The 275,873-nt window shown below is 48.0% G+C and overlaps 18 protein-coding genes across 36 annotated transcripts; 9 read left to right on the plus strand and 9 right to left on the minus strand.

The window, feature by feature from the left end:
- The first annotated feature begins 7,197 nt into the window (after positions 1-7,197).
- ZNF335 (zinc finger protein 335) lies at positions 7,198-26,090 on the plus strand. Of its 4 annotated transcripts, XM_043553819.1 has the most exons (28): positions 7,198-7,506; positions 8,184-8,434; positions 9,731-9,971; positions 10,812-10,889; positions 11,140-11,439; positions 11,534-11,680; positions 12,525-12,671; positions 13,966-14,218; positions 14,303-14,480; positions 15,451-15,563; positions 16,393-16,411; positions 16,541-16,657; positions 16,741-16,817; positions 16,900-17,060; positions 17,775-18,007; positions 18,922-19,015; positions 19,137-19,231; positions 21,772-22,031; positions 22,868-22,979; positions 23,078-23,452; positions 24,252-24,394; positions 24,474-24,628; positions 24,719-24,822; positions 24,913-24,990; positions 25,189-25,272; positions 25,355-25,420; positions 25,504-25,585; positions 25,672-26,090. In XM_043553819.1, exons 2-28 carry the CDS (start codon positions 8,234-8,236, stop codon positions 25,797-25,799), a joined length of 4,041 nt encoding a protein of 1,346 aa, XP_043409754.1. In that variant the 5' UTR covers positions 7,198-7,506; positions 8,184-8,233; the 3' UTR covers positions 25,800-26,090. The 4 variants fall into 4 exon arrangements, with proteins under 4 accessions (XP_043409754.1, XP_043409756.1, XP_043409753.1 ...); XM_043553821.1 differs by lacking the exon at positions 7,198-7,506 and having other exon boundaries at positions 7,749-8,434; positions 11,540-11,680; XM_043553818.1 differs by lacking the exon at positions 7,198-7,506 and having other exon boundaries at positions 7,774-8,434.
- A 729-nt stretch (positions 26,091-26,819) lies between these two features.
- On the minus strand, positions 26,820-38,253 carry PCIF1 (phosphorylated CTD interacting factor 1). Of its 5 annotated transcripts, none has more exons than XM_043553824.1 (18): positions 38,140-38,253; positions 35,962-36,134; positions 35,548-35,661; positions 34,444-34,586; positions 34,229-34,353; positions 32,931-33,068; positions 32,609-32,739; positions 32,317-32,471; positions 31,588-31,735; positions 31,418-31,501; positions 31,105-31,204; positions 29,873-30,035; positions 29,026-29,198; positions 28,794-28,880; positions 28,523-28,707; positions 27,729-27,822; positions 27,451-27,626; positions 26,820-27,365 (listed from the first exon to the last, which is right to left on the minus strand). In XM_043553824.1, exons 3-18 carry the CDS (start codon positions 35,568-35,570, stop codon positions 27,137-27,139), a joined length of 2,154 nt encoding a protein of 717 aa, XP_043409759.1. In that variant the 5' UTR covers positions 35,571-35,661; positions 35,962-36,134; positions 38,140-38,253; the 3' UTR covers positions 26,820-27,136. The 5 variants fall into 5 exon arrangements, with proteins under 5 accessions (XP_043409759.1, XP_043409757.1, XP_043409758.1 ...); XM_043553822.1 differs by having other exon boundaries at positions 35,860-36,134; XM_043553823.1 differs by having other exon boundaries at positions 35,548-35,724; positions 35,860-36,134.
- A 13,472-nt stretch (positions 38,254-51,725) lies between these two features.
- On the plus strand, positions 51,726-62,566 carry LOC122467330 (phospholipid transfer protein). 2 transcript variants are annotated; one of them, XM_043553829.1, is made up of 16 exons: positions 51,726-52,131; positions 52,740-52,850; positions 52,938-53,037; positions 53,708-53,836; positions 54,118-54,273; positions 55,666-55,729; positions 55,814-55,877; positions 56,572-56,663; positions 58,515-58,691; positions 58,782-58,841; positions 60,065-60,229; positions 60,327-60,394; positions 61,388-61,430; positions 61,535-61,598; positions 61,683-61,759; positions 61,896-62,021. In XM_043553829.1, the coding sequence occupies exons 1-16, from the start codon at positions 51,762-51,764 to the stop codon at positions 61,956-61,958; spliced, it is 1,803 nt and encodes a 600-aa protein (XP_043409764.1). In that variant the 5' UTR covers positions 51,726-51,761; the 3' UTR covers positions 61,959-62,021. The 2 variants fall into 2 exon arrangements, with proteins under 2 accessions (XP_043409764.1, XP_043409763.1); XM_043553828.1 differs by lacking the exon at positions 61,896-62,021 and adding an exon at positions 62,173-62,566 and having other exon boundaries at positions 51,870-52,131.
- CTSA (cathepsin A) lies at positions 62,409-68,464 on the minus strand. 3 transcript variants are annotated; one of them, XM_043553830.1, is made up of 15 exons: positions 68,330-68,464; positions 67,948-68,138; positions 67,686-67,797; positions 67,375-67,425; positions 67,197-67,283; positions 66,811-66,966; positions 66,406-66,497; positions 65,974-66,058; positions 65,265-65,356; positions 65,105-65,183; positions 64,874-65,013; positions 64,129-64,204; positions 63,388-63,477; positions 63,097-63,234; positions 62,409-62,843 (listed from the first exon to the last, which is right to left on the minus strand). In XM_043553830.1, exons 1-15 carry the CDS (start codon positions 68,381-68,383, stop codon positions 62,760-62,762), a joined length of 1,527 nt encoding a protein of 508 aa, XP_043409765.1. In that variant the 5' UTR covers positions 68,384-68,464; the 3' UTR covers positions 62,409-62,759. The 3 variants fall into 3 exon arrangements, with proteins under 3 accessions (XP_043409765.1, XP_043409766.1, XP_043409767.1); XM_043553831.1 differs by having other exon boundaries at positions 63,097-63,201; positions 68,330-68,445; XM_043553832.1 differs by lacking the exons at positions 62,409-62,843; positions 63,097-63,234; positions 63,388-63,477 and adding an exon at positions 63,504-63,939 and having other exon boundaries at positions 68,330-68,445.
- A 296-nt stretch (positions 68,465-68,760) lies between these two features.
- On the plus strand, positions 68,761-70,505 carry NEURL2 (neuralized E3 ubiquitin protein ligase 2). The gene is made up of 2 exons (XM_043553839.1): positions 68,761-69,502; positions 70,264-70,505. Exons 1-2 carry the CDS (start codon positions 68,761-68,763, stop codon positions 70,377-70,379), a joined length of 858 nt encoding a protein of 285 aa, XP_043409774.1. The 3' UTR covers positions 70,380-70,505.
- Positions 70,506-70,703: 198 nt separating this feature from the next.
- On the plus strand, positions 70,704-73,642 carry SPATA25 (spermatogenesis associated 25). Its single transcript, XM_043553840.1, has 2 exons — positions 70,704-71,717; positions 72,091-73,642. The coding sequence occupies exons 1-2, from the start codon at positions 71,597-71,599 to the stop codon at positions 72,720-72,722; spliced, it is 753 nt and encodes a 250-aa protein (XP_043409775.1). The 5' UTR covers positions 70,704-71,596; the 3' UTR covers positions 72,723-73,642.
- On the minus strand, positions 73,373-76,501 carry ZSWIM1 (zinc finger SWIM-type containing 1). Of its 2 annotated transcripts, none has more exons than XM_043553836.1 (2): positions 76,114-76,501; positions 73,373-75,383 (listed from the first exon to the last, which is right to left on the minus strand). In XM_043553836.1, exon 2 carries the CDS (start codon positions 75,236-75,238, stop codon positions 73,868-73,870), a length of 1,371 nt encoding a protein of 456 aa, XP_043409771.1. In that variant the 5' UTR covers positions 75,239-75,383; positions 76,114-76,501; the 3' UTR covers positions 73,373-73,867. The 2 variants fall into 2 exon arrangements, with proteins under 2 accessions (XP_043409771.1, XP_043409772.1); XM_043553837.1 differs by having other exon boundaries at positions 76,385-76,455.
- A 1,283-nt stretch (positions 76,502-77,784) lies between these two features.
- ZSWIM3 (zinc finger SWIM-type containing 3) lies at positions 77,785-87,709 on the minus strand. Its single transcript, XM_043553827.1, has 2 exons — positions 87,155-87,709; positions 77,785-80,194 (listed from the first exon to the last, which is right to left on the minus strand). Exons 1-2 carry the CDS (start codon positions 87,307-87,309, stop codon positions 78,259-78,261), a joined length of 2,091 nt encoding a protein of 696 aa, XP_043409762.1. The 5' UTR covers positions 87,310-87,709; the 3' UTR covers positions 77,785-78,258.
- A 1-nt stretch (position 87,710) lies between these two features.
- Positions 87,711-99,144, plus strand: ACOT8 (acyl-CoA thioesterase 8). Its single transcript, XM_043553838.1, has 6 exons — positions 87,711-87,931; positions 89,221-89,357; positions 94,451-94,676; positions 96,566-96,723; positions 97,283-97,477; positions 98,913-99,144. Exons 1-6 carry the CDS (start codon positions 87,813-87,815, stop codon positions 99,029-99,031), a joined length of 954 nt encoding a protein of 317 aa, XP_043409773.1. The 5' UTR covers positions 87,711-87,812; the 3' UTR covers positions 99,032-99,144.
- SNX21 (sorting nexin family member 21) lies at positions 99,141-104,875 on the minus strand. Of its 3 annotated transcripts, XM_043553834.1 has the most exons (5): positions 104,528-104,875; positions 103,928-104,195; positions 103,342-103,499; positions 100,368-100,378; positions 100,065-100,198 (listed from the first exon to the last, which is right to left on the minus strand). In XM_043553834.1, exons 1-5 carry the CDS (start codon positions 104,858-104,860, stop codon positions 100,180-100,182), a joined length of 789 nt encoding a protein of 262 aa, XP_043409769.1. In that variant the 5' UTR covers positions 104,861-104,875; the 3' UTR covers positions 100,065-100,179. The 3 variants fall into 3 exon arrangements, with proteins under 3 accessions (XP_043409770.1, XP_043409768.1, XP_043409769.1); XM_043553835.1 differs by lacking the exon at positions 100,368-100,378 and having other exon boundaries at positions 99,141-100,198; positions 103,349-103,499; XM_043553833.1 differs by lacking the exon at positions 100,368-100,378 and having other exon boundaries at positions 99,141-100,198.
- A 3,816-nt stretch (positions 104,876-108,691) lies between these two features.
- Positions 108,692-111,410, plus strand: TNNC2 (troponin C2, fast skeletal type). The gene is made up of 6 exons (XM_043553841.1): positions 108,692-108,821; positions 110,259-110,310; positions 110,446-110,589; positions 110,682-110,796; positions 110,934-111,070; positions 111,236-111,410. The coding sequence occupies exons 1-6, from the start codon at positions 108,819-108,821 to the stop codon at positions 111,265-111,267; spliced, it is 483 nt and encodes a 160-aa protein (XP_043409776.1). The 5' UTR covers positions 108,692-108,818; the 3' UTR covers positions 111,268-111,410.
- Positions 111,411-116,104: 4,694 nt separating this feature from the next.
- On the minus strand, positions 116,105-120,042 carry UBE2C (ubiquitin conjugating enzyme E2 C). 2 transcript variants are annotated; one of them, XM_043553846.1, is made up of 6 exons: positions 119,892-120,042; positions 119,316-119,343; positions 118,454-118,540; positions 116,990-117,194; positions 116,815-116,874; positions 116,105-116,350 (listed from the first exon to the last, which is right to left on the minus strand). In XM_043553846.1, the coding sequence occupies exons 1-6, from the start codon at positions 119,990-119,992 to the stop codon at positions 116,292-116,294; spliced, it is 540 nt and encodes a 179-aa protein (XP_043409781.1). In that variant the 5' UTR covers positions 119,993-120,042; the 3' UTR covers positions 116,105-116,291. The 2 variants fall into 2 exon arrangements, with proteins under 2 accessions (XP_043409781.1, XP_043409782.1); XM_043553847.1 differs by lacking the exon at positions 119,892-120,042 and adding an exon at positions 119,692-119,821.
- Positions 120,043-120,938: 896 nt separating this feature from the next.
- Positions 120,939-148,479, minus strand: DNTTIP1 (deoxynucleotidyltransferase terminal interacting protein 1). Of its 3 annotated transcripts, none has more exons than XM_043553842.1 (13): positions 148,294-148,479; positions 147,665-147,735; positions 144,644-144,740; positions 137,210-137,308; positions 130,715-130,783; positions 130,397-130,453; positions 130,088-130,146; positions 129,177-129,222; positions 126,888-126,946; positions 126,725-126,785; positions 123,200-123,271; positions 121,411-121,466; positions 120,939-121,299 (listed from the first exon to the last, which is right to left on the minus strand). In XM_043553842.1, the coding sequence occupies exons 1-13, from the start codon at positions 148,396-148,398 to the stop codon at positions 121,161-121,163; spliced, it is 990 nt and encodes a 329-aa protein (XP_043409777.1). In that variant the 5' UTR covers positions 148,399-148,479; the 3' UTR covers positions 120,939-121,160. The 3 variants fall into 3 exon arrangements, with proteins under 3 accessions (XP_043409777.1, XP_043409779.1, XP_043409778.1); XM_043553844.1 differs by lacking the exon at positions 148,294-148,479 and adding an exon at positions 148,115-148,136; XM_043553843.1 differs by lacking the exons at positions 120,939-121,299; positions 121,411-121,466 and adding an exon at positions 122,306-122,893 and having other exon boundaries at positions 148,294-148,457.
- Positions 148,480-148,691: 212 nt separating this feature from the next.
- Positions 148,692-164,081, plus strand: WFDC3 (WAP four-disulfide core domain 3). The gene is made up of 6 exons (XM_043553845.1): positions 148,692-150,602; positions 151,064-151,195; positions 153,584-153,730; positions 161,436-161,567; positions 163,065-163,250; positions 163,868-164,081. The coding sequence occupies exons 1-6, from the start codon at positions 150,524-150,526 to the stop codon at positions 163,882-163,884; spliced, it is 693 nt and encodes a 230-aa protein (XP_043409780.1). The 5' UTR covers positions 148,692-150,523; the 3' UTR covers positions 163,885-164,081.
- Positions 164,082-166,362: 2,281 nt separating this feature from the next.
- WFDC10B (WAP four-disulfide core domain 10B) lies at positions 166,363-228,882 on the plus strand. Of its 3 annotated transcripts, none has more exons than XR_006292894.1 (2): positions 166,363-167,384; positions 228,588-228,726. XR_006292894.1 is itself a non-coding variant. In XM_043553849.1 (2 exons), exons 1-2 carry the CDS (start codon positions 227,585-227,587, stop codon positions 228,719-228,721), a joined length of 225 nt encoding a protein of 74 aa, XP_043409784.1. In that variant the 5' UTR covers positions 227,282-227,584; the 3' UTR covers positions 228,722-228,882. The 3 variants fall into 3 exon arrangements, 1 of the variants encoding a protein (XP_043409784.1); XR_006292895.1 differs by lacking the exon at positions 228,588-228,726 and adding an exon at positions 211,438-211,647; XM_043553849.1 differs by lacking the exon at positions 166,363-167,384 and adding an exon at positions 227,282-227,675 and having other exon boundaries at positions 228,588-228,882.
- On the minus strand, positions 200,149-202,581 carry SPINT4 (serine peptidase inhibitor, Kunitz type 4). Its single transcript, XM_043553848.1, has 2 exons — positions 202,367-202,581; positions 200,149-201,656 (listed from the first exon to the last, which is right to left on the minus strand). Exons 1-2 carry the CDS (start codon positions 202,479-202,481, stop codon positions 201,475-201,477), a joined length of 297 nt encoding a protein of 98 aa, XP_043409783.1. The 5' UTR covers positions 202,482-202,581; the 3' UTR covers positions 200,149-201,474.
- On the minus strand, positions 217,375-222,169 carry WFDC13 (WAP four-disulfide core domain 13). The gene is made up of 2 exons (XM_043553850.1): positions 221,526-222,169; positions 217,375-218,782 (listed from the first exon to the last, which is right to left on the minus strand). Exons 1-2 carry the CDS (start codon positions 221,719-221,721, stop codon positions 218,628-218,630), a joined length of 351 nt encoding a protein of 116 aa, XP_043409785.1. The 5' UTR covers positions 221,722-222,169; the 3' UTR covers positions 217,375-218,627.
- A 13,595-nt stretch (positions 228,883-242,477) lies between the features above and the next one.
- On the plus strand, positions 242,478-244,968 carry WFDC11 (WAP four-disulfide core domain 11). Its single transcript, XM_043553851.1, has 2 exons — positions 242,478-243,255; positions 244,210-244,968. Exons 1-2 carry the CDS (start codon positions 243,051-243,053, stop codon positions 244,389-244,391), a joined length of 387 nt encoding a protein of 128 aa, XP_043409786.1. The 5' UTR covers positions 242,478-243,050; the 3' UTR covers positions 244,392-244,968.
- The last annotated feature ends 30,905 nt before the right edge of the window (positions 244,969-275,873 follow it).

Here is a 275,873-nt window from a genome sequence, read left to right on the forward strand (position 1 = left end):
TTAAAAGGTGCCCGTATTTTTTTTATATGAAATTTATTGTCAAATTGGTCTCCCTACAACACCCAGTGCTCATCCCAAAAGGTGCCCTCCTCAATACCCATCACCGGCCCCTCCTCTCCCTCCCACCTTCCATCAACCCTCAGTTTGTTCTCAGTTTTTAAGAGTCTCTTATGCTTTTAGCCGATACTTTTAATCACTAGGTCCTCACGGTAATCTGGTGTGTACGATGTAATCTAGTGTGTACGACACTAGGCATGTACGATGACTATTATACTGCTGGGACCACTGAGGCTCAGAGAGGTGAAGTGACTTGCCTCAGATCAAACAACAAAATTAGTGCCCGGGCCGGGACTCGTCCCAGTTCTGTCTCTCTGAGTTGTCTCATGTAAGTCCACGACAAGCCAGAAGGCATGGTGGACCAGTGCGACAAGCGAGGATGCTGGACTGAGATGGTTGAGTGCCTTGGTCAAGGTCACAGAGCCAGTCAGTGGGGAGCTTTGTCTGTTGGTGGCGGGGCCCAAGGATATTCTGTCTGGGGCCCAGCACCTCCCCGGCGCCCTGCTGCTGCCCCTGGCCATCTCTTGTCTGTATGAGCCCAGCTCCAGTTCCCAGGCATCCGAGTTTAGTACCGCTTGCTTCTGGGCCAGCCTCAGCACAGCTGTCAAAATTGCGCACTCCAGCTGTCACTCAGCCTGAGCCTGGCCTCCGCATTGGGTGCTGGGGCTTCCTGTCTGGCTTAAGGGTCAGAATCCACTCTCCTGCCCTCCGGGAGGCAGCTGGGACCGTGGAAGGAGTAGGAGTTTAGAACCAAACAGTCCCCAGTCCAGGGCTTAAATCTAGCCGTGCCCCTTCATTTCTGCACAACCTCGGGCGAGTTTTCTCATCTCCCTGGACGGCCATTTCGTCACCTCTAAAATAGGGGGCGGTGGGGGGGGGAGGAAGATTGACACTTTGCAGGCTCCTGTGAGGCTGAAACACAACAAGGCATATACAGCATCTGGTACACCCTGCTCAATAAATGTTCGACCCCTCTGCCAGCCCTTTGCTCCGGACCCCTGTCTCCTGTTGTTCATGGCTCCTCTTGATAGGCCCAGTAGTCCCCACCTTCCCTTCCACGATGGTCACTTGACCTGTAGATGTCTGCAGGCCTGGGCTGAGCTGGCGTAGAACAGGCATCCTCTGTGGTGCCGGGGACTGAGGGGGAAGGCACACAAGCCCTGGCTCAGAAGCAGAATATCATTACGACATAGGCTCCGTCATTGGTCAATGGCCTAACAAAGACTGGTTGAGCACCTACTATGTGCCGGAAACTGTTCTTGGTAATGGGGCTCCAGGGGGAAACCAGAAAATCAAGATCCCTGTTTGCCATACAGCGCTAAGAACTTACCTGTTCAGTGTTCAGCTGCTGGGTGGGGCCCCATACATGATGCTACGAGCCCATATTCACTGTGAGCCTGCACTGTTTTCCACACATTGTTACACTGTTTCATTTAATGCTCATAGATACCATGTGAAGTATTAAAACCATCCCCAGTTTATAGGTGAGGCAGTGGAGATGTGGAGTTAAGTAACTTGAAGAGGTGGGGGCTGACTGTAGACAGTGTGATTCCAGGACCTGAGCTTAACTGGGTTGCCACACATTCTCCCTTTCACTCTTCAAAGTCTGTATTGTTATTCCCATTTTACAGATGAGGAAACTACGACTCAGAGGGAATGAGAGCCGGCCAAGGTCACACAACATATAAATGTAGGTTCTGGAATACTTGCACCGTAGGTGCAGCCCAACTCCAGACCCCATGTTACCCCTGGCTCATTCAACAACCATTTTCTGGGGCACCTGGGTGGCGCAGTCGGTTAAGCGTCCGACTTCAGCCAGGTCACGATCTCGCGGTCCGGGAGTTCGAGCCCCGCGTCGGGCTCTGGGCTGATGGCTCAGAGCCTGGAGCCTGTTTCCGATTCTGTGTCTCCCTCTCTCTCTGCCCATCCCCCGTTCATGCTCTGTCTCTCTCTGTCCCAAAAATAAATAAACGTTGAAAAAAAAAATTAAAAAAAAATAAAAAAAAAAATAAAAAAAAAAACAACCATTTTCTTCCCAGTAGAGAAAAAAAAAAAATCAGACCTGGGTCTGGCCTTGGGAGGCTAAATCTGTTGAGGATGCTGGGAGATAACTGGCAGCATTACACTGTGGTATATGTTATGACAGAGGCATGTAGAACGTGCTAGAGGAAGATACACTAGGGAGAGAGCAACTCTGCTGGGAAGGAGTCCCGGAAGGCTCCCTGGAGGAGGTAATGCTTAAGGTGGACGTGGGAAGATGAAGAGCCTTAGAAGGATCAGATGGAGTTGGGGGGAGGAGGACTGCCTGACGGCATACACACGATGTGGCTTCTTTGTAGGTGTGGGACTATTTGGGCCACTTAATTTTTCTGTTTATCTCAAATCCATTCACTGCCCTTCTCCTGCTCCTCTTCTTATGGTAGAGGCTGGTCCCTGCAAACCATGCCTCCTGGGCTCCTTTGCCAACTGGCTTCTGGCTGGGTTCAACCAACGGGACGCCCTGGTGAGAGAGGAGAGCAAAATGAAAGGAGAAGTCAGGGCATTTCTCCCCATCCCGGTCAGCCTTGGGAGGGCAGGGGATGGCTGCAGCAGCCAGGATGTCTCCTCCAGAGTTGCGGCTTCTGCTAGAAAGGCTACAAAGGCTCCTTTTTGTGGCCCCAGTCACTGGTAATGCCATCTCTTCCCTGCAGGGCTCCAGCCCTAGGGGAGGTCATGGCTTCCTGAGTGGTTGATAATCTCAAATTTGCCTCGGCTTCCCCAGGGGGTCGATCTTTCTGCTCACCCAGCAAACTTTGTAACTAACTCTCCATATTAGATGCCTCTTTAGAATCAACTGGTACAGATCTTATTATCCTTGGGTACACCTTTGATACTTTATGTCTCTGCTTCGCAACCTATAAAAGGAGGACTCATTGATTCATTCAACAAATAGGAATGTAGTGGCTTCCTCATGATGCAAAACTATGCTAAGTATTGGGAATATCACAGGCAACAAGACACCTTAAAAGACATGAAAATCCAGGGGCTGCCTATCCTTCATGTCTCTGTGATGACCAGATGAGATGTCCGCATAAATGTCACCTGCCGCCTGGTTTTCAGGAACTGCCGCCACAGGCAAACACTGTTTGCCTGCAGCCTGTTTTCTGAATCCAAGTGTTCTGGTCCCAAGGCCATACCCCACCTTTCCACCAATCCTAAAAGAGAAAAATTTAGGACAAATAAAAAGAAACCTTAATTTACACCATGGGAAGTCAACTTAAGGGACTCATTATCTCAAGTGGTGGTACAGTTTCAAGCTATAAATAGGTTTTTAAGAACAGGTTTAGCTAAATCCATAGATGGCGTGGCACCGAGACAGAAGGTAGAGATGGACCCTGGAGCACCCACCTGCTGAGTGCCTACTCTCAGCTCTGCTGCCCTCCTGGGGCATCTAGTACAGTGGAAGGAGCACTGGACCGGGAGTCAGGGAACCAGGGTTTGAATCCCAGCTCTGCTAACCATCAAGTACATGATCTTGAACTAGTCACTTCACTGCTCCTGCCCCACAGTTTCCTCATCTGTCACATGGGACTATTGAGAGTACCTAGGATCTCTGGTTGTTGGGATGATTACAGTTTAAAAATGACTATGAAGGGGCACCTGGGGGGCTCAGTCAGTTAAGCATCTGACTCTTGATTTCAGCATAGGTCTCGCGGTCCACGAGTTCAAGTCCCACGTCAGGCTCTGTGCTGACAGGAGCCTGTTTGGGATTCTCTCTCTCCCTCTGTCTCTCTGCCCCTCCCCCACTCTCTCTCAAAATAAATAAATAAAATTTTTTAAAATGTTGGGGCTGCTGGGTGACTCAGTCAGTTAAGCATCTGACTCTTGGTTTTGGCTCAGGTCATGATCTCATGGTTCATGAGTTCAAGCCCTGCATCAGGCTCTGGGTGGACAGCATGGAGCCTGCCTGGGATTCTCTCTCTCTCTCTCTCTGCCCCTCCTCCACTCTCTCTGTCTCTCAAAATAAACATAAAAAAAATTTTTTTTATGGGGTGCCTGGGTGGCTCAGTCGGTTGAGCATTCAACTTTGGCTCAGGTCATTATCTCTTGGTTTGAGTTTGAGCCCCATATCCAACTCTGTGCTGACAGCTCAGAGCCTGGAGCCTGCTTCGGATTCTGTGTGTGTGTCTATCTCTCTGCTCCTCCCCTGTTCGCACTCTCTCTCTCTCTCTCAAAAATAAACATTAAAAAAATTTTTTTTTAGGGGCACCTGGGTAGCTCAGTCAGTTGGGTGTCTGACTTCGGCTCAGGTCATGATCTCACAGGTGGTGGATTTGAGCCCTGCGTTGGGCTCTTGGCTGACAGCTCAGAGCCTGGAACCTGCTTCGGATTCTGTATCTCCCTCTCTCTCTCTCGCTCTCTCTCTCTCTCTCTCTCTCTGCCCCTTCCCCACTCGCACTGTCTCTTTTTTTTTTTTTAATTTTTTTAAACATTTATTTATTATTGAGAGACAGAGAAACACAGAGCGTGAGCAGGGGAGGGGTAGAGAGGGGGAGACACAGAATCCGAAGCAGGCTCCAGGCTCTGAGCTGTCAGCCCAGAGCCTGACGCAGGGCTTGAACTCACAAACTGCAAGATCATGACCTGAGCCAAAGTCGGTCGCCCAAGCAACTGAGCCACCCATGCACCTCTCTGTCTTTTAAAAATAAATAAATATTTGAAAAATTTTTAATTGTTTTAAATAAAAAATGCATAAGAAGCACCTACTGTATCATTCGGTATTTGGTAAATGCTCAGTAAACATTTACTAGTATGATTAATCCTCCCCAATCCTATTAGAAATTCACTGTGTGATCTTGAGCAAGTCTCTTTCTCTGGGCTTCAGTTTCCTCACCTGTAAAATGGGAAAATAGTAACCACCCTAGCTCAGGAAAGAACAGTTAATATTACTGTTATTATTACTGTTAATATTACTACTATTACTACATGAGCAACCGTACAACAATCGAAAAGTGTGGAGTCTGGGGCCACATTGCCTGGTTTCCAATCCCAGCTCTACCCCCTACTTAGATTCCTTTACTGCTCTGTGCCTGTTTCCTCATACCTAAAATGGAGACAATGATGGCAACTACCTCACAGGGTGGTTGTGAGGATTAAATAAATTAATGCAGGTGAAGTGCTTAGAACAGTGACTGGCAACAGAGTATTTTAAGTGTTGCGATTACTAAGCATACAGCACTTGGCACCTCAAGTGCTTGGGGCTTTGAAATCAGATAGACCTGCGTCTACATCCCACCCTCCTGGTGGTGTGACTTTGGACAAATCACCACCCTTCCCTGAACCTCAGCTTCCTCTTCTCTACAATGCAAAATGAGAACGACCCCTGCTTCCTTAAGGCACCATGATGCAGCAAAGTGCATGTGCAGCCTGGCACATGGTAGGTACTCGTTCAAAGTGTTTCCCTCCTCTTTCCCTCTTGGTTCCTCTTAGCACTTCTCTCAATGGTGTGCCCTGTCCTTCTGACCCAGACCCACTTCGCTGCTTCTAAGAAATCCCATCGGGGCTAAGGCCACAACTACAAACTGCATGTTTTGGTGGGAAGAACCGTGGGTTGGCGGTCGGAACACCGGGGTTGGCTTGCTTCTTTTTGTAACGGAAGGACTCTGACATGCTGTTTCCAACGTGACCTTGGGCCGTGAGCTTTCTGTCTTTGGGCCTTGGGCTCCTCAGTTCTGTTCCATGATGAGGTTGTTGCCTTTTATTTACATCATGACATTCTGCAATCTTGTGATTTGGTGCCAAAGACCAAGGTTAGGGTTGAGCCTTAGTTGGGCTGGGGATGGAATGGTGCTGTGGGACTAGTCCTGAGTACCCCCAACATCCTTGGCAGAGGTGACTTGTCAGAGGCAGGATATACCCTAGTGGCAAGTGGTGGGGGTTGGGGGTGGCTCTACAGAGCTGAGAAATCAGGTCCTCATGGGAAACCTGCTCAGGGAGTGCAGAACCAATCTGTCATCATCCATGTCGGCCCAGCTTTCCGGGGCTGCTCTGGGGGCCTGATCCTGCTGGATGGGAGGTAGGAGGTGACGAGGGGACCTAGGCCATCCAGAGGCCTCATGCTTTATTACCCCTCGCAAAGCCTGCTCCTAGTAAAGGACCAGGGAAACCCCCTCATACTCGAGTACACACAGATTTTAAATTTTTTTTTTTTTTCAACGTTTATTTATTTTTGGGACAGAGAGAGACAGAGCATGAACGGGGGAGGGGCAGAGAGAGAGGGAGACACAGAATCGGAAACAGGCTCCAGGCTCTGAGCCATCAGCCCAGAGCCTGACGCGGGGCTCGAACTCAGGGACCGCGAGATCGTGACCTGGCTGAAGTCGGACGCTTAACCGACTGCGCCACCCAGGCGCCCCGAGTACACACAGATTTTAACAACTCAAAGCACCTTTGCCCTTTTAAAGTTTTTTTTTTTTTTTTTTTTAATAGGAGTCTTTTGAGATTCTTCCTCTCCCACCCCATTTGTGTTTTTCAATTGAGGAAAGTAACTAGCGCAACGCAGAATTAGGGACAAAGGAGAGCACCCGGCTTAAACAAAAAGTAGGGCCAAAGGTGGCATTTGCAGTATCAGGAGAAAGGGGCCTACCTGAAGGGCTGTAGACCTTTAAATACACCTACACAGGTCTACACTGAGCAGACGAGGGGTGTGGAGGAGGTCTTGACCTCCATCTCTATTAATGCAACAAATACGTAAACAAAGTTCACTAAGGGCCGCGCTTTGATTCCCTCCATTTTCCCGCATGCAGCCATCCGGGCTTGCCTCCCGAGTGCCTTGTTTTGATTTTGGACCAGCCACTTACAATCTCCCGACCCGTACAGTTTCCCCATCTGGACAAGGATTATATGCTCCCCTCCTCCCAGGACATATCAAACCTAATCGGGAAGGATTCGATTAGGCTCGATAAGAGCGTTAAGTCATCGGTCACGAGCCAGGCGAAATGACTAATGATGTCTACTCCTCTCCCGCCAAGTTAAAACCTCCCGGTGGCCCACACTCTCAGGATTGGTTCCGGGAGGGGCGTGGCCAGGTCACTGAAAGCCACGCCCCCAGACGTGGGGCAGCCTTCGCCGCGCCCAACCCTGCGGCCCAGGGAAGGGACCCAGCAATGACGTCTCATAACCACTCCCAGTGTAACCCTCCGCCAAGAGAGAAAGTAGTTCCCAGCCCATAGCGGACTCCGTCACCCATACTTGGCAACATATAAAATCCTAGACTCTCTCCGGACTGGACTAGGGTTCTGAGGCCTCAGGGCGACCTGCCGACACACCGGAAAGCGGTCTTTCTCTGGGTCGGCGTAGGAAGTAGTTCCGGCCTACGGTGGGCCGATGGGTCCCTCCGCAGCGGGGGAAAGAGGATGGCGACCTCGTCGATGCCGGAGTCGGAAAGAAGCACGGCTACGAAAGCGTCAGGTGAGCGTCTGGTAGAGTCAGGTCGCCCCACTGCACCCTGCCGCGAAGTGGGGCCAGAATACGGGGATAGCCGGCGGCGAGCTCCCGGGCCGGCGGGGCTGTCCGAACAGGGCCCCGGGGTCCCAGGCCCTTTAGTCGCTCTCGCACTTGCCTGAGCGGAAACCCGGCGCCGCCACAAGATGGCGTCGGGCCTGGAGCGCAGGCAGCGCCGGGGACAGCCCCGAGTCGCCAGGCCCCGGGACCGTCGCTGTCAGCCCCCTCCGCATGGGAACCAGGGGAGGGGGGGAGCGAGCCACTGACCCAGGGGGCCTGCGGGCTGTACCACCGACCCTGCACCCGGGGGGACTCGGGGGGCCGAAGGGCTGAACCACTGAGCCCGGACAGGGCTCTTAGAGCGAACCACGCTGCGGGAATCATGGAGGGGAGACGAGGAGGGTCAAGATTACCGGCCACTGACCATCCTCCTGGGGCTGGGGAAAGGCTCTAGACTGGGAGGCCAGGCTTCTCGGTCCTGTTTTCCCAAAGCTCCTGTCTCTGTACACGAGAAAGCCCCTCCCCGTCGGGGACTCCGTCATTGCACCTGCGAAATGGGCACACGGGTGCAGCTGGGTGGGCCGTGGTTGCCGGGGCCGGGAAGGAGGCCCACCTGTTCCAGCCCGGGTCACCTCTTCTGGCAGAGTGAAGGATCCAGACCCTGCGAGTCCCTGTCAGGCGGCCCCCCGAGCCGATGGAGGAGAACGAAGTGGAGAGCAGTAGCGACGCGGCCCCTGGGCCTGGCCGGCCCGAGGAGCCCTCTGAGAGCGGCTTGGGCGTGGGCACCTCTGAAGCCGTGTCGGCCGACAGCAGCGACGCCGCGGCCGCCCCGGGGCCGACTGAGGCCGACGACTCTGGCGTGGGGCAGAGCTCCGACCGCGGCAGCAGCTCTCTGGTATGGACCGTGCTGGCCGGCGTGGGTGGAGGCAGGGACCGCAGGCCAGCATGCCTGGCAGCCAAGGGCAGCAGTCAGAAAGGCTAGCTTGTAACTAATATTTGGTTTTGGTTTACTGTGTGTCAGGCACCATGCCAAACCCCTAACATGGATTTTCTCATTTAAGCCTCATACCTTGTAAGGCATATCACTCTTTTCCACATCTTACAGGGCACAGAGAGCAAGCCGACAGAGCCAAGGTTCAAATCTAAGCAGTGGCCTTACCCACTCCACTCTCTTCCTTCTTTGAGATGCAGGTGTCCTGGTTCAAGTCTTACCTCTACCTCCGATTCACTGGGGGACCTCTTTGAGCCTCATTCTTCTGTCTGTAAAATGGAGCAGGAATGCCTGCCTCATAGAGAATACTCTTGGAAATGCTTTGTAAAACTGTCTCCTTCTGGCTCTGCCATTCCTGGCTTTGTGATCTTGGACATGCTACCCCACTTCTAGCTCTCAGTTTTCTCATCTGTAGAGTGGGAATGATAAATACATATGCCTCAATAGAGCTTTTGTGAGGATTAAATGAATTAGCATATACAGAGCAATAGAAACAGTGCTCAGCACATAGTAAGCACTCAGTAAATATTAGCCATTACCATTGTTATTATCTGCAAGATAATGACATCACATTGTGGAGCTGCACGATGATGGACCCCATTTTGGGGTCCAGGATTTCATTAATTCAGCAGAGATGGGCCTACCGTGTGCCCAGCTTGTGTTGGACCCGGGGGATACAGCAGGACACAAGACAGATGTGAGCCCGGCCTTAATGGAAAGTACCGTCTGACCTAGATCTGACCTAGAACATATTACTCTAGAGTGAACCATAATGGAGGGGACACAGACAACTGCGGCACTGAGGACAGAGGGGTCCTACTCTGGCCTTGGGGGTCAGGGTTAACTTCCTAGAAGAGGTACCAAGTAAATGGTGGTGAGAAGGCTGGGCAGGAATTAGCCATGGTGCAACGCTGGGAAGCATTTCAGACAGAGGAAATAGCTAATTCAAAGGCCCAGTGAAAATAGCTCTGCCTGATTGTTGTGTGGGTGTGGGGATTATGGGGCCTCTTACCTGACCAGAGCCAGGGACCCTGAGACTTGTTCTTGTGTGGCTCTGTGACTGGAGGGCTTCTGCTGGTCCTTTGTGGGGCTGACAGCGTGGATGCCTCTACTCACCGTGGCCAAGGAGCTCTATCTAGTGGGTGGCAACTGGTCCTGCTCCATCCGTGGCTCCTAAAATCCCTGTTTCCAATCACCCAGGAGGAAGTATCTGAGAGCAGCTCCAGCACAGACCCCCTGCCCCACGGCTACCTCCCTGATTCCTCTTCTGTGTCCCGTGGGCCAGTGGAGGGAGTGACAGGCGGCCCCCCAGCACTGGTGCACTCCAGCGCTCTCCCAGACGCCAACATGCTGGTGTCCGACTGCACGGCTTCTTCCTCGGACCTGGGCTCAGCCATTGACAAGATCATCGAGTCCACCATCGGGCCAGACCTAATCCCAAGTGAGTCAGGCAGAGGGCAGTAAGAGCTGACCCACAGGGGTCTTCCTGTGGGGTCCAGCAGAACCAACCATGCAAACTTGGACACATAACCCTGCCACTCTAAGCGTATGATGGGGGAATGGCAGCCTCTGTCTCGTAGTGGTAAGTGAGGTGAGGATTTAATAAGACAGTACAGTGTAGTGCCTGGCATGGGCATGTGATAAACACTCAATAAATATAGAAATAATAATACCTAATTTGTACTGGAGTTCGTGCCAAGCACTTTACATATGGTAGCTCATTAATCCTCCCAGTGACCCCCCAAAAAGCTGGATGCTATTATCATCCTCACAGTCGAGATGAGAGTTTTGAGGTACAGAGGACCCACTGCAACCAGCAGGTGTTGGGCCATGGGCTCAGATGGTCTGACTCCAGATTCTGTACTCGTGATTGACCACACTGTACCTTCTGTTGTTAATGGTGTAAAGGCCACAGTCTTCAAATAGTCCTGGGGTGGTGTGGAAAGCCAACCCTGATAAAGTGGTGCAGGGGCTAGGCCTTGACCTTGGAGAAGTTTGGAGACAGGAAGGGAGACTCTCCAGGTTTAGTGGTCAGAGGTGGGGCAGCTGGGGTAGCCATGGCATCTGTGTGACCGTAGGCCAGCTCCTGGGCCAGCGTGTCATGCACACTAGACCTCCCAACAGCCCTGTTCTGGGTGGGGGCGTGGACAGGGTCAGGGCACAGATGAGGCTCCGGGGGGCAATGCAGCTGGTTCATAGCTGCATGGGTGAGCCAGAATGAATATGGGCGGTGACGGTTGTCATTGTCAGCTGGGAATCCCCTCCCCCCATCTCTGCCCAGGCTGCATCACCGTAACCAGTGCTGAGGATGGCGGAACCGAGACTGCCCGGTACCTGATCCTGCAGGGCCCGGACGATGGTGAGACCCCAGGCAGCAGACCCAGGGCGCCCTGCAGTGGGCGAGGGAGTTGGAGAGGGAGGCTCCGCCACAAACTCACTGTGTGATCCTAGCAGGTCGTCCTCTGCTCTGGGCCCTAGTTTCCCCCCTGCCACTCTGGTGGGGGGGTTGGGTTCTAGGATCCCTGGGCCTGCCTGGGAGGGACAGCTGTTGTTCATGGCCAACCTTCCCCTCCACCCCCCTGCCCTCCGACTCCCTCACCCACCCACAGGTGCCCCCATGGCTTCGCCGATGTCCAGTTCCACCTTGGCCCACAGCCTGGCAGCCATCGAGGCCCTGGCTGACGGCCCCACGTCCACATGCCTAGAACCCCCCGAGGAGGCACGGGGGAGGCCCAGCTCCCCAGCACAGCCGCCCCCAAGCTCTGGTACCGAGGAGCCAGACCTGCAGAGCCTGGAGGCCATGATGGAAGTGGTGGTGGTACAGCAGTTCAAGTGCAAGATGTGCCAGTACCGGAGCAGCACCAAGGCCACGCTGCTGCGCCACATGCGGGAGCGGCACTTCCGACCAGGTGCGTGGACGGCGGCCTGCCTGGCTGGGGCTGTGCGGGTGGCGGGGGGTGGGGGGTGCCGCCAGCCAGACGTGGCAAGCTTGTCTTCTCTTCACAGCAGCAGCAGCAGCAACCGCAGCCGGTAAGAAGGGGCGTCTGGTAAGGAAGTGGGGTACCTCTGCCAAGACCCCAGACGAAGAGGGGCCAGAGGAGGAAGATGATGATGACATTGTCGACGCTGGTGCCATTGACGACCTAGAGGGTAGGTCACCTTAGCTCCCAGGAGTGCCATCCCCATCCCCATCTACAAATACCGAATTCCCTCTGGCCCACATAGAGGACTGGGAAAGAGGAGTTGGTACACATGTGTGCCTCCGGTATAAAACAGAGGAGTTGGGGCTCTGGGGTCAGGACCTCTGTGTGCGGTTGTGGAGACTGCACACTGAAAAAGAGCACCACCTTTAAGAGGGCCACGTTCACATTTGTCCAACAGAAATAGAATAAGCTGCATATGAACTTCTTACATAGCTTTGTAGCTATGTTTTAAAAAGTTAAAGAAAAAAGATGAAATTAAGCTTTATCAGAATTATCAGTGGGTTGTTTTACTTTGCGTTTTTATACTAGTCTTCTGAAAGCCAGTATGTATTTTACACTTAATTATCTGTTACTGAAAAAAAAAAAATTGTGTGTTAGTGTAGACAAGGCACAAGTTCTCGGTCGTTGCATATGGCCAGTGGCTCCTGCACTGGATAGCATAGTCGTCACAGTTTGTAGACTTCATTGTTTATTTCAATTATCTTCTAACAATGGCTATGAAGTGTCTTAAGAAACGGGCACCTTTTTCTAATTTTCATAGTGGAGCGCTGCCTGAGTTGGCGGTAGGAGTCAGGAAAGGTGCAGAGAAAGGGGCTTGGAGAGAGGCACTCATAGTCAGCTAGTGGGAGGCCAGGAGGGCTTTTTGGAGGGAGGCATCACTGGTTGATAGGCTTGAAGGAGGAGTAGGCAGGGGTGGGAAGTGGGCCTCTTCCTAGGGAAGTTGGGCCAGGGATTAGGGCTGAAAGGGCGGGCCCGGCACTGATGCCCACCTTTGCTTGCGGCCCCCACAGAGGACAGTGACTACAATCCGGCCGAGGATGAGCCCCGGGGCCGGCAGCTACGGCCCCAGCGCCCTACTCCCAGTACCCCAAGACCCCGAAGGAGACCTGGCCGGCCTCGGAAGCTGCCTCGCCTGGAGACCGCAGACCTCTCAGATGGTGAGAGTTGGTCACGTGGGGCCGTGTGGGGGGCTGAGGGATGGCCTCCTTCCCTGCTTGCTTCTGTGGAGCCCTGGGAACTGAGGGTGCCACTCAGGGCAGCACATATCAAGTCAGGGTGACCTGAGGGCCGCCTCATAAAGGGACGGCCCTCCGAGACCAAGCTTGAGAAACCCCGATAAGCAATATATCAGCTTTGTGACAGGGCCTCTCGGTGGTAAGATGTTGGAGCGCGGGAGAAGTTTAAATCTTTATAATTGAACTAAGAAGATAAGTTGTAAGTGCGATTACTGAAATGAGAACAAGTCTGAGGGCTGAAACTGTGTCCAAGAAACACTGGCTTGGAGCATTACAGGCTGGGGACTAGAAAGCACGATCATGGCCATGAATGGCTCCACCACCTACTGGCTGTGTGACTCAGAGTGTGTTATTTTGCCTCTCGAATCCCCTGTTCCCTTGTTAGGAATGGAGGTGATAGCATCTGGCTTTTCGGGATCGCTTTAAGGGGTAAACATACACACACAAAAACACATGATAACTGTTTTTGTATGTGCTGTATAGGGGAGATTGTTACACATTTTCAGTGTCTTTTTTAAGAATAGCGTTTTATTAAGGTCTGCATGGGAAGGCACACACATCCTAAGTGCAAGGCTTAGGGAATTTTCACAAGATGAATGCGCCTGTGTAGCTGAGCATCCCAATCAAGAAGCAGGATGTTGCCAGCATTGTCTATGTCACTTTTAATTTTTAAAACATTGCATTGGAATACAATGGATGTTTTTGAATAGGTAGCACATTCAGACTGTTCAGACTTCAGAAGGTTAGGAGTGTGTGCAGCGATGCTCTGTCTTCTCTCTTCCTCCCATCTGCCCTCCAGCCACCCGGCCTCCCTAAAGAAAGCCAATGTTAAAGTACTGCTGTCGTTCCCAGACTCTAGAATGTTCCCATGAGGTCACTAGAGCAGCACTTATCGTCTCCATCTGACAGATGGGAAAATGAGACTCAGAGAGGCACGAGGAGGCACCGAAGTCTGGTGTCAGAGCTGAGCTGGCATGCGGGTCTCTTGACGGGGAGGTCGCCAGCTCTCTCGCTGCTGCCGCAGACCGTCCTGTTTAAGTTGTGCCATCTAGCAGCATGTCAGTTGCAGGAGGGGCCTGCGTCTGTCCCACGGCCTGACGTGCCCGTCAGTGGTCTGTGACAGTGGTTGAAGGAAGTATTTTGGCTGGCCTCTGGCACACCTGTCCACGTCTGTCCTGGTGCGTCCGTGGCTGATTTGCCACCTTGTGCACGACAGGTGTGGAAGGAGAGCCTCTAGTGAGTTCCCAGAGCGGACAGAGCCCACCAGAGCCTCAGGACCCCGAGGCACCCAGCTCCTCCGGCCCGGGATGCCTGGTGGCCCTGGGCAAGGCCGATAGGGGCCCCGTGGAACCTGGCGTGAGCCAGTCGGATGCAGAGAACGCAGCCCCCTCTTGCCAGGATGAGCCCGATGCCCCACCCCGCCGCCGGGGCCGACCCTCCAGGCGCTTCCTCGGCAAGAAATACCGCAAGTATGTGGAGCAGAGATGAGGGTAGGGGGAGACAGCCCGGCCGCCCCGGCCCAGCCACACCTCTTCCCAACACCCTCCTGGCAGGTATTATTACAAGTCACCCAAACCGCTCCTGAGGCCCTTCCTGTGCCGCATCTGCGGCTCCCGCTTCCTGTCCCATGAGGACCTGCGCTTCCACGTCAACTCCCATGAGGCCGGGGACCCCCAGCTCTTCAAGTGCCTGCAGTGCAGCTATCGCTCCCGCCGCTGGTCCTCGCTCAAGGTGCGCGGCGGGGAAGGGCAGGCGCGGCACGGGACCAACGTGAAGGTGCCAGGAGGGAGTGGAGTTGACGGGTCGTTCGCTGGCACCTTCTGCCCCTTCGCAGGGCACGCACCTGGGCCGCTGCCGTGCTGAAGGAGCTGGTGGGGGGGGAGCCGCGGGCACTTCCGCAGACTGCACGCGACATAGTGGCGTCGCATCTTCAGGGGGGCTGTTCACGCCGCAGCCAGCACAGACGTGCCTGTTCACCACACGCACTGGCAAATGGCAGGGAAACGGGCTCTCCCTAATTCTGTGTGTTAGAAAGTTTTCCGGTAGGTGGCCGTCAGGTGTCTCCAGAAAGGGGCTCTTTTTTTATCATTTACCCAAAAGCGCCAGTGGGCTTGCTGTGATCCTGAGCCATTTTTATCCAGTACCTGGGCCTGGCAGGCAGGCACGCTCGGGTTCCAGGCTTGCGCAGCCTGGAGAGACTGTAGGTATCGATAGTGCCATTTTACTGACCCAGGAAACCGTGGCTTGGCCAAAGTGAGGCAGAGAATTGGCCGCTGTGGGGAGTGGGGGCCACCTGAAGCACAGCTGGTCAAAGCCCCCGTGCTTTCTGCACGCGGTAGTTCCTCCCCAGACAGGGCCCCGTGACCTGGAAGTTGTTCTCCGGAGCCCTACCGGGGCTGGGTTGTGCCAGAGTACGCTGGGGCCGTGCCGCTTGGGTTTGGCTCCAAGCTCCGCTGTTCACAGGGTCACTGTGGGACCCCAGCACGTCCCTTCCCTGTGAGCCTCAGTTTCTGCCTCTGTCAGATGGTGAGCTGCACAGGGCCTGGTGCCAAGTAGGTGCCCGTGTTGGGGAGAGTCCCCAGCCCTCACAGGCTCCGGCCCTTCCTGCACTCGTTCTGGGAGCAGCTCTGAGGCTGTGGGCACAGGCTGGGGGGAAGGGGGAGGCCAGCCCCAGCCCACTGTCCTCTTGCCTCTGTCCTAGGAGCACATGTTCAATCACGTGGGCAGTAAGCCCTACAAGTGTGGCGAATGCAGCTATGCCAGCGTCTACCGGAAGGACGTGGCCCGGCACGCAGCCGTGCACAGCCGAGACCGGTCAGTGTGCGTGGGTGGGGTGGGCCAGGGCAGGAAGCAGAGGCCCGGCGTGACCACATTCCCCCTTTACTGAGCACCTGCTCTGGGCCACACTATTCACAGCACGTCACAGACCTGCTAAAGATAAGGCCGTTCATCCCAGCTCATGTGGCTCAGAGCAGTAGCAGGGCCTGAAGGGTTCTTGTTCCGTCTCTTCCCTGCTATGAGCTTTGTAAGATGGGGACAGTCATTGTTGAGGGGATTAAAGGAGCTCAGTAAATGATCTAAAGATCTTGCAGACTCCCGACTCTCAGCACTGACAGAGCAGACATGGGACAGATGGGTGGAGGAAAATCCTTAGGGGCCCTGTGATTGCTCACTACGTTGTCGTTAGATCTACGGCTTTGGGAAGGAGTTCACTCTGCTTAGGATGGTACGTGAGCAGAGGTCAGATACAGGATTTCAGGAGAAAAGTGACTTTCAAATTGTGCTTGTGGGAAAGGCTGTTCTCCATGATGCTAATGGGTTTTCTTAAGAAAAGGGGAGAGCGGAAGTAAGATTAGGGACACCAGGTTGAACACGTGCTTCGCCAGCTCTTTTCTACAGGACTTCTCAGGGCCTTTAAAATCCATGTGTATTTTGTGACAGGAAGAAGGCACCATTCTAGAATTTGTTTACAGCGTGCCTCTTAGCATTTCTTAGCAAACTCCACTTGGGGAAGCCCTATTCTGAGAGAAGGGCTTGGCTGGGCAGAAGGGACACTCAGGGCCGAGACAGTCCAGTCAATGTGAGAGAGTTTGTGGTGGGGTTGGGGAAGCAGTGGTCTAACCCCTATGCCTTTCTCCCTCAGGAAGAAGAGGCCAGATCCGGTGAGTCTGGGGCCTGGCCCGGGAAGGGAGCCTGCTTGAGGGCTGCTTATCAGGTGGGGGCAGGAGGTGAGGTCTCCCCCTCTCTCCTCCCCTTCTCTCTTCATCTGGTCCCGTCTTGTCCCTTCCCAGACTCCGAAGCTGAGCTCCTTCCCGTGCCCTGTGTGTGGCCGTGTGTACCCCATGCAGAAGAGACTCACACAGCACATGAAGACACACAGCACTGAGAAGCCCCACATGTGTGACAAGGTGGGTGGGGCCAAGGGCTGGGGGCAGGGGCTCAGGGTCTCCCTGGGCAATCTCCCATCTCTAACTCACCCTACCCCTCACAGTGTGGAAAGTCCTTTAAGAAGCGCTACACCTTTAAGATGCACCTGCTCACACATATCCAGGCTGTCGCCAACCGCAGGTATATCCATCCCTAAGGAGGCCCCTGGGGCTGGAGCACCCCACCCGACCCCACCACTGAGCTTTCCTCCAACCACCTCCAGGTTCAAGTGCGAGTTCTGTGAATTTGTTTGTGAGGACAAGAAGGCGCTGCTGAACCACCAGCTGTCCCACGTCAGCGACAAGCCATTCAAATGCAGCTTTTGCCCCTACCGCACCTTCCGAGAGGACTTCCTGCTCTCCCATGTGGCTGTCAAGCACACAGGTCAGGCCAGCCCCACCCTGGCCTGAGGGCAAGTTGGGGAGCCCTCCACTTGCCATGCCCCTAGGCGGCAGGCTCGGCTCTGTCCTCTTCCTCCCCCTCCGCAGCCAGCCGGGCTTCTCAGGTATCAGGACATCCCCTCTGGGGTGTCACCCGCTCTCCTGGGCTAAGCCAGCTCTTCTCTGTGTGGCCAAGGGCTAACTTGCTATGAGAGGGAGTCAGAGCACCTAGCATGTGGTGGTTGCCAAAGTGAGTTCTGTTTGTGTCCGGAGCCCTGTCTGTACTGGGCGCTGGGTGCTGGGGAAGAGGTGTTTCTGGAGGCCCCGGTCTCACACGTGAAGTAGGAGAAGAAGCGTCACGTGCTCGGCCCGCAGAAGGTGGACAGAACGGTTGGTTCTTTCTCCTCCTCGGCGCGCAGCCCTCTGATGGGCACACTAGAGATGAGACACCGTAGTGGGCCAGATCCCCGTCTACCCGGGAGGGATGGTTCGTAAGGGAAGTGTGTGGTCACCTGACATGAAAATAAGACGCTCCTGCGAAGGCTGGGAGTGCCGGAGGTGGGCCTGGTTCCTCTCTGTCCTGGCCCACCAGATCGGACAGCGGCATGTGTTGGGAGTGAAGCCCCAGGAGTGAATCCCTCAGAGGGGTCCTTGGGACCACGGAAGGCTTCCCGGAGAGGGTGGGGAAGCCTAAGCGTCCCTTCCCGTGTGCCTGCAGGGGCCAAGCCCTTCGCCTGTGAGTACTGCCATTTCAGCACCCGGCACAAGAAGAACCTCCGCCTGCACGTACGGTGTCGGCACGCAAGCAGCTTCGAGGAGTGGGGGCGGCGCCACCCTGAGGAGCCCCCTTCCCGCCGTCGCCCCTTCTTCTCTCTGCAGCAGATTGAGGAGCTGAAGCAGCAGCACAGCGCGGCCCCCGGGCCACCCGCCAGCTCCCCAGGGCCTCCTGAGGTAAGCTCCGCCAAGCAGGCGGCGGACAGAAGGGGCTGGGGAGCATGGGCCAGGATGACCGTGTCCTGTCACCCCTCCAGTCCCTGGCATCCTCATTTACGCATTGAGGCAACAAAATGGCCCCAGCTTCTCCAGTTGAGCAGATGGGGTCACACACATGTCAGCCCTAAGCTCAGAGTGGGCGTGGCTTTCCAGTGCTAGTAATAGAGCATGGAAATATGAGTTTAATTGTGGCAACAGTTCATTTTTCTCTTGCATAAAAGAAGTCCAAAGGTTAGCAGTTTAGAGCTAGTTTGGCAGCTCTGTGGTCAGTCATCAGGGACCAAGTTCTCTCAATATTTTTTCCCAGCCGTCCTAGGCATACGACTTTCATCTTTGTGGTTGCCTCATGGTCCAGTATAGCTGCAGGAGCTCCAGCCTTCTAGCCACATCCCAGGCAAGAAGCAGGAGGAAGGGATGGGAGAAGGGCAGAAAGGAAGCCTGCCATCTCTCCCATCTGTCTTCCTCGTGAACTTAACCGGAAGCTCCTGCTTAGCCACAAGGCCACACTTTACCTAGCTGCAAGGCAGGCCGAGAAGTATAGTCTCATAGCTGAGTATACCACCTACTCTTTTTGTGCCCCAAAAGATGGACCACTGCGATGTGCTGGTAGAACACAGCCTCTAGTGTCAGTCTTGTGTTCAGACCCCAGTTCTGCTACTTACTCGCTGTGGGATCTTAAGCAGTCGCTTCATTTCTCTGAGCCTCGGTCAGTTCATCTGTGGCACCGAGCTGATAAATACCTGGCATTGTAGTTGTGTGAAGGTGAGACAAGCCGGCAGATGTGAAGTGCCTGACACACAGGAGGTGCCTGGTAACCGGTGCTCGAATCTGAGCTGCCCCCTCTCAGGTTTGGCCACATCCCCACCCCGCAGATTCCCCCAGAGGCAGCACCTTTCCAGGCACCTGAGACCCCCCCACTGCTCTGTTCCGACACCCTTGGTGGCGCCACCATCATCTACCAGCAAGGTGAGCCCTGGGGGAGCTGGGGAGCCTGGGGAGCGGGGCAGGGGCGGGGCACGTGCCGGGGCTGGAGGAGGGAGAGAGGGGGCCCCGGCCCATCCTAAGGCTCAGGTCTCACCCGACCCAGGAGCTGAGGAGTCAACGGCAATGGCCACACAGACAGCCTTGGATCTGCTGCTGAACATGAGTGCTCAGCGGGAGCTGGGGGGCACAGCCCTGCAGGTGAGCTGCCCGAGGCCGCCACCGCCTCCCCCGTGCCGCCACCTTAGGCGCCCGCTGTGCACTGGACACTGGGAGGGGAGGAGGGTGGTGAGGCAGACATGCCCTGCCCTCGGGGCACGCCCAGTTAACCGGGAGACAGTCCACTGAAACCCTGTGGGCAAACACAGAGGAGGGAGACCCACTGTGCCAGGGAGGTCAGAGGGGCTTCCGCTCAGCTCCAGTCACCAGCGGCCTCTGCCAGGCTGAGCGGTGAGCGCTGCTCTCGTGGCTTCTGGGGTCCTGCTGGTTCAGGTCTCCTAGCTCTGCGGCCGCCCTGTACTGCAGGTCCCGGCCAGCTTCTCATCCAGCCTAGCACCCTCGTTCCGCGACACCCCCTCCCACGGCCCGGAGGCTCCCAAGGCTCCCTCCCCTCTAGCCTGTCTTAGCCCTGAACCTCATCCCCAGCAGACCCCCTGCCCCCAGCTCATCATCTTCACTTCTGCCGCCTTCTGGCCGCCTGGGGTCACCCTTCCACTACCCCCGCCCTGCCCGTACTGCACACCCCACACTCCTCTAAGGTAGGGAGACGTTTGTTATCGGTCTCCCAGCCTCTCGAAAAGATGTAGAATGTGTGTTGAGATGATAAATTCCAGGAACTGGGAGCAATGATGTGCTTCCAGGGGCTGGAGGGCAGACAGAACTCTGTGGAGGGGGGAGCCTGGTGTTGGGCCTGGGGACCTCCGTAGGGTTTCATTATGCCTTTGGGGGTGTTTGGAAGTTCTACGTTTTTAGTTAGTTAAATCGGTCTTTCATGGTTTTTGCCTTTGATATCATCCCTAGAAAGGCCTGTAATCACCCCAAGATTATATAAACATTTGTATATTCTTCTTAGGGTTTCTTTCTGCTTAGGGTTTCACTTTTTTACACTTAAATCTTTACTCCTCCTGGAATTTATTTTTGGTGTATACAGAAAGGTAGGGGACTCGCTTTATTTTTTTTTTTCCCAAAAGTTGTACAGTGTAGTATATCAAATCTTCCCCTGTGGTTGGAAATGTCTGCTTTATCACGTTCTAGATTCCCGTATTTATAGGAGCCCATTTCTATACAAGTTCTGTTTTATTGCTGTCTCTTGTTCTCATGCCAGTTTTTTTTTTTTTTTTTAATCTGATTACAAAAACATATGTTAAACCAAAGTGACCATTAGGAAATGTTCTATACAGAAAGTGAAAGTCCTTAACAACCCTCCCCCCCACCCCCACCGCCGCCAGCGACAAATAGGCATTTCTCCAGTTTTGACCATGTACACGGTAACATGGAGACATTGTTTCTAAAAAAGATGGGTTCACACAATTCATGCTCATCAACACCTCCACTTTTGCTTGCTCTGGAGTGTGTGAGGCGTGGCCTGGCCGGCACGCAGAGTCCTCTCTCTTACTGTTCCCATTTCACATCCCCAGGCCACTACACCGTAGAGATGCTGTGAGCGCGTTCGGTCCTGTATGGCTTGGGTTTCCGGCTTTTTGTCAATCAGGGCAGTGCTTTAGTGCACACTTCAGGTGGTCCTAAAACATTCTTTTGTTGTAAAAAAAAGCCTCCTAGAAGTAGAGTTGGTGGGTCTGAAGGTGTGAAGCCTCATAAAAAGACAGTTTATGTGACCACCTCTAGAATTGCGCTCCCTTCCACCCTTGCCAACACTTGGGTATCCCGAGCTTTAGAAATGTCTTCCGCATGGCAGAAGTATGTTTCATGGTTTTGGGGTTTTTTATATATAATTTTATAACCGTTAATGAGTTTGAACTATGTTCGTAGACCCATTTTATTTTCTGACTTGTGTCCTATATCTGTTTTTCTATTGTTGGTGTTTTTAGCGTCACTTTGCAGGAGCTCTTTGCAGATGAGGGAGACTCCCCTTTTCTCGTATTTATTGTTCAATACCCCCTCCCCCCATTTCTTCGTTTTCTAATTGCAGTTTATGGTTTGTTTTGCTGTAGGCTTTAGCATCTTTTTCTGTCATGATTATAGAAAAATCTTCCCACCCCAGATCATAAAATATCCATCCACATTTTCTTTTCATATACTTAGAGTTTTATTACATTTCGGTCTTTAATCTATTTGAAGCAGGCTCTGGAGCAAGATGTGAGGTCAAGCTTTTTTCTTCTTAAATGGTTTGCTAGCTGTCCCTTTACCAGGGTTTCTCAATCTTGGCCTTTTGTGCCAAATAGTTCTTCGTTGTGGGGGCTATCCTGTGCGTCGTGGGGTTGTCAGCTGCATCCCTGCAGATAACTCCTAGGTGCCAGGACCACCCCTCTTCCGATTGTGACCACCAAAGAATGTCTCCAGATGTTGCCCGACGCCCAGGGAGGGCAGGGTTGCTCTCCCCGGGTCTTGTTTCTTTGCAGGTGCCAGGCAGGGCTGGGAGAGCCAGGGTGTGTTTTAGATCACACAGTGGGGTTTGTACAAGTGAGTGGTGGTGGCACGGGCCCTGGCCAGTGTGGGTGAGCTGTGAGGCCCTGCGTGCCAGCCTCTGTACCTGCTTGTAACACCCTCCGGTTCCCTCACAGGTGGCCGTGGTGAAGTCGGAGGACGTGGAAGCAGAGTTAGCCTCCCCTGGCGAGCAGCCTTCCCCGGCAGGTGCCGCTCCCCAAGTGGTCACCCTCCACGTGGCAGAGCCGGGGAGCAGCCTGGCAGCGGAGAGTCAGCTGGGTGCCCCCGACTTGCCCCAGATCACCCTGGCACCCGGTCCATTTGGTGGGACTGGCTACAGTGTCATCACAGCACCCCCTATGGAGGAGGGGACATCGGCTCCTGGCACACCTTACAGGTGAGACCTGCTGCCCGCAAGACCCCCTTCAGCCATTTATAAGGTGTGCTGGGAGGTGCCAGAGAAGGGCTCTGCCTGCTCGAGCTTAGTTGGCAGGAGGCAAAAATCCTAATGCATACCATGTGATTAGCCATCAGAGTCTCTCTTGTTAGGAGGTTGGAAGCTACTATTTCTTGGTCTCTTAGATGTTCCAGGCACTAGACCTAAACACCTAAACATTTGGTGCACTCACCAAAACCATTCTCGTGAGATCCAGGTGTCCCTCATCTCACAGGTGAGGAAATAGGCCAGGGACATTGAATAACTTACCTAAGGTCAGATATGTAGTGAGGAGTCGAACTTTGCGTTCCAAAACCATGTGCTCTTTGTTCTGGGTGATCCCTGAACACACCTGGGTGATTCCAGTTCTGACCTCCAGAGCCAGCTCAGGCTCCTTGCCAGCATTGGAGGCCTGACAGCTGCCCTCAGTGTCCTCCACACCCAGCAAGTTCAGGGCAGAAAGACTGTGTGTTCGCTGCACTCCTGGGCAGCCTAAGAAAGCCCTTAATCCAAGCACCAAAGTACCACAGTGTGTGGCTGGGGTGGAAAGCAGGACCCCTGCGCTGGCGGCAGGCAGCCCAGTCTCCACATCTGCCCTCCACTCTCGGCCCCTGCTTGCCTCCCGCACTGGCCCGCCCGCTGCCGCACTCGGCCAGACCCGGGCTGGAGCGCTGGGCTTCGCTGCCTCACCACCATCACCCCTCAGTTGATGACTTTTCTTGGGGAAGAGGACTCCCGTGGCCTTCCATCCCCTCCTAGAACCCCGCCTCACTCCTCCCCGCTCTCGGTGCCCACAGCGAGGAGCCCCCAGGGGAGGCAGCCCAGGCTGTGGTCGTGAGCGACACCCTGAAAGAAGCTGGCACCCACTATATCATGGCAGCCGATGGGACGCAGCTGCACCACATTGAGGTGAGGCTTGGGGTGGCTGGCCCCGCCCCCACTCCCCGTCAGCCCCCACCCCCACCCCAATCCTCCCCAGTCCATCACGCTCCCCCGTCTGTCTACAGCTGACTGCAGATGGTTCCATCTCCTTCCCGAGTCCGGATTCGCTGGCCCCTGGAGCCAAGTGGCCGCTGCTGCAGTGTGGGGGGCTGCCCAGAGATGGCCCTGAGCCCCCATCTCCAGCCAGGACCCACCAGGTGGGAGACCCCCAGGGCTCTGCCTCCCCACCTCCTGCAGCCAGCAAAGCCCCGGGCCTGGTAGTACCCCCCTCGCCGCCACCTGCAGGCACGGCATCATCAAAGAAGTTTTCCTGCAAGATCTGTGCCGAGGCCTTCCCTGGCCGAGCAGAGATGGAGAGTCACAAACGAGCCCACGCCGGGCCTAGTGCCTTCAAGTGCCCCGACTGCCCCTTCAGTGCCCGCCAGTGGCCCGAGGTCCGGGTAGGTGCTGCCCCCTGGTGCTCATTTGGCCACTTGTTTGTGTAACAGACTTTAACTGAACACCGCAAGCCGGGCCCGCTGTCCCTCTCTGGGGTCGGAGAGGACTCTGTGAGGCCTCAGCATTGAGGGAGCTCTGTCTGGTGGGGAAGCAAACCAGATGGTGTGACTAATGCCCCACGGTGTCCCCAGTGTGAACAGAATGCATATGGCAGAGCAGAGACAAACCGGGAACAGGTCGTGTGGACTCGGGGTGCTGGCAACAACCGGGCTGGGCCTGTAGGGGCAAAGGCACAGGCATGGCAGCACCAGGCACGTTTAGGGAAACACAAGGCATCTAGAATAGGGAACGCACACGGTACGAGGAAGGTGGTGGAGACAACATGGAGAAGGCGAGGAGGGAGTAGTTCTGGGTCGGAGGCGGGGGTCCCTTTTGAGGACTACCGGTTTTCACTGCCACCATGCACCAGATCCTCACAGCAGCTCAGTGAGGGGAGCAGGGCCTAGAACCCCAGAACATCAGGGCTGGAGGAGACCTCCAGGGAGGGGTTCCTTCATCTGAACCTGTACCTTACGTGACATGGCGGTAACCTGAATCTAAGCAGGGACAGGACTTCCTAACTGACCTAATGGCAGGGCCTGTGGCTTTGCCCTCTCTTGGCACACAGCAGCACCAGGTCTTGGTCTGGTTTGTACTTGTCACCCAGTTCTTCCATCTGAGGACAGACTCCCCAACAGTTGTCTCAGTGGGAGGCTGCTTGTCCTCACGTGGCCAGTGCCCCTGACTCTGCTCCTGCTCCAGGCCCACATGGCACAGCACTCGAGCCTGCGGCCCCACCAGTGCAGCCAGTGCAGCTTTGCCTCCAAGAACAAGAAGGACCTGCGGCGACACATGCTGACCCACACCAACGAGAAGCCTTTTGCATGCCATCTCTGCGGGCAGCGGTGAGGCTGGGGACTGGTGGGTAGGGGCTGCTGGGCACACGTGACGGGACTGCCCTGAGCCTTCTTCCTTCCCCCACAGTTTCAACCGGAATGGGCATCTCAAGTTCCATATCCAGCGGCTGCACAGTCCTGATGGGAGAAAGGCGGGGACACCTACTGCCCGGACCCCAGGCCGGACCCCTACCCAGACCATCATCCTGAACAGTGATGATGACACGCTGGCCACGCTGCACAGTGAGCCACCCCTGGGAGACCAGGGTGGGTGCTGGGGCACCTCAGGTTTCCCTGGATCCGCTGTATGAGCACCCTCTCTTCTCTGCCCAGCTGCACTCCAGTCCAGTCATGGGGTCCTGGGGCCAGAGCGGCTACAGCAGGCACTGGGCCAGGAACACATCATTGTCGCCCAAGAGCAGACAGTGACCAATCAGGTGAGAGCCTGGATTGGGGCCCTGCTGGCAAGTCACAGGCTGGGGTGGGGGCACACAGAGCTGAGGCTAGAGCTGACTTGGTCCTGGCAGGAAGAAGCCACCTATATCCAAGAGATCACCACAGCTGATGGCCAGACAGTACAGCATCTGGTTACCTCTGACAACCAGGTGAGCACCTGCTCAGCCAGGAGAGCCCGCCCTGCCCTTCCCCCAGACTCCACTCTGGGGAGGACCAGTACTTCCCCAACCACTCCTCCCAGGGTCTGTGCGGCTTTCATCGTTGATGGTGGGTGTCCCTGGCCCCCTGCTCGATCTTCCTGGTTCAGCAGGGCCCCCAGCACCTGCCTCTTCTCCACCCTTCTCCAGGTACAATACATCATCTCCCAGGACGGAGTCCAGCACCTGCTCCCCCAGGAATATGTCGTGGTTCCAGAGGGCCATCACATCCAGGTGGGCCAGGCCTGGGCAGGGATGGGAATGAGGGGAGGGGTGGACAGCCTCCTCAATCACCAGATCGGCCTCCTCTCTCCAGGTACAGGAAGGCCAGATCACACACATCCAGTATGAACAGGGGGCCCCGTTCCTCCAGGAGTCCCAGGTAGGACCTTTGGGGAATCGTGCGGAGTTGGGGCACAGGCAGTACTCCTCCAAGGCCACATCTCACTGGCTTCTCCCCTCTAGATCCAGTATGTGCCCGTGTCCCCAGGCCAGCAGCTTGTCACACAAGCCCAACTGGAGGCGGCAGCACACTCAGCAGTCACAGGTATGGGGTGGGACCCTGAAAACCATGGGGACCCAGGCCCAGCTTCTGGGGCCTCAGGCTCACCGTCCTTTCCCCTCCCCTGGCAGCGGTGGCCGATGCTGCTATGGCCCAAGCCCAGGGCCTGTTTGGCACAGAAGAGGCAGTGCCTGAACACATCCAACAGCTGCAGCACCAGGGCATCGAGTACGACGTCATCACCCTGACCGATGACTGAGCTCCAAGGGCCCAACGCAGACCGTGGATATTGGGGCCAGCCATGTTAGGGGTGGGGGGACCCAGTGGGACTCACCTCCCTGTTCCACCTAGGGTCTCCAGACACTGGGCAGCCAGCATCCTGTCACTCTAAGAGAGCCAGACCTGTGCTGCTGGCTTTAGGGGACAGCCATGGGCCCCAGCCAGGACATGCTGGGTGCCCTAGCCTGCAGGCAGGCTTTGGGGAGAAAAATTTATTTTTGTTTGGATGGACCCACTGGCCCCTCAGTCTCAATAAAGGGACCAGAGTCCAGTCCTGACCATCTTACTTTGTCCGCAAGGACTTGGGAAACAGAGAGGAAGAGCCTGTCACAGCTCCCAGGAGCTGCCAAGCCCCACAGTGCGGCCTGCCCGGCCTCTCAAAGTGCAGTGGCCCGACAGCAGGGCAGGCCCTTGGGGCAGAGGCCTGATACTGGGACAGATGGCTGAGCTGGTAAGAGCCCCCTCACCCCCCACCCCCCAGCACCTTCAGACCCTCTTCCTCCCCTGGGCTCCAGGGGAACATCTGCTCCATGCCTAGAGGTCCTCAGGACAGCTCAGCCGGGTGCCTGTCTGTACAGAGGCCATACCCTGAAGCCCATGGTGGCTCAGAGCTGCTCTTCCTCCTGACCCTTGACTGTGAAGCATACCTGGCTGCTCACTCACTGTGGTGGCTGCAGGTCAAGCAGGAGTCTAGCTCGCGACCTGGGCACAGCCTCCCGTCCTCTGCTCCCTAGAGGTACGAGGGCAGGCCTGGCTGTGGGAGTCTGGGACTTACAGATGGATGGTGCTGGGCTCTGGACTCTTCAGACCCGATGGACACAGGCAGAGGCCACCAGGGACCCAACTGTGGGGTCAGCAGGGTGAGAAGTTAGACACTGGATCCCGGGGCTGGGGCGTGGAGGCCCAGGGGTCCAGAAGGTGAGCCTGAACGTAGAGGGTGTGGTCCCAGGACTAGCTCCAGACTCTCCGCCTTCTCTGCCCTCAAGACCCTCACACGTTCTTAGGGAGGCTTCTGTATTTCCTTTTACAAATGAAACGAGGTGGCAATAAGACGGTATGGGTGAGGGGGTGGGGGTGGGTAGGAAGGGAAGGGATGGGGCCTATTTACACGGGAGCTGGAGCAAGTTTGAGGTGAGGAGTCAGGGGATCGGGCAGGGAGGGGGAGCCCTGGCAGAGCCATAATCTTCCTATGTCACTGGCAGCCTGAGCCCTGCTGCCACCTCAGGGGGAGGGTCCTGGGGTCTGCTCAGCCCCAAGAGGCCCAAGTCCCAGCAGTCCGTACCAGCACCCTGGGGCTCCTCCTCCCCGCAGGATGTGTTAAGTGGGGTGAGGCTCGCGGCTGGGGCCCTGCTCGCGGCCGGAGTCCCGGTCCTTGTTCTCAGAGGAAGACGACGAGGAACTGGAGCCGTGGCTGCGGCCTGACTGCCGGTAGGCGGTGCTCAGCTCCTGCAGCCGCTCGGGCGTCGGCCCCCACTTGGCAAAGCCAGGGTCGTTCTGTAGGAAGAGCACGGCCGTGTTGTGGACGGCCTTGTAGTGCATTTCCTCCCTGTGGGCAAAGGAGCAGCTCAGGGTGGGGCTTGGCCCGGCCCGATCGGCCGGCCCTCCTGCCCCTGCCCTCCCCAGGCACCCACTTCTTGCAGACGTGCTGGGAGCCACTGCGGTACTCGTGCTCAAAGGCAGGCAGGACCAGCTGGTGGCGTTTGAAGCGGCTCTGCTCCATGCGGGTGAGCGCCGGTGTGGGGGGTTCTCGCCACTCCGGGATAAACACGATGAAGGACAGGGGCTCCGGGGAGCTCTCGAGCAGTTTCTGTGGGAGGGGGTACGGGGTGGATGTCAGAGGCTGCCCTCCGGGTAGCTGGCGATCCCGCTTGCCAACCTACCCCACCCCCACCGCCAGCTGCACACCCACCTCAAAGTGAGAGACCATGGCATCCATGAGTTCCTCGCAGAACGGAGGGTTGGCCTCAAAGGAACCACTCAGCGGGGAAAAATCCAGGCAGGGCCTGGGGATGGAGGTGAGCACTCTAAGTCCTGCCAGAATCCCAGCCCTCAACCGGAAACAGGTGCCGCCCCCACCTCGTTGAAAGGACGGCCCTGGTCAGGCCACAGGCCAACATTCACCCTTAATTCATCCTGGGACAAGGTGTGGCCGACTCCACTGGAGTGCTGAGGACAGAGAGGCTCGGGCTGGGCAGCCAAGTCCACCAGGCTGCTTAGTGGAATGGCTGGAGCTCAGATCCAGTTCGAGCCCCGCTGCCACCACAGCACAAGCCACAGCCAGGAGTTCCCCAGCTGCTGTGCTTTCCCTCTTGCTGGCCCAGGCTGGTCTTCTTACTGGAAGCTGTGTCCCCTTTCACCCATGCTCACCCCCCTCCAACACCCCACATTAGTCTGTAAGGTCCCCGAGGTCTGAACGATCTCTGAGCTCTGAATTACCATTTCCCATGTCTCTCAGTGCTGGGAACCACATGCTCCTATCCCAGCCTGGGCTTATTCACAGAGAAACCCACAAGATGAGTTAGGGACTATCACAGGCTCCTGAAGTTCAGCGATAAGTCCAAAGTCACACAGCTAGCAAGGGGTGAAGGCAGGGACTACACCCAACACTGCCCAATCCCAAGTAGCTGGCCCGGGTGCTATCTATGCTCTAGAGGACCCCTTCCAGGGCCTGGGCAGAAGGGCCCAGCAGCCCCTGGCTCTCACCCGCGGGAGCCGAAGTAGCCATCTGTGTCTGGGAAGGCAGAGCAGTACTGGCGGAAGTAGCAGTTGAGGGGCGAGGCGAAGCACTCAAAGCTGACACTGAAGAGCCGGTGGAGGGCCTCAAAGACGTGCACGGGCAGCGATCCCTGCAGGCCTGTCCCCTCGTAGAGGCCCACGCCAAACATCATCTACACAGAGGCCACGGTCAGCCTCCAGGGCTCAGCCTTCCCCCTGCGTCTAGAAGAGCCCACCCCCAGCTGCCCCAGGCCCATACCTGGTACCGTCGGAGAAGACACCAGACTCGGGGCAGGAACCGCTCAAAGGCAGAGTCGTCAATGCAGCTGTAGCGGTAAAGCAGCCACTGTGGGACAGAGAGCAAGGCCCTTACACAGCGGCCCCTCACTCCCTCGTAACTGGCCTCTTGCTGAGGACGCTGGGTCAAGGAGGAGGCAGCCCTCACTTCTTGCACCTGTGGGGACCTGCCTCCCCTTCACCCTAGCTCTTACCAGCTTGCTGAAGTAGTTGCGGCTGACCTTGACCATCTCCCCCTTATACCGGATGCAGACCACGTTATTCTCCATATGCATCTCCACGCTGGGCATGGGGGGCGCAGACACGGCCAGCCGGACCGGGTAACAGTACACCAGGCGGGGCTCCACTTCTGGGGCCTCCACCTCCTCTGTGGGCAGGGAGAGCAATGAGGGGCCTCCCTGCAGCGGCTCTGCTAATCCTCACCCCGGACGGACGGCCTCTGCCCCCCGTGTGCTCACACACGTACCCCAGTAACCAAGGGAGGTAAGTCTAATCCCACGGAGGAGCAGAATGCAGCTCAGATGGTTTGAGAACAAAGTTCTTAGCAGGGGCAAGAACTGGTGGCCTGTGTCGCCATGCTGCATACTGACGCAAACCCCCGGTTGGCCACGTGGAAGTAGAACTGTGGCACGTCCGTGATTACGGTACCCTACTTAGGCATCTTTTTGGGTCAAGCGCTTCGAATTACCACAGAGTTCTCGTATGATCCTACGGCTGGGTATTAGCCTGCAGGGTGGGGGAACCGGGGCTTGCAGAAAGCAGCTGTAAATGCAAGTCGTCCACCTAACTGCTTACCCCGGCCTGTCGTGTCCACCACCTTCCAGCTCCCCCACTCCCAACCCTTCTCCAGTTCCTGGAGGAGTGCTGGGAACCCTGCACCGAAAGACAGCAGGGCCTGCCTCAGACACTGCCGGGAGAAACGGGCTTGCCCAAACCAGCCGTGGCCTAGAGGCTCAGCCTTGCTCACCCAGTCCCTTCACTCAGGGCCTGGGGTACACCGTTGACGGCATCACAGCTGGCTCCCTGCCACCGGCCCCTCACCTGGGATGTTGTTTTCCTTGAGGATGGCCAGGTGCTTCTCTCGGATCCGTTTGACATACTCCAGGGAGATGTGGTAGATCTTACTGCAGATGCCCTCCACGGAGTCCTTGGCCGCGGCCGAGACGTGGGGGCCACACTGCCTCCGCAGATGCTCCAGGCGGTCCTGGAGGAGACACTCTTGATCAGGGCTCTAGGTGGCTGTTGAGGGAGGGCTGGTGGATTCTAGCAGTCCGCGCTTTGAAACCGGCTGTTACTTACTAGCTGTGTCACTTGGACAAGTCCCTTGGCATCTCTGAATCTTAATTCCTCTACTGTTAAGGGAACACACAGTACTCACCTGATAAGGCAGTTTAAGTATTACATGTGATCATTCCCATTAAGGGCTTACCAAGCCCCTGGCATACAGCAAGTGTCCGATAAATGCCAGCACCTATGGTTGGGGTTACACTGTGCCAGATCCCATGATAATTGCTGGGGAAACACACAAACCAGGCACAGTCCCCGCTTATAAAGCATTTGCCGACTATCAGGGAGAGACACCATTACAAAACGGGGTCCTTGGTCATTGCAGATTTAAAATTTGAGCTTTTAGCAACTTGCAAGGATTTAACTAGGCATTTGTAATTTTGCCGAATCACACGTGTGAAAGTGATGAGTGAAAATGAGTCACTCTGGCTAGTGAGCACACCTACCTTTGTCACTCTACGTGTCAAGTACAGTTACTATCGTGAAGTGCGAAACCTTGTCTCTTGTGAAAAATGGTCCTGAAAAGAAAGCCCATTGCTAGTGCTGGCGGACAGTTAGAGAAGTGACGGGTCTGGGCCAGAAAACAGAACTGTTGTGGACACAGTAAAGTAGGGAAATGAGTCTGGTGCCAGCTCGTAACTGTGAAGTCGCACACACCCCAGAAAAGGCAGTCTGTCAATCTGTGTCCAAAAATCTATTCAAGGGAGATGCTGAACATTAAGTTGAAAAAGCTACTTATGGTGTGTAGCTGAGCACGGGATTCTGTTAAGAACCTTAATGAAGAGAGTCTTTTAGGAGAGAGCCAGGAACCTGGACAAACCTCTCTACATGCAGGAGTTTAGGGACCAATGAGCGTCAAAGGTTTACTGAAGTGCACAGGAACAGGATGCTGTGGGGCTCCGCCCAGCCTGGGCAGGCAGAGTGGGCTTCTTGGAGGAAGCAACCCCAGAGCCTTTCCACGGGCCTCCTTACCCGGGGCCACTCACCATGTAGTCCTCCTTAGAGGCAGAGTGGTCCTTCCGCAGCCAGCTGAAGGTGTCCTCCACGTTCCATTTGACCACCTTCCTGCTGTCGGGGGACGCACTCCTGCCGGTGGAGGGAGCTATCAGGCATCTGTCCACACTCCTTACTCCTCCCACCCCACCTGCACTGACATTCGGGCTCTTGTTCTGCCTTTGGGAGCCAGCCCTCCTCCTGCCACCAAGCACAATGACTGCACTCCATTAGATGGGCCACATGGCCCAGGACCTCCCCACTTTGATCACACACCCAGCTTGCTGGGGGCAGGAGAGAGCAAACCTGGATTCGATGAGCCGCCTAGCAGCCTCTGCATATTTAAAGAGCAGGCGCTTGGCTTCCTCCCGGAACTTGATTCGGGATAACCTGGGATAGAGAATGGATAGAGTTAGGAGCCTTCAATGCAGAACTGGCTACACAACCCTTAGCTGGCCCCAGCTGCGCAGGTGTACCTGATGGGAATGTCATTCATGATTTCGCGAAACATGGAGGGCGACACGACCGGTTCACAGTTGCTCGGCAACAGGGGGTCAGAGCCTTTGTCCACGACCTTGCGCTCCAGCATCCAGCGGTTGAAGGATTCTCGAGGGGGCTCGATGCCTGCAGGACAGAAGAGCTGGTGAAGGTCTGGCTTTAGACAGGAGGCATCGTGTGGGTACTGGAGGTGCAACAGTGAATGACAGCCTGTTAAGTCAGGAGCTCATGTTCCAGGCAACACCTCCCAAAGTATATTCTAAGAATCGCTAGTTTTATAAAGGGTTTTGTTAGATGATCCTTAGAGTAAAAGGGGAAAAGAGAAACACTATATTCCAGCAAAGTTAAGCAGGCTTATTTACTAATTAATAAAAGCTGCAGTTTACTGAGGACTTTCCATTCCTCTTACTCCTAGTAGTAGCAAGGCCACCAGGACAGATACTTCTGTTTTTGTATCACAGATACATAAAAAGGCTTCAAATGATACCTGGCAAACGAAGCACTCCGGAAGTGTTAATGATTCCTTTTGTAGTTACTGATGCCAGCCACCCTTTCTGGAAGCGGTTAGAGGAGCTGGGGCTCCAAGCAGGCCCGTCCCCATCCACTGCCTATGCTCTGGGCCACTAGGCTCCCCTGCACCATTCCCCAAGCCCGGTTCTTGCTCGCAGCAGGTGGAAACAGGGCTCTGAGGCCCCGGAGGCAGTTACCCTCTCGCTGCTGGCACAGCTCCCGATAGTGCTGCCGAAGCTTGAGGATGAGCTGGGAGCGCAGCAGCTCCACCTCGGGGTGCGGGGGCAGCACCTCTGAAGGCCCCCGGTGCTTGATGACCGCGTTGGTCTGGATGTCCAGATCCCAGTACACCCTTGGGGCACAGAAAAGAGCAACGAGGACAGTAGAGGAAAGGGAAGGAGGGGTGCCCTGGCTGCCACCACACCCCAGTCTCCCAGGCACGCAGGCCGCATCAGTGCGTGCCCCCGAGGGACTATAGCAGGGACTCACTCGGTGGGCCGGAGGAGAGCCGCCTGCTGTTTATCTTCAGGGGATGTCCCCCACATCTTCAGTGTTGGGGTTCCTGGGATACTGGGGGAGCTAGGCACCGATGGGCCCGTGGGTGTCACAGGGATTTCAATCTGGAGCAAAAAAGGAGAAGGCATCAGGGTCAGGAGAGTCAGCCTATGGTTCCAGCGCCAAACCCGGTGAGCTGTGCCCAGGCCCCGCTCCTGACCGACCTGCCACTGCCCGGCCTTTGCAGGGAAGCTGCTGGCTGCCCGCCTGGCTTGGCCACTTGCCAGCCAGGTCCTCAGAGCCCGCCAGCACTCACCTTGGGCTTCTTCACACCATTGCCGCTTGGCTGCTCTTCCGAGAGCTGCCGCTTTCGGGGCTTGTTCTCAGCCGGGGGGGTTTCCACCAAACTGGAGTCTTGGGGCAGTGGGGTCGCATTCAGCCCCAAAGGGTCCGACTGGTGGAGGGAGACCAGCAGAATTGCAACCGGGGCCAGTGGGTTAGGAGTCCCGGTAATACGGAATCCTGATGCCCTCCTGACCCCTGCTCCTACTGCTCAGAGACTGGGATGCAGAAAGAACGCTGGGCTCCAGTCCCACTGGCTACTTGCAACCATGTGACCTTGGCGGAGTTCCATCCTGTCCTAATTCCCTCACATTCAAAATGGCCCTCCTCCTAAACAGGCCCAACCTCCCACTGGGAAGATGATTAAATGAGTCAGTGAATATGACCAGCTTAACATGACCTCTGGTATGAGATAAACACACTGTACACATTAATTTCTTAAATACCAGAGAGTCAGGGATAAAGGAAAGAGTCAAGAAATGCTTGTTTTTGAAAAAGCAAGGCCCTGTGGGTGGAATGCCTTTGGCAACACCAAAAAGAAGCATGATGGTAGGCAGGGTGGCCCTGAGATCCTAAGAGGTTTGAGTCCAGCTCTGCCTCTTACTGGCTTGAGGTCTCAGGCCAATCATTTCCCATCTCTGAGCCTCAGTGGCTTCATCTGCAAAATGGGAGTGCCAACTGGCTTGATTATGCCCAGAAAAAAAAGTTCACCCCAACTGACAGGGATCCAAAAGCCCACGTTTCTGGCAGACGGCCGTGTTGCTACTTGCCTATCACATTGACCTTTCCACTTCTAGAACGTGCTTCTCCCCAACTTTTCTAACTCTGTCACCTTAAATGCTAATTCAAAGAGACGCTTTCCTGTCCCGTCCTGTCCACTCCCCTCCCCCAAACCGGACCATGGTCCCTGCTGTACTCTAACACTATTCTTCATACACAAGCCAAATATAATCGTACTGGCCCCTCAGTAGACTGTGGGCCCCCCGAGAGTACAAGGGAACGACCATGTCTGTCTTGGCTCACAACTGCATTACAGGCACAGTAACAGGTAGTTCAATATCACATACTATCTACAATCGTCTCTTTACATGTCAGTCTCCCCTATTTGAGTATAGGTTCCTTGCGAGCAGGGAATATGTCTTCTCTCGTGTATCACTATATCCCCAGGTCCCAACACAGGACTAGGCTCATAATAGCTGCTCAAGATACGTTCGGGGGAAGGCCCAGACGCCAGAAGCTGCTTTGAGACCCCTGCCCTAGGCTGGCACTCACAATCACGTCATGTTGGCCCAGCACAGGCATCTCCCACAGGGACTGGTTGGTAAATCGGTTGAAGTAGTAGGGACGGTTCTCCCTCCTGCTCCAGCACTTCTCCCAGCCCGCGTGCACCAGCTCCTCTGCAAACAAGCATGGAACCCGGCCAGGGTCAGGGCTGCTCCTGGGGCATCTTTCCTACCCCACCACCCTACCCTGCCCCTCGCCAGTACCTGGGAGGTCCTGCACCAGGCGGATGGGCTTTGGAGAACAGGGCTGGCTCTGATTGGAGGTGCCCGGGGAGTGACTCAGCAGGGACGCTTCCTCCCGGGGGCTGCCGTGATTCTCATTGGCCATCTCCGCACCCACACCGGACCTGCCACACAGAGGACCGAAGGGTGTTAGGCCAGCAGGGTGCGGAGGTCAGCTCCACCCCCAGCCCCCACCCACCAATTACAACCCACTGAGGGCCCCCCTGACCACTTGTAGGTCTGAAAAAAGTCACTCTGGTCCTGTCCTGGAGGGCCAGTGTGGTACCGCGGGAGCCCTGGGACCAAAGTTGCAGTTCTCTCAACTGTAAAATGGGTGCAGTCCTGTTGCTCCTTCTGCCTGAAATGCTCTCCCCAGTTCTCTGCCTGGCTTGTCACTATGTTCACATGCTCCAGGAAGCCTTCCTAGACTCTCCCTTCCCAAAGCTAGGTGGTCAGAGCCCATCCGCAGGGCCATGAACACCTCCACCGTAGCACTCAGTCTGGTCTATGAACTGGATTTGTCTCCCCATCAGACTGTCAGAACTCCCAGGGCTAGGAACTGGGTCCAGTTCTCTCCAGCGCTCAGCATGGTACCTGGACCCAACAGGAACTCCATTCATTCTGCAAATATTTACAAAGCACAGAGTGCCACAGAAGACAGAACAGGGTCTGCCCTTGGGAAGCAACTCCCACAAAAAAGAACAGTAAATCCTCCTCTTCCCTGTTCCTATCCAATAAAATCTAACTGGAACAAAGCGCAGCCCAGAGTGGGCCATGGCATCTAACTGGCTGCTTCATTCTACACTTCAGGGCAGGAAACAATCTGTTGCTAAAGAAACCAGTGGGACTGAGAAGAAACATCTAATTCAGTCCTTCCTAATCCCCAGGTGAAAATTTACCAGGAAGCAGGTCAGCTCCTTCAGATTTGTATTCTCCGCTACCTTCGCCCAAAGCACACCCAGCACGAGCCTCAATGGCCAAAGTGATTCCCAATCTGGCTGTTAGACTTCTAGGGGCCCAACTGAGATTGAACTGGTGATCCCAAAGTTGTTTTCAATATGCCACAGCACCCAAAGAAACATTTACCCACAAAAAGAGCACGAAGCCATGTTTAACCATCAGTTATCTTTGCTTGCTGACATTTTATCAACTCCTTGTGGTCACACTGATTATCTCATGCTGATCAGAAGCTCTGATTGGCTGTTGACGACATCATAGGAATCACTGGGACATTAATTTTATTGTACACTCAGTCATAGATGTCTTTGTTAATTTGGAAAGAGAAAAGTGAATGGTTACTTTGTCAGTACAGTTTGGCAGATAAAAAATGCACGGAGCAAGAGGACATACATACAACCAAAGGGGGCCATGATAACAAAAAGGTTCGGAACCACTAACCAAGGGGAGAAAAAGCTTGATTCTCTGGGTAGGAGGGATTCCCGATGCCTTGGGGCTGAGCCCACAGGTCTCAAGGCTGGACAAGGTCCCTCTTTTTCTCACCCTCTGGGGTCTGCAATGCTAGCATGAGAGGGTTTTCTTCTCCAACCAGGTGGACCCCCACGTCACAGGGTCCAACAGAGGCAGGGGGAGGCCTGCAGGAAGGCTCAGCACAGGTGGGTGGCCGGGTCAGCAGTGGAGTGAACGGGGGCCCAGGGACCTCCTCGCATCAGCAACTGCAGAGCAAATAGAAGAGAGAGTCACAGACCTGTGAAATGCTGCACAGCAGGGACAAAATAAGAGGGGCAATGACACAGCAAGTTGGGAGCCCCCAGGACAAGGCAGGAGACACTGTGGGAGATCTGGGGATTCAAGGGATGAAATGGTACTTCTCAAGGTTCCCAAACCAAAACATTTCACGGACTTGCCGCCTGAAGTCACATGGGCTCCGGGATGAGGAGGGCCCTAAGCCTGGTTTAATGCTCCACTGTTACTGTCTTTGAAATTTTTAATAAATTTTTAACAGAGGGGACCCACATTTTCATTTCGCACACGGGACCCCACAAATTGTGTAGCTGCTCCTATCAACCAAAATATCCCTAAGATAAAAGTGAACATATAGTTGTCCCTTAACAACATGGGTCCAAACCACACGGGTCCACTTACACATGGCTTTTTTTCAACATGATACAGCGCTATAAATGTATTTACTTGTCCTTATGATTTTCTTAACATTTTCTTTCCTCTAGCTCATTTTAAAAATACAGTATATAATTCATATAACATACAAAACATGTGTTCACCGACTGCTTATGTTGCCAGAAAGGCTTCTGGTTAACTGCAGGCTATTAGTGAAGTTTTGGGGAGTCCAAAGTTATACTGGGATTTTCCACTGCACTGGAGATCAGTGCCCCCAACTCTTGTGTTGTTCAAGGGTCAACCGTACTTATCACAGATCAGAGGCCACAAAAAACACGTTTCTTGGAATCAATCTTTTAACACGTTACATGCAAATGCATTACATAACTCAGCATGTTCAACTTTATTGAAAAATATTTTTGCCAATAAATATCGTGTGACGTTGAGGCACCACGTAGCTGAACCATGCACAGGCAGCACATGCAGCCCAGCTCGGTGAGGCCAAACAGGGACACTGCAGTGTTTCCAAAACCCGTATCACAGCCATCAGAGGGCCTGTAATAGAAATCCAGATTCCCGCCCGTCCCTCACCTCACATCGTAGGAGTCAGAAATGGAGAAGGGAGACACACAAGAATTTGTATTTTTTTTAAACGCACTCCAGAGGTGGGACTGGGAAACAGGATGACAAATTTTACACCAGTTCAAACCTTTACCAATTTTTTACGATTAAAACTTTTTCTTAATTTCCCAGGTGATTTGGAAGCAGCGGGTTGGTGGCCAAAGAACCTGCTCTGGGTGTGGACAGACTCGGGGTCCAGATCCTTCTGCCGCGCGTTCCGACTTAACAAACAGGAATGACTCGATCTCTATGGTCTCTACACGTAGAGTCTAGTATATTGTACACTTTAAGTAAGAAATAAGTCTATTATTAAGATAACGTTTTTATTTATCCTGAGGTTCCCCGGCTCTTGGCATACCACAGCTAGTGCCGATCAGCTTACTAAACAACTGTATCTGCGCAACCGGAGGAACCCACCAGAAGGAAAAGAACCCGGTTACGGGATTGGAAGATGGGGCGGGACCATCTCAGTAATGTGCCAATCAGAACCCTCCAAACCAATAGGGCGGAGTCAAAGGACTTGCAAAATGCGCAGGCGCGGGGGCCACAAGAGACGGGGACTACACCCCCCCACCGCCAGCGCGCGCACCCTTTCCCTTCCCCTCCCCCCAAACCCCAGCGGGGGCGGGCTGTTTGGCGCGCGCGCGCCGGCCCATCTCCCGGACTCCGCCCCCCGCCCCACCGCGCGCTCCCGCCCCCGGGCTGAGGCGACTCAGAGTCGGAGCCCGACACAAAGGCGGTGGCGGCGGCAGCGGCGGAGGGGCCCTAGAGGCCGCTCCGCCCGCGCTCTCCGGGCCCACCTCCCTCACCCAAGCTACCGGCCCGGCCGCCCACCCGCGGGCCTAAGATGGCGGCGGCGGCAGAGACAGGGCAAGCGGTGGCCCCGAGCGGAAAGCGCCGGAGGGGCCACCGCAGCCCGGCTTCGGATCCCCGGAACCCGGAGCGGCTCGCGGCGGGACCATGGCTTCCTGGGGCTCTTACCTGCCCGGAGCGGACTGGAGGGGACGCGGCTACACGTTCTGCTCGACCTCCCGTTTTGCCGCCTCCGCCTCGCCCTCCCCAGCGCCGCTGCCGCCATCTTGTGTCCCGGGCCGGGACTCCGCGCTGCGCATGCGCCGGTACCGCCTCTGAGGGACCTCGCCGCTGCCGCGCCGCCATCTTGAGTGTGGCAGAACCGGCCGACTCCTCAGAGCCTGCTTGCTTTCGGCCCCTTCCCTTCCTCCCGTCCTTCCCTGCTATTCCATGCGGGTCTCAGGAGGGCAGGGCAGCTTTGCGGGCCGTGGGGTGTGAACTGAGGAAGGAACGAACTCACAAGCACGCTCCCTGCCTCTGTTTCCCCCGCGAGCACACCCGCTGGGGCTGGAGGACCTAGGTGGGAGGTGCACCAACCGGGCCGGACTGAGTGTGCGCACCGGGGGGCGCGGGGCGGGCTGGGAACCTGCGGGCGCTCGGCAAAGACGCCGGCCCGGGGGCGGGGTTGTGGTGACGCAGCTCTGGGCGTAGCGGGGGCCTGGGTCCTAGTTCCGGCGCGGCTGTGTCATTGATGTCCAGTCGCTTACCCTCTCTGAGCATCTGTCAAGAATGTTTTCCAGCCATTTTCTATGTCGAGGCTGCATGCAAATCGGATCTTCTCCCAGGATGAGGCTTCACAAGTTACAAGTGTTCCTGAGTAGAAGAAACTTAAAACAGCCGTGGGAGCCATAATAAAGGTGGCTTTGGCGAAGTTAGGAATGCAACTAAAATGCATCAGTGGGGCTCTTCCAACACTGACCTATGTATGGCTACTAGTTGCGGTGCAAAGCCTCACTGAGACCTCAGACCAGCCATAAATGCCCAGCAGGAGATACAGTTGCTAGGTTCCCCCACGCGCGGCTCCCTACAGGATTCTTGGGCAGAGGCTGTCAGACGACTCAATAGCCCCACCTCCGTCGGGCCTCCTTAGTAAACTGACCTCAACAGTGGCTTGAGACGAACACAAGGTTGCCATCTGCCGTTCGCCTTGCATCTCCCAAGTGGAGCCAGAGACTGCAGGTACCCGGGCTGGGCTGCACGCAGCCTCCGGTGTGCATGATGTCTGGCCCCGTGCAGCTGGGGGGGTGGGGGAGTGTCAGCAAAACGCGAGGCAAATAGTATGAACTAGGGTGCTCCTGAGTCTGGCTGGTTCAGATCTGTATCCTCCGCCCTGGACGTGTGGCCTTGAAGGAGTTGTTCGACATCTTTAAGCTGTAGTTTCCTGTAATGGAAGAGAAGTCCACCTGGCGAGAACTGAGATGGCGTCTGTAAAGTACTCAGCACATGTGGGACCTGGCATTTAATAAATGTTAGCTGTTACGTCTCACGGGGTTGTGAGGGTTTCTCCAAGTAGATTTGAGCCTTCCCCAAATACACCTGCTCCGGATAGGCCCAGTAAGTGCAGCCAAATCCTGCCCTTACAGAGAGTCCAGTTCACTTGGGAAGCTTGATGGGAAATCAGATGCCTGGTGCCCACCTTAGACCTACATAGGGGGGACCAGATGTCCTGCTCTCCCTGGGACAGTCTTGGCTTATATCTGTTGTCCTGGCATAATTATTAATATTGCATCCTTTCTCAAAAGCGCCCTGGTTTGGACAATAAATTATACGGTCTCTCTAGATTTACAGAATACCTAGTTTTTCTTCTTAAGATTTTTTTTTTTTTTAAGTAATCTCCACACCCAATGTGGAGCTTGAAATCACAACCCTGAGATCAAGAGTCTCAAGCTCCGCTGACTGAGCCAGCCAGGTGTCCCAAAAGGCCTAGTTTTGCAAGCTCCCCAGCTAGTACTTATTAACACAGGAGTGTAAAAACCATGTACTGATTGCTATCTGTTCCTGTTTTTTTGCTTTCAAAGTACGTTAATTTGTTTCTCAGAGTCTCTTAATTGGTAACTAAAGCACCGAGCATCCCAAGTGCCTATCCCTGTTGTACCATGTAACCCTTTCCAAGAACTATGAGAGTAGAAATGATTATCTCAAGTCCACACGTGAGGAAACTGAGGCTGGGGGAAGGGGCAGGGGTCAAGTAATTATATGAAGTATCAGAACTGGTTTTTTCTTTTGTGTTTTTTTAATGTTTACTTATTGAGAGGGAGAGAGATTCTCAAGCAGGCTCTGCACTATGGGCTCAGGGCCCAATGCGGGGCTCGATCCCACATACTGTGAGATCATGACCTGAGCTGAAATCAAGAGTCCGACGCTCAACCAACTGAGCCACTCAGGTGCCTCCAGAACTGCGGTTTTAAAGACGAAGCTTCCCAGCGTTAAAACCCAAAGCTGATTCCATGAAGCCACACTGCTTCCCTCTCTTGTGGAGAAGGGACTCTGAACTTGAGAAAGTGACTTTTCTGAGCTCACACAATGGTCCTGGGCATTTCCACTTCAGTATCTTCCAGGTCTCAAACTCAGTGTTAAACACTGCTCTTTGCTTTCACCTCCCTCCCCAGACTCGTTCCTCCCAAAGGATTCCTCACCTTCCTGTTCTCACTTTCTGCACAACAGTCAAAATCAGCCTCTTCTCTCCAACCTCATTCCTGCTACCTTAGAGCGAAGCCCCATTATTTTGGAAACACTTTTTATTGTTAAGAGTAGCACACATACAGAAAAGTGCACAAAACAGAAATGTAAAGGCCACCTGGGTGGCTGAGTCGGTTAAGCGTCTGGCTCAGGTCTTGATCTTAGGGTGGTGAGTTTGGCCCTGCATCAGGCCTGCGTTGGGCTCTGCGCTGCACGTGAAACTTCCTTAAAAGGAGAGAGAGAGAGAGAAATGTAAAACTTAGTGATTTGTCACAGAGTGAACACCCAGGTGAACGTCACTCAGGTCAAGGTATCATTGAGCCCAGGGGCACCTGGATGGCTCAGTCGGTTGAGTGTCCAACTTCAGCTCAGGTCATGACCTCACAGTTTGTGAGTTCGAGCCCCGTGTTGGGCTCTGTGCTGACAGCTCGGAGCCCGGAGCCTGCTTCACATTCTGTGTCTCCCTGTCTCTCGGCCCCTCCCCTGCTCATGCTCTGTCTCTCTCTCTGTCTCTCAATAATAAATAAATGTTAAAACATTTTTTTAAAAAAGGGTATCATCAATCACTGTTAATTTTGTGATAATCACTTCTTTCTTTGATAGTTTGACCACTGGGTGTCTCTAAACACTATAGTTTCACTTTGCCTGTTCCTTGAACTTCATTTAAATGGAATTACGCAGTTCTATATTGTGTTGGCTTTCTTTTGCTCGACATTGCACTTGTGAGACTCATTTATGTTGTTGCATGTAGCTATAGTTCATTCTCATTGCTGTATTCTGTCTTCCAATGTATATTTATCTATTCTACTGTTGGGATATTTGAAACTGCTCCCCCAACCCTGTATCTCCTTTCTGAATTATTACAGATGCTTAATAATAATAACAAAACAATTATATTTAAATAAATAACAAGTTAATAATCCACTGATTCTTTACATGTTTGAGTGAATGAATGAATGAATGAATAATAAGACTAGTCTCCACACTGGAGGTCTTTTGGTCCTCCAGCCTTGCTTCTCTCCTCCATAATCCACCCTGTAGTCACAGAGATCTCCTTAAGTCTGGTCATATGGCACATCTGATCAAGTCACCCTGGGCTTAAAACCCCTGAATGTCTCCCCACTGACTGCAGGATAAAGTCCCAAACCCTTAGCTTGGTTTACAACACCATAATGATAATGACCGCTGCCATGGCAGAGTATTTGCTGTGGGCTGTGCCAAGCACTTTAAATACATTCATGTTATTCACGATCCGGATCTTCAAACCACCTCTCCTCATCAGGCCCCAGCCATCTTGAACGACGCATAACTTCCCCCAAAGTGCCAGGTTCTCTCTTGACCCCGGGCCTTTGCATACGCTGTTTGCTCTTCTCTCCCCCCGCCGCCCCCCGCCTTTGACTAATTCAGGCTTCAAGTCTTTATTTTTTTCAATTTTTTGTCTTTTTCGAGATAGACAGCAAGGGAGGGGCAGAGAGAAAGGGAGACCCAGAATCCCAAACGAGCTCCAAGCTCCAAGCTGTCAGCACAGAGCCTGACGCAGGGCTCCAACTCGCAAACCGTGAGATCATGACCTGAGCTGAAGTCAGATGCTTAACCGACTGAGCCCCGCTCCAAGTCTTACTTTAGATGGCACCTCCACCCGGCAGGCTTCCCTGAACTTGCCTTCACCCAGGCTAGGTCAGGCCCCCTCTTCTGTATTCCTATTCCTGCGCTCAGTGGACTGCTTGAGGGCGGGGCTGGGGCTTGTTCACATCTGGAGACCCCATGCCCAGTGCTGTGCTTAACTAACCCTCTGTAAATATTTGTTGACCATGAACAGACCACATTGGGTTGAAATCTGGGTGACTTTTTCAGGTATCCCTGCTTCTATTCCAGGCTCTGGTTTCTGCGGTGGGCACACCAAGGCTGTGCCCTTTAGGATGCCAAGAAAAGCATGAGCTGCCTGCTGTGGCAGAGTCCCTGCCAGCAGCCTAGAGTCCTCTACTCCGAAGATAGGGATGGGCAGGTCGAGCAAAGATCCTGGGGCTTTCAAGCACTCCATCCAGTTTCCTGAAGTAAGATGCCTGGTGAGTTGGGAGAGATGGTTGAGATAAGCGGGGCTCCTCCAGCTTTAGCCAGCTCTGGCTGGGAGCCTGCTGGCAGGGCCTCTGAGGACCTCAGCCTCAACTCAGGACAAAGCCCTGTCTCCATATTAAAGCAGAAACATAAACATACAGGCTCAGGTTGCCACATACCTTAACCCCCTTGTTCTTTTCCACGACAGCAAGAGGCTGCGAAGACAGAACCACACATCTCAACCCCTGAGGTCCTGGCGGTCGGGGGAGGGAGGCTCCAACGTAATCCTGATCCAGGCCGCCCCCACCCGGGTCCGGTCAGAGCTGCCCATAGACTCTGTTCTGCAGTTTAAATAACACTAAGGCAGTTTCCAAGGCCAGTGGGCCTGGCCCCAGGGAAACTGCAGAAGAAATTCTTCCAACCCAAACTGTGGTTTCCACTGGGAGTGGCTCTCCGGCCATTCTGGGGCCAGATGAGAGAAACCATGTAGGCCAAGAATAGATGAGGGGAGTGGGGCGTCTCCTCTGGTCTTCCTGGTCCCGTAAGTGTCTGATGTGGTGTCACGGCCCCCTCCGTTTCTTCATCTGACCGGACCCAACGTGTGTCGGGGCCTGCCCCAGGACCGTGAGCACCAGAGATACATAAGACAGATGTTTTGTCCTCAGGGAGCCCACAGAGGAGGCAGGGGGCAGACACATAAATAAGCCCTCTGCTATGGGGAGATAAGGGTTCTGTTGGGATGGCCAGGAGGGTGGGCCCTGCAAAAGAGAAGGCTTCAGAAGAGCTGGCAATGAGCTGAATCTTGCTGGAAGGGTAGGATTTTGCAGGTGGGCAAGGACACAGCCTGTGCCGAGGCCTGGAGGGGTGGAAAGGGGTGGCATGTTTGGGGAACTAGTCAGCCGGAGCACCGCCAGGCACGGGGGAGGTGCAGGTCGAGCCGGGGCCCTCGACCCCAAATTCAGTGTTCTGCGCCCAGCATCTCCAGGTGGCATCTGAGTCATCTCAGGATGGGGGCGGCGGGCACCTCCACCCTCCCCACCCATTCCTTCTGATGCCCGTTTTTCTACTTTGGGCAGAGTGGCCACGAACCAGGATGTTTATACTCACATAAGCTGAGTCTGCAGAATGAAATTCCAGACTTCTCCAAAAAAGAAGCCAGGGTGACAGCTGGCAGCTTCCTGAACGTCTGCCATCGGAGGAAACTTTGACCTAAAGAAGGGGGTGGGGGAGGACACCAGCTGAGCCTGGGTCCCAGCTGAGGGGTTCCTGGGACGCTTGGCTTCTAACCCGGATGTCTCAACCCCGGTGGGAAAAACCTGGGGTATAATTTATGTGCCACACGATTCACCTGTTTCACATGCACAATTTCAGTGATTTTGAGTAAATGTACACAGTGGTGCAAACATCGCCACAACTGAGTTTTACGACCTTTCCGTTTCCCCCAAAATGAGCTCCTATGACTGTTTGCTGTCACCCCTTCTTCCCACGCCCCAGGCCCAGGTGACCACTACTCTGCTTTCTATCCCCTTAGACTTGCCTTCTCTGGGTTTGTCATACAGATGGAATCATACAGAATGCAGTCTTCGCCCTGGTCCCTTCGCTTTGCATCACGTTTTTTTTTTTTTTATGTTTTTTTTTTTTTTTTTTTTTTTTTTTTTTTTTTTTTTTTTTTGAGACAGAGAGAGACAGAGCATGAACAGGGGAGGGGCAGAGAGAGAGGGAGACACAGAATCTGAAACAGGCTCCAGGCTCCGAGCGGTCAGCACAGAGCCCGACGTGGGGCTCGAACTCACGGACCGTGAGATCATGACCTGAGCCGAAGTTGGACGCTTAACCGACCGAGCCACCCAGGCGCCCCACATCACGTTTTTCTTAAAAAAATTTTTTTTGGCGGGGGGAGGAGTGCCTGGGTGGCTCAGTCAGTTGAGTGTCTGACTTCGGATCAGGTCACGATCTCATGGTTCATGAGTTCAAGCCCCACACTGGGCTCCCTGCTGACAGCGTGGAGCCTGCTTGAGATTCTCTCTCTATCCCTCTTTTTCTGCCCCTCTCCCACTCATGCTCGCTCTCTCTCTCTCAAAATAAATAAACTATAAAAAATACTTAAAAATGTTTTAATGTTTATTTTTGAGACAGAGAGAGTGGGAGCGGGAGAGGGACAGACAGAGAAGGAGACATAGAATCTGAAGCAGGCTCCAGGCCCTGAGCTGTCAGCACAGAGCCCGACTTGGGGCTTGAACCCACAAACCGTAAGATCATGACCTGAGCTGAAGTCAGATGCTTAACCGACTGAGCCATCCAGGTGCCCCTGAGGAAGTTAAAAAAAAAAAAACAAAAAACACCCACTGATGCCCAGGCTTCATCCCAGACCAAATAAACCAGAGTCTTGTGGGGCGCCTGGCTGGCTTAGTCCATACAGCATGTGACTCTTGAGCTCAGGGTCATGAGTTCAAGCCCCACACTGGGTATGGAGCCTACTTTTAAAAAAATCAGTCTCAGCATTTGGGGCCCAGACATAGGTATTCAAAACATAACAAAACAAAGCAAAACCCTTTCTACTTTAAAAGCTACTGACGTACAGGAGGGTTGAGAACCAGCGACCTAGCTCTGGGCTTGCAGTTCTGGCCTATGGGTCACTGAGAGGGGCCTCAGGCTGGCCGGCAGCCTCTCCCAGGCCAGGAAACATATGTGCTTGGGGTTAGGAAACAAGCTGCCTGCCAAGAAGTCACATGAAGTCCTGGGACAGATGAGACTTTTGGGAGGCGAGGTGAATGGGGCCTGGTGGTGGGTTGGGGCAGGGAGTCCTGATTTCTGCACAGACAGCTGAGATCCTGAGGGAGTACCCTCCCCCCCGCCCACCGACTTCAAGGACTGTTCAGGCCTCTGAAGAGATTAGGAAAGTATGGCATTCCTGGCTGCAGACCAGCTCCAGAGAACCCCAGAGAGATGGAAGGGGATGCGTGGTGCCAGCGGGGAGCGGAGGGAGCTTAGAGGCTCAGGAGGGAATTAGGCTGGGGCTGCTCAGTCTGTGATAAAATATCCTCCTTTTGAAGGGTCTGCAGATGGTAATAACCGCCCACACTCCATGTACCAGACTCTGTGACGGGCCCTGGGGACACAGCCATGAGTAAATGTCAGGCGTCTACCCCACTGGGGCCTTCAGTCTGCTGGAAGAAACAGACAATGAGGAATTAAACAGAACAACAGGCAGCGATGGCGAGGGGGCCTTCCAGGGCAGGTGACGCTTGAGTAGAGACTCGAGGGCTTGAAGGAAGCCAACCAGGCAAGGTCTGTGGAGGGAAGAAGGGTAAATGGCCAAGTCTGAGGCTGAGTGAGTGGGTGTCCCAACAGTGGTAGCAGATAGGTGGAGAGGAAGGTAGGCAGGAGCTAGACCACCTAGAGTCCTTCTGGGCTCATGGCCAGAGTCCAGATCTTATTTTGTGTGTGATGGGGAGTGACCGGAGGCTTTTGGACAGGGTAGTAAGATACTACGGTTTCTACTTTTTATTTGTTTTTTTTTTTAATTTTTTTTTCAACTTTTATTTATTTTTGGGACAGAGAGAGAGAGCATGAACGGGGGAGGGGCAGAGAGAGAGGGAGACACAGAATCGGAAGCAGGCTCCAGGCTCTGAGCCATCAGCCCAGAGCCCGACGCGGGGCTCGAACTCACAGACTGTGAGATCGTGACCTGGCTGAAGTCAGACGCTTAACCGACTGTGCCACCCAGGCGCCCCCAGTTTCTACTTTTTAAAGATCACTGTGGTTGGTGCAGGAAGGCTAGACCTTTAGGGGCAATCTTGAGGCAGGGAGAGGAGACTAGTGGTCCAGGTAAAAGAAGAAAACAGCCTGGCCCAGTGGTGGTGCGAAGGGAGAGGTGTGCACGGATGCGGGGCACCTTTTGGAGTTAGGGACACCAGGATTTGCCACAAAGGAAACAAGAGAGTCGAGGATGAGTCCTGTGCTTCGGGTTGGAGCATCTGAGTGAGTGTGGTGCCGTGATCTGAGATGGGAAGCCTGGGAGAGCAGGAGAATTTGGCACCCGCGTGGGGACAGTGCTGACACATGGCTCTAGCTGGGTGACAACGAGGAGGGAGGCCGGAGGGCTGTGATGTCCTCATGACTCCCGGCCGTGTGCATGCTGGGCCCTCACAGACTGTGGTGGCAGAGCATCTCGGAAAAAAGCCAAGATGCTGGAATGTGCTGGGTGCTTCCTGCAACCTTTGCAAAGGCCGGCAGAGAGGCGAGCGTTGGCTGAAGACGGTGGCCCATCCTCATCGTCAAAAGGAAAAGTCCCTACCGCTTGCTGCCCGCTCCCGTCAGTTACTTTGGAATTATATTTCTGGCTCGTGAACTCCAGACATCTAGCCGGCACCATACAGATATTCCACCCCCTTCCTCAAAGCAGTGAGCAGCTGGGAAGCCCGTGCCCAGTGCTAATGAAAGCGGGGACAGGAGGTTTAGAGGGCCATCAGCAAAGAGGCCCCCAAGAGTCAGAGTCAGCTAGGCTGCAAGAGGCATAGAAACTGGAAACGAGGGTGAAGCGCGAAGGAAACAAAGGAGAGAAATCAGAGGGCGAGTAAGCGGCTCGAGGCCACATGGAGCCGGAGAGGTACCAGGACAGGCATTCACAAGACCCGGGATCCAGAAGATCCTTTGGGGGCCAGGTGGCCGGCTCCATCTACAGAAAAAGGAGCTGGTCTCTGAGGAGAAAACTAAAGAAAAGGAGAAACCAAAAGGCCAACGTCCAGGCTTTAGAAGCCACAGAAAGGCAGTCAGCGGCTCTTCCCTGGCCAAACGCAGAGAGCCCCAGTCCTGTCTTCTCCCCATTTGGTAAATGTCTGGCCCCCATGCGGGGTCATTCCGCCTGCGTGGGGAGATGTAATCGGAGGCTGTCGCTCTGACATCTGTCCCCCCACACATACCTCTCCCCCGTTCCAACACCATCCCCTGTCACACATTCCCAGGCACACCCACGCTGACCAACCCAGGCACGTACAGCCACAGGCTCCAGCGGACCGAGAGGGAGGGGGTTCATTTCCTGAGGGGTAGCTTGGATGGGCGTCGGGGGCGGGAGAATGGTCAGGAGGGGAGATGGGCTGACGCAGCTTCTCCAAGCCATGCGAGGATCCAAAGAAAACACAGCTGGAGACAGGGAGAGGGCGGGGGAAGCCGGGCTACACATGTTGACATCTTGGGCAGAAATCCAACTTGGTATCTTGTGGTCAGTGGAGACTGTGTTTACTCACTCGGACCAGTTACTTCCTCCCGCTGTACCTCAGTTTGCCAGTCTGCAAAACGGGCAATAACAGCATGTCTCGGGGCACCTGGGCGGTTCAGGCAGTTAAGCATCCGACTCTCGATTCCGGCTCAGGTCCATGAACTCACAGTTCTTGGTTTTGAGCCCCGCGTCGGGCTTTGTGCTGACAGCTCGGAGTCTGCTTGGGATTCTTTCTCTCCCCCTCTCTCTGCCCCTCCCCTGCTTGTGCTCTCTCTGTCTCTCAAAATAAGTAAATAAACTTAAAAAAAAATAACGATCTCAAGGAATTGTGGTGAGGACTAAATGGGGTCATTTAAAAAGAGACACAGTTGAGTGGGTTGGTTAAGAGCATGGGTTCTGGAGCCAGATTGGCTTTAGCTAGTTAGGTAACCTCTCTGGGTCTCAGTTTCCTCATCTGTAAAATGGGATGATGATACCTGTCTTACAGGATGTTATGAATTTTCAAGTGAGTTGATATTTGATTAAAAGAATTTTTTTAATGTTTTATTTATTATTGAGACAGAGAGAGTATGAGCTGGGGAGGGGCAGAGAGAGGGAGACACAGAATCCGAAACAGGCTCCAGGCTCTGAGCTGTCAGCACAGCCCAATGCGGGGCTCGAACTCGTGAACTGAGAGATCATGACCTGAGCCGAAGTCGGACGCTTACCCTACTGAGCCACCCAGGTGCCTCAGTGAGTTAATATTTTGTAAAGCACTTCTTGTTTGTGAAACAACTAGCTAGTGCTAGTGACCAGAGACATTTATTGAACCTTTAGCATGCCAAGTACTAGGCTCATCACTTTATATACTTTATTACTTTAAAATCTCACTGCCACCCAGAGAGGTGGGCAGGCACTAGATTGTCTCCATGTGACAGATGTGGAAACTGAGGCTCTTAAAGAGATTTACTTTTCATTTACTCTTGAACGGGGTTGGCCAACTGTGGCCCACGGGCCACATCCAGGGAGCCTTGTTTATAGCTGCCTCCAGGCTGCAGTGGCAGAGTTTGAACAGCTGTGACAGAGACCACAGGGCCAGCAGAGCCTGAAATATGTACTACCTGACCTTTCACAGGAACACCTCTCTGACCTCTGCTCTAGGAAACGACAGACGCAAGGTTCGAACCAAGTCTGTCTGATTCCAAAGCTCTTAACTGCTTGGCTCCTCTCATGTTTTACAATATCACTGTCCCGGGTGCGTAGCAGGGGCTAGAAAAGCACTGTTTTCCTGTCCCTTCGAGTGCTGGGAAGTCCCTCCTTCCCTCTTCAAAGCCGGGAGTGAAAGTGCAAAGGGATTTGGGTATTCTGATCTCTTCATCCCTCAAGCCAAGTGTTGAGGAGCTTGGCAAAGTCCCTCCTGGGCTTCACATCTGCCAGTATCACTGAAATGTGAGGGTTGGGGGCACAAGCTTTGGGAGAAAGGGGAAACCAGTGTGATGGAGAGGGCTGGGCTGACCGGGCAAGTCCCTGGAATCAAGGCCATCGGGTACATCTTTTCATCCCCCAGCCCAGGGCTGTATTTAGGGTCAGTTGGGCTGAGACAGTGAGGTGCAGAAGTTGTGGAAGAATCCAGAGTGGTATAGGTATCACCTGCTCCCCGGGCACATTTGAGGGCTCTGAACCTGTCCAGTCAGTCCGCAAATGGGCACTGCCTACGCTTAGTGCCAGGCACCGTTCTAGGTACTGGGAATGAGCGGTGAGCCCGAGCCCAGCTCTCATGGAGACAGGCCATGTCTCCGACAACTTGGTAAACCATTAAATAGTCACAAGATCAATAAAAGCAAACAAACCAGGCTGATGTGATTGAGAGTAACTGCTGCGTAGGCAGGAAAGTCCTCTCTGAGCAAGTGCCATCGAAGCTGAGACCGAAATGACAAGGAGCTAGCTGTGGGAAGATCAGGTGGAAAGGCATTTTGAGCAGAGGGAACAGCAAGTGCCAAGGTCAGTGTGGCCAGAGCAGGACGTGAGTTCGACTCAGATGGTGAACTCACGGTTCGTGGGTTTGAGCCCAGCTTCGGATCCTCTGTCCCCCTCTCTCTCTGCCCTGCTCTCCTCTCTCTCTGGCTCTCTCTCTCTCTCTCTCTCTCTCAGAATAAAGACATAAACATTAAAAAAGAAATGCCAGGTGCTTATCAAGCCCTTTAAATGCATTAACTCTTTTAATCCTCAGGAGAGCAATCCAGATGAGGAAACACAGGCCCAGAAGGTTAAACCACTGGACCAAGATCACGTAGCTATGTTTAAAGCTCACGGGGGCTGCTGTGGGGACAGGGAAGTTCAGGGGATAAGAATCCCCTGCATCTCCCAGGAGATAACAGTGATACAAAGACGAAGCTTGCATTTCAGTGAGGAAAATGAGAGGAAAGAAAACTAACATCCACCAGGTTTTCTGCTTGAGCCAGGCTCCAGGAAGAGCAGGGTTACTAGAGTTCAAAGGCATTAAGGCACTTCCTCCTCTGGATATCCTTAGCACTCTCTTTGTTCCTGTCCTACATGCTTTCTGTCTCGTGTGCTTGTGGTTTGTGCCCCTAATCTTAACAGCCAGCATTTATTTGGCACCAAGTGGTGTACCATGTACCATGTCTAAAACATGCACTATGCCCACTTTTTAATTTTTTAAGTCTATTTATTTTGAGAGAGAGAGAGAGAGAGAGAGCACGAGGGAAGGTCAAAAAGAGAATCCCAAGTAGGCTGTGCACTGTCAGTGCAGAACCTGGTGGGGGGCTTGAACCCACGAACCATGAAATCATGACCTGAGCCGAATTCAAGAGTCGGATGCTTAACCACCTGAGCCACCCAGGCGCCCCCATTTAATTTATTCTTGCAATAACTTTATGGTTTCTGTTCTAGGAAGAGGAAACTAAGGCTCAGAGCTGCCTCAGCAAGGGGTCCAACAATTGGACCTGAGAACTGACAGCCTAGGATTTGAATCCTGGCTGTGCGATAACTACTAGGCTGTAAACACCACCTCCCACCCTTTCACAAACAGTTCATGGCTTCTCTGATAGTAACGGCATGATGGTCTGTTTTCCTGCTAAAGCCGGTCCATATTAGCACCAGCCTCATAGGTTAAGAAGATTAAATAAGTTAATCTAGATCTAGTATGACTAACCATCCTGGTGTGCCTGGGGACCCTGGAACCATCCTGGAAGGGAGACATTCAGTTTCAAAGCCGGGAAAGTCCTAGGCAAATCAGGACACGTTGGTATTCCTACCTGGATGAGTGCTTGGTGCTAAATACACGTTCAATGGACACTAATCTTTATTGCTTCTCCTTTCCTCTTTCATCCATTTGATAACAAAAAGGTAGCAAGCACTTACTGTGTGCCTGTCCCAAGAGCTGGGAACACTGTAGGCAGCATATGGAGATACTGTGCAGAGAACCTAGCTTCAGAGGTTCACCAAAAAAACCCACAGAAAATAAACAAGGTTCACAGTCCCTGAGAAACACCAAACCTCCCTCTGGGGTGATTCCAGCAGCCTGTGCACTGTCCTCCTGAGTGGGCAGCACTTGCTTGGATCCCAGTGGGAGATGTCTCTGGGCCTGTTGGGACCCTAGTCAGTGACCCAGAGACATTTAGGGGGTCCCATAGTGAAGCCTGGCAAGGAGAGGTCTTCAGATGATTGTGGCTGGAAGGGAAGGAAAAAAAAAAATGTGCCTCCGGCATTGATTTTGTGGGTGGTTCCAATTACCATGCACATTTTGCTGGATGAGGAAACTGAGGCTCAGTGACCCAAGTGAAGTGACTTGTCCAGGATCATGCAGAAAGACAGGGGCGTTTGGCATTTGAACCAAGGTCCCAGGGAAGCAAGGACTGTTGGGACTGGGCGGGTCAACTCCTGCACTTCCCTCCCTCCTTCCCGGCTTGGGTCCCCCACTTGTCTTGACAGCGGCCGGGCCTGTCACGGGGCTCCGTACAGCCCTCTCCACCCTCCCGGCTGCCAGCGTTCCGCCCCATCCCCTCCCAACCCCCGAGGGAGGAGGGGAGAGCGGGAGAGAGGAGGGGGGTCGGAGAGGCCCGGCATTATAAAGGCTGCTGGAACAGCACAGCCCGCCAGACCCCGCCGCCCGGATCCCCTGCGCAGCCCGCCGCACCACGTGACCCCGCCGACCACCCAGCTCCGCCGCAGTGAGTCGGGGCGCGTCCCCATCCACCCCCAGACCCTCGCCGAGCCGCCTGGTCTACTGAGCCCGGGGAGGGGAAGAGATCCCATGAAGAAGGGTGCTGATATGGGGGGTACCAGGCCGAATCTCGATGGCAGGAATTTAGGACCCAGCAGAGCCGGGAGACCCGGGAGCCCGAGTTTGGGCAGGCAGCCCCCTTTTCTCCCCCGGCGCGGGGCCTGGGAGACCGCAAGCCACCCCCCAGGAATGCGCGTGCAACCGTTCCCATGGTAACATGCAAGCCGCGCCCGCCCTCTGCTAAAGGAAAGGGGGGGGGGGGGCGCTGGTCACTGGGAGGTCCAAACTCGTCACGCGGCGGGTGCACGGGGGGACTGAAGATGTCCCCTCCCCTTCCCCCCCGTGCCCCAAATCCTCTGGGAGCCAGAGCGCGAGTCGCATCGCCCTTCTGAGCCTCAGTTTCTGCATCTGCCAAATGGAGGCAATATAATTGGTTCCGAGTTCCCCGAAGAGCTATTTCGAGGGTAACCATCTCGCCAGCCCCTCTTCTGGCTGGACAACCGGGGAGTGGGTTCTAGCGGTCCTGATGACTCCAGCGACCCCACCCCACCCCAGGCCCGCTCGCCATGGCCCTCTTCGGGGCCCTCTTCCTAGCGCTTCTGGCAGGCGCTCAGGCCGAGCTCCCCGGCTGCAAGATCCGCATCACCTCCAAGGCGTTGGAGCTGGGTAAGGCGCGGGGCCGGATGAGGGCGGGTGAGGGAGGGGTCGCTCCAGCAGTGGGCGCAAGACCTAAGGGCCTCGCTGCTACTTCAGTGAAGCAGGAGGGCCTGCGCTTTTTGGAACAAGAGCTGGAGACCATCACCATTCCGGACCTGCGGGGCAAGGAGGGCTACTTCTACTACAACATCTCGGAGTAAGTAGGAGACCCGGAGGGCGGGGTCTCGGACTCCGGGGTGGAGCCTCTGCGTTGGGGGCGGGACCTAGGGGCGGGGAAATTGGCTGGGTCTGTGGGGCGGGTGGGGGCGTGGCCAAACCGGGGAGGCGGGACTCAAGAAACTGGACGGGGCATTGAAAATAAAGGTCAAGCCCTCCGACGTAGGCCGGACCGAGCACCGCGAAGTAGAAGGCTTGGGATTGAGGTGTAGCCAAAGAGCACCGAAAAGGCGGAGTCACGAAACTTGCCCAGGGATGAGAGTGGGGTCTAGGGTACCCGGGAGAGGTGGGAGAGGTCAGGGGAACAAGAGATAAGAGCCTTGCTTGGGATGGTGGGGATAGGAGAACTGGGATATGGAGCGGAGCTCAGCCGATGGAGACAAAATCAAAGGACTCTGTTAAAAGACCAGGTCTAGCGACCATGGGTGTGAGAGGGAAGGGAATGGAAGCAATAGGCTTCTAAGAGAAGGGGGGAAGCTCCTCTCTGAGCTGTCCAAGTCCAGGCTGGGCGCTCGAGGGGCAACGGAAGAATTCGTTCCACCCGCCCCGGTTTCCCCAGGCCTGGACTGGAAGAGAAGGGAAAGAATTTCCTGTAGTTGGGCGGGGCCCCCTCTTCGCGGTCCTGAATATGACCCCGAGGCCTCCTGCAGGGTGAAGGTCACAGAGCTGCAGCTGACATCCTCTGAGCTCCATTTTCAGCCAGAGCAGGAGCTGATGCTACAAATCAGCAACGCCTCCTTGGGGCTGCGCTTCCGGAGACAGCTTCTCTACTGGTTCTTGTGAGGATCTGGCACCCCCAGGGGAGTGGAGGGGGGATCTGGAGGGCTGGGATGCTGTGGGGCTGTGGGCAGCCCTTTTGCCTGAGTCACAGTTTCTTCATCTGTACAATAGGGAAAAGCATACCCACTACATAAGGGTTGATAGGGCTTGGTAAAATGGTAAACTGCCGAAGTGAAGCCTTATTAAGAGGTATCATGATATATATGGGGTGGGTAGCGGGGTAGAGAAGCCGCGGTTAAGCTCCAAACTGGACATTAAATGCCCCGCACCCCCTTGGCAGCTATGATGGGGGCTACATCAATGCCTCTGCCGAAGGCGTGTCCATCCGCACAGCTCTGCAGCTCTCCAGGGACCCCACTGGCCGTATCAAAGTGTCCAACGTCTCCTGCCAGGCCTTGGTCTCCAGAATGCACGCAGCCTTTGGGGGAACCTTCAAGTAAGCCCTGTCTCCAACCCCAGTTGCACCCAGGGCGCCCCCTTTGAGCCTTACTGGCCATCTGCCTAGTGCAATGCAAAGTGCACAGGCTTGGGAATCAAGCCAACTGGGTCCAGATCTCAGTACTCTCATTTCCTGGCTGTGTGACCTTGGGTAAGTCATCGAAGCTCTGTGCCTCAGTTTCCCTGTTGGTAAGATGGGGATGATAATAGAAGCTATTTTATATGATGTTAGGAGGACTCTTTGTTAATATATGTAAAAATATTTAGAACGGCACCTAGCATATTAGTGGCTAGCTTCCTAGATAGAAGTCATTGTGAGGATCAATAGGCAGTTAGGCTTGAACTTGGTTCTCAATAATTGGTAGCTCTTGGGGCACCTGGGTGGCTCAGTCAGTTAAGCGTCCCAGTTCAGCTCAGGTTTGAGTCCTGTGTCAGGCTCTGTGCTGACAGCTCAGAGCCTGGAGCCTGCTTTGGATTCTGTGTCTCTCCCTCTCTGTCCCTCCCCTGCTCACGCTCTGTCTCTCTCAAATGTAAAATAAAACAACAACAAACATAACTGGCAGTTCTTACTACTACTTAACAAAAAAAAAAAAATAGCACACTTCCAGGTTTGGGGCTGAGAAATGGACTTTGTGATAGTTCTCAAAGAGAGTGGGAGAGAAAATATGGTGGATTTATCATCTGGTGTTGGTACAGTGCAAGTTTGTTGTTGTTGTTTATTTTTTTTTGGAGAGAGAGGGGCAGAAAGAGAGAGAGAATCCCTAGCAGGCTTCACACTGTCAGTGCAGAGCCCGATGCAGGGTTCAAACTCGTGAACTGTGAGATTATGACCTGAGCCGAAATCAAGGGTCAGATGCTAAACCGACTGAGCCACCCAGGTCCCCCTCAAGTTTTTATTTATTTCTTTAACAAATAAAGTGTATGCCAGTCCCTGAGGATTCATAAAGGAGCTCAGAGCCTAGTTGAAGGGACAAAACATCTGCCATCAGGGCTTTAAGGGAGGAACGAAGAGAGTACTCCAGGGGTTCAGAAGAGGGTAGTCTGGGAAGACCGCCTGGAAGAGGAAGCATCTGGGCCCGGACTGGGGGAAAATATAGGACAGGAACATTGAGGGTGGAAGGGAGGGCATGAGTAAGCCTCTGGAGGTGGGGATGCTCGCAGCGGGTCTGAGGAACTGGGGGTAAATTCAGTTTGGCTGGTGGGAGCAGGGGTTAGGAGAGGTCTTTCGGATCAGGCTGGAGAGGGGATTTGGAAATCCTTCATCAAAGAGCTGGTGCTTCGGGCCAAAGTTGAGCCACCTCCTCCCCATGTCTCTGGCCACTGATTTCTCCTGGACCTGGGTTGGGGTAGGGCAGTGTCTGGGCTCACACGGTCTCTCCCCTCCTTGCAGGAAGGTGTATGAGTTCCTCTCCACATTCATCACCTCGGGGATGCGCTTCCTCCTCAACCAGCAGGTACGGCAGTGGTGGTGGTGGTGGCGGGGGGGGGGGGGGGTGCCCTCCGTTTTGAAGGCCCTGACTCTGGACCCCGCCCTGCAGATCTGCCCCGTGCTCTACCATGCAGGGATGGTGCTGCTCAATTCCCTCCTGGACACCGTGCCCGGTGAGTTGGCGCTAGCTGGGCGGGGAGCTCTGGGCCACGCCTGGGGCTGGACCGGGGGGTAGGGAGGAGGCTGGGTATACAGCTGCCAGGCCATGGCTCAGAGCAGGCAAGGCCCCTGCCACACCCTGGGTTCCCATATGGCCTCTGCTGCGGACTTGCCCTGTGTGACCCCAGGTCAGTACTCACTTCTCTCTGGGCCTTGCCATCTTCGCCTGGCTGGGGTGCCTCCCCGTGGGGTTGCTGTGAGCATTAGCTGCGTGACGATTGTCAAGGTCCTCTGTCTTTATGTGCTCGCTGATCATTGGGACCCCGTGTGTGTTCGTCCCCTGCACTTAATAGGTGCTCAACTAACATGGATTCCCTTTTCCTAAGCTTTGACCTCTGTCTGCTGTGGGGTAGAGATCACTGTGCCCCCTACACGGGGCACAGGGAGGGAGGGAGGAGGCAGGGAAAACTCATGAGGGCAGGGAATCCCTTGCCGTGTTGTTTCGTGATCTGATAAAAGCCCTGTAGTAGTGGTGGTGGTAGGAGGAGTAGTAATAGCAGCTTCTTCCCACATAAAGCTAATTTGATCCCCGCAACAACCCTGTGAGGGAAGATTGATGACCGTCATTTATGGGTGAGAAACAGGCCCCAAAGGGTGAACACCTCGCCCAGCGTGACACAGCGTGAGTGACTGAGCTCCTTCCCACAGTACGCAGCAATGTGGATGAGCTTGTTGGCATCGACTACTCCCTCCTGAAGGATCCTGCAGCTTCTGCCAGCAATCTGGACATGGACTTCCGGGTGAGCTGCCTGGCTGGTGTGGCATCTCTGACCTGTCCCCTGCGTCGCTGCCTTTGTCTTCCTGAACCACAGCTCTGATGAGGCCACTCCGTTGCTGAGCCTGCCGTGGCTCCCCATTGCCTACAGAATCAGGGTCAACTCCTGGGGCCGGCCCCACCTTTCTAACTTCACCCTGTTTCTCTGCAGTCATTCTTTCCCAAATATGCACCCTCGTTTCCTACCTCAGGGCCTTTGCTCATGCACTGCCCTTCCCCATCTTCTCTGAAGGAGCTGGACAGACGGCTCTATGCACATAATCTCATTTCACTCTCATGACTGTGTGAGTCAGGCACTTCTGTTTTATTTATTTTGGGGATGTGGACATTGCTCGAAGAGGTGATGTCACTTGCCCAAGGCCACACAGCTACTCCGTGGCCATTTCCTTTGCTCCCCACAGTGGATGGAGTGTAGCGGTTTCAGAGCAAGAATTAGAGCTGGCATGTCTGAAGTTCAGGTCCTGGCTCTGCCACTTACTTGCTGCGTGATCTTAAGCAAGTGGCTTAGGGGCACCTGCGTGGCTCAGTCGGTTAAGCATCCGACTTCAGCTCAGGTCACGATCTCACGGTTCGTGACTTCGAGCCTCACGTCGGGCTCTGTGCTCCCCTCACGTGGGGGAGGGGCAGAGAGAGAGGGAGACGCAGAATCCGAAGCAGGTTCCAGGCTCCGAGCTGTCAGCACAGAGCCCGACGTGGGGTTAGAACTCACAAACCGTGAGATTGTGACCTGAGGTGAAGTTGGACACTTAACCAACTGAGCTACCCAAGCACGCCCCCCCCAATTTTTTTTTTTCAACGTTTATTTATTTTTGGGACAGAGAGAGACAGAGCATGAACGGGGGAGGGGCAGAGAGAGAGGGAGACAGAATCGGAAACAGGCTCCAGGCTCTGAGCCATCAGCCCAGAGCCCGACGCGGGGCTCGAACTCACGGACCGTGAGATTGTGACCTGGCTGAAGTCGGACGCTTAACCAACTGCGCCACCCAGGCGCCCCATTCCCCAAAATTTTTTTAAGCAAGTGGCTTAACCTTTCTGTGCCTATTTCCTACTAATATGTAAATGGCTATAATACAGTAAGAAAACATCTCTCATGGAGGATTATGTGGATTAAAGGAGTTGGTGTATGTCAAGGGCATGGAAGAATTACTGTGTAAGATGTAAGCAGCAGCTATTATTGCTGCCATATATCGTTCAAGGCCCACTGAAATGCCACCTCCTCCTGAACCCTTTCCTGAGCTTCCGTTCTCCAGTCTGACGGGAGTGCTCCCTTGAAGCTGCCCTCCTCTGCATGCCTTTTTAAGAATTGTGCTAATGAGGGTGCCTGGCTGGCCCAGGTGGGAGGAACATGCGACTCTTGATCTTGGGGTCGTGAGCCCAAGCCCCACGTTGGGTGTGGAGATTAAATAAATAAAACTTGGGGCGCCTGGGTGGCGCAGTCGGTTAAGCGTCTGACTTCAGCCAGGTCACGATCTCGCGGTCCGTGAGTTCAAGCCCCGCGTCAGGCTCTGGGCCGATGGCTCAGAGCCTGGAGCCTGCTTCCGATTCTGTGTCTCCCTCTCTCTCTGCCCCTCTCCCCATTCATGCTCTGACTCTCTCTGTCCCAAAAATAAATAAACGTTGAAAAAAAAATTTAAAAAAAAAATAAATAAATAAAATAAATAAATAAATAAAACTTAAAAATTGTGCTGAGGAGTCCCCTAAGGACAGCAGCTGGGTCTGACCCCCACCATCCCTCACAGTGCCTGCCACAGGGTGTGGGAACATCTGGGTGCTGGGCCAGTCTGCCTTGGCCTTGACCCTGATCCCCCAACTGCAGGGGGCCTTCTTTCCCCTGGCAGAGGGTAACTGGAGCTTGCCCAACCGGGCGGTTGAGCCCCAGCTGCGGGAGGAGGAGCGGATGGTGTACGTGGCCTTCTCCGAGTTCTTCTTTGACTCCGCCATGGAAAGCTACTTCCGAGCGGGTGCCCTGAAGCTGTCACTGGTGGGGGACAAGGTATGCCAGGGCCTGTTTGTGGGATGGGCAAGAGGGGCCCTGTCACGGAGCTCCTGATGACCCCGCTTCACCCCCAATTTCCCTACCCAGGTGCCCCATGATCTGGACATGCTGCTGAGGGCCACCTACTTTGGGAGCATCGTCCTGCTGGTGAGTGCGGGCAGGAGGTAGGCACCTGGCCAGGGTGGGAGGGCATAGCACCTGCATACCAGTGAGGGAACGGTGGAGGTGTGCGGGTGGAGTCCCCCCGAGGCCACTGTGGAATAGACAGAAGGCCTGGCCTCCTGCCTGTGACCCGGTCCTCTTATTTGTCAAACTCATTCCCAAGTCCTTGAAGGGCCCTTGCTACTTCCTGCTCTTCATGAAGCTATGAGGACGGGCTGAGACCCAAGCTCTGTAAGTGTAGGGGCGCTTTAACAATGACTGATGTAGTCTTTTTAAGTTAGTTAATTAGATTGTTAAATAATCTCTATGCCCTTTGTGGGGCTTCAACGCACGACCCCAAGATTAAGAGTCGTGTTCTACCGACTGAGCTAGCCAGGTGCCCCTGATGTGGTTTTCTTTTTTGCCTTATTTTCCCTTGTTTAATGGAGGAGTTCCCACCTACTCTTTCAAAATGTAAAAAGCATCTTAGTGACCATTAAAGGACTTGCCCTTAATTTCCTTTATACTATACAACCTCACAGAACTGTCATGAGTATTAGCTGAATCAATTCATGCAAAGGGACTGGAACAGCACCGGGTGCAGAGTAAGTGCTCAGGAAACACTCGCTGGCTGCTGTTCTTATCATTGCTGTTAGCACCATCGTCTCCATCAACCTGATGGCCAAGCGTCAGTAAGAGTGTGGACTCTCTTGCCAGACTGCCTGGGTCTGAATCCCAGGTTCTGCAACTGGAGGGCCACATAACCTTGGACAAGTACTTAACCTCTCTGTGCCTCAATTTTCCCATCTCAAAAATGAGTAGAATACCTGCCTCACATGGTCATTGAGAGGTTTCAATGAGCTAACACAAGTGAAGTAGGAGTGCCTATCGGACAAAGGACACGGCAGGTTAGAGAGAGGAAATATGGCAGAGAGAGGGGATATTTGATGCAAACGCAGTCTCAGGAGGCTGGTTGAAGATGGATCCCCACGACCAAGAGCTCAGGAAGGCAGGAAAAGAGGAGACATTTCTAGAATGAGACATTCCCTTGTGTGAGCAAAGGCACAGAGGCTGGACACAATTCTGAAGGGTCTGGGAAGCCACACCAGCCTTCATATTTGTGTGCCTGGGCTCCCAGCGGGCAGAACCTGAGCCAGCCCTCCTCCCCTCCTGGTGCTCATCAGGGAACAGATCTGGGTTTTGATCCACCCTCGCTCCTCTGTCCCCAGAGCCCGGCGGTGATTGACTCCCCGCTGAAGTTGGAGCTAAGGGTCCTGGCCCCACCTCGCTGCACCATCAAGCCCTCGGGTACCACCGTCTCTGTCACCGCGAGTGTCACCATCGCCCTGGTCCCGTCCGACCAGCCTGAGGTCCAACTGTCCAGCATGATTATGGTGCGGGCACCAGATTAGGAGCTACTGAGGGTCAGGGAGATGCGGGCTGTTGATCCTTTGGGTCAGTAACACCCCCCTCCCAACTCCTTGCCTGCAGGACACCCGTCTCAGCGCCAAGGTGGCACTCCGGGGAAAGGCGCTGCGCGTCCAGCTGGACCTGCGCCGGTAAGCAGATGGCCAAGATCTCGGGCAAGCTCTTAACCTCCCTGAGCCTCCGTGTCTTCAGGTTAATTGCACCTGCCCAACAAGTGGGGAGCTGAAATTCACTCAGATCTACAGCCACTGGAGAGCTAAGGTCTTTGTTAATGCATAACAAATGCATCTTATTCAAGGGTAACTTCTCTGCCTTGTCTTACACCCGAGAGAGAGGCAGAACAGATATTATGAGGTGTCCAAATTGGCCCAGCAAGGTTAAAGGACGTGCCCTCAGTCACACAGCAAAGAGCCAAACAACATGGGTTCGGGCAGAAACCTCAGCACAAATTTTGTGATCTTGAGAAGAGTCACTTTATCTTTCTAAGCTTCATTTTCTTCCTGGGCTAAATGTAGGGAAAAGTAGCATCCGTTTTGTAAGGTTGTGCTGTTTGTGATGCTAGCCACAGGTGCTAGGGGTTAAATGAGATACTGCAGGGCAGTAGTTAAGAGCCTAGATTCTAGAGGCAGATTCTGCCATTTACCAGCTGTTGAGACCTCAGACAAATTACTTAACCTCTCTCGGCTTGATCTGCCCCATCTAAAAAGCGAGAGTTGTTTAACAGTGCCTACTTCTTAGGGTTGTTAGGAGGATTAAGTCAGTTGGCATTTTAAAATATCTTAATGATAGTTAACTTTTTGTAACACGCTTAGTATCTGGTAGGGAGGAAGCTCTGTACGTTCTGTCAAATAAACACAAACAACACAGGCAAAGCTGCCAGCACGAGTCTGGCGTAGAGGAAGCGCTCAACAAATTAAAAGTAGTAGCCTTGGAAAAAAGGAACCCAAAGAGGGAGAAATGACTCACCCAGGGATGCACACCTGGAAAGCGGCAGAACCCCTGGACAGGTGTGTAGGTGGGAGCATTGCAGGCTGAAAGTCAGGGGCTTCTGGCGGGTAGGCCTGGGTGGCCTGAGGAAGGGGAACTTCCAGGGTTCGTGCCCACCAGACACTTGTCTCCCATAGGTTCCGAATCTACTCGAACCAGTCTGCACTGGAGTCGCTGGCAGTGAGTTGGGAGTGGCGAGGGGGCCAGGGCTGGGTTGGGGCCGGGAAGCTAAGGCAAGTCTGCTTCCTGCTGGCTGCCCTGACTTCCTGCCTCCTCCCTCCCAGCTGATCCCACTGCAGACCCCTCTGAAGACCATGCTGCAGATTGGGGTGATGCCCATGCTCAATGGTAGGGCTGGGGACGGGAGGGAGGAGAGGGAAAGGAGAGGGGAGCTGGGTGGACCCAGGTTGAGCCCGCTGCTCCCACCCACAGAGCGGATGTGGCGGGGGGTGCAGATCCCACTACCCGAGGGCATCAACTTCGTGCGCGAGGTGGTGACCAACCATGCGGTGAGTGGGGGTGGGGAGTGAGTGATGGAGAAAGAGGGCAGAGCCTTCCCCCCACTTCACGACCCTGACCTCCCTCTGCTGTCAGATCCCAGCCCCTCCCTTATCAAGTGTCACTCCCATTTTAATCTTCCATCAGACCTCAGCCCTCTGCACAGGCTGTGCTCTCACCTTGCAACACTCTCCCTGGATCCCACTTTAACACCTGAGCTAAGAGGCCATCTCAGAAGCCCTCCCTGACCCCCACAGGCCACGCTCCTGCAGCCTCTTTCACACCCTTCACAGGAGTTAGAACTTCTTTGAGGCTCCTCTCCCACTAGATTGAGAGCCCTTCAAGGCCAAGGGCCTGTCTCGATCTTTAGATTTGGGTCTCTGTAATGGAATGAAGAGGCTCCCCTCTCTGCCCCACTGCACAGGGCTTCCTCACCATCGGGGCCGACCTCCATTTTGCCAAAGGGCTGCGAGAGGTGATTGAGAAGAACCGGCCTGTCAGCACCAGCGACACCTCGGCATCCAGTGCCCCACCACCTGCTACGACGGCTGCCTGAGCCCTCAACCCCACGCTGGCAGGGGCATCCAGGACTTCGACCCTCTCGGCCCCTCCCAGCCTATAGCATCCTGTGTAACCCCCAGTGCCACAGAGAAGACAGGGTTTTAAGCTGTACCCAATTTAATTCCATAATCACACTCAATCCACCAATTAGTCCGTCCACCCTCCCCGTGGGCTGTCCTGAGCTCTGCTGTGTTCCAGTGCATTAAGGGAGGGGGCCAGGCCGCACCCCAGTCAGGAATAAAGTGCTAACTCCCCCAGGCTGTCTACGTGAGGCACTGGGGCCCGGTCTGGGAGGCAGAGGGCTGTGGGGGAGGCAGGGGCGGGGAAGCAGTTCTGGAGGCAGGGACCTGCCCCACAGGGGCATTTTGCATAAAGGTGGACCTCCCTTCTAGCAGGAGGGGCCAGGAAGAGGGGCTGGATCAGGCAGAAGGGGACCAGTCTCCGTGGTCATCAGTATGGCTGCTTATTCAGGAAGCGAGAGAACATGGTGAGGGCAGCCTGGGGCTTGTCGGTGGGGACCATGTGTCCAGCGCCCTAGGAGCAAAGCTCTGTGAGATTCCCCTTCTTGTGTAACCCCTGCCCCTGGGCGCCCCTCCATCCTACTGGATCCCCTCAGCCAGCGACCTTCCTCTTCTCCCAAGCCCTGCATTCTCCCCGTCCTGCCCAGAACGCTTGCCCTTATGGGGCCAGATGGTAAATGGGTGTAAAAGGGAGTCGGAAGGAGAGGACGGGTGGGTTCTGCCCCATCCCCTCCAGCCAGGTAGCCCTTGCCAGGCCCAAGCCCTACCTTGATGGTGAGAAAGGCGATGTGGGAGAACTCCTTCACGAAGCCTGCGATCTGCTCCCCGCTGTCCCCGTAGTCCACTAACCAGGGCCGGCGCTGGACCTCCATCTGCCCCACCAGGGAAGCCTTAGCAGCCTGTGGCTGTCCCCAAATCTCGCTCACATCTGCCAGCAGGACCTCAGGGGCCCGAACTCCCCCCAGGTTTGTCCTCTCTGTCTGCCAGAGCCAAGCTGCCAGGCACAGCTGCCCTATCCCTGCACCCAGCCTCACCCCAGAGCCGGATCCTTGCCTTACCTTCTGGTTCAGGGAATCCACAAACCACTCGTCCCCCATGAAATTGCAGGCCATGTCCACATCTCCGTTGTAGAGCAGGATCCGGTATTTCTGGAGCAGAGCAGGGGGGGAAGTGGGAGGGTCTGGAATGAGCCCAGGCCCCAGCCCTTCCCGGGTTCAAGCCTTACCCCCTCAGGGAATTCGAGGGGCCTTGCTAAATAGCACAAAGCAGGAAACACTCGGGTTTTCTGACTGTTTCCTACATGACTGGTGTTTTACTAAATGCTTTACCGACGCAAGTAGATACCATTAACCCCATTTTATAGGTGGAGAAACCAAGTCTCAAGATGGGAAAAACTTGCCCAGGGGCGCATGGCTAATGAAGGGACGTACACGCAGACGATCTGACCCCTAGAGGTTATGCTCTAACCACTGGTCCTAGCCTGGCTCTGTCAGGATTTCCTAGATGACCTTGGACAAGGCCCTCTCCCACCCTGAACCTCCATTTGCTCGTTTGTAACACATTCTCGCCAGCTCTTCTCAACCCAAAAGCTCCTTGGCTGATGCAGCCTCCTACGACAGAGCAGCATGGGGTGGGGACAAAGCAAGGTTCAAATCATGACCCTGCCAGTCACTGGACTTCATTTCTTGGAGTTTCAGCTCCCCGTGTCCGGAGTGGCACGCTAAAGGGGGCCCCGCCTTGTCATGCCACTCCAGGGTCCTGAGGCTGCTGGTGGACCCAGCTATGCCGCTCCCACTCACCTGTGTGGTGAGCAGCTTAAGGTACTGGGACTGCATGCTTTGGTAGAGACGTTGGTACTGTAAATTCACCAGGAAGCTGCGGGAGCACGTGGGCGGGTCCCAGGAAGACCAGGTAGAGGGAGAAAAAGAGATCAGATCTCCTCTCCCGTCCCCTCCTACCTCCAAGCTCCAGCCTGGGAGGCAGAGTTGGGATTCAGTCCCCTCCTCAGGCATATCATCTCTCTAGGACTTACGTGGATGGGGGGCTGGGATTCAGCCCACCCCCGTGCAGAAACGCATATGGGAACATTTAGTGATTGGTTTGCAACTGGCATTTAGTGTGCAGGAGCCCACCGGTGGGAGAACCACAGCCTGTAACAGCAGTAGGCCAGGGGCACTGGCCAATCAGCACAGACCCGAGTGGCCTCTGCTCTGCCAGGCGGCATCCTCTTACTCATACGGGTCATAGGAGATCTCTGCGGCTGGGGACTATATTGGAGTGGGGGTGGGGGACAGTGTCTATTTACTAAATGCCAGGGGGGGTAAATCGCTATTTTACCAGCCCAGGTGGCCATTTAAGAATGAACTGGCTAAATATCAATCAATTTAGGGGCTAAACACCTGCACGGGACCCTGTGTCACACCCTGGGTGCCTGAAGCGCCCCCACAAGAAACCCTAGCCAAGGGATCCTGGGAAACCTTTCTGATACCCAGGAGCCCCAAGTGCCTGCCACCCCTGGGGCCACGGCTGGCCGCAAAGCCTCACTTGCACATGTCCCAGTGGGGCAGCTGCTCGGGGATGTGGAGGGCCTTCCGCACATAGGGGTTGTTGAGGTACGTGGAGGCGGCTGTGGTGTTGGTGCAGGGGGGGTCCATGCGCAGCCTATCCCCAGAACGTAGCAGTGCCTGGGGGCACAGACGGCAGGTCAGGGTCTTCGTTTCCTTGCCTCCCCCACCCCCCCGCCACCAGGAGAAAGTCCATGCTCTTCCTGCACACCTGATGCCATGTCCGCTTCAGCGGCAGGCGAGTGAAGATGTTGCCCAAGTCATGGAGCACAATGGCGTCCTTCTCGTACCTGCAAGTGAAGCGGGGGACGTGTGCCTCAGCCTCCAGATGGGGGCTGGGACTGGCCCCCAGGGCACACGGCAGGGCCTACCTTAAACGGCCAGGCACACCCCCAGCACACGGGGCATAGAGGTTGTAAATGTTGAGGCCGGAGTTGCCCACGATGCGGGACACTTCCTGCAGCTGCAATGATACATGGGAGCCACCGTGCTTCACAGAACCCCGGCCTCCCCATGATCTCACCAACTCGTCCCGAGATTGACGGCTCTCCTACTCCACTTCTTGTCATTACCCTTCCCCCACTTTTTTTCCACAGGCAGGGAAACTGAGGCTCAGTGGAAGGAATCTGCCAGACCTGGGTCCAGAGCCTACTGCCGCTACACCCTAGCACTGCGACTTCAGGCGAGTGACTTTAACGTTCTTGGCCTCGGTTTCCTCTTCTGGAAAACGTGGATAATACGATCTCCCTTAAAGGAATCTTGAAGATTAAATAATCTATGTTGATATAGTTCGGCCCAGTGCCTGGCACAGAGTAGATGCTCGACAAGAGGGAGATCCTTTCCCTCACAGGGGTTATGGGATTTGCCTAGAAAGTCCCAGGAAGTAGTGGTGGGAACACATCCCTAGGTAGTGGTGGGAACACATCCCTAGACGTGTCCCAGAGGACATCAAATTGCTGGAGGAGGCAGGATAGGAAAGCAATAGGGGATGGGGTCAGGGAGGCCCGAAGGAGGAGATGTGGTCCTATTCTCAGGGCTGGGGGTGTCAGGGGTGACACAGGTTGGGCGGCAGAACCTCACATTGGTCACGCATTGTGGGTCTGTGTTGTCATAGAAGTTACACTTGTTCTGAGAGCAGCAGTGGGTCTGGAGAGAAGACCAGAGCCTGTAGGAGACGCATGAAAGTGTTCAGGCCCGAGGTGGGCCTCCCACCTTCCACATCCAACCTCCCACCACCACCTGACCCCAGCCAATGAGGAAACAGATCACAGGGGATGGTATGCAAGTTCCAAACCTAGCTGCTCTGGGGCCACACAGCCAGCCCTCCTGAGTCCATTTAAGTTCTGGTCTCCATTCTTTGGCCTTTCAGCACCAAACACGTCTAGCAATCCCAGCCCCCACCCCCTGCTCAGAAACTAGGGTAGGGCCTGGGGTATCATGTGCCTGGAGGGCAGACCTGAGACCTCAAGATCTGCCCCACCCTAGAGATTGCCCAACTGCCCCCTCCCATACCTGTTCCCAAGGAGGCCGTGGTAGTAGGCGAAATAGACCAGGGAGTTGTCATTCTGCTCGTAGGAGGAGAGTCCGTTGCCCACAGCCAGCCCCTGTGAAACACCCAGGGCATTCAGGTCATCTGGAGGGAGAGGGGGAGCCTCCCCTGACTACACCCAGACCTTCAGCAATCTGGAAGCTGAAATCCAAGGTGGTTTGTGGGGAGGCCACTTGAAGCTAAGAACAGAGCTGGCTGGCTGACAGGTGAGCTTCCTGTTGTGGGAGGCACGTGAGCAGAGACAGGCCACCCAGTGGCAAGCATGTTACAAAGGGGACCAGGTTGGACAGAGAAAATGGCCTCTTCCACGCTGCTAACCACAAGGCCAGGACAAGTTGCCTCTCTTCCCTCCTGCAGCGGCCCTGTACCTGAAGGTTCATGCTGGGATCCTGCATGACCAACACTGCCAGGGTGGGGATGTAAATGCCGGCATAGCTCTCTCCTGTCAGGAAGAGCTTGTTGTCCTTGTACTCCGGGAAGAGGTGGAAAAAATCCTTAAGGGCCTCAAAATTACTCTGGGCGACCTAGGGAAAAGAGGAGGAGAGGATCAAAAGGCTTTGGTATTTGAGCTGGAAAGAATCTGAGATAACGACATCCACCCGCTCTGACCAAGAGGAAGTGGCTTGGCCTAGACCACACATAGCATGTGACAGAGCCAAAATCCAGACTCCAAGGCCATGCTCTTTCCCCCCTGGGTCTCGCTGCCTTTAGAGAACCAGGGAGGCTGGGGCACAAGGGCAGGCACTGGACTCACCTCCGTGTCATTGGTTGCATAAGACTTGTCATCAGAGTAGGAGAAGCCCACCCCAGCTGGGGACTCAAGATACAATACGTTGGCAATCTGGAGGGGAGGAGGAAATGAACTGAAGAGGAATCCCCAACCCATCCAAGTGCTCAGACATCCCCACAGGACCCCCCGGCTCCGGCTATACCAGGTTCCAGGAATAGGGGTTGTACTCCAGGGTGGCACCATCTGGCTGCACCTGAAGAGGAAAGAGATGGCTAAGTCCCAAGGACTAACTGGATGGAAGGAAAGGGCGACCATGCTGGGCAGTTCACATTTGGGCAAAACCCTTGAAAGGTACAGACAGTGAAACGAACGGTACAGATGAGGAAACCCAGGCTCAGGAGAAGGGCGCGCCTGGGAAAAAACCTCCGAGTCCCGTTCTCCCTCCTCCCGGGCCCTTTCCTTCAGGAATGCTTCCCTTGCTGGTCAGGGGGCAGATGGTGGCTTTCGACTCACCAGGAAGGGGCCGTGCTCCGTGAGGAAGCCGTCTAAGGAGCTGCAGCCCGGCCCTCCGTTGAGCCAAAGCACCACAGGGCTGCTCTTGGGATCCTTCTGGGACTCCACAAACCTGGGAGGGGAGGCAGAGCAGGGTGGGTGCAGGCGGAGGGGCCCCTTCCAGCGCTCCCTGCTCTCAGGCTCCCTCAGGGGTCTTCAGACCCTCCCCCACCCCGCGCCCCGTCACCTCCCCGCCCGGGACGGGGTGGGGGGTGGCGCAGACCAGTAGTGGAGGCGCTTGGAGCCGGAGCCGCGGAGGTAGCCTGAGTACTGGCGGAAAGCTGGCTGCTTGGCCAGCCCGGGCAAGCACTGGATCTCGTCCAGGTCCGGCGCTGCCCGGCCCGGGGGCGCCCAGGCCAGGAGCAGCAGCAGCAGCAGTAGCAACCACGGCGGCGACAGCGCGGCTCCGACCATCTGCGGGAGGAAGTGGGGCCGACTGTTTCCGCGCTCCCTTGCTCCTCCAACGCTTCGGTGCGATCGCCCCGCGGAGGAGCTGACGGCGCGGCGGCTATAGGAGCCCCCCAACCCGGCCCGGCCCCAGCGTCCGCCCGCCCGCCGCGCCGCCCAGGACCGCGGGTCCCCTCCAGCCTCCAGAGCGACCTCACCTCGGTTCCCCAGCGTCGACGCTCTCCCGGAGGGGCTCGGCCACGGGAAGTCATGTGGAGTCCGAGTCACGTGGGCGCCGGCGCCACGTGACAGTCTTCCTCCGGCGCCTCTCAGGTCTCCGGGGACCCAGGGGACGCAGGCGGCGGCGGCCGGCGCTGGGTCAGAGTCCGCGGGCTTCTCAGGTTATCTCGCGGGCGCCAGCCATCGGATGACCCAGATGTGGGCGGCCAGGATCCCCCGGCCTCCCGGGGGCCCCGGTCCAGGCAGGATGGCTGAGCGAGCGGCGCTAGGACCCCCGGGCAGAGCCTCGGGGAAGGGGGTGGGGGGGTGGAGTGGGAGGGATACCTTACATGGTGCCCCCGCGGTCACCCTCAGAGCACGCCGCCCAAAATAGCCCCCGGCGCCCGCTGGCCTATCTCACGGCTGGGAGATGGCTGCTGTCTCCGAGCCCGTGGACTTGGGTGCGCCTTGGAGAGCCGCGCGCCCCGAGCCCCCTCCCACCCGCTTCCACAGGGTGCATGGTGCCAACATCCGGGTGGACCCCTCCGGGACGCGGGCCACACGCGTGGAGAGTTTCGCTCACGGCCTGTGCTTCAGTCGCGAGCCGCTGGCCCCGGGCCAGGTATTCTTGGTCGAGATCGAGGAGAAAGAGCTGGGCTGGTGCGGGCACCTGCGCCTCGGCCTGACTGCGCTAGACCCTGCCACTCTGGCCGCGGTGCCCGAGTTTTCGCTGCCCGACCTGGTCAGCCTCGGCCACACCTGGGTCTTTGCCATCACGCGCCATCACAACCGCGTGCCCCGGGAGGACGGCCAGGAGGCAGAGGCAGCGGTCCCCAGCCGCCCCCCAGCCCTCCTGGTGGAACCCTATCTGTGCATTGAGCAGTTTCGCATTCCCCGAGACCGCCTGGTGGGCCGCAGCCGGCCCGGGCTCTACAGCCACCTCCTGGATCAGCTGTATGAGCTGAACGTGCTGCCTCCGACCGCGCGCCGCAGCCGCCTGGGCGTTCTTTTCTGCCCGCGCCCTGACGGCACGGCGGACATGCACATCGTCATCAACGGCGAGGACATGGGTCCCAGCGCCCGGGGGCTGCCAGCCGCCCAGCCCCTCTACGCAGTGGTGGACGTCTTTGCCTCCACCAAGAGTGTGCGCCTTGTCCAGCTCGAGTATGGCTGTAGGTATCCCACCCCCTGGGCAGCGACCCCTCCTGGCCCAGTGTGGGACAGGAACTTGCGAGGACTCCCAAGCCAGCTAGCAAGGCCTTGGTCTGTCCAGCATTTGTTTAGAAGTTGGGGAATCGAATTTCCAATTATGCCTCTGCTTGTGATCTTGGACAAGTGGCTCTCTGGCTCTGGGTCTCAGTTTAGCCATCTCGGCTGTGATGGATTAGGATGCTGGCTTTGCCAGTATTTTCTGTATTAACCTAGAATCCCTAGGGCAGGGATTCTAAACTGATTTTACATCCAGGCTGCTTTGAAATCGTGTGCCCTTTTATTCGACAAATGCTCCTAGATTTAGGCATACCAGTTCAAAGGCACTGGAGGCCCCGGATTGAGAGCGTCTTAATCCTGAGGTCTGGTTCTTTATAGCTCTGCTAAGCTCTTTATTTATTCCTGTGATCATTTTATGGATTCACTGAGCTAGAACCCACTCTGTCAGGCCTGTGCCGGAAGCTGGATGAGCATAGGTGAATCAAGCACTACCTATATCCCCGGAAGCTGCTAAGGAGGGGTTAAAGTAGAAATAGGGCTGCAGCAATGTCAAAGTTTGGAAAAGAGGTGCTTATCTTGACCACACGAACAGCCCCATGACTCAGGCTGGGCCTGGAGAGCAGAAGGAACTTGCCCAAGTTAATGACAAAGGGAGAACCGAGACCTAGATCTTTTGGGTCTCAGCCTCAAGTTCAGTTTGCCTTTGACAGCCTTCTTTCCACAGTGCCGTCCCTGCAGACTCTGTGCCGCCTAGTCATCCAGAGGAGTGTGGTGCACCGGTTGGCCATCGATGGGCTCCACCTGCCGAAAGGACTTAAGGATTTCTGCAAGTATGAGTAAGGGCTTGCGGCCACCCTGGAACAGGGCCACAGGAGCGCGTCCTGGCCCTGGAGCTGTGGCTGCTCCGAAGCTGGCCGTACTGCTGCCGGCCAGGCCTGGAAATAAACACAGCGATGCTGACACTGATCACTGGAGGGTCTCCTTGCCCTGGAAGCCTGTGAGGGGCACTTTTTAGAATTGTTGTGGGTCAGCAGGTCAGAGCAAGAGAGAGCATTTTATTTTTTTAAGTTTATTTATTTTTGAGAGAGAGAGAGAGAGAACGAGTGGGGAAGGGGCAGAGAGAGAGGGGGAGAATCCCGAGCAGGCTCCACACTGTCAGCACGGAGCCCGATGCTGGGCTTGAATTCACGAACCATGAGATCATGACCTGAGCTGAAACCAAGAGTCGGGCGCTTAACAGACTGAGCCACCCAGTCACCCCAAGAGAGAACATTTTAGACATTACCTAGACCAGTGGTACCCAGCCTGTCTACTCATTAGGGTTATCTGGGATACCTAGAAAGCTGATGCCCCAAACTCCATCTCCAGAGATTCTCATTCCATTTATCAAAGGATTAGGCCTAGACATCGTTGGTTTGTAAAAACAGCCTGGAGGTTCTAACATAGAGTCAGGATTGAGAAGCGCTTCTTTAGAGTAGAGGTCTCGACTTTGGCATATATTATAACCACTTAAAGACCTTTGAAAAATACTGACAACTGGGTCTGACCCTGGGATTCTGATTTAATTGGTCTGGGATGAGACTGGGCCTCAGTATTTCTAAAAGCTCCCAAGAGAATTTAATGTGCACCCCAGTGTGCGACCCAGTGTCCCAGACCAACGACTTCATTTTGCCATCGGGAAACTGAAGCCTAGAGATGGGAACGTATTCCAGAGGCACACAGCAAACTCCCTCTCTCATACTGCAGAGCACAAAGCACTCGCCTCCTTTATTTCTATCTCTGATCTTTTGCTTCCGTACAAATAATCGCATTTAATCCTCACAACGCTGGTGAGGTGGTGGGCGGCCATTACTCCCACTTTAGAGAAGACTGTCCAGGAACAAAACTGTCAAAGTGACTCGCCCAAGGTAGAGGTAAGAACCTAGAATGTCCGGTCCCTGGTCCAATGCTCTTTTAACCCCATCCCATTGTCATATACGGGTTCTAGAATGAACAGGTCAGTGCTGTGAGGTGGGTTCTGGGTGTACAAGGGAGGGACTATGAAGTGACGTTCTAGAATGGTGGAAAGGGTAGGAGAGGAGGCAGGTGACTGTTCCCTCACAAATGGGGGCTTTGGGGCAGACATGTCCTATTTCATGTCTCCACAAGCTCATCAAGGTCTTCTGCCTTCCAGCCAAGGTGAGAGAGGGTCTTCTGGAACTGGAGGGGGCACCACAACTTCCCCTGAGAACTTGTTTCCTGCCTCCTGGGAGGTGGAGGTTCTGCGGGGGATTTGGGGGCTGGCCCTGGAGTCAATTCTCTGAAGAACGCCATTCCAAAAGTCCTTGCCGGTAGCTACCTGCCTGCTCACTCATTCATTCAACAAACACTTCTCCGTTACTTATTCGATGTTGGGGCCTGGGGATGTGGGTATGAGTAAAACACCTAGTTCCTCACCACTAGACAGCCCTGCTGGGGCTCCTGTTTCCAGTGCTCTGCTCCTATGCCCTGCCCCTCAGGGCCTCCTCAAAGAGACCAAGAATAACATTCCATCTCCTTCCTGTCTCTACAGGTGGGGCTGCTTCTCCGGGCGCATCCCTTGGCCTCTATAGTGCTGTAGAGCCAGTAGTGGTGGCCCCTGGTGGACTAGGCCCACTGAGCCAGAAACCTGAGCAGGTGGCGCCTGCTGCCCAGGCCCGGGGCCCGGCCCTGGCAGTGCCGGAAGCCAGGGGCTGCCCTGGGGGGGCTAGCTGGGAGACCCTGCGGCAGAAGGAGTACAGCCGATACCACCACAAGTCCCCCCACGCGAGGCAGCCGGAGAGCTTGGGCTGGGAGGACGGCTGCTCCAGAAACACAGCTCCCCACCTGGGTGGCCCCAGCAGGCCTGGGCCCCTGCTGCTGTGTGGGCTGTCACCAGGGATTTTACCCATGCCCTCTGAGGCAGGGGGGAAGGAGGCCGGCTCCCAGCCTGACATCTGCATCCTTACCCTGGCCATGATGATCGCTGGCATCCCCACCGTGCCTGTCCCCGGCCTGCGGGAAGAGGACCTGATCCGGGCAGCTCAAGCTTTCATGATGGCCCATCCGGAGCCAGAGGGGGCTGTGGAGGGGGCGCGGTGGGAGCAGGCACGCGCCCACGCAGCCTCTGGGCAAATGCGCCTAATGAGATCCAGGAGAGGCCAGCCTCCTGGCTCCTGCTTGTAGCTGGATGAAATAGCACCAGACACACAGGGTGGCTTCTCCGTATGGTTTTTGGGCAGACAGGATTGGGGGTGCCTGTGGCAAGGATGGGGACAGGGCAGTCGTTGGAGCTGCTCTGACAAACCAAGTCTTTCATCAGGGTCCAGACCCCAGGAAGTTTCTCCAGATAGCACTAAGTCAGGAAATAGATCTTATCAGAGGAGTTATGATGAAAATTACCTGAGGTAGGGGGCCCGGCTCGGAGTGGAGGTCGCTTTTGTATTGTTTTGGGATCCGATCAAGATTTCTTGGACAACGTCCTAGGCAATGTGAATTTTCCTCTTGCCTTACATTTCCCGGCCAGCTGAGGGCAGGTGATGGGAGCAGAGGCAAGGAAGGAAAATGAACAGTTATTTGAGCACCCACTGGGCACTGGGCCCATTACATGCAGGCTCTCCTTTAGTCTTGCCAATGCTGTGAGATCTCCATTTTTACAGATGAACAGATTGAGCCTTTTTAAGGGTGGCTTGCCTGAAGTCTCAGAGCTAGTAACAGGCACAACTAGGCCTCAGAAATCAGGCAAGGAACCAGGATTTGCATGTAGTGTCAGACTCCAAGTCTTTCTGCGATATTTGCTCTGCTGCCTTCTAGAAGACAAAAAACTAGACAAGTGCTGGAATAGGCAACATTTGACTTTAATGACCTCTGGGTGGGGGATAGGGGACAAAGGCTGGGATCCACCTTCTCTGTGGGTCAGGTGAATCATCTAATGACTGGGGAAGCTGTTACCAGGCCCCTGCCCTTGATCTCCACTGTCTTATCCTAGAGCAGGGGGTCACCTGTTTTTGCAAGGCCCTTGAGCTAAGAATGGTTTTTAACCTTCTGAAAAGGCTGTCAACGCAAAACCAAGCCAAGAATATACAACAGAGACTGTGCCCAGCAAAGTCTAGAGTATTTACTGCTAGGCCCTTTACAGAAAAAGTTTGCTGACTCCTGTCTTAGGAACTAGACACATTTTAGGTAGCAGTCTGCAGTAGAATAGAAGAGCCTTGTCCTTTCCTGGAGGGAGGGCCCATGGAAGTACAACAGTGTGAGTGCATGTTGGTGTGTGTGTGTCGGGGTGGATGTGAGTGTGTACGTGTGTGTGAGCATCTCTGGGCACAGGGTAATCAGAGCTGGACCTGCTCATAAGGGCCGATCCAGCTGTCGGCCAGTTCCCGCAAGGTGCTGTACCTCCGTTCAAACTCCTCCTGGCTGCAGTGCTGCAAGAGCTGACTCACCTCCTCAGTGAGGAGCGCCACGGCCAAGTGCTTGTCCAGTGTCTCACTCCACTTGCTGCCCAGGATGTTGTCTAGACTGGCAGCACAGCCTGCTGTCCACTGGGCTGGCAGCATGTCGGGCTGGAGCACCTGGTGGCGGGCACTGAGCAGGGCTAGGATGTGGCGGCAGGGCAGGTGGAAGGCCTGGTTAAAGTAGCAGCTGCAGCTGGCAGGGGGCTGAGGCTGCACCCTATGGGTGTCCTCCAGGATCTGTATGTTCACCTTTTCTGAGCCGGAGCCAATGAGGTGCACCGATTTCTGGACCACAGCAAGCTCACCCAGGCAGAGCTGGGCCGCTGGCCCCGTGCAGATGGCATTGAGGGAGTGCTGGATGCGGGCTTCTACTAACTGCTCCACTCTGGGGCTTTCGGGGCTGACGTCTAAGGGGGCGTGATTGTTCTGGGGACTCAGGCCCAGGCTGGAGCTTGCCTTGTCTCCAGAGTTCTGCTGCATGTATCGGAGCAGCAAGGTCATGCCTTGTTCCACACACGGGGTGGTGCCAAAGAACTGGCTGAGGACGCGGGTGGTGACCTCCAGGCCCTGGAAGTAGCGGCTGCTCTCAGCCCGGCTTCTCCAGCGGTGGGCCAGCCAGATGCGGTCATTGAGCAGCCAGTGTGAGTGGAGCTCGGGCAGCTGGGCCGGAGGGATGCAGCTGCTCAGGAGCGTATACAACTTCCTCAGGTTGCCAGCTGTGGCCGAGCACATCGTGCTCTGCAGGGAAGTGAGGAGCACCCTCTCCACAGGCTGTTCAAGGGACAGCTGATAGAACTTGCCCTGGAGGAACTTACAGATGTGGAAGGCTGAGAGCAGGACCTCGGCTGCGGGGAACTCCATAGTGAGGGTGGGCAGGGGGAGGAAGTGGGGATCCACCAGGATGGTACAGACTCTCTCCCATGCTGGGTTAAACTTCTTAAACACCTGGAACATCTGGGCCAGGCCTTCAGCATCCTCCTTGGCGGGAATGGCGAAGTAGACCGCCCGGGCAAGATGACCCTCCAGCTGCACCCGAGGCCCATCTACCAGGAAGGTATATAGCACCTTGCCCACTGGGTTATAGGTCCGGTGGATAAATAAGATCTCAGGGAAATGGGCAAAGACACCTTGCATAAAGCAGCTCTGGTAGTTGAGGGTATCTAACTCAGCAGTCTTGCTAATCTGATACAGCAGCATAGGTGGGTTTGGGTCCTCAATCAGGAGCTCATTCAGCATTGTCAGGGCCATGGGGAGATGGGAGATGTCTGGATGCCAAGGTCAAAGTACTTTCTCTGCAAGGCTGCCGTCCAGGAGACTCTCAGGATCTCAAGCTCCAACTAAGTTGAAGCCTGAGGCTGGACTGTAGTTCCCAGATCTTGTTCCGAAGATGGGCCTAGGGAGAGGAACACAAGTTTAAGGCAATAGTAGGGGCTCAGCTCTTCAATTGTGTATCCAGACAATATTGGTCACTATGTAAGTATTGCTTATTACTGTGACAGTATGGCTTACTGTTCTGGGGGAGATACACAATAAACGTGTAAACAGATAAAGATATAACAAATAAGGAAGGTTACAAAGACCACAAAACTGGGTCACAGGTAGAGAGTAAGGTGGGGGAGGAAGGGATACTTTAGCTAAGGTGGCCAGGGAAGCTCTCTCTGGGTGGGGAGAGAGGATGACATTGGAGCTGAGACCATTTGGTAAGGTCGCCATAGGAAAATTCAGTTCCAAGAGATTGAAATGGGCGTGAAGGCTGGAGGTGCATGTGGCCTTTTTTTTTTTTTTTTCTTAAATAGCAATTTAAATATCTGTTTAGTGCTTTATATTTGCGAATTACTGCTGGCATCCATTCTTCCATTTGGTCCTGGTATATACAAGCGAACTGATTGCCCCCCAAATTGTATGATTCTGGGCAAGTCAGTGACACTCCCTCTGAGCCTCAACCCCTTGAACCACGAACAGGGGCTATCAAATGTGCTTGACTTCTCCTGCCTCTCCATTAATCCCTCTATTAACTGCAGTACTCTGTTCAAATGTTTCCTCTATTTGGCCCCAAATCGGGTTACTGTCCCCATTCTACAGATAAGAAACTGAGGTTCAAAGAGGTTAAGTGACTTGCCCACCATTACTCTGTAAGTAGCCGGAAGCTGAGTCTTTGACTTCGGATCCTGACTGCTTTCCACACAGTACCTGAGGTCCAAACACCAGAGAGGGGCCGCAGCCTCTGACCTCTCACCTCTAACCCGGGTGGGAGGATGTAGATGTCAGACGTTCCCATTCGGAGTCCGGCCGGAGCCGGAAGAGAAGTCAACCTCCCACCCCTTTGGGGGCTGTGTCACGGCTGACCGCGGTCATCAACTGCCTCACACCTCCACGCCTTCAGAAATCACTCACCCACTGCCTGGCTCCGTCGCCATGTCTCCCTATTTGACCCTGCCTGACTCTGACTGACCTCTAGGCTCACCAACCGCGGCGCCAGCTTCGCCGTGACTCGGACCAATGGCCTGAAGAGTTCGCGGTCGATCTTTAGGGCATAGACCAATCGTAGCCTGGCGATTTGTGGGCGGGTGCTGTTCCTAGGGTTACGAGGGGCTCGGCTGGCGGTGACCAATGAAAGCCCGAAGATACTAGCATCCTGGCAAGCCTAAGCTCTGAGGCTGGAACTCCGGAGCCCCGCGTCTGGGGAGAAGACTCTGGAAGAGCCTGTTACTATGGAAACTCCTCAGAGGCCGAAAATGAAAAGGAAAATAAATTGCAGTGCTTTATGGATTTTTTTTTTTTTCCTTTTCTGGCCAAATTCCAAAGCCCCGGGGGATAGGAAAAGGTGCCTATGCAGTTGTACTGTATCTTCTGCCTAATGGGGAGATGGAGGCCCAGGTCTCAAATTCTGCCCTCTCCACCAGGGGTCAGGGGCCCAACCCTTAGCGCAGAGGAAATCCAGATCTCCTTGAGAGAGCTGAACCTTGGTGTTGCGCAGCCCCACCCCTTCCAGTGGTTTACAGAAGAAAGAGATCCAGAACGGCGCTGTGACTTAAGATCCCGGTGCAAGCAAGAGGCAAGACCGACTGCTAAGTTTGACCTCGGTTCCCCCTGAAGGTGGTATCTTGGACAGCTGGGTAGCTTCCCAGCTTTAGGTGGTTAAGATTACCAACCAGCAACAACAACAAAAGTCCATGCTGGTGCTTAAAACTGAAACGGGGGCGTCCGGGTGGCTCAGTCAGTTAAGCCTCTGACTTTTGATTTCGGCTGGGGTCATAATCTCACGGTTTGTAAAATCAAGCCCCGCCTGGGACTCTGCGCTGACAGCGAGAAGACTGCTTAGGATTCTCTCTCTCCCCCCTCTCTCTGCCCATCCCCTGCTCTCTCTCAAAATAAGTAACTACACTTAAAAAAAAAAAAAAAATGGAAGGAAATGTTCTGTTTGTATACATCTAGAGGGTAAATTGGGACTTGAACAGGGCAACATTTATTTTTACAGGTGAGAAACCTGGGGTCAAAGAAATTAGAAACTTGCCCACAGTCTGCCAGCAAGTTCAGGCTGTGGTGTCTAGCTCCCACCCCCCTCATCTATTTGGCCTCCTCCTGCTAGAATTCCAGGCAGCCTGAAATCAGTGTTGATGGCTTGGTTGGTAGCAAGAAGATGAAGTCAGTGGTGGACTCCTAAGTCTTTGAATTTAAGGCATCAGATTCTGTTTGGCTCTACAACCCCCATTAGGTTCCTTCCCTGTTCAAGCAGCACACATTTTCCCTGCTTATTTGATTTTATTGAAAAAAAAAAAAAACACAAAAAACAAAAAACCAAAACTTTATTTAATATGAATAAAAATAAGTACAAATAACAGATTCTTTGTAAAGAGCAGCAACAGCTAAGGATCACCCTCCATCCCTTTGTCCCTGGAAACAGGTCCTTTTACCAGGTATATTTCGTCTCACCCTATCCTGGGGCAGGAATTCATCCCTCTGACAGGAGTAAGATCTCATCTCAGGAGTCAGGGCAGAAAGAGGGGTGGGTGACCTTCAGCATGGAGATAACTTTGGCCTTGACAATGAACGAGGTTCCCGAGGAATGACAAAGGTAGGGCAGAAATGGGGTGGATTCAGAGGACTGTCACATAGTGGGGTTCCTCTTCTCCCTGTTGTAACAATCTTCCTAGCCCTACCTAGGAAGACATTGGTTAAAATGCTGACCCCTGGCATGGCCTGCCCACTTTCAGTTCTCAGACTTCCAAGGAGAGGGGCCTGTGGTCCAATGCGCCAGTGCAAGTGCCTTAATCATGAATCGTGGCTCCAGCAAGAGGGAGTCCCTCCCCTTCCTCTTGCTTTCCCCAGAGGAAAGGGAGGCGGCCCACATCCTTGAAGTCCTCCGGCTGCTGACTGGGCTCAGGCGGCTGGCAGGGGTCAGCCCAGATGTCCACAATCTTGCGCAGGGTGGAACAGCGCTCCTCTAGCTCTGGCCCCTCACTCTGCATTAGCAGGTTTGCCAGCTCCCTGCTGAGGTCCTGAATCACGTCACTCCGTCCTTGCTTCCCAGGCTGGCCTATGTTTGGGGCCACAACAGGGTCCCGGAGCTCCCCGTTGGGCCCGAGGAGGTGCTGGTACCTCTTCTGCCACCGGCGGCACACCATGGCTTCACCCACAGGCTTCTGGCTGGTGTGCAGCAGGGCCAAAATGTGCCGGCATGGCAGGTGGTACCACTGTTGAAAGGAACAGCTGCAGCTACAGCCATCCTTGCTCACCTGGTGAGAATCCTCTAGTAGCTGAATGTCCACAGAGGAGCCAGCCACGTCCACCAGGTGGGTGGAGTTCTGCACCACCTCCCACTCATTGTGGCACAGCTTATAGGCCAGTTCAGAGCCACTCCCGTGCAAGGTGGCTAGCATGCCCTCCTGGGAGGGCTGCACCTGTGGCTGCTGCTGCAACGGCGCCCGCTGTGGCTCTGGCTTTGTCTTTTCCACGGGGAGCCTGGTGAGGCTCCCCCCACAGACTCCAAATGCCTTCTTGGACTTTGGCGGCATGCTGGCTGGTCGGGCTCTTTTTAACTTGGGAGGAGCTGTGGGCAAGTTTTTCAAGCCTTTGGTATTAAAGAAGTCTATATAATCCACAAAGCGGAGGATGCAGTCCAGCAGAGACTGCTGTTCCCGAAAGAGGCTGGACACCTTGCTGGTGACAACGTCTAGGCTGTCCATGTACGTGTTACACGCGTGCAGGCCTTTCCTCACGTGCATGTACCACAGCAGCTCACAGGAGAACCAGTGGGCCTGCAGGAAGCTGAAGAGCTCCTCATCCAGTAGGGCTTGGGACATCTGACAGAGATTTTGCAGGCTGGCATCAGAAGTGACAAACACAGCCTCCCGCAGGGCTTCCTTCATGAGCCTTTTAAAGGATGGATTTGCTGAACTACGATGCAACTTCTTCTCCAAGAGCCGGGTGGTGTGGTAGATGGACAGGAGGATGCGGGCAGCAGGGAAGATCTCCTGCAGGATGGCTCGATGGGGGAAGGACGGGTCCACAAAGACCACCTTGACCTTTGGCCAGTCTGTGTTGAACTCTGTGAAGATACTCAGCATCTTGGCCACGGAGGTAGCTGTCTCAGCCTTGAGCACGGCAAAGTGTACCACTCGGCCCTCTCGCTCCTTGTTCTCCACCAAGAAAGCATAGAGGATGTGGCCCTGGGTGTTCTCCACGCGGTGTAGCAGGAGATTCTCTGGGAAGCGGATAAACAGATCGGTCATCTTGCTGCTCTGGAAGCTGAGCCGGTCCAGGTCTTGGCTGTTGCCCACGCTGAGAGAGGCCATGGAACCCTCATCCACCTTAAGAAAGTTTTTCATCACTTTTGCTATCTTGGCCAGGTCAGAAGGAGTGATGCCCTCCTGCTCTGGCTTGGAGGGTGCTTGGACCTTGTCTAAGCAAAATGATGGTTCAACGGGGGACTTCTTGGCTAGGTCAAGGTCTTTCTTGGTTGCAGGCTGCTCAGGCTGGGGTTTCTGCAGGTACATGGTCTTTTGAGGTTTGCCAGTGGTGTCTCCTCTGGGTCCTGCAGTTTTGGAATCAACATGGACATGCTGGGTGTTGAGTTCACTAATAAATAGTCGATCCAGTTTCTCATTGTACCGCAGGAGCAAGTATGCTGGGCACATGTCTGCCTCTGATGTTCTCTTCCTGTTTGACTGGGTCCGAATACAGACAAATTTCACCTGCATGTATCTAGGGAAGGTAGATGTGACAGTGAGAAAGGTACTGCCCACCCCTTTCCCTTATAAGACAAGACCCTGGAGGGATTTACAGTGACTGATGGGTTTTCCAGAGACCACGAGGCAGTGTAGGATGTAGGGAAGGAAGACTGACATTCATACTCCAATCCCAATTCGGTGTCTTTTGTCAGGACCCTGTCCAACTAACACTGCATCCATTCTCATGTATAGTAGTTTAAAGCCCCACTCCTTCCATTCACTCTCTGTGGCCCAGCTGAAGCTCCCAGGGATTCACTGTGAGACCAGACGGGAGAGAAAACAGACAAGAGGCAGCAGCAGCAGGCCAGCCGATTATGCACTGTTTAAAATGTTGCCTCTGGGGCCCCTGGGTGGCTCAGTCAGTTAAGCATCTGACTCTTGATTTTGGCTCAGGTCATGATCTTGTAGGTTCGTGAGTTTGAGCACAGCGTTGGGCTCTGTGTTGACAGTGAGGAGCCTGCTTGGGATTCTCTCTTTCTCTCTCTCTCCCTCTCTCTCTGCCCCTCCCCTGCTCTCACTCTCGCCCACCCCTCTCGCTCACTCTCTCAAAATAAATAAACTTAAAAAATATATATCCCCTTCACTCCTGCCTTTTGGGAACTATTACCTTTGCCTCCTACTCCTCCAGACAGCAAAGATACAAGTGGCCCTCTCTCAGAGGAAAGATCTCTATTCATCTTTCATCTAAAGAAAAATGTCCAAATCCTAGGAGAGTTTGAGAACCCCTGGGCTAGATGATCTTCAGGTCCCTACCAGCTCTGCCATTCTAGGCTGAGAGTGAGAATTCAAAGGAGAAGAGTAAATAAATTGAATCTCTGCTCTTTTCCTCTTCCTGTCCCCATTCAACCCAAGCTTCAAGGCCAAATCAGCTCCCACCTTCTCCAGGAAGCCTTTGTGGATGTTTTCAACCCATAGTAACTGCTCCTTTCTCTGAATTCGTAGCATTTACTTAACATAAAAGGCTCAAAATCTTCTCTGGGGGGCAGTATACCTAGTGGTTCCATAGTGGAGATGCTGGAGGCTGACTGCCTGGATATTAATCAGGGCTCTAGCACTCAGAAGCTCCTTGCCCTTGGGCAAATCACTTTAAAATGAGACTGTTTTATTAAGAAAATCACACATAAAATGAGACTCTTTTATTAAGATTGTTATGAAGGTTAAATAAGCCACAGACACAATATTTAGCCCAGAGCCTGGCTACTGTTATTATAGTTCCTATGCCTTGTGACACTCTATTGGGTGTTTATAAAGTACCTTTACAATTGGATGGGGCTAGGGGGTGCCTGGGTGGTTCAGTCGGTTAAGCGTCCAACTTTGGCTCAGGTCATGATCTCAAGAGTCGTGGGTTTGAGTCCCATGTCGGGCTCTGCACCGACAGCTCAGAGCCTGGAGCCTGCTTTGGATTCTTTGTCTCCCTCTCTCCCTGCCCCTCCCCCCTTGCGCGCTCTCTCTCGCTCTCTCTCTTTCAAAAATAAATAAACTAAAAAAAGAAAACAAAAAACAATTGGATGGGGCTGTCACGAAGCGGCAGGACTGAGTTACTTCTCAGTGTATTCCAAGCACCTAACAATGTTATTCCTTCAGCAGATGCTTACCAAAGATGTACTAGATGAATGACGCATAGATCATGGGTGGGACAGGTTACAACCCTGCCTCTTCAGGGAGTGTCCCGGCCCAAAGACCAGGAGAGAGGGGGAAAAACTCTCAGCCCCTGGCATGCAATGACACAGCCTGGGCACCTCACTAACTCTTTTCCAAACACTCTAATCCGGCTGGTCCTGTCTGCCCACCCTGTGGGGTAAGCTTAGAAAAACAGGATACGCCAGGCCTGCAATAATAGGGCGGAGTGGGCTGAAAATGCCTGCACCTGTTGTGTGCACAGTGCTGGGGCTACAACACCATCCCCAGCTCAGGGCTGGGAAGGGGCTGGAGCAGTCCAATAGTATGGCAAGGCCAGTCAGTGGTGGCCGCAGTGTGGCTTCTGCCTACATTTCCAGTCCCTTTTCCACCCCCTCACCATCTCATTTTTTTGTGCCCTAGAAAGACAAAGTGTCTACAGCTTCCTGCATTCGTTATGCTAGGTCTCACTTCTCTGCCTTTGCTCGTGTTTGTCTCTCTCTGGAACACCCTTCCCACCTGCCTTCACCTCAAAGCTTACTCACCCTTCAGGACTACGTGGAACGGTCATCTCTTCTAGAAAGGCTTCCCCAAGCCCGTAGATTGGGCCCTGCCCTTTTGCTGGCTCCATAGCTTAGCATGGCCCTAGTTCATCAAATTAGATGGGCTTTGCACGCTCTTGGTGCATGTTAGGCTTGTCCAAAAAAAAAAAAGAAAGATACTGGAGAACGTTAGCCATAAAGCTTTTTCAAACCTTTCCTGGTTCCATTAATGACTGACTATGCCTCCAGGGGGGGAAACCTTGGCCTTGTTCTTAATTCCTCCTTCTCTGTGTCTATATCCAATATGTTAACAAGTGTTTTACATTCTTTCCTACCAGTACTACATGTACTAAGGTATTCTATGCCAGGCTATATTAAGCCCCTAACATGCATCACTTTATACTAGGAAAAGGGTTCTATTATCCTCATTTTTACAGATGGGGAAACAGGCTTTAAAATGTTCTCAAGGATGGGGATCCGGGATTTGAACTAAGCCTGCTTGGCTACAGTCTGTGTAGTTAACCCTTATGCTGCCTGTCCACTTTCAAAATATTTCTCCTTTTTCAGGATACTCGACCCTCAACACACTGTTCAGGTTCAATAACTTGCTTAAAGATCTGTAAACATAATGTCTTTGTTGGCATCGTATGTTTCAAACATAATGGGTACTAGGCTGAAGTCTGTTATTTTTTTCCCCCACTTTGTTCAATCTTTTTTATTGAGATAGAACTTACATACAGTGAGATACACAAATCTTTTGTTAAGAATTCGTTGAGCACTGCGGTTATTTTCATCTGTACTTAGTTGTCTAAGTTAAAGCATTGACTCCCTTCAAGACAGGAACATGGTTTCACACCTTTCTGAATCCCCCTGACTGCTTATACCTAAGGGTGCCCAGCCAGGATCTGGAGGGAGGGAGTCAGCCAGCCTTGCTTCCCATCTACTTTGCAGGTGTCTGTATTCCCTACTGGACAGAGCCACCGGTGTGCTCCCAGTGCCTGCTCCCGCGCGTGGAGCACACCCGGTGCTCTAAGCACGCGTACCGAATGAGAAATGATTGACTATGGCACAGAAGGTTCTCCTTATAAAACATGAAAAGTATACTAGGAACACCACTGAGAGGGTTCTGTCCAACAACTTGGCTTCTAGTCCCAGCACAACTACTTTTACTAACTATGGACAAGTCCTTTGTTTAATTTCAAACATTTACCAAGTCCTGCTATGTACCGAACACTATACTAATTGCTACACAGACTCGTTAGCCAGTCTCTACTCTCTAAGTCTAGAGAGCAGAGAGAGAATTACATAGGTAGCCAGTAAAGTCAAAATTAAGTGAATGGTTAAAGAGAGGTACAAGCAGTATATTAATAACTGACTGAACAGTGATTCACTCTATAGGGATTGGTACAGATTAACTAAGCCTTTTAATTTTACATAAGATTTGTGTCCTTGTGTGTAGATTGCACCTTGAGCAATACTAGGATCTTTATAGGTGCGGTAAAGCCATTTTAGAAAATATAACTTGAGTTAGGAACAAGACTCAGAGTCAGAAGATCTGAGTTTAAATTCTAGCTCTACCACTTATTAGCTGTGTGAACTTGGACAAGTCATTTTACTTCCTCTGAGTCTTCAACTCCTAATCTGTAAATTAGAAATAACAAGAAGTTAGGGGGGCGCCTGGGTGGCGCAGTCGGTTAAGCGTCCGACTTCAGCCAGGTCATGATCTCGCGGTCCGTGAGTTCGAGCCCTGCGTCGGGCTCTGGGCTGATGGCTCAGAGCCTGGAGCCTGTTTCCGATTCTGTGTCTCCCTCTCTCTCTGCCCCTCGCCCGTTCATGCTCTGTCTCTCTCTGTCTCAAAAATAAATAAACGTTGAAAAAAAAAATTAAAAAAAAAAAAAAAAAGAAATAACAAGAAGTTAGAAATAGCAAGAGTACTGACTGGTCTGTAAAAGTCGGTACCTGATCCAAAACCAATCAGAACCACTACAAAGTGAATTCATTCAAAAGGTTGTGACTGGATCTGTGGGTTGCCCTTAGCCCCCTTCTTCCTTCCCAACAGAAAGCCAACTTAATTTGGGTTGCCATGACTCCCCCACAAAGCTAAGTACTTCAGGGCTAGTCTAAGCCAATTGAGCTCATCTCATTGGGAATGGGCATGGGTACTGGCCCAATTCTGGAGAAAGAAACAGGATAGGAAATCTGCAGGAAACTGAGGAAGGCTTTTCCATTTGGATGTGACCCCTGCATCTGTACCAAGCTGAGACCTGAGGGTGGCAGAGCAGTAAGAAACAAAAAGCCAGGGGCGTGAAAACAATCACCTTCACAGACCCACCTCTAGGCTTCTAACAAATAAGCCATTTTGAGTCAGAGTTTTCAGTTAATTGCAGCCAAAGCTATCCCTCAGAAACAACATACGATAGTAAATAGAGGGGGAAAAAGATTTGAGAGGAACTTTATCTTGAAATAGGAGCCTAAAATTATGAAGTTAATATTATATTTAACAAAACATAGGTTATAATGGCAGCTATATACCAATTCTTAAAATAATCCAAGAATAACTTACAGTGTCAACTGTTTTTTGTTTTTTTTTTTTTTTCCTGGTGCATTTCCCCTCAAACACTAAGATATTTCATTTCCTGTCTCACTTTTACAACACGGAAAGGTCAGTTTTACTGAAACATTCCTGGGCTTTATCAGGTTTCCCAAAGGCCTAATTTTATTCTTTGCCATGCAAATCCTTCGTTAGTCAAATTCCTATCACATCATCATCTTTGCTCATTTTTCTTCTCCTCTTGTTCACTGGTGTCAGGCTGAGGGTGATGTAAGTAAGGAGTTCTCATTACTTTCAGAGATTTCACGAAGTCTTGCTCTCGGGAGAGGTGTAATTTTTGTTTGCAGTTAGTTTCGTTTCCATTGTATTATCCTGATGTTTACCACACTTACTGATTAGCCAGAAACTGACTGCCAAAGATATTAATGGGACTGGTAGGGATAAGCAGGAAATTATTAAGTAGTGCCTAATTTTATAAGTGGCTGGCTTATTAGCAAGACTTTTGTAGGACATTGCTTTCCTACTCGGCCTTGTGACTATGGATACATAGAAAATGAAAAATCGGGTAACAAGGGCCTAGTTCACAGGGTGTAATGAGGATTAAATAAAACAATGCCTGTAAAGTTCTTAGCACAATCTCTGGAATGCAGCCCCCAAAAATGTTCCAAAAAAGGTAGCTATTAAACCGAACAGCAATGGAGAGAGACATGAGAATACTTCCTGGACTCTTTGAAGAATGATCAATCCCCCCCAAAAGACATAACAAAAGCAAAAACACAACAGCCATATATAAAAATATGAGAGGGAAAACCGGGCATAAAAGCATAGAATCTCCCAGTGGAGTGGGACTTTTGGTGGTCTAGTGATAATTCCCGCAGCACATGTGATTCTCAAAGTACTGAGTCAGAGTACCGCTTTCTACCATGTACTGATTGCAACTGAGCACTGAGAAACTGAGCACTACGCTTCCGCTCCTACACGCGTTCGTTCGGTTATTTAATCTTTACCATATCCACTTCAGTTTAGAGGATTAAACCGTCACAGAAATTAAGTCTTGCCCAAACTCAAGCGTAAAGCCTGTCTTTCTGACTCCAGAGCTCTCTTTTAACTCCTTGATGGGGTTTAGGGCAGGCTGCCCCAGAACTTGCTACTTGGACGTGTGGCTTATTTTGAGCTGAAAACAATCAAGGTCCAACAGACTCAAGATGAGCTCTTCACCTCTCCCTTAACTGCCTAGAATAATTTAGATAGAGACACTCTGCCCATACAGCTTTGACTTGGCCCACGTGGACTGTGTTCGAATTGGACCCGATTTTCAATTTTTAAAAAGTGGAGAAACTGACCTAAAGCCTGGATTTCTGACTTCCCTTGCCCCAAAGCCTGGCCACAGGGGATCTTCATTTTCACACGGCGGCCATTAGCTAATGGCAGTTGATTAGATAGGGCCTGCTCTCCATTTTGCCCAAGTCCCACTTCTGTGGTCCCTGCTGCAGAGACCTGGTGTCTGTGGTTATTTCATCATTCTTTCTCTTATGGTGAAATTACAAGTTAAACTTTCTTACCCGGGGCTGTTTCACCTGAACCCTGAAGACAACTGAGTTGTCAACCCTTTTCTTAGCCTCTCGGCCTGTTTTCTCCGCTGCCAGATGGGAAAAAATAGCTTTTGTCTATAATTCTCAATTCAGCCCTGCGGGGTAAATAAAGCACGCACACAACGGAGAAGGATGCCTGGGGCATGGGGAACGTTTGGAAAACGGCTGTGAATCTCAGAAGCTCAGGGACCATTTACAAAACGAATGAATGAATGAACAAACTAATCCACAACTGACCGCGTTAATTGCCTGGTAGAGAGAACACTGATGAAGGGAATCACCGCGAAGGCTTTTTTTTGTTTGTTTGTTTTTTGTTTTGTTTTTAATCCATTTGTGAAAACAGTGTACTTTGAACTAGGGATACCGCAGGTGCTCAAAAAATGGGACAAATTACAGTTATTCCGGGAAAGCTGTAATGGAGTGAATGAGTGGAGGGGAAGTGGGTGGTCAAAAAGCGATGCCTGTTAAGCTTTGGCTCTTTTCACCAGGCACAGGGCAGGTGCTCAGCGCCCTGTGGAATGCTAAGACACCAGGGCCCAACTGCACTCCCTCCACGTCCAGGCCTCCCACCAAGGGACAGTCCGGCCTCCTCCCCACCCCCCTGCCCCGCCCCCGCCCCGCCCCGCCCTTACAGGATGTCCTCGCGGATTGACGTGCCGTGGTTGAGGTTGTGGAAGCGGACGGAGACGCAGTCCCTGAGAATGAAGGAGCACCTGTTCTCCTTTTTGTAGGCGCTGAAGCACTCCTTGAAGTCCTCGTAGGTTTTGAAGCAGCTGCCCAGCTCCATGGCCGCCCCGCAGCCCGCACCAGGGGCTGGTGCCAAGACCAACACCAGGGGTCAGAGGTCACACCAGGAGGGCCCGTAGGCTGGCGTGTGTCCGGGATGCCTTAAGGGTGGGCCCCGGCGGAATGGCCTGTTACGGAGCTCAGGGGGATCCCTAGGACTGAGAGGGCTACCAGGGGCCGGGGGCGTCTTTGCTATCTGACAGAGGGGAAATGACACTCAGCCCTTATTATCCAGTCCCGGGTTCCGCCCCCTCACGGCCACGCCCAATCACACACGGGATTCCCGGACTGGCACTCCTTTTCTCCAGTCGCTAGAGGAAAAATCGACGCCCTCCCACGAAGACTGACAGGAACATTGGCCAATCGTAACTTGGATCCCGCTTTCTCAGGGCCCGCAGGGGGCTTCCGGTTGCTGGAACAAGCTGCCGGAAGAAGCTGCTCGTTCAATGCGGATCTCCGCGTGTCTGCCCAGCGCTGCGTCCTGGTCGGCAGCGAGTGAACCCCATGTCGTCCTCGCAGGCTCCAGAGGACCAGCAGGGCGGCGGCGATCCCCCCGGGGACCTCCGCAGCGTCCTGGTTACCAGCGTGCTCAACCTCGAGCCGCTAGACGAGGATCTGTTCAGGTAGCCGGCCGCATCTGGCCTGCACTCCCCCCCGTTGGGACAGAGGCTTCTGATCTCGACTGCCGCCACCACGTTGCCCCCTCCTCATAGTCTCCCGGACGAGGATGGGCTCTGCGCGGGATGCAGGCTCTGCATCCTGCGGTTGGGAGAGAACTTATCCCTGAGAGATCTGGCTTCGCTGCCCTAGCTTCCTCCTCCTCCGCACCAGGTCTGCGCAGCCCCATCCCTAGGAGGTCCTAGCAATCTGGGCAAATAAAGTGGTGGCCTGAGATAGCCTTCTCAGCAGCCTCCCTTGAGGAGTCATGTCCCTGGGGGAGCCAGCCCCCAAAGGGCGGGGACTTGTCCAAGTGCACGCAGCTGATCAGGTTTAAAACTTAGAAGCAGCTGCTTGCGTATTCGTTGTCCTTTTCCTCTTACACACCTTATCCCCTCCACCACTAGGTGGAGTCTAGTAGCTCATTACTCATTCTGAGGCCTGAGCCAGTTTCCTTCCCAATGCTATTTAAATTCTCTCCGTAGCTAGGGATTTAATAATTTTGGTCTTCAAGGCTTTTCAGAAGCCATCTTCGGGTGTTAGCTTCCCTTCCCGTTACTGAAGAATTACAAAAAACTTCCTGGAGAGCTACTTAGAATGCGTGATATTAAAAAAAAGTCTAACCTTGGGCTGGGCTGGGCTGGGTGATGGGAAACTGGAATTTCACCTCTGGGGCCTCAGTTTCCTCCCCTGTGCATTGAAAGGCTTCGATTTGAAGTCTGAGGGCCCTTTGAGCTCTAAATCTAGTTCTTGGAAGAACTGGGCTGTCCCAAGTTGAGAGATGTAAGTGGCAGGTCTCAGTGCAGTTTGCCCCCAGCTCTTGGGGTTCATTTTCGCCCTCACACGACCTTGAGGGGGCTTCTGCCTTACCCTGGAATCAGCAGTGGAAGAAACACTGGACTTGGGGGGAAAAGACGCAGATCGTGCACAGGAATGGTAATGTTTAAGTTGTGTGACCTTGCTCAAGTCACTTTGCCTCTCTGATCCCTGTTCTCTGTGTAAAATAAGGGCATTGGTTCCTTGTCCTTAACCGAAGCCCGGAAGGGTTGAGCAGTCTTGAAGACCCTGAAGTTGTACGCTGTGTGCAGAGTAAGGGAATTTGCTTGGGAGAAGGGTCCATGGCTCTCACTAGATTCTCAAAAGGATCCCAGACCCCAATAAGGCCGAGAGATCCTGCCCTATAGGCTCAGTGATGGTCTGGTCCCCAGATTTGGTCTGGTCCCCAAGTATTTCCTGCTTTCCCCTCTCCCCACAGAGGAAGGCATTACTGGGTACCCACAACCCAGCGGCTGTTTGGGGGTCAGATCGTGGGCCAGGCCTTGGTGGCTGCAGCCAAGTCTGTGAGTGAAGACGTCCATGTGCACTCTTTGCATTGCTACTTTGTACGGACAGGTAAACTACCCCCCTCCTTATCCCCAAGCCAACCCTGGTGGTCCATTAGCCACTTCTTCCTGGACTTGGGGGGCTGACCTAGGAGAAAGAGGGAAGGAGGGGGAGGGGGAGAGAGAGACTATTAGTTGATTCCTCTCAGGGGAGCCTAGAGAGGAGCAAAGCAGGGGGTCAAGAAGAATGTTAGACCTCACATCTGCTGAGATCACGGTGTACCTGTTTTCTGGGGCAGAATGACTTTGTTGCTTAACTGCTCCCTACAGGTCTTTTGTTCTTCGCTCTTTACACACCTTCTGGTGCCACGTACTGTCCCGGATCCCCAGAGGGGTGCTGTCACCTCTGCTAGTTCAGCAGTAGGCAGCTTGGCTTGGAGAAGAGAGCACCAGCCTGCAAATCAGGAGACCTTGGGTCTGGTTTCAGCTTTGCCACTAACGTGCTCATCCATCTTGAGTGAGGTTACCACCGCCACCCTCACACCCCCACTCCCACCCCTCCTCTCTGCCAGGCTTGGTTCTTCCCACCTGAAAAATGGAGAAGGGGAGGGGCCTACAGCTCTGGAATCAAAGGAAGGAGGGAGGGAGTAATCCTTTAAAACCCACGCTTTCTTTTGGGAAGCATAAACATCTCACCTTCCCTCCCTTTCCCTCACTCCTAAGGCAGATGCCTGAAATTTTGAGTCCCTGTCTTCTGCACAGTCTCATCAGCTGTGATGAATTTATGGAACTTTATAATATATGATTTATGTTAAAACAGTAGTGAGGTTTTCCCCTTCATGTTACAGATACAGTTATAACTTTTTTAAAGTTTATTTATTTTTGAGAAAGAGAGTGCGCAAGTGGGGTAGGGGCAGAGAGAGAGGGGGGGGGGAGAGAGAGAATCCCAAGCAGGCTCCACGCGGTCAGCGCAGAGCCCCATATGGGGCTCGAACTCAAGAACTGTGAGATCATGACCTGAGTCAAAATCAAGAGTCGGACGCTTAACTGCCTGAGCCACCCAAGCACCCCTGCAGATATAGTTATAATAGTAAGTATCCCTTTTTGTCATACTACGTTCCCCTGCTGCCGCTCACTCCTTATCCTTGTGCTGCCTGTCCCTCCCTGACAGTCATTGCTGTAGAGTATTTGAATACTTACTGTGGGGTCAGCCCTGTTCTCACCTTCGTGCTAGCTGGGAGCAGATGTGCTCTTACTTCTTCAGTGTAATCGTAAGCTCCAGAAGTGCTATGCTTACGCTTTCGATATTGTAACCCTTCTAGCCCAGTGCGACAGTTTTATTTTGTTTTGTGGCAGTGGGAGCACTACCTGATCCCTCTGAATGGGCCTCTTTCTCTTGTTTCTAAAGAATTTTGGGTCTTTGTGAGTAAGTAAAGTATCCAGTGCAGGGCCTGGACTGTTGCTGGTTCTTTTTTGATGAGGAACTTATGGGAATAACTAAAATTTGCATGATACAGTGCATAGCTATGTCCATTACCTTGTTTAGTCCTTAAAAGTAAACACGAGGGGTGGGCATTCCTGGCACCATTCCACCTGTAAGGAGATGGGGACCAGAAGAGGTTATGTAACCAGCTCCCACAGTGCTCAGGGAGGCAGAGCTGGGATTTAAATCCAAGCTCCACACTCTTTCCTCCTCCTTTGCTTTTCTCTTTCACTCTTGGGAGATCATTCCAAACCATGAGAGAGCTACCAGGTTCTGGGGAAAGGATCCTTTTCCTTGGAAAGTCTCCATCCAGGGAAAGCATGAAATGAGACATGCCCATGCTACTGTTTTAAAATAGTCATCAATTATTTATGTCCCTACCTGCTTCTTGAGAGGCTGCAAAACAGCTTAAAATAATTGGTAGTGGGGTGCCTGGGTGGCTCAGTCACTTAAGTGACCATCAGTGCACAGCCTGCTTGGGATTCTCTTTCTCTCCCTCTCTCTCTGCTCCTACCCTGCTCTCTGTCTCTCTCTCTCTCTCTCTCTCTGTCTCTCTCAAATAAATAAATAAAACATTTTAAAAGAAAAAAACGGGGGCGCCTGGGTGGCTCAGTCGGTTAAGTGTCTGACTTCAGCTCAGGTCATGATCTCGCGGTCTGTGAGTTCGAGCCCCACTCGGGCTCTGTGCTGACAACTCGGAGCCTGGAGCCTGCTTCAGATTCTATGTCTCCCTCTCTCTGCCTCTCCCCCACTCGCACTCTGTCTCTCTCTCAAAAAAATAAACATTAAAAAAAAATTTAAAAAAAAAGAAATAATCGGCAGCTATTACAGGACTATTGAAATAGAAGTCAAGGGACAGGAGGCGAGTAACAGGATTTGGAAGAAATGATTGTGTTAAAAAAAACTAAGCTAAGGCATATTGTGGCTCGTTCTGAGCTTCCTGGCAGCAAGGAAAAATGGGAAGCTCTCTTACTAATTTGTGATGTGACCTCTTACTGGTTCCAGTAATGATGGTTCCATATTTTTAACTTCTTTCTTTTTTTTTTTTTTTAAGTGAGCTTCACGCCCAGCACAGAGCTCAGTGGGGGGCTTGAACTCATGATCCTGAGATCAAGGACTGAGCTGAGATCAAGAGTCAGACACTTAAAACGACTGAGCCACCCAGGTGCCCCTCAATATTTTTAAATAAAAGATGCTGGGGTGGAGGTATTGTCCTTGGCTATTTATCATATCAATTCTTTGTCTGAAAAACCGGGAAAGGGGCACCTGGGTGGCTCTGTTAAGCGGCTGACTCAGGTCACGATCTCACGGCTTCAAGCCTCACATCGGGCTCTGTGCTTGACAACACAAAACCTGGAGCCTGCCTCAGATTCTGTGTCCCCCCCCCCCCCCCGCCCCTCCCCCGCTCGCTCGCTCTCTCAAAAGTAAACATTAAAAATATTTTTTAAAAACCCAGGAAAGAATGACAGTTTAATTTTTTGTTTGATTTATTTTTTTAAGGATGCTCTAGAGAGGTATAAGAATGTAGTGTAGGAGTCATCTGACTTGGTATAGGTTTAGAGCTTGGTGAATCTAGAGTCCTCACACATTAATCTGTAAAGGACCAGATAAAAAATATTTTAGGTTTTGGGGCCCCTGGCTGGCTCAGTCTGCAGAGCATAGAACTCTGGATCTCAGGGTCTTGAGTTCAACAACCCATGTTGGGCGTGGAGCCTACTCGAAAAAAACATTTTAGGTTTTGTGGGCAAAAGCAACAACAGACAATATGTAAACAAATGGGCTTGTCTGTATTCAAACAAATGTTAATGGCATCAGTTTCCTCATCTATTCAGTGGGGATAGAACTTTGCATAGTTATTGTGAGACCCACCGGACAAAACCCGCCTTAATTACTAATGCCACCTGGCACCCACCAGTCACTCCTGCAGCCAACAACCTGTTGACTCCCTTCCTTCAACACATTCCAGGGCCTACCTGCTCTGTTCCAGTAAAAATGTCCAAGAACTCATTGACACCGAAAGGTAAATCACTAGTAACTGAAAGTAGTACCTTTTAGCTGCAGCCTAAGGGTAGGGTTAGGGCTTTTTTTTTTTCTTCTTTTTTTAAGTTTGTTGGTAGGGAAAAGGGAAAGGAGGGTTCCTTTCCAGCACCTGAAATCAGACTGCACATGTAGCTGTTTCCAGGATCTGGACTCTTGGGAGGCCCTTCCTAAAGGCCTTTGACCTTGAGGAGCCCCCACCCTTCGGCAATGCCCGACAGCAGCCTGCTGAGCAGACCGGCCAGCTTCAGACGGCGATGTCTACCGCTGTTGAATGAGCCTCTGGTGCCCCGTTGGCTCCCCATTTGGATGACGGTGGAGGAAGCAACACTTCCTGAGACCTGCTCCTTTCATCTGAAAATTGAAAATCATCCCCAGGACGTCAGAGTTCTCCAACATCGGCCTGACTCAGGCACTGAAGAACTTCAGGGACACCAAGGACATGCTCCTAAAAATCCTCCAGACTAGCTTGTTGAGGGCTAATAGGCCTCGGGGCAGGGCCAGTGGCTTCCGTCCTACACTGGGGATGCAGACATCCAGAAGAGAAGGGCCAAGGGACTGCTATTTCCATCTAAGATGAAGTGACTGGCCGACAGTAGGCTTCTGAGGGACGAATAGTCAAACAGACAATGGCCAGACCATCTATAAAAATAGGATTCTGATCCCCAGTTGGCAGCAAGCAGCACAGGAAGCCAACCTACTGTCTACACATCAGACTTGTAGGAAGTCAGACCACCATCTCTAGCAACCGGCACAGGAAGCCAGACCATAGCCTCTAGAATGATCAGCCCCAAACAACCAAGACTTTATTAACAGAGCTAACTTCCCTAATTTTTGTCCCCACTTCCAACTTAGGACCAACCAGAGAAAGCCAAATATGCCCTGTTTCTAGTTAGCTCCCTACAGACTTCCTGGGCCGACAGCTTCGATCGTGGCTTATGGTGTATCTTTTTTCACTATAATGCTTTCCCACTTCTCTGCCTGCCTTTGAGTTTCTGCCACACACAAGTGATGGTGGCTGACTCCCTTGCTATACTAAACTCTGAATAAATAGCTTCAGCTTGTTCTTAGAAAACAAAAAAGGCAGCAGGCCAGAGTTACTGACCTCTGATCTAGAAGAATAGTATTGGACTCATGACAAGATCCCAGTCACAGATGAAGCAAGACAAAAGCGGAGATTATTTAGTTTCTTTAACAAACACTTATACTGCACTTACTCTGTGCTGGATGTTCTAAACACTTTACAACTGTGGCTAATCTAATTATCATTAAAATACTGAGAGGGATTAGCACTGATGATCCCTATGTAGAGAAGGGTAAAATGCTCAGAGAGGTTGAATGATTTTCTCAAGGCCACACAGTGAGTGGCAGGGCCAGGATTTGAATGCAGGGAATCTGGCCATGCCCCTCTGTTCTGTGCTGTTGAGAGAGGGGAGCTCCACTTGTCCCAGAGCATCTGGATGACAGGGTCTGGTATTGTCCCTGTATCCCCAGTACCTAGGCCGTAGCGGACCTCAGTCAGTTGCTGCAGAACAGAAAAGGAATAAAGAACGAGTAGCAGAGGTGCCTGTCCAGCCATTGTGATGATGACTTGTCCCGTGGGGCTTACTTGGGCTCAACTGTATCCCTTGTGCCCACTGCAGGGGATCCAAAGGTGCCGGTACTGTACCAGGTGGAGCGGACGCGAACAGGGACGAGCTTCTCTGTGCGCTCCGTGAAGGCCGTGCAGCATGGCAAGCCCATCTTTATCTGCCAGGCCTCCTTCCAGCAGGCACAGCCCAGCCCCCTGCAGCACCAGTTCTCCATGCCCGCTGTGCCCCCACCGGAAGAGCTGCTTGACCATGAGGCCCTCATTGACCAGTATTTAAGGTGAGAGACCTGGAGGCTCCAGGGTAACTGCTGCTGTCACCTGTTAGTGGGTCATAGAGTCCATTTTAAAACTCTAGGGGAAAAAAAACCCATATATGTGTATGTATGTGTATACATATATATATATATGTATACGTATATGTACAACGTGTGTATACATACATAGAGAGAGGGAGGGAGAGAGAAGGACCAGGAAAGAAGATATTGGAGCATATCGCATAGGGAGGGTAAGAACCCTTTTGTGAAGCTTTAGTTTCAGTTGTGTGTGTTGTGGAGTGTGTGAGTAGGTGTGCATGGGCAAGTGTGTTGGGTCACGATGTAAACACAGAGCTTAGTGATTCAGCCAGTTCAGGTACTGTTGCAGCTTTACTGATTGCGCAAATACTGAAATACTTCTGTAATTACTTGGTGCGTCCCTTCCCGGTCTCTGAGTGATCCCTCTCCTCCTCTGGGGTCACTCGTGATCCAGCAGCCCAGGAGTTCATGCCGGGCAGGGGTGACGGTCCCTGCTGCCTTTGCCTTCGTGGGTGCTAAATATTTTGAGTATCGCCTGGTAAAATATATTTCTTACTTGGATCGTAGCTAATAAAGTTGGAAAAGTGCTGGGGCAGGGGAGAGAGCTCTGGGTCCCGACACAGGACAGACACAACGGATTCTGGCCGGGTCTGTGCCTTTGATAGCGCTCGCCTGCTGTGCGACTTTGCCTGACTCCCCAGCCTCTCAGAGCCCTGCTTCTTCATGTGGAAAATGGGAATGGTCATGTTTGTCCTGCCTACTTCACAGCTGTCTCAGAAGGAGAGCTCCCGTGTCTTGTGCTGCACGCTGGGGACATAGCACGGTATTGATAGGATGGATGTGGGTTTTATCTTTTGGTAAAGGCCTGGGTTCAAATTTAGACTCTTTCTGCTAGCTCTGTGAGTTTGCGCAAGTTGCTTTCCCACGCTGAGCCGGTGCCCACGGTTAGGAAATGTGCTAATCATAATTCCTCCCTCATAAAGCTGCCGTGAGGATTAAGTGAGGTAAGAGACAATAAGGTACTCAGTGGATGCTCCATAAATTGTAGTCACACCACTACCGACAGAGAGGAATAAGCAGAGAGCCTGGTCTGCCGTCAGAGCTCAAAAACGTTTGCTGAAATAAAAGGAGGACGTTGTTCTTAAGGGTCCGTAAACCTAGAGCTGTGCAGTCCAACAAGGAAGCCACTAGCCACATGTGGCTGGCGGCTTCTGTGGTGGAGAGTGCAGGTACAGAACATGCCATCGTCACAGGAGATCTGTGGGAGGGTGCCCTCGAGGGTGGGGTGAAAGTGGAAATACTGGTGAAGAGCACCAGGGCTGGTTGTTACTGTCACTAGAAATGGGCTCCTCCCCTGTGGGGACACAGTGTTCCCACTTGCTTAGGGTAACTCAGTCCAAGTTGTACAGCCTGTTTCTGAAAGTTGAGAATAGTGAAGTAGTTAAGAGCATGCGCCACACTGCCTGGGTCCGGACCCTGCCTCCTCCACTTGCTGAGCAAGCTACTTGGACTGTTGGGGGCTTAATGCATTTATTGGATCGGGGTGATAATAGCATTGTCTCACGGGGTCGTTGTGAAAAGTGAGCGGACGCAAAATGCTTACAACAGTGCCTGTTATGGGGTACGCCTTGGTACTCCGGTAGCTACTGTCATTATCTGCATTTTGCAGATGGGAAGATAGTCCCAGAGAGGTTACTAACTTGCCAAGGTCACGTGGCTCATAAGTGGCAAAGAAAGGATTCACACACTCTCCTTTTCTGCCTGCCAGAGAGGAGGTGAGCTGTGGGGGAAAAGTCAGGAGTCCCTGTGGAGGACCGAGGGGGGGGGTCACAGAGGCAGCTCAGAGAGGCTCTCCCCTCCCCCTTTACTTTCAGGGACCCCAACCTCCAAGAGATGTACCGGGTGGGACTGAACCGAATTGCTGCCAAGGAGGTGCCCATTGAGATCAAGCTGGTAAACCCACCGATCCTGAGCCAGCTGCAGAGCAAGGAGCCCAAACAGATGTTCTGGGTGCGAGCCCGGGGCCATATTGGTAAGAGGACCCCAAGGAGTGGAAGAAAACACTCGCCAGGGGTCTCGGCCTGTACCTCATATGCCCTGTGTGGTGCTGGGCATGTTACTTCCCCTCTCTGGACCTGTTTCCTTGTCTGCACGGTGGGGAGTTGGCTTAGCTTCTCACCGGGACCCTCTCGGCCGCTTGTATGGGGAAAAAGGGGAGGGGACTATAATCATCCTGATGTCGGCCCTTTCTGGGGAAGGCAAGGTACCTTGCTGGTTCTTCTCCAGGACCTCTGCTAACCATACGGTGCCTCTGTGCAGGCTGGAAGAAGATACCCCTTAAAGGACCCAGTGAGGGAGACCTACGGAGTGAAGACTGGATTTCAGTCTTCACTCACCCCTGTCCTCTGCCCATCCCTGCTGCCTTTGTCACCTGCCACACACACACACACACCCCGTAGGCCAGGTGCCCTGATACAGTGAGTAGTCTACACATCTGTGTGTGGCAGCCCCTCTCTGCCCCCCGCCTCCCTGCAGGTCCTGAGCTGTAAAGCCCAGGAGCCCAGGGCTGATGGGGCTGGAACGTGTTGCAGGGGAGGGCGACATGAAGATGCATTGCTGTGTGGCTGCCTACATCTCGGACTATGCCTTCCTGGGCACAGCACTGCTGCCCCACCAGTGGCAGTGTAACGTGCACTTCATGGTCTCTTTGGACCACTCCATGTGGTTCCACAACCCCTTCCGAGCTGACCACTGGATGCTCTATGAATGCGAGAGCCCCTGGGCTGGTGAGTATGGGGCCACCAGGACAAGGGTGCTGACGTTGGGGGGCAGGAAGCCTGCTTTCTGGGGTGATGCTGCCCTCCGCCCCCAGCCTGTGGGGCACTGCACATGTCACTTCCTCTCCTGCCTCCTCTAGGCTCTGGCATTCTTCTCTTCAAAAGGACAGGGTGAGGCTTGAAACGGGACACCTGCTCAGCTTACTATCTGTAACAGGCAGAAGGTACTAGAGACCCAGTTCTAGTCCAGAACCACTTCAGATTCTCTGTGTGATCCTGGGCAAGTCCCAGCGCCTCTATGAGCCTCAGTTTCCCCATCTGAACAAATAAGGTCCCACGAGCAGTGGTATCTGAGCCTGGTGGCCCATCAGACTGCCACTTGGGGGAGCTTTTTCAAAATAGGTTCTCAGATTTTACCCTCAAGATTCTGACTCAGCACGTCTTGGATAAAATCCAGGAAACTATTTTTGAGAGGCTCCCTGAGCAATAGTGCTGATTAGCCAACCTGGTTGGGGTCAGGGCCTTCGGTCGTCTCTGAGGGCTCCACAACTTGGACACTGTTAGTGCGCAGAGAAGCCCAGACTCGTTCATCAGTGCCTGGTCTCAGAGCCCTGGGCTCCTTTCTAGGGAACTACTTTTCAAAGGAAGAAAAGCCTCGCTTTGTAAAACAGGGACAAAACTTAAGGGATTCTATATTCAGGGAAGGGGGTACTCTCCAGTACCAACAGTATCACAATACAGGATCAACAGCCTTGCAGTTAGGACGCTTGGGTTCGGGTTTGGCCGGCTCCTTATGGCCGAGTTCCTGACCTCCTGCGACTTTGCTCTCTTCATCTGGAAAATGGGTGAGGCCTGTTTCACTTGGCTACTATGAGAACTAAGTGAGCTCTACTCTGTGTAGGGGAGACCAGCAGCTCCCTTCAGAACCTTCCAACTCAGGCCCAGGGTTAGCAGGGGAATCTCTAAGCAGGGAAGGAGGGGTGGCCAGCCCTGATGGCCCCAGGCCCTCCCAACACCCCCTTCTTCCTGCTAGTGGGGTGGGGGCAGTGTGGGAGTCTTTTTCATGAACCACCCTGGAGGACCGGTTTCATTTATTACAGGGAAGTGACAGGTTTGCTACCACAAGTGGCCAGGGTGGGTGGCTCGACCCGGCCAAGCTACTGACCAAGACTGTCCTCAGAACTCCTCCCCTGTGATCTTTTTGAGGAAGCCAGTGAATATGTGAAAGTGCTTTCAAACTGTCAAGTGGGGTTCCCACAGGAGTTACCCCCAGGGACCATCCATAATAGGCTCATAAAGGGGCACCTAGAGATTGGAAGAGGCCACAACACTCAGTGTGCCCTTGTATGGGGCTGTCAGACCAGTTGCACCCTTTTCAAGCAGCACATTATGCTGGGCTGTGAAGGAGCGAGAAGGTCATTCTCACCCTTCTCCTCACCCGCAGGTGGCTCCCGGGGGCTGGTTCAAGGACGGCTGTGGCGTCGGGACGGCATCCTGGCTGTGTCCTGTGCTCAAGAGGGCGTGATCCGAGTGAAGTCCCGGGTCTCAGAGAGCAAGCTGTAGCCAGAGGTACCAGCTTGGCCTGGGGCTTCTCCCCCAAATTCCTGAGGCAGGAATTACAGTCAAGGTCTGGGCCTTCTGTCCCCAAACCCAATAAAGAGACTAATACCACTGGAGCTGCTGGCCTTTAATTCCCCTGGGCCAGGCTGCAGCTCTGCTCCAGCCCTCAGCTCCAGGACTCCAGAGGCAGAGTCCCTGGCCCTCTGGCCAAGGAAGAGGTGACACTGACCTACCCTGGGGCATCGTCCCCAGACATTCATGACCTGGAGAGGCTGCATCCGGCTTCCTCCCTGCACCATCCCAGGGCAAGCCCAGCCGAAGCTTGTCCTGAGCCCAGCTCGACAGAAAGAACTTATTTCCTTGGTTTGCTACAAATTCTCTGTAGGACTTACAGGGGTTCCCAGCACCCCCTACCACTTCCCAACTGCTGTGTCCTTACTGCCCACCCCCACCCCCCATCCTGGGGCAGTGCCTCTCCCCACAGTGGCAGTAAGTCTAGTCCAGTACCTCCTTGATGAGCAATTCTTTGAGACTGGGGGGTGGCGTGGGGGTCAGACCTGCTTCCTGCAGGGCCTGGAGGCGGGCCTCTGATTGGCGTTTGTCCAGGCCCAGGCGCCAGGAGAGCCGCACGTGGGCCTCCAGAAAGGGTGCCAGCAGAGGGTGGGGGTTCTTATCCCCCAGCAGTTGCAAGGCTCTCTCACAGCACGCCCGGGCCTCCCCAGGGTCCTCCAGCTCCTGGTGGCACACAGCCAGCCCAGCCAGGGTCAGCAGGGGGCGGTCTGGGCCCGAGGGGGTGCCTAGCTGGGTCTGCAGCTGCCAGGCATTGGCCCAGAGTGCCAGAGCCTCACGATAGAGGCCAGTGCAGGTGAGGCTCTGTGCCCGTCGCAGCTCAGGCAGCACGAAGAAGTCCTGCAGGTCCGGGGCATGGCGCAGCTCGGGCACTGCCTGCAGGTGGCTCAAAAATTGCTCGAAGGCCCGGCTGCGGCGGGCGATGGTCTCCGCGGTAAAATTCCGGCGCAGGCGCTTCCGGGGGAAGGAGATGGCAGCCATGGGGCCCCGGAACTGTCGCTGCAGGTTTCGGTGCAACCGTTCAAAGTCCGAGTAGCGGCGAGAGATCTGGGCTGGCTGGCGATCAGGTGGCCCTGGACCCATCACGGCGAGGGTGTAGAGCTGCGGGGAGGGTGGGGTCAGGGCAGGTGTGAATTGTCCATGTACCCCTCCCCTCCCCACACCCGCACTTCAAGCTCTGTTCCCCCACCTCTCCCCTTAGTCCCTGAGACTGGGCCCAGGAGGGTGGGAGCTGCTGGGGCAGCAGCTAGGGAGCCCAGTCCCATCTTACCTGAGGCTCGTCTGAAATGACCCAGGCCCAAGGCAGCACGGGGAGAGAAAGACAGAGATGAGCTTCAGTGCCTAGAGCTGCCACCCCTTTTGTCCCTTCCAGGGAGCACTCCCTTCCCATAGGGTAGTTAGCTCTTCTGATAGCCTCTCTGGAAAACCAGCGGTGAGCTGAAACCCAGGCGACTTTCTTGGGCCTCTGAACCAACCTTCAGGACCAGCCTGGGGCTTTGCTCCACTCTGGACACAGAGCCCCCACCTCCTTAGCTAGGTTATTCCAAACTGGCGGAGAGGTCTTCAGACAGCCCTGGTAGCGGTCATTGTGAAAAGGACACTGGGCACTGCACGAACTCCTGGGCAGCTACTCCCCTGGAGGTGTGTATCCTCAGGCAAGGCAGTTCTCCCCCTTGGGTCCGCCCTCCTCTCTAGTGAACGAAGCACTGGCCTAGGTCATGTCTACTCAAGTGGAATGTGTATAAATACATGTTGGTCCCGAGATTTTAGGTGCTGTGTGCTGGAGTAAGTAACACTGAATCAGAGACAAGAGGTGACTCCCCCTAATTTGAATCCTGACTACAGATTAAGAGGCTCTCAGTCTGATTTTTAAAATGCACTTCTCCAACACTTCTCATCTCCACCTTGAGAAAAGTGCTAGAAAGCAAATCTCCGGGCAGAGCCTTCGGGCAATAGCATTCACACAGGGTTTAATGACACGGTGTCATTTTTCACGGATTTTATTGTATTAATTTTTATGGTTCTCTTTATGGCAAACTAGGCTTTCCCCATACAGTAGAACTTTAAAATCTTTTGAACTTGTTTAAGACGAAAAATGTCAAGCAAGGAGCGGTACAAGTAGCATTTGGCCAGGACAAGAATTGTGAAGGTGGTACTGGAAGGACCAGTGTCTGAGAAACACGGGGCAGGATGACCGTGAAGCTGAGAACCTGAACACGGATTAATCTAGCATAATGCTGAGCCACCAGACTTAAAAAGGGGGATTAGTGAGCATCAGGTGTTGAAGGCACACCAACACCAAACCCAGACTTTTCTCAAATTTGCTCTGCGAAACTGCCAACATTACAGCCACCTCTGGTCAATTAGGCTTGCTCATTCTATACTTCTCTGGAAGATTCAGTGTACGGTAATATTTTAAAGGATTAAGAAGTCTAACCTTGGGGTGCCTGGGTGGCTCAGTCCGTTGAGCATCTGACTTTGGCTCAGGTCATGATCTCACAGTTTGTGGGTTCGAGCCCCATGTCAGGCTCTGTGCTGGCAGCTCAGAGCCTGGAGCCTGCCTCAGATTCTGTGTCTCCTCTCTCTATCTGCCCCCCAACCCCCGCCCCGCTTGTGCTCTGTCTCTCGCTCTAAAAAATAAATGAACATTACAAAATAAATTAAAAAAAAAAAAGTTTAACCTTAAAGAAATTTATTTTATTCTTCAATTCTGCTTTCCCAAAACATATCGACTGCAAATCTTTTTTTTTTTTTTTAATTTCTTTTCTTTTTCAAAGGAACAATTGTTAACATTCCCGGAAAACAATTTCCTGCAGAATACACTTCAAGAAGCATTGGTCTAAAATGACCCCCTTGTATTTATCTAGCTTTTACTTTTAGTTTTTTGGCAAAAAGAAAACATTTTAAATCCATTATCTCATCTGACTCATCAAACACGTCCCCCCCAAGTCTCACAGCTGGTAAATGGCCCAGCTGGGATTGAAACCCAGGCCAACCTAATTCCACAGCCTGTGCTCTTAACCCCCAGAAGTTAAGTCAGGATGTAGGGTCCCCACTGGACAGAGAAGGGGATTTGTCTCCCCAAACACAGGTCAGGACCTATCTGGCCATCCTGCTCTGTCTTATTCTCTTCCCAGAGTCCCACCCCCACCATGCTGCCCAGCTGCTCCTCGGGGTCCCTCTCCTGTGCATGACGCCTGGCTGGGACTTTTGCCACTTAAGACTAGATCATCAGAGGCATCCCTGCTCAAATTGGAGCAGGCACCCCATGGGCGTGGCCCCTGTTTACTAACAGCAGCAGAGAGGAATGGAGAGAGGCCCAGATGTGGGACAGTGCTACAGGCCCCTTTCCTGCTGAGTCAGAAATGGAGGAGGGTGGCGAAGATGAGGGATGTCTGAGGCAGGGAGCTGCCACTGCCCAGACTGGCCAGGTCGGGCTGGGGCTCAGGACCTGGCGACCTCATTCTCCATGTCAGTTTCTCCTTTCCACAGCAAGGAAAACAGACTCCAAGGCCTTCCCCCACACTGCTTTTCATCCTAACCCCACCTACCCCCTAAATCCAGCCCTCAGAACAACATCATGGGGTACAGTGTGGGTGCCTGGGAACTGGGTTGTAAGGATGCCACAACAGGCCCTACCTGGATGCCAGACATTTTCAAGCCAAGGTTAAGTCATAATAATAGAGGTGCCATTTTATCAAGCACTTCATAATGCCAGGCACAATGCTAAGGGCTTTCTTTCTGTGCACTGTCTCATTTAACTTCTGCAACTGCTCAGATGAGAAAATAGCATTATCAAGGTTACACAACGCACCGAAGGTCAAACAGCTGGTAATAAGTGGGATCTGAATCAAGATCTGGATCCAAAAACCTTTTTTTTTTTTTTTAACAACTAACCAATGCAACTTGGGTTTCAGGTCTGACCCAGATAATATTTTTTCCTATATATCTCGTATTTTGCTACAGTCTGCAAAACCTAGGGTTGGGGGGCACACACACCAGTTCTCTTTAGTCTCAAAACCAGGATGGGGGGCAGGTCCATAATCCCTCAGAGAAGCTAAATCATTTGCCTGAGGACTTGCTCAAGTTATATCTCCTTTCTGGCCTCAGTTTCCCCATCCCTAAAAAATGAAGTGATCCTTTAGAACTACACAGCCAGACTGCCCCCCTCAGGAAGTTGGAGTCTCCCCTACCTAGCCAGAGTTCTAAACTCACAGCCCAGGGGTTCCTGGACCCTCACTCACCACGTACTTGGAGGGCGGGTCCTTGACCACGTTGGCGCTGGTCACCTCGAAGAGCAAACGCTGGGGAACCAGGGTGTTCCGGGACTTCTTCCAGAAATCCTGCAACTGCCTTGTGAGGGGCTGACTGCCCCGCTGCCCATCAGGTGGGGGGCTTCGTTCTGCATGAGCACATGACCAGTTACATCAATGGGCCTGGGGCTAAGGTCGACATAAACCACATGCAGTGACCTCACTCATCCTCCCAACAGGTGAGACAGGCTTTATCTCCATTTGACATAAATGTAAACCGAAAGCCAGGGAGAGGTCTGGGGCCAAACACCGCGCCTAGCAGAGCAGACGGCCGACTCTAAATAAATATTTCCACCCCCCAAACATCGCGAGCACATTGTTCGGATTTGTACATCCCGGATCCTGTACATTTAATGCCTGCAGCAACCTCGAGATGGGAGTGATTTCCCCCATTTGACACGAGGGAAAACTTGGCTCAGAGAGGTGTTGTGATTCTCTCAAGGTCACACAGCCAAGAGGTGGCTGGGGTGGAGGCCTAATGGAGCCCCAGGTCCCGCCTCTGTCCTCGGGAACTCGCCTGCATCTTCCCCCGACGCCCCGTCCCCGGCCGGCAGCGGGTCGGGGCCAATCTCTCCGTCGTCCTCGTCGTCCTCCTCCTCTTCGTCCTCGGCGCTGGTGAAGCTGAGGGTGCCGCTGAGGCGGGAGGACAGGCCCTCGGCGTCGTCGTCCTCTAGCTCCGAGCTCTCCGGGAACTGCTCGGCCTCCGGGCCGGCCGCCGCCTCCCCCGGGCTGTCGCCGGCCAGGGCGTGCCGCAGCCGGTGCAGGAGCCGTGAGGCCATGGCACCCTGGGGGGAGCGCGCGACGCTGGGGCTGGGGCCGGGGAGGGAGGGAGACCGCCCCCCCCCAACCGCGCGAGAAGGGGCGGGCCCAGTCAGGGGAGGGAGGGAGGGGCGCCGCGGAGGCCCCGCCCCTGCCCGTTGGGGGTCCTGCGAGCCCCGGGCGTCGCCTGGCGTCGTTTCCCTCCCACCCACGCAGCCTAGGGCCGAGCTCTGGCCCCGAGCGGCTGGGACCCTCCCCTTGTCTCTTTCGCCCCTTGGCGCGTCTCTCCCTCCGGCGCCCGCGGTGCGCTCGGCGGCGCGCGGTCCCCCGGGGTCCGAGTGCAGTCCCGGCAGCTTACCGAGGCCGGCCGGGCTTCCCCGGGCTCAGGCCGCTCCGAGCGCCGCTCCGGCCGCTTCCTGCCGCCGCCCCGCCCCCGGCCCCGCCCGCTCCCCGGAGCCTCCCGGGAATCCCGGGCCTTTCGCTCCGGGAGGGACTTGGGAATCCTGGGTAGGCCTGGGCGAACCCGAGACTCCTGCGGGATCCTACCCAATCTAAGGGGGCTCACGCCCTCAGTGAAACCTCCCGCTCGTCCCGAAGATCCCGTCAGTCCCGGTTGGCCCCAATCTGTCCCACAATCTCCACCCAGCACTCTTAACTTTCCAAAGTCATTATGCCACCGTTGGAAGCCCATCTCTGGTGAAAAATTTGAGGCCAGGAGAAGACACGTGATCTGAGTTGGAATCTGGCCTCGACGAGCCTAGGTTTTCTCCTATGTAAAACAGGAATAATTAAAACTAGGACTAATCTTTCAGCCTTTGAAAGGGCACTGACTGGTTCAGTGCCTGGCACAGAGCAGAGGCTGACAGATTGATCAGTTACATAGTGATTATTGTTTCCATAGTGCTCTCAGGTTCTTACAACTTCATAATTTCATTTGAGCCTCACACATAGGAAGTAGCAAAGGGGGAAGTGAGATCCAGAAAGGCAGAGTTACTTGCCCAGAGTCACACAGCTTGCCAGAGGTTTCTGAGTGTGGGGCCTTGCAGCCTAGGTCTCCTGAGTTCCTAATTCTGGTTTTGTTTTGTTTTTTTTCCCCACACACGGGAGGCGTGGTACTCAGCAGCTCTTCTAAAGGGCTGGCTGTGTTTCATCTTTTACCAGGAGGTCAGCAGGAGGAAGAATTTATTGTCACTTCTTGTCAAAAGCCCAAACTATCAGTCCCTAGCGGGGCAGATATTGTTGGTTATACAATTAAACAAATAAAATCTCTCTGACAATCGTTCCTACCCTTTTTGAATGGCACAGGAGAGAGGTGGAGGGAAATCGCTTTGAATGGAAAACAGACTCCCTGCCCCCCTGTGTGCAGAAAAGGCAGGGCTTTCATTTGAGGCTCCACTGTGTCCTACATCCTGTTCTAGGCACTTTATATGGGGTCACATGTCACACTCAACCTCTTGGGGGAGGGGCTGTTATTGGACAATAATGGTCCATTTTCAGGATGAAGAGGCAAATTGACTTCCCCCAAATCCAGAGCTAGGAAATAGGGGAGCTGGGATTTAGGGCCAAGTCTGTGTAATTTCAAGGCTCTAACTACTCTTCATTCAGCTTAGCAGTAGGGTGTTGGGGCAAAAAAGGCCCCCTTCATTCATTGATTGATTCAACACTCACTTATTCACCAAACACCAAACAAGAATATTAAGTTGTATTTTGGCATGTTTCACAAGTCTGGGTACAAGGCAGGTGTTCAAAAAAAAACCATGGGTTGTCAGAAATCTGGTTTGGCACTTCTATTTTACAGATGGGAGGTCTGAAGGTCAGTGAGGGGAAGGGACCTACCTTGGGTCATACAAACAGGACCAGAACTAGATCTCCTGATGTCTTGTATCCTCCACTATCCTTGGATTCTGTGTAATATCTCCCTACAGCCTCCCTGAGAGATGGTCATTGAATTCCTGATTGCATACATTCAGTAACAGGAAGCTCATTATCTCCTGAGGCTTCCCGTTCCTGTTATTATTCAACCACGACAGTTAGGAAGTTCCTTCTCATAACCAGATGTCACCCAGTTCAGTTAGTCTTATAAAGAACAAGATATTTATTGAGCACTTGCTAAGTGCCACGTGCTGAGGTGCTGGGGAATGCAGTGATGAACAGGTAAGTGTCTCTGGTTCACGGAACTCAGAACAGGTCATGTCATGTGGCATGCTCAGGGATATGATTGAAGAAACTACCAGAAAACCACCCTGGACTGCTTTGGCCCGGGTAGAGGAGGAGGGATCCTGAAGGAAGTGATGTTATTTTTGATTTGTATTTTTTTTTGCAACTAATCTCTACACCGAACATGGGGCTCGAACTCAATATCCCAAGATCAAGAGTCGCATGCTCCACCGACTGAGCCAGCCAAACACCACAAGGAAATGATGTTAAAGCTGAGAAAGACGGGGATGTCTGGGTGGCTCAGTTGGTTAAGTGTCCGACTTCGGCTTAGGTCATGGTTTCATGGTTTGTGAGCTCGAGCCCCGCATCAGGTTCTCTGTCAGCACAGATCCTCTATCCGCTCCCCCTCTGCCCCTCCTCTGCTTGTTCTCTCTCTCTCTGTCTCTCAAAATAAATAAATAAACTTAAAAAAATTTAAGAAAGATGACAGGGAAGTAGGCAGGTGTAGAGAAAGAAGACAGAATTACTGGCAAGAAAAAAACCCAGCATGTACAAAGACCTGAAGGCTACAAAAGGTGGTGTTTGGAGCCGCATTTTAGTCTGACCAGAGCAGCAGGCAAGATGTGGAGGAAAGGGGATTGGGATTGGAAGGGTCAAGGGGAATAGATAAATTCGGACCTTCTGTATTTCCCTGAATAAATGAAAGAACAAATCAGGGAACAAATGATTGCTGAGGGTTCCACACGCTGTTCCAAAGGAATCCTGCAGTTCCAGGGCTCACATCCAAATTGGAATCCCCTGGTGTCGCTGCCCCTTGGCCCTCTGCCTGGACAGGGGAGGCCTTCTGTAGCCTGGCCTAGCTCCACTGAGCTTTTCTTGGGAATGTCTATAAATAGAGGAAGATGGGCTGGGCTGCCACTGTCTGTCTGCCTTCCTTGGAATCCAGCCTCCTTTCACTGGCCCCAGGCTCTGTGCTTAGTTGTCTTAGTGCTCTTTCTGTTGACTTAGCCACTGTCCACAGCATCACCTACCCCTCCAACATCCACCCTAGGCTCTGTGGATTCTCGGGGTGGACCCCCTCTGGACTGGGCTCGCTCTGCACATCCCTTCGCTCTCCGGACGGCCAGCTGAGCTGCTCCAGACTTTCTCACCGAGATCTAGGAACGGGCCAGCTGCCCCTTTACCCACGTAGAGAACCTGCCCCTAGTCCTCTAGTCTCCCTCTCCCTCAAAAAAGTGACTCCCAAACATCTTTTCCCTGGAGAAGGTGTATTTGAGAGATGGATCTGCTTTATTTCTTTTCTTTTTTCTTTTTTTTTAATTTTTAGGTTTATTTATTTTGAGAGAGAGAAACAGAGCACGTGAGTGAGGGAGGGGCAGAGAGAGAGGCAGAGAGAGAGAATCTCAGGCAGGCTCCTTGCTGAAAGCACAGAGCCCGATGTGGGGCTCGAACTCACAAACTCTGAGATCATGACCTGAGCTGAAGTCAAGAGCCCCATACTTAACCAACTGAGTCATCCAGGAGCCCCTTGGGAACTGCTTTCAAAGTTTATTTTTCCTCCAACTGCATACCCATTTCCCGGACCCCTCCATAGATTTCTTATTTGGATAGGACTTCCCTTGAGGATTAATAAGAATCACCCAACATGACTATAGACCTTTACGATTTACAAAGGTCCCCCGGGAAAAGGGAATAATAATAGCTTCTACCTCAGAGGATGAGCACCAGATGAGATCACGTGGTTAAAATGCTTAGTACAGAGTGTGGCACGTCGTAGAGGTTCACAAACCGTGGCTGTCACTTCCTCCTCGCCCCCTCCCCTGCCTTCTACCATGGTTCAAAGACAGGACATTCCACTTGCCAAGCATCAACCCTCTGGAGCTGGCACAAGCTAGGTGACTTGTACCTGGGCCCCCGTTTACCGTGGTCTCTCTGTGAGGGAGGTTATGACCGTCCCCATCTCCGTCTCACAGAGAAGGAAACTGAAGCTCAGAGTGGCATCGTCACCTGCCTAAGAGTGCATAGCTTGCAGAGACAGGATTTGGATCTTGGATTTTAGACTCCAAGTTTTGTTCTCTTCCCAGTCTACCTTGCTGCCTCACTTGTCTGTCTTCTGATTGTCCTTACCCATCTTGGAGCAAACATGATTCTTGAGCAGGGGCTTGCTAAGGCGGTGAGCGGGGCGGGTTCTCCTCCCAAGAATCTAGGACATCAAGGCCTGCCACCTGCTCAGAGGCTTAAATTTCTCTGCAAGGGCCCTTGGCTAAATTAGGTAATGGGCTAGGACTCTGGGATGGGGCGGGGGTTGGGGGGGGAGGCACTCACTGACCCCAGGATCTGATTGGCTGGGGCAGCCAGTCCTGGGGAGCAGGGAGGTGGGAGGGGAGGGAGCCCCTACAAATCCTAGGGGCTGGAGCAGGCCAGGGCAACTTTGGGTGGTGGAGTGTCTGAGGCGGTGACCTACAGCAGAGGAGGCCCTGTGACTAGCAACCATGGTAAGGACAAGAAAGGACTTCAGCCCTTTGCTTGCTGGAGCACCTCTGGACCTCTTCCAGGCCAGATCTGGGTGCTCTGTAGTCCAGTAATTGGATGTTTGAAGATGGACCGTGAAGGTTCCTGGAGCCTGGGTGTCTAGAAGGAAGCCTGGGGAAGAAGCCCTTGGACTTCTCTAGAAAGGGGAGGGCTGGGATGTTCCGGGTATTGCCAACTCCCTGCAGACCTGAGGCTTTGGCAGTGTTGGTCATGGAAGCGTGAGGGGGTCCTAGCTTGTCTCTCTCATGGTAGAGGTGGGGACTCCGAGGGCCAGAGTGAGTCACCCAGTGAGCCAGTGGCAGGGGTGGGCTAGAAGCCTTGCCAAACCTTCCTACTGCCAGTGAGAGAAGACTCTTCTGGAAGAGGGGAGGTTTGCAGGGTCTCAAGTCCAAGAGCTTCAAGGGTGAGGAGAAGGGGCAGAAGAGGACAGACCCCAGCCTCTCAGAGAGGGGTTCTAATCTGGGGCTGTTATGTCTGCTGAGGTCCCCCACCCCACTTCACTTCAAGGGGTAACTAGACCCTGGAGGACAGCTGCTGTGGCCCACACCAGACTAAAAATAGCTGACTCTCCTGCATGGACAAGGAGGAGGGAGGAGGGGAGGGGGGGGCAAGGAGGAAGGCATCAGCCAGCCCGCCAAAGAACACCTTGGCCACCTCAGCCCCTCCTCCTCACCAGCCTCAGTCCAAAGCCCCATAGCCAGTTGGCTTGGCTTGCATGTGGCCAGATCCCCTGTCTCGAAATCTTACTTTCACCTCCACAAGGCCCCCATTATATTCGGCCCAGCATGAGTGGTATTTACTCCTATGACTGAATGGTAAGAAGGAAGCTTAAAATCTCCATCTCAGCAAGTTCTTGGAGGGGGGGGATGCTGTGTCTGAATCTTCTTGGTTTCAGTGCCTAGTCTTTGGCCTGATGGGCACTTAGTAGGTGCTCAGCGACTTTGCGTTGCATTATTGTTTATTTGAGAACATACGTTTATTGAGCACCTATTACAGTGCCAGGCTCTGTCAGGAGCTAGGGAAAAGTGGGAAATCATGCTGGAATAGTGCTGGCACTTTACAAAACCCTTTCACACCCCCAATGCTATCTCATCTCTGAGAAGCTGCTGAGAAGAGATAAAGTTACAATAAGTGACTTGCCCAAGGTTAGTGGGTTAGGGATTCCTGACTTGGCATCTGACTGGCAAGTTTGAAGACCTTGGGCGTGATCCGTTTTCTCCCTAGTCCTTCATAACTGGGGCCAGGTGCTGTGAGAACATGGAGAAGGTGTTGCTAGTTTGGCATTGTTCTTCTGGAAGACCAAAGGGCACTGACAGAAGGGGGTTGAAGAGAATGGGGTTGAGACAGGAATGAGCTCGGGGGTCTGCCCCTTCTTCTCTCTGACTCTGCGTCTTCTGCAGACGGACCAGCAGGCAGAGGCCCGGTCCTACCTCAGCGAGGAGATGATCGCTGGTGAGTGCAGGTGGGCGGGCGGGCTGCTGGGGGGATGTGTGCTGGGCAACGGTGTTTGAACAGGGTGGGAGACAAGATGTGAGGCTGACAGTCCAGGCAGCCCCACTTCGGTCTTCTGCCTCCTTCCTCCGGCAGAGTTCAAGGCCGCCTTCGACATGTTTGACGCTGACGGTGGCGGGGACATCAGCGTCAAGGAGTTGGGCACGGTGATGAGGATGCTGGGCCAGACACCCACCAAAGAGGAGCTGGATGCCATCATCGAGGAGGTGGACGAGGACGGTGAGCTGGTGGCCCTCCAAGGCAGGACTGGGACGGTGGCGGGAGAGGTGGGCATCCAGGGCTCAGGCTCACTCACCACCTGCTCCCCACAGGCAGCGGCACCATCGACTTCGAGGAGTTCTTGGTTATGATGGTGCGCCAGATGAAAGAGGATGCGAAGGGGAAGAGCGAGGAGGAGCTGGCCGAGTGTTTCCGCATCTTCGACAGGTGCACTGGGGGCCTGGGAGCCGAGAAGGCGCTGGGCTGGGCGAGTCTGGCCGGCAGGGCCCTTACATTCTCGGCGTGGGGTGGCGGTGAGGGAGGGGAGCCTGCCCTGAGCCCTACGCTGTCCCTTCGCTTCAAAGGAACGCAGACGGCTACATCGATGCGGAAGAGCTGGCTGAGATTTTCAGGGCCTCCGGGGAGCACGTGACGGACGAGGAGATCGAATCCCTGATGAAAGACGGTGACAAGAACAACGACGGCCGCATTGACTTCGACGGTGAGGGCCGCGACAGCTTGGTGGCGGTGGGCGGGGGGCCGGAGGGCGCGCCACGCGGGAACGTCCGGGGCGTGGCACCCACATGAACGTCCTTGGCCTCGTGGGCAGGGTGGGGAGCTCTCGGCGGTTTTGTGCAAGATTTCCTCCCCCTCTCCTTCCCCGCAGAGTTCCTGAAGATGATGGAAGGCGTGCAGTAAGAAGTCGGCTTCTCCTCTGCCCCGACCGCGCGTCCCTCGGGCCAGGGCGGTGCCACCCCGCCCCATCCCACTCTCCGCCCCGGGAGGGAGGCGCGGCCCCTGCTGGCTCTGTGTCCAGAAAGAATAAAAACAGACGCTGAGAAGCACGTAGCCTGAGTGAGGGGAGGAGCAGGGGAGTGGGTGTCATGGCCCGCCGGGCTGGGCCGTGGTCCAGGGCGCCACCCGAGCGCACTTGGGATCCGAGGAGGGGCGACCCGAGTTGCCTGACGCGCCGACGCGCTGGTCAGGTTCCCGGCCGGCTCCCGGTAGCTGGCGCTGGGCGTGGGCAGCTCGGCCGACGGGCTGCGGTGGCGCCTGGCGCTGGAGGAGGGTGGCCGGGGGCTTGGGGTTGTCGGGGTGAGTGAGGGTGCCTGGGATGGGGGTAGGGTGAGGTCGCCGCAGGCGACCGAGGCCCCTTTCCTTCCCTACCGTCCCTCCTTTCTGGAGCCTTTTTGGGTCTTCGGTGCAGACTGCCGGGGTGGGGAGGGAAAGGGGAGTATCCGTCCGTTCCAGGCAGCATTCGTTCCTGCTCGACTTTTTCTACTTCGTCTGTTCTGACGTCTTCGTCTCCACCCTGGACCCCTGCCTCCAGCCCCGGCCAATGCGCTCAACACACGGCCGTCAGCACGATGGAGCCAAAAGAAATCTGACCTTGCTCCTCCCCCGTTGAAAGACCTTCAAGGCTCCCCATTGCTTCTAGAATCCAGTCCAAATTCCTTTCCCCTCCTTCCCTCCCCTCTGGGCTCCAGTCACGCTGGGCGATTTGTCACTCCTGCCCTGGACAGTGGGGGTGCACTTTCGAGCCTTCTGGCTTTTGCTCCTGCCTTCTCCCTCCTTGGAATGCCCTTCCTCCTCTAAAAAGCCTGGCAAGTTTCTCAGCCCAGCTCAGATACCACGTCAAAGATACCAGGACCCAGCTCAGACACCACCTTCTCCCTTGATCCCTTCTCCCACTGGCTGTGCTCTGGCTTCTGTAACTCTTTGTGCGCGACTCAATCACAGCAGGCAGCAGGTCAAAGCTAATGCCGTGCAGTGGTGCCTTAGCTTTAGAGGCAGGGTGCCTCTGAATGAGTTCGAACCCTCACTGCCATGACAGACCACTCTGTAATTCAGTTTCCTACTCTGTAAAATGGGGATAATGAGAATTCTCACAACCTTGCAGGGTTGTGAGAACAAGTTAGTTTGTTAGTGCAGAGCGCTTAGAACAGAGTGTGACTATGTTAGTATATATTAGTAATGTTAGTATATATTAGTAATGTTAGTAATTATTAGTAATTAGTAATGTTAGTAATTATTAGTAATTACTACTATCAGTTAGTAATGTTAGTATATATATTAGTAATAGTACTAATGCTATTATTATTTTTAAATGTTTATTTTAACAAATAAGTACATTCGAGAGCCCAACGTGGGGCTCGAACTCTCGAACGGTGAGATCCTGACCTGAGCCGGAGTCAGACGCTTAACCCGACCGAGCCACCCAGGAGCCCCACTAATGCCGTTATTAATATCACTACTACCACGTTGAAACCCTGACTTGTGCGGTTATTCATCGCTACAGTCCTCCCTTTCCAGTTCCTTCGTGTTCTTGGCTCCCCTTTCTGAGGCATTCATGTTTCCCAGTTTCTATTTCCAGCCGGGGTCAGCACTCATCACCAGGACCGCTTGCTGTGTGCTGTGCCTTGCGGGCCTGTCTGATTGATGCACACAACCCTAGAGGCAGGCAGAGGCTGTTCTCTCCGTTTTACAGCGGAGGAAGGTGGTGACGTACCCGGGCACACACACGTGGAAACAGGAGCAAGGCTCTTAACTGTGGCACCACCTACCTGTGGACTGTTCTCCCTAGCTGCCCTTAGAACTTCACACCCGTCCTGCTCTAATCTCATAAATTCCCCATCTCAGAGATGGCACCCTGGAGTTCTGGAGCCGCCTTCCCACCCGCAGTTTGCTCTGGCCTGCTGCTTTCCTTCTGTCTCCTTACTCTTTTATCCGTCCTCTCCGAGCCCGCTCAGTGTTGTGACTCAGAACAGTAGTTAACCTCCTGGCCGTTCCCTCCCCTCAAGGCTGCCGGAAGCAGCTTTCTGACACCAAATCCTACTCCAAAGGCTTTATTAGGTGCCTCAAGGTAAAGCCCCTGTATTTTATTATTTTTACTTTTTTAAAGTTTATTTATTTTGAGAGAGAGAGAGAGTGAGAGAGAGGACTGAGAGCAGGAGGGGCAGAGAGAGAGAATCCCAAGCAGGCTCCATGCTATCAGCAGAGTCTGGCGTGGGGCTCGAACTCATGAACCATAAGATAATGACCTGAGCTTGAAACCAAGAGTCAGTCGCTTAACTGACTGAGCTGCCCAGGTGCCCCAGAACCTTCTCTGTAAAGGCCTTTAATTTAAAGGCCTTACAAGCCCTTTGCGACCTGACGTCCATGCCACTATGCCACTATTCCATACTGCTGAACTTCTTGCTATCCAAGCAGTGTGCTCCCTTCCTTATCCCTCCCTCATGGCCCAGTCCATTCTCCAGAAAGCCCTCCTTGACTCTCCTGGTCTTTGTTAGGTGCCCCACCTCTGAGCTTTCATAGTACCCAACATCTAAGGAGGGCTTACCACATGCCAGGCACTACTCTAAGGTCTGTCTATCCTATGAGGTAGCTACTAATATTTCCATTTTACAGAGTGGTTTAGTCTAAATGTATGCAAGTAACAGGGAGGGGTGTGGGGATTCTAACAATTGTTCTGCCTGTGAGGTCTGAGCTCTTAACCACCACTCTTATGGCATTTATTCTACCCCCACTGACCTGCCTGTCTGCCCCCTGAACTTCAGCCTCTGAGGACAGGACTGTGTTTTTTCCCCTGCTTGATCCCCAGCCCCAAGCATAGGGCTTGTATGGGGCGAATGGGAACAATACCTTCTCCGTCTTGTTGCAAGTGCCAGAAACCGAAATCAAATGGACTTAAACTAAAAAGGGATTTGCTGGCTCACGAAACTGGGATGCTAAGGCGTCAGCTGGAGGCCAGTCTCAATGTCATCTCCATCTCCCAGCTACTGGTCTCTGCTTGGCTTTCTCCCATCTGCCCAGACTCCCTCCTCTTTTAAGCAACCCTATTAGTAAAATCATTTTACTTTCTCCCAGGGATTAATTCTAAGGAACACTCTGATTGGTTCTGAGCTATAGTCCACCCCTGTGACTGACACAAGGCAGGCCATGTGGCCATCTGGGTGGCCCAACAATTGGATCAAGGACCACGTGGAGAAGCCTCCTAATGCAGACAAAAAAATATACCCGCCTTGGCCAGCCTTTAGTAAGAACAATCTTAGTGCCACTTTCTGAGCTGTCTTCTTAGACATCCTCTAGTCACGTATTTTCAAAGTTGAGAGAGCCTCGGAATCCCGGAGAGCTTGTTGGGGCCAAGAATTTGCATTTCTAACAAGTTCCAGGTGGAAGGGCCATGCCTTGAGAACACCGCTCATCTTCAATTTCGGGAGGAATGCAGATCCTCAGGCCCCACACAGACCCACTGAATCAGCATTTGCATTGGAGGTAGAGCCCAGGCAGACTTCTCTGCACATCCGATTGGGCAGCACTGCCGGGAGAGCTATCCACCCAGTGTCATCCAAATCCCATCCCAGATCCACAGGCCACTTCTCACCTGCCTGCTCCGTGGGGGCACAGAGCAGGGAAGGAGCCTGGGCTGGCAGGAATAAGAGAAAAGTGAGAACCTTCCTGATGCCTCCCCCTCCCCCCCCCCCCCCCCCCCCCCAGGCCTGCACAGTCAGCTGCTGGCAGAGCTGGGTGAGGCCAAGACCCAGGCGGTGTTGGAGGGCATCTTGCTGCTGTGTTGGTCCACGGTGGAGATTTTCCTGCAGTACCTGGGCTGGGGCCATCACCCTACTCCACCCTTCCCCCTGCCCAGACCCCAACTGGTCAGCACAGGAGTTTCCTCTCAGGGCCCCAAAGGCTGGGGCCTGTGGCAAGCCAGTGGAGAGGGCCTAGGGGCTGGGGGCCTGGGCCAGTGGGTGCAGGAGTGGGAGGAATCGCTGGTGAGGAGTGGGTGAATGTGAGTGGGGGCATGGGGGGCCTGGGGCAAGGGGGGAGTCGGGAGCTGTCCTGAGGTCTCTGCCCAGGAAGAGGCATTCCTGGGCTGTCTCCCAGACCCCAAGCCTGCTTAGGGTGAGCTGAGTGCTTTCTTTTTCCTTTTTCAGGACCAGAACATCCCGCCATAAAGTAGGTGGCTGGTCCTCACCTCCCAACCCCCTCCTGTGCGCACGTGTGTGCACGTACACGCTTTCTTTTTTTAACATTTATTTTTGAGACAGCATGAACGGGGGAGGGTCAGAGAGAGGGGGACACAGAATCTGAAACAGGCTCTAGGCTTTCAGCTGTCAGCACAGAGCCCGACGCGGGGCTCAAACTCACGGACCACGAGATCGTGACCTGAGCCGAAGTCAGACGCTTAACCGACTGAGCCACCCAGGCGCCCCCGTACACGCTTTCTGATTCAGCCTCACCTGTAACTCAGCTGGGCAGCTCCAGTATCCACTGACATCCCTGGTTCATGTCACAACTCTACAGAGGCATTTTGTGAGACCCATCTTATAGGTGAGGAATCAGATGCAGTCATGAAATGACTAAGCTCATAGAGGAATGAGTCCTCGTCACCCCTGCGCAGCCACACAGCCTCTCAGCTGCTTCTAGTCCCTGGAGAGGAGCAGGGCAAGGGTCTGGACCCTACTCCACCCGCGCTGAACACTCCCAACCCTGAGGAAATTACAAGGCAACTTGTACAAAAAAACCCCAAAAAAACCCAACCAATGTATTTATTTAATATATTCATCACAAGGGCTCAACCAGACACTTAATTTAAAAAACAGAAACAAAACAAAAATAACACCACAGTTTAAGATACAGAGTCCTAGGCAGAAATGAAGGAAAGGACAGACCATCTAAGGAGAAAATAAAAAGACAACACAAGGAAAGAGGCTAGACAGTCAGGGTTCTTGGCTGGAGACCTGCTTTGAGTAGGTTTCTTGCAGATACTTCTTGAATGCTGGAAGAGAACAGGCAGGTATCAGGGAGTGGTGGGGACGGGGATTAAGATGCACATGAGGGCAAGCAAGGATACAAAATCTGGGGAGCTGGAGAGGATTTCTTAGTACAACAGAGTCCCTTTTGCTGCCTACCCAGTCAGGTCTTGGGGAGGGGTTCTGCTTCCAGTGAGGCTGGGGAGGTGACTGGGGGGCCTCAGTGAGCAAATCGTTTGCACAAAGCTTTGCCTTCTACTTAAAAAGCCCCTCAACCTACATTAACATGGAAAGAGTTTCCTGATTTTTATAGCAAACAGGCAAATCAGAAAACACCAAGGCAGAGGCAGAAGTGGATTCCCTAGGTTGACATCCACTCCCAACCCAGTCCTCAGGACACAATCCCAAGTCACCAAGATCCTTCTGTGTGAGGGAGCCTTTGAAGGCTGGGGAGGGATCACCTGGTGCCGGGAAAGGACAGAGGACCCACCTGTGGGGTTTTTCCAGAGCTCAGCAGCATGTGTGTTCAAAGGGCTATCGATGTTAGGTTCTGTGGACGGACAGAAAGAGAATGATCAGTAGGGGTAGAAGAGGCTGGCCTGGGGGAATCCCGGGAGGCCTGACAGGTTCCCGGGTTCAGGGGACGGGCTGGTCTCAGAAGTCACCTCCTAGCAGGCTCTGGATGGACAGCAGGATGGTCCTGACATCATACAAGGCAGACCACTTGTCCTTCAGGATGTCCAAGCAGATGTTACCCTGGGTGTCCACGTTGGGGTGGTAGCAGGGCGTGAGGAACTTGACCGTGGGTGCATTGTAAGGGTAGCCACTGGGGAACTCCAGGGAGAGTTTATACCTCAGGTCCTCGTATACCTGGCATCGGAGAAAGAGGTGGGGAGTATACCTCCCACCCTGAGCCTCACAGCCCGACCCAAGCCCCAGAAAGGGGCTTGCTAGGACCTTTGAGTTTATCTGGGACTTGACAAAAGACAAAGTGTTGCAATGGCTCTGGTTCTTTCTCGCATATCTGGCAGGGACATCAGTGATCCTTGTCCTACAGATAAGGGGCATAAACTGGCATCCTGAGGGTTACCACAGCTGTGCTTTACTCAGTTATAACATTAGATACTAACATGTAAAAACCAGGATGTTTTAGACATATATCCAGATTTTTTTATTTTTTAAAAGATTTTATTTTGGGGCGCCTGGGTGGCGCAGTCGGTTAAGCGTCCGACTACAGCCAGGTCACGATCTCGCAGTCCGTGAGTTTGAGCCCCGCGTCAGGCTCTGGGCTGATGGCTCGGAGCCTGGAGCCTGTTTCCGATTCTGTGTCTCCCTCTCTCTCTGCCCCTCGCCCGTTCATGCTCTGTCTCTCTCTGTCCCAAAAATAAATAAAAAAACGTGGAAAAAAAATTAAAAAAAAAAAAAAAAAAAAAAGATTTTATTTTTACGTAATCGCTATACCCAACATGGGTATAGACACAACCCCAAGATCGAGAGTCACACGTTACACTGACTGAGCCAGCCAGGCACTCGTGGATTTCTGACTAATCGTAAACCAGATGTGGAGCAGGGCGCCTGGGTGGCTCAGTCGGTTAAGCGTCTGACTTTGGCTCAGGTCATGAACTTGTGGTTTGTGAGTTTGAGCCCTGCACTGGGCTCTGTGCTGACAGCTCAGGGCCTGGAGCCTGCTTCGGATTCGGTGTCTCCCTCTCTCTCTGCCCCTAACCCATTCGCATTCTGTCTCAGTCTCTCTCAAAAGTAAATAAACATTAAAAAACATTAAAAATAAAATACCCCAAAACCCACCAACCAAAACCCAGACGTGCAGCAATGGCAAGCTGCCATCTTGGGACTTACTTGAGCCCTTTCATCAGCCAAAGTCCTCGTGTACCCTCCATTCTCCTTTTTGTCTGGCCCCCTGTAGGCACTTAAGATGGGAAGCCCTGCTTTAAACCCAACCTCTTACTGTACAGAGGGAGAGACGAGGCCATAGGCTCAGAGCACAAGAACACAACAGGGGAACGTCCTGCCAGGCTGAAGACGTGAAGCTGACCTGCACTTGGACTTCTCCTCCTACCTCTCCCCAGACCCAGCCAAGTCACACTCACCGACCTCAACCCTACACTTACTGTGCCAGCTGCTCCATGGATGGTCCCCACCCATTTGAAAAGGTTGTCGGATTCAGGGAAGGCAGAAATTCCTTTGTCACCAGACATCTGGGGGAAGAAACAACACCTGCTGGGCTGCAGACTACACTTTCAGGGGTCAGTGGGTGAACTCCTTCCTCTGAAGCGCATCACATTTTGATCCAAAATAAAGCAACCAGACCAAATTGACAGGCTTTTCTGGGGAAGTGATTCAGTTCTTGGGGGCTGAACCTTCCCCTTTGGGGGAGGGGTACTGGGTATGTTAAGGAGAGAGGGGTTATGCAGAGAAGCAGAAGGGAGCTCTGTACCTCCAATCTTGTTGGATGCTGGGAATTCAACTGAGCATGCCAGTGAGTGCTGGTTACACACAAAGCCTCCAGATCATTCACAGACTAGGTAGATCTACATAGGGGCACTGAAGGATTTCAGTTGATATTCAGGGTTAATGCAGACAAGGTCATCTGGGAAGAAGCATTTCAAAGTATGAAAGGATTAAGAATATTAAGGGTGGTGAGCAGGGTATGGGTAAATCTCCAGGCAAGGAAGTAGGACCAGGCAGGATAGAGGGAAAGCCTTGTATGGTTTCAGGGAACTGTATTTTAGAGAGAACTTCATGGTGGGGGTGAGGGTGAGGGTGGGATGGGGAGTAGACACTGCTGGAAGGAAAGGTGTAGGTGGGGTATATTAACTTCTTCCCAGAAGGGCGCAAACTGGACTCGTGTTTTAATCCCCTGCACTATGTCTAGCAAAGAACCTGATGTACGAAAGTCGCTGATTAGCGGAGGTGAGTAGGAGGTGGAGGGTGGAAGAACTGGTTGGGGGGTCTGGGCACGTAGTCACTCACCATAAGGGTCATCAGCTCCTGCTGTAGCCTGCAAAATGAGTGCTGGGAGTCATCTGGGAGTCTGGAGGAGCCAGGGCTCCAGGCGGTGCTTCTCCCCCCACCCCAATCTCTCTGGAGGAGCTGTCATGGAGGCTTCCCCTACCCCGAGGTCAGACTTCAGCGGGGGCACACTCATTTCCGCTTCCATAGGAGGGTCCCAGTGAGTCCTCACCCTTCCTAATTCCAGGCTCCCGCAGGGCGGTCTGGCTTGTTCTTCACTCCCTCAGCTTCTCTGACGTCTCTCCCCGTGCCGGGTCCCAATTTCCACCCACTTCCGTCCCCACTCTCCCCCCGCCAAATCACCGAAGGTCCCAGTCACACTTTCATCTTGGCTTACCCGCGGAGGATCCTGGCAGCCTGCCTCCCCCTTCCGTCCTCCTTCGGGAGGCCCTCCCAGGGCGGCCCGAGCTCCCGGCGTGCCCTCCTGTCCCCGTATCTGCCCGCTCAAGGAGGAGGTGGGGGCCCGGAAGTCCGAGGTCTCGACCCCAAGGCCCAGGGCTTGCTGGGCACGGCCAGTGTTACCTCCATACCGCTCACCTCTTGCCCACGGGGCCCCGGGCAGCGCCCCCGCTGGGCTCGGCTCCTTTGCGGGCGGCGGCGACGCTGGCGGCGGCTGGGTCGCGGTTCTGGGAAGCCATCCGGGCGGCGCGGGCAGGGAGACAGGAACTCGGAGAGCACAACTGCAACTGCAGGGCTGGGGGCCCGCCCGCCCGCGTTTGAATTGTAACCCTCCGGCTGGACCGGCCAATCAGCGGCTCGCTTGGGTTTGATCCAGCCAATGAGAAGCGCCAGAGCACTCTGTAACTGCGCAACTGCTAGACCCACCCTCCAGCGTACCACTATTGGGCGGCAGGAACAGACTTCTGATCGACGATTGGTAGAAGAAGCCGCCATTAACTAACGGATCTGCAGCGGATTGGTGGCCTTTGGAAAACGCCGACCATTAAAGGGCCAAGAAAAAGTCCACGTGGGATGATGAACCCTTCCAGGACAAACGCCGGGATGCGGCGGGGAACGGCCGGTGCGCTCAGCCAGGATCCCTACGCCCAGGGGAAGGGAGCGTCCGGGTCTCGTCGACATTGGTACTTCTTCCCTCAACCCGGAAACCCCTGCTCCTCCATCTATTATAATGTCCCGGGCACTTCTGTAGGGACCTCTGAAAACTCATGCGAGGGGAACGATGGCCAGAACAGGAGACTTAGAAACGGGCTCATAACGCTGCCTCTCCAACCGTCCTCTGGGACCTCAAACACAACATTTCGTATCTTAACCTGTAAAACGGGGGGGTAATGAAAGCCTCTCATTTTCTGGTCTGTCATCAACCCCTATGATGCCAGCCATCACATTCTGGCACTTCGTCTATACCTTAGGGGATGAAGAAATAAGAGAGACAGGGAAGGTTAACAAAGCACATGATGTCCCCAGCCTCGTCTCATAAAGCAGATAATGCCTGGGGCAGTGGGACTTCACTGGGTCTGACCTGGAATGGGGGAGGGTAGCTGGTCATCTTTTCCTGTGCCCCCTTCTTCTAGAGCCCTTGGTAATCCGTCCATCCCTACAATGCAGACCACACAGCAAGCTCACTATGTTTATTACAAACTGTTTAATTGCTTCTTAACCCGATAACTTTACAAATATAGAACCACGTGCCATTCTGGGGGTGCTCTGTAATGAGTCACTACAGACTAGCCCAGGCACAGTTTAATGCCGCTGAGATCCATCCAGGAGCAGTCCCGGCAGTGGCCTCAGCCATGTGGGGGAGGGCCTTGGGAGGAGGGCTGCCAAGTGTGGCCAGGGGACCTGGCTTCAGGTCTGAGGAGGTGCTTCAACAGCACGATGCTCATTCTCTGTCCGTAGTGTCTCCATGTACTTTCGCATCTTCTCAACCATCCAGGAGGGTAGCACAAAGGATTTCAGCTCCTCCAATTTCAGGTCCAGGCATCCTCTGGAACAGACATTGAGGAGAGTTGAAGCAAGGGAGGGTATGGGCCCAGGCTCACCCCAAGGGGCTACTGTGATGGGAGGGGAGAGGCAGGGGACAGATGACTGGTTTTACCTGTAGTCATCACTGGCAGCGAGGTCCCGGATGTCCTCCTCAATGAGGAGGTAGGCCTGAGGCAGGAGCAAAGGAGAGTGGTCACTGCCTTTGATTCAATTCAACTCAACAACACTTGATTAAACATGTGCTTAATGTCAGGGCTGGAGGGGAGAGGGGCATGATTTACAATTTAGGAGGGGAGAGTGAGTAGGGAGAGACTGGGGAACAGCACCGAGACCACCTTTCACACATATAGAAACTTTATGGGTTAGGGAGTGGGACTGGTGACTTATTTATGGCCCTTTCCTCTTAAAAAAGGCCTCTGAGGTAGCTTAAAATGAAATGGCAAGAGAGCTAGCAAAACACATATGGAAACAGGAAATCAGGAGGAGGAAGCCATATGTTAATTCTAAGAACGAAGATAATCTGGTTTTGAACTTCATGGCAAAAGGGAAAGCATGAGAAGCTGCACACACTGCTGTGGTCCTGGGGCCTACGGAACAGCTTTGGCACAATGCCACGGTCTGCAGTGGGAGAGAGCCCTCTCATGAGCTTACCATACAGGGGATGTTATCCGTCACATGAGAAAGTCTTCTGTGAGAGACAGTTCTTTCTGCTCTTATGGTCAGGATTGTGTGTCCCCTGAGGAATCTGTTTTCACCTTATGAGCACTGTGAACTATCTAACAGATGAAGTGTCCTTGAGAAGGGCCTAGAGCTAAATTTGTGAAAACCCATGGAAGTGTGCTGGTTTATCAAGTCAGCAATTAAAAAAAATTTAAAAAAGTCAGCTACTAGTCTTGCAGCGCCTGGGTGGCTCAGTTGGTTGAACATCCGACTCCGGCTCAGGTCATGATCTCATGGTTCGTGAGCTCGAGCTTAGCATCAGGCTTACTTCTCAGTGCAGAGCCTGCTTTGGATCCTCTGTCCCCCTCTCTCTGCCCCTCTCCTGCTCATGCTTTCTCTCTCAAAAATAAAAATTAAAAAAGAAATAAAGCTCGTCTTGCTTATCGCTTAACTTTAGATCCTGTCTTTCCTTTTTCCCATCGATTTCTTATTTATGTTATGTTGCATTTTATGTATCAGTGCTAAGCTCCCTGACATCTTCTTAAACAGGGGGTAGGAATAAGAAGAGTACTAAAAAGAAGATGGTTTTTCCTTGCCAGAAAGGAGATGGCATACTGGCTTGCAAGGCCACGGAGTTCTAACAGGTGCAGTCACAGTGGTGCGACTGAGGCCTCAGGTGGGGGACACTGCATGTGATGAACAAAACCCTGCTACTTTTAGAACACACACAGTGATGATTTTCCCCAAGATTGTTGCTTGATATAAGCTAAGTACTCTTTAAGCAGAGGTGATTCTGGAAAGGGCTGCTAGGTGTGGCAAACAAGTTTTACTGCATGTGCTAACTCCTACTGACAAGAGGTGCTGCCTGGATCACTGTGTTGGGAAGATTCTACAGCTGTGTCTGGTAGAAGAGTGTTGTGATCCACGAGTGCAATCTGTCAATGGGCACATGAGGGGAAAGTAGTGTTAAGTGTGTCTGGAGCTTGACATTTTTAGGCACAGCTAATACAATCCAAATACAAGGGATGATGTGGGAGGCTGAGGGAGTGGTGTGTGGGAAGGGAATCCAGGGATTAAGTCCGACCTTCAGCATGAAGGAATGGGCCCTCTCCACCCTGACAAGTCTCCCTTTCCACATTCGTCAGGCTTTGAGTCTCACTGAGTCTCATGTGGAGGTAGGCCGGAACCCTGGTCCCCGGGCTGGGTGGGTCTCTGACATGGCACATGTGAACAGTGCTTACCATCTTCCCTCCTGTTGCCCGCATGTGATGCTGCTCGGCCAGCCAGTGCTTGTCCTGGGGGTCAGCTGCGTACTGTGAGGGATGAAATCACAGATGTTAGCCTAGTGAGAGGAACTTTTCTCATTCGGTCCCAGAGCCATCTCTCGGTCCCTGAGTAGCTCTTACTAAGAAGACCTCGTCTCAGCCTGGTGGATGTCAGAGGGCTCGCCAACTTCTTCACAGCAAGTAGAGCTGAGCCCAGGAGGCCAGGGGTCGGGACCCCCATACTAGATCTTTAGCACTTCTAATCTCTACCCCTTCCTTTCTCAGAACACAGAACTCTGGCAACTGGTCAGACTGATGACTACTATTCTAGAGCGTAATTCCTCTTTAAAAAATGACCTGAGGTAGTTTACAACACATGTGAATGGTTATGGTGACCATTATTTTCTAAGACAAAAATCAGGACAGGTCAAGCTCTGGGGGAGGCAGAATAGTACTGCGGTGAAGAACCTGGTTTTGGAATTAGGTTTAAATGCTGGCTCCTGCCCCTTAGTAGATGGTGTCAACCTGGGCAGTAATTTCCTTGAGACTCGGTTTCTTCATCCGTGAAATGGTGTTCATACTTACCTCATCGGGTGCTCGGTAAGGATAAATGATATAGTGCATAAAAAGTAGGAAAGATAGTACCTGACACAGTAAGTGCTCAATTAAGGTAGGTTTTATAAGACAGGCACAACGTTTGAGATAGAGACAAAGCAGAGAAACCTGCATCGTTACCACTCTTTGAGTTTAAATACTTATTTCATTTCCCAAGTAACATGAATATTAATCAGAAAATTTAAAAGTATGCACTTTCTGACCCAGCAATCTCACTTCCAGGGATGTATCCTGCAGAATCACTCACACATGTACACAGGCATATTTGGGAAAGCATTGTGTGTAACAGAACTACTGGGAAAAAATGTAAATATCCACTAATAGCGGAGTCATGAAGTAAGTTATGGAATATCTAGTCTATAAGGTCTACACAGCTGTTAGAAATAAAATGAAGGAGACTTAATAACATGGACAAATCTCAGATATTATCCATAGATTCATAGTGGTCAGCATACTTTTTCTTTTTTTTTTTTTTAAAGGGCCAGCTAGTATTTTAAACTTTGCTGGCCACATACATTTTTGTCACGTATCCTTCATTTTTATTTTTTTAAATTACTCTTTAAAAATATAAAAAACCAGAGTTGGACAAAAATAGGCTACAGGTTGGATTTGGCCCCCAAGCCATAGCTGCTGGTCCTGAATGTTAGCTCTGTGGGATACCTGGGTGGCTCAGTCAGTTAAGCATCTGACCCCTCATCTTGGCTCAGGTCATGATCTCACAGTTCGTGGGTTCGAGCTCCAGGTTGGGTTCTGTGCTCACAGCACGGAATTCCTGCTTGGAATTCTCTCTCTCCCTCTTTCCCTGCACCTCTCCTGCACATGTGCTTGTGCACATGCGCACTCTCTCCTTCCCTCAAGAATTAAGAAAGAAAGAAAGAAAGAAAGAAAGAAAGAAAGAAAAGAATGTTAGCTCTGTGAAGGCAAGGAGTTTTTTGTGTCTGTTTTGTTCACTGCTATGTATCAGCACCTTGAGAGTGTTTAGCACTCAATAAATATTTGTTCAATAAATGAATTTTGGGGTAAAAAAAATACAATCAGAGAACACTATGTACTTATTTTTTTTTTAACCTTTATTTTTGAGACAGAGAGAGACAAAGCATGAATGGGGGAGGGTCAGAGAGGGAGAGGGAGACAACACTATGTACTTACCTACATATTATGGCTACTGACATATGTATTGTCAAATCACTAAAGGACACACACACACACACACACACACACTCCCATGTGTGTGCACAGGGCGGGAACTGAAGGATGCTACCATGTTGGTGGTGGTGGTGGCCTCTAGGGGAGGAGACTCCAAATCAAGGGTGAAGGGAAACTTTGTGTTTTGTTCCCTATTAGGTTCTGTATATTGAGTCTTTTTACAATAAGAATGGGGTGATATATTTATAATAAAAAAAAGTTGAAAAGGAAAAAAATTTGAATAATGTGTCAGAAGGACAGAAGAATGGGCAAAAAATTCAATAAGCAGTTTACAGAAGAAATACAAAGGGATGCATCGAAATGATGCTCGTTGTCACTAACAGAATATAAAGTAAAACAACAAAAACATTTTCCCTCCACTTCTTAGATTGGAAAGATTACAGTGAGACATCACACCCACCAGTAATGAGTGCGGATTGGCAGTTTAAGAATGGCGATCTAAGAATCGGGAATGTCTGCTGGTTACAACGAACATTTGCTGAGCCCTTGCTATGTGCCAGGCATTGCTCCGGGAGTTCACTGCACTCTCTCTTAATTCTGCTCATCCTAAAAGGTTGGTTTGTATCATTTTCTTTTTGTAGATGACAAAACAGACTGGGAAATGTGAAGCCACTTGCTCAAGGTCACCTGGCTACTAAGCGGTGGAACCTGGACTGAAACTCTACTCTTAACCACTGTGCTACTGGAGCTCCAAGTAGGTCCCGGAGCACAGACATGGGAGATAATGCTAGAGGGGTTTTAGAAGAGGTGGAGGTTACAGAAGAGTCAGGCAGAGATAAGCCTGGGGGAGGAAGGTCATCAAGCGCAACAGCAGGAGTGAAGGCACTGAAAGGGAAACGAGGTAGCAAGTAGGCATACTGTCCAGGTGCTGAGGAGCCCAGGACGTAAGACTGAAAGACTAGAAGCAAGTCTGCCCATCAGAGAACTTGAACTTGCACAGAATGTAGCACACAGAGCCGTAATTCTGGGACCCCAAAGGAGCCGTGTGGTTCTGGCAAGGAGCGCCAAGCCTTATGCACAGGTGCAAAATCACCTGTCTTCAATACACACGCACTACTATCTTTGTAATATATTTGGATGTTTTGTGACTGAAAAAACATAAATTCATTTAAGGGGGTGAGGGAATTTGTGCCCCTCCCCCATTATTTTCTTAAATAGTAGAGACCAAAGTACCTTTGTTTGAAAAGGATTAGAACTGCTGCCCTGCTTCAATCTCTTTATTTTATAGACAACTGAATAAGGTGGTGGTAAAGAGCTCAAACTTTACCAAAGACAGGCCCGGCCTGGAATCCTGACTCACCACTTATTGGCTGAGTAACTTTGGGCAAGTCACTTAGCCATTCTTTACTTCTGGGTTGTTTTTTGTTTTTTTGTTTTTTTCCCTTTGTAAAACAATATAGCAATCCCTATCTTAAAGGGGATAGTTCCATGAGATAATGTAAGTGCAGCACAAGAAACTGGTACACAATAAGCACACAAAGAAAGTTGCTGTCACTATTGAGATACAGAGTTGTTGAGTAAATTACAAAAGGTAAAGGTTAAGGGCAGAGGGGTGACTAGAACCCAGAAGTCCTGACTCCCAGATCAGTATTTGTTCCAAACTTCTCTGTGCCATCCAGAGCTCCCAACAACCATCTACACACACTGCAAAGGCCTGCCTAACTCCTAGCACTCACCTACCTTAAAGAGGTGCGGGTGCTTGATGTAGATTCTCCCTCTGGTGCCCCCCATCCCCAGGGCCCTGAAAAGGAACAGACGAGTGGTAAGGATTCCAGCAGCTGCAGTCCTAGGAGCAGGCCCCAGAGTTGCCCCCCTCCCTCCGCGCCAAAGCCCTTAAACTTACTTGTTGGCTCGAGATCCCAACACAAAGGTGGTAGATTCATTCAGCCGGGCTGGGTCCCACTATGCAAAAGACAGAGGCGGGTGAGGGTGAGGTGTACCTGCTGGACAGGATGGAAATACTCTTCCTACCATTATCCTCGTCCACTATTCCAAACAGCTGATTCAAGTAACCAAGTACTGACGATATGCTAGACTAAATATTGGGGATAAAGAGATGAGTAAGATACAGTCTGCTCTCCGGGGACCACAGACGTATGTGTAGTAATTATACCACCACGAGACAGGCAGGGGTACAGATGAGGGCCGGGCATGAGGGATGCCAAGGGGGAGAGCAACAGGAAGGGTCCCTTGCAGAGGTAATTCCCAAGTTAATTCTGAAAGGGCGGAGGAGAGGAAGAAAGGGACCAGGATGAATGCGGGAGGGGACAGTGAGCTTGGCATGCTAGAGAAACCATGAGCAATTCTGTTACACCTAAAGGAGAGGGAGCACAGATTAGCAAGTGGCAACTGATGAGACTGGAGAGAGAGGCAGAGAGGGCTTGAGGCCCTGGTATGCTTCTTTTTGTGGGTCTGTACTTTATTCTGTAGGCCATGGGGAGTTACTGAGGCCTCTAAATAGGGAGAGCCAGATTTGCTTTAAAGGCAGCTCACTTGCCCACAATGTGGCTAATGGATTGGAAGTGGCAAGACTGTAGGCAGGGAGCAGTTTAGAGGGTGCTGTCCTAATGTACTTCTGAAAGATGAGGGTCTGAGCTCAGATGGCAGTATGGATGACGAGAAGGGAAGAGGAATGGTGATATATTTGGGAGGTACACTTGTCCAGGACTTGAGGGGATGTAGATGGGAAGGAGGGGGAGAGGGAAAGATGACTCAAGCAGAGAATGTCAAAGAAGGTCTGTGAAGAAAGATTCCGACTGCAATGTGGGATATTTGAAATGCTATGGAAATTCCAGGCAGGGCGTTCTAGCAGGCAGGGTATATAAATTTTACACCAGAAAGAGAGGTGTGGGACAAACAAGGGGGTATGGCAACTTCAGGGCACACTGAGCCCTGAGTACATCATTCACAGAAACTTTGGGTGCAGGAGTGGGCCAGGGAGAGAATTCTGAGGAACGCCCATGTATATGGGTCATTACTGAAGAAGAACTCACGAGAGACAGAAGGGATGTCTGGGGAGGAACAGAAAGATCAGGCAAATGCAGGAGCATTTCAATCAAGGGAGCAGAGTTTAAGACGAAAGGCATGGTCGCCAGTGTGAGAGCAGAGAAGGCCAGTAATACAGGAGGTGGAACCTTTCTTTTCTTTTCTTTCTTTCCTCCTTCTTTCTTTTTAATATTTATTTATTTTTGAGAGACAGAGCACGAGAGGGGCAGAGAGAGAGGGAGACACAGAATCCAAAGCAGGCTCCAGCTGTCAGCTTAGAGCCTGACATGGAGCTCGAACCCATAAATTGCGAGATCATGACCTGAGCCGAAGTCGGATGCTAAACTGACTGGGCCACCCAGGCGCCCCGGAGGTGAAACATTTCTCCACTTGATCTTAGCCAAAAGGCCGAGAAGGAATGGGAGGTGAAACATTTCTACTGGACACAGCCTCAACCAGGACAGAGGAGTCTTCAGGTACCTTACTGGGCTTCCACACATGATTTTATTTGAAGAAAAGATTCTATTCCTAAAAGAGCTTGCAAACAACTGTTCTGGAGGCAACAGAGGCTAATGGTTAAGAGCATAGCCTCTGGTGGCAATGAACCTTGGCTTTGAGACTTGGGTTGACCACTCAGCAGGTATGTGACTCGGAGCATGTCTCTAAGCCTTCACATACATTCAAGGGTATTAAGTATATAAGCTAACTAGATAAAATAGTTCCTTCCCACAAGGTGGTTCACAGGAAAGGAAGCTCAACTACGGAAGCATAACAGAATCTATCTCATAAGATTGTTATAAAGATTAAATGATACTCCTGAAACCAGTATTACACTGTATGTTAACTAACTAGAATTTAAATAAAAACTTGAAAAAAAAAAAGATTAAATGCAACCACATAATCCGTACAAAAGATTTAGTACAGTGCCTGTCACATGTTAAGTATCCCTAGCTCCAATCCCTAGTTAAGACCCTTCTGGGAGGCCAGCGGGGGCGTGGGTGCAGGGCAGGGGTCGGGGAATAGGGGGATGGCTCTGGAATGGCATTCACAAATACCTCACACACTCGCCCCTTCCCTCATGGTGGGCCCAGAGCCTTGACCGAGTCTCCCTGGCATCGTGGTCACTGCCATGCTCACATAATCATACCTTGGGGCCTTCTCGGCGAATTGGTTCACAGGATTTTGGTTTCCATCTGATTGGAAGGAAAGAAGAAAGGTGACTTCTCCGAGGTGAGGCCCAGGACTGGAGCAGAGCCTGCTGGCGGTGGTGGGAGTTCCTCACATACTCTCACTTTGGCCCTGGCTGTCTTTCCTCCTGGTAACCCACAGGAGGAGGTACGAAGGCAAAAAGCCATTCTAGGACTGGCTCTGATGTCACCTAGCCACGCGGACAAGTCCGGGAACCTCTCTGAGCTGCAGTTTTCTCATCTGTGAAAAGGAGAGAACAGCAGCAACTACCCTCCCTCTCGTTTGTGAGCAGTGGGGCTGCTTCGGGAGACCACGCTATGGTACGATGACTTTACTGCTCCGTCTCCTAGACCAGTGGTTTCAAGCTGTCCCCGTTGTTCCCAACCCCACCTGTGCGGCTCTATCAGGCTTCCACGTAAAGTTTTGTTTGAAAGAAAGATTCTGCTGCTTCAAAAAACCGTAGCGCAATTTTGTTCATTATTAGCTGTAGGACCTTGGACAAAAATTCTTTGAGTCTGTCTCCTTACTTGCAAAAGTAACTATACCTTCACTACAGGGTGGCTGTAAGGATGAAAAGGTCAAGTACATAAGGTGTTTAGACCAGTTGTGGCACCTTATGAGCATTTAATATATACTAACAATAAAAACAACTCTGGTATTTAATCAAGCTGGGCTGAACAGTTCTGGGGCAAAAGCAGGATAAAACAGTATCCCCCCTTTGCTGCCTTCTTTCCCCAGCCCTCAAACCAGACTAACCCTCCTCCCTGGTGACTCAAATGCTGGATCTGATCTTGGCAGGCAGAACTCTGGCCTGTCCCCCTCCAGGCCCACTCCCTCCCCGTTCTCACCACACCGCTGGCCCCTACTCACACCATGCCGGCAGCCGCCCGGTCATTTGACAGCATGTGTCCAGGAGGCCGTCCCTTCCTCTGCCGTAAAGAACAGCTGTCAGAGGCCTGACCCTGTGGGAAGCCCTACCCCGTGCCACTGGCAGGTCCAGAGTCACTTGGTGGAGATGGTTTTCCAAAGAGACCAAATGAGAGTGAACAGGGAGAGTAACAGTCTCCAGGGGCCCTGCCTCTTATGCTAGATAGGCTCCACGGTGCACGGAGGAGGCCCTCTACCTTCTTCTGGACTTGTAGGGCCTTTTCCCAGCCAGAAAATGGGGAGATGGTTTACCTTTTTGGGAATGGGGCTTCCTCGATGGGCACATTCTTCTTCTGTCTGTCGGCCACGCTGGAGGAAAATGGAAGGGAGGAGTCAGTGAAAGGCCAGAGCCTGGGAGCTGCAGGTCCCCAGGGGCTGCAGAAGCCAGAGCCTGGGACTACACCCTCCAGCCCCTCCCTGGACCAGGCTTCAGAAGCTCTCCCAATGATGCTATTTGGACCTGGTCCTACAAACAGGTAACACGTGGAACCTCCCTGGGCCCACAGAGTTCACCTGCCTCCCAGCCTCATCGGTCTCCCCATGCAACACCCCAGACACAGTGAGTCTGACCTTTATCCCTGGAAGTTCATGGGTCAATCTGGGTATTACTTTTTCTCCATCTGAAAACAGTAGTTTAGCCTGAAGGGAAAAGACCAAGGTGTTAACAGTTATTATTTTGGTGGATAACAGCTAGGTTAAAACTCCAAACTGGGTTGAAAATTTTTCATGATCAGTACAAAGGCACCCCAAGATATACATATAAACAGAGACCTATTTTTTAAAATACTTAAGTACGGTTGACCCTTTGAATTGTGTAGGTCTACTTACACACAGATTTTTCCCAATAAAAACAGTACAGTACTGTAAATGTATTTTCCTTATGATTTTCTCAATAACATTTCCTTTTCTTTAGCTTATTTTATTGTTAAGAATACAGTATATAAAACATACAACATACAAAATGTGTTCATCAACTGCTGATGTTATTGGTAAGGTTTCAGTCAACATAAAGGTGTTAGTAGTTAAGTTTTTGGAGTCAAAGTTTATAATATGTGGGGGCGTCTGACTGGCTCAGTTGGTAGAGTGTGGGACTCTTGATCTCAGGGTAGTGAGTTCGAGCTCATGTTGGGTGCAGAGATTACTTAAAATTTTTTTAAAAAAATGTTTTATCTATTTTTGCAAAGAAAGAGAGAGAGGGACAGAGAACAGGAGTGGGGGAGGGGCAGAGAGAGGGGAACACAGAAGATCTGAAGCTGGATCCACGTTGACAGCAGAGAGCCCATGTGGGGCTCGAACTCACAAGCTGTGAGATCATGACCTGAGCCGAAGTCGGATGTTTAACCGACTGAGCCACTCAGGTGCCCTGAGATTACTTCTAAAAACAAGTTTATACGTGCATTTTCTACCACAAGAAATTGGCGCCTCTCATCCCTGCCTGTTCAAGGGTCAACTGTAATTAATGATCATTGATGAAAAATTAGAAAACTATGTAAAAAAAAAAAGAATCAAACTTGAAATTTCCCATATGCACAGGCTACTGTTAATATTTCAATGTAAATTCCTCATTACTCTTTTCCTTGTAAATATATACTATATATTTTTCCTAACTAAATGCATTAATATAATACATATTACTTCATAAGCCACTGCTTTTCATTTAATAAATATTTGGCACCAAGTATAGACGTGCTGGGGACATAGTAGTAAATAGCACCTGCAAAGTCCCTGCTCTTGTGGAGCTCACACTCTGTGGGCAATCTGGAAATAAGGAAATCAACAAACATACAAACAAGGTAATTTCAGATCATGATAAATGCTCTGGAGAAAAAAAGTCCAGGCAGATGTGACAGACAATTAGCAGAGGGGAGGCTGTTCGGAGAAGGCAGCCTTCTGGGCTGGGCAGGAGGAGGAGGAGGAGGAGGAGGAGGAGGAGGAGGGAGAGGGGGAGGAGGAAGAGGAAGCAGCAGTTAGAAGAAAAGCTGAGGGGAAGCATGTCAGCAGCAGGGAGGAGTGCAAGAGCACCAAGGTGGGAACAGACTTGGCCTGTGTGAAGAAAAAGATGGCCTGGCAAATAACGGGCAGAGGAGAGAGGGGTGAGTGAGGAGCCCTATAGTCATGTGAACACCTGTGTTCATGTGAGCGGTATTTGACAGGCCTGGGCACTCCCCACTTCTGGAAACTCTTTCCTACAGGCTCCTGTGGCCACACTTCCCTGGTTTTCCTCCTACTTGTGTGGCCACTCTCTCTCAGCCTTTTCTGCTGGCTCATCTTCCGCAATCTGGTTCATTCTATCTTCTTCCATTTGGTATTCTATCTACTCTCATCACATTCACAGCTCCACTTAACATCTATAAAGTGACGACACCATAATTTAAAAAATTTTTTTTGAGTAGAGTTGACACACAATGTTGACTATGATTTTTTCTCTTCAGCTGTGGCTTCTCCTTTGAACTACAGATTTATACAACAGTCTGTCTGATGTCTATGCGCTGAGGTCCCCAAATCTGCTAAGTCTGAACTCATGACCTTCTCCTCCAAACGCTGTAGTGTAGGGTGCATAAGTCTCCGTGTGAAATTATGTGCATATTTTGTGGTAATTTAATTCACACCTGTCTGCCCTAACCAGGCTGTCAGTTTTATGAGAGCAGGAACCCTGCCTGTTCATTTGCCATTTGTTCCTTTGTTTCCTCATTCATTCATTCATTCACTCACTCACTCGCTCACTCACGCAATCACTCAACACTTCGTGTACACATATTACGAGTCATAGTCTCAGGCTGGGAATACTGCAGTGGACAAGATCAGGCCTCAACTCTTGCAAAGCTCAAGCTTTTAGCAGAGGTGGGGGTGGAAAGGGAGACAGGAAGTAGGTGCACGAACTATTAATAATTTCATATTGAAATAAATGGTAGAAATAAACAAGTAAGGTGACAGAGATTAACTGGAGGTGAGGAAAGGAGTGAGATGGGGTGCTACTTTAGATGGAGTGGCCAGGAAAGGCCTCTCTGATGAGGCAATATTTGAGCCAAAGCTGAAGAAAAGGAGGCACCTATATAAAGAGTTGAGGATAGAACATGCTGGGCAGTGAGAACAGCAGGTGCCAAGGTGCCGAGCTTGGTGTACTGGAGAAGCAGAAAGGACTCCAGTACAGCTAGAAGACGGCCAGCGAGGGAGTGGTGGGATGAGATGAAGTTAATGGAGCTAGTGCAGGTAGGGAGGGCTCTGTGGATCATGTTAAGGCATCAGGGTTTTACTCTGCCTGTGGTGGGAAGTCACTGGGCTTTAAAGAGGAGAGCAACGCAATCTGGTTCATCTTTAAAGAGAAAGGTCTGGCTGCCGTGAGAGTGGACCGGAAGAAGGCAAGGGGGGAGGCAGCTCCGGGCTCAGATACACATTTGAGAATCATCAGCAGTTAAACTGCTTCAAAGCCACAGGACTGGAGGGAATCACCTAGAATGAGAGTGAGCCGCAGAAGAGAAGGGGTCTGAGGACTGAACTCACGAACGCACCAATGGTTAAGAGGGCAGGCAGAGAAGGTGAGCTGGTCCAGGAAGCCGAGGAGGAGCGGACGCAAAGTCAAGGCACTGGAGAGGAGTGTTCGAAGAAACATGAAATGACCCCCTGGCACAAACGCTACCAAGAAGTAAACTGAGGACACTTCGGGTCCAGAGGATCTGACAACATGGAGGTTACTGGGGACCCTGACATGGGAGGGGTTTTGGTGAAGTGGTGAGGAATGGCACCGAAACAAAGTGAGTGAAAGAATGAACAGCAGGTGCAAAGTGGAGCCAGTGACAGCCTCCTTTCCCAAAGTCTAGCTGTAAGAGGGAACAGCGTGGCAGCTGAAGGAGACTGTGGGTTCAAGGTGGTCTGTTTTTGTTCCTCACTGCACTCCCCGTGCCCCCATGAGCGAACACACATAGGTGAAAACATACATAGGGAGAAGAAGAAAATGCACCAAAATGTTAATATGAGTTACTGCTGGTAGGGAGATCAGGAGGAATTTTAGTTTTCTTCCTCATAATTTATTGTGTCTAATTTTAACATAAACCAGCAGCAGGTAACATTTACTGAGTCTTTGTTGCTGAATAAATGTTTTAAAAGTACCACCACATTTAAACCTCACAACAATCCTATGAGGTAGCACCTCTCTACTCACTTTGCAGATGAGAAAATGGAGATTCAGTGAGGTGAGGTAACTTGCCTGAAGTCACACAGTGAGTCCAGCCAGCACTCATGTCTGGATGGTGTAAATCAAGAAAAAGCCTGCCTTCTTAACTACTATGCCAAATTGTTAATGGATGTATATTACTTGCATAAATAGAATGAACAAATAAAAACAACTGCTGTGCAAAACAAAATGAAGGACACAAAAAATGCAAGGCAACGGGCTATAGCTAAGATCAGCCATTTCTCCCTAAGAAATCGCCATAAAGGGATATCTAAGGAGATTAGGGAACATGACTGAGATGGTAAATGTCGGTAACAGAAGTGCAAGCAGGCAAATCAAGTCTTAACCCAAACAAACTAAAAACCCTACTCTAATTGTATCATGTCCAATGTGAAGAATCTTTGCATGTAATGAAGTTCTGCATGCAGTTTAGACAAGGGGACCCCAAAGAACTTCCGAGTACCTGGCCACCAAAAATTAGGTTCTGTTGTAAGGCAGTTGCGTATTACATTTACTATTTTTTTTAAAATGTTTTTAATGTTTATTCAGTTTTTGAGACAGAGAGAGAGAGCATGAGCAGGGGAGGGGCAGAGAGAGAGGCAGACAGAATCTGAAGCAGGCTCCAGGCTCTGAGATGTCAGCACAGAGACCGAGGTGGGCTCAAACTCACAAACCGTGAGATCATGAGCTGAGCTGAAGTCGGATACTTAACCGACTGAGCCACCCAGGCGCCCCTTACATTTATTATTTTTATTTTTTAAAGATTTTATTATTTTTTAAAGTAATCTCTACACCCAACGTGGGGCTTGAACCCATAACCCCAAGATCAAGACTCGCACACTCTACTGACTGAGCCAGCCAGGGGTCCCTAAGGCAGGCGAGTGTTATAATTATGAATAGAACTCCCATGTATTTAATATCTAGTATGTTCTGTGTCAGTAGTGTATGTATATTTTCTCATTTAATCCTTACAGCAAACCTTGGGGGTAGGGGGGTGGGATTCTTACTCCTAATTTTAGGAATAAGGAAACTGAGGAACAGAAAGGTCAAAAGACTTGTTCAAAGTTTCTTGATTCGTCTAGTTTCAAGATGGACTTTGGGCTTTCTACCTTCCTGTGCTCGAATTCCTGTGCTCTGATCATATACCTTCTGTTCCACATGCTAGCTTCCCAGTCCCATCAATCCCAGCAAGGGGGGACTCCACAAGGTGGACATGGGGATTCAGGAGACTGGAAAGGTGAAACCATTCGTGGAGTACAGACTATGCCCAGTTCACTTTAATCTCATCTTTCATGGGGACTCAGGCATAGTTTCACACATTTCCCTTCCAATCTCCTCATGGCAGCCAGAGTGATCTTTCAAAATGCAAATCTCATTAGGCGGCTCTTTTGCTTAAAACACCATAGTACAATTCAGTTTGCAGTGCTCTGCTTGATTTGGCCTCTGCTTACCCTTCCGACCTCATCAAGTATTTTCTCCACCCTCTGAAAATCAGCAACCCTGCCCGCTTTCCGTCCCTTAGATGTACTCCGCTCCCTTACCTTGTAGCGTACTCTCTCATTGCCTCCCACACTCACAGCACTTAGAACAGTTTGTTATCCTAGGTCTATTGTATGATTACTGGAGTAACATCAGGGATCTGGGGGTAAGGACTATGTCCATCTGGCACAGTGCTGTCGGGGCGTGGCACAGAAATGGCACACAGTGGGCTCTCAATACATATTACCTGAAGTGAGAAATAAACTCAAAAAAAGCATTCTAGGGGGCACCTGGGTGGCTTACGTGGTTAAACGTCCGACTTCGGCTTAGGTCATGAACTCATGGTTTGAGAGTTCAAGCCCCACATCAGGCTCTGAGCCTGCTTGGGATTCTCCCTCTCTCTCTGCCCCTCCCCCCCCCCCCAAATAAATCAACTTAAAAAGAAAAAAGCATTCTGGGATGCAACTGAGACTGAAGGTTTATTAATTTAATCTTGTTTCAGTTCAAACTTATAGTAATGTTAGCAAACTGCCAGGTTTTATTACCAGCAGACGTTACAACTGATTATAATATACTACAGACCCAGAGTGAATTAATGAATTGGCCTCCTGGGAGTTTGGCTAGCTTAAATGTGACAGACCATGAGAAGCAGATCAGCTTTCACTGCACTGGTGGATGGAATCTTGTCCTCTCGAGGCTGAGGCTCCAGCCCTGGTCTCGCTCTTTTCTGAGGCTGTGCCTGAGCAGCTGGCCAGCCAAGCACCCAGAAGACATCACTCTCTCATGTCTGAGAATCATCCTCACACGACTAAGCTGAAACTAGCCTCTGTGCCTCTGAGTATGAAAACATTTCCATCTCTGATACCTAGTGGTTTCACAGTCGAGCACAAAATCCGGGTGATGCTGACAATTCCTATTAGTAAGAACAGCTGACACATGCAAACAGGTTCACTTCTATCTTGGGAACACAGCCATATTTATAGACCTGATGTCATGCCTCCTGACCACACCCTGAGAGGCAGAAAGGGTGACAGTCTCCATGATGCCAAAAGGGGCTATAACTACTTGAAGAGTTAAGTCACCAAGTATTTGCAGAGGTGAGACAGTCCTTAGTTATTCTAACTCTTGCTTATTCTGAACCACAGTTTCTTCTTCTGTAAACTAGGGATTAAAATACGCCTTCTGGGATGTCAATGAACTAATACACGTGAAAGTATCTATCACAGACCCTGGCACATGGGAGCCACTTCCCTCCTCTCTGCCAGCAGCAGCTCTAAGCCCTAGATGGATATTAGTGGCTCGTCAGGCACCACACCCCCCGCTCCCCCAAATACCATGAACGAAGTGATCACATTTCTTAATAGAGCCCCGAGGACTAACCCTGTGCCTACATCTCTTGCCCCCTTTGGTCTCACCTGCTCCAGGCAGCTCCGACAGGCCTCCTGGATCAGCTGCTCTGCGTCCACTTCTTCCCCCACATTGTCTCTCACATTCAGTGCTGCCTTCTGGAAGAACTAGGGGGAAGCAGAACAGAGGACAAGGTCAGAAGACCTGCTAATTTGCATCAACTTGAAGGAAATGGAATATAAAAGAGAAGCTTTTGTCTTACCCTTATACAGAAGGGAAAAGGGATTATGAATGTGGCTTTGAGATCAGACAGATTTATTTATTAAAAAAAATTTTTTTAAAAATGTTTATTTATTTTTGAGACAGAGGGAGACAGAGCGTGAGTGGGGGAGGGGCAGACAGAGGGGGAGACACAGAATCCGAAACAGGTTCCAGGCTCTGAGCTGTCAGCACAGAGCCCGATGCGGGGTTCGAACTCACGAACCACGAGATCATGACCTGAGCCAAAGTTGTACGCTTAACCGACTGAGCCACTCAGGAGCTCCGAGATCAGACAGATTTAGAGTCAAATCCCAGGTTCCTCACTTTATTCTCTCTTAAGGAGGGTAATAACCATGGAGATGCCCAAAGGATGGTCATTACAGCATTAATGTGTAAGCAGTACAAAACCAAAGAATAACTTAAATGTCCAATTATTGCTCAAATAAATCGTGGTATATCCATACCAGGAAGTAGTGTGCAAATATTAAAAACCACAGTAAGGAAAGGGGCGCCTGAGTGGCTCAGCCAGTTAAATGTGTTGACTCTTGGTTTCAGCTCAGGTCATGATCTCATGGTGGTGAGTTTGAGCCCCACATCGGGCTCTGTACTGACAATGTGGAGCCTGCTTGGGATTCTCTCTCAGGGACCCTCTCTCTGCCTCTCCCCTGCTCACGCTGTCTCTTCTCTCTCAAAATAAATATATAAACTTAAAAAAGAAAAAAAAGGGGGCGCCTGGGTGGCGCAGTCGGTTAAGCGTCCGACTTCAGCCAGGTCACAATCTCGCGATCCGTGAGTTCGAGCCCCGCGTCAGGCTCTGGGCTGGTGGCTCAGAGCCTGGAGCTTGTTTCCAATTCTGTGTCTCCCTCTCTCTCTTCCCCTCCTCCGTTCATGCTCTGTCTCTCTCTGTCCCCCCAAAAATAAATAAACGTTGAAAAAAAAATTAAAAAAAAAAAAAGAAAAAAAAGATTCTCTCTCTCTCTCCCCCACTCTGTTCCCCTCTACTGCTCACTGTTTCTAAAATTAAAAAAACAATCCCTTTCCTTTCCTTTTGAGAAAGAGAGCAAACGGGAGGGGCAGAGAGAAAGAGAGGGAAACAGAATCGGAAGCAGGCCCCAGGCTCTGAGCTGTCAACACAGAGCCTGATGCGGGGCTCAAACTCATGAACCATGAGATCATGACCTGAGCCGAAGTGAGACGCTTAACCAACTGAGCCACCCAGGCGCCCCGAGAATATATTTTTGACATGACAAGGCATTCAAGACATATTGCTAAGTGAAGGAAGCAAGGCATCAAACAGTTTCGTACAGAGTGAGTCTATTTATGTAAAACAGCATAAAGCAAACACAGACAAAAGAACTGTAAAAATTTTATTAAAGTAACAGTGGTGATATTATGGATGACTGTTTTCTTTTTTCTTTTTTTTTTTTTTTGCTTATCTATAGTCTCTCAATTTTTACAATGTACCTGTATTACTTTGTATAGGAAAAGAGGAACAGCCCAGGCCAGGAAAGATGCCGAGCGTAGAAGGTCCTCACTGAATTTTTTGCCCTATCTGAAAGAAATGTGTGGGATGGACAGCATGAGACCTGGCCAGGGCCCCAGGACACCAGAAGTCCCAATCAGCTGGGGAAAGGGAAGGCAGAAGGTTCCTCTATGGGGGAAGAGGGAGAGCTGGAGCCTGAAAACACTGAGGGACAGGTGATGAGCGGCCTCAGATGGAGTCACTGAGAACACATTCACAGTGATTTGTGTCCTAAAAGAGTGTTACAGAAAAATGCTGGCATCTATAATCACTGCTCCTACTGTGGCAATGTACTTTCTTTCTTTTCTTCTTTTTTTTAATTTTAAGTAGGCTTGGGGCACCTGGGTGGCTCAGTCAGTTGAGCGTCCGACTTCAGGTCACGATCTCGCAATTCATGAGCCCTGCGTTGGGCTCTTTGCTGACAGCTCAGAGCCTGGAGCCTGCTTCAGATTCTGTGATTCCCTCTCTCTCTGCCCCTCCCCCACTTGCACTCTGCCTCTGTCTCTCAAAAATGAATGTTAAAAAAATTTTTTTTTAAATTTTAAGTAGGCTCCGTGCCCCCCAACTTGGGGGCCTTGAGATTAAGAGTCATGTGCTCTACTGAGTCAGCCAGGCACCCTCAAGGAGATATACTTTCATTTTATTTTATTTAAAATAACTCTTGAAAAATGAATCTATCAGTATCTGTATTCAGCTATTTTTTTTTTTTTTAATGTCGGTGTATTTTTGAGAGACAGAAAATGAGCAGGGGAGGGGCAGAGAGAGAGGGAGACACAGAATTCGAAGAAGGCTCCAGCCTCTGAGCTGTCAGCACAGAGCCCGATGCTGGGCTCGAACCCATGAACCATGAGATCATGACCTGAGCCAAAGTTGGGTGCTTAACCGACTGAATCACCCAGATGCCCCCCCCCCCCCTGCTTTTTAAGTTTATTTTATTTATTTTGAGAGACAGAGAACAGGAGGGAGAGAAAATCCTAAGCAGTCTCCACACTGTCAGCATGGAGTCTATGTGGGGCTCAAAATCATCAATGGTGAGATCATGACCTGAGCTGAAATCAAGAGTCAGATGCTTAACCAACTGAGTTACCCAGGCACCCACATTTTATATTTTGCAAGGCCAAATGCCTGATATTATTAATGTCCAGCCAAGGAAAAGAGTGAGAAAGTGTGGATTAGAAATCTCACGAGATGAAGAGGAAAATTCTTCAGGCCAAATTAAATGAATGGTCACAGTTTCACTTTAGAACAAAACCCTAAGAACTAGAGATTAATGCTGGTATTCAGTGTTGAGTATTGGCTAAGTGAAAGCTAGTTAAAACAGTCTGGATTCTTTACAGCCAGCAGGGGAGATGGCAGTGTGATGAATATACAGGGGTGACTGTAAGTGATCTCTGGACCTGAGAATGAAATTTGGTCCTGAATAAGGTGTTCGCAAATGCTGCTGGGAGAAATACAAAATTGTACGACCTTCTGGAGAGAAATTTTTCTCGGGGCAAAAAATGTTTTCCTTTCTATCCACCAATTCCATCGCTAGAAATTTATCCTCCAGAAAAACTCTCACAAGCGAATAAAGATGTACACTCAAAGATGTACACAGTGTAGCACTGTTTGTAATAGACAAAAATTTGAAATAATCTGAATGTTCTTGAGACTATCTAGTTGTGGTACATCCATACAATATACTATTCTGCAACTATTATAAAAGAATCAGGGTGGGGCACCTGGGTGGCTCAGTTGGGTTAGGCAGCCGCCGACTTGATTTTGGCTCAGGTCATGATCACATGGTTCGTGGGATTTCACCTCGCTGACAGTGAGGAGCCTGCCTGGGATTCTCTCTCTCCCTCTCAAAATAAATAAATAAACTTAAAAAAAAAAAAGTATCAGGGCGACAGGGCGCCTGGCTGACTCAGGCAGTAGAGCACGTGACTCTTGACCTCAGGGTCGTGAGTTCAAGACCCAAGGTAGGCACTGGGATTACTTAAAAAAAAGAAAAAAAGAAAAAGAATCAGGGTGAGCTATTATGTACTGACCTAAAACCAGGACCAAATTATATTGTTAAATGAAAATACTGAGTTGCAGAAGAGTGTGTGTAAAATGATGCCACGTAGTTTTTGAACATAGGTGTGCGCGTGCGCGCACACATGCGCGCGCGCACACACACACACACACACACACACACACACACAAATAAGTATGGGAGACTACGTAGTCCCTGTTAACAGTTTGGTATCTCTGGGAGGTTTAAGTGACTTTAGGTTTTTACTTTTCAAAATATTTGTATTATTTTTCCCCCAATATTTTCTTATGAAAAACTTCAAACGTAAAATTGAAACAATTATTCAATCAGTGACTAGCTAACATCTACCACGTGGAGTCTATAATTAACATTTTGTTACATTTGCTATAACATATCTATTTATTCATCCCTTTGTCCATCCATCAATCTATTTTATGAACTATATTATTAGGCTATTTCTTTTAAAAAGAGGGATGCATTTAGTCATCACACAAATCAATAACGATGAACAGATGAACAATGTCTCAGATAAGATCAGTCATGGCTAGAAGTTACTACCCTAAACATTTTTAAAACAATGGATAGACAGAAGAGGTCAATCAACAGTGTGAACTTATCTGAAGCAGTGATATAATCAAGTCTCTTATCTGAAAACAAGGGTGATAAGGAGATATACATTTTTTAAGTTTATTAATTTATTTTGTGAGACAGAGAGCACGAGGTGGGGGAGAAGCAGAGAGAGAGAGGGAGAGAGAGAATGGGGGGGGGCAGGGGGTAGAGCAGAAAGAGAGGAAGAGAAAGAATTCCAAGCAGGCTCTGTGCTGTTAGCCCAGAACTGGATGTGGGGCTCGATAACACAAACCATGAGATCGTGACCCGAGCTGAAATCAAGAGTTGGACGCTTAACCGACTAAACCACCCAAGTGCCCCAATAGGGAGGTATCTCGACAGACTACATGAAGGGAGCACAGAGCCACAAATTGTGTTCATCCAGCATTTGTCCAGGAGAGAAAGTTCTTGAATCACGGTATCCACTATTGGGAAATGATAAGGAAAGGGCTTTGGAGACCGGCAATCCTAGACTGACTCCTGGCCTAGCCTTTTCCTAGTGGATTAACCTCTTTACTTCTGCATATGTAAACGTGTGCAGGCATGAGAATACATGGTGCATTCTGTAACATGCAATATTTAGGGGTAGTAATAACCGGGTATATGGGGAGGTGTGGCTGGGGTCTGATCACAGTGGGCCATATATGCCATGTTAAGGAATCTCGATTTCACCCAGAAGGCAATGGAAAGTCACCGAGGGATTTTAAATAGGGAAGCGACACCCTTAGATGTACACCTTAGATGTCACTGGCAGCTGTATGGAAGGTGAGTTGAAAGAGCAGCAGTTACAGCTAGAGCCTGGGTGAGAGAAGATGAAAGCCTGAACCAAGGCAGAGGCAAGGAAGAAGACGGGTGATGAAGGCATGTGTGACGGATGATGAAGTGGAAGGTACAGGACTCCGTGACTGGATGGGGAAGGTGAAGGAAAGGCAGAGTTCTTGGTTTCCAGTTTCTAACTGAATGGTAGTCCCATTCAAACTTCACACTGAGCTCCAAAACTGAGCTCCCGATTCCCTCGCTCGTTCCTGCTTTCCTCATAGCAAGTCAGTGGCAATGCTATTTTTATAGCTGCCCAGGGCAGATAACTCAGAAATTGTTTACTTCTGCTCTTTTACCCCGCACATCTGAATTGCCAGCAAATCTTGCTGGCACCTTTAAAATACACATTAGAACAGAACAGAACAAAACAAAACAAAACAAAACAAAACAAAACAAAATAAAATAAAATAAAATAAAATACACACAGAATCTGGGGTGCCTGGGTGGCTCAGTCAGTTAAGCATCTGACTTGATTTCGGCTCAGGTCACAGTCTCGTGGTTTGTGGGATTAAGCCCCACGTTGGGCTCTGTGCTGACACAGCTAAGCCTGCTTGGGATTCTCTCTCCCTCTGTGCCCCCACCTTCCTCACCCCCCACTCATGCACAAGCATGTGTGTGCGCTCATGGGCTCTCTCTCAAAATAAATAAAAACTTTAAAAAAATGCACATGGAATCTGACTCCCAACACCTTTACTGTTAACACTCAAGCCACTATCATCTCAAACCTCCTAACTGGTCCTCCTGCAGCTGCTTCTTTTCACATCAGAGTGACCCTTTAAAAATATTCAGATCAGGGGTGTCTGGGTGGTTCAGTCGGTTAAGCATCTGACTTCAGCTCCGGTCACGATCTCATCGTTTGTGAGTTCGAGCCCTGCGTCGGGCTCTGTGCTGACAGCTCAGAGCCTGGAACTTGCTTCAGATTCTGTGTCTCCCTCTCGCTCTGCCCCTCCCTTGGCTCACACTCTGTGTCTCCCTGTTTCTCAATAATAAACATTAAAAAAATTAAAAAAAAATTCAGATAAGTACTCTGCTCAAAACTCTCCAAGAGCTTCTATTTTACTCAGAGTAAACCCCAAAGTCCTTACTGTGGCCTCAAAGGTTCTGCATGAAAGGGGCCCCTATTTCCTCTCTGATTACCTCTCATTACCCTCCTACTGGCTCAGTTGGTTCTAGCCACACAGGCAACTTTGTTGCTCTTTTTTTTTTCAAAGTTTTATTTAAGTAATGTCTACACCCAACATGGAGCTTGAACTCATGACCCCGAGATCAAGAGTTGCCAGCCAGCCTTCTCTTCTGAGCCAGCCAGGGGCCCTGACTTTGTTGCTTTGAATGTGCCAAGCACACTAGTGCCTCAGGGATTTTGCCCTTGTTCCCTCTACCTGGACTGCTTTTCCCTGATGTGTCCACATAGCTTGTATTTTCCTCACTTTATTCAAGTCTCTGCTCACGTGTGGCTTTCCTAGATATACTCTATGAACTAGAACTGCTCCCCACTGGTCACTCTCCCCCTTCTCTCTGGTGTTCCTAATGCAGTACATATCAGTTTAAAGAGAACAAGGACACTGTCATTTTGGTCATTGCTACATCCTCAGTGCCTTGAACAGTGCCTGCTATTATGGTGGGTTCTCAGTAAATACTTCTCGAATGATTAAACAAATACAAGAAAAGGAAAAGGTTTAGGAAGAAAAACAGTTCAGTTCTGAATATGTTGAGTTTGAAATATCTATGGGACAATCAGGTAGAGTCATGTAGACGTTTATTTATAGGTCTAGAAAGGAATTTTTAAAATTTTAATTAATTTAGAGATCGGGGGGTGTGGGGGAGGAGCAGAGAAACAGGGAGACAGAGAATCCCAAGCAGGCTCTGCACCATCAGGCACCATCAGTGCGGAGCCTGACGTGAGGCTTGAACTCATGAACCATGAGATCATGACCTAAGCCAAAACCAAGAGTTACATGCTTAACCAAATGAACCACCCAGGTGCCCCAAAAGGAATTTTAAATAATAATAATGGTGATACTACTAAACAAATAAAAACACTTGTTCGAAGCACAGTGCTGAGCACATTACACTTAAATCATTTTATGCTCATAATGACTTGACAAAGAGGTATTCAAATTACCCCCCAAAGAGGGGAGAAAAGTTCTCAGGGATTCAGAATGGGAAACCTTTACACATCTGTGCACTAGAGAGAGCCAGAGGGATTGTGATGCAGGAAAGACCTGTCCGTGAATCTTTGTCCTTCTTAATTTTTTACTGCTGTGTCCCTCTCACCTTCATGTACTTGTTGAAGACAGTCTGGATCTCCTCATTGATGCTAGGCTGGAGAACAGCTCGGAGGAGGTCCATGGAGATAGCAGGATCTGTGAAACTGCATTCAGGAGGGAGACATAGTTAGGGATCATGTCCCAAACATATCTTTCCTGGTCTGCTCAGCCAATTATTGACACAAACTCCTTTATTTATTTATTAAAAAAAATTTTTTTTAATGTTTATTTATTTCTGAGACAGAGCATGAGTGAGGGAGGGACAGAGAGAGAGGGAGACACAGAATCAGAAGCAGGCTCCAGGCTCTGAGCTGTCAGTGCAGAGCCTGACGCGGGGCTCGAACCCACGAACCATGAGATCATGACCTGAGCTGAAGTTGGACACTCAACCGACTGAGCCACCCAGGTGCCCCTATGTTTATTTATTCTTGAGACAGAGACAGAGCATGAACAGGGGAGGGGCACAGAGAGAGGGAGACACAGAATCCGAAATAGGCTCTAGGCTCTGAGCTGTCAGCACAGAGCCTGATGCGGGGCTCGAACCCACAGACCATGAGATCACGACCTGAGCTGAAGTTGAACGCTCAACCAACTGAGCCACCCAGGCGCCCCTGACACAAACTCCTTTAATGAGAATAATAGATAGCTTCTACTGAAAACAAGCTATGTGCCCAGATGTAGTATGTACTACATAGATGTATGGCTTTATTCCATTTTCATAATAACCTGTGAAATGAGCATTACTTTTCTAAAAAAATTAATTAAAAAAAATTTTTTTTTTCAACGTTTATTTATTTTTGGGACAGAGAGAGACACAGGATGAACGGGGGAGGGGCAGAGAGAGAGAGGGAGACACAGAATCAGAAACAGGCTCCAGGCTCTGAGCCATCAGCCCAGAGCCTGACGCGGGGCTCGAACTCACAGACCGCGAGATCGTGACCTGGCTGAAGTTGGACGCTTAACCAACTGCGCCACCAAGGCGCCCCTTAAAAAAATTAATTTTTTAATTTACACCCAAGTTAGTTAGCACATAGTGCAACAATGATTTCAGGAGTAGGTTCCTTAATGCCCCTTACCCATTTAGCCCATCCCTCTTCCCACAACCCCTCCAGCAACCCTGTTTGCTCTCTATATTTAAGAGTCTCTTATGTTTTGTCCCCCTTCCTGTTTTTATATTATTTTTGCTTCCCTTCCCTTACTTTCATCTGTTTTGTATCTTAAATCCCTCATATGATATTTGTCTTTCTCTGACTAATTTCACTTGGCATAATACCCTCTAGTTCCATCCACGTAGTTGCAAAAGATTTCATTCTTTTTTACTGCTGAGTAATACTCCATTGTGTTTGTGTGTATGTGTATGCATATATATATACCGCATCTTCTTTATCCATTTATCCATCGATGGATATTTGAGCTCTTTCTATACTTTGGCTATTGTTGATAGTACTGCTATAAACATTGGGGTGCATGCGCCCCTTTGAAACAGCACACCTGTATCCCTTGGATAAATGCCTAGTAGTGCAATTGCTGGGTCATGGGGTAGTTCTATTTTTAATTTTTTGAGGAACCTCCATACTGTTTTCCAGAGTGGCTGCACCAGTTTGCATTCCCACCAGCAGTGCAAAAGAGATCCTCTTTCTCCGCATCCTCGACAACATCTGTTGTTGTCTGAGTTGTTAATGTAAGCCATTCTGACAGGTGTGAGGTGGTATCTCATTGTGGTTTTGATTTGTATTTCCCTGATGATGAGTGATGTGGCGCATTTTTTCATGTGTCGATTGGCCATCTGGATGTCTTCTTTGGAGAAGACATTCATGTCTTTTGCCCATGAGATGAGCATTCTTTTTCTTTTTTTTAATGTTTTATTTATTTTTGACAGAGACAGAGCACGAGCGGGGGAGGGGCAGAGAGAGAGGGAGACACAGAATCCGAACCAGGCTCCAGGCTCTGAGCTGTCAGCACAGAGCCTGACGGAGGGCTCGAACTCACAGACAGCAAGATCATGACCTGAGCCCAAGTCAGACGCTCAACCTACTGAGCCACCCAGATGCCCCGAAATGAGCATTATTCTTAAAGTGTTTTATGAAATACAAAATCTATATGCTTTAACAAATAGTTTTTTTTTTTTTTAATTTTTTTTTCCCCCAACGTTTATTTATTTTTTTGGGGACAGAGAGAGACAGAGCATGAAGGGGGGAGGGGCAGAGAGAGAGGGAGACACAGAATCGGAAACAGGCTCCAGGCTCTGAGCCATCAGCCCAGAGCCTGACGTGGGGCTCGAACTCAAGGACCGCGAGATCATGACCTGGCTGAAGTCGGACGCTTAACCGACTGCGCCTCCCAGGCGCCCCACTTTAACAAATAGTTTTAGTGAACATCCATTTAATCACTACCCAAGTCAAGAAATATAATCCACATCCTATAGGCCTATCTTGTACTCTCTCCCTTCACGGAGATAAATACTACTAGCCCCACTTTTTTCTGAACCTCCATGCTATTCTTTCTTTTTAGCAGTATATTTATTAAATTTTTTTAATGTTTATTTATTTTTGAGAGAGAGAGAGAGAGAGAGAGAGAGAGAGAGAGAGAGAGAGTGTAGGGGACGGGCAGAGACAGAGGCACAGAATCCAAAGCAAGCTCTACGCTCCGAGCTGTCAGCACACAGCCCAATGAGGGGCTGGAACCCATGAACTATGAGATCATGACCTGAGCCGAAGTTGGACGCTTAACCGACTAGGCCACCCAGGCGTCCCTCTGGATCTCTTTATAGCCCTCAACCACAGAGCCAGTGAGTGTTAGGGATCTTAGGCACGGTTGAATCCATGTCTACCCCTCATTTGGTACATCAGTTCAGAGGAGACAATGATTCAACCAAGGTCACACAGAGTTACAGAATCTTAGTCTCCTCTTTCTTAGTCCAGTGCTCTTTCCAATAGCTCATTATCTCTTCTCAGCTCGGTGCAGTGGGGACCCCAAAGGTGCCATCCAAGCCAATGCCTGGGAGGTAAATACGCAAGACCAGCCTTACCTTGTCGTCATCTGTGAGCGGCGGCCCCTTCGCTGCACCTGCCGGTGCTTTATCATTATGTTCCAAGGGTTCTGTGGGGACCAAGGGAACGGGTGTCACTGAGGTCCATGACACTGGGGTGGAGGGTGGAGATGAACTTAAACGTAAACATCCCCGCTTCTCTGGGACGGGGTTGGCGGGAGGGCAGTGGTTGAAAGGCCCCGCCCGGGAGGAGGAACTGAAGAAAAGTTTCCTGCCTCGAAAGGTCCCAACCCCACCTTTTCTGGAAGGGCAGGAGGAAGGTAACCAGTGTTTACCGAGGGGCTGGCTACTCTGGGGCAGGTGGTGTGCTGGGCGCTTTCCTCGTACTTACACCCCATCCCCACAACTTTATGAGGCAGGCACTAATCATCTCCATTTTACAGAAGAAGAAACTGGAGCTCAGGGGTTGGCAGGACTTGCTCACGTCACCTAGCTAGGAAGGCGGCATCAGAATTTGAATCCAGGTCGTTGGACTGCGAAAACACCAACTCCCTGGGCAGCAGCACCAGCCGCCGCGTTCTCTCACCCGCGGGCCAGGGTCCCGGGAGCCCGAGGCCCAGCCGGCCCGAGCCCAGGCCCAGCCCCGGCCTCCCCGGGGGCGCCCTCACCGTGAGAACCAGCTGCCCCGCTGCGCCCGCGTCGCCCAGGTCGGGGCCGCCCCGCTCTGCCCCGCTGGGTCCCCGCGGCTGCTCGGCGTCGCCAGTGGCCCCCATGGCTCCCCCGGCCCCCACAACTTCAGACCGACTCTACCACCGGCCGGAAAGTGGCCTCGTGACGTCATTGCAGCGCGCCGTTCGCCGGCCCGGAAGCGCGCCGCGGGGAGCTGCGGCGTTTCCATGGGAACCAAACGGCTGCGTCTCGCCAGGGTCTGAGACGCCTACAGGCGCTGAGTGCGCGGTCGCCGAGGCTGCGTCCGGGGCGGGGCCGCGCCTCCCGTGTAGGCTGTGGGTGTTTGGTCCCGGAACGCTCCCCGTTGGGTCAAGGCCGGTGGAGAAGTGTGGGGCAGGAGGAGGGCAGCAGGCTCCCTGGGCTGGGGTTGGGGAGCGGAGGGGAGCACAGCGGCGCCTACAGTCCAGTCTTTGAAAGCCGTAGAATTTAATATGCCTCGTACTCATCCCCTACGGAATGGAGGGAGTGGGCCTACTACGAGGACCCGATAACCCAACAAGAGGGGGTCTGGCCCATGCCGTCCCAAACGCTTACCCACCGGGGCCCTCCAGGCCTAGACGCCAGGGGCTGCCTCTAGCATCTGAAGGCATCATAATGAAGGTTGAGTCTTGGGCCGTGGACTCCCCAAGCCGCAGGGAGCTGGGCTTCTATCCCCAGAGGGGTGATTCTGGGATGGGCAGGGGATGCAAGGGGTTAACAGCTATGGAGCTCCTCTTAGCTCTGGCTTAGAGGTAAGAGGTCCGTGAAGAGAACTGGATCGATTTATGGGTGGTAGAGAAAGTTCCTTTTACCAGGTCACAGTATGGGGGAGTAAAAAGTACACGAGTTTTACATGTAGAAAGATCTGAGTTCCAATTCAATATGATATGGTGATTAACAACATTGACTATGCAATTGGGCTGCCTACCTTTGGTCTACTACTAACTGACCCACGGTTCTTTTTGTGCCTCAGTTTTTCCATCTGTAGAGTGGGGATAATAGTACCTAACCTATAAGATTGCAGTGAGGATTAACTACATGCGGTTAATTCATGGAGAGCACTTAGAACTGTGTCGCAAGTAAACCCTCAGGCAATGTCATCTATTGTTACTATTAGTAAATTCTGGTAGCCACTACTTACTAGCTTAATGACCTTGGGCATTCTTTCTCAACCCCTCTGAATCACCTTTCTTACCTCTGCAAGATTATTGTGAGGATTAAAATAAATAATACAAATAAAGCAGATGTTAGGTCATCAACAAATGTTAATTATCTCCATGCTCCCACATCAGCCTTAAAACGATGAGGCAACTATATGGCACCAAACTCTGGCTCTATTAAGGAGATTTTTACTTTGGGCCTTGAATTTCCTCTGCCCTTTAACCTTACTGGGCTAAGCAGCGTCAGAGGATACCATTAAATATCATGCCTGCCTAAAGTCGCAAATAGTACAGACAGATAAAGTAAAAACAAGTAGAGGAAGAGGAGATAAAGAAAGGAGGGTATATATTGTCTAGACTACTTGAGTCATAGCAATTTCTTTTGGATTCTGTCAGCTTGCTTTCACACAATCCAAAAATGGCCTGTATGGCTAGAGGGACCAAGATGTAGGTTTTTGGTGCATTTGTATTAGTTGTGAACAAACTCAAACATGGCTTTACTGTAGGTTTTTTGTTTTTTGTTTTGTGTGTGTGTGTGTGTGTTTGCTGGTTCCTAAGTAGTCTGTTCCATTCTCTGTTTTCTGGGTTGCTAGGATGAACAGGAGCCACAGTACATTTTATTAGCTTTGGTTATTATTAAGTCGTGTCTCTGGTCCTTCCCTCTGTCACTTTGGCTGCGGCTGGGTCCTTCCAGAGGCTCCTTTATCTAGTGGCCCTCCCTACCTTTCCCCAGCTACTGAACAGGTTCCTCATCATTGTCCAGGGATGTTGTGTGTATTGCATTACAGAGTCTGATCACCATCATCACATGGGCCTTTTGGGAGTGCCAGGAATTTTCCCACACACCAGCGACCAGTCACTTTTCTTTTTGTCAGGAGAAGACATCCTGGGGGATATTGCACAAGGGGAGACTTTGGGGCTGGGTTTGGGCCAGTCTCCTAGTCCTGCCCTTCCTTTGGTTGATGCTCTGGGCAAGGTGTATACCTCCGGCCTGGACTAAGTGCTCATCTCACTTCTCAGCACCATCGTCATGTTGAGCTGCCTTTTCCTCCTGAAGGCATTTCTTGCTCTTGGGTCCCTGATATCCTGGGTGGCTTCTGGAGAGCATGGTGAGCTATTACTTGGATTCCTTGGCTGACAGTAATAGAAAGTGACTAAGGAGAAATTATCCCCTGCCTCTTTCTGAAGTGAGAGTCCTTATTTGTAGAAATGGTGATCCCTGTAGGACAGGACTGGATGTGTAGATTCTCAGGACAGCCAGGGTAGGTCTTCCTGGCTCGGAGGTAGGACTTCCAGTCTGGCTTACTAGAGGTTCTAGGTTTTCCCTAGGGCTCCTTAAATGGGAACAAGATCACCCCAACCTTTCCCTCTCTTTATCCACAAAGTGGCTGGTTGTTTAGTCGTGGTGGGCGCGTGTCACTGGTTGTGTGGGGGGAGGAGAAAGTGGTTGCAGAGATATTGGATAGGAACGTTTGCAGAGCCTGAAAAATCCTTGAAGTGCACTTGGCTTTCATTCCCTGTTTCTTGAGGCCCAGCCAGTTCCCCCAATCTCGCGTGCTGTCTTTTGCAGTGAAAGAAGGAGAATGCCCTCCTAATAAGAACCTGTGCAAAGAGCTGTGCTGGGGGGACGAATCATGTCCGGCTGGGCAGAAGTGCTGCAGCAACGGCTGTGGTCGGGTCTGCCGAGGAGGCATTCCGAAGGGTATGTTGGCTGGACGGGCAAAATCCAGGTGTTGCCTCTGGGCTAGAAAGACCTGGAGAGCTTCCTACCTCCTAGATTGCTCTCTCTCTCTCTTTTTTTAATGTTTATTTTATTTTATTTATTTATTTTTTTGCTCTAAAGCATTTTATTAGAATCCTTTTGACAAGACCAAGTATTTGATTACAATGAAGCCAAGTGGTCTGAATGATATTTAAATATCTCAAAATTTCTATGCAGTTTTTTTTTTCTCAAGTTCAACGCTGCTCACAGGTTAATGCAGGACAGCTAGATGAAGTTCCTAGGATTTGCTCAACACCAAATAAGACACATCCTCTCGTTAGCAAAATCCATAGGAGCCAGGGAGAAAGGACATGGCTCTTCACTCCTCATTGCTGCCCAAAGATTCAAGTGGCAGGAGCCACTATCTAGGCGACCCAGAAGTCTCAACAGCACTTCTCCAAGAGGCTAAGTTCCCAACTTCAGCCTTTCGGTCACCAGATAAGACACTGATCTGTGAAAGGGCACTGCCCCAAGTAGGCTTCTAGAATAATCATGCTAGAAAAGTAAAAAGACAACCATTGAGAAGCACAAGCAAATTTAAAGGCCCTCCTGTTGGCCCCTTCTCAGACTCAAGCATCCAGTTCTCCAAATGAGTCAGAACTTTAATGTTTATTTTTGAGAGAGAGAGCGTACGTGTGTGCAAGCTGGGGAGGGGCAAAGGGAGAGGGAGACACTCTGAAGCAGGCAGAGCAAAGCCAGATATGGGGCTTGAACCCACGAACTGCGAGATCATGACCTGAGCGAAAGTCAGACGCTCAGCCAACTGAGCCACTCAGGTGCCCCTGGATTGGTTCTTGAGATCTAGCTTGCTTGCAGACCCTCCTCCCCCTTTTGGGGTCTCTAATCACTCAGTTCCCAGTTCTTTGTCTTTTATCAGGAAAGAACACATAACAGATGATCTCTGTCTTTTATTGTTATTTTATTTATTTATTTTTACTTTTTTAATGTTTATTTATTTTTGAGAAAGAGAGACGCAGAGCATGAGCAGGGGAGGGGCAGAGAGAGAGAGACACAGAAACTGAAGCAGGCTCCAGACTCTGAGCTGTCAGCACAGAGCCCAATATGGGGTTTGAACCCACGAACCGTGAGATCGTGCCCTGAGCCAAAGTCAGGCACTTAACTGATTGAGCCACCCAGGCACCCTTATTGTTATTATTTTAATGTTTATTTATTTATTGAGAGAGAGAGAGAGAGAGAGAGAGAGAGAATGAGTGCGGGAAGGGCAGAGAGAGAGAATCCTAAGCAGGCTCTGTGCGGTCAGTGCAGAGCCCAACGCGGGGCTCGAACCCACAAACTGTGAGATCATAACCTGAGCCAAAATCAAGAGTCGGATGCTTAGCTGACTGAGCCACCCAGGTGCCCCTCTGTCTTTTATTTGAACTTGGGGTTCCTGTGAAGACTGGAGGGCAAAGTTGTGCAGGGAAGCCTGTTAAAGGTAGATGATCAAAAGGGGCACCTGGGTAGCTCAGTTGGTTGAGTGTCTGACTTCGGCTCAGGCCATGATCTCGTGGTCCGTGGGTTCGAGCCCCATGTCAGGCTCTGTGCTGACAGCTCAGAGCCTGGAGCCTGCTTCGGATTCTGTGTCTCCCTCTCTCTCTCTGCACCTCCCCTGCTCACATTCTGTCTCCCTCTCTCTCTCTTAAAAAATAAAATGAACATTGGGGCGCCTGGGTGGCGCAGTCGGCTAAGCGTCAGACTTCAGCCAGGTCATGATCTCGCGGTCCGTGAGTTCGAGCCCCGCGTCGGGCTCTGGGCTGTTGGCTCAGAGCCTGGAGCCTGTTTCCGATTCTGTGTCTCCCTCTCTCTCTGCCCCTCCCCCGTTCATGCTCTGTCTCTCTCTGTCCCCAAAATAAATAAACGTTGAAAAAAAAAATTAAAAAAAAAAAATAAAATGAACATTAAAAAAAAAAAAAAAAGGTAGTGATCAAAAGAGTAGACCCCCTGAGCCAAGCAGGCTTTCCATGCCTCAGGTAAGCTTTACACTTGATCTTAGCCAAAAGGCCGAGAAGTGATTGCCTTAGGTAAGCTTTAAACAGCTCTTTGTAAGTGTTAAGCTTTTAAGCCTCAATTTTCTCATGTGTAAAACGGGGATAATTGTTGTGAGGATCAAATGAGAGGTTCCTGGCACAGGTAAACTCTGTAAACCTTATAGTAAATGTGAGCTGTTATCACTGTCTCTGCTCTAGCACCATAGCTGAGAGTCCTAAAGAAGCTCAGGGCTTCCTTGCTTTGATTTTCCCTTTTGCTACACCCATGGGTGCCACCGGGCACCCTTCTCTCTCTCTCTCTCTTTTTTGAGTGTGTGGCTGTCTCCCTTTTTTGCTACAGGGAGGAAAGGAGATTGTCCCAGGGCTGTTCGGAAACAATCCTGTCTCCAAAGGTGCGTCACTGATGAGACTTGTCCAGGTAGAAAGAAATGCTGCGCGTTTGGCTGCAACAAGAGCTGTGTGGTCCCAGTCTCTCAACCAAAGCTGGGTAAGAAGCACTACCTCGGGCCCCATGGGCTCTTTGGGGGCCTGCTTGTTTCTTTCTCAAATAAGCCCATACCATGTTATTGCTGGTTTTACTTTACTTTGAAAAACAATAATTAAGTGCCTGCCATGTTCTGAGAACTTTTCTAAAAAAAGATAGACGAAGGGTTACCAGCCATGATGATCTGTGGTATGTGGTCCAGGCAGGCAGAGGAGGCTGCCAGGATGGAAATCTTGGCGTGTCCTTATTGGCAGGCAGATTTGAAAGCTGTTGGCTAATTCTCAATTCCCCTTGTCAGCTACAGTCTTCTCTATTAATTCTTAGCTCGAGAATCTGCAGGGAGACAGCAAGATAGAATCTCGGTACCTATGCAAGGCAGCAAGCGTTTCCCTGCTCACTTGCTTCTGAGGCCTTATGTCCCCTCTGTCCGCACCTAGGATGGCCATCTCCTACTGGAAATGTGCCCTGTTTTATTCTGGTTCTGGTAGAGAGGTGTTTGAAAGAGATTTCTCCTGCCTTTTGCAGGATTCTTATGCCCCAAATTCTCCGTTTACACATTATGTCTTCACCAATTATTTGTTGAATGTTTATTGTTTCCTAGATCTAGCATGGGCTCCGGGTATATTGTGGTTAACAAAGGGGCTCCCATCCCGGCCTTCTTGGAGCTCATGGTCTGGTGCGGGAGAAAGAGGTTTCCCAGATGAGCAGGTGAACATACACTTTCCAACTGTGAGAAGGATATGGAGGAAAACTAATGGGTGCTGAGAGATAGAAAGAGGGGGTGCTGGCTTTGGACTGGGTAGTCAAGGAAGGCCTGTCTGGGGCAGTGACATTTCACCTGGAGTTGAGGTTAGCCAGGCGAAGGGAGTGATGAGCATCCCAGGAAGAGGAAGAAGCAAGTGCAAAGGTCTCCAGATGAGGAGGAGCTTTGCCACATTAGAGAAATGGAAAGAAAGCTGGTACGGTTGGAGTAGAGACAGGGAGGGACCGGATGCTTCTTGCTGAGGATGGAGTCCAGTCAGACCAGGGGGTTGGCAGTGGGGACGCAGGAAAGGTGACACAGTGGAGAGAATTTGGAGGTCCGGAGGTGGAAGTGACAGAACTTTCTGCTTGATTGCTTGCCTCCTCCTTCGTTCCCTGAGAGGCCCTCCCCTGCCCTCCGCCCCCGCCAAAGGTATTAGGAATTGATGATGTGTCTGTCTCCTGTGTCTAGCCCCTTCTCATTTCTCTCTTGTTTCCAGATTTTTATGGTTAATTTTGCTTGTTTGTGCTTCCAAATATGTTTTATTATCATACTGTCTATCACTCCCCCCCCCCCAATACAGAGGCTATTTTTATTGGAGCGGTGTTAGATGTATACATTAATTTAGGGACAGCTGATATTTTTATGTTGAATCTTTGTCTTCCCACTGTCCAAGTGTATTTGGTGTGTTTCAGGGTATTTTATAGTTTTAAAATACCGTTTGATAGGGTAATGCCCAAGATACTTTATTATCTTCTTTGTTGTCTTAAATGGGGTCTTACATCATTCCTCCCATTATGTTTACTGAAGAAACGAACCATTCTCGCCTCTGAGTGCATGTGGCAGAATATTACAGTAGAAAAGAGTAGGTTTTGGTTCAAACCTGAGAGCCGGGTTCAAACTTGAAGGCTCACCAGTTACTGGCCAGCGTGTCCCTGGTCAAGTGTCTTCTGCTTCCCCCAGCCTCAGTTCCCTTCTCTATAAAATGGAAAGAATAAGTCTCGGAGGTTGTTGCAATGATTCAAAGTATGTAAGGTGTTTAGTAATACATTACACATTAGCTTCCTTCCTCTCGCCTACTAAGGCGGGCTTCATCAGGAGTACAGTTTCTAACCAACTCCTTTTGTCGCGAATCAGGATTGCTTTCTCCTCCCCTGATCACTCCCTCTCTGAGACCCTGAAACTCCACAACATGTGACAATCTCTTTCCTTCTGGCCAAACCTCCCCAGGCGGTGGGCCCCTTCCCTGTAACCCAGTGGGGCTGTGTCTGGCTTAGGCAGATCTTTTGGGCGCCCTGCCCATAAAAGAGAATAGAGGGTTGTACTCCTTGCCAGGACTCTTGAGGCCCAGCTCTGGAAACAGAGCCTGGGAATCTGTGTTAGGCGGGTCACTCCCTGCCAGCCGGTAGGGCCCAGCACAATCTTCCCAGTGTGTGAAGCTGCTGGCTGAATTACGGGGGCCGAGGGTGAGGCTGGCACCCAGGCAAGGCACTTTGTGAGCTGCTCTGGGGCCTGGCCAGCCCTGATGGGGATTCCTCTTCCCTTCGAGCCAGGCAGGCTGCAGTAGTGATCCCCCTGAAGATCTCCCAGAGTGCACTGGCCGAGTGGGGTTCCTAGACTGGCCGGAAGCGATCCTGGTTGCTGTGTCCATAGTTCATGACTTTTCTATAGCTTCAGTCCTGCACTGGCCCACTCACCCAATGGGACTGGTTGCTATACTCAAGGTCACAGGAAGCCGTCTGTCTTGGGCTCTGGGTGGTTCCTGCTTTCCCTCAGTTCTGACATTGCCAGAGGTTTACCATCGTCAGTGCTGGTCTGTTTGGTACAGTGGAGGGACAGTCAAGCCTCCAGGGGGCTCAGGGCAGACTCTGGGACCTGCTCCCCTCAGGCAGTTCTCGTCTGCGCCTGCATCTGAGTCTTGGCTTCTCTGCTTTCTGTGTGGCCTCGGGCAAGTCCTTTCATCTCTCTGAACCTCACCTCTGTCATCTGTAAAAGTGGAGATGAGGAAGTTTACCTCAAAGTGTGGTAATGTAGTGTCTTAGTCCTTTGGGCTGCGCTAACAGAATGTCATGGGCTGAGTAGCTTATAAATGACAGCAATTAATTTCTTATGATTCTGGGGGCTGAGAAGTCCAAGATTAAGGTGCCAGCGTAGTCAGTGTCTGGTGTGGGCCAGCTTCCCGGTTCACACACTGCCGTGTTTTCACCGTGACCTCACATGGCGGAAGGGCAATACGGGCATCATCCCATTCATGGGGGCTCCCCTCTCCTGACCTCATCACCTCCCGAAGGCCCCATCTCCTAAAACCATCACATTGCGGGTTAGATTTCAAGATACGAATTTTAGGGGAATACGAACATTCAGTCTGTATCATACAGTTTGGAAGAAATGTATTTAAAAAGCCGGAACAAAACCTACCAAATAATGCTTAACAGCTCAGACTGTGATGCCAGTGCCTCCCTGTTCAGCCTTCCACCTGTCTGAAGCCTGGCCTGTTTGCTCACTCACTTATTTGCTCATTGGAAGTACAGAAGTGTGGAAGGAGAGTCCTGGTCCAGTTTTCATTTAAAAAAAATTATTTTATTTTTTAGATAAAGCATGCACATGGGCAGGGGAGGGGCAGAGGGAGGGAGGGGGGGGGAGAGAGAGAGAGAGAGAGAGAGAGAGAGAGAGAAAATCCTGAGCAGGTTCCATGCTCAGAGCACAGCCTGATGGGGAACTCCATCCTACGACCCTGGGATCATGACCTGAGCTAAAATTGAGTCGGATGCTCAACCAACTTAGCCACTCAGATGTCCCCGGTTTTCATTTTAAAATCACCACCCTGCTGGTGTATGAAGAATGGATGGGGGCAAATGTAGCAGATGGCAGGCCAGTTAAGAGGCTGTTGTGGCAGGCTGGGGGAGAGGTGAGCACGGTTTAGACCAGGGTGGTGATGGTGTGGACGTGGGAAACTGGCAGACTTGGAGTACTTTTCAAGGTCGAGTTGACAGGTGAAGAAGTAAGTGGATGTGGGTGCTGAGGGAGAAGAAGTGTCAAGAACAGTGCTTAGGTGTGTGGCTTGAATAAGTTGAGTGATGGGAGCACTTGGGGAGGAAGAGGTATTGGAGCAAAGATTCAGATTATGGTCTAAGAGTTGTCTCCTTTGGATCCCTCATGGTCCCCTCTCTCACACCATGAAACGTGATCACTCTCCATCACCTGTGACCACTGTTTTGCTTATTACAACATGTGTATTATATCCTTTGGACAGATGGGTGGCATGGGCTCCCTGTGTGCTTGGATGACCTTTTCCTGAAACCTCACTGCTGGTTGTTGAGAAAAGAGTTAATGTAGCAGGCCTGAGATTGATGTTCTTAGAAAGGCCTGCCTGTAACATTGGCCCTGGCTGGCTCTGGGAAGTTAGATTTTTGAGAGTGTTCCTACCACCGTAACTGGTAAGAGTCGTATCTGCTAGGCAGAGAGTGCCCTGTAAAAACCCTGAGTCTCTCGTGAGCATTCCTGGTAGACAATACTTCACTTGTGTTTTCATGTGTCATGTGATTCCACTGGAAGAAGACTCTTGGTGCCTGGTTTCTTCTGGGCTTTGCCTCATGCACCTTTTCCCTTGGATGATTTTGCTTTGTATCCTTCTGCTGTAATAAATCATGGCCATGAGTCCAACTGTACTCTGAGTCTTGTGAATCCTAGCAAATCACCCAGCCTAGGAGTTGTTTTTGAGACTCCCAACACACTGGTTTATTGATACATTTTCCTAATCCCTAAAACTTTCTACCACTAGGTCTTTTCTTTTGTCAGAATTTGAGCTAAGCAAGTCCTAGCTCTTATTGATTCATTTTTGGGTAATCCTCGTGGAATGTAGGGAGTCATAATGATGTGGTTTAAAGGGCACCGGATCTAGTGTCAGGGCTGGGAATTTGGGACCCAATTCTGCCACCATTGACCTCAGGCCAATCCTGCCCCCTCTTCCTGGATGTCTGTCTGTCTGTCTGCAAGAGAAGTAGGTTTGATAGCTCGGAGGGCCTGTCTTGGCTTAAGAAGTTTTGAGGTTTTACTTTTCTGCCAGCACCTGGAGTCCTTCCCTCAGATATAGTGGAAGGTTGGAGCTGGGGCAGCAGTAAAGCCTATGTCCGAGTATTTCCTGGGCTTCATTTTTTTATTCCACTTTTTTTTGGTGATAGCTTGGGGTCTTGGGATAGAGACATATTTGCAGGGTGGTGATGACCATTCCCATCCTGACTCTCTTCCCTATTTCTCATCCTGGTTCCTGGTAAGATAACTGTGAGGTGCCTAGAAACCATGCGGTATGAGGAACTGAGCTTACCTAGTCTGGGAAAGCTGAGATGGTGAAGGGCAGAGGATCCTATCTAAGGGGGATGGCACAAGCCATGTTTTCCTCAGGTCTCTGGGGATAGGACGAGGGCCAATGGATAGAACTTCTAGAAAGCCAGATTTCAGTTGAGTATAAAGTACAAGGATGGGATAGTCCGGCTTGGAGGTCGTGACACCCCTTTCCAGTGTTTGAGCTGAGAGTAGGGAATTATTGGTAGGGATTTAGGCATCAGACATGGGGGCCCATGCTGGGCCCTGGTCAAAGGGCATATGTTCTGACCCTCAGGGCTTTAGCCTGTTTTCCAAGAGTCCATTTAATGCTTCTTGTATTTGACAAAACCCCAGGGACCTCAAGGAAGCTTGTCGTGGAAGAGAGTAGAGGTTTGGTCTCAATGCCTGGTCCCGGGGATGAGGGCAGGAAGTGCAGAGTGCTCCTGGCATTGGTCACTTTGGGGCCAAGCTCAGCAAAGTGGTGAAATCTGGGAAGGGTGCTGCTCAGTATAATTCCGTGAGGAGTTATGTTGCTAGGTTTTTCTCACCAGGAAGATTGTTTTTATGCCCAGCCTTCTTAACTGTGGATGAAAGGCTTTGTTCTTTGTTAAATAGATTTTTAGTGTTTGTCAAACAGGAGGGGAGGTGTGGAGGGGTACATCGGCAGTTACAGTGGCCATATTTTCTGGATAAAAAATCAGGTTTGAAGGGCGCCTGGATGGCTCAGTTGGTTAAGTGTCTGACTTCGGCTCAGGTCATGATCTCACAGTTTGTGGGTTCGAGTCCCCACATCAGGCTCTGTGCTGACAGCTCGGAAACTGGAGTCTGCTTTGGAGTCTGTGTCTCCCTCTCTCTCTGTCCCCTCCCCGCTTGTGCTCTCTCTCTCTCTCTCTCTCTCTGTCTCTCAAAAATGAATAAAATTTTTAAAAAATCAGGTTTGATGTGATGTGCCATTGGCCTAGAATCTTTGAAAGGGGGGCTGTTCAGGAAAATCCTGGGATGCAGGGTTATTAGACCTTGATTGTTCAGCTGCAACGTGTTCTTGGAGTCCAGCACTTGCTTTTTCCATCACGGCAGACTTCCCGGCAGCCATATGCATTTGTACTCACATATTCTTACTCAAAGGTCCTGGGCCGGTCCTGCTTTGGTTTTCTACAATGCTTTTAATTGCCTGCCACTTCTTTTCTCCATTTCAAAAACTTGAAACAAACACTGGGATGAATGAATCATGGTGAATCAGTTTGTTTTGGGTGTGACTTCTTAGGGAGTGCCTGCTCCAGAGGACCTGGCCTGGTGCCTGCGTGTTTTAAGGATGGTGTAGTAGAAAGAGTGCTTCCTTGCAAACCAAGAGGCTGAGTTGTGTCCTGCTTTGCCGCTGACTCACTCTGTAGTTCTGGGCAAACCCCTTCATTTCTCTGAGCGTCATTATCTTCATAGGGGTGGTGAAGGGGCGCATCAGGGATGTTTGGCTGTGTGCAACAGAAAATTAACGGAGTCGGTATAACATTTTTCTCATATAGCGAAAGGTCCTGAAGCAGGTACCAGGGCTGGTGTGGTGGCTCCATGATGCTAACAAGGATGAGGTTATTTTTTTCTTTCTCCTTTGCATTCCCTGACTTTGTCCTCATAGTAGTTGCCTCATGGTTGAGAAAAGACGGCTCTACCTCCCTGTGTTATGTCTGTCTTTGCACTGGAAGAAAGAGAAGTCAGGGAGCAGTTTGAAAGGAGCATTACCTGGGTCGGGAATGCAGAATTTTCCCAGCTTATGTCCTCATTTCTGGTCCCTCTAGTTACAAGGTAATGTGGGGAAGCAACTCACTGTAGCTGGCTGGGCTCATTGACTGCACAAACCTGTGGCTTTATTAGCAAGTGTTTCTGTTGTCCATGGCTGCATAACAAACACTTCCTGAACTTAGTGGCTTAAAATCCCAGCAATTGACTCTTTCTCACAGCTGTGTGGGTTGGCTGAGCTTAGTTCTCATAACCTACATGGTGCAGCCATGTCACTCATGAAGCTGCCTGCAGCTGGGAGCTCAGCGGGGAACTTGACGGTGGCTGGAATGTTCAGGATGCCTCTCTTCATGCCTCTCTTTGGGGCATCTCATCATTCTGCAGTGGAGCCCAAGCTGCTTCACAGCATAGCGGCTGGTTTCCAAGGAGGCGGTGGTGGTGGGGGGATTGTTTTAAGAGGATGAGCCCCAGTATGCAAGTGCTTACCACGCCTCTGCCTGCATCACACTTGCTGGTGTCCTGTTGGTCAAAGCAAGTCCCTTACAGCCCAGCCCAGAGACAGTATGGGAGGTGTGGCTCACTGGGGGCCACCACCTACCACAGGAAGGAGGGACGGAAAGTGACTGTGGGGCTGGCAATAGGTACGTTTGCCACAGTGGGTTAGACCTCAGCAGTGTTTCCCAGACTGCGAATCTTGAGATCAGTTTAGTAGTTGATGGCCAGCATTAAAAAAAAGAAGAAATAGACTATAGAGTATATACATGTGTGTACATAAATATATACGTTTGAGGCATGCATACGGATTAACATACACAATGAAAGATGTATTTTGCACTCAAGAGTCACAGTGAAAATAACCAGAAACACTGGGCTTGAACACCTCTGGGCCCCAATGCTATGATTCTATGGCAGAGCCTGGAGGTGAATGTCCAGCTGACCCCCTTCCGTGTAAGGAGCTGTGTGATGGGGACGTGTCCTGCCCCCAGGGGCTTAAATGCTGTAGCACCGGCTGTGGCCACTCCTGCCGTGGAGACATTAAGGGAGGTATGTTGGCTCCTTGGGGAAGAAGTCCTGAGTTCCAGGGTGGGATGGGGAGGGAGCCATCTCTGGCCTTCCTGTCTTTCCCTTTCTGGAGGGGGGGTGGTGGTGAGAGTCCTCCTAGCCCCCCAGTCCAAAGCAACCCCTCTTCCTAGGGCCCAGGGGCCCACATTGGCATTGAAAGAACTAGGGGAAGGCAGTGTGGGTTAGTAGGAAGGGTCCTGAGGCCGGAAGATGGGCAGTGTGGCTTCTGGGCTTCATTCTGCTGCCGACTGGCTCTGTGACCTCAGGGAAGCAAACTCCTCTCATTGAGCCAGCTTCTTCGTTTGTAAAGTGAGGGAGTTTCCCAAGATCAGGATTTTCTGACTGATTTCTTAGCAACACGTATGCAACAGATAAAAGCATTGCTGCTCTGATTTCTTTGTTTCTTCAATATATTAAAAAAAATTTTTTTTAACGTTTATTTATTTTTGAGACAGAGAGAGACAGAGCATGAATGGGGGAGGGTCACAGAGAGAGGGAGACACAGAATCGGAAACAGGCTCCGCTGTCAGCACAGAGCCCGACGCGGGGCTCGAACCCACGGACCATGAGATCATGACCTGAGCCGAAGTCGGACGCTTAACCGACTGAGCCACCCAGGCGCCCCTCTTCAATATATTTTAAAAAACAAATACATCTGTTTGAATGCTCCTTTTGTACCAGACTGTAGAACTCCATTAAAAAATTTTTCTTTAAGTTTATTTATTTTGAGAGAGAGAGAGAGAGAGAGCGCGCGTGCACGAGTGCACAAGTTGGGGAGGAGCAGAGAGAGAGGGAGAGAGAGAGAATTCCAAGCAGGCTCTGCCCCGACAGTGCAGAGCCTGAAGTGAGCTTGATCTCACGACCACGAGATCATGACCTGAGCTGACATCAAGAGTCAGACGCTTAACTGACTGAAGCACCCACGTGGCCCTGTAGAACTCCATTTCAGAATCACTGGCTCAGATGTTGTTTTTAGACAACATGTGGATTCCCAGGCAGGGTTCAAGGTTCTGAAGACAGATTCTCTTCCTTATGTAGCTTAGAGTTTATCAGGGAAGGTAGACGGATCAGGCATCGTAATAAATTCTGATGAAAGGCACACAAAGCAGGGCCCCAAACCTTGTCTGGCAGACAAGGCCTCCCTGAAGAAGTAACACTATAAGGCCCAGGTGTGGGGGGAGAGAGTGGTGGTCTTGACAGACTCCAAGCAGCCCCGTCCACAGAGCCGTCAAGCCCCGAGGGGCCACCATAGGGAAATCTGAGATGCCATTTGAAAACTATTGGTCCAGATGCTCTCTTGGGGACCTGCCTATTCTCAGAGGCTGTAGCTTCCTGGTTTCTCTGCCAGATGTTTGGTTAAGATCTAGTTACAGTCAGGGATGGATTCATCTGGAGCCTCTGAGTCTCAGTGCCAGTCGGAACGTGGAGTCCATGGAGTTGACTGTCCTGTCTCTTTACCTGTGCCTGTTTATCTCGCAGGGCGGAGTGGTGATTGTCCAAATATTTTGGTGGGCTTGTGCATCGTCAGTTGCATGACGGATGAGAACTGCCAGGCCGGGGAAAAGTGCTGCAAGTCAGGCTGCGGCCGCTTCTGTGTCCCACCAATTCTGCGAGCCGAACTGGCCACAAACCCCAGCCGGACCCTCAGGTCTGATTCTGAATTAGGTGAGTACAGCCTGTCATCGCTGAAAACAGCCAACTGCTAGGTGCCGAGCACTGGCTTAGGTGCCGGGCAGGGGGCTTCAGAAGGTCGAGGCAAGTTCTTGCCCTGCAGAGGCTAGTTGGGAGAAAAAGGTCATGTGTCACAGATGAGAATCCTTGAATAGACGAGCTGGGGCTTCTAGGCTCTCTGTGTGGGAGTGGCTCCTTAGGAAGGTCTTTCTGCCAGAAGTGGGATCTGATCTGGGTCCTAAAGGCTAGGTGGGCAGTGACAGAGGAAGAATAGCACAGAGTACACGCTGGACAGCGAGTCTGGTGGTTAGCAGGCACAGAGGGTGGAATGTGTGTGACATGTTTGGGGAACCGGGTGGGGGTGGGGCAAGTGTGGGTGAAGGAACAGCTGGGCTGCTTTCATGCCAGGAGATATGAGGTTGGTATCTGAAGGAGTAGAGTCTCCACCACCAGTTTGGACTGGATTATCTGGGAAGCAGGGCACCATTCGAGGCTTTGGGGAGCAACGTATGCCATGCTTCTCTAGGGTGTAGAAGGGAAACCTCTCTAGGGTAGAGGGGAGCTGGAGCCAGGAAGGCACAATTGTGACCTGATGTTTCTTCTTTTTGCAGAGACCCAGGTGTCCTAGCTGTCCTGAGCTGCTACAGGGGGCTTGTTCTGGCTGCCAGGAGAGGGAGATATCCTGGGGCTGTGACCCTCCGGGGGGCTCTCACTGCCCTCCCTGCTCTGCTTCTGTTCCTGCTGCTGCCCTGAGCGTGGGAATATAGCCGTGGATTTGGGCAATGGTGTTCGGTGCTGCTTGTCCCCAGTAAAGGCTCATGCTGACCTTCTTGTCTGTGCTGTTTGAGGGCTAGGATGAGGAGAGAGAGCTAGGGGGTCTGAGCATGGCTGCAGGATTATGGCACCTTAGGCAATCCATCCTTTCTGAGAACACTGAAATGTTGCTGCTCAGGTGGCGAGGGCAGAGGAGGGTGGGAGCTCAACCGACTTGCCCCAGAAGTCTCTCTCAAGCCTCAGGAGTGGGACCCTCAGGCCTCTTCTTGGGCCTGCTGACCTTTCTTTTATCAGAATGTGAGTTGGGCTTGGAACTGGTTTACTGCAGTCGTTTGGATGTTCCTACCTTGGACCTCCTTCCTTAGGGGCTGGCCTGTGGCTCCAAGACAGGCAGTAAGTCCCCTCCAGGTCACTTTGCTGTAGGGAGGAATTACCTTTAGGTTCTTGGAATCAATATCAGTTTTTAAAAATTATATTTGTTAGAGGGCATCTGGGTGTCTCAGTCGGTTAAGCTTTGGACTTTGACTCGGGTCATGATCTCGCTATTCCTGAGTTCGAGCCCTGTGTCGGGCTCTGTGTTGGGCTCAGAGCCTGGAGGCTGCTATGGATTCTCTCTCTCAAAAATAAACATTAAAAAAATAAAAAAAAATTATATTTGTTAGGTATACAAAATGGATCACATTCTATATCTTTGAGAAATTTATGTCCTCACATACACTCTTGTAATGGGACTCCATGAAAATAGCTAATTTAGCTAGTCAGCTCTTGTTGGACCTTAATCCGTGTACGTTTAATGTTGGCCTACTTTTGCAGGTAAATCTGGGGACAATTCTCAATAGTAGAATTCTAGGTTCTCAAATAGAGTCTGACAAAAAAGACACACACACACACAAAGCCCCTCAATCAATGTTCACTGAATGAATGGAAGAATTTTTTGAGCTGCAAGTAATAGAAAACCCAACTAACAGTGGCTTAGCCAATAAAGACATTTAATTTTCTCACATCAGAGTCTGGAGAGAGGCAGTGAGGCTGGTTCGGCAGCTTACCCTCAGCACCAATGTGCAGACTCATTCCTTCCTTCCCCACCAACCTCAGCATGCTGGCTTTTGTCCTCGAGAGGGTCACCTCACAGGTGTGGGATGGCTGCTGTAGCTCCAGACATCACAGCAGGAAGATGTAGTGGTGAAAAGACCTTCACCTCAGATGGTGCTCTCCTTTTAATGATGGAGACCATCTTCCCCAGAAGCCATCCCCTCCCCGGATTTCCCTTGTCCTCTCATCGGTCAGAACTGTTGCCACAAGGGAGGCCAGAAAAGCAAACGGGAATGGGAAAATGTGACTGTCTTTGATTAAACATGCTTCATCCTTGAGGCTGAGGGATGGCCCCATCTGTATATAAAAGCTGAGATTCTATTAGCAAGGAAGAAGGAGAGAATGACTTTGGGGTTAGGTGGCTAATGAACCACACATGTCATATTGGGTCAAAGGACACATGCATTCAAAATTTAGAAATTGCTAACGTAGGCAGGGCTTTTATAACAAGAAAAAAAGAGTAGTAGTGCTCACCTTGAATATTGCAAAGATGTTTTTGTAATTCCCAAGTCTAGTGGAAAAAGGCAAGTTACAACTTAAGAAGAAAATTCCCATCACTGCTGTCTTTTTTGTTCCTCCCTTCCCTCTGTTTTCACACTGGCCTATGAAATTCCGGTTTCTGCTATGATCCAAGCATTCTTCTCTCTGAGCAGACGTGTCCGTTGTTGCCTGATCTGAACAAGAGTAGATGGTGTGAGCCTGTCCATGGCCATCCCAGGGCTCCAGGCTCACAGCGCAGGGAACTAGGAGGACCCCCCAGGTGTCAGTGTGACAGGCTGCTGGACATTTTGGCAGGTTCCTCTTCCATTGTTTTGCTTATCGTGTTATTGTTTATTAAAAAAATCAAAATAACACATGCACACTTAAAAAAAAATCAATGTGGAGAAACTTTCAATGAAAAACAGCAGTCCTAGAACCTTAAAATACCGTAAAGTAGGGTGATTTTTCTGCCGGGATGGGGGTGGGACTGGAAAGGAAGGTGTGAGCCCCAGCACAGCACAGGCTGAGCACCAGGAGAGAGGTCCCTTCCAGGTCTTCCCTCCTCATCTGGGGCTACCCACCTTGTCCACTTGGGAGCAATGACATGGGGTGGGGGGGAAGGGGAGGGGAGAGAATGAGGTGGGATGGGGGGAGAGGGAGAGAGAGAAAGAGAAAGTATGAACTGAAGGGCTGAATTTTTTTTTTTTAACATTTTAAAAAATTTAAATATAATTTATTGTCAAATTCATTTCCATACAACACCCTGTGCTCATCCCAACAGGTCTGAAGGGCATCTGACCTCGGGGTTGTGTTGGAGTTGGAGGTCAAAAGCCAGATTCTTCGCCTCCCCCGCCCCCCTAGGCCTTTCTAGGCCTCTTTTCCTACTGTTGTACCCTAAACCAAAGCCATCAGAACCTTTCCTTCCTCAGAGTTTAAGGCCATTTCCACCTCAGGCCTGGGGGAGCAGGTCTCAGTGGACTCTGCTCCTATGGATGCCCCAAACTTGCACCCTGAAATTAGCTTCTGACCAGATGGAAAGGCCACACACACGCCCCTCCCCATCCTCAGCTTCCAGGTGGTTCACCTTGGGAGGGGTGAAATCTGAAACCGGCCCCCAGACACAGAGGGCAGGGTAAGACAGAGGAAAGAGAAAAGAGGCCACTCTGATCTCCGCAGGTGGCAGGTGTAACAAGCAAGGGAATTTACACACTGGCAGGTGTAACAAGCAAGGGGATTTACACACGATGCTGCTCTTGGGCTCTGGAAGACAGAAGATCTCAGCGCCTGCCCACCAGAACCTTAACAGTTTACGGAGGGGCCTTAACCAGGCTCGGTCACAGGTATCGGCCAGAGGGTCTCAGCAACACTTTGCTCCCTCAAGGCTACATCCGTGAAAATGGCTCCCGCTGTGGGAATGGTGGGCGGAGCCTATGCTCCAAGGACGGGGGAGGGGGAGGAAACTCCAACTGCCCAGGGTCAGCTTGCAGGTCAACTGGCGGCCACCATGTCCTCTCTGTGACCTCCTCCAACACTTCCTTGCAGTGGGCGGGGATTTCTGGGGCTCTGATACTTGCCAGTCGTCAAGTGTGAGTCGTCTGAGACCTGTTCTCTTACCACTCCGTGGGTCTTGCAGCTCCCAGCTTCTCCATCCCTTTCCTTGACCATCAGGTGGGGGAAACCCCTGGCTGCACACCCATGTGCCACTTCAGTGACACCACGGGCCCTACGTCCTCTCCCTGCTGCTCTTCTGGATCTTACTCTCTGGGAGGCATAATGTCATTGGTAAGTTGGATATGTGGGGTGAGAGGGGCAGGCGGCTGAACCTGTGCCCCCTGCGAGGGGGTGCTCTTGAGGGCTACCTTCCTTTTCCTACCCAAGTGAAGGCCTCCTGTCAAGGGGATTGGTGCCCAGAAGGCCAGCTTCATATAGATTCACAAGCATCGGAAAAGAATGAAGAACCCCCCCACCCCCCCCCCCCCCACCCCCCCCGGAATTAACAGCTAATCCTTACCGAGCACTGACTATATCCCAGGTGCTGGGCTTGACGTGCACACTCGTATTTAATCCTCACAGGAGGCCTGGGAAGTCCTGAGAAAACTGGGAAAGTTTAAATAACTTGCCCAAGGCCTCAGAGTGAGTGGCAGGGCTGGTTTGAACCTTGGTCTATAGGAGAGCAATAATTTTGGTATTCTACCTTCTCTCACTATAAAATGGTGGTAGGCAAGTGGTTTGGGATCAACTGTGATGGTTTGGGAAGTAAGGAAAAGAGAGACAGGTAGGGGTAACTCTGAGTTCCAATCCAGACTGGCTGCATGAGCTGGGGCAGGGTGCTTCTCCCTCTAGGTCAGAGAGGGAGAGAGATGCAGGGAGGGAGAGACAGGGAGAAATGGGGAGGGAGGGAGGGAGAGAGTGAGAGTGAGAGAGAGAGAGAGAGGACAGGGAGGGAGAGAGGGAGAGACAGGGGGAGAGAGGGAGAGGGAGGCAGGGAGAGAAAGAGAAAGAGAAGGGGACAGAGAGAGACATCGGGTTCCACGAGATTTACAGTCCCTTCCAGGCCTGAGATTCTGTCCAGCTGAGCAGGTCCCAGGTGGGAAGAGCTTGGCCCTCGATATCTGTGACCTATTCATACTCTCCCTTTCATGCTTTCTCATTCGTATTGTAGTCACTCTGCCATCCTGGTCTTTCATACTGATAGCAACTCTTGAACTGTTGTCTTCCAACAACAATCTGGGTCCCAGCACTAGCCTGAATCAGGACACCAGTGCACCCAGGGGAGGGAAATGAAATGCAGTTTGTGAGGGCTGGGGCAGAGCCCAGACCCTGAAGATGGGGTGTGTGTGTTCAGAGAAGGTTCAAGGCCTGTTTGGAGTGGGGGGGGGGAGCTCAGATGCTCCTCTCCTCAGACCCCAGGCTCCGCTGCTTTGCGGGCCTGTGAGAACAACAACGGTTGGGCAGTTTTGAGTGGAAAGAATTCTTGGCTGGGTGCCTTTATTCTCAGAGACACCAGAGGGCAGCAGAAGTCTAAGTCATAGGCCATTCCCAGGCAAGAGAAAGATGCTCCGAAATTCTAGAAGCCTAGTGAAGGGAAAAAGTTCAGTATTGTCTGAGTTCCTCCCAACTGTTTCCTGTCGCTTTGAGAAAAACGTTACATAGCAGGGTCTATAATCCAGATCCGTACTGAATTGCACTTCGTCAATTAAGACAGAACATTAAGCCCTCCCTTTTCATACCAAGTGGAATGAATGATCCTGCAGTTTGGGTACCACTTATCTTGGGGACATGATCACGTTGTATCAGTGTTTCTTGGACAGAGTCACAGAGCAAGTTCTTTGTGGAGCTCAAGGTCAGGAGAAAGTTTCCGTCTGGCCATGAGCCATTCTGAGAATGGGCAGGGAAGTAACTTTACTGGCATCACCTCTGTTACTGGCCCCTGTGAAAAGGTGCTTTCTAGAGCCGATGTTTCATTTTTGCCTCGGCTACCAGGAAGCCACGAGCTTGGGTTTTGCAATGAGGCCTGGGTTCAAATCTGGACTCCGCTGCTGCTCATGGGCTCTGTGCAAAATGAACGAGGACAATCATGTTATCACATTACCCACTCCACAGGATTGCCGAGTGAATACATAAAGAAAGCACTTGGCACAGAACCGACACAAAAAGGGCACATTCAACAAATGTCAGCGATGGTTATTCAGTTTCTCTGAAAAAAGATGAATCTCTTCGTGATACCCTCTTTTATTATTCTCTTTGCTTTCTTTTACTCTTGGTATGATTTTCAGCTTCCTGTAATCTATGCCTGTTTGGAAGATGGTGTGGTATGTATACATGAGAGGTTAGCATCAGTGAAATTTTGGGGCAGAAAGAAACATCCAGAACAGCGCTCTCCAATAGAACATAATGCAAGCCACGCATATAACTGCAAATTTTCTAGTAGCCACTTAATGTAGTAAAAAGTGTGGTGGTGGCTCAAAAAGTTAAGCATGGGATTACCATATGGCTCAGTGAATCCACTCTCAGCTGTGTAACCAAATGAATAGAAGACAGGTGTTCAAAGGAAAACTTGTTCAACAGTGTTCATAGACATGCGATTTGAAATAGCCAGAAGGTGGAAGCAAACCAGATACCCATGAGAGGATAAATGGATAAAAAAAAAAATGTCACCTATCCCTCCAGTGGAGTATTATTCAGCCGCAAAAAGGGATGAAGTACTGATCCATGCTACAATATGGACGGACATTGGAAACACTGTGCTAAGTGAAAGAAGCCAGACACAGAAGGCCACCGACGGTGGGTGATTCCATTTATACGAAAAATCTAGAAGAGGCAGATCCATACAGACAGAAAGCAGGCGAGAGGTTGCCAGAGGCTGGTTTTAGAACACAGTTACCTGAGTGGGCTTGTCAGTGTGCAGATTCCCAAGTTTCATCCCAGATATTTTGATTCAGTAGGTCAAAGGTGGGGGCCGGCCAAAAGAAACTGCTTGTTTGTCTACCAGGAGCTACATTTCAAAAAAGCTTATCAGGAGATTCTAACGTGTGGTGTGGTTTGGTAATCTCTGAATTAGAAGTTCGTGAAAGTCCTTCCGGGCTCTGAGGATATGGGAGCCTAACTCAGTAGGATTATGGGATTATGCATCTTTTTTTTTTTCTTCTTTCCTTCCTTCTGCCTCCTCCTCCTCCTTTTCCAGTTTTTTTTTTTTTTTTGAGAAAGGAGGTGTAATCACTGTTGAGATATTCAAACAACACAGAAAAGTCCAAAGAAGAGGATCCCTCGTCCATAGATAATGATTGCTAACTGGTGAACATTCATCCAGCCTTGTCTTAGGTATTCATGTTGATATGGTAGCAAGTGTGGGAAGGAAGTTCTTGCTGTTCTGTAATAGCTTTCGTCACTCAACGGTATGTCATAGACATGATTTTTGAAAAAAAATTTTTTTAACGTTGATTTATTTTTGAGAGACAGAGCATGAGCGGGGGAGGGGCAGAGAGAGAGGGAGACACAGAATCCGAAGCAGGCTCCGGGCTCCGAGCTGTCAGCACAGAGCCCGACGAGGGGCTCGACTCACAGACCGCGAGATCATGACCTGAGCCAAAGTCAGACACCCAACCTACTGAGCCACCCAGGTGCCTCTAGACATGATTTTTAATTGTTAAAGTGTTTGGTTTCTTTAAATATATAAGAATTTTTTTTTATATTTAACCACACCCTGGAACTCTGTAGCTTCTGCTTGCTGTGTTTCCCATGTTCTTTGCCAAATGGCCTCAGAGGCTTTTACTCTCAATCTCACTGCAATTAGACCAATAAGTGTATTTAGATGCAAAGCCTCTATTTTTTGCAACGCTTCTTGGGCTTGCAGATAGATTGCTATGGATGTTTCCTGATATATAGGGATAGTGGTTTCAATTTTTAGGCTCTCCTGTCCTGTGGTGCTCCATTTTATAGGTTACATCTTCCATTTTTAATATTTTTCCAGTTTTAACATTTTTTTTTTTGGTCTTTTGAACATAGGCTTCTTTTTATACCATTTTCTCCCCTGAGCCCAGATAGAAACAATCTAGTCTCTTTCCTCTCCCTTGTTTTCTTCTGCCTTCTTAGCACTGAAACTCAAAGCTAAAGCAAGCTTGCCTCAATACCCAACCAGTGGCCCAGACCACCGGGCTCCTAAGAATGAACAGTTTAAGGTACTTGATGAAAAGCTTACATTTAGACTGAAATTAAAATAGTTTCTTTCTGGTTTTCTGATTACAAGTTCTAGTGAAGTTCCTTAAAGCCACACTTTTCGTTACTTCGCTGATGCTTTATGTGTATGCTTAGCCTAGCAGCTGGGTGAGGCTACCCTTCCTGGAGTGGAGCCCTCATCCAACTAGGTAGTTGTGGGTCAGGGTTCTTTGTTACCAGCAACGGAAAGATACTGGCTAACTCAGTGTTAGAAATAAGACCAATGGCCCTATCAAAGGAGGGATGCCAAGACTCGGAGCACAGTGAAGCGAGGCTTTAATCAGCGTTCTTGCAAGAGCGGGTGTCTGATGGACAGGCACACTTGGGGCAGTTACAGCAGACAATTTATCTCCCAGCATGCAAGTCCCTCCCCTGGTTCCTCATTGGCTGAGTACTACAGAGGTTACAGCCTTACTGAGATGTTGCCTATGCCCATGTAAGGCAAAAAGTAGTCTGATTGGAAAAAGTGTACATTCCCTGGGGCGATGCAGAGACTTTTAGTCCCTCCTCCCTTCGTTTCTTTGGTGCATGCTCATTGCAAAGCCCGTGAAAATAAGCCCGTGAAATGGAGAGGGGGAGAAGAACCAGGAAGTGAAGTGTCTAAGGGTTTGCAACTCCATTGTGTGGGGGAGTCCATACATATTTCCAATAGATTCTAAACCTATTATTAATTAGACAGTATACCCTTTATTTAGTACTTCTGAAATGAATCATCTCCCTTTCGTCTCACATCAAGCAAACCCAGGAATGTGTTGGGACGATACTGGTGCTCACATGATTCATGGAAAGCTGGGGCTCCACGGTTGGGAACTGATGGCACTGGAGAGGGTCAACGAGGAAGAAGTACATTGTCTAAGCAGGAAGGTCATCTAGATTGGATTGTGGTGGCACTGCTGTGACAGCGATGTTCACTTTCTCTTTAGCTTTTCTGAGAGAGGAAGAATATGATTCCTAATTGAAGGTTTCTCAACCTTGGATCTACTATCATTTTAGACTGGGTAATTCTGTGTTGTGGTGGAGGGACTGTCCTGTGTATTATGTGATGTTTAGCAGCATCCCTGGCTTCTTCCCACTGGAGGCCAGCAGACTTCACCCTCATTTGTGACAACCCAAAGTGTCTCTGGATATTGCCAAATGTCCTCTGGGAGCAAAATGGCCTAGCTGGGAATTTTGATCTTAACTAATGTGCTGCCCCCTACACACCCCATGTGTGGAGAAATGGTCTGGTTCCCTGGCTTCAGTTGGTCATCAGGCTCCTGGAATTGACCCTCACAAGACATCACAGAACGGGGGGAGAGAATTCCCTGAAAGAGAAGCCACTACTAGGAACAGAAAAGGGATGGAGGCGGCTCACTGTAAATCCTCAGGGCCATATAGACTCTGTGAAGAGTTTCACATTTTATGGGTAGAAGGCAGCTGGTGAAGGAGAAACTTTCGTTGTAAGAAGCTACTCAGGTAGATTTCCTTTCCTGATGCTTCCTGATTTTCCATAGGCTTGTACTTGCAAAATGAGCATACAAATCCCCAACGGGTCTTGTTAAAAGGCAGATTTCTTTTCTTTTCTTTTCTTTTCTTTTCTTTTCTTTTCTTTTCTTTTCTTTTCTTTTCTTTTCTTTTTTTCTTTCTTTTCTTTTCTTTTCTTTTCTTTTCTTTTCTTTTCTTTTCTTTTCTTTTCTTTTCTTTTCTTTTCTTTTCTTTTTACAAACCAGGGAAAGGCCTTGAGTTGACATTCTCGCAAGAAGATACACCAATGGCCAATAAGCACATGAGAAGATGCCCAATATCAGTCATTAAGAAAACGTAAGTCAAAATCACAATGGAACATTAAACGGGTTCATCCTCACTAGGATAGGATAGCTGTAATTTTTTTTCTTTAATGAGGAATAACAAGCGTTGGTAAGGATATAGAGACATTGGAACCCCCAAACATTACAGGAAGGAACATAAAATGGCGCAGCCACTTTGGAAAGCAATTTGGTAGTTTATCAAAAATGTATGGGGTACATGGGTGGCTCAGATGGTTAGACGTCCAACTTCGGCTCAGATCATGATCTCGTACTCCGCGGGTTCGAGCCCTGCATCGGGCTCTGTGCTGACAGCTCAGAGCCTGGAGCCTACTTTGGATTCTGTGTTTCCCTCTCTCTGACCCTCCCCCACTCATGCTCTGTCTCTCTCAAAAAATAAATAAACATTAAAAAAATGTAAACATAGCATTATCACATGACCCAGAAATTGTACTCCTAGATATTTACCCTAAAGAAATGAAAACACGTGTCCATATTAAAACTGATACATAAAACTGATTCTCAGGTCCACCAGAGAATTGCCAAATTAGAATTGTGTTTTAAAACTATTAGTCTGCCGGGGTGCCTGGGTGGCTCAGTCAGTTAAGTATCCGACTTTGGCTGGGGTCATGATCTCATGGTTCAAGAGTTTGAGCCCCATGTCCGGCTCTGTGCTGACAGCTCAGATCCTGGAGCCTGGAGCCTGCTTCAGATTCTGTATCTCCCTCTCTCTGCCCCTCCCCCACTCGCACTCTGTTTCTCTCTCAAAAATAAATAATAAAAATAAAATTAAAAAAATTAGAAAAAACTTATAAATGGATGCTCACAGTAGTACCGCTTATAACAACGACCTAAATATTCATCAACCAATGAATGGACAAAGTATGGTATACCCACACAACGGGACATTATTCAGCAACAAAAGAATGGAGTACTGACATGTACCACAACCTGGACAACCCCTGAAAGCACCATGCCAAGTGAAAGAAGTCAGGCACAAAAGAACACATTGTATAATTCCACTCACATGAACGTCCAGAGCAGACAAACCCACAGAGACAGAAAGCAGACTAATAGTTTTAATGTTTATTTATTTTTGAGAGTGAGACAGAGAGACAGAGCATGAGCTGGGAAGGGGTAGAGAGAGGGAGACACAGAATCCAAAGCAGGCTCCAGCTTCTGAGCTGTGAGCACAGAGCCTGAGCCCAACGCGGGTCTTGAACCCTGAACCGTGAGATCATGACCTGAGCTGAAGTTGGACGGTTAACTGACTGAGCCACCCAGGCACCCCAGCAGACTGATAGTTTTAAAATGCAATTCTAATTTGGCAATTCTCTGGTGGGCCTGAGATTCCACATTTCTAACAAGCTCTGGTGCTGATGCTGCTGGGTTTTTTGTTTGTTGTTTGTTTGTTTTGTTTTTTAGATTATCATCCTTAGGTTATTTCATATTTTGAAAAAAATCCAACAATTTCTTAAAAGTCACAAAAGTAATATTTGCTTATTTTTAAAAAAGTATAAAAAGGTGATATATACAGATATATATATACATATAGTATATGTATATATATACATATACTATATGTGTATAGATATATATAGTATAGTATATATATAGTATAGTATATATATATAGCATATACATATACATATAAAGTATAAAAAGGTGATATATACAGATATATATATGTATATATACAGATATGTATATATGTATATATACAGACATATATATATGTATATCTGTATATATCACCTTTTTATACTATATATGTATATGTATATGCTATATATACTATACTATATATATACTATACTATACTATATATATACTATATATATATACTATACTATATATATATAGTATATATATATAGTATATATAATCTGTATATATCAGAATATTACTCAGCAATCAAGAACGAAATCTTGCCATTTGCAACAATGTGGATGGAACTTAGAGTGTATTATGCAAAGCAAAATAAATCAGAGAAAGACAAATATATGATTTCACTCATATGTGGGGTTTAAGAAACAAAACAGATGAACATAGGGGAAGGGAAGGAAAAATAAGATGAAAACAGAGAGGGAGGCAAACTGTAAGAGACTCTTAAATACAGAGAATAAACTGAGGGTTTCTGGAAGGGAGCTAGGTGGGGAGATGGGCTAAATGGGTGAAGGGCATTAAGGAGGGTGCTTGTTGGGATGAGCACTGGGTGTTAGATGTAAGTGATGAATCACTAAATTCTACTCCTGAAACCAATACTACATTATATGTTAGCAAACTAGGATTTGAATAAAAAAATCAAAGCTATGAAACCTATCTGATAAGTTGGCACCTCTGTCCTGGCTGGATTCTTGGAATATCACCTGCATATAAGAGACTGGGGAGACAATCAGGGATTTGAGAGGAGGTTGTATAACAATGTTGGAGATTCCCTCTTGTGGTTGTCTCCTCTTTGGATTTCCTCCCTTGATACATAGTTGCTTTGGGAGTCCATCCTGAGTATTGTCTTCTGACTTCTCAGGACATAAGACTATGGCTTTCTGCTTGAGCTTTATCTGCCTCGCTCAGGCTGGATTGGGGGTCTTCCTCTGAGAAAAGCCATGTGTGGATCTCTCCCACCGTGGCTCTTTTCTTTCAAGGATTAAATCCTATCCAGCTTCTGCTTAATTTTGGTCACTCTCCAGTGACTTAAAACCGTTGTTTTTTCCATTTTGTCAAGATAATATAATCGTCATCTGTAGAATAGTTTGATATAAGCTATTCTGCCGTGCTCAGAACCAGAATTCCCCGACTGGTCTCTTAGAAACATTATTCTTCTTTTTGAAACCCTCCATTAAAGAAAAATTATGTATTTAATTTGGGGGCAGAGTGGGAAGGGCAGAGAGAGAGGGAGAGAGAGAATCCCAAGAAGGCTGTGCACTGTCAGTTCTGAGCCCGATGTGGGGCTCAAACTCACGGACTGTGAGATCATGACCTGCGTGGAAATCAAGAGTCAGATGCTCAACTGATTGAGCCACCCAGGTGCCCCTGGAAACCTCCATTTTTATTCATCACAGTTGAAATAAATCTAAACTTCTTTTCCTGACATATAAAGTCATACAGATGACCTGGGCCTGCTAACCTCCATATCCCCACTGTGCCCCCCGCTCTATGGGAGCACATTCAATTCTTAGAATATGTTATGCTTTATCCTGCCTCAAGGTATTCACGTTATCATTCTCTCTGGTGGGAATGCCTGTCCCCCTCGTGCCTTGTTATGCTTCAGATGTCAGCTTAAATATCATTTATTCTGGAAAGTATTTGCTGAATCTATTGATAGGTTAAGTTCCTCTACTGCACCTGCTAATAACACCCTATGCCTTTCTTGTAGATCGTGTATTAACATTTATCATCAGGTACCTGGGTGGTTATTGGATAAATATCTGTCTCCTCTTTAGATTGTCAATTCCATGAGAACAGGGTATGGCCCTCTCTGCTCACTACTTTATCCCATGCCTCATATGGTATCTGGCTTACAGTAGGTGCTCAATGAACGTGCTGAATGAATGAAGGAGAGAATGCATTGTGCATGGAAGAAAGTCCCCAACTGAGAGTCGAGGTATAAAACATAAATGAAACTATGAGATAACAGGGGCATTTGTCAAGTCACCTCACATTTCAGACCTTTCGTTCCAGTAAGTACAATAGGTCAGAATTGGATTAGGTCACTCTCCTCTCTCAAAGTCCATGCTACTCATAAAAAGACTCGTGAAGTTGAGACAAAAGTATAGGAAACAGTAGTAATATGGGGCAGACATGGGAGACCTGGATATTTGGTTAAAATCTTAACCACAGGCAGTGTGTGTCTTGAATCAAGGGCCCGAGAAACAGAAATGGTGCTTGAGGATAATTATTCTGGCAACAGCAGATAGAACTAATGAGGTTTTGAAGTGGCCAGATCAAGGACGGATCTGATAAAGAGAGCTTGGCAGGATGGAACTGGTGTCAGGCTGCTGCATATGGAATTTCATGTGGGGAGAATGATCTACCAGACCCAGTGAAGGCTAGCCTGAGGAAGGGTTGGAGCTTTTCTCCTACCCTATTTATTCCCCTACAGGGGATGGAATGGGATGGTTAGATGGGGGAAGAGATCAGTGTCTTCATGATGATCATTACATCTCCCTTCTTTCCATCTTCTCCCAGGTTCTGCTCTGCACCCAGATGTGAGGGTGGAAGGCACTGAGTATCTCTCGAATGACAGGCAAACTTGTGCCACATTCCAAGGTCTGCTGCACAAATTCCTTCTTTCTGGGGCCTCTTGGAATCAGAAACCAAACCTTCGAGTTTCTCTAGTGATCAGATATGACCTTGGGAAGAGACCACACTCAGGACTGAAATCTTTTCGTTCTGTCCTTGGTGTACCCCAAGACCTTGCTTTATGTTGTCATCTGTGGCCCCCCTTTTATCAGTGATCACCCCCTCAAAATATCTCACTTGAATTTAATGTGAAATTCATTTGGGTTTCTCATTAATTGATGTCCTGTATTACTCCTTGGGTATGTAGTTCTGTAGGAAGGCCTGCAAATGTATGGCTTTGTGCCTTTTTTACTGATCTTTGTTGGCACTTGTGAATATCATCCTTCAGCACCAACAGACAACACACACACAAACCATCCTACAGGCAAATTTAGGATTGAGTGAGAAGGAAACTTGGACAATCACTTGAGCGCCCAGGAGAAATCTGAAAACCTGAGCCTAAAATGGACTTTGGATACTAATTGTCTTCAGAGAGTACTTTACTTATAGTAATTCTTTGGAATACTAGACTACAGTTCTGAAAGAGTTTTCAAGGAAATTACACTCATTTATACTTGTTTATGTGACACTGTGTTTCACAATAGTCAGAGGGTGGGAAGTCTTCAGAATCCATGAATGTGCACCAGATAGGTCATACCCGTGATGCCAGGCCTAGGAAGAAGTTTTCTATGGATTCAGAATGGTCTCGGTTACTAGACTTTGGTTCAATACCCAGAAACTACCTTTTTCATTTGTCCCTTTTTACACAGGAACAGTTCCTGGGTGAAGGGCCAGGGTGACTGACGTCTTTAACCTATGCTTCCTGCCAATTCCTGAGATGTCTCCAAGGCTGTGCCCAAAGTCCAGAGGCAGGGGTTGCCATTGTTGGGATTGACTTAGCATGCCCATATATGGACTTACCCTGGGCTGCAGTGCCCCCCAGTGTTTATGGTCCTTAGAATGCTCTTATCACTGGACTCCTTTGTGAAGCTGGGTCCTTGATGAGAATGTGAATAGGGAAGTCAGGGCAAAGGGGAATGACTCTCCATACTCTGATTATAGAAGCTCAGCTTCATTCAAGATTTGCAGCTTCCAGGTGTAAAGTCATAATTTCTATATTCCTGGTCCCTGGGGCACTGGAGATATTTCCCTAGAACATGAGCATTGTTGAGGGTTGAATGCTCATTGATTTGGGGCAGATGAAACAACTTAATGAGGATTATTTTAGTGCCACTTATATGGAAATCCACTGGGGTCAGTGACAAAATACAGGAGCAAACTCAGTTTTGGCGGGTCATGCCAAGGAGGTGCCAACAATGATGGCCTTTATGCAGATGAATTCATTACATGGGTAGGTTGGTATCTTCAGAGAGGTCATCAGTGGTTTACATTGGAAGAATCTAGGATGGGAGAGATGAATGAATTTAGACCGGGGCTGACATGCAGGAAGTTTTCAGTTAAATTTTTATACATATAATCAGCATGAAAGGCACATCTGAGCAAGGAAATCAGCAAGAATTCTGAATTCAAAATCTTCCAGTAATAGTCCCATTTATATTCAGAATTATTTTGGCAGACTTTTGCATAAGGAATATTCCTTTTTCTTCATTTCTTCCTTATGTTGTGTTGGGTTTCCTTTCTTCCACTGCCTCTGTCTCTGTTAATAAATAAATGTAGCAATTGTTAGCACCTTTGGTAGAATCCATGGGTCTTTTACATTTCAGCAGAACTTCAGAGCTTTTTTTTTTTAACTTTATTTTTTAATTTTTTAAAATTTACATCCAAACTAGTATATAGTGAAGCAATGATTTCAGTAGATTCCTTAATGCCCCTTACCCATTTAGCCCATCCCCCCTCCCACAACCCCTCCAACAACCCTCAGTTTGTTCTCCATATTTATGAGTCCCCCTCCCTGTTTTTATATTATTTTTTGTTTCCCTTCCCTTATGTTCATCTGTTTTGTCTCTTAAAGTCCTCATATGAGTGAAGTCATATGATTTTTGTCTTTCTCTGACTAATTTCACTTAGCATAATATCCTCCAGTTCCATCCACGTAGTAGCAAATGGGTTTTTAATTCCTATACCATCCTGATCCACAATGCATCCATAAAATGTTAGTGAGCCAATATAGTACTCTACTCTGAGGACATACAAATTAATAAAGTGAGGTCTCTGCTCTTGAGTCTAAGGCTATTGTGTCGCCATTCACTATAGATACTGAACTACTCTGCCCATTCTCACTACTTTGCTTTTTAACTGTGCAAAAATAGGGGTTGAATAGGATCTTAAAGACCTGAGGTGATCATGGTAGTGGTGAGTTGTTGGGTGGAGAGCTTGGGCGTCTGGACCCACGTCCTTCTTCTGAATGAGCCTCTCGTTGTTAGCCTCTCTGGGCTCTGATTTTCACAATTTCAAAAGAGTTTTGTTGGACTAAATGACCTGAGACCTTGAAATTTGTGCCTGTGACTGATCGTCCCCAACCCAGGTACAATCTTGTCCCATTGCTCAATTTCCCCTGGCCTCTTTCTTGCTTTTTACTGAAAAAACCAGGGTTTCTAGTATTTGGTGTCATTGGGGGTTGGGTGAGGAGCTGAGAGACTTACTTTTCAGGAATACAAAATTTTTCGCAGAGAAATTTATGTTTAAAGTTGTTTCTGTTGCCTCCACAGCCAGAGAAGACGAAGGGCTCACACAAAAATGTCAACGTGTTGTAGTAGAATCTCGTGTAAACTGACTTACAGGTGCCAAATACCGGAGGATAGTTGCAGATTTCTGGGCATGAGAATCCCAGAGTCAGGTTTTCTTTTTTTTTCTTTTTAAAAAAAATTTTTTTTTTTAATTTTTTTTTCAATGTTTATTTATTTTTGGGACAGAGAGAGACAGAGCATGAACGAGGGAGGGGCAGAGAGAGAGGGAGACACAGAATCGGAAACAGGCTCCAGGCTCCGAGCCATCAGCCCAGAGCCTGACGCGGGGCTCGAACTCACGGACCGCGAGATCGTGACCTGGCTGAAGTCGGACGCTTAACCGACTGCGCCACCCAGGCGCCCCTTAAAAAAATTTTTAATGTTTACTTATCTTAGAAAGAGAGAGAGCACAAGAGCAAGTGGGGGGAGGGGCAGAGAGAGAGGGAGACACAGAATCCAAAGCAGCCTCCAGCTCCAAGCTGTCAGCACAGAGCCCTACACGGGGCTCAAACTTGTGACCCACGAGATCATGACGTGAGCCGAAGTCCATCGCTTAACCGACTGAGCAATCCAGGCACCCCAGGTTTTCTTTTCTACTGCCAAGCGGACATTATTTTCCTCATGGACTCAGATGACTGATGGTCATCAGCCCATGTCAATCTACCTGTTACTTTTTCATTGGGAGAGTTCCTTCAGCAAAAATACCACTGTATATGTGATATGGGGCAATGATTCTAGACTACGGCCTGGGTCAGTGACTCAGATAATTGGAGAAGGACGGTAAGGTAGAGTGGAAAGCAAGAAGGACCTGAGGCTTCTGCGTTCTATCACAGAATTTCATATTAAATATATCCCATTTCCTGACTCTCCACAGGCTTTCCCATGGCACTGGAAGTAAACATGTCATCTGCTTCCCCAAGGCCATAGGTCAGAGCCCTTACTTTACTTTTAGAGTCTCTGCAAACACAAGCTAAAAAGGCCTTTGTCTGTCTACATCTACTCCTGAAGGATAGGCTCAAAATGCTTAATTTGCAAAAGATCTTCCTTCCTTCCACCAGTGTCTGTGTCCTCTCCCATCTAGCTACGCCCCTCCCCTTTTACCTACCATGCAGACTCACCTGGCCTCACTGAGACCATGGAGGTGGGTGGTCAGAGCAGGAACAATGACGGCCATGTTGGAGACAAAGAATGAGTTAATGTCAGTCTTCCTGAAGTCCAACTCCAGCCCTCACCCACAACTGGGACTTTGCCACATTTACTCATGGATACATGAGTATTCCACATGTGTCCATCATGATAAGTAGATGTGAGTGCCCCAAGTGTGTGAATGATGGCCTTTGCTTCTCCATATCTGTAGAATGCAGAGTGGTCCTGTATATATGCGTTAAGTAGAATTAAAGTTCATCTAATACACACACACCCACACCCACACACAACAATAAAGAGGTTTTCTGGACACTCCTTACATTAATCCAATTTTCACAATCTCCCTCCTCTTCCACTGAAATCCCTTGGAAAAAACTTGATTCTATTTTCTCTCTTCCTCCTTCTCCAATCCATAGACAGAAATGAATGAAACTTCTGGAATTAGATGCTCTAGGGCTGTGTGGTGTAAGATAAAAGCAGGACTTCATTACTGCCTATCACCCAGGCTGCCTAGATCACCTTCACCTTCACAGTGTTCTCCTGGGCTGCCCTTCCCATTTTGCCTTACCTCCAAGACGTCCACTTTCACACAATTGTTTTCTGAGAGGTAAAGGAAACAGGACGCCTGAAAGTGTCTGGAGGGGCATAGACAAGATGAGGAGACATAGAGAAAAGAGGATCCATTCAGTCTTCATGGTGTTGCAGGCAGGAGATAGGAGAGTCTAGGACTGGGCTGACATTTTATATTTGGGATGGAGCTCCTTCTTTTGGGAGGAGTTGAACCCATCTTTTTGATTTCATCTCCCCAGGGCCCAAGCCTGGGCAGGGTTCTGATGCATACAAAATCAGCCTAGTGAGCAGAACACTAAGTGCTTGGGTACCCAACCATGTATCATCCAAGGTCATGGTTTGTCACAGCTAGACTGGTGAGCCTCAGTGCCCCCACTCTCTTCTTCATATCTAAGGCCCAGGGCATCAGCATTTCTATAATGAACATTTAACATATAAATGTAAAAATTTGAAAGTAAGTTAATGTATGCTTGAACCTAAGAAAATGGAACAAAAACAGCAAAATAAATGTAAAGAAGTAGACAGGATATTGATGAAGATATTGATGCAGATACTGATGAAGATAGTTGAAATTGGTGAGTAGTAGAAAAGAGAAAATACAATTATCAAATAATATTAAAAATTTGTACTTTAGGGGCGCCTGGGTGGCGCAGTCGGTTGAGCCTCCGACTTCAGCCAGGTCACGATCTCCCGGTCCGGGAGTTCGAGCCCCACGTCAGGCTCTGGGCTGATGGCTCAGAGCCTGGAGCCTGTTTCCGATTCTGTGTCTCCCTCTCTCTCTGCCCCTCCCCCGTTCATGCTCTGTCTCTCTCTATCCCAAAAATAAAAATAAAACGTTGAAATATTTGTACTTTATTTTTTTATTCTTATTTTTAAAATTATTTATTTTTTATTTTTTAAATTTACATCCAAGTTAATTAGCATATAGCGCAACAATGATTTCAGGAGTAGATTCCTTAATGCCCCTTGCCCATTTAGCCCATCCCCCCTCCCACAACCCCTCCAGTAGCCCTCTGTTTGTTATCCATATTTAAGAGTCCGTTATGTTTGTCCCCCTCACTGTTTTTATATTATTTTTACTTCCCTTCCCTTGTGTTCATCTGTTCTGTGTCTTAACGTCCTCATATGAGTGAAGTCATATGATACTTGTCTTTCTCTGACTAATTTCACTTAGCATAATACCCTCTAGTCCCATCCAGGTAGTTGCAAATGGCAAGATTTCATTCTTTTTGATTGGCGAGTAATACTCCATCGTATACATATACCACATCTTCTTTATCCATTCATCAATTGATGGACATTTTGGATCTTTCCATACTTTGGCTATTGTTGATAGCGCTGCTATAAACATTGGGGTGCATGCGCCCCTTCGAAAGAGCACACCTGTATCCCTTGGATAAATACCTAGTAGTGCTATTGCTGGGTTGTAGGGTAGTTATATTTTTAATTTTTTGAGGAACCTCCATACTATTTTCCAGAGTGGCTGCACCAGCTTGCATTCCCACCAACAATGCAAAAGAGATCCTCTTTCTCTGCATCCTCGCCAACATCTGTTGTTGCCTGGGTTGTTAATGTTAGCCATCCTGGCAGGTGTGAGGTGGTATCTCATTGTGGTTTTGATTTGTATTTCTCTCATGATGAGTGAAGTTGAGCATTTTTTTCATGTGTCGGTTGGCCATCTGGATGTCTTCTTTGGAGAAGTGTCTATTCATGTCTTTTGCCCATTTCTTCACTGGATTATTTGTTTTGGGGGTATTGAGTTTGAGAAGTTCTTTAAAGATTTTGGATACTAACCCTTTATCTGATATGTCGTTTGCAAATATTTTTTCCCATTCTGTCAGTTGCCTTCTAGTTTTGCTCCTTGTTTCCTTTGCTGTGCAGAAGTTTTTTATTTTGATGAGGTCTCAGTAGTTCATTTTTGCTTTTGTTTCCCTTGCCTCTGGAGACGTGTTGAGTAAGAAGTTGCTGCAGCCAAGATCGAAGAGGTTTTTGCCTGCTTTCTCCTCGAGGATTTTGATGGATTCCTGTCTTACATTTAGGTCTTTCATCCATTTTGAGTTTATTTTTGTGTATGCTGTAAGAAAAGTGGTCCAGGTTCATTTTTCTGCATGTTGCCGTCCAGTTTTCCCAGCACCACTTGCTGAAGAGACTGTCTTTATTCCATTGGATATTCTTTCCTTCTTTGTCAAAGATTAGTTGGCCATACGTTTGTGGGTCCATTTCTGGGTTCTCTATTCTGTTCCATTGATCTGAGTGTCTGTTTTTGTGCCAGTACTATACTGTCTTGATGATTACAGCTTTGTGATACAGCTTAAAGTCCAGGATTGTGATGCTTCCTGCTTTGGTTTTCTTTTTCAAGATTGCTTTGGCTATTCGGGGTCTTTTCCGGTTCCATACAGATTTTAGGATTGTTTGTTCCAGCTCTGTGAAGAATGCTGGTGTTATTTTGAAAGGTATTGCATTGAATATGTAGATTACTTTGGTTAGTATTGACATTTTAACAATATTTGTTCTTCCTATCCAGGAGCATGGAATACTTTCCCATATTTTTGTGTCTTCTTCAATTTCTTTCATAAGCTTTCTATAGTTTTCAGTGTATAGATTTTTCACCTCATCAGTTAGATTTATTCCTAAGTATTTTATGGTTTTTGGTGCAACTGTAAATGGGATCTATTCCTTGATTTCTCTGTTGCTTCATTGTTGGTGTATAGGAATGCAACCGATTTCTGTGCATTGATGTTGTATCCTGACACTTTGCTGAATTCATGGATCAGTTCTAGCAGTTTTTTGGTGGAATCTTTGGGTTTTCCATATAGAGTATCCTGTCATCTGCGAAGAGTGTGAGTTTGACCTCCTCCTGGATGATTTGGATGCCTTTTATTTCTTTGTGTTGTCTGATTGCAGAGGCTAAGACTTCCAATAGTATGTTGAATAATAGTGGCGAGATTGGACATCACTGTCTTGTTCCTGACCTTAGGGGGAAAGCTCTCAGTTTTTCCCCATTGAGGATGATATTAGCATTGGGTCTCTCATATATGGCTTTTATGATATTGAGGTATGATCTTTCTATCCCTGCTTTCTTGAGGGTTTTTATCAAAAAAGGATACTGCATTTTGTCAAATGGTTTATCTGCATCTATTGAGAGGATCATATGGTTCTTGTCCTTTCTTTTATTGATGTGATGAATCACATTGATTGTTTTGTAGATATTGAACCAGCCCTGCATCCCAGGTATAAATCCCACTTGGTCATGGTGAATAATTTTTTTAATGTACTGTTGGATCTAGTTGGCTAATATCTTATTGAGGATTTTTGCTTGCATGTTCATCAGGGAAATTGGTCTATAGTTCTCCTTTTTAGCGGGGTCTTTGTCTGGTTTTGGAATCAAGGTAATGCTGGCTTCATAGAAAGAGTTTGGAAAATTTCCCTCCATTCCTATTTTTTTTTGGAACAGCTTCAAGAAAATAGGTGTTAATTCTTCCTTAAATGTTTGGTAGAATTCCCCTGGAAAGCCATCTGTCCCTGGACTTTTGTTTTTTGGGAGATTTTTGATTAGTAATTTGATTTCTTTACTGGTTATGGGTCTGTTCAGATTTCCTATTTCTTCCCGTTTCAGTTTTGGTAGTGTATATGTTTCTAGGAATTTTTCCATTTCTTCCAGATTACCCATTTTATTGGCGTACAATTGCAAATAATATTATCTTATTATTGTTTTTATTTCTGCTGTGTTGGTTGTGATCTCTCCTCTTTCATTCTTGGTTTTATTTATTTGGATCCTTTCCTTTTTCTTTTTGATTAAACTGGCTAGGGGTTTATCAATTTTGTTAATTCTCTCAAAGAACCAGCTGCTGGTTTCATTGATCTGTTCTACTGTTTTTTGGGTTTCGATAGCATTAATTTCTGCTCTAATCTTTATTATTTCCTGCCTTCGGCTGGTTTTGGGTTTATTTGTTGTTCTTTTCCCAGATCTTTAAGGTGTAAGCTTAGGTTGTGTATCTGAGACCTTTCCTACTTCTTTAGGAAGTCCTGGATTGCTATACACTTTCCTCTTATGACCACCTTTCCTGCATCCCAGAGGTTTTGGGTTGTGGTATTATCGTTTTCATTGGCTTCCATGTACTTTTTAATTTCCCCTTTAAATTCTTGGTTAGCCCATTCATTCTTTAGTAGGATGTTCTTTAGTCTCCAAGTATTTGTTCCCTTTCCAATTTTTTTTTCTTGTGGTTGGTTTTGAGTTTCATAGTGTTGTGGTCTGAAAATATACACGGTATGATCTTGATCTTTTTGTACTTGTTGAGGGCTGATTTGTGTCCCAGTATGTGGTCTATTCTGGAGAATGTTCCATGTGCACTGGAGAAGAATGTGAATTTTGCTGCTTTAGGATGACATGTTCTGAATGTATCCATTAAGTCCATCTGATCCAGTGTGTCATTCAAAGCCATTGTTTCCTTGTTGGTTTTCTGATTAGAGGATCTGTCCATTGTTGTAAGTGGGGTGTTGAAGTCCCCTACTATTATGGTATTATTGTCAATGAGTTTCTTTATGTTTGTGGTTAATTGATTTATACGTATGGGTGCTCTCACAGTTGAAGCATCAATGTTTACAATTGTTAGGTCTTCTTGGTGGATAGACCTCTTAATTATGATATAATGCCCTTCTTCATCTCTTGTTACAGTCTATATTTTAAAGCCTAGATTGTCTGATAGAAGTATGGCTACTCTGGCTTTCTTTTGTTGACCATTAGCATGATAGATGGTTCTCCATCCCCTCATTTTCAATATGAAGGTGGTTTAGGTCTAAAATGGGTCTCTTGTAAACAGCATATACATGGATCTTTTTTTCTTATCCATTCTGTTACCCTATGTCTTTTGATTGCAGCATTTAGTCCATTGACATTTAGAGTGAGTACTGAAAGATATGTATTTATTACCATTATGTTGCTTGTAGAGTTGGAGTTTCTGGTGGGGTTCTCTGGTCCTTTCTAGTCTTTGTTGTTTTTGGTCTTTGTTTGTTTGTTTGTTTGTTTTAGTCTTTTCTCCCCTCAGAGAGTCCCCCTTAAAATTTCTTGCAGGACTGGTTTAGTGGTCATGAAGTCCCTTAATTTTTGTTTGTCTGGGAAACTTTTAATCTCTCCTTCTATTTTGAATGACAGCCTTGCTGGATAAAGAATTCTTGGCTGCATATTTTTCTTATGCAGCACATTGAATATATTCTGCCACTCCTTTCTGGCCTGCCAAGTTTCTGTGGATAGGTCTGCTGCAAACCTGATCTGTCTTTCCTTGTAAGCTAAGGAGTTTTTTCCTTTGCCGTTTTCATGATTCTTTCCTTGCCTGAGTATTTTGTGAATTTGGCTATGATATGCCTTATTGATAGTCAGTTTTCATTGAATCTAATGGGAGTCCTCTGCTTTCTAGATTTTGATGTCTGTGTCTTTCCCCAGGTTAGGAAAGTTTTCTGCTATTATTTGCTCACATAACCCTTCTACCCCTATTTCTTTCTCTTCCTCTTCTGGGACCCCTGTGATTCTGATGTTGTTCCTTTTTTAATGAGTCACTGATTTCTCTAATTCTTAAATTGTGCTCTTTTGCCCTAATATCCCTCTTTTTTTCTGCTTTAATCTTCTTCTTTTTTTCTGCTTCATTATTCTCCATAAGTTTGTCACTGATTCTCTGCTCTGCCTCATCCATCCTTGCTGCTGTGGCATCCATTAGAGATTGCCTCAGTTACAACATTTTTTATTTCATCCTGACTAGCTTTTACTTCTTTTATCTCCGCAGAGAGGGATTCTAATCTATTTTCGACTGCAGCTAGTATTCTTATTATCGTGATTCTAAATTCTGGTTCAGACATCTTGCTTGTATTTGTGTTGGTTAAGTCCCTGGCTGTCGTTTTTTGTGCTCTTTCTTTTGGGGTGAATTCCTTCATTTCATCATTTTGAAGGGAGACAAGGAATTAATGATGTAAAAAATTAAAATAATTAAATTAAAAAAGGAAGATTGAAATAAAAAATTAAAAACAACACACACACACACACAAATCAAATAAATGATGTCAGATCCTAGGTGTGTTTAAAAAAAATTTTTTTTAACATTTATTCATTTTTGAGAGTGATAGAGGCAGAGCGTGAGCAGGGGAGGGGCAGAGAGAGAGGGAGACACAGAATCAGAACCAGGCTCAAGGCTCTGAACTGTCAGCACAGGGCCTGATGCGGGGCTCGAACTCATGGACTGAGAGATCATGACCTGAGCTGAAGTCGGACACTCAATCCACTGAGCCACCCAGGTGCCCCAGATCCTAAGTGTGTTTTTGTCTGGTTGTTGGAAGGGTCTTGATAGAGAAATGGAGAAAGGAAAAAAAAAAAAAGGAAATCATTTGAAAATTTGAAAAAACGAATACACTGAAATAGAATAAAATGAAATTATGTAAGTAAAATAGAAGTTGAAAAAATTTACACAAAAGTAAAAAAATAATAGAAAAAAATTAAAAATATTTTTAATAGAAATTGAAAATAAAAATAAATTTTTTCTCTTTCTGCATTTAAGAAAAAGAAAGGAAATGCAAAAGAGAAAATAATTGAATAGTTGGACCAGTGAACAGACTGAGAGACGATTGAAATTACTTCATTTTCACCTAGAAGTCAAACTTTGAAGCACTATATAGTCCATAAACTAAGCAGCTGGAGAGATTTGTGTTCCTGAAGAGGAAGGTTGGCCCAGTTGGACGGGGCTTAGTGTAATGGCTCTGCTGTCCACTAGATGGCACTGCTTAGCTACTGGGGTGGGTTGGTGTGGCGCTTGTAGGTGTGTATGCGCATGCATGGTAGCAGTGAAAATGGCGTCACCCAGCTACTCAGTCTCTCGTATCGGGACTCAGTTCTCCCCGATCAGCAATCGTGCACTGTTCTTCATCTCCGGCTTTTGTCCACTCCACGCTTTTACACTGTCAGTGACCAAGCCCCAGGCAACACCTCCCTCTTTAGTTTTATCTCAGATGCGGCTGTTATTTCCCAACCCCTCACTTCTGAGGGACTGCGGCTTTGACCCATTCTGCCCCTCTGCAGGAGAGTCACACTGAGCAGTGGCTGGGTGCTGGCTGCACCCAGGATTGTTCGTGGGATTGTGCAGCTGCCGAAGCCCAGAGACCGTGGCCAGGTGCCAGCCCGCCCCAGAAAGAGTTCACACGATCATGTAGCAGCAGCACTTAAGGGATTATGGAAAATCACAACACGCATTTGGCACCAGGCTTCACCCCCAATGACCTTGTTCCAGCACCAGTGAATGTGGTTGTTCTCCTGGGTCCACTGGGGCACACAGCCTCTACCAGATGTCCTCCAGAGAGGGAAACCGCCTCTCCCCTGTGGCCCAAAGACCCCCAGACTTCGCTCTGCTCCTGGGGATTCACCCTTCTCACCAGAGCACCGCCAGGTATTGAGCTGCAGAGTTTCAGACTCTGCATTCCCCGTTTATAGTCTTAATGGAATTTAAACCCTCTCCTTTCTCCCTTTTTGGTTCAGTCCCTGCAGCTGTTTCCACTTTTCCACTTTCTCTCCAGCTGCTTTTGGGGGGATGCTTTCCCATATTCTCCCCCGATCTCCATCCTCTCTCCACAAGCAAAAACAGCTCCCTGCCCCCAGCAGCTTCTCTCTCCCCCAGTTCACCTCTCTGAGCCGTGTACCTGCTGAGTTCTGTGGTTCAGGTTGTGCAGATTGTTGTGTTAATTAATCCTCAAATCAGTTTTCTAGGTGTGCAAGATGGTTTAGTGTTGATCTGGCTGTATCTCTTGGACAAGAGATGCAAAAAAAGCTTCCATGCTGTTCTGCCATCTTGGTCCCCCACCCCCCTCTTTTTTTAAATTTTAAAGAGAAAGACAGCGCACTAGCTGAGGAGAGGGGCAGAGGGAGAGAGAGAGAGAGAAGGAGAGAGAGAGAGAGAGGATCTTAAGCAGGTTCCACATGTGGAGCCCGATGCAGTGCTTGATCCCATGACTCTGGGATCATGACCTGAGCCAACATCAAGAGTCAGACGCTCAACTGACTGAGCCAGCCAGGCGCCCCATGCAACTGTGTGCTTAACGTTTTGAAGAACTGCCAAGCTGCTCTGCAAAACAGCCTCTCCATTTCCCACTCATACCAGCAACGCATGAAGGCTCCAATTTCTTTATATTCTTGCCAACACTTTTTACTAAGTTAAAAAAATTATTATTATTTTAATTCTAGTGTAGTTAACATACAATGTTATGTTAGTTTCAGGGGTACAATATAGTAACTGAGTCCTCATAATGGTAAGTGTACTATTTTTTTTTTTAAGTTTACTTGTTTTGAGAGAGTGTGAGAAAGAGCGCAAGTGGAGGAAAGGCACAGGGAGACGGAGAGAGAGAACCTTAATAGGTTCTGTGCTGACAGCGTGGGGCTCAATCTCACAAACTGTGAGATCATGACCTGAGCTGAAACCAAGAGTTGGACAATAAGTGTGCTCTTAATCCCCATCATCTATTTTACTCATCCTTCCACCTGCCTCCCCTCTGTAACCCTCTGTTCTCTATAGTTAAGAGGTTAACCTTCTGTTTTTTGGTTTGTCTCTTTTTCCCCCCCTCTTTTGTTAATTTTGCTTCTTAAATTCCACATATGAGTGAAATCATATGGTACTCGTCTTTCTCTGACTTATTTTGCTTAGCATAATACACTCTAGCTTGCGAATGTATATGTTCCCAACCACAGAGGTCTAAGGTATGTAACAGGGAGTCACTTAGCACGTCTGACTCCATATTGCTTTTATTTCTCTTGCTGCTGTGAAACTGTATAGCTAGGAAACCTTTGCTTAGCTCTGCACATAAGCTTGTTACAGCTGAGTGGTAAAAACTGCTCTTTTTCCAAAACCTACCTCACCCAAGGAGATAAAGAAGGACATACAGAAATGACTATACTATGTTTATTTGCTAGAACGACAAGATCAGATTCCTGTATGCAGAGGTCAACTGACCAAGGACAAATAATTTACATGATCTTCCTCTTGTGTTATAGATGTCTGTCACCTTTTGACTCCAAGCCCTTCCCACTTCCCCCTTCTGCTAACATAAAAGAAGCTCAAATTTCATGCTGAGGGGAAATGAGTCTTTAGGACAGTTGTCCACCATCTCCTTGGTTTGCTGATTTTCTGAATAAAGTCATTTTCCTGCTCCCCTGCCCCTGGTATCTTGCCTGTTGACATTTGAGCCTATCCCGTTGAGAGCAGTAAGAGTTTAGATTTGATTACAGAGAAACAAACAGAATATTGACAGAATTGGACCAATTGGCAATCCGAATCATAATGTAAGATGTTTTAAAGGTTTTTTTTTTTAACATTTATTTTTGAGAGACAGAGAGAGACAGAGCATGAGCAGGGGAGGGGCAGAGAGAGAGAGAGAGAGAGGGAGACACAGAATCTGAAGCAGGCCTACTGAGCCACCCAGGTGCCCCATAATGTAAGATTTTTAATATAACTTTATGAGAAACTGAGAGATCAAAAAGACAAAAACTCTAAATATATGCATACATACATGTATCCATGTATATGGATATTTTATTTTACATATATACTTGTATCCAAAAATAGATATGTTGGTTATTCTAAAGCCACTTGGATTGGAAGGTAATACAACCTCTCATCTGAGTGCCATGCCCACATGTTGAACTATCTATTGAACATACCCACTCACATGTTTTGGACAAGCCAGGTCTTTCCTTCTCATTCTTATATGTATTAGTGAATGATACATCCACCTACTTAACCAAGCTCACCTGGGAGGCATCCATACCTCCTAATGCATATCGCCATCATCCTATTTACAAATCCTTTTAATTTTATCTCAAAAGATGTCCCTACGTGTTCACTTCTCTCTTTTCTACCACCCCTCTCCAGCCCATGCTATGGTCATTCTGCACTTGGGTGTCTACCAGAGCTCTCAACTGGTCTCCCTCACTCTACCTGTGGTCTGATTTAGTTTACTCTCTATAGAAATCAGAGTGAGTATTTTTTTAAAAATTTTTATTTGTTTTTGAGAGGGAGAGAGAGAGAGAGAGAGAGAGAGAGAGAGTAGGGGAGGGGCAGAGAGAGAGGGGGGAACAGAGGATCCCAAATGGGTTCTGAGATGACAGCAGAGAGTCTGATATGGGGCTCAAACTCAAGAACTGTAAGATCATGACCTGAGCCGAAGTCAGATGCTTCACTGACTGAGCCATCCAGGTGCCCCAGAAATCAGAGTGATTAAAAAAAAAGAAAATATTTGAAAATAGGTTCATACTCAGGGCGCCTGAGTGGCTCAGTCGGTTGAGCCTCTTTCGGCTCAGATCATGATCTCATGGTTCATGGGTTTGAGCCCCGTATTGGGCTTTGTGCTGACGGCTCAGAGTCTGGAGCCTGCTTCGGATTCTGTGTCTCTCTTTCTCTGATCCTCCCATGTGCACTTTCTGTCTGTCTGTCTGTCTGTCTCTCTCTCTCAAAAATAAACAGCAGCAACAACAACAAAATAAAATAGGTTCATACAGCATCGTAAGAATAGTATGGAGAAGTGTCTTACACTCTTTGTTTAGATATCCTACTCAAATTCTGCCAATTGTTCCAGTATCCTCCTTTTTAATAGAAAGGATCACTCTAGGAGCATGTGTTACATCTAATTGTCATGCCACTCTGGTCTTCTCCAGTCTGAAACAGTTTCTTGGCATTTCTTGACTTTTGTGAAGTTTCGTATAATGTCCCTCAATTTGAATTATACCAATGTTTCCTCATGATTAAGTGTAGGTCATGAATTTTGACCAGAATATTCCAGATACTGTGTTTTTGCCATTGCATCGTATTGAGTGGTTCACAATGTCTATCTGTCCCATTATTGGCAGTGGTGATTGTAGTCACTTGACTAAGATGGTGTCTGCCCCGTTTCTTTATTGTAAAACTGTTCTTTTGCCTTTGTTATTAAATATTTTGTGAGGGGGATCTTCAGAGATCATGCAAAAATTAAATTGCTCATTGCACTTGTGACGGTGATTCCCTCATCTGTCATCTTTTGGCCCGTATTCAGATGTGGGGGTGTGGATGTCATGACCATAACTCTTAACAACTAGATTTTATGCAGCGTTCCATGATCCTGGCCCTATCAAATCCTTTCCTTTAGGAGCTCTTGGCACTATTTTCTTTCTTTCTTTCTTTCTTTCTTTCTTTCTTTCTTTCTTTCTTTCTTTCATTGAGATATAATTGACATTTAACACTGTATGAGTTTAAGGCATACAACATGATGATCTGATACGTTCACATATTGCAATAATGGTTATTGTTGACTATAATCACTACGCTGTGCATTAGATCTCCAGGACTTACTTATCTATTATTTGAGTGTTTTTATCATTAAATAAAAATCTCCCTAATTTCCCCAGCCCCTAGCCCTGGAAACCACCATTATACTCTTTGTATTTAAGAGTTTGGCTTTTTAAGATTCTATGTATAGGTGATATTATATAGCATTTGTTTTCCTCTGTCTGTCTGATTTATTTCACTTAGCATAATGCCCTCAAAGTCTATCCATGTTATTGCAAGTGGGGAGATTTCCTTCTTTTTCATGGCTGAATGATAGTCCATTATATATGTGTATAATGGAGTATTTTATTTATTTTTTTCAAATTTTTACTTAAATTCTAGTTAGTTAATATAATAGTGTAATATTGGTTTCAAGAGTAGAATTTAGTGATTAAGAGTCTCTTGATAAAGAAGATATGGTGTATATATACAATGGAATATTACTCAGCTATCAAAAAGAATGAAATCTTGCCATTTGCAATGACATGGATGGAGCTAGAGTGTATTATGCTAAGAGAAATAAGTCAGTCAGGAAAGGCAAATACCATATGATTTCACTCATACGTGGAATTTAAACAACAAATCAGATGAACATAGAGAAAAAAAAAAGAGAGGGAAGCAAACCATAAGAGAACAAACTGAGGGTTGATGGAGGGGAGGTGGGCAGGTGATGGGTTGAATGGTTGATGGGTACTAAGGAGGGCACTTGTTGTGTTGAGCACGGGGTGTTATATGTAAGTGATGAATCACTAAATTATACTTCCAAAACCAATGCTACACTATATGTTAATAAACTAGAATTTAAATAAAACATTAAAAAAAAATTGAAAAAAAGTCTCTTTTGGTTTACTTCCAAAATTTTTTTCTTGTGGTTGACTTCAAGTTTCATAGTGTTATGGTCTGAAAATACACATGTTTTGATCTCAACCTTTCATACATGTTGAGGCTTGATTTGTGACCCAGTTTGTGCTGTATTCTGGAGAATGTTCCATGTACATTGAAAAAGAGTGTGTTTTCTGCTGTTTTAGGATGAAATGTTCTGAATATGTCTCTTAAGTCCATCTGGTCCAGTGTGTCATTCAAAGCCATTGTTTCCTTGTTTATTTTCTGCTTAGATGATCTGTCCATTGTTGTTAGTGAGATGTTAAAGTTCCCTACTATTAATTTATCTTTATCAATAAATTTCTTTATGTTTGTGGTTAATTGATTTATCTATTTGGGTGTTTCAAGTTGGGGGCATAAATATTTACAATTGTTACATTTTTCTTGTTGGATAGACCCCTTAGTTATGATATATTACCCTTCTTCATTTCATATTACAGTATTTGGTTTAAAATCTAGTTTGCCTGATATAAGTATGACTACTCTGGCTTTCTTTTGAAGTCAATTAGCATGATAGATGGTTCTCTATCCCCTCACTTTCAATCTGGGGATGTCTTTAGGTCTAAAATGAGTCTTTTGTAGGCAGTATATGGATGGGTCTTTTTTTAATTATTAATCCATTCTGATACCCTATGTCTTTTGATTGGAGCATTTAGTCCATTTACATTCAGTGATTATCGATAGATATGAATTTAATGCCACTGTATTACCTGTGAAGTTGTTGTTTCTGGAGAGTTTCTCTATTCCTTTCTTTGTTTTTTAATGTTTATTTATTTATTTTTGAGATAGAATGCACAGAGGAGGGGTAGAGAGAGAGAGGGAGACAGAAAATCCAAAGCAGGCTCCACATTTTGGGGAGCTGGTATCAAAACTCCAGTTTTTGGGGACCTGGCACAGCATGAACTTGGTGCTGATCTTCAGGGGAGGGTCTTGCCATGCTCATGCACCCATTAACTGCTTCTTTTGCTGTTTGCTATAATCTTGTAGGTCTTGTTGATGCAAATCTCACTGTCTTTCAGAATTAGTGTTCTGGGGGCCCATTCCTTAGGTGGGGCACTAAATTTGGGTTTGAAACACTTTGCTCCTCAAAAGGCTGGGAGTTGGGAGTTCCTTCCTGATTGTATGGCACTGTGCTAGGGGTGGGATTTGTTTGTTTGTTTATTTATTTATTTATTTATTTATTTATTATTTTAGTGGTGGCATTATGATGAGAGTGTCTCAGGCTTTTCTACCTGTTTCAATATGAGTATGTTCTCATTTGCCCAGTGTGTAGGAATCACTCAGCTAGTTTCTGGATTTTTTTTCAGTAGTAATTGTTCCATGTGTAGCTGTACATTCAGTGTTCAAGGTGGGAGGGGAGTTCAGGAGAATCCTATATTGCCATCTTGGTTGATCCCCTATCTCCTCCTCTTTAAAAGGACACTATTGCTGGATATAGGATTCTTGGTTGATGGTTTTTTTCTTCTGGCATTCTTACTGTATTAGCCCACTGCCTACTGGCTTCTAAAGTTTCTGATGAGAAATCTGTTGTTATCTTAATGAAGATCCCTTGTATGTGATGTGTCACTTTTCTCTTGCTGCTTTAAAGATTCTCTCTTTGTCTTTAGCTTTTGAAAGTTTGATTATAATGTGTCTCAGTGTGCATTTCTTTGAGTTCATCTTATTTGTAGTTTGTTGAACTTCTTGGATATTTATAATCCTATCTTTCATCAAATTTGGGAAGTTTTCAGTCATTATTTCTTCAAACAGTATCTCTGGCCTTCTCCTTTCTTCTTCTTTTTCTTCTTCTTCTTCTTCTTCTTCTCCCATGATGCATATCTTGGTTTGTTTAATGGTGTCCAAACATCTCTAAGGTTTTGTTCGCTTTTGTCAACCTTTTTTCTTTCTCCTCTTTAGACTTGATAATTTCCATGGTTCTATCTTCATGTTTATTTCTTTTTTTCTTCTGTCTTCTTCAGTCTGCCTTTGAATCCCTCTACTGAAAATTTCATTTCAGTTATTGTACTTTTCAGCTTCAGCATTTCTTTTAAGTTTTTTTTTTTAAAGATTTAAAAAAATATAGGGACACCTGGGTGGCTCAGTTGGTTGAGCGTCCAACTTTGGCTCAGGTTATGATCTCACAGTTCATGGGTTCAAGCCCCGCATTGTGCTCTGTGCTGACAGCTCGAGTCTGGAGCCTGCTTTAGATTCTGTGTCTCCCTTTCTCTCTGCCCCTCCCCTGCTTGTGCTCTCTCTCTCTCTCAAAAATAAACAGTTTAAAAAAAGATTTAAAAAATCTCATTAATATTTCTGTTTTGTTCATACATTATTTTCTTGATTTTCTCCATGTTATTTCTTTGAGCATCTTTAAGACAGTTGTTTTAAAATCTTTGTCTAGCAGATCTGCCATCAGATCTTTCGGGGGGGGCAGTTTCTGTTTGTTTGTTTGTTTATTTATTTACTTAAAGTTTACTTATTTCAAGATGGGGAGGGGCAGAGAGAGAGGGAGAGAGAGAGTCCCAGTCAGTGCAGAGCTTGGCGTGGGACTCAGTCTCAGGAAGTGTGAGGTTATGACCCGAGCTGAAATCTAGAGTCGGACGATTAACTGACTGAGCCACCCAGGTGCCCCTGATTTATTTATTTTGACTTGAATGGGCCATACTTTTGTGTTTCTTTGTATGCTTTGTGATTTCTTTTTGGTGGAGACTGGACATTTGAACCTAATAATGTGGTTAACTCTGGAAATCAGATTCTCTTGCTTTCCCAGGGTATGTTGTTTTATTTTGCTCTTGTTTTTGTGAGGTTTTATTTGCTTTTTGGATTGCTTAGTTGTCTCTGTGCTGAGGAACAGTCTTAAATGTACACTTAAGGTGTTCTCATATCTTTTCCTAGGTGTGTATGGTCACTTTCTAATTTTCCCTGTACATACAGTTGTTTTGAACATCCTAGTCTTTAATGTCTGGCTCCCAAAAAGAAAAAGAGGAAAATAAAGGGAGAGAAAAAAGGCACTGGCCCTTTAAACACCTGGAAGTCACTTTAGCATGAGAGGGAGGGGCTTGCAACAATGAGGGGAGGTGCTTCTTTGTGTGCACTCTGATCAGAGGCAGCAATCAGTGATCAGAGCATGGATCCCTGACATTTGGAAGAGGGGATCCTTTTTTGCCTACCCTGGCTGCTGTAAGCTGTGTTTAAGTTGCTCCAGGAACATGTGCACAGCTGCCTGCCATAAGGCAGGATGAGGGTGGAGAATGTGTAGCTACTAGTATGCTAAGAACTGAAATTGATTAAAATTAATTGCAATTACCATCTAAGCCTTCCTGTGGAAGTTGCAAACCTCAGTAGACTCCAGTTCTGAATATAGTTCCATCAGACATATTTTGTAAGTGCCATTGTTGTCTAGGCAGGGAGACAGATTCCTGGTGTTTCCTGCTCGGCCATATCGCCCTACCTTAATTTTCATATTTTAAAATTTCTTTATTCTTTTCTGGCATTTCAGAGGGCTCCTTGACCTAATCTTCTACCATCACTAATTCGTACTTTGGCTGTATCCTTTATTTGTATCTCGAGTTACTGTGTCATTTAGGTCACCTTTTCTATTTTCCAAATCCTATTATTTTTTATTGGTTCTTCTTTGATAATATATGTTCCTGCTTTAACCTACCCATATCCATTCTTACCTAGTTGAGAATATTAATTATGTCTATTTCATTTATCCCTTCAATTAATTCTGGGTTATTTAATATTGGTTATTTAGCTTGTTTCTCTTCGTTTACATATTTGTGACAAATTTTGTTTGTGATCATTTGTGGAAATATGAGCCGGTTTTGCTTTTATTGTGTGTGTTAACCTTAAAACTAAAAACTACCAATTATTTTACCAGCAAAATATGGGTTTATTGGGGGAACAAAAGAGAATTGTAATCTGGACAAACAAGCTGTGGCCAAACTGTAGGCAAGTTTGGGGAACAAAGGAGAGGTACACTTTTTTAATGAGAAAAGGAGTAGGTTCGGAGGGCTGTTATAAACTAAAAGTGCATTGGAGTATAGTGGGAGTTCAAAGTATGGTGGCTTCTCATTGGCTGAGCTCTTGCCCAAAGGGATGAGGGAAGTATTTCTTCCTGAGGCAGGAAGAGTAGAGTAGTATCCACATGCAAGGTCAAGTCTGTCTCTTCCTGCTTGGTCTACAATTGACTAGGAGAGGTAGAGCTCCCCCTGCTGACACCTCCCAACTCCATTTTAGTGAGGCTTCCTGTTACAATTTTCATATGTATGTGGTGGATGGGTGGTTGGTGGGGTAACTTGCACTTCTCTTGGTTGATTCAAAGTAGGTGGTGGAGAATTCCAGTCAAAACTCCACAATAATACAATCTGGTCTTACACTCATTTGCTACTTCTTTTTTTTTTTTTTTAATTTTTTTTCAATGTTTTTTATTTATTTTTGGGACAGAGAGAGACAGAGCATGAACGGGGGAGGGGCAGAGAGAGAGGGAGACACAGAATCGGAAACAGGCTCCAGGCTCCGAGCCATCAGCCCAGAGCCCGATGCGGGGCTCGAACTCACGGACCGCGAGATCGTGACCTGGCTGAAGTCGGACGCTTAACCGACTGCGCCACCCAGGCGCCCCTCATTTGCTACTTCCTAAATAACACTTTCCCTCTGTCTCCCTCCCTGCTTAGGGAGCATTTCTACGTTTCTGCCCTAGATGTGTTTTCTATGGCAATTTTTTTTTCTCTTTGGTTTAGCCATTATCCCTCAGTGTGTATAGGAAGAAGGATAAACAATAAACTCTGTGTCTGCCTAGTCCAATTGCACCTGTTTTTATATACTTCTTACTATAGCTGTGCTCTGGAACCGCCACTTTGTTATATCAGTTGCACTTGTAGTATCTTGTGGATGTGGATGGTGATAGATCCAGATTTTTGTGGTGGGGAGAATAATATAACTCAAAAGCTTCCATCCAACTCCTTCTTTTACTATTGGTGCCCAGCAATCTGTCTTGGGCATCTATTTCTTTTCTCACCAAGATAACACTGCCCTCTTTCCTCAAAAAATTCTTAGTCTTGGGGCACCTGGGTGGCTCAGTTACTTAAGCAACCAACTCTTGATTTAGGCTCAGGTCATGAACATGCAGTTTGTAGATCTGGGCCCCATGCCAGGCTCCACACTGACAATGTGGGGTTTGCTTGGGATTCTCTCTCTCTTGGTCTATCTCTCTGTCTCTCTCTCAAAACAAATAAATAAACTTAAAAAATTCTTAGTCTTGACTTTAGTTATTCATATCCATATGCCTTCTTTGTACTTGTCCAGCATTTCCAGGATTTGGTTAGCAGAAGAAGCAAACAGGCTGGGGGAATATGTTATTTTGTCTGAAAGACTGTCTATTTCTGGGACACCCAGCTTCGTGACTTGCAAAAGGAAAATCTCAGAACTTCCACTTATGTGAACCAGTCAGGTTAGCCTAGTTCCTATTATTTCAGAGTGCACAGCATGTCTCCAACAGCTTATTTGGCTTAAGAATAATTTGTAATTCCCAGGTCTTCACCAAAATTGAAACATGCCAGAATTTGGGCTTCACCTGTTCAGAGTAAACTCTCTTTGGATGAAGGCCTAATTTTAAAGTAATCAGAGCTCTTGCAGAAAATGGTCTCAATTTGGGGGATTAATTTTATTATTTTTAAGACTGAGAAAAGACCAGGCTTGCATGTCTGGTTACAGGATCTCACTGGTTTATGATGTCTCTGATGTTGGCCCTTGCTACTAATAGTCCAGGATGCATTCTCAGGTAAGGGATTGGACTTGGTCAATAAGAGGGACAGGGAAGGTATGCAGGACAGGGATGTTTGGATAAATTCAGAGATAAGATGGTCAAGCTGAGTGTCCTACAGCTGGGAAGATCATGGCCATGTCGAACATTGTAGCATTATATTCAGACACTTGGCAGCTAGTGTCTGGGTGATTATTTTCTTGGTAGTAAAACACAGTCATTGATTGAAATTGAGTTATTTTGCCAGAATGACTAAGAACAGCCAAGTCAAATTTCAATGACTGAGATACTAAACAGTGTCTAAATAACTACTTATTAATAGGGATCAAGTCAGGAGGCTACTTAAGCTAACTGGGGCTCCTGACTTGGTGTACATGAATCAGGAAGTGTCACAAAGAAACATTTGTCATGTGAGGCTCAGGGCTCATTCTGCTCATTTTGGTTTCATGGGCAAAAAGGAGCACAAGTTAGGTACTTTGCTTCTACTAACTAGTTCAACCTGAGAAGGGAGGTGATATAAACCTCTACAGATCTGGTTTGTCACACCTGAAACATTGTGTGCATGTATAAGAAATGGTTCAATGGGGAGAGGGCAGCTAAGGATGGAACCAGCTCTGGATAAGGTGGGAGAGAGACATTTCAGAGAGCAGGGAAAACTGACACAAAGTTGCTTTCATTTTAATGGTCATACAGTTATTTCTCAAGAAAGATAAAACTAAAGTCAGGAAAATAGCAAACAGATGGAAGTTTCCAGGATTATGGAAATATTACAAAGATCTTAAAATTGGTTTGAATTTTCTTACAGCTATGTTTCAGAATGATGTATCAACTCTTGACTTTTTTTACTTGGTTTCCCTGTCTAAGAAAAAACAAACAAACAAACAAACAAACACAACAAAAATCTGCGTTATAGGTTTTGAAAAGTCTCCCTCGATTAATTTAAGTCATTTTTATCCCAGGGGAAGTCCTGAGGATGCCATATCTTTCAATGTCCCCCCTGTTCCATTGATTGATCTCTTACTCTTTCATTCCCTTAAAACTTAGTCATTGTCTACTGTGTGCCAGGCATTGCAAAAATTCACTAGGAATATTAAATAAATAAAACAAGATTTCCGTTTTTGAGTCACACCCAAGGTTACTTTCCAACTCACTCTCCTAGAAATCAGCCATACCATAGCCTTGTGAGCCTCCATAGACCTTCTTCTAGTTCCAATGACTGGGGAATGGTCAAATTTGGGCTGAGAGCTTAGTTGTATAAAACAGGATATTGCTATGGAGAGATCACAGGTCTAGGATCACAAGGATTGGGTTTGGGTGAACCTGTGCATGTAAAATGGTCAAGCTGTAGGCGACCATCAAATCTGGTTAGAAACCTTGGTATGTCATTTAATGTGAACTTGGGCCAGTTAGTTACCTCTACTGGAGTTGGTTTCTTAATCTGCCACTTTAATAATACAAATCTACCTTAGGGTGATTTTAATTTTAAATTGTATCAATACATGTAAATTGCTTAGGGCAGCACCTGGCACACGGTAATTATCTGATAACTGGTGACTACTATTTTTCCTCTGGACTTTTGATTTCCTAACTGAAAAATGACAAATGATCCTGAGATCCAACCCAACTATTAAACTTTTTGGTTAGGACAGTCCTCCCTCTTCCCATCCCAACCAGGGATCCTAGGATCTCAGAGCCTCTCCTTTTCCTCTCCCCCAAGGACCAAGGGCAAGATGGGACTCCTTACTTTATTCTGTATTCTTCAACACAGGCTATGTCACATTCTAATTTAAGCTTGTAGTTGTTAAGGTTGCCATTACAGCCAGTGAAGATAAAACTTTCACATCTTTTGGAGGTTTGGTTGTAGAAAAATCTAAAGTGAATTTCAAAACAGCTGCCAGGATTCATATCCATTTTGCAGGGATCTGCATGAGAGGTTCCCATTGAGTTAGGGGGAATTAGTTAGGACTCAGCAGGAGATCTTGCCTTCCAGGGCCCTTAGAAATTCCTCATGTTCGTTTGGAGATGGGTGGTAAGTGAGTGACTTGACCAAGAGCCCACATTTGCTAAGTGGCTGGGCCAGAGTTTGGGGTGTCTGACTTGCAGGATAGACTCTGCCACCTTCCCATGCTCCAGAAGCACCAAGCCTGTACTCATGATCTGTGGAAGAAAGCTTCATTATCTTTCACATCTACATTGTGAGCTTATTAAAACAGGGGCCATGTGTTCAAGTGTTCTCTATGCACTGGGAGCCAAGATATTGAAAATGCCTGTTTTCTCAGTATCCAACCCCCTTTATTCTCTTCTCAATATGTACTCTTGAATGGTCTGAGATCTTTGAAATTTGTCGTAAAACCCCTAATTCAAAATACTTTTGGTCCTTTGGACACCCTTCAAAAGACGGCCCTATCTGGAAGGGTGTTATTTGCATCATAGTTGTTTTTTTTTTTTCTCACCAGACATCCACAAGACCCCTAGATTAAGCAATTCCCAGAGTCAAAGGATTAAGAATCTATGGGTAATAACACAAAAGGAGAACCTTCATGGACCAGCTGTATATCACATTTTCTTTTTTACCACTTTCTCCCTCATTCATAGTTGGTCTTTGGATTTATTTTCTGCTTCAGGTTCATACCTTTGAGGTCTCCACATATCATTTCAGCAAGTCTAGCAACACCACCCATTAATGGGGTAGTCAGCAAGAAGAAGATGAAGAGACCTAGAAGAAATCCCAACTCAGCAGGCTTCATGATGCAGCAGGCAGCAAGTAGGAGAGTCTTAGCGTCAACTGATGTTATATTTTGGCCTTGATACTTGAGAGGGCTGAGCCCGCTTACCCCAAGGGCCAGGACTGGGCATTACTAGGTGTTGAGTTGAACAGTGAATGCTTGGGTACTCAGCCATGAAGCTGAAGGTCCCAAGCTGATTAGACCCCTGATAGTGAGTCCCATGTTCGTCTAGAAACTATAGAAACTAAAGCTTCAGAGCTGCTAACATAAGTTTAATCATGGAGAATAGAATAATTAGGGCAAAAATTAAAAAAAGCTTACTTCCTTTCTTCTCTTCAGCCTTCCACAATAAGGAAGAGACTGATCCTGGTGAAACAGGAAGAATGTAATAAAAACAATAATAGTAATGATAGTAACTAACCTCTATGGTACTTCCTATATGCTAGGCTCTATCTATCTATCTATCTATCTACACAAAATCATTAAATTTCAAAAAAATCACAGGCACCCTGTGAGTTTCATGCAATTATTACCATCATAGATGAAGAAATTGAGGCCGAGGTTAAGTTATATGTGTAAGGTCACCCATCGATTATGTAAGTGGAATCAAAATTTGAACTCACTTTACCTAGGAATATGGGACAAATTTATTTTTTCTTAGTTTTGTTTTCTTGTAAGACTTTTGAAATTTTGACTTTCACATTTATACTCTTCTTTATCCATTTCAAATTAAGTTTCATGAGTGGTGTAAGATAGGGGTCCAATTTCATTGTTTTGTATGTGAATATGTAGTTTTTCCAGCATCATTTATTAAAGTGACTATCCTTTTCCCATTGTGTATTCTTGGTTCCCTCGTGAAATACTGGCTAACCATATATGCATGGGTTTATTTTTGGGCTTTTGGTTCTGTTTCATTGGTCTATGGGTCTGTTTCTTTTTAAATGTTTATTTTATTTTTGAGAGAGATAGAGAGCAAGCAGGGGAGGAGCAGAGAGAGAGGGAGACAGAGGATCCGAAGTGGGTTCTGCACTGATAGCAGAGAGCCTGATGTAGGGCTTGAACTCATGAACTGGGAGATCATGACCTGAGCTTAAGTCAAACGCTTAACTGACTGAGCCAGGCACCCTGTGGGTCTGTTTTTATGCAAATACAATAATGTTTTGATTACTGTAGCTTAAAATTTTTTTTTAATGTTTATTTATTTTTGGGAGAGAGAGAGAAAGACAGAGTGTGAGCAGGGGAGGGGCAGAGAGACCGGGAGACACAGAATCCGAAGCAGGCTACAGGCTCTGAACTCTCAGCACAGAGCCGACCCGGGGCTCGAACCCAGGAGCCGCGAGATCATGACCTGAGACAAAGTTGGACACTTAACTGACTGAGCCACTCAGGAACCCCTGATTACTGTAGCTTTTTAAAAAAAGTTAATTTATTTGTTTTGAGAGAGAGAGAGAGAGAGAGAGAGAGTGAGCAAGCAGTGGAGAAGCAGAGATAGAATTCCAAGCAGGTTCCGTGCTGTCAGTGCACAGAGCCCGACATGGGGCTTGATCTCATGGACTGTGAGATCAAGACCTGAGCTGAAATCAACAGTCAGACACTTAACCAACTGAGCCACCCAGGCACCCTGGATTATTGTAGCTTTTAAATGTAGTTTGAAATCAGGAAATGTGGTGCCTCCAGCTTTGTTTATCTTTCTCAAGTTACTTTGGCTATTTGGGGTCTTTTGTGGTCCATACAAATTTTAGGATTGTTTTTTCTATTATGCCTTTGGAATTTTGATAGGGATTGCATGGAATCTATAAATCCCTTTGGTTAGTATAAGGGAAAAATACACTCCTCCTGTGTGTCGTTTACTCTCCTGACTGTACAATAACACTGCCTCACTTCTGAGACCAGGTGTGAGTGTGTGTGTGTTTCCACACATCAAGCAATTCTGTAACACCAGCTGGGTGCCCTACAATTTAACTAAATTCTCACACTATTTACCTGGAAATATCATCAGATCCCACAGATAAGGGCTCAGTCTGACAAGACCGCACCCCTCTACTCACATGAGATACCAATGGCAAGTCCATGTTGTTAAGGGTACTTCTGACCAACCAGTTATAAATTGGACGTTCCCATGATCCCCTCCTTGGGTTTGAGCAATTTGCTAGAGCAGTTCTCAAAATTCAGGGAAAACAGTTTACTTATTGTGTTACTGATTTATTATAAAAGGCTACAACAAGTTTTGTGGAGCGTGAAACCTGTATAATCTTGGGACCTTATTTTAGAAAATAATGCAATGGGGGCGCCTGGGTGGCTCAGTCAGAGCTTCCAACTTTGGCTCAGGTCATGATCTCGCGATTCGTGAGTTCGAGCCCTGTGTTGGCTCTGTGCTGACAGCTCAGAGCTTGGAGCCTGCTTCTGATTCTGTGTCTTCCTCTCTCTGTCTGCCCCTCCCCTGCTTGTGCTCTGTCTCTCTCTGTCTCTCAAAAAATAAAATAAAATGTTAAAAAAATTAAAAAAAAAAGAAAGATAATGCAATGGAACAATACAAAACTACAGATAAAAAATTAGGTAGGTAAGTGAATATGTACTTGGAATGAAAAAAGAAATTACAAAAAAATCACATGTTTCCCAAAGCTTATAAATATATCAAACATCATGAATCCTAGAAAAATAACATTTCATTACCATTATTTAAAATATCTTTATAATACCCTTTTCCTATATTTTGTGGCTGATTATTCTTTGGTCACCTTTTATTATGACAGTGATTCTGTAATATCTTATTTCTATAGGGAGAACAGAAAGATAATTCAGTCTTTTCTCTAGCATGGTTGATCAAAAATTTAAAGTTATAGTCCTGAGAGCTAATACACAGCATAGTGGTTATAGTCAACAATACTGTATTATAATCTTCAAAGTTGCTAAGAGACTAGATTGTAATCATTCTCCACAAAAAAGAAATAACAATTATGTGACTTGATAGAGGTGTTAGCTAATGCTACAGTGGTAATTATATTGTAATATATAAATTTATCAAATCAACAGGTTGTATACCTTAAATGTACACAATGTCACATCTCAATTATATCTCAATAAAAAAATAAGTTACTGATTATTTGGGAAAAATCCTTTCCAGATTGATAACACTGGCAAAGCCACATCTGTAACTTTCTTCATAGTTTCTGGTTCAGGTGGTGCTACATGCCTGGGGCAAGCCCTCGGAGAATTCTAGCTCTTTGATCTGGATCCAATGGACTCTCATTGCAGCCTAATAGCCACTGATCCAGCTCCACCAAGTCCTCACCACCCTCACTGTGCCTGTCCTGGGTTCATGATATGGCCATGAAACCTTGAACTCTGGCTCCGAGCACGTTGTAGTGCAACATCTTATTGCTATTTCTCCCTGAGGTCAAACATGGGAGCATTTTGACCGATGGGTGCAACCAGGGGCAGATTGTCAGTGAAGGTTGTCCAGACATGAACACAGAAGTAACTTAAGATCGCTATTAGGATATACCCCCCAGCCCACCACCCTTCCATCCCCTATCTTGGGTTGGGACAGTGATGGCTGTCTCTGGGCTTAGACGGTGTTGTTCTTTCCTTTCCTCATCCTGAGAGAAGCAAGTGACGGATCTGGAGCTTAAACTACATGAGTTTCATGGTAAATTAGTCTTTTCTGCCAAACTCAAAATCTGTTTGCAAGTCAGATTTCGTTGGGGAGAATGACCTCGAATTTATTGTTTCTCAATGCCTTCCTAAAAGTGGACTAAGAAAAACAATATTGTGGAGGCCTGTGGGGGAAAAAGAGGATAATTAGTGCCTTTTTTCTTCTGAGTTCTTGAAACACATCCATGGGCTATACCATGTAGGGCCTCCAAAGAGCTGTTGTCATTGAATTGCGTGTTGTTGGCTTATGCTTAAAAACCCTTGGAGAAATAGCCCCAGAAAACTTCCTGGAATCTAACTTGAGGTCATCATGGAGAGTGTTGTCCATCTTACTGCACAGTCTTTCCTCTTTGAGAACATGTGGAAGAGCTTGTCTCTTTTGCTGTTTACTACCATGATTATTTCCACTGTTCCTGAGTATCTTTTTGGGCTAAACTTATGCTTACTCTAAAAGTTGTAACTGATTGTACTGCCCTTGTTGTGTTGTTATTATGAAAGCTTAGAGCTAATTTTATAATATTTATTTTATTTATTTTTTATTTGAGAGAGAGAGAGAGAGAGAGGGAGAGAGAATGGGTTAAGGAGAGGAGCAAAGGTCGAGAATCTTAAGCAGGCTTTATTCTCAGTGTGGAGCCCAACACAGGGCTCCATCCCACGACCCTGGGATCACGACCTGAGCTGAAATCAAGAGTTGGACGCTCAACCAACTGAACTACCTAGGTGCCCTAGTTATGATATTTCATAGCAAGTATCTGTGATCCTTGTAGCATGTATTTGCTGTACTAATCTTCTGCATAGTTTTACCGTACTTTATTATTTTTATATCTTCTTTCCTCTGTCTTACTTAGATAGGCTAAATTTATTTATTTATTTATTTATTTATTTATTTATTTATTTGAATACTATGTATTATGAATCCTGGTAAGCTGCCTTAAATCTTTCAAAACGAGGTTGAATGTCAATAAATAAAACCGTAAATTGATTTGAACCCAGGTCTTCACATTAACTTAAATTATTTTTTCTAGGACATCATGCTGCTTTGAAGGTGGATAGGAGGGGATGGGACTCTGGGGACATAAGATTCCCCTTTGTTCATTAGCTACATCCTGTCCTGCCCCAAGGGCTGAGAGGTAGTGAAGTGGGGAAGATGGGAACTAAATGCAAGAGGAACCACCAAAACTCTACGTCCCAACCTAAAAGGATAATCTTATCTCAGATGAAATTTCTTCCATGTTGTCCTGATAAAACCAAATAAGAGGTTCATCTGAACCCTTCTGGGTGCTTTACTCACTGCTCCAGATGATTAGACTGAATGGCATAGTAGAGCAGGACTGAGACCCCTGGAGGGGCTACATTCTTGCCCTAGCCTTTACCATGAAGGAGTGTTAGAATATTGCAAGGCTAGACTCTAGGTCAGGAATTCCTAATGCACTAGGGAGTTATTCTTTCCTGTAATCAGAACCCACAGTTTCGCTCTCAGTTTAGGAAGGAATGCCTAATGACAAAAGGCTGATGGAATGTAGGATCTATCTCTGACTTCTCTGAGTGGATTGTTTTCTGGAAAGCGGCCCAAGGGAGTAAGTACCTAGGTACTTTGTGTATGAAAAGCTTAATAAAACTGACTCTGGTTGATGGTGAGAGTGGACATACCAATAGTGCAGACAAATCACCCCCTGAGTCAGGAAGTGTGTGCCTGGCAGGGGGACCACCATGAAGCTAATGCTATCAGAGCTTCATGGAATCCCAACTGCTTCCCGGGCCACTGCTCCTGATACTTTAGAGTTCCCCGGTTAAGTCTTGAAAGCTTGGCTATGAGAGAAGAGGTGGGACTCTAAAACTTGGTTGCATGAGTACATGTTGCAGGTGAAGGAGTTCTGCATACTTGAGTATGGACACTATGTTACAAGGGGTCTGAAAGCAAGAGAAGTGTACCGCATGCTTCTGCATCAGTACAGCCCATTAAACCCATGGGGACAAAGCAAGACCCAAGATACTGTGCTTTGATTCTACCAATGCCACTTTCTTTTTATGTGGCCTCGAACATATCCTCCCTTTCTCTATCAGTTATTCTAACTTTAATTTTTTTTTAATGTTTGCTTATTTTTGAGAGAGAGGGAGACAGAGCATGAATAGGGGAGGGGCAGAGAGAGTGGGAGATACAGAATCTGAAGCAGGCTCCAGGCTCTGAGCAGTTAGCACAGAGCCCAATGTGGGGCTCAAACCCACGAACCCTGAGATCATGACCTGAGCCGAAGTCGGATGCTTAGCCGACTGAGCCACCCAGGTGCCCCTAACTTTAAAATGCAGAGATTAGACCAAATAATTGCACAGATCCTTCTGGTTCTAAGGTTGTGGGAAGAAGGAATGTGAATTGTGTCTGTCCAACCAGGAGTTTGAAGGTAAAAAAGGAAATAGATCTGAGGTGGTAGGTAATAAAAGCAACATGTGGTTAAACAACAGTGGGGAACTGGGTGAAGAGAAGTATTTCAGCTGCTTGGCACCGCCATGATGGAGCTGTGGGCCCAGACATGGTTGAAACTGGCCATGAAAAGCTTGATGCCTGTTTGTTGGTTCCATGGACAAAAATGGGGGTGCAAATTTGATATTAGGTGGAGCTATGAAACCCCTTACAGTCTAGGAGTCTGGGGCCAGCCTCTGGGGTTGGGTTATTATGGCCCTGATTTCCTTCCCAGACCCTGGTACATGCCTCTCCTTTTCTTTGACAAATCCCAGGGCCCAGGAGTCATGGAGTTGGCTGATAGCAAGTATACAGTGTCTGACCCAAAGTTAGCAATTTACTAAGTCCTAGTTGTTGGGATCTTACTTGTTTTGTTGTGTACTTTTTCTCCTTGAGTCTTTTAGAGCAGGGACCTTTGGAGCTCCAAGTACTCCTCCATCAAAAGAACACCCTCACTCTTTCCTTTCCTTCCTTCCTTGTGCTGAGCCCAAGGCAATTGGGCATTTTTCTGAAGTATTCAGATCATACTTGGAGCTTGGCACCCAAGTTGCCAGAAGTTCACAGGGAGACTGCAGTGGCTATTACTATAGCTTTCCTACCGAAAAGGCACGGGAGAGAACTTGTGCATTCTCAAAGTAGGAACCTCACAAAGCACATGAGTTCAGAGGTCGTGCTGTTAGGTTTTAAAAGCCATAGATGAGTAAGCCAAAAGGTAAGAGTTTGGTGGGGGATTTACATGAGTGATGGCTTAGAAATAAGGATTTTCTTCGATTTCCAAGTGAACAGAGGTAGCTAGTGTCAATTGTTTGCAAAATTTGGGACAAATGATGACTACAATTCCAAGTCTCTCTTCATATCTCGTCCTATTAAGGCTGCTTGAGTTGTTGTGTTGCTGTCCTTGTAACTCTTGAGACTTCCAAACCTAGGAGCTCATCCTCATATCCTCCATTTACTGTTTGTCCCACCATCTCACCCCTTGTGCCCACCACATGTTATATGCCTATGGTAAATGAGGGAATGACAACAGATAGATACCCCTGGACTCAGGGAGTTTTTAGCATTTAAACTCCAGAAAAACAAACTTGATCTGTTGGGAACAAATCTAGCTCTCAGGAGCATTCTTAGATATGTTCCAAGGATCTTACTGTATCTTGCCACTGTACCCATATTGTATACACTCTGTATGTACACTCAGAATGCATTTCTACCTTAGGACTGTGCCCCTGGGCTTCTAACCTTTTTCTGTTGTATTCATATGGAAACTGTTATGCAAAGTCACTAGGAGCAGAGCACTCAAGGCTAACTGGGAAAAGATCTAAAGTCATAGCTCCACAGAAATAATTTTGTCCCAATGTCACTGTGACTTCTTTCCGTTCTCTTGGTCAATGCCGATGCAAGATATTTTATTTATTAGCCTAATACTACTTGCTTAAACAGCCCTTCCCACCACTGCTCCAAAAGATTCCCTGGATTTGTCTAATGGAAAGTTTCTGCCCTGAACTCCCTTCTTGGGTGTCCAACTTCCAGGACCAGATTCTCTGATTGATTGCTGCATTAAAGTTTTCTTTCTTTTTTTTTTTAATAATTTTATTTATTTTTGAGACAGAGAGAGACAGAGCATGAGCAGGGGAGGGGCAGAGAGAGAGGGAGACACAGAATCTGAAGCAGGCTCCAGGCTCTGAGCTATCAGCACAGAGCCCGACGCGGGGCTCGAACTCACAGACCGCGAGATCGTGACCTGAGCTGAAGTCGGACGCTCAACAGAATGAGCCACCCAGGCGCCCCATGCATTAAAGTTTTCTTAAGCAACTCAGCCATACGCATACACTACTATATTTATCATTTGTATCTTGAATCAATACACAGTTTTCCTAAGGCCTTCAAGTTCCTTTATACCTCTATTATGTAGCATTCTTGTGCTGCAGTCAAACTCCCATTTAAGATCCTTCACTGAAATAATTCCTTGTACTTATCCAGACACTCACTTAGTTCTGGTTGAATTGAAAAAGTTTGTTCCAATAAGGATGTGTAGATGGGACACAAAAGGACTTAGTAAAAGTTCCCATCAGGAGAGTCCCAGATTCCAACACAGGCGAAATCTCTGATCCCTATTTTTGGCTTCACCACCTTCCCTTTACTCTTCCTTTTGCTCTTTTGGACTACAATTTTTTTTTCACTTATTCACCATCTCTACAGAGAATACCTCATTAGAGCTTTGCTTCTTTCACATTACTTAAATGGTGGAATATAAGAGGTACAGACAGCCTTATTGCTTATCCTCCTGCTTCTATCTTCCTAGCTCGCCTCCATCCTGTCCATTGCTTCCAGTATAATGTTCACACTCTTTATACTATCATAGTTTTCTAAAAATTTCAGAGTCATTCAGAAGGGACTTTTCTCTATTTTGAAATGCAAAGTGTGAATACACTGGATGCATATGCATTTATAGTAATTAAGTTAACCTCTTTCTTGTTAACCTTATCAAATCCATTATTATTATTATTTTAAAAATTTTAATGTTTATTTATTTTTGAGAAAGAGAGACACAGAGCACAAGCAGGGGAGGGGCGGAGAGAGAGACACAGAATCCGAAGCAGACTCCAGGCTCTGAGCTGTCAGCACAGAGCCCAATGTGGGGCTCAAATCCACAAACCGTGGGATCATGACCTGAGCCGGAATCAGGCACTTAACCGACTGAGCCACCCAGATGCCCCTCAAATCCATTATTATGGATCGACCCTCTTCCAATGGCCTCCAGGTGGACAGACTGTACTCCCTCTGTATTTTCTAGGTCTTTGACTTTGGACTTGATCCTTTTGTTTGCTTTAGTCAAAGAATAATATCAGGCTTGAAATATGCTTGCAGGTTGGATTTCCTCTTTTGAGCTCTGCATTTTGCCACAAGAAGAGTGTTTCTTGAGAAACAATTGGTCCAAGAAGAATGAGAGACACAAGGATCAAAAGTTGACTCTACCCTTGGCCCGGATCTAAGCTCAGCCAAATCCAGTTTAGACTAGTTAGACATCTGTTTTCCTGCTTAGTGTGAGAGAGAAATAAACTTTTGTTGTTGCTGTCACTGAGATTTACTGGTGGGGGATTGTTATGGAACAATTCTGACTAAAACACCCATGCAAAAAATTCTAATGTAAATATTACCTGCTCACATGATATAAAATAGTAGAAGAACATGGGAGATGGAAAATAACGAAAATAAACACACACATACAATATTAATGACATTTATATTTATAAACATCCATAGTATAGCAAGGAAGAGAAAATTATGGTCCTCTTTTCTGATCAGAAAGTCATGGCTGATATTTTTGACTTCTTCCTCACGCTATTCATCCACATTCCCTTGCTTTCAGCCAGCAATGCATCAGCTGATTAATGTTGTTGTTTTTCTCACCTGGTAGAATGTTCCAAATCCTCATTTCCTTAAAAAAATTTTTTTAAATGTTTTTATTTATTTTTGAGACAATGCAACAGACAGAGTGCAAGCAGCAGAGGGGCAGACAGAGGGAGACACAGACAGAATCCAAAGCGGGTTCCAGGCTCCAAGCTGTCAGTCCAGAGCCCGATGCGGGTCTCGAACTCACCAACCGTGAGATCATGACCTGAGCCAAAGTCAGACACTTAACCGACTGAGCCCCTTAGGCACCCCCCAAATCCTCATTTCTGAAGCGTGTGAGCTCTTCATGGCTCTGTCTGTATTGGTTGCTGTTATCTTCTATTATGCCAGACCTAGAAAGTTCCTGTGTTCTAGCTCTAATTCCTGCCCCACTGTTGAGTAGCAGTCTTATTTCTCCTTTGTAATGGTGACTGATCACTACAGCCAACAGGGCAACTTCTTTTGATTTGTTCAGTGAAATAAGAAGCACAAAGTGGCCACTTGGCAGTCTTATTCCATAAACCAGGTACGGTTTTTTGACATTTGGTAGAGGAATTCTGCCCTGGGATACTAAAAACCAAAAAAACCACACAAAAACAAAACAAAACAAAACAAAAAACCCAAACTGGTAGAACACAATTGCCATTGTTGGGGACATTCTTGGAGCCTTAGAAGAAAGATCTGTGGTAAGACAGAAGGGGAACTGGGAATCTTGGGTTGATGAGTCTTTGGAAGATTTCTAATCTAGCCTTTCTTAAGGCATGTCCATACCCATCCCCCTCAGTCCATTTTCAGTTCCAGACTGCAGTTTCACTGGGCCATTTTCAGTTCCAGACTGCAGCATTCCCTGATGAGGTGAAGCACTTTATGCTAACTTCTTCTATAACTGCCCCTGGCAACACACACTCAAGGTATCCACAGCTCGTAGCCTTCTTGCTGCAGTTTTTCCTAGATGTCCCAAGCCTGGATACTTCTGTTATTTCCTTGGCTCACAAAAAGCCTCAGGCTTCCTAGCTTTTTCAGACTCTGGATGGGAAGACATCTCCCATCACCTCTCATCATCTAGACAATAGTCTCTATGCCTTTCAACCTCAGAGGACACACCTCAATCTCTTCTAAGCACTCTTATATGCTCTGCTTGGACAGCAGCAGGGTAGGGGATCTCCTCTTCCTGAAGTTCATCTGCACCCAGCTTGGGGCTGGAATGTCAATGTCTCTTCGGGCAGAAGATTCAACTCACCTGTGAATGGTTGATTCCTCTAAAGCCTCTCATTAGGCAGGGTGGAGGGGAGCACAGCATTCCTCAGTTCTATGACACCTCTTCCAAAAGCGTGTTCACGAACCCTCTCTACATTAAAGATCTAACCTTCTCTTGGATGGCTAGAGGTTAAGGGTGGCCATTGGACCCACTGTGGCCACTTGTAAATACTTTCATCTTCAGGTATTTCACACTTCTCTTTAGAATGGGTGGGCACTCGTCGATAATTGTCTGCAGCTACAAAGTCTCAGCTAAAATCTATGAGACAAAGGACAAAGTTCCATTTCACAGCCTGTCATAAGTACATTTGTTTCACACCAGGGATCTATCATAATCTACATAACTAGTCTCCTATTGTTGAAAATTAAAGTTGATTCAAATATTTTACATTTACAGGTAATATTGATGACTATCTATCCACACCACTTTTAGTAACAGTTTTCACTTGGTCTGATGGCTGTGGGCCTTCCAGTCCAACACTCATCTAATCCCCCCAAAACATGGGCCCATTCCTGTATCACTCCCAATTCCTTCAGTTGGAAAATCCGCAGTGTGGGTGGCTATGAGATAGAAGACCTTCATTTTCCCAATGTCTTCACTGCCTGTCCCTACCTCAGTTCTTTTCATATTACACTGTTATACTATAGCAGAGTAAAAAGTTCAAATACATGCTTCGACAATTAGCACATATCCTTGAATTTTATTTCCTTACAAATAATTGGAACTAAATGCTAATACATTAAATGTAAAATAAAAACTTCTATAATAGTAAACCCTTGTAAAATTCTCTGACATCATGATCTTTATTTTCCCGTTATTATTTAGACATTAGCTCCATATAACTCAAAGCAACGTTTCCAATAGAACTTTCCACCATGTTGGAAATGTTCTGTTTGCATTGTTCAATACAGTAGCTACAAGCAAAGGACGGTTATTGAGCACTTGAAATGTGATTAGTGAGACTAGGGAGCTGATGGAATATTTCATTTTACTGAGTTGTAATTAATATAAATATATGTATATTTTAAATTTTTAAATTCATTTTTGAGAGAGAGAGAGAGAGAGAGAGAGAGGGAGGGAGGGAGAGAGGCAGAGAGAGAGGAAAACACAGAATCTAACACAGGTTCGAGGCTCTGAGCTGTCAGCACAAAGCCCAATGTGGGGCTTGAACTCGTGAAGTTCAAGATCATGACCTGAGCCAAAGTTGGATGCTCAACCGACTGAGCCACCGAGGCACCCCAATATAAATTCACCTTTAAATCTCCTCCTGTGATCAGTGTTCTTGTAAGGGACAGAACAAACTCAGGTGATTCAAACAGTGGTAGCTATAGTTTGAACCGGCCACTCTTAGTGTGAGAGGTCACCTTGAACCACATCAGGTCAGCTCGTGCCAGTGAAGGAGCCTGTAGAGTTTTTGAACGTTTCCAGCTCAGGGTCAGGGGTCACCAGAGATCAGCTGGATTAGAAAGGGGGAAACAGAATAGAAGAGTGCAACATGGAATTGTGATAAATTTATCTTGGAATAAGTTCATTTGGATGGGATGTGGTTGCGGGAGTGGTATCGTGGGACTAGGTGACCACAAATTTCCAAGTTGGCACATTCCCATGGGATTTGCAGGGGAAGAAACATCTTCCCTAGTTGCTGGAGGCTTAGTAGAGGAATCAAGATCATTGTTGAATTATCTGGTTCTTCATCACGTGGTTTAATTATATTATCTCTCAGGGATGGAGTACTTTCCACAACTATGCTTGATTCCGTCTTAGATGTTTCCAAGGTCAGAGACATGCCGCTTATCTTCTCTGGGAGCTAATTTATTTGGAACCTAGAGAAATTTTTTAAAAACATAGAGTTTCAGATGGAAGATACACTTTGATTCTTTTCTAAAACAAGAATTTTGGATGAAAGAAGGATTGAGAAGTCGTGAACAATGATGGTAACCTTCTCCTCAGACTCTCTATCAGATGCTGTGGTACATGCTTTACCTGCATCATCTCATTTGGTCTCATGACACTCCTGAAGGTGGGTGTTATTCAGCTCCATTTATAAACGAAAGAGACTGAGGCCCCAAGGAGTTGGAAATGCCCAGCTCCCCCAGGCCAGCAGAGACAAAGCTGGACTGAGTCCCAGAGCATCTAGGACCTAAAGCACTTATATTCCTATATACTAGCTCCACCACTGACCCGTTGGTTAATGCTGTGCGTGTGACCTTATGATCCTCAGTTTCCTTGCCTGTAAATTGGGTATAATGGCTGCTATGGGGACCAAATGAAGTGAAGCATGGCTAAAACATTAGCTCACATTTAAAAAGTTGGAAGCCCTTGGCCATGCCCACCAGAGCCCAGATTATATGGAAGACACTGGCAAGGTATGCCAGGGCTGTTCTGCCCATTTTACCGCCATAGGCAGCTGAACACAGCACTTTCTGGGAATAAGATGAGCATTTTTCTCAGGTCCTCACTGGCACTGCTATCTCCTTCCTCACTTGAGCTTCCCAGCCAACACCAGCTCCTCCAGAGCAGTAGTGGCCAGTCGAGGGGAACGGTTCTCCAGAGGACAGGCTGCAGGATTGGGGAGAGCAAACATTCTGACATGGGGATCTAACAGATACCACAGTTAATGCAATTCATCAAAGGGCACAGTCTTAGCTGAGCCTACCAGAAGATAACAGGATGGGGATGTCTATTTCTATAGAAGACACACTCAGGTCTATGGCAGTGTTTTTCTGCTTGTCGAAGATGAAGTCTTGTCTCTCTGGGCAATGCTTAAGATGAGGCTTGCTACGGCTCATATACCTATAGCCACACAACCCTGAAACAGCAATAAAAATACTCTATATAGTTGCACCAGCCACCTTCTGTTACCTCTCACCTGGATAGAACCCCTGGGTTCTTATTACAGGCTCAGTATCTTCCCACTGTGCAGGCCGTGGATTATGTGACAATGCGGATGCACTGAAGGAGAGCCAGGGTGTGGTCAGAGTGCCTAATCACCTACAAGGTGCAGAGGAGTTAGCATGGCTGACTTACCAGGGTCTGAACAAGGTGGTATTCACGCACGTAAATTCCTCCACTGGACTCCACTTCTCACCATTTATCAAACTCCTTTGTACAGGGTTAATGAAAGGACTGTATAAGCTGAAATAACCCTTGGAAACCCTGGTGACTTCCGAAGGACTGTTAGAAGACCCTAAGGTCCTCCTCTTTTTCCAGTCTAAAGCAAAATCCACCAAATTATAAATTGTAGCTTTGTTTTGGTGGTGGAGCTACAGAGGACTCTATTTTGCTCAGCTTTCTTGTAACATTGTAAAATAATAAAGATGATCCCCCTTTTTTTTAAGAGGCAAAATCTGAAACCCATGAAGAGTGGGTTGCTGGCAGCTTCTAACCTTTGCAGACCCTTTGCAATGATCAAGTTCTTCCATTCCACGTGGCTTCATGTAATCCTCGCAAAACCTGACACATGGATGTTCTCTTCATCTCTCACACGAGGAAGCTGATGGTCTCAGAGGTGTGAGGAAACTAAGGCCACACAGAGTGTGAAGGGCTCAGCTTGACTTCCTGCCTAGGACATCATTAACCCTCAGGCTGGCAGAACCTGATCCTTGGCGATGGCTCAGATGTGAGGGCCCTGTGTTCCCCTGGGGCCATGACTCTGTCTCCTTATGTTGCTCTGTGAGGTAGAACTCACCCTGGACCACATCCCGCTCCAGGGAATGAGAGCATAAACAGTGGCGGTGTGTGTGTGCGGGGAGTAATGGAGAAGGGTGAAACTGGGATGACAATAGGCTATTCTGACATTGCAGGAATATTGGAGAGGCTAGAGGAGGAAAACTGGAAAAGGCTATGCTGGGAATCTCAGGCCAAACCCCCATACTTACAAAATGCTCTGAGAAACATGCCTCAGTTACCAGCCATGATGTTTCTTATGTTCCTGTGTTTGGTTCTGTAGAAGAAAAATATTTTCAAATATTCTCTGGTTAAGTTTTGTTCTTAGAAATGTAGGTATTTAGGGGTGCCTCGGTGGCTCAGCCGGTTACATGTCTGACTCTTGGTTTTAGCTCAGGTCATGATCTCCTGGTTTGTGAGTTCGAACCCTGGGTTGGGCTCCATGCTGGCAGTGGACTCAGCTTGGGATTCTCTCTCTCCTTTTCTCTCTGCTTCTCTCTCTCTCTCTCTCTCTCTCTCTCTCTCTCAAAATAAATAAACGAACTTTAAAAAAATTAAAAAAAGAAATATAGTTATTTAATTTTTCCATTACTTCCATCATTAAAACTAGACCATAAAGCTAAATTTTCCTGCCATAGAGAAAGCAGAACCTCAAAGAACCAAGTGACAACAAAAAGTCTTACTTATGCCTCTGCATTCCACTTTAGAGCCTGGAAACATGTGAAGTTTCACTGCAAAGGCCCACCTCTTAAGAAAGAAGTGGTTGCCTAATTGCAAAATTTACTGAGTAATTAATCTGTCATGAGTAACGTTTTCAGAGCTTGCATGGGTTATCTAATTTAATCTCAGTCTCGTTCCAGTCTTAAATATGAGGAAGCTGATGCCCGGAGAGAGGTTGATTAAGTTGTCTAAGATCACTCAGCTAAGAGGTGATAGAGCCAGGATTTGGGTCTGGGTATCTGGCTCTGGGCCCCTACTTCATCACTCTGTTCCTTGTGTCCTATGTTGGGTATTGTGCTCAGGGCAGGGAATACAGCAGTAAACAAGACAGCTTAGAAGGTCACTGGTTGAGTCTCTTGCCTTGTGAGTCTTTATAGCAATCTCGTAAGGCTGAATTAAAGAGTCCTTATCTCATGTATGAGAAAAACAAAGACAAACATAGGAAAGGCAAACATGTCTTGCTAAAGGTCATAGAAAGACATAGTTGGAAGATAGAATTAGAAAACCAGATGTCTCATAGCTCTTTAATGTCCTTTCTCTGCTCTGGAAGCACTTCCATTCAGCAGACTTGGGGCCAGCGTTAATGCCTCAGCAAATAACCAAAGTTTTGCTCAGGCTGGAGGATGTGCAGTGCCCAGGAACACTGGGAGCCAAAGGTTGGTGTTGGCTGAAAGAGGGAAAGCAAAACCAGAAAAAACAGATTGACTTTGAGATTTGGGTGAGACTTGCAGATATAATGTCCCAGGCTTCTGGATAAAAGTGGATTCTGGGCCAAGGCAGGGTCCATGGATGGGTGTTTGGGTGAGTTCAGAGAGGCATATTCAGAGATTCACAGATGTGGTGATGAGGAGACAAGTTTGGGAATGGAGGAAGGCTCTTTTTGTCAGGACACTTAAGGAAATTATTGTTGGTAAAGAGAAGGTGAATGTTCAAAAAATAGTTCCGCTGAAGGGGCTGGTAAGAGACTCTTCTGTTGAATTCCCAAATGGCAGCTGGCTCAGAACTAGGAATGAGAATCCCCTTACCTGTCATGGTTCATATTTATGTTTAGAGTACAGACTATCCCACAGAAGGCAGAACAGCACTGAAATCCTTTATGGCAATCTTCCTGCAAGGTACAAAAATGAGTACAGTTTTCAGGGTCTGATTTGCAGGGTGGCGGTTCCAAGATACTCCCTGGAACACAGAACAGGAAAGAGAAGGGCTTAAAGTAGGCTGGAGTAGCATTCAGAACTCCAAAAGCCTAAGGAACTTCCAGGCAATCAGCCACCCTGATCTTTCTCCTGTGGTTATAGGGAAGTGGAATCAGATTTTGTCTGTAGCTCCTGCCTTTCTCCGAGTTCTCAGCAGGGAAAACCAAGAACTCTGGGTATCTGATTGAAGACAGAGGTAGGCAGAACCCTACACCCACTGGTGATTCACCTCCTTGCAGATCAGATATCTTATAGACCCTGGCTGGGTCCGGTTCAAGGGAATGAACAGTGTGTGGTGAGCAAGAGAGGGGTGTGTAGGTGCATTTGCACTGACTCATTGCATAGTCCCCAACAAGTTGTACGAACTTTCATTAACAACATAATTTATCTCAGGGTTGACCTAACATGTATTATTTGTGTGTAGGAAGAATGAGTGGGAAGGAAGATTTTGGGAAAGGGCGAAGACCACACAGTAAACTGATGATACTGGCATCAGAATGCTAGAACCCAAATCACAAATGAGTTCTGAGGGCGACTTATTTCATGGAGTTGAGGGTGGGCATTTCAGAATGGGGTGCAAAGATTGGCTTTTCTTTCCTCCCAGGTCTCTTCTGATAAGGAAGCCAGAGAACCAGGATGCCCCCACTTTGTACTATTAGAAAAGAATAAGAATCTTCATGCTAACATCCCATTTCTCCCATCTCTTAGTTCTTGGGTCAAAGTCCAGACCACCTGCACCAGGAGATCCTACTGCAGGGCTCCAATTCACAATCTTCATTCTGTTCTTGAACTCCATGGCATTAAGAATAGGCACCATAAACCCCTTTATTGAAGCCAGGCCAGGCCTTAATTTTTGTACCTTGTGACTTGCCCTTTCTCAGGGCAAATGTCATAGGTGGAGCATTCTATAAACCCCTCTTGACTTATTCCTTTGCAAGTATTTGCAATTAGGAGGGGATCCATAAGATATCATACCGACCTGGAAGGAACAAATGATGATGAAGTTGAGGGCTATAATTGTAACAGCAAATGGCACCAGAGGAAAAAGCCAAGGCCCAAGCTATTGACAACTTGGCAGAGATCAGTATGAAGCTCACCCTGGGTCTCCAAGTCATCCCATGGCTCATTAGTTCAGTGCAAGAAATTGGAACTGGCCCCCACTTTGGGGGAGCTTGGGGAATCAATGGAACAGTGTGGGGAAGGAGTCTGTGAGCCAGGGATCTCAGAGAGGCGGATCTTCTCAAGTTTTGCCTCCTTTTCTGGGTATCTGGTCCCAATTTGACTCACAAAGACTTACTAGTCTTTCAGGACCCCTCTTTGTATTTCCTTTCCAATTTTAGTCCTTGAGGGGCCCCTGGGTGTCTCAGTCTGTTAAGCGTCCAACTTTAGCTCAGGTCATGATCTTGTGGCCTGTGAGTTCAAGCCCTGCGTGGGGCTCTGTGCTGACAGCCCAGAGCCTGGAATCTACTTCGCATTCTGTGTCTCCCTCTCTCTCTGCCCCTCCCCAGCTCATGCTCTGTCTCTCTCACTCTCACAAATAAACATAAGAAAATTTAAAAAATTTTAGTCGTTTATTCTCCAATTAACTCTACCCTGGATTCCCCCATTCTCTTGCATCTAGTTTAGCCTCCCTCAGTCTTACAAATCTGCGTGCCCTCTCTGAGACCCCTAAAACAGGATCTTCCCTCCCTGTACACCTGAGATAGTACTCACATCCCTCTTCTGAGCCTCAGTATTCTGAGGATGCTCTCTGCATAGAAGGGTGCAGGTATGATGGATAATAGTTCATTTCCCATTTGGCATTGGTCAAAGTCAACATAACATGGTCAGCACTCTTGTTAGGTTGAGCTGGGCAATGGTGGCTGCTGAGATGGACTCTGTACTTTGCCATTGATGACAGTCAGTGGCAATTGTGCAGGTCCCTCTGAATATTTAAAATGTGGAATAGGGGTACCTGGGTGGCTCAGTTGTTGAGTGTCTGACTCTTGATTTTGGCTCAGGTCATGATCTCACCGTTCATGAGTTTGAGCCCTGTGTTGGGCTCTGTGCTGTTAGAGCAGAGCCTGGTTGGGATTCTCTCTCTCTCTCTCTCTCTCTCTCTCTCTCTCTCTCTGTCTGTCTCTGTCTTTCTCTCTCTCCCTCTCTCTCTCTGCCCTTCTCCCACCTGTGCTCTGTCTCTCTCTTTCTCAAAACAAAGAAATAAACTTATAAAAATGTGGAATAAAATGTAAGGCTTTCTCTCCTTCCCTCCCAAAACATTCTCCAAGGCAGAGATTATGTAGGTGACAGCTCGAGTTCTACCAATGTAATTTTCCTCTCTGTTTTAATGCTTGAAAAGTTGGCGCATGCATCCGTGAAGGAACTTAGGCAGCAAGAATAACCTGGATGATGAGGCTGATAACATTTGCGGTAGTTAATTCTTATTGAGCATTTACCATGGTCCAGTAAGAGTGCACTCTGTGTGCATGCATTATCTCAGTTTCTCCTCCCAACTGTCCCAAGATCATTATATCAATTGCAAAGATAAAATCTGAGTCCCAGATACTTTTGTCCAAGACCACTCAGTAAGCACACAGTAGGGATTCAAACCTGGATCTTACTGACAATAACTCTTGGACCTTTGAACATGATACTATATTTTTTTCACAATGTGTATCCTCAGCCCTCAGATCCTCTCATCTCTACAAATGCTGCTTCCCTCCCTGGAGCCCAGACCCAACACGTACTCATAAAATGTTGCTTGGGACTCCCAGACACCCGCTGAGGTGCTAAGTGAATCAACAGCAGAAGTTGAAGAAACAGCACAGGCTTCATGCCGCTGGCAGGATGGGTTGGTAAGTCCTGGCTGAGGACTGCTGGGTTTGACCAGGCACAGCTCAAACGAGAAGAGAGAAAGAGAGAGCAAATTAGAGGCATGGTCATTCATTGTGTATTCCAGTGACACATCCAAGTGCCTCCCAACCACACCCACCCCAGGGACAGGTAGTGTTTTCAAATTCACACCCATTTTATCCCCTAATCTTGGACTTGTTATGTCTCTCATCCGTCTTGTTGCTGTCCTTTCGCAAAATTTTAATAATTCTTCCCATGTAGAGTTCTGGCATGTCTCTGTTATATTTATTCCTAGAGACTTGGACTTTTAAAATAAAATTGTAAGCACTATGGCAACTTTTTGGTTTTTCTTTCTGTTTGTTGCTAATGTAGAGAAATGACTTTCGTGTATTGATCTGTTACTAGCTATCTTGCTAAATTCTCCCCCTGTTCATCTTAATTTCTTGGTGTGTTCCTTGCAGTGTTCTGGGTGGTCATCATCTGCAAATGATGACAATTGTATTTTTCTCTTTAAACTTTATGCCATTCTTGGGGCGCCTGTGCGGCTCAGTCGGTTAGGCGACCGACTTCAGCTCAGGTCATGATCTCGCAGCTCGTGAGTTCGAACCCCACGTCGGGCTCTGGTGCTGACAGCTCAGAGCCTGGAGCCTGTTTCAGATTCTGTGTCTCCCTCTGTCTCTGCCCCTAACCCACTCACATTCTGTCTCTGTCTCTCTCAAAAATAAATAAACATTAAAAAAAATTAAAAAAAAACTTTATGCCATTCTTAATGCCTTCTTGTGCAGACTAGGGCCTCTATACATTATTGTATAGAAGTGAGGATGTGCATATTCTTGTCTGACACCTGATTTAAAATAAAAGCTTTTTGGGGCATCTGGGTGGCTCTGTCAGTGTCCAACTCTTGATTTTGGCTAAGGTCATGATCCCAGGGTTGTAGGATCGAGCCCTGTGTGGGGCTCCATGGTGCGCATGGAGTCTGCTTAAGATTCTCTCTTTCTCTCCCTCTCTCTCTCTCTCTGCCCCACTCCCCCACTCCCCCACTTATGCACTTACTCTCTCTCTCTCTAAAATAAGTAAGTAAGTAAGTAAGTAAAAATAAAAGCTTCTTGAATTTCCCCTTTTAGGGTAGTATCTGTTTTAGGTTTCTCATAAACATCTTTTATCAGGTCCAGAAAGTTCTCTTTCATTCCTGACAAGAAAATTTTCCTTAATTTATGTGAAGTTATATTTTTGCTTTTTTCTGTTAATGTGTTGAATTACATTTCAGATTTTCTAACATTAAACCATTCTTGCATTTCTCTAGTCATCTAATGTGATCATTTTATATTATCATTTTTCATAACATTTGGTTCAGTTTCCAATTTTTAAGGGATTTTATATCTATATTCATAAGAGAACTGTGCCTGTAACTTTCCTTTCTCATACTGTCCTTGCTTGGTTTTGTAGTAAGTTTGCACTAACCTCATAGAATGTGCTGAAGAGCAGACTTTATCAAATATGTGGGAAATTTTGTGTAAGATAAAGATAATTAGTTACCCGAATCTTTAATTTCCTTTTTTTTTTCTCGCACAAATATACTCACTTGCACTTTGTTGTTTTCATTTAACAATATATCCTGAAAATTACCCTAAGGCAGCTCGTAGCAATTTCTCCTTTTTTACAGCTGTGTTCTACACTACCACGTACACACAAACTTAGTCATTTGGCCAATCTCCTTTCAATGGGCATTTATGTATTTTCCAAGATTTTGCTATTACAAATATGCTTCAGTGAACAACCATATGCATATTTTCTGTATTGTTGAAGGTGTAACATCAGGGTAAATGTTTGTAGGTATTTTTGTTGCCTAAAAAGGTAAATTTATACGTACTTTTGTTAGATATCACTAAATTCTACTCCATAAAGTTCATACTATTTTGTACTGCCACCAACCATGTGAGCATGGGTGTTTCCTGTAACAGACTGTATGGTCGTGTTTTTGAATTTTTGCCAAAATAAGTGAGGAGTGTTATCTCTGTGGTTGTTGTGGTTCATTCACATTATAGTATGTATCAGTACTTTATTCATTTTATATCTGAATAATATTCCATTGCATGTATATGCCACAACTTGCTTATCCATTCATCTGTTGATAGACATTTGGGTTGTTTCCATTCTTTGGTGATTGCAAATAGTGCACTACAAATGTTTGTGTACAAGTAATTTTTTTAGCACCTATTTTCACTTCTTTTTAATATATATAGATATACATATATACATATATATGTATATATACATATTCTTTGGGGTATAATAGCTAGCAGTGGAATTGATGGGTTATATGTTAAACTTTTGAGGAAATTTCAGGCTGCTTCTACGGTTGTTGAACTATTTAACATACATTTTTTATCTCTAATGCATAGGAGTTCCAATTTCTCCACATCCTTGCCAACTCTTATTCTCTTCCCTTTCTTCTTCTTCTTCTTCTTCTTCTTCTCCTCCTCCTCCTCCTCCTCTGTTTATAGTCATCCCTGAGAGTGTGAAGTGGTATTTACTTGTGGTTTTGACTTGCATTCCCCTAATAACTAATGATGTTGAGCATCTTTTCATGTGCTTGCTGACCATTTCTGTTTCTTCCTTGGAGAAATATCTATTCAAGTCCTTTGCAACTTTGTCACTGGGTTGTTTATCTTCTTTGAATTGGAAGAGTTATTTTTATATTCCGGATATTAGACTTTTATCAAACACATATTTTTCAAATATATTTTACCGCTTTATGTGTTGTCTTTTCACCTTTTTGATAGTCATTTGGTGCACAAGTGTTCTTAACTTTGATGAAGTCCAACTCACCTATTTTGTTGATGTTGTTGCTATGCTTTTGATGCCATTTCTTGCCTAATACGAGGTCATGATGATTTACCTCTACACTTTCATCTTAGAATTTTATAGCTCTTATATTTAAATCATTGATCAACCTTGAATTAATTTTTGTATATGGTGTGATATAGGGGCCCAGTTTCATTCTTTTGCATTTAGATATCTTTTGCAAATGGTCTCAATACCATTTGTTGATGTGACTATTCTTGGTCTTGATGCCCTTGTTAAAAATATTTGGCCATAGATGTGTGGGTTTATTTCTGGACTCTCGATTCTATTTGTTTTTGTTTTTAATGTTTATTATTTTTGAGAGAGAGACAGAGTGTGAGCAAGGGAGGGGCAGAGAGAAAGGGAGACACAGAATCTGAAGCAAGTTCCTGGTTCTGAGCTGTCAACACAGAGCCTGATGTGGGGCTCGGACTCACGGACCATAAGATCATGACCTGAGCCGAAGTTGGTCACTCAACCACTGAGCCACCCAGGCACCCCTCAATTTTATTTGTTAATCTATATGTCTGTCCTCATGCAAGTACCACACTCTTCATTATTGTAGCTTTGTAGGAAGTTTTGAAATTGAGAAATGTGAGTTCTCCAATTTGTAGTACTTTATCAATATGTTTTTGTGTATATGGCATGCCCCTTGAAATTCCATGTGAATTTGAGGTTTGGCTTCCTCATTTCTGCAAAAAAAAAAAAGCCATTGGAATTTTATGTGGGATTCCATTGCATCACCATTTTAACACCCTAGATCTTCCAATCCACACATATGGGATGTCTTTTAATTTATTTAGGTCTTCCTTAATCTCTTTCAGCAATGTTTTGTATTTTTTGGTGCACAAGTTTTTCACCTTCATGGTTACATTTATTCCTAGATATTTTATCATTTTGTATCTTATTATAAATTGAATTGTTTTCTTAATTTTTCTTTTGGATTGCTAACTGTTGATGTATAGAAACACAGTTGATTTTTGTGTGTTATTTTTATACTTTGCAACTTTGGTGAATTTGTTTATTAGCTCTACTAATTTTTTGTGTGGATTCTTGGGGAATTTCTCTACATGGGATCATGTCATTTGCAAAAAGACAGAATTTTATTTCTTTCTTTCCAATTTAGATGGCTTTTTCTTGCTTAATTGCTTTGGCTAAAACTTCCAGTGCAATGTCGACCAGCAATAATGACAGTTGCATTTTTGTCTTATTCCTGATCTTGGGCGGAAAGCTTTCACTCTTTCACCACTGAATATGATGATAGTGGTGTATTTTTCAGAGATACCTTTAATCATGTTGAGGAAGTTCTTTCTGTTGCTAGTTTCATGAATGTGGTGCATTTGTAAAATGTCTCTTCTGTTTCAGTTGAGAGTATCATGTAATTTCCCCCCCTTCTTTATATTAATGCGTTTGATTACATATCACTGAAACAGATAAAAGTTTCATAGTTTTTAAAAATAAGCTATATTTGTGTACTGAAGGAGACTGTATTTGGAGTTTAGAATATCAAAACAAGGTTCAAATCTTCACTGCTATCCAGCTTCTTCCCAGCTTCCCAGCCTATTGGGAGCCTAGTGTCCACAGGTTTCCCCTTTTTCTCCTCTTAGGGAAAAGTCAACTTCTTCATTTCTGAGAGCATATAATATTTCTTCACAGGGGCGCCTGGGTGGTGCAGTTGGTTAAGCGTCCGACTTCAGCCAGGTCACGATCTCGCGGTCCGTGAGTTCGAGCCCCGCGTTGGGCTCTGGGCTGATGGCTCAGAGCCTGGAGCCTGTTTCCGATTTTGTGTCTCCCTCTCTCTCTGCCCCTCCCCCGTTCATGCTCTGTCTCTCTCTGTCCCAAAAATAAATAAACATTGAAAAAAATTAAAAAAAAATATTTCTCCACAATATTTACACTCAATAACCACCTTCTCCTGGAGAACCTGCCCTGGGCTCTTGGCTGACAGATCTCCTCTTCTGTCTGAGCTCTAAGATACTTACTGTGTGCTCCTATTCTTCCCATGTCCTCTTCTAGTCTCTCTGTATATAAAATTTTTTATTATATTAATTACTTAGAATTAATATATATTAATAAATCTGGAAAATGTGTGTTAATATATATTTTAAGCTTTATTAAGATATAATTGAACTATTTCAAATTTTTTCAAGCAGGAAAAAATACATGTGTGTAATATATGAAATTATATATGTAATATATTGTTTTCCAGCCTTATTAAGATATAATTGATATAACATTGTATAAGTTTAAGGTGTACGATGTGTGGATTTGATATGCTTATATATTGTAAAATGATCTACCACTCCATCACATCGCTTACTTATCATTTCTTATTTGTAGTGAGAACACATAAGATCTACTCTCTTAGCAACTTTCAAGTGGGTAATATGGTCTTGTTATCTATAATCACTATGCTGTATTGTAGATTCCCACATCTATTCATCTTATAACTAGAAGTTTATACCCTTTGCCAACATTTACCCATTCTCCAGTCTCCAGCCAATCATTCTACTCTCTGTTTCTAACAGTTCAGCATTTTTGGATTCCATAGAGAGGTGTTATCATACAATATTTATCTTTTTCTGTCTGACATTTTACTTAACACAATGCCTCAAGTTTTATCCACGTTGTCAAAAATGGCAGGATTTCCTTCCTTCTCAGGGCTAAATAATGTATATATATTACATATAACATATTGTATATTATATAAATATATAATATATAATAATATATATTTATATATAATACAATATATAATATATATATATACCACATCTTCTTCATCTATTCAACCATTGATGGACTGAGGTTGTTTTTATATCTTCCTGCAGAAATAATGTTTTCTTCTTTTCTGTAAATTATTTTATAATTAGAATATAGAAATATTTCTTTCAGGGAAAAAATTTTTGTGTGCAAAAGAGGGGTTTAGACGTGTGAAAGGAGAGTTGTCTGCAGAAGCCCTAGTGCCACAGAGAAAAGGCCATGGTAAAGGCAGGCAAAGGAGAGGAAATGTTTTTGGCCAGTGGAAGCAGGGAGGAGCCTGGGATAACCACCTAGCTCTCCAGGGAAGCCTGTGCCAGACTGAGAGCTCTCCTCTCTGGCCAGAGTCATGCCAACCCAGGCTCTCCTGCCCATGCTTCTCCTCTCTGTGCTGCTGCTACAGGCCCAGGGAGGGCACCGTAAACTGAACAGGATACAGGGTAGGTGATGGACTAAGGGGGTGGGGAGGGAAGGGGGCAAGAGGTGCTGTGTCGCTTCTGGGGAGGACCTGGAAACTGGAACTTTTCAGCACATCCTGCTCTGACTACAGCACTATGAAAACTCTGGGTCGTCCAAAGTCATGGCCCTCTGGCCCCTTTACCCCGCACTGGGAACAATAATGGGGGATAAAGGGGGGAACCTATGTCTTTTGACTCTCCATTCCAAATACCAGGACACAAATAGTACATAGTGTGGTGAAAGGTACATCAGGGCTGAAAATCACTTGGGGACACCCAACCACTATTCTTGGATTTCTGCACGTATGTGATCTCTAAAGATCCGGAGATATTGATGGGAGTGGGTACAGAATGAAAGGGCCCTGGGAAAATAAGCTTTGGGGTGTCCAGGGTCAAGTCGAAGTTCTCATCAGAGAACCAGGATGGTGGCAGCAGAAGGGAAATAGTGCAAGTGGCATTTTCTGGGAAGGCGCAGGGGTCCTGGACAGAGTGACAGGTCATCTTCCTTTCTGGACCCTGAAAATCCTGGGGAGTGAGAGGGTCTGCGGATGTCTCAGACTTTGCTGAATTCTCAGAGTGTAGATTCTATGGGGGTGACTTCACCAAGACCATGACTAACATGGGAGACAGGTTCCTGTCTGCAGAGAAAGGAGAGGGCCCAGAGAGGCCAGGCATTGAGATCTGTTGGGGCAGAAGGTGTGTGGGTGGGGGGATATAGGATTTAAGATACTACAATCATCAGGTTTGGGTAAAGGGAAGAAATTGTGTTCCCTGAAAAGTTCAAGAGCATCATGAGTAGGACTTGGGTTTTAGGGTTTTTGGGAGAGGATTTAAGCTTGAGAGGAGTGCTCTTGAGGGATCTGGTTCCACTGACTCTGATTCTGCTCTTTTTAGGTCTAAAGGCCTGTGAGAAGAAGCCCAGCGTGTATCTTTGCAGCAATCAGTGTTCATATTTTCTAAAGTGTCCAAAAGCAAATACTGTATGTTGTTCAACCTTCTGTGGGAACGTTTGCATGAGCCTCCAGTGAGTGGGTGAGGGCGCTGGACTTTGCATTCTGCTCCCCCAAACTTCTATTCAGACCAAAGCACAAGGACCTCAGATCCTGGGCACCAGGATGTCAACAGGAGTACACCTTTACCCTGCCTGAACTGTTTGTTCCTGTCAAATAAACCAGAACAAATGTCCACAGACCTGCCTATCTTACTCCTAGGGCTTATAGTCATTGAGGACCCAGTGCAGACCCCAGAGCGCTCCCTTCTCTGGGTCCAGGGCTCTGATCTCTCCCCCCTTGTGATGTTTCTTTATTTTCTCTCCCATTGGCCCCTGCTCCCCCACCAGGGCCCCGACGCCCAGCCTCATTGTTGATCTGCTCATTGAACCAGTGACGCCAGGGAAGAAACTGCTCATGTGTGGTACCTCCCAATGCTAACCAGAACACTCCTCAGCCTGGAGTCAGAAGGGCCAAGTTAAACATGAGGTGGGGTGGGGCTACACTCTGGGGCACAAAGTAGGAGGTCCCCAAGGAGGCTTCTTCTTAAATTTAATCCACCTCCATCCTGTTCTACCCATTCTCCTTGTGAGGTTCAGGTTACCATATGTTTACAATATAGAAAACCAATCTCAGGGAGTTAAGTGACATGCTTGAGGCCAAAAGACAGTGAGAGGTCATGTTGTGGCTAGAGGAGGATGTTCGTCTGGACTTCCTGTTTGCTCACTGCTCCTCCATTATTGTGAGAACATGGGTGTGGAAGTGAGTGCCTACACTATCGTCTCCCACCCCATCCTCCATCAATATGGCCCCTTTTGTGATGGGGCATGGAATGGGGTCCCAGGACCTGAGACTCCAGTGTCTTCCATCAAATGAATGGTCCCCACCTTTCCCCAATCCTCCTCCTTATGGTCTCATTCTCTCTCTCTTTTAACCCAGAAAGAAGCCAGGTGGTGGGGAACAGGTGGTTCACGGTGATGCTACTAAGGATTAATTGGCCACTAAGGGGTCAGTATGAGTGTTGCCCATGGTCTCATGGTGAATCAGTGGAATTCTGTGCAAGCAGAGCTCCTCTGAGGTTGTCCTGGGACTAAATCCAGGGACTAGGTCACATGTGCCCAAAGGGGACTTGGAGTCAAGTGTGAAGAACTCAGGCAGGTAGGCAGGGCTTGCTGGAGGGAGGTGTGCAGTGTTAAACTCCAGGGCAGTGCTTTCTGTGGGCATCAGTGAGGATTTCCCACGGAAGAAACCAGCATCCCTCAGGCCAGAGTCTATGGCCCACCTCAGAAGCATCCCAGGGCTCCTGGTATTGGAGGAGCTTCTCCACCTATCCTGGGAGCTGGGACTAGGAGACTGTAGGAAAGATCATGATCCAGTAGCAGCACAGACATCATCAGATGTAGGTGGATGGTAAGGGCATGCCCTGCGGGAGATCTTAGCGGGTGCTTCCTCAGACAACCTGACTCTGCAAGCATCTTCCCAGTGCTTGGCCATGCCCCCGAACACCCTGGGAGAGACTATTAAGAGAGGCAAAGCTACCTGCCAGGGCCCACATAGGGAATGACCTCCCGTGTCCATGACCAGTGTTCCCTACTATGTGGGTTCACCATGCTGCCAGCTGACCTATTCCTTGCCACCAGTGTGAGCACCCCAGACCATGAATTCTACTGGAAGGATCTGGTTTTCTCCATTGTGATAACTCATGTCTTGGCCTGTGTTCCCCAGAGCTCTCTGGACACTCCACATTGCCTCATTGGACCGAGAGGCCACACCTGGACTGCTTTGGCTGGGAGGAGTGCTTGCCTGTGGTATGGGACAACTGTGTGCCCCTGTGGTAGATCAAGCGGAGGAGTGGGGACCCCTGCAAGACCCTGAATCTCATGGGGGCAGAGGAGGAAGCGAATGTAAATTGTGCCATGGCTTGGGTCTCCAGAAAGCCAGGTCCCAGCTGAGGAGAATCATTGATCAGGCTGGTCTGTCTGTGAGAAACAATGGCCTTGCAGTTGCCCTGGCTTCTGCACCGTTCTCTTCTCATGCCCCAGACATGCTTTAGCAAATTTTTTCTTCGCAAGTTCTCATCACGGTAATAAGAAGTGGCTTTCTCATATGCAGGGACTCAGCCACATGCCTTCACCATCTTAGTCAGGACTAAGTCATCTCCTTGGCCCTGTGACATGATAGAGGTTGAAGAGACTTTGATTACTCCATATCCCACAGGACATCATGCTGGTCTCTCAGGTCACTTACATTGTGCTAACTGACCACGGGGAAATAGTAGGTATCCTACATGCTTTATCACGTGCATGCCAGAGGATAAGACTTTCTATCTGGTGTATTTTCAGAGATCCACTGGTCTAGGTCATATGGAGACATTTTCTTGAGACAGGAGACAACTTCCTGCACCTTGTATGGTTCACCATGAAGCAAGAGAAAATGCATGGTGGGCCTCTGGATTTTGGAGATGACAAGTGTCACTTTTGGGCATTCTCTATTTCCTTGGGAAATATATGGCTGCTAGTTTTTAAAATTTTTTTATTTTTTCAGAGTTTTTTTCTTATTTATTTATTTATTTATTTATTTTTAACGTTTTATTTCTTTTTGAGACAGGGAGAGACAGAGCATGCACAAGGGAGGGTCAGAGAGAGGGACACACAGAATCTGAAACAGGCTCCAGGCTCTGAGCTGTCAGCACAGAGCCCGACGCGGGGCTCGAACTCACGGACCATGAGATCATGACCTGAGCCGAAGTCGGCCGCTTAACCAACTGAGCCACCCAGGAGCCCCCAGAGTTTTTTTCTTTTTTAAGTCCAAGTTAGTCAACATATAGTATAATAATAATTTCAAGAATAGAACTTAGTGATTCATCACTTACATATAACACCCAGTGCTCATCCCAACCAATGCTTCCTTAATGCCCATTGCCCGTTTAGCCCATCCCCTCACCCAACACCCCTCCAACAACCGTCAGTTTGTTCTCTGTATTTAAAAGTCTCTTATGGTTTGTCTCCCTCTCTGTTTTTATCTTATTTTTGCTTCCCTTCCCTTGTGTTCATCTGTTTTGTTTCTGAAATTCCACATATGAGTGAAATCATATGATACTGGTCTTTCTCTGACTGACTTATTTTGCTTAGCATAATACATTCTAGTTCTATCCACATTGTTGCAAATGGCAAGATTTCATTCTTTTTGATGGGCGAGCAATATTCCATTTATATGTACGTTACATCTTCTTTATCCATTCACCAGTAGGTGGACATTTGGGCTCTTTCCATACTTTGGCTGTTGTCGATAGTGCTGCTATAAACATTGGGGTGCAGGTGCCCCTTCGAAACAGCATTTTTGTATCCTTTAGATAAATACCTAGTAGTTCAATTGCTGGGTCATGGGGTAATTCTATTTTTAATTTTTTGAGGAACCTCCATACTGTTTTCCAGAGTGGCCGCACCAGTTTGCATTCCCACCAACAGTGCAAGAGGGTTCCCCTTTCTCCACATCCTTGCCAACATCTGTTGTTGCTTGAGTTGTTAGTGTTTGCCATTCTGACTGGTGTGAGGTGGTATCTCATTGTGGTTTTGATTTGTATTTCCCTGATGAAGAGTGATGTTGAGCATCTTTTTGTGTGTCCGTTAGCCATCTGGATGTCTTCTTTGGAAAAGTGTCTTCATGCTTTTTAAGGCTACTAGTTTTACCAGATTAAGAAAAGATTCTGCAGCATGACCAGGGTATGTTGAAAGTTGCCTGCCAGTTGGGTCTTAGCACCTAGCCTATGCATTTTACTAAATGTGTCTCTGGTGGATTAAGATGCTGGATAGAACATTTGCATACTCAAGTAGGAGAATCACAGAACACATACTTGGAGTATTGAGGTCAAGACTTGTCCTCTTCTGTTGACAAGTGCTTTCCATTTGAGAAGCATCTCTTTACTTGCTAGTGGACCCCAGTAAAAAAACTGAATGCCTGACCATGGGACATTGAGTCACTTTGAAACTGGAATTATCCATCACAAATTGGGAGCTATCTGACCTATGGAGTCTTAAAATGGGATGTGTATAGAGGCGGTCCATTGTCAAATAGAAATGGTATAAATGAGACTGGGCTTGATCAGATAATTTCTTCTGGAAATGAGTAACCTATGTAATCAGGTATTTGGGCTCCAAAGACCCACTGATATCTCCCCTTGCTTCATTCTTGCCTGCTGCCACTAAGTCTCCGACAGGGGCTCCCCTTTCCACACATGCATTCCCTAAGAAGTGGTGGCTTTTAATATCTGCCTATTTGGGTCCCTTGGGTCCCTTCCTTATGGTTTCTTAGGAACCAGAGAGACCTGATCTACCAGGTATCAGCCTTGTGTTCTATGCTAAACCCCCTGCTCATAACTCATTTCCATACAATCTGTGTATGTCTTTGCCGTTAACCTAAAATATAAAACTGTCAGTTATTTTTACCAGCAAGAATAGGTTAACTTGGGAATAGCAGAGAATTGCAAATCAGGGCTAACAAGCTTCAACAGAAGAATAGGCAAGTCCGGAGAAGAAAGGAGAGGAAGGTTCTTTTATAGAGGAAAGTGGGAATTAACATGGAGTTCCAACTAGAATGGCTTTTCATTGGTTGTGATAGTCTCTTATTGGGTGGGCTATTGCCACGGGAGGAGGAACACCTTTCGTCTTGCTGTGACAACAAAGCTAAGGTACTATCCACTTTCTGGGAACATTTCCTGTTGGGTCAGCAATTGATAACAAGTAGTGTGGTAGGAGCACTCCCCCTGGTGGCCTCCCAACTCCATTTCAGTGAGGTTTTCCTTTATTAATTTTCACATTGCATCTATGTGGATGCCAACACTACTAATCCAAATCTGCTGGATATGAGTGTTTTATTTCTCTGCTCACAGATTGTTTGAAATTTGTAGCATTCTCTATTTGCTCATTAGGCTGTGGCTATGGGTTATAGATTGATTTATTTGCTTTCCTTGTTGAGCTGTATTTTTTTGTTTTGTTTTGTTTTGTTTTTAGGAAAAAGATCTTATAACACCTGATGGGATGAACTCTATTCTTCCCATTCTTACATGTGAGTAAATGAAGTTTCAGAGAAATGAGATGACTTACCTAAAGTCTTTCAGTCAGCAAGTGATGGAGGTGAGTTTCAAATCTGTCTGATGAACCTAAGGTCTGTGAGTATGACACTATACAACTGTGCACTTCCAATCAATAATACATTGGCTCCTCTGAATGACATTCTGGATCATCTATGGTTCAGGGTCAGGATGAGGGAAAATGGGTTGACCCATATTCTGTTGGTGCAAGTATAACCCAAACATTATGAAGGGAGAATTGGCAACATTTATGCACAGACTAAATTGTGTGTATTTTCATTTCTTGTCACATTGGCTTTCCCAAGGAATAAAGAAATGCTCAAGGATTTAGTTATAAGAATGTAACTAATAAGAGTGAAATGATTGCTTACAATAGGGAAAAACTGGAACAACCAAGATGTCAATAACTGGTGATTAATTGGCAGACCAATCTCTTAATCAATGAAGTTGTAGAAAATATTTAAGACTATGGGAAAATATTCATTATAAATGTTAAATTTTAAAATAGTCACAGGATTTTCCACTATAAGTTTTCTACTTTTATTGTGATAAAATACACATAAATCTAATCACTTTTCTATTTTTAAATTTTCTTTTTTATTTTTTTTAAATTTACATCCAAATTAGCATATAGGGCAACAATGATTTCAGGAGTAGATTCTTTAGTGCCCCTTACCCATTTAGCCCATCCCCCTCCCACAACCCATCCAGTAACCCTCTGTTCGTTCTCCATATTTAAGAGTCTGTTATGTTTGTCCCCTTCACTGTTTTTATATTATTTTTACTTCCCTTCCCTTGTGTTCATCTGTTCTGTGTCTTAACGCCCTCATATGAGTGAAGTCATATAATACTTGTCTTTCTCTGACTAATTTCACTTAGCATAATACCCTCCAGTTCCATCTACGTAGTTGCAAATGGCAAGATTTCATTCTTTTTGATTGGCGAGTAATACTCCATCGTATACATATACCACATCTTCTTTATCCATCCATCAGTTGATGGACATTTTGGATCTTTCCATACTTTGGCTATTGTTGATAGTGCTGCTATAAACATTGGGGTGCATGCACCCCTTCGAAAGAGCACACCTGTATCCCTTGGATAAATACCTAGTAGTGCTATTGCTGGATTGTAGGGTAGTTATATTTTTAACTTTTTGAGGAACCTCCATACTATTTTCCAGAGTGGCTGCACCAGCTTGCATTCCCACCAACAATGCAAAAGAGATCCTCTTTCTCTGCATCCTCGCCAACATCTGTTATTGCCTGAGTTGTTAATGTTAGCCATTCTGACAGGTGTGAGGTGGTATCTCATTGTGGTTTTGATTTGTATTTCCCTGGTGAGGAGTGAAGTTGAGCATTTTTTTCATGTGTTGGTTGGCCATCTGGATGTCTTCTTTGGAGAAGTGTCTATTCATGTCTTTTGCCCATTTCCTCACTGGATTATTTGTTTTGGGGGTGTTGAGTTTGAGAAGTTCTTTAAAGATTTTGAATACTAACCCTTTATCTGATATGTCGTTTGCAAATATTTTTTCCCATTCCGTTGGTTGCCTTTTAGTTTTGCTGCTTGTTTCCTTTGCTGTGCAGAAGTTTTTTATTTTAATGAGGTCTCAGTAGTTCATTTTTGCTTTTGTTTCCCTTGCCTCTGGAGACGTGTTGAGTAAGAAGTTGCTGCAGCCAAGATCAAAGAGGTTTTTGCCTGCTTTCTCCTCGAGGATTTTGATGGATTCCTGTCTTACATTTAGGTCTTTCATCCATTTTGAATTTATTTTTATGTATGCTGTAAGAAAAGTGGCCCAGGTTCATTTTTCTGCATGTCGCTGCCCAGTTTTCCCAGCACCACTTGCTGAAGAGACTGTCTTTATTCCACTGGATATTCTTTCCTGCTTTGTCAAAGATTAGTTGGCCATACGTTTGTGGGTCCATTTCTGGGTTCTCCATTCTGTTCCATTGATCTGAGTGTCTGTTTTTGTGCCAGTACCATACTGTCTTGATGATTAGCTTTGTAATACAGCTTGAAGTCTGGGATTGTGATGCCTACTGCTTTGGTTTTCTTTTTCAAGATTGCTTTGGCTATTCGGGGTCTTTTCTGGTTCCATACAAATTTTAGGATTGTTTGTTCCAGCCCTGTGAAGAATGCTGGTGTTATTTTGAAAGGTATTGCATTGAATATGTAGATTGCTTTGGTTAGTATTGACATTTTAACAATACTTGTTCTTCCTATCCAGGAGCATGGAATCTTTTTCCATTTTTTTGTGTCTTCTTCAATTTCTTGCATAAGCTTTCTATAGTTTTCAGTGTAGAAAAAATTAAAGAAAAATATTTTTAATAGAAATTGAAAATAAAAGGGGCGCCTGGGTGGCGCAGTCGGTTAAGCGTCCGACTTCAGCCAGGTCACCATCTCGCGGTCCGGGAGTTCGAGCCCCGCGTCGGGCTCTGGGCTGATGGCTCAGAGCCTGGAGCCTGTTTCTGATTCTGTGTCTCCCTCTCTCTCTGCCCCTCCCCCGTTCATGCTCTGTCTCTCTCTGTCCCAAAAATAAATAAAAAACGTTGAAAAAAAAATAAAAAAAAAAAAGAAAAGAAAAATAATTTTTTTTCCCTTTCTGTATTCAAGAAAAAGAAATGAAACGACAAAGGGGGAAAAAAAAGAAAAGTGAATAGATGGACCTGCGAGCAGACTGAAATACGATTGAAATTACTTCGTTTTCCCCTAGAAGTCAAACTATGAAGCGCTTTATTGTCTGTAAACTAAGCAGGTGGAGAGATTTGTGTTCCTGAAGAGCGAGGTTGGCCCCGTGGGTGGGGCTTAGTGTAATGGCTCCATTCTCCACTAGATGGCGCTGCTCAGCTTACTGGTGTGAATTGTTGTGGCGCCTGTAGGTGTGTACACGCATGCGCGGGGAGCAGTGAAAATGGCGTCACCCAGCTACCCAGTCTCCAGTGTTGTAACTTTGTTCTGCCAGACCCCCAATTGCGCACTGGTCCTTTGTCTCCAGCTTCCATCCACTCCCCGCTTTTACACAGTCCTTTCCAAGTCCCAGGCAGCACCTCTCTCCTGAGTTTTCTCTCAGATGTGGCCGTGTTTCCCGACCCCTTACTTCTGAAGGGCTGCGGCTTTGACCCATCCTGCCCCTCTGCGAAAGGGTCTCACCGAGCAGTGGCCGGGTGCCGGCTGCGCCCAGGAACATTGGCGGGACCGTGCTGCTGCCGAAGCCCAGAGACCACGGCCAGGTGCCAGCCTGCCCCAGAAAGAGTTCACGTGATCGTGTAGCAGCAGCGCTTCAGGGATTATGGAAAATCACAACACGCATTTGGCACCAGGCTTCACCCCCAGCAACCTTATTCCAGCACCAGCGAATGTGGTTGTTCACCTGGGTCCACTGGGCACACAGCCTCTACCAGATGTCCTCCAGAGAGGGAAATCGCCTCTCCCCTGTGTCCCGAAGACCCCCAGACTTCGCTCTGCTCCTGGGGATTCACCCTTCTCACCAGAGCACCACCAGGTATTTAGCTGCAGAGTTTCAGACTCTGTGCCCCCCCCTCCCCCCGTTTATAGTCTTAATGGAATTTAAACCCTCTCCTTTCTCTTTTCTTCCTTTTTAGTTCAGTCCCTGCAGCTGTTTCCACTTTTCCACTTTCTCTCCAGCTGCTTTTGGGGGGTGCTTTCCCACATTCTCCCCGCCCCCCCCATCTCCATCCTCTCTCCACAAGCAAAAAACAGCTCCCTGCCCTCAGCGGCTTCTCTCCCCCCCCCAGTTCATCTCTCTGCACCACGTACCTGCTGAGTTCTGTGGTTCAGGTTGTGCAGATTGTTGTGTTAATCCTCAATTCAGTTTTCTAGGTGTGCAGAATGGTTTAGTGTTGATCTGGTTGTATTTCATGGATGCGAGACACACAAAAAACCTTCCATGGTGTTCCCAGGTTTTTTATATATGGCTTTAATTATGTTGAGGTGGTGTTCTACTCCTAGTTTGTTTTTATTATGAAAGGCTGTTGAGATTTGTTGAGTGATTTTTCTGCAACAATTGAGATGATCATGTGTTTTTTTTTCCCTTCCATTCTTTTTTTTTTTTAATTTTTTTTTTTCAACGTTTATTTTATTTTTGGGACAGAGAGAGACAGAGCATGAACGGGGGAGGGGCAGAGAGAGAGGGAGACACAGAATCGGAAACAGGCTCCAGGCTCTGAGTCATCAGCCCAGAGCCTGACGCGGGGCTCGAACTCCTGGACCGCGAGATTGTGACCTGGCTGAAGTCGGACGCTTAACCGACTGTGCCACCCAGGCGCCCCTCCCTTCCATTCTTTTAATGTGGTATATTATGTCAATCATTTTTCATATATTAAAGTATTCTTGCATTTCAGGAATAAATTTAACTTGATCGTGAGTGATGTATAATCCTTTTAGTACACTGCTTAATTCAGTTTGATATTATTTTGTTGAGGTCCAGAACTTCTCTTTGGTGGAGGTTTTTGCTGAGATTTTTGATTCAGTTTTTCAGATTAGTTATAGGTAAGGGACCTGGGTGGCTCAGTCGGTTGAGCATCTGACTTCGGCTCAGGTCATGATCTTGAGGTTTGTGAATTTGAGGCCTGTGTTGGGCTCCGCGCTGACAGCTCAGAGCCTGGAGCCTGCTTTGGATTCTGTGTCTCCCTCTCTCTCTGCCCCTCCCTCACTCGTGCTCAGTCTCTCTGTCTCTCTCTCAAGAGAAACTGGGGACTTGACCATCTGGCATACATGGCTCTAGACTCACTTCCTTTTAAATCCTGTACCTGGGGGCGCCTGGGTGGCACAGTCGGTTAAGCGTCCGACTTCAGCCAGGTCACAATCTCGCGGTCCGTGAGTTCGAGCCCCGCGTCGGGCTCTGGGCTGATGGCTCAGAGCCTGGAGCCTGTTTCTGATTCTGTGTCTCCCTCTCTCTCTGCCCCTCCCACGTTCATGCTCTGTCTCTCTCTGTCCCAAAAATAAATAAAAAACGTTGAAAAAAAAATTAAAAAAAAAAATCCTGTACCTGGCACTTACTAGTTGTGTGGCCTTGGGCAAGTTGCTTAACTCTTCTGTGCCTCAGTTTCTGTATCTGTAAAATAAGAATAATAGTAGTACTAAACTCATAGTGTCATTGAAAGTATGTATTAATTAATACATGTTACATATCTGACACATAGTAAATTTGCTCTTAAACTGAATGATTCTCAACACTTCATTGGGCGAGTGTTTTATTTGTTTATTTAACAAACAAACATAGACTCTATGCCAGACTTTGGCTCTAAGTGCTTAACACGTAATCACTCTTGGAGCCTTCACAACAACCTTATTGGTTGGAAAGTGCTATTATTATCCCCATTAACAAATGAGGAAATTAGGGTGCAGAGAAGATTAGTGACTTGCCCAAGTAAGTGGAAGCTAGGATTTGATCCAGATAAAGTCTGTGTGTGTGTGTGTGTGTGTGTACAAATGTATGTATTTATGAGAGTGGGCGCAAGTGAGCAAGAGAGAGAGAGAGAGAGGGAAGCGGAGCTCACCCAAAGAGGGGCTTAAGTCTGTGTTTTAAATTTCTATGTTATGTGGACTTTTGCAAGCTCTCTTGGCAGACCTCTCTCTTCTCATCAGCACAAAAGTCACAAGACATTGGTGATAAAGTAATGTAGGCTGATCCTAGCAATGGAGAAATTAATATCAAAGACGGATGGGGCTTTACAAAAATCTTCACATAGATGCTACAGAAAATTAGATACATAGATCCTCTCCCACCTCCACAATCACCCAGCCTTCCAGAAATGTGTGTGTTGGTGGAGTGCAGGAGGCTCCTGCAATTCCACAGTGATCTGCTTCTGTCTATGCTACCTGCAGCAAAAAGAAAGGGAAAAAGAAAGTACCACTTGAATAGGAATTCAGTCATAATGTTCTAAATGTACCCAACTTATGGCTTGGGGCAGAACTCCCAGATCTGTCACAGCCAGAACGATAATTACATTCTGAGTGTTTGAAATCTATTCTGCTCATCGTCTGCCCTGTGCAGGGGCTCTGGCATTCCCAGAGACCAGGAGGAAGAGCCACCAGTCAAATAGCTACCAGCTTCCAACTCGAACATCTTCAGAGGTAGGTAGAGGTCAGAGTCTTGGGGCTAGAATTGGGAACTTGCAAACACTTTTGTTTGTGGTTTGGTTGGATGAGTTCCCTGTCTAAATTATGCCCCCAGATCACGCCAACCCTATGCCTATATGGAAGAAATTATTGTCCTTTTTGTTCAAATGGAGAAACTAAGAGAGAGAAAGACGACGTGGATAGACACTGTGTCCCTTCATGCATGATACCCTGACAAGGATACTCTGTATTGATTATGTAATATTCCCACTGAGCATGTATAACCTGAGTCTAATCATAAGAAATTTCAGACAAAGCCCAAAATGAGGAATGTTCAACTAAAAGAAAAGTTTGGCTCTGCTATTCAAAAATTTCAATGTTGTATAAGGCAAAGGACATTACTGGGTGAATTTGTAAAATGGAATACTGATAGTAGCTTAGATAAGTGTATAAAAGTATATTTTGTCAATGTTAAATTTAATGAAATTGATAATTGTACTATGACCACTCACCAGAACTAATTCCAAAAAGGTCAAATAGTTAAAAAAAAAAAAAAAAAGACCACAGTAAAGTCAACGAGGTCAATGTTTACTCTTCTGAAGAAGAAAAGAGAGTCTGAGCTTAATAATCAAAATAGTGGCCATTTATTTTGTGTATTCCATGTGCCAGACCCTATGCGTGGTACTTTCTATACTCAACATTTGCAATGTGGATTATAATATCACCTCCATGTTACAGGTAGGGAAACTGAGGCTCTGAGAAGTTAGGTGGTAGGCCAATTTCAAAATTTCAATTAAGCTCAATGCGTTGGGGTCAGGTTTCAAGCCCAGGTCTCTCTGATTCCAATGCGCATGTTTTGTTCTCTGTCTTATATGATATTGACAGTCTTCAGTGTGGTAACAAGTGGGAGGGAATTTCCCTTTTATGGTGAGACAAGATGAGCATCCTATTTGCAGAATAAACCAATTTTTAAAAAAAAAAAATTTTTTTTTAACATTTATTTATTTTTGATACAGAGAGAGACAGAGCATGAACGGGGGGAGGGCCAGAGAGAGAGGGAGACACAGAATCCGAAGCAGGCTCCAGGCTCCGAGCTGTCAGCACAGAGCCTGATGCGGGGCTCAAACTCACGGACCGTGAGATCGTGACCTGAGCGAAGTCGGACGCTCAACCGACTGAGCCACCCAGGCGCCCCGAATAAGCCAATTTTAATGGAGAAGAAAACTGGCAACAACTATGTAGGGTTCGTAATAGGCAGTACCCTTTACTCAGGACTTCTGGAGCTAGACATTTGTGCTCTGAAGCTAATACTGGATTTAACTGAATTTCAGTTGCAATATTCCTACTGACACTTTTTCCTAATGAAGAGAAATTTTCAGATATTACAAATTTTCAGATACCTTATGATCAATGGGGAAGTATGAATGCTATATGTAACTAGAATATTGGGAAAATATTCACAGAGAGTGTTATTGATAGTATGGTGAAAAGCTTGTCCTTTGTCTCATTTAAATTTATTTATAAAAGCTACTTTTTTTCCCTACCTCCCTGTGAGACCTTGGGTGTAGAACTTGACTTTTCTAGACTTTAGAATATATATAAAGAGTCTGAGCCCATGCAATAGTCAAAATACTAAAACTGAATTGAAATTGTGGCTTCCCCCACACCAAGAAACCTGCAACTGGGGAAGAGAGTGGACAGTTTCCTCTTCTCCTGCAGCTGGCTAAGTGCCATTTTGGAGGTGGGAGGAGAGAGAGGAGGAGAGGGGGTCAGGATGGTTCTTTCCGGCAGGGAGGATTGTACCTTTGTGCTTTGTGCTTTCTGGGCTTAGTATTGCTTAAAGTTTACTCTATTGTGGGTGGTTTCAAGGATTCTTTGAGTTTTCCCCCTACCCCAACTGATGCAAGTTTCTCACCTGTGGTTCTCTTGATATGGCGGAATCTACCTCCTTTCTGATACCTTTCCCAGGCCCTAGGCATCTGGCTACTCACTTTCTACTTCTTTATGCTGAGGTCCCCTGGCCTTCCCAGGCAGCCCACCTGACATGAAGCTAGTGCAAACCTACACTGGCTTTCTTCCATATGTTGCCTTATCAAATGCCATAGCACAAGCTGTAGTCTCTTGCTTGTGGCCATAGGTCATTTCAGCCAGTGTCCTACCCTTTGTTTCTCTGGTGTGACTCAGACACCTGCTACTATGTCTCCACAAAACCTTGGGGGTGCATAAAAAGCTCTATGGGAGGTATTCTTAAAGCCTTTCTGGTGACTTGGAATTAAAAGAGCACAGCAGTTGGGGCACCTGGGTGACTCCCTCAGTTAAGTGTCTGACTCTTGATTTCAGATCAGGTCATGATCTCACGGTTCTTGATTTTGAGCCCTGCCTTGGGCTCTGTGCTGACAGTGCGAAGCCTGCTTAAGATTCTCTCTCTTTCCCTTTCTCTCTCTACCCCCTCATCTCTCTCTCTCTTTCTCTCAAGGTAAATAAACTTAAAAAAAGAAAATAAAACAGCACAGCATTCTTTAAAAATGAGAGAGAAAAATGGCCAAAAAGTGGTTGGTGACTCTTAAAACTCTGACTTTTTTAAAGGTAGAAAATGACTAGGAATTTGACATATTTTTTTGCAGGTGATTTTTGAGCACATCTTCTTGAAAGTACAAGTTGATTGGTCTCACATGCTCACTTTAGGATCTCTCTGAAGGTCTTGGCCAAAACTTTAATTTTAATACCAAGTTACACATTTTTAAATAAAAAGTCAAGATATATAAATAAATAATATATACATATATCATATATATATGATATATATATGATATGTATATATATATATATATATATATGATATATATATATATAAAGTCAAGCCAGATAGCCTGATTTCAGCTTTATGTGCACATATAAAAGATAGAATAACATACACCAATATAGTGGGGTTACTAGAAATATTTCATTGTCTTCTTTGTATTTTTTTATGTTTTAAGAATTTTGTAAGCTGGATCTAAATTATCTTCTAATCAAGGGAAGGCAGCACATTTTTAAAAACACATTTTCAAAATAATTTTTTTTTTCTGCAAAAGGAAAGCATGAAGTGTGAGATGGAGAGAAACCTTTTAGCAAAGTCAATGTTCAGCTTAGGTGTGTGCCTTTTGCCGAGTGGGTAGAGGCAAGGAGGAATGAGTAGACAAAGAGTAAAGAAATTCTATGAGCACGTCTTCTTGCTTCACAACTTCTTGGTATGTTTATACTTCTTGGTCTCCAGCAGCAACTGGAAAGGGGAAAAACATCCTGACGGTATATATTCAGACACATACGGTCAGCATCATGAAGCTCTGGACGCCTCAACTCATGACATTCCTCTGTATGGTGCTACTGTCTGTGCTGGGAGTGATAAAAGAACAACACAACTGTAGGTGACTAGGCTGGGCTGGGGAGTCAAAGGGGTGGGGGGTACTGTGCTTGTTCCTGGATAAGTGAAGGGATTGTGTCTGGCACATCTGACTCAGGACTCAGGACCTTCCCTGGAACACCTAGTGGAGATTCAGAGACTTTCTTACGCACAGAGTCCAAGAAGTGTCCAAGTTGAGGTCCTTTGATGCTTCCTCTCCAACCTTGAAAGTGGCAATGGGTACCTGTCACCTTTTATGTACATTTCATATGTTATAAGGATATAATATTTTCCCATGTCAGGCTACCATAACTTTTTGTACTTCCAGAAGCTCTGTGTCTTAGCTTGTGTGTACTTTAATGAGTCCCATATGGGGATTTCTTAATATATACACTTAGTTTCAATGGCAGGATCTTTCTGAATATGAAAAGATAGAGAAGAGACCTGAGATGGGGCCCTAGTGGGGCAAAGTTGGGGGCCATGTGATGACAAAATGGAATCAGTCGAGGGTACCAAGAAAATTGAGTGAGAGAATTTGGTGAGAAGCTGTTCTTAAAGGTGGAGTCAGGAAGGAAGAGAAGAAAAAGAGAAAGAATCTGTTCCTTACTCTCCCTGGTCTGGCTTCCCACACTAGGAATTAAGTATGGTAATAAGGCTAGAGGCTACCTTAGGCCCCTCCTATTACAGAAATGTAGATTTTATAGGACGACACATGAACATGGGGAGTATGAGGAGTCCTGTCTCCAGGATGCTTGATGAGGGCCCAGAGGTCTGTGGGAGCAGAGAAGGCAGAGATCTGTGAAGACACAATGAGGAAGCTCAGCAGGGGGATTTTCTCATAAGGCAGATGGATAGTCAGGTGGGGCTTGGTGGGGCTTTGATTCTAGGAGGGGCTGTTAAGCTCATGAAGGACTTCTCTTCCCACCTTGGCTATGTAGCCCCTGTGAGCCTTTTCCCATCTCATCTCAATTACAGGGGCTGAAATGTTACTTGAGGAGTGCTGGGGACAGCCAAATGTCCTTGAATGCACCAAGAAGTGTTCTGGAACCTTTAAATGTATAAACAAAAATTACACATGCTGCTGGACCTATTGTGGAAACATCTGCTGGAAAAATAAAGTGAGTTGGGAGGTGTGTTTGGGCATGGATCTTCACTGATTCTCAGATGCTGTTATTCATAAACAGAAGACCGAAGCACCCTAAATCCTAGGCACAAAAATAGTGGAAGACAATGTACCCTAAACCTGGACAGCAGTTCACTGGCAAATAAACCAAGATACCAGGTTGGGGCATACTGTTCATTATATAATCAATGCCTATGTTGTTCTCATTATATTGCTCAATTGTTTGCTCTTTTCCTGATTTTTGTCCAAATTTCTAACCATTGCCTCTATAGTCAGACCTTTCTATGAGCCCTTTTGGCTCAGCCAGGCCCCAAATCTCTATGTTTCTCTGTTCAATGAACCAAACCCACCTCCCCACCTCAGAAGTGGTCTTTTTCTTGTTACAAAAAGTACTCCTGTCCCAGGGTCTGCCATAGATGGGTAATATTAAGCTTGGGAATGAATGCTTGTTCCTCAGAGTTCCCTAACCTCTGAGTGTATAACCTTTCTGTCTTACAGGAAATCTTTGAAAGACATCTAAAACCCTAATCTCCCAGCTGGACACCAGTCTGTTCTCACTGAGGGCTGGGCAGGAGCAAATCCTTGACAAATAAACTCATTTATCAACAGTGGCTTTTAGCTTTTTCAACTCCATTTCACTACTTTTTTTTTTTTACTTTATTTTTTATTTTTTAAAATTTACATCCAAATTAGTTAGCATATAGTGAAGCAATGATTTCAGGAGTAGATTCCTTAATGCCCCTTACCCATTTAGCCCACCGCCCCAACAGATCTCAATGCCTGGCCTCCCTGGGCCCTCTCCATTGTCTGCAGCCAGGAAACTGTATCCCTTGTAAGTCATGGATTGGGTGAAGCTACCCCCCATAGAATCTACACTCTGAGAACTCAGCAAAGTCTGAGACATCCCGCAGACCCTCTCACTCCCCAGGATTTGCAGGGTCCAGAGAAGAAGATGACCTGTCACTTTCCCCCCTCTCTCCTGTGCCTGTCACTGTGTCCAGGACCCCTGCCCCTTCCCAGAAAATACCACTTGCGCTATTTCCCTTCCGCTGCCACCATCCTGGTCCCTCTGATGAGAACTTCGACTTGACTGTGTACACCCCAAAACTTATTTTCCCAGGGCCCTTTCTTTCTGTACCCATTCCCATCAATATTACTGGATGTTTACAGGTCACCGAAGTGCAGAAATCCAAGAATAGTTGTTTGGTTTCCCCAAGTGATTCTCAGCCCTGATGTACCTTTCACTACTGAGTGTACTGTTTAACGTCTGGGTACTTGGGATGGAGAGTCAAAAGACATAGTTTCCTCCTCCACTCCCATCAGTGTTCCTGGTGCTACATAAAGGGGCCAGAGGGCTATCGTTTGGGAAGACCCAGAATCTTCATAGTGCTGTGGTCAGAGTGATGAGGGACCATAAGGCATGCTGAGGGCCAAGCACAAGCTAGCATCACCCCCCACCCCCAGGTGGGATATGAGATATTCCTCAGACACTCCTAACTGCACAAGTACAAAGGAAAGGACAGAAAACAAATGACTAACTGATAAAGATCACAGTCATACAGGACATGGGTCTCCATCAGTTTACAAATATCTTAGTAAATTAAAATTTAAATAAATTTTAAAAATTTAGCAAATTTATCAATAGCCTAGTCTCTAGAAATCTATAGACTCAGTTTCCTGGAGTCCCTAATATCACCCTCCCCTCCATAGTGATGTGGGGAAGGATTAAAGGCAATAAGGAAATGGCAGGTAAAATTAAATTTCTTTATAACCTGCAGCCCATCAACAAGTACTTGAGGCAAATATAGAGTAGTACATTTCTCCAGGAACATTTGTCCTAGAAGGCCCTACCACCTTAATGCTTTGCTAGAAGGAAAAACAACCTTACCTTGACAATAGCTAGGCCTCCAGTAATCTGTGAGTCTTTAGCTTATGAAAGTCTCTTTGGAAACTTCCCTTTTGACTTTACCTCCCCCAAGTCCATGGTTCTACACAACCCCAGTGAAGCTCTTCCTGCCCACTGGTCCTGTTCCCGTGCTTTAATAAAATCACCTTTTTGCACCAAAGACATCTTCAAGAATTCTTTCTTGGCTGTCGGCTCCAGACCCCACGAGCCCCACCATCACCCCAAAACCTCATCAAGAGCAGAATGTGCTGAAAGGCTCCAATTCCCAGGTCTCCCTCAGAAGGGACACAGCCCCTCCTGGCTCCCTTCCCTCCCCTCCCCCTTAGTCCATCACCTATTCTGCATCCTGTTCAGTTTACGGTGCCCTCCCTGGGCCTGTAGCAGCAGCACAGAAAGGAGAAGCATGGGCAGGAGAGCCTGGGTTGGCATGACTCTGGCCAGAGAGGAGAGCTCTCAGTCTGCCACAGTCTTCTCTGGAGAGCTGGGTGGTTATCCTGGGCCCTTCCTGCTTCCACTGGCCAAGCAAGGGGCCTTTTCCCCCATCCCCTATGCCTGTACCTGACCTTGGCCTGTTCTCTGGGACTTGGGCTTCTGCAGACAAGTCCTCCTCTCACGTGACTAAACCCCTCCCTTGCAAACAATTATTTTCTACTTTAATTATATTTAAATTAATGTTTTGACCCTTAGGGATAAGAAGGACTTGGAACTGGAACTGGATTGAGTGAGGGTGGTTATTCCTTCATGACAAAAGAGGGAGAGAAGAACAAAAGGTTAGGGACCCTCAAAGGAAGGATCAGGGAAGGAAAGCATTTTCCTCTTGGATATCCAGGATATTACAAGGGAGGAAAGCAATTTTTCCTCTACCCTTCTGGGTTCTTGTTTGAAACCCCCCTGCAGTAAAAGACAGATTAGCAGGAGAAAAACAAACTGAATTTTCCTAACGTGTATACCTCCAATATACATGGGAGAGACCAGGAAAACTGAGTAACTTCCCCAAGTGGCCCAAATGATCTCCTCAAAACCTGCTTCAGCTGAAGACAAAAGATGTGGAAAGGAAGGGGAAGACCAGTTATGGGAAGTCACCAGGAAAGGCACTAAGAACAAAGGTATGGTTGTTATGCAGATTTCTGCTACAGGCTCCATTGATAAAGAGTTTCTAGGGGTTGAAAGTCACCCTTCTTTTCCACTTAACAGAGAGGAAGACACGTTTACAAATGGAGACTTTCCTCATACGTGTAAATGTTTCTTATGAGGGGGAGCAAACTTTGCCAACCCAAGATCTGCCTCTATGGCATATTGATTATTTTACGCTGGTTATTTTTATGAAATAGCAGACACAGGTGAAACTCTGAAAACTGAATAGAAGTTACCATTTTGTAAGAGATTGTTTAATGTAATCCCGGGCCATTGAGAGATGGAAGGGAGAGAAGATGTGTTGCTCCAGGTGAAGTGTTGCTTCAATTTGGAGTTTTGACTTTCTTATTTCCAGGCACCTTCTATTTCCCTCCCTTTGAACATCTGAAGGAATTTTGTTCAGTTCATCTAGAGTATTCCAAAAAAGGAAATAACTTTAAGGGAGACAGTTCCTTGACAGTCCGAATATCAGAACTGTATACTTTTTGTCTCCTCCTTCTCTTTCTACTTGAGTGCCCATGTAGTAGGAGAGTAGAGCCAAAGAATGCATGCCCAGCTGTAGATAGTACCTCCTAATCATCCTGTAAGTAGTTGCTTTTCCTCTGAGGGGGTTCCAGAATTCCTCAGCCTCTGCACCAGCTTGTCTGGTCTCCAGGGCCATACACAGCAGCACCGGGGACTTCACTTCATCATCATGGAGGCACTTCAATTCCTCCCCGAGTAGGAGCCCATTTCCTAGATCCCCCCTCTCCCTTTTTCTTGAGGACCTCATTTTGGTAACAGACACTCCACAGGAGCTTCCTGACAGAGCATGTGAGAAAGAAGTAAAATAGAGACTTTTAAGCCTCCATTCTACATTACCATATACTTCGGTTGGTATTTCAGTTCAGATTAGTTTTGAGCACATGATGACTACAACAAAGAAAATAGTGGCTTAAATAAGATAGGTCAATATTTGTTCACATGGAATATTCAGGATTTAGGTGCCCCAACAAGTGTGGAGACACCACAAAACGATGGAAGATCCAGGCTGCTTTGCCTCTTTGCTCCATTGTCCTTGGCATGAAGTTTCCATTTCCAAGCTCACCTCATGACCTACCAGGACTAAACAAGATATGAAATATCACCCTCACCCAAGAATAAAACTCAGACAGTTAATTCAAATGTTAAATCAAAGTAAGAAAATTCAAACCATAGCCAAACTAGATGGAAATGGAATATAGTATTACTCAAAACTGGATGAGGAAAGACTGTGTGGACTTAATAATAAATAGGGTGTTGTGGTGCAGCATTTAAAATTTTTTTTAACATTTATTTATCTTTGAGAAAGAGAGAGAGAAACAGAGTGCAAGCAGGGGTGGGGTAGAGAAGGGGGGAGGCACAGAATCCGAAGCAGGCTCTAGGCTCTGAGCTTTCAGCACAGAGCCTGACACGGGGCTCAAACCCACAAATCATGAGATCGTGACCTGAGCTGAAGTTGGAGGCTTAACTGACGAGCCACCCAAGCACCCCCATGGTGCACCATTTAAAAAAAAAATTAATATAAATCCTGTTTTTTCTACTTTGCAATTCCTTATTTTTCCATCAAGGCCTTTGACCATGAAACTAGGACATGAAGCTGAGGTTTATTTCCCCAGGGAAAAGGGATCGCAAAATAAACCAGTGAGGATAGTCATGTTCATGGATGTGAGGTCACAAATAGTTTTGAAAGCCGTTACTGGTCATTGAGAGAGAAAAGTTGTTTCTCTATGTTTGTCTTGTGTTTGAAATAACAAAGGCTCAGCTTTGGCCATCACGAGTGTGGAGTCATTCCATAACCTCAGAATTCGGGAAAAAGCTAAATAATGTAAGAATAGATCTTGTCCACTGGGAAGGTATAAGCACTTGGAGAGAAAGGTGGACACCAGAAGACTGGGTTAGGATAGAAACAGAAACATCCGGATAGGTTGGAAATCCCAACACAAAAACAGGTCCACCAGGTAAACAGGGTATTTGAATATGAATATTTGTTTCCTATGGCTGCTGTAACAAGTCACCACAAATTTAGGAGCTTAAACCACGCAAATTATTACCTTACAGCTCTGTAGGTCGCAAGTGCCACACAGGTCTCTTCTGATTGCAATCAAAGTGTCAGCAGGGCTGACATGCCCCTTGTGCATTTCCTCTCTAGATGGAAGGACCCATGTCTGTGTTCATTTATTTATTTAATTTTTTAAAATGTTTATTTATTTTTGAGACAGAGAGAGACAGAGCATGAGCGGGGGAGGGGCAGAGAGAGAGGGAGACACAGAATCCGAGGCAGGCTCCAGGCTCGGAGCCGTCAGCACAGAGCCCCACAAGGGGCTCGAACTCGTTAACCGTGAGATCATGACCTGAGCTGAAGTCGGACTCTCAACCGACTGAGCCACCCAGGCACCCCCTGTGTTCATTTAGATCGTGGGCAGAATTCAGGTCCTTGATGTTATGAGACTGAGGTCTCCATTCCCTTGTCTGCTGTCAGCTGAGGGCTGTTTTCAGCTTCTAAAGGCCACTCACATTCCTTGGCATGGGCTGTGTTCCTCTATCTGCAGAGTCAACAAAGGCCAACTGGGTCCTCATGCTTCAGGTCTCACCTTCTTCTGCAGGCCTCTGACTCACTGGTCAGGAAACATGCCTGCTTTCAAGGACTCATGGTTATACCCGTCCCATCTGCCTCCCATCTCAAGGTCCCTGCTCTTCACCATGCCAGGTCAGGTAGTCCCAGTTTCCAGGGACTAAGACATGAGCATCTTTAGATGGGCTTTTATCCTGTTTACCTCTACTTGCACTTAAAACCTCACTAAAATGAAGAAGAAAAAAAAACCCCACCTTAAGAGGTAAGGAAATGGTAAATGAGCATTTTCAAGGAATTAAAAGCTGGAAAGCAATGGCTAACTAGTGAGTATCTTACTTCATTAGAAAACATAAACCGTCCCTCCCCATATGTTCATCTGTTTTGTTTCTTCAATTTCACATATAAGAGAAATCATATGGTATTTGTCCTTCTCTGATTGACATATTTTTGTTAGCATAATACATTCTAGTTTCATCTACATTGTTGCAAGATTTTATTCTTTTTGGTGGCTGAGTAATTATCTATCTATCTATCTATCTATCATCTGTCCCCCACATCTACTTTATCCATTCATCAGGGGAGCACTGGTGATGAGCACTGGGTGTTTTATATAAGTGATGAATCACTAAAATCTACTTCTGAAACCGAAACCAAAACCAAAACCAAAACCAAAACCCAACACCAAAACCAAAAACCAAACCCAGATTGCCTGGGGTATATGTCCAGATTCATAGGAGTTTAGGGCAGGGGCTGGGTGAGGAATGCAAACCCAGCTGATTTAGCCAAAGAATCACAAAATGTCTGGGAACTGAAGCCATCAAGTGTCTGAAGGTGGGGATGTGGATGTGGTTGAAAAAAAGGTTGTTGGAAAACCAGAACAGTCAAAACTTGCCTTTATACATTGTCTTTATCTTCTGTACATAAATTAAGCAGTCTTTCACTCTTCTCAAATCTCTTGAAACTCTTCTCGACTCTTTGAAATTCACCTTCTTCACAGAACTACCTTCTTTGTCCACTGCCTTCTTCTTGAGACATTTGAGGCTATCCATCACAATTTGCTGTATCAACCCGGTGCTTGACTCCCCCCGCATAGTGATTGTGCTTAGCAATCTACGTCTGTATTTTACTAGCATTAAAAAATATCATGCCATGTTCTGGTGACTCACCACAGCTTTCTAGAGCCTACAAAACTTTCATAATTCATTTTCCTGTGCACAGAGGAATCATGTGGTCTTTTATGTGTTCACCATCCTCAAGTGCTGAACACTTAGCAACTTTTTTCCTAATATGGTGGGTTTTTCCAGTCCCCCTTGGCTCATGTCAATCTCATTCATAAGGTTTAATTTGTGTAGAAGATGTCTTCACTTAGTAATGTGCGGAAGATGAATCGATAATGCACAATATGTGTAAATAATGTGAGCGTGGAACAAGCAGAAGTGTGCCACAGGGACTATATATACTTCCTCTTGCCTGGGTTCACGGAGAACAAACATTTTTGCAGGCACAATTCCTTAGAGGATTTGTTTTAAAAATCTGGATAGATATGATGCAGGTAAAGTCAAACTGTGGCTTTTAACCTCTCCAATGTGTCCACACTTGGATTATTTTTTTCCCAACAGTGTGATGGAACATCTCTGTTACACGTCCGGACTTCCACAAAGCTTGTCATTTGTGGGTGATTGTCTAAATAAGGGTTCTCCCCTGGCTCCTGGACTGTGCCCAAGAGGGGAGAGTGCCAGTTCACAGGCCACTTCAGGGTCTCATGCCAAGACCGAGGTCTCTATGCCTATGACCCAACCTATGGGTGAGACTCCTTCACCTCCCTTCATGTACGGAGCTTGATCCCACAGCTTCCACAGAGGTACTTCTGTCTGTGGGTGGATGCCAAATTGTTGTAGGGGGACGATTCAAGCAGGGGTGTCTTATTCAGCCATCTTGCTGATGTTACTCCCTAAAAATACCTTAATGGAATTGAGTGATACAAAGCTAGTGTGTCTCCAAAAGTTGTAAATTAAGTATGCTTTAAAAATGAAATGTGCTGTTATCATTTAGGGGCTAATTCTTGAGAAACACAGAAAAAGTAAGGGAAATTCAGGCTTAGAAAAAATTTTTCCACTTCAAAGTTTGTGATCAATTTTTAAAAGTCTCTGGTGATCTTTGGGGCGCCTGGGTGGCTCAGTCGGTTGGGTATTTGACTTCGGCTCAGGTCATGATCTCACAGCTTGTGGGTTTGGGCCCTGCCTTGGGCTCTGTGCTGACAGCCCTGAGCCTGGATCCTGCTTTGGATTCTGTGTCTCCCTCTCTCTCTTCCCCTCCCCATCTCTCACTCTGTTTCTCTCAAAAATAAGCATTAAAAAAATTTGTTTTTAAAAGTCACTAGTGATTTTTAAACTTTACTTTCCTTACATTTGATATTCTTTAATGGCTCTTAAAATACAGCAAAATACTTTTACAATAAATACCTATTTTTTTTCATTGACACATCAATTCTAAAGTTACCTTTCATGAAAGGCAAATGACCCTATTATCTGTCTAGCTAATGGATAGCTTATCGTATCTTATTATTTTTGTTGTACTTTTATGTGTTTTTCAAATTTCTAAAATAAGAAATGATAAACTTATGAAGAATTCATTTCTGAAATGAGAGGAGGAGAAAGCATAAGGAGAAGGCAAGTAGCTCAGGAGACACCAGTGCCCAGCCAAGGAGTGGTGCGTGGAGGAGAGGAGGCAGAACCAGAGGGGGCAGTGAGAGACCAGTCACGTGTTTTCCACTCCACACCCCAAAGCCCTTCGCTACCCCCAGCAGGACCTGGTGAAATCCTGGGTCTCCTGCCAGGCTCACACTCAGACATCCAGAGTTCACATCATGAAGGGGTTGTTTCTCCAGCTGCTGACACTCTACTGCCTGGTGATCTTGCCAGTGGTGAGAAAGTTTAATGACAAAACTGAATCTGAAACTAAGCCTCCAAAATACAGTAGGTATTCTGGTTGAACTTCAAAATGAAGAAGGGGTTGAAAGCAGAAGAAACAGGGACTGACTGACATATATGAAAGCATTGGTTCCTTTTATAAGCCAGGATGCTGAGGAAAGTTGAATGTGCACTTCTCAAGTTTGAGGGTCTCCTGATGTTTCATGTAATGATGTTTTTATGTGTGTTGCGGGGACTGTGGTGGCTACATGGTGTTTTGTTGAGGAGGACCTTAGCGGTGGAAAGCTCCACAGGGTACAAAGCATGTATGGAGGGTGCCAAGATTGAGCCACCACGAGTTCGTGTCCTCCGGTTGGGAGTTCCAAGGGTGAGTACCACATTGGGAAAAGGGTACTAAGTATTTCTTGAAATACGCCCTTTGCTTAGGGAATTGAGTATTTAGAACATTGGGCGTGGGGTGCAGAAATAAAGCACATGCTTATTGAAGAGAAACTTGGAATTCTTGGGGTAAAGAATTCAAATCAGCAATAAAGTGGAAAATTGTATATCCATAACTGATGGCAAAGGTTTCTGGGGAACAGCTAGGTGTGGAGGGCTGTCTCACCCAGACACAAAAAGTACAAGACAGTTCTTTTTTTCTCTGTAATCCATTCTCCCAACCCTGTAAAATGAGAGCAGGTGGCAAGAGGTTCTCTTGAGTCTCTTTGTTCTGAGAATTGGGTTTCAGGACTCAGGTCCTGTGATGTTAAGTTCCATGGAGGTGACTTCATGGTTGCTGGATTCGTTAGGGGATAGGAGCTGGATTTTGACTCGAGGAATGGAAAAGGCCACCAGATGCCTGGACAGGGAGAAGGGAAACCAATGGAATGGGTCCTGGGGCTGATAGTAATGGGAAAATGTCTTCTTCTTGGAGTCGTTGCTCATGTGTTCCTTCTCAGTTATGGTAAAGGCAAATCTGAGAAAATGCCACTTGCATTCCTAATGCCTACAAATGCTGAAGAAAATGCCAGCTTAACTCAAATTGTGATATAGGCTATGAATGCTGCATTTCTATCTGTGGAAATACCTGCATGAAAAACCCAGAACCTGGTAGGATCTTAAAAGCACCACTCTTTTGCCATTCAGTTTTCGAAGACTATGGACCCCCTAATTGTGAGGGGACAGACAGAAGGAGACTATGCCTCCCTAGTCCCAGTGCCCAAACCAACATTGAGACCCCCATTTCTTCATCCCAGCCCAAACCCCCATTCTCCACTTGCAGGCCTACCTGATTTATCCAAACTTCAGGAGGTCTGTCATTTATGTGTCTTTGCTCACTGCACTTAAAACATCGGAGAAAAGCCTTGTGTGGGCATCTTCTAAGCCACAGAAGATATTCCTGCCTCCTGGGTTTGGGAGTGTGTTGCACTTAGAGAAATGTATTTCACTACACCATGTAGCCACTGACTACCTACCCCTTCTCTCTTCCAGAGACTGGCACTGAGAACTATACACCCAGCCCTAGGGAAGTGCTTACATGACATCCCATAACCACCACTAAGAGCTGTGGGACAGACACCAGAGGGGCATCAGAATAATACTAGCTGAAGTCCAGTGGGACCATTGTCTTGTCCCAGCTGGAAAATGAGAGGAGAAAAGAGAAGGGGTCCCAGGACAATGTCTTTCCTACTTGACAACCCTCTTCCCTGAACCATTGTATCCTCAATTCCTTGACAAATAAACTGTGGCAGTAACCCAGAACCTCTGTCTCTTCTATGATCCCAGGACCATTCGCTGCCCTTACATTTTTCCTAAGCCCCAAACCCCTGCTTCCCAGTGGATTTTCCTGCCTTCTCAACATCCAGAAGCTTATTTTTCTTAGCCAAGAGTCTTGGACTCTCTTGGTTCATCGACCAACATCCCTGAAGAAGGCTGCTATGTGTGGGAGATTCTTATGGCTACAGGAAACATCATCCCTCTGGGTTCCCCATACCTTGGTGCAGCCTTTCTTTCCTTTTTTGTTTTTTTTTAAATGTTTATTTATTTTTGAGAGAGACAGAGACAGAATGCGAGTGGGTTAGGGGCAGAGAGAGAGGGAAACACAGAATCTGAAGCAGGCTCCAGGCTCTGAGCTGTCAGCACCAGAGCCCGACGTGGGGTTCGAACTCATGAGCTGTGAGATCATGACCTGGGCTGAAGTCGGACACTCAACTGACTGAGCCACCTAGGGCCCCATTTCTTTCCTTATTTCAGGCCTGTGATTCTAGCAGGTTCCCACAAGTGGCCTCCTTTTTAACAATCTTCCTTAAAAGTGGCAGCATCCATGGTCTACAATTGGAAAGAAATGCCTTTGGCCTCTCCAAACTGTCCTCTCAGATGATGCCTCATTTATTACCATTATTTACTCAGTCACTTGGAATCTGGAAAAATTTTTTCAAATGTAAATACTCCTAGAAAGAATAGGCAACATTTAGAGGTTATAGAGAGCTTACAACGTGTTCAGGTTTGTGGCAAGGGCTACTCCTCATGAGTGCAGGTGTGACCAACTCTCTATTGGCATATAGCCCAAGGAAGGGTTAAGTCTTATGATCCAAACAAGCAGAAACCAGGTGGGGTATGCAAGAAGGGATGAGTGGGGCATATAGTCAGTGCCTTAAGGTATAATAAATACAGAGGAGTTTTTACATGTCTGGGTCATGATATCAGGTTTCCTGGAAGAAGAGATGCTTGGTCCTACCTTGAGGGATAGAGAGGAATTGGGGTAACTCAGAAGGAAAGTTAGTTTTCCTCCATGACAGGGTTAAATACGGACTTGGGGGGAAAGGAAGGGAACTTGAGGGAAATGAAAGGTTGAAACCCTATCCTCCTCCTGCCCCCAAAACCAACAGGTGAAGTTGCAGACAAGGTTGGATTATGGATTTGGTATTAAGCTCTATGACCCTCACATATTCAAACTGCCAGCTTTTCCTTTTGGGTCCCTGTTGTTATACCCATAAAACCTGCAGAGCACAAGTATTGTTTGCTAAAATTAACAGAGGAAAACAAACAGACACAGACAAGTGGCTGAAACTACTCAGTCTGCTCTGAAGGTTGATGACAAACAGATACGTAGACTTCAGTGTCCCAGTGCCCCTGTACTCAAGTTTCCTGAAATATATACAAGTTAAGGGCCAGAGATATGCTTAAACAGGGGTTCTAGTGGGAAATAGGGATGGGAGGGATGCTTTGCAGAAAGAGTATTAGCTGAGATGGGTTAAGGAGGACAGGTCTGTAGTGTTGGACTAGCAGGGGGTGATTGCCTTAGGACAAAACAAATGAACTGTTTCATGCTAAGCAATTAGCAAAAAAAAAGGCAATTGAAAGAAACTCTGGGGATACCAGGTGGAGGGGACACTCTAAGCCACAGGTGCTTAAGGAACACACTGAGCTTTTATACTTGGGTGTCTCACTTCAAAGGCCACAGTTAATCCACACTGAAAGCAGAAGTGGGAGGTTATTTGTATCCAGCCATGGGGCTGGGTAACCCACAAGGGATTTCTTTTGCTCTCCTGGAAGGATTGGTCCCCAGTAAACTAGACTGGCATTGCCAGAAGAATTATGGACCAACAGGCAATTTGAACATACTTCCTAGGAACTTATATAATAGGAAGAAAAAACAAAACAAAATAAAACAAACCCAGTAATTATCTAAATTATGTTGTTTAATTTGAACAACACAAATAATAAGGGACTAACTTCTCTCAAAAAGAATTCAGAATATACAAGAGCAAATGGAACATTTTTTAAAAGTCTCAACAAATGTCAGGAAATTGAAATCAAACTGATCATGGTAGAAGTAAATAAAAATAAGTAATGTAAAATGGCTAGGAAAAAATTCCATATGATTGAAAATTAAGCAAAGCGATTAAAAGGAGTCAAGAGCCAAAATGAAATCATGATAGAAATAGAAAATATTTCAAACCAAAAATGAAAATATGACATCTCAAAACATATGCATACAGAGGGATGTCCACCAAATGACAACATATGAGACCCCAGCCTCTGTCCTCCAACAAAGATCAACAATTACACAAGTATCCAGGAACAAAAATAGTTCTGGGAAAGCTCTGGAGTCCACGTAGAAACTTCAGCAAAACAGGGAACATACACCTGAGAGTAATTGCGTACAAAGAGACGGAAGGGCAGCTACATTCGCCTATGTCATCCCATCCCCCAGCTGGCCTTGCTCCATACCAAGGGGAAGTCTCCCATTAAAGCTCCCCTCACCACAGAAGGGTTAGCAGAGTGAGTCACTGTCCCCACCCCTAGCCTTCTGGGGTATCACACAAACGTTGGGCTTCAGTTTCACCCCACACAGACCAGCAAAGCTGAGACATTTAGAGACAGCTAGGAAGAGGGATGAAAAGCAGTAGCAGACACACAGTGGCAGTGATTGTGGCAAATAGTGACCTGCCCTGCAAACAAACCCAGCGGATTTTCCACTGAAGAAACCAATGGCCAGCATGGCCACCATAGACTCCTGTGGATTTCACTAGCTTTTGCCACACGATTATTTGCATCCACGGTCATCAATCACCTGAGTCTCTCCCAACTCCTTACCCCCTGCCCACCTGGAGTCCAGGAACTGCACTGGTAGCTGATCCAGACCTCTGCAGCTGTGCAATTGCAAGATGCCAGTTTAGACCCCCATGGCTGACTCCCACCAAAGGGTGCATACTTGGGGCTGGCCCTTCCACCAGTCACAGGCCACCACGTAATGCACACGGCTGGGGGAAACTGTGAAGTCCAGGAGGGCATGCTCACCCCCACGTGCACCCCCACCTGCAGCTGCTTGTGGTCCTGGATCAGGCCCTGTCTTCAGTCACTGGCCTGTACCACAGCACTCATCTACAGATGGCCCTCTAGCTGTGCAGCTGCACATTCCTGGTCCCACCCCCACCACAGTTCTTCACTGACAGGTGCTGGGGACCTATGTACAGCATGTTGACTATAGATAATAATAGTGTAGTGCATACTTGCAAGTTGCTGAGAGAGTCAATCTTACATGCTCATCACAAGCTTTTTGAGTCTATAGGCTTGTGTCTTCCAACATACTTGGAAATTTTCAGTCATTATTTCCTCAAATGTTTTTTCAGCCTTGTAGTGTTCTCTTCTCCTTCCATGACTGTGACAGATGTCAGGACTTTGGTTATTGTCCCTGAGGCTCTGTGTATCTTTTTTTAGTATATTTTTTTGTTATTAAAATTGGATAGTTTCCATGGGTCAGTCTTCAAGGTCACTGCTCCTCTCTGTCATGTGCATTCTGATATTAAGCCCATCCAGTGAGTGTTTAATCTTAATTATTATGTTTTTATTAAGTTTCCTTTTCCTTCTTTATGTTTTCTGTTTCCTTCCCAAGACGTTCTATTTTTCCATCAGTTTCAATGGATAGAAACCATGATTACTTGCTTCAGAATTGTTGTAATAGCTGCTTTAACATCTTTGAAAGATAATTCCAACATTTATTTCATCTCAAAACTAGAGTCTGTTGGTAGGTGGTTTTTTTTTTTTTTTTTTTGCCACAGGAGTTGATATTTTCCTTTTCCTTCATAGGCTACATAACTTTGGATTATATCTTGGACATTCTGAAAATTATAAGACTGAGTCTTACACAGAATGGAGAAGGTTGATATTGTGTTTTGAAAAGTAGTTGAAATGATTAGGTTCAGGCTGAAGAGCTTAACCTGTCTTGAGTGGGTTGTATTCCAATGTCAGTTCAGCTTTTCAAAGCTTTGTTTGTAGTTCATTTATTGCCTCCCTGGATATGCACCACCAAGTGGTTAGTCTGGGACCTAGGTGGTGGTGTATCTGTGAATTCACTTCTCAAAGTATGTCAGTATGCACAGCTTAGAGGTGAACCCAGGAATACATAAACAACTGTATGTGTTTGCTTTCTCAAGTTTTTCCCTTGGTGATCTCCCCTGTGCCTTCTGTTTCTCCAAGGTTCCAAACAGCTTAGGCTTTGTTTACCTTGAATTGCCAGGCCCTTCTGCAACTATATCCATATCCAGAGCCAAGTGGCAGAGAACAAAGAGAGAAAAGAGAAACAGGGGCAACCCACCAGGGGTTCACCCACTCTCTTAGAATTACAGCTGACCCAACAGAGAAAGATTTCCCCTCTCTTGAGTTTTCTCTCCTTCCAATCCTATTCCACCTGCTGCCCATCACTACTATAGATTTTGTGAGGGATTAGGAAGCAGAACAAGAATTAAGGGACACCTGGCTGGCTCAATTGGTAGACAGTGTGACTCTTGATCTTGGGGTTGTGAGTTCAACCCCCATGTTGGGGGTTAGAGATTACTTAAAAATAAAATCTTTAAAAAAATCACCAGAGTATTGAAAAAGTACCAAGTAGAATATCTAGAAATAAAATATATAACTGAAATAAAAAGCAAAAAGAAAGAAATTGTTTGACTCACTGAGGACTACTCAAGAGCAGCAAAAGAAGCATAAAGAGAGTAGAAATAAATTTTCAACATGCTGGCTTAAAACAATTAAACAGTTCTGAATACCCAGTGGAAACTTCTTTTTATTTTTATTTTTTTTTAAGTTTTTTTTGTATTTATTTATTTTTGAGAGACAGAGAGAGACAGAGCGTGAGCAGGGGAGGGAGATACAGAATCCGAAGCAGGCTCCAGGCTCTGAGCTATCAGCACAGAGCCCGATGTGGGGCTTGAACCCATGAACCGTGAGATCATAACCTGAGCTGAAGTCAGACGCTTAACTGACTGAGCCACCCAGGCACCCCCCTTCTTTTTATTTTTAAAAAATTCTGTCAGGGGGACCTGGGTGGCTCAATCAGTTAAGCACCGGACTCTTGACATGGGCTCAGGTCATGATCTCAGTGTTATGAGAGGGAGCCCCACGTTGACTCTGCACCGGGTATGGAGTCTGCTTAAGATTCTCTCTCTCCCTCTCTCTCTGCTCCTCCCCCACTTGCTCTCTCTCAAAATAAATAAATAAACTTAAAAAAATTCCAGGTTTTTGAGGTAGATTGACCAATAAAAATTTGGTATATTAAAGGTAGGTATCAAAAATTTTGATATAGGTACATATTGTGAAATGATCACCAAAATCAAGCTAGTTTGCATATTCGTCACTTCAAATAATCACCTCTTTTTTTTTTTTATGTGTGGTGAGAACACTTAAGGTCTACTCTCCTAAACACAGTATTATTAATTACAGTCACTATGCTATCCTTTGGATCCCCAGAGCTTACCCATCTTTTAACTGAAGGCTTGTCTCCTTTGACCAGCATCTTCCCTTTCATACACCCCCTGATTCCTGGAAACCACTATTCTACTCTCTTGTTTCTATGAGTTCAACTTTTTGAGATTCCACATGTAAGTGAGATCGTGTAGTATTTGCCTTTCTGTACCTGGTTTCTTTCACTTAGCATAATATCCTCCAGATTCATCCATGTTGTTGCAAATGGCAGGATTTTTTTTTAAGGCTGGATCATATTCATGTATATCATATTTTCTTTATCCATTCATCCATCCATGGATACTTAGACAGTTTCCGTGTCTTGGCTTTTGTGAATAATGCTACAATGAATATGAGGGTGCAGATATCTCAGGATCGTGCTTTCATTTCCTTTGGATATGATATCCCCAGAAGTGGGATTGCTGGATCATATGGTAGTTCTGCTTCTGATTTTTGAGGAACCTCTAGACTATTTTCCATAGTGGATGCATCAGTTTAAATTCTCACCAAACACGCACTAGAATCCTCTTTTCTCCACATCCTTGCCAATACTTGTTTTCTTATGAATGTTGGATGATAGGCATTCTAAGAAGATATGAGGTGATATCTCATTGTAGTTTTCATTTCCCTGATGATTAGTGTTGTTGAGCATCTTTTCATATACCAATTGGCCATTTGTATGTTTTCTTTTGAGAAATGTCCTTTCAAGTCCTTTGTCCATTTATTGATCGGGTTATTCTTTTTCTTGTTATTGAGTTGTTTGACAAACACACAAAATGAATTTGCAAATACTGCAAATGTCTGCAAAAATAAGCATAGATTATACATAACTCAAAATAAGATTGTAGAAATGAACCCACATATGTAATTAGGCCATAAATGTCAATTAATAAACACTGGCAGAACTGGTTTTTTGGGGTTTTTTTTTGTAGATTTACACGGTTTGAAAAATGAAACACAAGTGCATGGAAAGGTTGAAAGCAAACTGAGGGGGAAAAGTCGAGGCAAATGCAAACAAAAAAAAGAGATGGTATAGTTAGATCGATATCAGGAAATACAGAACTGTAAGAGGAGTTTATTCTCAGGATAGAGGAGGAGTCACTGTATAATGATAAAAGATTCCATTCACCAGGAATGTTTGCATTTACCTAAATCAATAGAATCAAGATCTATTAAACAAACACCGATGCAATTACAGACATAAATTGAGAAATCTTTGTAGTGAGAGCCCTCCACACACCGTTCCGAATTATTGACAGTCAAAGAGACAAAAAATTACAAAGATTTAAGATATTTAAACAACACACTGTGGAGATAGGCTCTGCATGCCATACTTTAGCGAGATTCAGTATCAGAATGTAGATCACTGGATAGGAGTTATGTAGAAGATCACATCTTTGGAGGAAGCATCTGCTTACTCTGCCCAAGCGTGGGACAAGGTGTATGAAGGAGATCCATGGAGCTAATTGTCCTCCTCAAGGTCTGCCAAGTGACTGAGGCAAAAGGCACATTGTTGGTTGAGTAGCCAAGCAGGAGACATGCCGTGCCACTGAGAGGAGGAAGATGTGAGGAAGGAGCTCTCAGCCATGGAAGTGGGACCTGAGGCTGGGTGTACTCCTGGCATGGGTTGGGAGTGGGGGGAGCAGTAGGGGGTTATGGGATGTGATAGAATCATAGTGAGGCCTTACCTGTAGTTTCTGAAAATGGTAACCTGGAAATTCAACTGTTCCCCTAGCTCCTGACCACCTGTAGACCTTTCAGTTGCAAAACGCTCCTCCATTCACTGCAAAGAGCAACCTCTGCCATGTGGGGAAGCTGGGCAAAGAGGTAGGTTCAATGATGGGGTTCTGGGGAAGCTTCTGACTACCCAGGCTCAAGAAATGAGGAGCCCACTGGGTTTGGAACATTGTCAAAGGGACAGCTGGGAAATAGGAAAAATATCCCCACCATCGTTTTAAGTGACTTAGAATCTTATGGTCCCAGAAATTCAAGCAAATTACTTTAATCTCTTAAAATTTCTCACAATTGTACCACTACGCATGTATTAGAATGACTAAATAAAACATTTACAATCTTAAATGCTAGCAAGTATATGAGGCAAGTGGAGCTCTCCTGTACTACTAGTGGAAATGCAAGATGGCACAGCCACTTTGGAAAACATTTTGGTGGTTTCTTGTAACCATATACTTATCACATAACCTAACAATCCTACTCCCTGGTACCTACCCAAGAGAAATGGCAATTTATGTTCATACAAAAACCTGTATGAAACTGTTTGTAGGGAGTTAATTCATAATCACCACAAACTGGAAACAACCCAAGTGCACGTTAACTAGTGAATGGATAAACAACCTGTGGTACCTCCATACGATGAAACATAACTCAGCAATAAGAAGGTCCAGACAACACACAACATGAGGGAATCTCAAATGCATTATGAAAACATATTGTGAGTGTTAATATTTTAAACACTGCAACATAACTTTTAAAACAAATCCTTTGGAGCCAAAATACCATCCTAATTTGATACCCACAATCATCCACTTAAAAAATATATGGGGGAGGGGAAGGGAAAAAAAAGCTAGAGAGAGAGGGAGCCAAACTATAAGAGACCCTCAAAAACTGAGAATAAACTGAGGGTTGATGTGGGGTAGGAGGGAGGGGAAGGTGGGTGATGGGCATTGAGGAGGGCACATGTTGGGATGAGCACTGGGTGTTGTATGGAAACCAATTTGACAATAAATTTCATATATTGAAAAAAATAAAATAAAATTTAAAAAAACAAAGAGGCAAAAATATATGGAAAGCATTTCTTGAAAAGTTAGACATTTTAAAACTCTTCTCCTTCTCGTAGAACTCATATATCCATTCTTATTACCCCACAGACTCACAATCTAATGCAATATAATCTTATGCTCAAAAACCTTTTAATCATGATCTTTTCATACTGCTATGCCATAAACACATGTATGTATATTAAAATGTAAAGTTTTCAATTCCTGGGACCATAAGACCCTAGGAATAAAATGTCTTCTTATGGACTGATTTTTCATTCCATTTGTTACTTTAATAACATTATAATAGTGACCATATAAGTAAATACATTGAAATTATCGATCGGCAAAATTTTATTGATAAACAAAATTCTATAGGTAATGCATCTCTTGGTGATATGTAAGTGCATGGGAACAAAAGGAGTTTTGTTATAGGTATGTCACGTGGTTCTTGTAACTTCCAGATCATTGCCCCCCAATGACGTAATATTCTATAATAAAAAACTATTTTTATACTTGATCTTAGCCAAAAGGCCGAGAAGCGATTATATAAAAAACTATTTTTAATGATCTAATCTAAATATTCATATAAGCTTACGTAAATCCCCTTTCTATGTTTACAAGGCATAGAACTGGAAACCTTATACTTGAAAAGAATTTGTTTCCTAGGAATTAGGATACTGATCACAAATCACACGTGACTTTCTCAATTTCTGGAAAGAACCAAAAAGGCTTTACCAGTATTTACCAAATGATCAATAATGTTATTAATTAGACTTGTTACTCTTTTATGTAGAGACATTGTTTAATCTGATACACTGTAAGTGTTGGAAAGTTTGAATACTACTAACTTTGATAGACCTTCCATAATATATATTTTATAAAATGCTTTTATCTTATTGCATGCTTTAAATACATTTTAAAATTTGGGGGGGGGGCACCTAGATGGCTCAGTTAAGCATCCCACTCTTAATTCTGGCTCAGGTCATGGTCTCGTGGGATTGAGGCCCACGTCAGGCTACAAGCTGTAAGTGCAGAGCCTGTCTGCGATTCTGTCTCCTCTCTCTGCACCCCACCCCTGGCTCTCTCTCTCTCTCTCTCTCTCTGTCTCTTAAAATAAACAAATAAGCATTTAAAAAATTTATGCCACAGATTTAACTCACTTTATTTATGGAAAATGTTAAACAAATCCACTAATTGGCAAAGTCAGTCCTCAATCGGCCAAATCAGGCCACTTTCTCCCACAATACAGCTGACTTCATTTTTCAATTGAAATTAATGTTTTCATACACATCCCTGTGGATATGTGCCATCACTCTTGGGATTTCTAACTCTAGAAGAGGGAGCCAAAGGCACAACGACTTACTATGACTTTGTCACCTGAGTGAAACAGGGTACTGACCAACCTCTTAGTATTTCCTACCCACACATTTTTGCTTTGCTCTTTGGGAAGCGTCCTCAGGAAAATGCACTCTCAAAGTGTTCCTTTGTTTGTAACTCAGCTTTTACACTTTGGACACATGCAAGAGATAGGTAAGAAGTATGGTCCCTACCCCTCCTTTTTTGGAAGCAGCATGGGGCTTTGTGCGAGACAGAAAAGGAGAAAGGCAGACTGCAGGCTCTTTCTCAGGCAGACCAACTTCAGGAAGAAGTAAATGCGGAATTTGAGAAGCAGGACATCATGTCCTTAAATCTGTCCGTGCCTGTGTACCCTCTGGAAAACCTTCCTGCGCCCTCAGGGGTACGTGTGCGCCAGCATGATCAGGACTGACTGAGTTGAATCTCGTCATTTTCACATGGGTAGACTGACATAAGAGTAGCCCCAAATGGCATGGCTTCAAAGTCTCTTCATTCCTGGTTCGTTGCTGTTCCTACAGCACCCTAGTGCCCATGCCTCCCACGTCTGTCCCGTTGCCTAGGGCCACTGGGCAAGTCCCCCACACGCATTTGCTCATTCCCCATAGGACCCATGTTTTGTAGTCTCTTGCCCAAACAGATCCTCCTCAAATCAAAATGAATCCACTCTGTTTTAAAGTTGCCAGATTTAGCAAATAACAATATAAGCTGACCAACTAAAGTTGAATGATAAACACCAAATAATTTTTAGTATAACAATGGTCCTTGTATTTCATGGGATATACTTCCATGAAAAATTCTAACTGGACGTGCTGTATTATATTTGGCAACCTTTGGTCTGCATCTCTCCCTGCACCCGCCCCCCCTCCCCGCCCGGAGCTCTGATTCCTACTGACTACAGGCTAATCTAACCAATGAATTCCGAAGACTGGGTTAACAGGTGTAAAACTTCACACCAAAAGGGTGATTTGATTACAAGAATTTAAGGCACCCTAGGGCCTTGGCTAATCTTTTGGGGGAACAAAAGTAATGATATACAAAGTCTTATACAGGAAACTCAAAAGCTAAAATATATTTTAAAATATTTTAAAAATATTTTTCTGCATTCAGTAAATTGTTTAGTGACTAAAATATATTAAGTACTAATATGCTAGTCACCATGCTTTCCACAATAGTTCAGTTAATTCTCATGTCTATGAAGTAGATGTGTTATATTTCTTTTAAGGAAAACTGAAGCTTGGGGCTTGTGGCTAGATCAGTCAGTAGAGCATGCGATTCTTGATTTCGGGGTTGTGAATTCAAGCCCCACATAGGATGTGGAGATTACATAAAAATAAAATCTTAAGGGCGCCCGGGTGGCTCAGTCGGTTAAATGGCTCTTGGTTTCTGATGAGGTCATGATTTCACAAATCATTGAGTTAGATTTGGGCTCCACACTGGGAGTGTGGAGCCTACTTGGGATTCTTTCTCTCCCTCTCTGCTCCTCCCCCATTCTCTCTTTCTCTCTAAATAAACTTACAAAAAAAAATTTAATAAAATCTTAAAAAAAAAAAAAGAAAGGACAACTGAGGCTCAGTGAGGTTCAGTGACTGAGCCAAGGCCACATAGCTGGCAAGTGGGGGATCCACAATGTGAACTCAGGTCCAACCTCAAGCACTGCTTTTGACCATTCCATACCACTCAGGAGTAATCTCACACAATCTCATCTAATTCTCACAGTGACAACAAAGCTGCCAGGTAGGTGTATCATTTCCATTTCCTAGATGAGGAAACTGAGGATCCGCATACAGCTACACCTGTAAGTTACCAAGCCAGGACCAAAAACCAGTTGTCACTGAGTTTGGGGCCATAATTGCCATTCTGAACAGTCCAGGCATTGCTGTAACATTCAGAGAGGATACAGGATTAGAATTCTGGTGGCGGGGGTGGGAAACGATAAATTGCTACAAGTCTTTCCCCTTAGGCAGCCACGTAATATGGTTCAGGAGATCTGGAAAGGACTCCTGGCAAGGTCTGAAGTTCCACCAATAATATAGGTGCATTCTGGGCATAATGACGTTCTCTGTCTCTCTCTTTCTCTCTTCCTGTCTGCCTCCCTCCTCTCTTGCTGTTTTCAAATTGCATTTATGTATTTATTAATTTAATTTCTTTACGTTTATTTATTTATTTTCAGAGAGACAGAGAAAGAGAAAGAGTGAGCACCCACGAGTTGGGGAGGGACAGAGAGGCGGGGAGAGAGAGAATCCCAAGCAGGATTCTCTCCGCAGACAGCGGGGGACCAGTCTCATAAACAGTGAAATCAGGACCTGAGCCAAAATCAAGAGTCAGATGCTCAACCAACTGAGCCAGACAAGTGCCCCTCAAAACGCATCTTAGTTTGAGAGGTAACACTGTATGGCCTTATCAGTTCTTCACATCACAAAATGAAACAGTACATAAGGACCAGGAAGAGACATATGGAAATGGGATTGAGTGAATGGGAGAGGGCTGTCAGTTTATTAGGTGCTCTAGGAGTAATTTAGGGGAGCAGGGGAGGGTGGGTGAGCAGAGCTAGTCCTTTGAAGCCACAGAAGTTCCTTCATCCGACATGAGTCCTTGCCTGCTGTCTGACCCTCAGTCCCAGGAAGGCCTCCTGAAGAAGGGACAGCCGTAGCTTTCCTCGACCCAGCTTTGACTCTTTTCATTGGCGACGAAGATGTCTCCTCCAAAGAGAGAGAGAGAAGCAGCAGGAACACTATATTCCTTGGGGAGAAGACTGAACTGTGGACAGGAAGGTGCCTGTGTGGGGTGACAAGAGGCGTGGGGATTAGGCACAAGCCAGACAGAGATACAGAGGGTGTGCTGAGAACCATGCAGATGGTCCACACTTCCCTCAGTTCACAGATGAGGAAATCAAGATACACGGTGGGGAAGGGGGTTGTCTGAGGTCACGTGGAGAGTAGGGCAGGCCCTTCAAGCCCAGGACCCTCCTGTTGGCCCCACTCTCTGTCCCGGTAATGGTCCGTGTCTCACCGGGACCCTCGCCCATTGTGTTACTCCTACATGAGAGGTCACATATCAGTGATCACAGGGATTTGTCTGGAACAGTTGCAGGGCTGGTCTGCCCACTGTCATTCCCAGGGCAACCCCAGACACGAGAGAACACCTTTTTCTTGCTCCACTGATGGCAAGAAACTGATGGTAGGAGACTTTCAGGAGGGCCTGAGATGTCCCATTGGGTCCAGGAGCAAGAAAGTCCCAGATGACCGAGGGTTAACCAAAGGATCCCTCATTTCCTTTCTGTTGTTATCCAAGCCTAGCTTCTGATACTCCTAGAGCACCTCATACATAGACGACCCTCCCCCACTCACTCAATCCCATTTCCATACGTCTCTTCCTGGTCCTTATGTACTGTTTCATTTTGTGATGTGAAGAACTGATAAGGCCATACAGTGTTACCTCTCAAACTAAGATGCGTTTTGAGGGGCACTTGTCTGGCTCAGTTGGTTGAGCATCTGACTCTTGATTTTGGCTCAGGTCCTGATTTCACTGTTTATGAGACTGGTCCCCCGCTGTCTGCGGAGAGAATCCTGCTTGGGATTCTCTCTCTCCCCGCCTCTCTGTCCCTCCCCAACTCGTGGGTGCTCACTCTTTCTCTTTCTCTGTCTCTCTGAAAATAAATAAATAAACGTAAAGAAATTAAATTAATAAATACATAAATGCAATTTGAAAACAGCAAGAGAGGAGGGAGGCAGACAGGAAGAGAGAAAGAGAGAGACAGAGAACGTCATTATGCCCAGAATGCACCTATATTATTGGTGGAACTTCAGACCTTGCCAGGAGTCCTTTCCAGATCTCCTGAACCATATTACGTGGCTGCCTAAGGGGAAAGACTTGTAGCAATTTATCGTTTCCCACCCCCGCCACCAGAATTCTAATCCTGTATCCTCTCTGAATGTTACAGCAATGCCTGGACTGTTCGGAATGGCACTTATGGCCCCAAACTCAGTGACAACTGGTTTTTGGTCCTGGCTTGGTAACTTACAGGTGTAGCTGTATGCGGATCCTCAGTTTCCTCATCTAGGAAATGGAAATGATACACCTACCTGGCAGCTTTGTTGTCACTGTGAGAATTAGATGAGATTGTGTGAGATTACTCCTGAGTGGTATGGAATGGTCAAAAGCAGTGCTTGAGGTTGGACCTGAGTTCACATTGTGGATCCCCCACTTGCCAGCTATGTGGCCTTGGTTCAGCCACGGAACCTCACTGAGCCTCAGTTTTCCTTTCTTTTTTTTTTTTTTTTAAAGATTTTATTTTTAAGTAATCTCTACACCCAACATGGGGTTTGAACTCACTTGCCGGAAATAAGGAGTTGCAGGCTCTACCGACTGAGCCAGCCATGCGCCCCAAGCCTCAGTTTTCCTTTTTTTAAATGTTTCATTTGCTCTTGTAAAGAATGTATGTTCCACAGTATTTCTGAATTCTTTTCGATAGACTCCTTACTTGCGTTGTTCAAACTTGTGCTACTGGGTTTGTTGTACCTTGGTTTGTAGTATCTTCCTATCAGCTACTGGGAAGCATGTTCAAATTGTCTTTTGGTCCATAATGCTTCTGGAAATGGCAGGCCCATTACCTTGGGAACAGTCCTTCCAGGAAATCCAAATGAGATCCCTTGGGTGTCTCCTCACCAAACATTTAGATACTAATCACTTCCCACTTCTGCTTTCAGTGTGGGTTAACTCTGGCCTTTGAAGTGAGCCACCAGAGTGTAAAGGCTCAGTGTGTTCCTTAATGCACCTGATGGTTAAGAGTGTCCTCTTTGCCTGGAGGCCCCAGAGTTTTTTCAAATGCTCCCTTTTGCTAATTGCTTAGCATGAAAGAGTTCATTGGTTTTGTCTTAAGGCAATCATCCCTTGCTAATCCAGGAGAACACTACAGACCTGTCCTCCTTAACCCATCTCAGCTAATAGTCTTTCTGCAAAGTACCCCTCCAAACCCTATTCCCCACTAGAACTCCTATTTAAGCACATCTTTGGCCCTTAACTTGCATATATTTCAGGAAACTTGAGTACAGGGGCATTGGGACACTGAAGTCTACGTATCTGTTTTTCATCAACCTTCAGAGCAGACTGAGTAGTTTCAGCCACCTGTCTGTGTCTGTTTTCCTCTGTTAAATTTATCAAACAATACTTGTGCTCTGCAGGTTTTATGGGTATAACAACAGGGACCCAAAAGGAAAAGCTGGCAGTTTGAATATGTGAGGGTCATAGAGCTTAATACCAAATCCATAATCCAACCTTGTCTGCAACTTCACCTGTTGGTTTTGGGAGCAGGAGGAGGATAGGGTATCAACCTTTCATTTCCTTCAAGTTCCCTTCCTTTCTCCCCAAGTCCATATTTAACCCTGTCATGGAGGAAAACTAACTTTCATTCTGAGCTACCCCAATTCTTTTCTATCTCTCAAGGTAGGACCAAGCATCTCCTCTTCCAGGAAACCTGATACCGTGACCTGGACATGTAACAATCTCAGGGTATTTTTACCTTAAGGCACTATGTGCCCCACTCATCCCTTCTTGCCTGCCCCACCTGGTTTCTGCTTCCTTGGTCCTAAGACTTAACCCTTCCTTGGGCTATATGCCAACAGATAGAGTTGGTCACACCTGCACTCATGAGGAGTGGCCCTTGCCACAGTTTGAGCACAGTGTAGGCTCTCTAGGAGTATTTACATTTGAAAAAATTCCTCCACGTTCCAAGTGATTGAGTAAATAATGGTAAGAAATGAGGTCAGAGAGAACAGCTTGGAGAGGCCGATGGCATTTCCTTTCAATTGTAAACCATGGGCATGGTCACCTTTAAGGAAGATTATACTTCCCTGGATTAGTTAAAAGGGAGGCCACTTGTAGGACCCTTCTAGAAGCACTGGCCTGAAATAAGGAAAGAAAGGCTGCACCAAGGTATGGGGAACCCAGAGAGACAGTGTTTCCTGTAGCCAAAAGAACATCCCACACATAAGCAGTTTTCCGCAGGGATGTTAATCAATGAACCAAGAGAGTTCAGTTGTCTTGGCTAAGGAGAACAAGCTTCTGAAATTTGTGAAGGTGGGAAATGCACTGGGAGGCAGGGATTGGGGACTTAGGTTGAAGGTGGAGGTAGTGAATTGTCCTTGGACGAAAGAGCAAGAGACAGAGGTTCTGGGTTACTGCCATAGTTTATTTGTCAAGGAATTGAGGCTGATGATATAATGGTTCAGGGAAGAGTGCTGTCAAGTAGGAGAGACATTGTCCTGGGACCCACCCTCCTCCACCCTCTCCCTGCTTTCCAGTTGCAACAAGAAGGTCCCACTGGACATCAGGCAGTATTATTCTGATGGCCCTCTGGTGTCTGTTCCTGGCTTTCAGGGATGGTTATGGGATATATAGTAACTTCCGGCCAAGGGTTGGGTGCATAGTTCTCAGTGCTGATCTCTGGAAGAGAGAAGGGGAGGGTAGTCAGTGGTCACACAGTCTGGCGAAATACATTCTCTAAGTGTAACATCTTCCCAAACCCTGGGGGCAAGAATATTTTCTGTGACTTAGGAGATGCCCACACAAGGCTTCTCTCCGATGTTTTAAGTCCAGTGAGCAAAGACACATAAATGTCAGACCTTCTGAGGTTTGGCTAAATTAGGTAAGTCTGCAAGTAAAGAACTGGGGCTTGGGGTGTGATAAAAAAGTGGGGGTCCCCAGGTGGACTGGCTAACAGGACGAGGGAGGCGTATTCTCCTTCTGTCCATCCCTTCAGTTAGGGGGTGCATAGTTTTTGACAACTGAATGGCGAGAGAGGGGTGCTTGTTAGATCCTATCAGTGTTTGGAATTTTCATGTAGATTTTTCCATAACCGGAATAGCAGCATTCATAGCAGAAACCACACTCTGAGTAATATTCACAATTTCTTTGGCAACCAGAGTAGGTGGGAACTTCCATGCATATTGATAGTTTCAGTGTTGGTTTAACTGAGAAGGAACACATGAGCAATGACTCCAAGAAGAAGACTTTTTCTCACTGTTATCAGCCCCTGTAAGGCGCCAGGACCCATTCCATTGGTTTCTCTTCCTCTTCTACCTGTACAGCGATCTAGTAGCCTTTTCCATTCCTAGAGTCAAAATCCATCTCCCACCCCCTAACAAACCCAGCAATTGTGAACTCACCTCCATGGAACTTAACATCACAGGACCGGAGTCCTGAAACCCAATTCTCAGAACAAAGAGACTCAAGAGATCCTCTTCCCACCTGCTCTCATTTTACAGGGTTGGGAGAATGGATTACAGAGAAAAAAAGAACTGTCTTGTACTTTTTGTGTCTGGGTGAGACAGCCCTCCACACCTAGCCGTTCCTCAGAAACTTTTGCTACCAGATATGAAACCACAACTCTCTCCTCAATTGTGCTGATTTCAATTCTTTTACCCAAGGATTCCAAACTTCTCTTAATCCAGCACACATTTTATTTCTCCTCCCCACGCCCAATGTTCCAAAATATCCAATTCCCCAAGCAAAGGGCATATTTCAAGAAATACTTAGTACCCTTTTCCCAATGTGGTACTCACCCTTGGAACTCCCAACCGGAGGACACGAATTCGTGGTGGCTCAATCTTGGCACCCTCCATACATGCTTTGTACCCTGTGGAGCTTTCCACCGCTAAGGTCCTCCTCAACAAAACACCATGTAGCCACCACAGTCCCCGCAACACACATAAAAACATCATTACATGAAACATCAGGAGACCCTCAAACTTGAGAAGTGCACATTCAACTTTCCTCAGCATCCTGGCTTATAAAAGGAACCAATGCTTTCATATATGTCAGTCAGTCCCTGTTTCTTCTGCTTTCAACCCCTTCTTCATTTTGAAGTTCAACCAGAATACCTACTGTATTTTGGAGGCTTAGTTGTAGTCTTAGTTTTGCCTTTAAGACTTCCTGCCACTGGCGAGATCACCAGGCCATAGAGTATCAGCAGCTGGAGAAACAACCCCTTCATGATGTTAACTCAGGATGTCTGAGTGTGAGCCTGGCAGGAGACCCAGGATTTCACCAGGTCCTGCTGGGGGTAGCGAAGGGCTTTGGGGTGTGGAGTGGAAAACACGTGACTGGTCTCTCACTGCCCCCTCTGGTTCTGCCTCCTCTCCTCCACGCACCACTCCTTGGCTGGGCACTGGTGTCTCCTGAGCTACTTGCCTTCTCCTTATGCTTTCTCCTCCTCTCATTGCAGAAATGAATTCTTCATAAGTTTATCATTTCTTATTTTAGAAATTTGAGAAACACAGAAAACTACAAAGAAAAATAATAAGATATGATTAGATATCCATTAGCTAGATAGGTAATAGTGTCATTTGCTTTTCATGAAAGATAGCTTTAGAAATGATGTCCAATAAGAAATATATATATATTTATTGTAAACGTATTTTGCTGTATTTTAAGAGCCATTAAAGAATATCAAAATGTAAGTAAAGTAAAATTTAAAAATCACCAAAGACTATTTATTTATTTAATATAATTTACAGTCAAATTGGCTTCCATACAATAAAGACTTTTAAAAATTGATCACAAAATTTGAAGTGGAACAAATTTAGTAAGCCTGAATTTCCCCTACTTTTCCTGTGTTTCTCAAGAATTAACTCCTAAATGATACCAGCCCATTTCATTTTTAAAGCATACTTAACTTACAATTTTTGGAGATACACTAACTTTCTATCCCTCAATTCCATTAAGGTATTTTTAGGGAGTAGCATCAGCAAGATGGCTGAATAAGACACCCCTGCTTGAATCGTCCCCCTACAACAATTTGGCATCCACCCACAGACAGAAGTACCTCTGTGGAAGCTGCGGGATCCAACTCCGTACACCAATGAACCCAGAAGGAGTCTCCCCCATGTGTGGGTCATAGACCTAGAGATCTCAGTCTCTGAGACCAGAGACTCTGAAGGGGCCTGTGAGCTGACTGTTTTCTCCCTCAGCCACAATCCAGCAGCCACCGGAGAACCCTCATAGACAATCACCGCAGATGACGGAGTTTTGTGGAAGTCCAGGCATATAACAGAGATGGAACAGAGGGAATTACAGATAGATGGATGCAGGGAGCTTGAATCAGGCATGGCATGGGGGTTGTTCACCTACGACATTCAGAGAAATTTATTGTGAATGAGAATAAACCTTTACTGTGTTTACTGATATTTTTAAAAATCTCTGCATTTTGCTAGAGTCATGAGTCTACTTACATATGTTAGTACCCATGGTGGGAGGGGGACAACTGTTGATTGTTGTAAAGAGAGAAATTGAACCACAGGAATGAAGTATAAAACAAGGCAGAGTCCTCAGGTTGGTTATCAGTTTATTTGTCAAGGACTCGAGCCTTCTCAGGGTGGGGAGGTCAAGGGGAGAACATGAGTCCTCAGTCAGGGCAAGTGAAACCCCAACAGAGAGCCAGGCAGCACTCTTCTTAGACTATATAGGCATCTTCTCAAGCTTAACAAACCCAAAATCTGGAACCTGAGCTCAAAGTCACAAACAAAATATTTCTATGTATTTTAAGAAAATCCTTTTCTTGAATTCTGGGTCTTTTCACAGGAAGCCATTCTGGCATCACATGACTTCCCTCTTTCTCCATGTCCCTATAGCCCTGCAGGCTTTCAGGCCCTCCTTAAGGTCCCTAAGGTTAAGACCCAGGACAACCTCACCATCATAGGCATCAGAAAGACTATTCTCATAGGATGTGGGGTTTCAGGGCCTACAATATTCTGAAACTCTGATTTCCATACCCATGTGCAGACTGGAAAGCTGAGCTGGAGGAGAGGAGGTACTGATCTTTCCCCTTGTGTGTTTTCTTCTGTGCTGATACCACCTAAGCAATCAGCCTCTCCCCAGATTCATATCTTACACAAAATTTGGGGGACTTACCTAAGCTTTCCTGCGGAAGCAAGGAAACAACTAGCCGTTCTGTATGAATAATACACACAAGGGAGACAAAATAATATGATCATATCACACAAGTCATGCCAACAAGCCAACTATAAATATCACGATCAATCCCCCAGAGATGGTTAAGGAAATTGTTAAGGAAAAACGAGTGAAGCAAAAGATGAAATAGCCTGCTGACAACTGGCAGCTGAGGGGTGGGGGGAAGATAATTACCATTCAATTTTCCCAGTGCTCTACTGTCTGCCCCCTTTAACCTTTATCTTCTGCTTTGCCGTCCTGAAACCAGAAAGGAAGGAAAACAAAAGAGCCCAAGGAAAGATCAAAATTCTAATGTTATGATCACATCATCACAGGTAATGATTGTCCTTGTCCCTGAAAGTCTTTATATTTGCTCCGAAGCTTTCACCCAAGCAGAAGAGAGTCCTCTGCACTGTCCAGTATGGTGGCCCTTCCCATATGTGACTATTTTAAGTCAACTTAAAATTCAGCTTCCAGTCCTTTCAAGCATTCCATAGCCACACGTAGCTAGTGGCTATTACATTGGGCAGCTCAAACATCAAACATTTCTATCATCACATAAAATGCTACTGAAAAACACTGCTCTAGACGAATCAACCAAAATGCCTCTGCTCAAAAGCAAGTGTAAGTCATACAGATCATTTAAAAGGTGCAAAATGTTTCCAAGGGGCCTTTGAAAACTTACTCTCCTTTCAGAATAAGTGAAATTTAGAAGCTGGAAAAATGCAAGTTTTAGGCATGTGAATCTTTGGCACGCTGACTTTGAGCAGGTTGGATTTAGGAGACCTGAAGGGAAGAGGAGAGAAGGAGATTGTGGGGAGAAACAAAGGAGAGCAGCTTTAAATGTAAAAGATCAGATGCTGGGGGGACTTCCACTCTTAGGTGCTTACATCTGCGCTCCCCCATTTTCCATTCAGAAACTGTGTCCCTGCCAGCCTGCCTCAGCACGGCTTGATGAAGGAAAACTGCCAAGTGAAGGCATTGGGGCTCATTTCCCATGGGGCAGTGTTTACCAGAGGATACAACCTGACTGGTGAAGCTCCAGGGCAAAGGCAAACTATCTTCGAGCTCGACAGGTTTCCAGAAATCCTATAAATCACTCACATTGTTTGCACAAGCAAGCCAGCTCAAGGTGGCAGGGTGTCCGATTCCTGAGCCTGGCTCCGACTGTTTCTGTGGTCCTCTGAGGGCATCAGCACACGGCAAGAGAGACACGCAATGCCGACGCTCCATCCTCCATTTACAGGTGGGGATCTGAGGTAGGAGGTAGCTGGGTGAAGGTGAGCACGCACTGGGGTAGACCTGGGGTCCTGGAAACTGCCTTTTGCGCAAAGAAGGAGGAAGACTGGTGCACAGTAAATCCAAAGCCATGGGTTCCATGCAGCTATTTATTTGTATCTAAAAATAGCACTCTCCACCTAAGTTTTCCAGAACTTTGAGATCTGTTCATTGACAAGGCCTTGCTCTTAGTCCAGTTTTCTGCGTTCCTTACTTGCCCTTAAAGGGTGTTGAGGATCCTGGGGATGTCCTATCCCCTTCTTCGCACACCTCAGGTGCCCTCACTGAGCCAGAGAAGAGAAATAGAATCACACCCAGGCTGGGCACTACTCACATAGAGAATTCTGGGCGACTCTTTGGGCATCTTTTGAGA

The sequence above is a fragment of the Prionailurus bengalensis genome, chromosome A3 (assembly GCF_016509475.1).
Source record: "Prionailurus bengalensis isolate Pbe53 chromosome A3, Fcat_Pben_1.1_paternal_pri, whole genome shotgun sequence".
In the NCBI taxonomy this organism is placed as follows: Eukaryota; Metazoa; Chordata; class Mammalia; order Carnivora; family Felidae; genus Prionailurus; species Prionailurus bengalensis.

What these genes read in the sequence shown, in the direction of transcription:
- DNTTIP1 (XM_043553842.1), bottom strand. Translation starts at nt 148,398, where the DNA reads ATGGGGGCCACTGGCGACGCCGAGCAGCCGCGGGGACCCAGCGGGGCA. An exon ending in CGGGGCAGCTGGTTCTCACG is followed by an intron (nt 147,736 to 148,293) that starts GTGAGGGCGCCC and finishes TGGTCCCCACAG; the next exon opens with AACCCTTGGAACATAATGAT. An exon ending in GGGCAACAGGAGGGAAGATG is followed by an intron (nt 121,467 to 123,199) that starts GTAAGCACTGTT and finishes CTCCTGCCTCAG; the next exon opens with GCCTACCTCCTCATTGAGGA.
- WFDC3 (XM_043553845.1), top strand. Translation starts at nt 150,524, where the DNA reads ATGTTGAGCTGCCTTTTCCTCCTGAAGGCATTTCTTGCTCTTGGGTCC. An exon ending in AGTCTCTCAACCAAAGCTGG is followed by an intron (nt 153,731 to 161,435) that starts GTAAGAAGCACT and finishes ATTCTATGGCAG; the next exon opens with AGCCTGGAGGTGAATGTCCA. An exon ending in CCGTGGAGACATTAAGGGAG is followed by an intron (nt 161,568 to 163,064) that starts GTATGTTGGCTC and finishes TTTATCTCGCAG; the next exon opens with GGCGGAGTGGTGATTGTCCA.
- CTSA (XM_043553830.1), bottom strand. Translation starts at nt 68,383, where the DNA reads ATGACTTCCCGTGGCCGAGCCCCTCCGGGAGAGCGTCGACGCTGGGGA. An exon ending in ATGCAACCAATGACACGGAG is followed by an intron (nt 66,967 to 67,196) that starts GTGAGTCCAGTG and finishes TCTTTTCCCTAG; the next exon opens with GTCGCCCAGAGTAATTTTGA. An exon ending in CACGGCCTCCTTGGGAACAG is followed by an intron (nt 66,059 to 66,405) that starts GTATGGGAGGGG and finishes CGTCTCCTACAG; the next exon opens with GCTCTGGTCTTCTCTCCAGA.
- ZSWIM3 (XM_043553827.1), bottom strand. Translation starts at nt 87,309, where the DNA reads ATGGAGCTGGGCAGCTGCTTCAAAACCTACGAGGACTTCAAGGAGTGC. An exon ending in TCAATCCGCGAGGACATCCT is followed by an intron (nt 80,195 to 87,154) that starts GTAAGGGCGGGG and finishes TACCTTCCCTAG; the next exon opens with ATACATGCAGGTGAAATTTG.
- SNX21 (XM_043553833.1), bottom strand. Translation starts at nt 104,860, where the DNA reads ATGGGCTTCCAACGGTGGCATAATGACTTTGGAAAGTTAAGAGTGCTG. An exon ending in GGGAAGCCCGGCCGGCCTCG is followed by an intron (nt 104,196 to 104,527) that starts GTAAGCTGCCGG and finishes CGCTCCCCCCAG; the next exon opens with GGTGCCATGGCCTCACGGCT. An exon ending in GGCGTCGGGGGAAGATGCAG is followed by an intron (nt 103,500 to 103,927) that starts GCGAGTTCCCGA and finishes GTGCTCATGCAG; the next exon opens with AACGAAGCCCCCCACCTGAT.
- WFDC10B (XM_043553849.1), top strand. Translation starts at nt 227,585, where the DNA reads ATGCCAACCCAGGCTCTCCTGCCCATGCTTCTCCTCTCTGTGCTGCTG. An exon ending in TAAACTGAACAGGATACAGG is followed by an intron (nt 227,676 to 228,587) that starts GTAGGTGATGGA and finishes TGCTCTTTTTAG; the next exon opens with GTCTAAAGGCCTGTGAGAAG.
- ZNF335 (XM_043553819.1), top strand. Translation starts at nt 8,234, where the DNA reads ATGGAGGAGAACGAAGTGGAGAGCAGTAGCGACGCGGCCCCTGGGCCT. An exon ending in CAGGCTGTCGCCAACCGCAG is followed by an intron (nt 16,818 to 16,899) that starts GTATATCCATCC and finishes AACCACCTCCAG; the next exon opens with GTTCAAGTGCGAGTTCTGTG. An exon ending in AGCAGACAGTGACCAATCAG is followed by an intron (nt 24,823 to 24,912) that starts GTGAGAGCCTGG and finishes TGGTCCTGGCAG; the next exon opens with GAAGAAGCCACCTATATCCA.
- ACOT8 (XM_043553838.1), top strand. Translation starts at nt 87,813, where the DNA reads ATGTCGTCCTCGCAGGCTCCAGAGGACCAGCAGGGCGGCGGCGATCCC. An exon ending in CTAGACGAGGATCTGTTCAG is followed by an intron (nt 87,932 to 89,220) that starts GTAGCCGGCCGC and finishes CTCTCCCCACAG; the next exon opens with AGGAAGGCATTACTGGGTAC. An exon ending in TTGCTACTTTGTACGGACAG is followed by an intron (nt 89,358 to 94,450) that starts GTAAACTACCCC and finishes TGCCCACTGCAG; the next exon opens with GGGATCCAAAGGTGCCGGTA.
- WFDC13 (XM_043553850.1), bottom strand. Translation starts at nt 221,721, where the DNA reads ATGACCATGCCTCTAATTTGCTCTCTCTTTCTCTCTTCTCGTTTGAGC. An exon ending in TCCCAAGCAACATTTTATGA is followed by an intron (nt 218,783 to 221,525) that starts GTACGTGTTGGG and finishes TCTGTGTTCCAG; the next exon opens with GGAGTATCTTGGAACCGCCA.
- NEURL2 (XM_043553839.1), top strand. Translation starts at nt 68,761, where the DNA reads ATGGCTGCTGTCTCCGAGCCCGTGGACTTGGGTGCGCCTTGGAGAGCC. An exon ending in TGTCCAGCTCGAGTATGGCT is followed by an intron (nt 69,503 to 70,263) that starts GTAGGTATCCCA and finishes TTCTTTCCACAG; the next exon opens with TGCCGTCCCTGCAGACTCTG.
- LOC122467330 (XM_043553829.1), top strand. Translation starts at nt 51,762, where the DNA reads ATGCAGAAAGACAGGGGCGTTTGGCATTTGAACCAAGGTCCCAGGGAA. An exon ending in GCCTTTGGGGGAACCTTCAA is followed by an intron (nt 54,274 to 55,665) that starts GTAAGCCCTGTC and finishes CCCTCCTTGCAG; the next exon opens with GAAGGTGTATGAGTTCCTCT. An exon ending in CTGCACTGGAGTCGCTGGCA is followed by an intron (nt 61,431 to 61,534) that starts GTGAGTTGGGAG and finishes CCTCCCTCCCAG; the next exon opens with CTGATCCCACTGCAGACCCC.
- SPINT4 (XM_043553848.1), bottom strand. Translation starts at nt 202,481, where the DNA reads ATGAAGCCTGCTGAGTTGGGATTTCTTCTAGGTCTCTTCATCTTCTTC. An exon ending in GATATGTGGAGACCTCAAAG is followed by an intron (nt 201,657 to 202,366) that starts GTATGAACCTGA and finishes CCTCTCATGCAG; the next exon opens with ATCCCTGCAAAATGGATATG.
- ZSWIM1 (XM_043553836.1), bottom strand. Translation starts at nt 75,238, where the DNA reads ATGGCCCTGACAATGCTGAATGAGCTCCTGATTGAGGACCCAAACCCA.
- WFDC11 (XM_043553851.1), top strand. Translation starts at nt 243,051, where the DNA reads ATGAGCACGTCTTCTTGCTTCACAACTTCTTGGTATGTTTATACTTCT. An exon ending in GATAAAAGAACAACACAACT is followed by an intron (nt 243,256 to 244,209) that starts GTAGGTGACTAG and finishes TCTCAATTACAG; the next exon opens with GGGCTGAAATGTTACTTGAG.
- UBE2C (XM_043553846.1), bottom strand. Translation starts at nt 119,992, where the DNA reads ATGGCTTCCCAGAACCGCGACCCAGCCGCCGCCAGCGTCGCCGCCGCC. An exon ending in TCCATGGAGCAGCTGGCACA is followed by an intron (nt 117,195 to 118,453) that starts GTAAGTGTAGGG and finishes CTCCGATGCCAG; the next exon opens with GTATACGAGGACCTGAGGTA. An exon ending in CATCCAGAGCCTGCTAGGAG is followed by an intron (nt 116,875 to 116,989) that starts GTGACTTCTGAG and finishes GTCCGTCCACAG; the next exon opens with AACCTAACATCGATAGCCCT.
- PCIF1 (XM_043553824.1), bottom strand. Translation starts at nt 35,570, where the DNA reads ATGGCTTCGTGCTCTTTTTGTGG. An exon ending in GCTTCGTGCTCTTTTTGTGG is followed by an intron (nt 34,587 to 35,547) that starts GTAAATGTTTCT and finishes TCTGTGTGGCAG; the next exon opens with GTCCGGTGTGGGTGCGGAGA. An exon ending in GCTCTCCTCCGGCCCACCGA is followed by an intron (nt 32,472 to 32,608) that starts GTGAGTCCCTGC and finishes CTGTGCCCCAAG; the next exon opens with GGTGTACTGGGATCTGGACA.
- TNNC2 (XM_043553841.1), top strand. An exon ending in TGTTTCCGCATCTTCGACAG is followed by an intron (nt 110,797 to 110,933) that starts GTGCACTGGGGG and finishes TTCGCTTCAAAG; the next exon opens with GAACGCAGACGGCTACATCG. An exon ending in CGGCCGCATTGACTTCGACG is followed by an intron (nt 111,071 to 111,235) that starts GTGAGGGCCGCG and finishes CCTTCCCCGCAG; the next exon opens with AGTTCCTGAAGATGATGGAA.
- SPATA25 (XM_043553840.1), top strand. Translation starts at nt 71,597, where the DNA reads ATGGTGGAAAGGGTAGGAGAGGAGGCAGGTGACTGTTCCCTCACAAAT. An exon ending in TCTTCTGCCTTCCAGCCAAG is followed by an intron (nt 71,718 to 72,090) that starts GTGAGAGAGGGT and finishes CTGTCTCTACAG; the next exon opens with GTGGGGCTGCTTCTCCGGGC.